This window comes from Sorex fumeus, unplaced genomic scaffold (assembly GCF_029834395.1).
Source record: "Sorex fumeus unplaced genomic scaffold, SorFum_2.1 ptg000034l, whole genome shotgun sequence".
Classification (NCBI taxonomy): domain Eukaryota; kingdom Metazoa; phylum Chordata; class Mammalia; order Eulipotyphla; family Soricidae; genus Sorex; species Sorex fumeus.
In genome coordinates this window covers 27,514,791-27,802,452 of record NW_026606091.1, presented here as the reverse complement: position 1 = coordinate 27,802,452, position 287,662 = coordinate 27,514,791, and the positions used below count along the sequence as shown (strand labels likewise).

At 52.9% G+C, this 287,662-nt stretch overlaps 4 pseudogenes; 2 read left to right on the top strand and 2 right to left on the bottom strand.

Annotated features, from left to right (window-relative positions):
- Nucleotides 1–17,152: 17,152 nt before the first annotated feature.
- LOC130026603 (polypeptide N-acetylgalactosaminyltransferase 12-like) lies at nucleotides 17,153–33,825 on the bottom strand (annotated as a pseudogene).
- A 40,496-nt stretch (nucleotides 33,826–74,321) lies between these two features.
- LOC130026602 (polypeptide N-acetylgalactosaminyltransferase 12-like) lies at nucleotides 74,322–284,577 on the bottom strand (annotated as a pseudogene).
- Nucleotides 155,793–155,873, top strand: LOC130026651 (uncharacterized; annotated as a pseudogene).
- Nucleotides 234,338–234,418, top strand: LOC130026773 (uncharacterized; annotated as a pseudogene).
- Nucleotides 284,578–287,662: the final 3,085 nt, after the last annotated feature.

Below are 287,662 nucleotides of genomic sequence, written 5' to 3'. Positions count from 1 at the left end.
AGACCCCTACACGGACACGGCTTGATGCTTGATGCAGTCACAGGTGGGTTCTGATCTCATCCTGGACATTCATCTTACTAAAGCTTCAGTTTCCCAGTGATTGTCCTTGATTCAATCATTCCCAAATGTGCATCACGTGGAGGACCTTGGATGGACCTCGGACAGGCGCCAGGCGACCATGATTTGGAAAAGGGAAGGCCTAAGGTTCCACATGTGATATGATCCAGAGTACAGCATGGGACAGTCTCTGGCCAAAAGAATGGTCAAGGACCCCTTGGGCCTGGGATAGGCAAAATAAAACTGGCCCCAGGAGTGGAGTCTGGGGAGTAGGAGCAGATGACATGTGCCCAGGAAAAGCCAACAGATCTGACCTTTCATGCCTGACTTTACAGGAGCCATTGAACTCAATTTGAAGTGACAGATTAAAGGAATCTATAATTCTCTTGCTGAGCTTATGCAAGATGACAGGCCACATTTATGAGAAGCAAATTTCACCATTGCTGTAAACGTTTAACATAAAGGAGGTGAGGAAACAGAAACATCTGCATCAGCAACTTGTCACCGTGTTCAACTGTAGAACCGTGGGTCTTCTGGCAGGGAGAGCTGGAGGCATGCTGGGTGTGAGCAGGGCAGGAAACGCTCGGGCACTGAGGGTCTGCCCCAACGGCACTGCTGCCAGTACCTAGACTAGCCCTGGTCTCTTTGGTCACAAATACTAACAGTAATAGAAATGGGGAGTTGTGCTGAGTCCCCAGGGTCGAATCTCTGGTGCACTGAGCAAACACCATGGATTGCCTGAGGCTGCCAAAGCAGATGCAAACTCTGCAGGGGCCCGCACAGACCAGGCAGGGGAAGAAGACAGAGTCTGGGTGGGGAGGCGGGGTGCGGGGCAGGAATCCTGACAAAGGTCCCCAGCAAGTGCAGACCCAGGTTCTAGTTTCATCTTGATTGACAGTGACCCTTGATGAGCATGGTGTCATTGAGAATATACCCAGGACGGTGGGATTCTGAAGTGGGGGTGGGGGGCAGGGGGGGATGTGCCTGCTAACTGTGCTTTGCTCATTTGCCTGAGCAGCCCAGAGGTGAAAACACATCACCCCACCCCCAGGGCTGATTCTGGTCTCCTCGCTGCTCTGTGTGCCCCAGAGGCCAGATGGGGGCTTTGGTGACTGGGAACAGGCAGAGGGTCTCTAACTCAACTGGCCACCCAGGTAGAGAAACTCCTTAAGGTCCAGAATGCCATGGTCACTAAGGGTCCAGAACCAAACTGACTCCCTGGCCTTAGTTGTCTTTCCAATCTATGGGCCCCGGGCCTGCTCAGTGCCCAGCAGGGAGGAAAAGGTGTTTTCTCCAATGAGGACTGAGCGCTGCTCTACTCCAATCAGTCATGGGGGGTGGGGGGTTGAGCCAGTTGAAAGATTGAATTCAAGATGGTGGAGGGAGCTGGAGGCTGGTCAGGCCCAACTTTGGTCAGATTTGGCCACTCCTGAGGGCCTCACTGTAGAATGGACATCTCTCAGAGTCAGGAGAGAAATGGAAACAATCCCAGACAAACTCATCACTGAGCATCGCCAGAAGATTAACCTGCAGGTGATAGTTTGTCAGGATCAGCCGCAGCGGGGTGAGCTAAGGGGGGCTGGCAAATGATTCTGTCTGCCAAGCCTCAGGGGAGGGAACCAAGAAGGCAACAAGAGGCAGAAACGAAAAACTAGGCAGGACCTCTGAGAGACCCACTTTAGGAGGTGGGCAAGATGGATGGGTCAGGAATCACCAAATTTGACAAGAATCAAATATGAAGTTTGCTCTGACAAAATGGTGACCAAAACCAAATGGCAACCGGCTGAGTGGACAGCAACATTCCTGGAGTCAGAGATCACCTTGTCCCAGGTGAGGAAGACAAGACTTATCACCCATGTGGTGACAGGAAGCCACCAGGCTTCATTCCAGGTTCCTTATCATTGACCCACGAACAGATGACTAGGACTAGACCAAGACAACTTCAAAGCCCCCTTAGTCTAACCCAGGGCGCGGGTGTACCATTGCCTCACCTGAGGTTCGGAAAGTCCGCCCGGGAGCGCCCCCAGTAAGTTACTCCTATTTCCTTAACATTATTTCTTTGTCTCTGTCCCTCTGTCTGACCCGGATGGGGTTCCTAAATCTCTCACCGAGTAAGAGAGTGAGAGCAGTTTGCCCGAGCAGTGATGGAAGAGGCTCACGGGAACGCTCAAACAATGGAGCTAGAAACTGGAGTCACCAATATGGGAGCACCTGAGAGCAGTAGGCACCACTGTTTGTTAGATGAAAGTTGTTACCGCAGAATCGAGGTAGCCTGTAAACAACCTACATAATTATGCTCTGACCTGCTAATGCCCGTTTGGGGGTAGCTGGATAGAGCCTGCACACATGGAATACACTGGGGTGCTTCTGGCAAACTCTTGGGTGCCACCTATGTCTTGGTGAAACTCTGTAAGATCCTAAGAGGAAAAACTCCCAAGACAGTCTTTCAATGTCCAGGGAGAACAGCTCTCCCCACCGGCAAGGGTGGATAGGGGAGAGCCTCTGATCCCCACAGTCTCTCAGCTCCCCAAACCTCAAGGCAAACCTGGACTTGGTGTTTCCAGAGCCCAGGGACCCAGAGGCAGGACACGGGGAGCTAAGCCCAGAGCCCCAGTAGAGGCTGCGAGAGGGTGTGCAGGACATGTGTGAGCTGTGCAGAACCGTGAGAGTGAATGGGCGGCCCCAGGCCCATGGTGCAGGTAGAGGGGCAGGGCTATGAACTGGGCACCGAGGGGTAAAGCAGGAGCTGCCTGTGCCTGCCCTGGCCAGCCTTACCAGGAGTGTGACTCCCAGTAGCAGTGTGACTGGCAGGAAGGGGCATGGCTGACCAAATTCCTGGAAATGACTGGAACAGGATGGCTCTGCCTTCTGAGGCTTTGCCATCTGATCTGACACATGGATCTGGACACACGTCTTGTCACCAGTAGAGTGTCACTCAGCCAAGGCTGTACAACAGGTCCAGGCGTGCAGGAGCAAAGACGAGTCAGGGCCTGGTTCTCTATTACATGGGGTCTAACTGTGCTGTGATGGTGGCACTGGGACTTTTATTAGGGAACCTGATGGTCCACACAGAAGTGGGGCGCTATTATCAGGGATCAGCTCTGTACAGCTCGGGGACACTAGTAACATGTTCCATCTCACAGCCCCATCCTGCTCCATTGATAACACACTGTCTTCCTGCCAGGGCAGGTGCCATGGAGAGGGACCCTGGCTGAGGGAACAGCACCTTGGACCCACCTGCTGCAGGAGCACTTTCAAGTCCTCATCCTGAGAAACCTCAGGGGGCAAAGTGGGGTCTGTACCTGGTGCCACTGCAGAGGGGAATGGGGAAACAGGCACCAGGGGCAGGGGAGGCCATGGAGGTGCTGCAGTGGAAGGCAGGGCTCTGGGTGCTGCATCCTGCCCTCCCTCCTGGGGACGCATCCGTGATTGAGACCTTCAACCCTTGGGATGGACTCTCCTGGGGTCATTGACAGGCTTCATACAGGGGCAGGCAGGTGAAGCGTCTTGGCATGGTGACATGGCCAAGGCTTCCCACAATCTAGAAGCAATTGTCAACTACTGGCCAGACCCGCCCCGCCCAGTGACACACACACCCACACAGGCCTGGGATAGATCCATTTATTGCAACAATCGTGAAAATCAGACAGTGGCAGTCAGGGACAAAGCCCGCCTTCCTCCTTCCCCTCTTCTCAGGCAGCAATACGAAGTCCCCAAACAGCCCCAAAGAGTGTGTAGAATCTGGTCACTGTATGGTACCAGCGGCCAAGCTTCAGGGCTGTCATGCGCAGAAACAGGACCCCACAATGGGGAGGGGAGAGCTGAGTTGTAACTTCTGACCTCCAAATCATTGTTTGCTAGTGCTGGGGGGATATATCTGCCATCCTGATCCCTCCGATCTTGTGGAGAGGGACATTTCTTCCCACTGTTTCCTGGGGCCTAGTGGGCGGGGGGAACATCTTGGCCCTTCAGATCCTGGGGCCTAGTGGGGGGGACATCTCGGTCCCCCCCGATTCCTGGCGTCCAGTGAGGGGGCCTCTCTCTGGCCCCCCCCGATCCCTGGCGTCCAGTGGGGGGGACCTCTCTCTAGCCACCCCCGATCCCTGGCGTCCAGTGGTGGGGGGCCTCTCTCTGGCCCCCCATCCCTGGCGTCCAGAGGGGTGGCCTCTCTCTGGCCCCCTGGTCCCTGGCGTCCAGTGGGGGGGGGGCCTCTCTCTCTGCCCCCCGATCCCTGGCGTCCAGTGGTGGGCGGGCCTCTCTCTCTGGCCCCCCTGGTCCCTGGCGTCCAGTGTGGGGGGGCCTCTCTCTCTGGCCCCCCGACCCCTGGCGTCCAGTGGGGGGGGCTCTCTTTCTGGCCCCCCCAATCCCTGGCGTCCAGTGGTGGGGGGGCCTCTCTCTCTGCCCCCCCGATCCCTGGCGTCCAGTGGGGGGCCTCTCTCTCTGGCCCCCCCCGATCCCTGGCGTCCAGTGGTGGGGGGGCCTCTCTCTCTGCCCCCCCGATCCCTGGCGTCCAGTGGGGGGGGCCTCTCCTCTGGCCCCCCGATCCCTGGCGTCCAGTGGTGGGGGGTCCTCTCTCTCTGGCCCCCCCCGATCCCTGGCGTCCATGGGTGCGGGGGCCTCTCTCTCTGGCCCCCCCCGATCACTGGCGTACAGTGGTGAGGGGCCTCTCTCTCTGGCCCCCCGATCCCTGGCGTCCAGTGGTGAGGAGGCCTCTCTGGCCCCCCCAATCCCTGGTGTACCGTGGTGGAGGGGGCCTCTCTGCCCCCCCTGATCCCTGGCGTCTAGTGGTGGGGGAACATCTCTGGCCCCCCCCGATCCCTGGCGTCCAGTTTTGGGGGGGACATCTCTGGCCCCCCCATCCCTGGAGTGTAGTTGGGGGGACATCTCTGGCCCCCCCGATCCCTGGGGTCTAGCAGGGGAGACATTTCTGCCCCCCTGATCCCGGGGTCTAGTGGAGGGGGAAACTGTGCCCCCTGATCCCTGGGGGGCCCGGGGGAGGGCACATTTCTTCCCCCACATCTCTGGGTCTAGTGGAGGGAGACTTTACTGTCCCCCTGATATCCTGTGTCTTGAGATGGAGAATAGTTGTACCTTTGCCCTGATCCCTGGTCTGGCAGTGAGGGATATCCCTGGTTCTAGTGGAGGGAGAAGAGCAAAGGGCCAAGGCAGAAGGCAGAACTCGGGTGGCGTGGGGAGGACGGGGCTGGGCTAGATCAATTGGGTGAGAGCGGCAGGGTGCGTCGGTGCAGTAAAATCGAGGTGTCAGCTGGGTGTCAGGCTGCCAGTGGAGCTCTTGCTGACCAGCTGCGTTTTCTGGATTTTTGGCGGGTCATTACAGGACCTGGGTCCGATGACGGTGGACTCCTCTTCCTTAAGGACAGCAACAGGAGCGTCTCTGGATCTCACACAGGCCATGGTCCCTGCCCCCTGGGACTTGACTGTCTCTTCCAGCTCCTGGACTCTGGCACTCCTCCTGCCTGGCCTCCTGTGCCTCCTCCTTCTCTGTGGCCTCCAGCTCCTCACGTTTTGTGTCCAGAGCACCTGTGTGCTGTTCGTCTCCACACCATTCGCTTTGGACTGGATGGGATGTGGGGCAGCATTAGGGTCTCAGCCAAGCAAGGGAGGTGGGAGGCTGGGGGTGGGGCCGCCTGGCTCCCCTCCCCAGTAGCCACGCCCTCTGACCCACAGGGGCTTCTCCCTGTCACTCACTCTTTTCCGGGTCTCCTTTTCATTTCACCAGGTTCTGCAGCTGCTGTTTCTGCTGCTGAGTCCCACAGAAGAGCACCTGGGGTGAAGGCACTAGCTGAGGAGGCAGGTCTAGGGCCTTCCTGCCCCAGAGCCCGTGGCCCCTCTCTCACCTGGTCTCCCTCAGCTCCCTGATGGCGGCCTCCAGCAGGGCCTGCTGCCTTGGTGGCACCACAGCAGCTGGTCTATGGGCTGCTTCTGCCGCAGCATACGCTGGTACAGCTGCTCCTCCTTGGAGCCAAGGTGACTGCAGGCATCCAGGTGCTCTTGTCAGCAGCTATGTGCATTTCCAGGTACCAGCAGATCGGCCCCAGGGAAGCCACTGGCACTGCACTGTTTCGTCCTGCCCTGGCATCTGTGGGAGGTAGGACAGTGTCTGTGAGGACAGGCAGGAGGGCCGACTAGATCCCAGCCAGGAGATGCAGGGCTCAGACCCTCACCCACAGGCCCCCATGGGGTCTTTGTCCCAGAGCCTAGGAGTTGGGTCTCCCTCTGCCTCAGACCCTGACTCCTACCTGGCAACTGCCAACTCCAGACCCCTCTATGTAGTGTGGGTCAGTCAGTGCCACCACAGCCCTCAGTTAGGACATTCTCACCTGTCCTTCCTCCCATCACCCAAGGCAGGCTCTTGGCCTCACAGGGGGTCTCACCAGCCCATTTCACAGACTAGGAAAGTCACAGCCCAGAAGGCTCAAATGTTATGCCCAAAGAATACCCCAGGGTGGAGGGGAGCTGATGGCCGGCAAACCCCTGCACCCTCTCACAAAACTCTTGGTGTACAGCAACTTTTCGTGGGCTCGCAGTGAAGACATGTTGGAATGATAGGTGATAATTGGAGATGATAGGAGACTCGCCCAGCTCCAAGACTGGGGAATGTTACCCAGACCCCTTCCACTGTTGCTGAGACACAACTCAATCCTGGCTGGGCTCCCGACTGGCCACCCCTCAGCCCTCAGACTCCAGGCGGCGCTGCGCCCGCTTCTCTCACCCCAGCTCAGTCCCCTCGGCCCCCACTCGCATCCGCAGTTGTTCTCTGAGTTCTACTGTTGTTCCTGGAACCTCCTGCCTCCACCTATCCTTGGAAATGTTGTCAACGATGTGGCTGTTTCGGGGGCACCCAGAGGCCGGTAAACCTGTGAGGAAGCAGACAGTCAAGGACCCCAGACCTTCAACCGCACCCAAACTTTATGGTCTACAGCCCCGACTCTTGGTTCCTCCTGCTCATCTCGGGGTCTGCTCATTTCTCACCCCCGTCTGCTGCTCCGGGCCCCTTACAAAGTGGATTCTTTCCTGCTTTGGACCCACTGGAGCCCTCCTGGCAGTGCTGGCAGGGACACGAAGGACAACTAGAAACAAGCGTTCTATGTCCCGGCCCTAGAGCTCTCTGCATTTTCATGGTCGTAACATTCTGGGGACTGGACAGCTGACCCCATTTCCTCTGGCTGCCCGCAGAGCAGGACACAGGTGCGGAGGGACGGGGAGACTCGCCCAGCTCCTGCTCCCAGCCTGTCTCCTGTGTCACAGTGCCCCATTCACAGGGCCCCTCCTGGACACTCGAAGTCACTCTTCCCCGCCTTGCCCTCATCAGACATCACAGGCTTCAAGCTCCTGGTGCTGTGCACCAGACCAAATCATTCACCCCTAAAGGATGACGCTCTGCCAAGCAATCTACCGCCTTTATCAGATACACTTGATGTTTTAAAATTCTGTTCTTTCAGCTCTTTCTGTCCCAAACAAGAGGGGAGGGGTGTTTTCGCACAGTTCGACCCACTGCCAGGAGGGTCTGTGATGAGGGGTCTGGGAGTCGGGAACCCTGCTTTGACTCCCCAACTCCTCATTGCTGCCCTGAGCTCCCACCCCCATTGTTTCCTGAGCTGGGTGGGCCAGTGTCCAGCCACCCAGGTCTTTGGTCAGCGGGAGCCCAGGAGATCGTATTCTGGTGGCAGGAGGAAACAGGGCCTGGAGAGAGGGTCTCTGGGGACTCCCATCCCAGAGTCCCGGGAGACCCTGGAGAGGACAGAAGTTGCTGGAGGACAAGACTGCCTGAAAACGTGGCTGGAAATGGCCAGAGGCTTTATCCTGGGCCTCCTGGCCACAGACTGACCAGTGCAGAACCAGTGCATGGCCCTGGGCTTGCGGGTTAGCACCGACCTAGCACTTTTTCTTCCCATCTTTTCATGCTCTGCCGATTTCCAATGATCCCCTAGGGAAAGGGTCAACATGCGGAAGGTACATTGGGGCCACTTCTCCCTTAAGCCTCCTTGAGAGAGGGTGTCCCGAGGGGCGGGGCCACGAGCCTTTTCTATAGGCAGGGATGTGGCCGTGGCCTCAGGACACTCTGAGTGATTCCTCCCTGCCTTGCCCTCCTCAGACATCACAGGCTTCAAACTCCTGGTGCCAGGCACCAGCCCAAATCATTCACCCCTAACAGATGACGCGGTGTCATGTGACTCTCAGCTTTTTCAAGATATATCTGATGATTTAAAATTCCGTTCTTCCATCTCTTTCTGTCCTAAATTAGACGGGAAGGGTGTGGTCGCATGGTAAGAGGTTTTTGGCAGGAGGGTCTTTGGGGAGGGGTCTGCGCACCCGGGGACCCTGGTTTGACTCCCCAGCGCCACTGGGGCAGCTCCTCAGCATTTCCCTGAGCTCCCATCCCCATTGTTTCCTGAGCTGGGTGGGCCAGTGTCCAGCCACCCAGGTCTTAGACAGCAGGAGCCCAGGAGGTCCTATTCTGGGGACAGGAACGGACAGGTCCTGGAGAGGGGCTCTCTGGGGACTCCCATCCCAGAGTCCCGGGAGACCCTGACGAGGACAGAGGTTGCTGGGGACAAAACTGCCGGAAGACTTGCTGGAAATGGGCCCGGGCTTGATCCTGTGCCCTCGGGGCCATACAGTGACCAGTGCAGGCCCAACGCAGGGCCTTTTCTTACCGTCCGTTGCACTCTGCCAATTTCCAAAGATCCCCTAGAGATGACCCCTAGAGGTGACCTGTAGATGACCCGTAGAAGGGTCACCATCGGGAGGTGACCCCTACATGACCCCTCGAAGGGTCAACAGGGGGAAGGTGTGTTGGGGCCACTTCTCCCTCAAGCATCCATGAGAGAGGATGCCCCGAGGGTCAGGGCCACGAGCTTTCTTTATAGGCAGGGATGGGGGCGTGGCTGCAGGGCTGCAACCCCATTGGCCAGGGAGAAATCTAGAGCTCCCAGGGGTAACCTCACAATGAAGGCTGCACCAGCCTCTGCCCTGGTGGGCCTGACGGGCCTCCCCACCCCCACCCGGACCCTCGGGCACTGCCCCCTACCGACGATGGTGGCTTGGAACTCTGTGGGCCCCATGGTGGGCCAGGAGCACTGACCCTTTCGGTCTCCCGTAGCTCAGTCCACGACTTTCTCATTCCCAGAGACCACGTCCCCCCACGCCCAGGCTGGGCTGCAGCTGCCAGGATTAGCCCCTGAGCACCCCAAGGTCTGGCCTGGCTGCTGCTGTGGGAGCCTAGCAAGCCTGGCAGAGGGGCTGTCCTGATCGCTGTCCCCACCGCCCCTCCCTCCCTAGGCCCCTCTCCTTTCTGTCCTTGGAGCCCCTGCCCTCCCTGCCCTTCCCCTCTCCTCTCATCAGGCCCGCAGAGTTCTTGCTCCCGCCTTATCCGGTGTCCACGTTCTCTCTGTCCTTCTATCTCTGCTTCCTCCCAGACTGGCAGCAGCCAGTTTGTGGGGCCTTTGAGCCCCCAGACCCAGTCAGTCCCTGACCAGTTCCCCATGTTGCACAGAGACTTCCTTTTCTGAGTCCTGGAGGGCTCTTAATGACCCCACAGCAACTCCCCACCCCAGCTCTGCCCCTTTCTCTGAGGCTCAGTCCATCCTACTGGGAGCTGGACACCAGACTTGGCCTTGGGGAAGCTGGACACTTCTCTGGTGTTGCTCCGGGCCTGTTCTGGAAATCTCTCTCAATACACACACTCCCACCTAGGGCCGCTCAGCCTGGTCACGCTGCCCACACGGGTCCTGTGGCCTGAAAGTGACCCCAACTCCCCCATATCGCCCGTGCCCACTATGACACCCTGAGTGCCCCTGTCCTCCCTGCCCTGAGCACATTCAGGCCCCCAGTGGTCTGCGGCTACCTCCTGTAGCTCTGACATCTCTCCCTCTCGCTTTCGCTGGGCTGAGAATCAAATCCATCACTGATGATGGGGCACACGGACACTGTGGGCTTGTGCTGTCTGGGGAGCTTGTGGGCAGTGAAGGGTTCCACACTGGGGTGAGGCTCTGGGCAGAAAAAGTCCATCCAGTCCTTGAGAGGCTTAGAAAATACCTGGAGGTTTGTAGGTCCTTATCCTGAGACATGGCCTGGCCACTAGGGGTGGGAACCCACGTAGCATTGGGGCAATGTGGGGGGCTCTCCGTGGGGGGCACTGCAGAGGGGGGATAGACGGGATAGGCACCATGGGTGGGCAGTGACAGGCTCTAGACATGGTGAGACCCCACGGCACGGATTCCTCATCATCCAGAAGCAGGAGCCATTTCCTGGCAGGACCCGCCCCGCCCAATGCCACACACCCACACAGCCTAGGATGGATCCACTTATTGAAATAGTCGTGGTAACAGGACGGTGGTTGTCAGGGAGAGTGGCCCAGTCCTCCTCCTCTCTCTCCTCTGCCATCAATTTATGATTTCCTAAACTGCCCCGAGACATGCCTACCACTCAGTTGCTCTGATTTCTACTGTCTGCTGCTAAAGTAACTTATTAGTCCTTGTTTCTGGCAATTTTTCAGGTTTTACTGTTATTATTCAATCTCTATTATGTATCATAAAGTTTCTCTTTCTCCTCCTTCTTCCTCTCCCTCTCTTTGTCTCTCTCTCTTTCTCTCTCTCTCTCTCTTTCTCTCTCTCTCTCTCTCTCTCTGAGCTTCTTAAAGTTTTCCATTAGCAACCCCTTTTTGTTAGGAAAATTTTTCCGTGGCCCCTGATTTTGAGGTATGTAAAATAAGGATACAAATATTTATTTGATAAATCATAAATAAATTTATTTGATTTTTTCTTTCTTTTTGGGTCACATCCAGCGATGCACAGGGGTTACTCCTGGCTCTGCACTTAGGATTTACTCCTGGCAGTGTTCGGGGGACCATATGGGAAGCTGGGAATTGAACCTGGGTTGGCCGCCTGCAAGGCAAACACCCTACCTGCTGTGCTATCACTCCAGACCCCTACATCATAAATAAATTTAAAGTAAAACAAGTTTCTTTTAAGTTATGCAAACCCCGTGTGTAGTCTTGATATACAGTTTAAGAAGCCAGGCCTGGTGCACACATAACCTGCTACCCTTATTTCTACACATATGTGAACAAAAGTGTGCACACATACATGCATACACATAGTCCATCTTCACTTTTACATACAAGTGCACACACATAAACATGCACACTTTTACACATGCACATACAGTACAATCCACACATCTATACACATGCATACACACACCATGTACATACAGTGCCATCCTCACGTCTACACACGAACGTAAGAGTGAGACTTCGGGCAGGAAACGCAGGTCAGGGATGGGGCCGTTGCCGTCCAGGTGTGACACCCTAGATTCGATCCCCTGTACTGAAAGGAAAATTGCAAGTTTGATAGAATGCTGGTGGAATATAGCTCCAAATATTTTAGGCTTAACATTGGTTTGCTCTTTCCCCTTTGCCACGAGGAACTCCGGTTTATTACAGTGCTCGTAAGGCACTTACATTCCGTTGTGTTTATCTATAAATTCTTCCCTATGCTCTCCTCTCCAACCAGTCAATCAGCTTTTCCCTCCTAATTAGTATCTGTTCCTTTGTAAGGTCAGATCCTTCTAAACACTGAAATTGTATTGTAAATTAATATTGCCTTTCTCCTCTCCTTATGCCTTATGAGTAGTTTACTTTAAAGCAATGCCCTTCTTGTATAGATACAGGAAGACTGTTAACATTATGCTTTGTAACTTAGGATTTAATTGGCTTTGAATATTATTTACTGCCAGGCATCTGCTTTCTCGACTTAAGACTCAGTTGCCCTTAGTTCCTAATACCCCAAAAGTAGGGCCCCGATGAGGAACTGAATCAACCCAGGGGAAGCGGTGAGCTACCCTGGTATCGAAATGGGCCAGGCCAAAGTGCCACGATTCTTAACTATAAGTTAAGAGTTTGATCATAGACAAATGCTGTCATGATCCAAAAGTAAACAACGAGACTAGAATCCTGGTAGGGGAGGGAAAGACTATCTGGCCTGAGCACTGTAGTCTGAGATCGAGATGGCCCAAGGAGGGCAATTCTATAAGTTTAAGGTATTTCTTACTGTATCCATACAAAATGATGTATGTTATATATGCTAATATGCTTGTGGGACAAAATGATTTATATTATATATGCTAATATGCCCTACCCTCTGTGCTAGGGCTGGAGCGATAGCACAGCGGGTAGGGCGTTCGCCTTACAAGCGGCCAACATGGCCGACCCGAGTTCGATTCCTCCACCCCTCTCGGAGAGCCCGGCAAGCTACCAAGAGTATTCGATATGCCAGAGACAGTAACAACAAAGTCTCCAATGGAGACGTTACTGGGCCCGCTCGAGCAAATCGACGATCAACGGGAGGGCCTTTACCTTTTATGCTAATATGCTTGTTGGACAAGGAGAGGAGAAACACACTCATGGGATACCGCTCTAGGGTGGGTCGTCCTGCTCAGAGAGGATCTGTCCTAGGAGCAGCTTTCCCTGAGGGAAAGAATTCTACCCCTATTGATTGTGACCACACCTGTAATTGTTACCACAATCCTTCATCCTGGGAGATATAATGAGACTGTAGAATGGGCAAGGGGAGGCAGAGGAGAGAGACCGGAGCGAATGGAGAGAGGATTGGAATAAACTGCAACTAAGACCAACCAGCCTAGCCCTCGTTTCCTTCCTTACCTCCCCTGGGTGGGGGAAGCAGGGTGAGACTATCACACGCGGGTGGCGGGTGAGACAGAGTCGCCACCGCAGCTGTGCCCTTTTTGAGTTTACACATCTGGCATCCCTGGGTGGGCCTGAACCACTAACCTTTCCGTTAATAGATGAAGCTGTGCCCTTTTTGAGTTTACACAGAATGCTGCATGAGAACTCACTCCTTAGCAGACTGGAGCAGGGCAGTGTCCAGCCCTGGGCCCAGTATACACTGTGACTCAGACACAACAAGGCAAGTGGCAAAGCCTTTAGAGGCTTTTTCTCAAGAGGGGTCATTTACTCTATTTGTTTCTCCTTTTGTTTCACCAGGGGGTGCTGAGGACTCACAGCTGACTCTGCACTCAAGGGTTCTCTCCTGGTGGCTCCAGGGATCAAATGGGGTATGGAGATCAAACACTCATCTACCGCATGCAAGGCAAAAACCTTACCCACTGGACTGTCTCTCTGGCCCTGAGGTGAGTAGCTTGACTTTAAAGTCTAGTCCAGTGCCATAGAGGAAAGGGGGATTTCCCATGGAGACAGCTGACGGCACACTTTAAGTAGAGAACACGCTGGCTATTTTAGAATCCAGGTCCCTAACCCATGTGGAGGATGCTAACTAGGAGGAAGCTCTCTCAACCTTGCTATGATATTTCAGGCCAACTCTCTTCCCTCGCTGGCCTCCCGCTGATCCTGCCGGCTACACCAGCACAGGTTTCTGGTGCCTTCCAGATCTGAATCCCTGGGCCTACGATTTGGAGGGATTTTCTGCCAATAGGTTTGAGGGGCCAGAGCGTTAGCACAGCGGGTAGGGTGTTTGCCTTGCAAGGGGTCGACCCGGGTTCAATTCCTCTGTCCCTCTCGGAGAGCCTGGCAAGCTACCGAGAGTATCCCTCCCGCACGGCAGAGTCTGGCAAGCTACCATGGCATATTCAATATGCCAAAAACAGTAACAGCAAGTCTCACAATGGAGATGTTACTGGTGCCCACTCCAGCAAATCAATGAACAATGGGAGGACAGTGCTACAGTGCTACAGATTTGATGGCTAAGGCGATTAGGTTTCCTAGGTGGACAGCACCATCTCGTGGGCACGTCAGAGTAATACAGTAGGGACTGGTCAGGCCCAGGGTTGATGCCTCTCCCTTAGTCCCACAGGAATATGCTGTTCCTCAAACACCATCCCTGGTCCATGAGATTGGCACCACCTGGAGCTTGTGAGGTGGCAGCATCTCCCCTCCTGGGCCGGGTCCTGCCTCTTCTCAAGGTACAGGTAAGTCTGTGCACATCGTAAGAAGCCTGAAAATAACTGCTTTGCCGAAGGAGAAAAAGGAAGCCAATGAATTGGGAATGTAATGTTTCATCCATATTCGACCATCAAGAAACATGTAAGTAGCCCGTTTAAATAAAATGAATCCTGCCTAGCTGACACAAAGGGGCTTGTCCAGCAACAAAGGTTCAGTTTCCTGGGAGACTGAGCACCTGCTTTGCATGAAGGTTGGTCCCAACATCCCTGGGAGCAACCCCTCAATACAGAGATGGGAGTAACCCCCAAGCACTACCGGGAATGGTTCCCTACCCTCAGTCCCCGAAAATGTTCTTGGGAATTGATAGAGTTTTTTTTTTTCTTTTTGGGTCACACCCAGCAATGCTCAGGGGTTACTCCTGGCTTTGCACTCAGAAATTATTCCTGGCGGTGCTTGGGGGACCATATGGGATGCTGGGGATCGAACCCGGGTCAGCCACGTGCAAGGCAAACGTCCTACCCACTGTGCTATCACTCCGGCCCCGGGAATTGTTACAGGTTTTTAAAAGGGAATCTTTTCACCTGTAAGCAGGCATCTTCCAGAAAGAGGGGCACCTCTGAAGCCAGTTCCAAATGCACCTGCATCATCTACAATATTAGTCAAATAACCCACTGGACCAGGGAAAGCAAAATTCCAGGCCAATCTGCAGAATTCTTGTGTCCTGGCCCCCACAGTTCCTTCCCCTCGAGAGTGAGCAGAACCTGGAAGATAGTGGGATAACATTTTAAAAAAACAAATTTTGTAGGATGGCATTAAGGCCGCTAATCATTTAACTTTTAAGTTTTTTAATGTCAAATGAAGTTGACTTTTTAACCTCATCAGCTGACTCTGAACTTAAGTCTCAATTTAACTTTTAACTTAAAACTTAAATCTTTTTCAACAAAGGAAATTATACTGGGTAGACCTGATTTAATTCAGTGAACCCTAAAAAGAAATAATATCATTTAGCAACACACCCTCTCCTACTGGCTGAATCAGCAGCAAACTCATGCTAATGGAGAGGGGTGAAAAACAACCAATGGCCTTTTAGAGTTGTTTTAAGTTGCTGAATCATAAAATCTTTCAAAGCTGTTATTAATATATTCTGAGAACTAATGAAATCTGTTCAAAGGATTAATGGAACATGTGTTAACATTAAATCAATATATTGGGGATCTCAGCAGAGAAACAGACATCATCAGATGTTTGAAGAACCAGAGAGATATTTGGAGTTGAAAGTACTGTAACTGAAATTTAAGACCAGAAAAACTCACAAAGCTTCATGATGTTGGGGCTGGAGAGATAGCACAGCTGGTAGGGCGTTTGCCCTGCACTTGGCTGACACGGGTTCGATTCCCAGCATCCCATATGGTCCCCTGAGCACGGCCAGGAGTAATTCCTGAGTGCAGAGCCAGGAGTAACTCCTGTGCATTGCCAGGTGTGACACAAAAAGCAAAAAAAAAAGCTTCATTATATCAACAGGTTTGAGATGGCAGAAGATGTGAAATGAAAAGATTACTCATTAGACATTATCTAACTTAAAGAACAGAGAAAGGAACAGCAAAAGCTAAGACGAAGACCATCCCATATTGACTTTTTAAAGCTCTTTTTCTCAAAATCTCAGTGAATCCCAAGGATGATAAACACAAATCCACTACACCTAGACATCTATTCTTTTTTGTTTTGTTGTTTTGGGGCCACATCAAGAGATGCTCAGGGGTTATTTCTGGTTCTGCACTTAGGAATCAATCACTCTCGGTGGGGCTTGGGGGACCATCTACGATTTCAGAAGATGAACCCAGGTCGGCTGTGTGCAAGGCAGTGCCCTTCCCGCTGTGCTATCACTCTATGTTTACACCAAGAGACATCCTAAACTGTTAACACACACACACACACACACACACACACACAGAAAAATCTCAAAGCAGCAAGAGAAAAATGACTCGCTACATATAGGCAAATGGCACATATATGGGTAATATAAGAGAATGTGGGGCTGGAGTGATAGCATGGTAGGTAGAGCATTTGCCTTGCATGTAGCCAACCTGGGTTCAATCCCTGGCACCCCATATGGTCCCCTGAGCACTGCCAGGAGTGATTCCTGAGTACAGAGCCAGGAGTAAGTCCTAAGAACTGCGGGAAGTGGCCCCAAAACAACAAAAAAAAAGTAAGCAAAATAAAAAAAAAATATTCCATGATATCACAGTGGGGGTGGGAGGGTTACAATTCTACTGATGCAAATGTGCTGTCTTTTACTGGAAATAACAGGAAGAAGTTGAAAAGAGTGTGATAAGTTCAGAAAGAATATTATGGGAACCCCTGAAAAACACGGCTATGAAATCCACAGAAAACTTTCTCTTCTCCACGAGACTGACAAAGAAGTGGGTGTGGCCTCCACCAAAATAAATAATGAAATAGCATTTTTTTTTCTTTTCGGGTCACACCTGGCAATACACAGGGGTTACTACTGGCTCTGCACTCAGGAATTACCCCTGGCGGTGCTCAGGAGACCATATGGGATGCTGGGAATCGAATCCGGGTTGGCTGCGTGCAAGGCAAACGCCCTACCCTCTGTGCTATCGCTTCAGCCCCACTAAATAGCCTTTTTATTAAATACGTAAATACGTCAGTAATCTCTCAATGCCCAGAAGGAACCAATGCCAGATTTTACCTATCTACAGGGAGGAAACACCCAACCCAGCGTGTGAGGTAGTACCAAGGGATGCAAAGTACATGCCGTGAGTCTGATTTCCTGGGAACTCATGCAGACATGCCCTGGGAACTACTGCAAATACCAACTTGAATTATATACCTCTTTTCTAGAGGAAATAAAACAACACAATAGGAAAAAATAATAGAAAAATATTTGAAATTTTTAATTCCCTGAAAACCACGAGTGAACATTTGATGGTTACTGAAAACGGGGGTATTTGGGAACGGTGGCAAGTGTTTCCAAACCAGTACCAAGTGCATTCACATTATGCACCGAATCCCACCCCACCTTAACCTACGGCATCGGAGGCAGGCAGCTGAGTGGGCGCTCTGTCGGGGAGCCCGGCCCCTCTCTGCTGGGCCCAGGAGCTAGGGCCCTCACTTCCAGTGTGCTCCCGCCTGTCATAGCATCTGTTCCTGGAAGAACCACTGCTGACGGCTTGAGAGGGTGCAGTCCCGTAAGAGTGGGACAAACTTGTCGTTGGATTCCTTCTCGGCCTGAACACATTTCTTTGACTGTTCGTGAAACAAAGAACCATCCTAGGAAAGATCACAGGCAATTTCAGAGAATGACAAGTGATTGCTCACAGGATTTTTCCTGAAAATGTGTTCTTGCAGGGCTGGATCAATAGTACAGCAGGGAGAGCATTTGCCTTGCACACGGCTGAACCGGGTTCGATCCCTGGCATCCCCGATGGTCCCCCAAGCACTGCCAGGAGTCGTTCCTGATTGCAGAGCCAGGAGTAACCACTGAGCATCGCCAGGTGTGGCCCCCAAACCAAAAAAATAAAATTTGAAAATAATTTTTTTTAAAATGTTTTCCTAAGCCTGTGGATCTTTTTTTTTGTCCTTTCAGAAATATATATATATATAGAAATGTCTGCACTGGGTGAAGGAACCCAGAAGGTCTGGGGCACGGAGGTACAGCCTGTCATACAGCCTCCCTCTGACCCAAGAATCATCACCCTTCCAGACTCCACTTCTCATTCCTAACTGTAACATTTTTCTACCAGAAAATGTCCTCTACTTTCCTCTCATACATAGAATGAACCCTTTGTAAGTATGACAGAAGAATCTTCCCATCCCTGGGGCCAGGCTGAGAACGAATCCAAGGAAAGAGGACAGGTTTTTTGGGGTTTTTTTTGGTTATTTTTCCTTTTTCATTCTTATTATTTGTCTCCTCTACAGTGCTCAAACCGTGCTTGAATGAGCCAAAGGTACAGCCGAATTACAAATCACCTCAAGAGTCCACAGCAGAGGGGGTCACAGCATGAGGGACCTAGTGCCTCTTGGGCCTGCATCCACTGCCCGCTCCAAATCCACGGTGATGGAGAACAGACCCCAGCGGGGGTAGTGTACACTGCAAGGAACATTTCTGTGGAGGGTGGGATACTCGGGTCCTCAGGGGTCACTTCTAGAGGGGCCTGGGTACCAGAGGTGGTGCCAGGGATTGAACCAGGGATGGCTGCCCACAGGACAAGCACCTTAGGAAATCCCTGCCTGGCCCTGTGCTACAAGTGACCACTCAGCGCTCCTGCCTGGGCTTGACAGCTTCCAAGAAGCTGCCGGCTATCCACCGAGTCCTTCCTAGAGTTGGCCAAAGCTATGGGTACTGCCCTCTTTTTATTTGGTTCACCTCTTAAGTTATTTATTTACTGGAGGGGGTCCTCCAGACCACTCTTGGGATAGAAAACAGTGGAGATTTGGGCCAAGCAGGCCATCTGCTTGAATGCTAAGAACTGAGGAGGTGATGCTTAGGTCCTGCAGTGCTGGGGGCCACCAGGGCCATCCCAGTGATGCTCAGGACCTCCAGGGCTGCAAATGGTGAAGCTCAGGAGGGGCCATGTGGGATAAATCCAGGGCTGGGTGTGTGCTTTGGTGACCCCTGTAACCATCTCCCCTTCCGCTCCCCCTGATTCCAGAGCTGGGGAAAATGGGGGTGAGGTTTACAGAAGTAGAACAGTTTCCCCACCACCCCAACCCTCCCCCTGCAGGATCTGCCCTCACATCTGCTTTAAGGAGACCCCATTCCAGCAGCAGCAGCAGCAGCCCCCAGGCTGGTCTCAAGCCCCGCCCAGCCCCCAGCAACTTCAAGTGAACAAGAGAAGACAGGCAAAGCATTAGGGATCCTGCAAGACAAAGGCCCCAACAGTTCCCCATCCCACCCCACCCCCATTCCCAGGTGTCCCTTATCCCAGCATGCCTGGTGCCCGCTCCTCCCTGAGACTTCCAGGGTCTACTACAGCCCCAAGACTGACAGCACAGATGACACTGCCCACTCACCTAGCGCAGGAGGAAGTAGTGGTTCTCGGGGACCGGGTCCTGGCAGAGCTCCATGATCAGGCTCTCCCTGCCCGCCTCCACCGCCACGCACCCCTCAGGTTGGTGGGTGTTGTAGCGGATCTCCTTCCGGGATGTATACTCGAAGAACTGCAAAAGAGCCGTTTGTGGGCAACGGTTACTGTCGGCCATGGAGAAATGGACGGACACCAGGCGGGATCAGAGCGCAGGGGCCAGGCAGAGAGCCTGAGTGTCCAGTCTTGAGGGTCTGTGAGTGCCTGACCAGAGTTCCCCAAGGCCCCCTTCTCATGCTCTGCTTCTTCCCTGGGTGTTTGAGACCCCACGCTGTCCCTACCCTTGAGCTGGCCAGAGAATGGACGGTCTCAGTAGCCGAGTGGGCAACTCTGCGGCCTGAGCTGCCCTTTCTCTTCTCTGGGCTTTTCTGCCTCTTCCCGGCAAACTTGAGGGAGTTTGATCCAAGGCAATGGCACCGTGGAATCACTAAAATGTCCTGTGCAGGCAGGAACTACACTGCCAGGGAGAGGGCAGGCCTGGGTCACACAGGGAGACAGGGTGCTGGAATCGAGCATCTCCGGCCAAGTAGGTGCCCTCCTGAGCCGACCCAGATCTGCAGGGTTTTCCTTTTTCTTCCTCTAACTGTAGGTATTGGTGCACGGTTAGTCATAACTGCACAAACGGGTTTCTCTGGGTCCTATTGGGCACTGCCTGCTTCGTTTTCTATTTCCTAGATGTTCTACAATGAGTCTGTATTACCTTTGCAAGCAGAGAATCAGTTCATCTCACCGCTCCAGAATTACATGGTGCAGGGCCAGAGGGATAATACAGTGGAGAGGGTGTTAGCCTTGCTGACCTGAGTTCAATCCCTGGCATCCCATATGGTCCCCTGAGCACTGCCAGGAGTGATTCCTGAGTGCAGAGCCAGGAGTAACCCCTGAGTAACCCCAGGTGTGACTCAAAAACAAAAATAAAAACAAACAAAGAACTACATGATGTGAACCACCAAGAGGCCAAAAGGCACAATATTCCCAAAAAAGACATCTGAGCATGCATGGATCATGCAAGAGGAAATCATCAAGTATAAACCATAAACATACAATGATGACAATTAGTTAAAACACAGAAGCCAGAGTCTGTGCATAGGAGAAAGAGGGACAAGAAACTCATCTTCATCCTAAGGTGGTTTCTCCAGGTCCTCTCGGGCACATTTTCTTCACTTTCTATTTCTCAAATATTTTAAATGAGTCTCTATTACCTTTATAAATTGAAGAGGTCAAATATTCACTTTTTAAAAAAACACACATAGATGTGCTGAAAGTAGATAAAGGACCAAACATAATGGCCTCTCAGTACTGTACTGCAAACCATAATGCCCAAAAGCAGAGAGAGAGTAAGAAGGAAATTGTCTGCCATAGAGGCAGGGGATGGGGGTGGCAGGAGGGACACTGGGAACATTGGTGGTGGAAAATGAGCACTGGCGGAGGGATGGGTGTTTGATCATTGTATGACTGAAACTCAATCATGAAAGCCCTGTAACTGTATACCACAGTGATTCAATAAAAAAAAAATTAAAAAACAACAACACACATAGATTTTCCCCAATTTCCCTCTTTAAGAGGCTCCCAAGACCTTTAACCCTGGCACCCTACTGCCTTTTTCCAGAGAAAAGCGTCACCTACCTGGTTCTGGCCCAGGCCGTGACAGGTGTACAGAATGACCTGGTGCCCCACAATCTGGTTTTCATCAGGAGGATTATAGTCAAAGCAGAGTCCTTGCAGTCCTTTATTCTGGAGCTACCAAGAAACATAAGGGGAGTTTCCAGTTCAGGTTTAAACACAACTGAGTCAACCCAGGATGCTGCGGGAGGAGAAACAGCAAGTGAGGAGGGCCCGGCACAAGAACCAGGCCCAAAAGTAAGAGCTTCTGGGACCTGAGCGATAGTACAGCAGGTCAGATGGCTGGCCTTGCACATGGAAAAACCCCAGCACCCCACAGGACCTCCTGAGCACCGCCAAGAGTGATCCCTGAGCGCAGAGCCTGGAGTAAAATCCTGAGCACCGCCAGGCATGGTCCCCACACCAAAAATAAACAAATAAGTAAATAAGAGCTTCTGATATTTTTACCTATTATTAATTTATTCATTTTGGATTTTTTTTGGGGGGGAAGGAGGGGGACCATCACATCTAGCAATGCTCAGGGCTTACTTCTGGCTCTGTGCTCAGAGATCACACCTGGTAGTGCTTGGTGGGGAATCCTATGGGGTGCTGGGGATAGTGCCCAGTTTGGTCACGTGCAAAGGCCTGAAGAGCATCATGCCCCATCATCCCCTCCAGGGCTGCGCTTGGACAAAAGAGAAATGCAGTGGGACGGGGTGGGGTGGGGATGCAGGAGACAGAGGCAGGGCGAGCAAGAGTGACACACTCCCTGGGGCAGGCAGCCCACGACGGCCTCCTGATCCTCTCGGCACCTCGGGAGACCTGGACACTTCACAGTGGCCAAGGATTCAAACGTGTTCAGAGCCCGCTGGGCTTCCAGAATGGGGGAAGCAGCGTTGCCCAGCCGTGCAGCCCAGGAGAGGGGAGTCTCTACCTTGGCGTGATTTCTCTCAAGAGTGAATGGCGCACTGGGGCCGGAGAGGGTCTGGGGGGTGAGGGCACTTGCCAGGCAGGCAACCAAGCCCCAGTCTGACGCCAACACCATCATGAGTGACCCCTGAGCACCACCGGGTGAAGCCCAACCCCAACCCCCACAGCCCAAATACTTCCCATTTGTGTGCAGGGGTTTGGAGGTGGGGCGGAACGGGTGTTTAGGCCATACTTCGAGGTACTCAAGGGCCACTCCTGACGGTGTTCAGGGGACCACGTCTGGTACCGGGGATCAAACTAGGGTTGGCCACACAGAGGGCAAAGATTAACCTTAACCCCGGGACTATCTCTCTGCCCCCCCCCCCAAAGATTTCTTTTCTCTTTCTTTTGGTGAACAACAGAAGTGACTCTCCTTTTCCTGCCCCATCCTCCTCTACCCCCCCTCCGGTCCCCAAGGACCCCTGAGGTGGGAATGACTGACTGGCCCAGACACTGAAACTCGGGTGTGAAGTGATGTGATGGGTAGAGGTGGTGTGGAGAGTCCAGGCAAGCCTCAGTCTCCTCATGCACAAAATCACAGGCAGAACCTGACTCTCTTTCACATGCTCCCACGTGAGCGAGCTGAGAGCCAAACCCAGCCGGGGGAGGGGAAGAGCCAGGGGATACAACAGGGGAGGGCCGGGGCTGGGGAGCCCAAGGGACCCCATCGAGGACCTGCCCCATGCAGGGGGTGGGGACCCTGCCGGCAGCCCCGCCGGGCGCAGCCCTCTCACCATCCCGAAGCAGCCGGGCCGGTCCTCGGGCACGTGCAGCTCAGGATACACGTTCTCCAGGAACCACCTGAAGTTCTTACACTTGAGCTTCTCACGGAGCTGCTGCCTCTCGGTCACGTCTCCAAAGGACTCCTGAGGGGGGTCCATGCGGTCAGCCTGACGGTCCTCCACAGTCCCCCACTCCACCCCACCCCAGTCCTGGGGCGTGACGATGCCCCCAAGCCCCAGCTGTGCAGGTGTGGGTGGGTGCCTAGGGAGAGAGCTGTGGCAGCCGGGGTACCACCCCCCCCCACACACACACATGTGCGCGCACACACACACACACAGGGTTCCGCGTTGCCCAGCTCCAGCCTGGGGAAACCCAGTGCACCTCGATGGTCATGAAGCACCTAGGACATGACGGGAGCCCCAAACCCCCAGCCCTGTGGGCATCCCTGGACACAAAGCACTTCTTCAATGGGACAGATTGAGGAAGGCTGGCTGAGGTAGACAGCCATGCAAAGCCAAAAGACGGGGCTGGGATGAGATGAGTTAGCACACATATGCATGACCCATCCCCGGCACCACACACACACACACACACACACACACACACACACACATACATCCTCTGTGTTGAAGAGATAGCTCAATGGTCAAGAGCATATACAGGAGGCCCAGGTCCGAGTCCCGGCACGGCAGGGAACCCCCAGCACTGAGTCAAGGGTAGACGCCAAGCACCTCCAGGTGGGGGTCAAAAGTAAAAAGGAACCAGAGAGCTCATGCAAAGGGCAGGGCGCTTGCCTGGCAGGTGGCCACCCTGCCCTGGTCCCTGCCACCTCATTTGGTTCCCAGAAAAAAATCACCAGGCATGATCCCTGAGTGCAGAGCCAGGAAGAGGCCCTGGCGACCATGGCATGGGGCCTGACCTCCCCTCCACGACAGAAATACCCACGATCTGAAGAACATGCAGTGGCTGGAGGTAGCCGAAACCCAGCCCTGATTTTCCTAGAAGCAACAAGCTCAGGGTCCCCCAACCTGGGGTGGGCAGCATGAGCTGCTGGGTGTGATTCTCAAGGCCGGGTGGGCATCAAGAGACATCAGCAGAGGGTCATCACAACCATGGAGGAATCAAGCAGTCCCCCACTGGCCTCACCAAGGCCCACCGCAGCTTCTCCCTCCAGAAGTGGATGTGCGGGCATGGAGGGTGGAAGGAGGAGGGAGGAGGGGGGGGGTTGGTTCTGAGGAGGCCTGCAGGGGTGAAGGCAGAAGGGGCGGGCGGGAGGAGCTCACCAGGCGTGCGTGGGGGTTGCGGTGATAGAAGAGCTCCTTGAACTCATCCAGCCACACTTCGGCAGCGCGGACACTGTTGGCCAGAGCCTTTTTGCGTGAGTAGGGAGCTTGCTTGGGGAAGACGTGGCCAATGTGTGTGCAGGGGTGCGTCTGCAGGGTCCCGCTACACTGTCAGATCTGCAGGGCAGCGGAGTGGCTGCGTGAGGGGAGCGGGTCCATCGGCACGGCTGTCCCTTGAGGACAGAGGCCGGGCACCAAGCATCACCCAAAGAGACACTGCCGAGACTGCACCCTCCAGGGCATGAAACAGGCGGACCCCCCCCACCGCACTCCTCACCCCACCGCCCATCCCCGCCTCACCCACCCCCATGCACACGCGGGCTCCAGAACGCAGCCAAAGAACAAGGGAGCGGCCCCAAGGTCTAGCCACCAGAACCAAGACCACAAGCCCATGCACTGCTTGCTCATGCGCGGGGCTCACAGGGCCCAGAGTGGGCCCGGCCAGGAGCCCGTGGGTAGGTGACAGTCCACACGGGCGGAGTACCTGATCGCCTAGCCAGAGAAGAGAGGAAAGCAGCTAGGAAGGAGAGAAGTTGGGAAGGGGGAAAGAGGAACTGCCAGACACAGGAAGAGCAGCCTGGCACCTGGAGGAGAGACAGAAAGATCATTAAAAGCACACCTCAAAACCCAACGAGGTAGACTCATGCAAGGGCAGGGGGGTGTGAACCACCACACCCCACCACTGGCCCCAGGATGAACCATCCAGAAAAGCAGCTGAAGCGCTGGAGACACAGTACAATGGGGTTGGGCACCTGCCTTGCATGTACCTGACTCAGGTTCAGATTCTGGCAGCTCCGACCGTCCCCTGAGCACCGCCAGAAATGAGCTCTGAGTTTGGGTTTCAACCAAATTCAAAAAGAAAATTTTTTTTGAAAAAAAAAAAGACCCAAAAGGAGAGTACCTTACGATGGGAGAAGGAAAGCCCTGGGTGGAAGATAAAATTTCTATTTGGTTCACTCTTTATGCAAAGCTGGGATGTCCTATTACTTAAAAAAAAAAAATTCCAGGGGCCAGAACACTAGTACAGCGAGAAGAGCATACTGCCTGGCATGGGGCCAACCCAGGTTCAATCCGCGGCATCCCATATGGTCCCCCGAGCACAGATAGGAGTCATCTCTGAGGGTAGAGCCCGGTGTATCCCCTGAGCACCACTGTGTGTGGCCCCAAAACAAAACAAGCAAGCAGAAAAGATGAAAAAATTTCTCACAAAAATTAAACAGAGGGGCTGAAGCGATAGCACAGTGGGTAGGGCGTTTGCCTTGCACGCGGCTGACCCAAGTTTGATTCCCAGCATCCCATATGGTCCCCCAAGCACCACCAGGAGTAATTTCTGAGCACAGAGCCAGGAGGAACACCTGAGCATCGCAGGGTGTGACCCAAAAAGCCAAAAAAAAAAAATTAAACAGAAATTTTTAACATCATCAAATAGCATGACCAATGGCATATGGTCTTGAAATGTAATATGCCAGACACAAGTTCATTGGGAATCCCACGGAAATGGCGGGGGTTCTCACAGAACTGTCACTCGGGGATTCTGAGGGCAGAGGGCGGACTCAGGGGGTCACTCGTTTAGAATGTGACTCTTGCTCCGGCCTGCACGTCCAGCCACTGAACCTGACCCCTTTAACAAGCTCTCCCGAGAATCCTTCTCGGTGTCAGACTCTGAAAGTCACCCTGCTACATACATACAGAGGCGACTTCCTAAAGAGCTCAGCAAGCCCGGCGACCAAAGGTGGACCAGGAGGCAGGATGCTGTGTCTGGGGCCAACCTCGGCCCAGGGCAGCAGAGGGAAAGAAAAGAACCAGGGGACCTAGGAGGTTCCTTCCCTGCCTCCTGCTTTTCTAGTTAAAAGCACGTTCTGTGAGAAGGTCAGATGAGAGAAGCACATATATAGGCTGTCCACGTGTCCACTCTCAGGACACTGGACAAAAGGCCAAGGCGGGGAAAAGTCCAACAGGTTTTCATGAAATCCAGAGAGACAGAGGCATGGGAGAGAGAGAGAGAGAGAGAGAGAGAGAGAGAGAGAGAGAGAGAGAGAGAGAGAGAGAGAGAGAAAGAGAGACAGACAGACAGACAGACAGACAGACAAGCACGGCTACAGAAAGAGACAGAGACAGACACGGAGCCACAAGAGAGCAACAGGAGAGGCTAAACACGCACAAGGGGAGACTAGAACACTTACCCGAAAGGAGAATTCGAGGTTTTCTCCGCCCCAAACTTCCATTCCTGTATCATAAGACCCCAGATACTGAAAATATTTCTTACTCACAGCAAACAGCCCACCAGCCATTGTCGGGGACCTGGAAGAGTTGCAACACCTGCGTCTCAGTGCCGGCCGCAGGAACCCTTACCCAGGCCTGATCTGCCTTCATCAGTCTGGGAGCACTGGTGGTGGGGGGGCTCTGCTGGGAGTCCTAGCTGGGGAAGCTCCCAGACCCCTCCAAATAATCAGAGAACTGCATGTGATGCATGTGCTCACGAGGGGTCAAGGGAAGGGACAGCTGTTCCAGGGCGGAGAGGGTACAGGCCCGGGGCGTGTCCAGTACAGAGGAATGAACGGTGCTGGGAAGGCCTCAGCATGGGCAAAGTCTAAGCATGAGAGGACCCCGGCAGCTGCAGATGGACCCGGAGAGAGGGTGGAGAGAGCACATGGCTGGGAGGGTGGCGGGGTGGGCGGTGGTGGTGGTCTCACAGCAGAGCCCAGGCACTCACAGATGCAGCTGGGGGCTGCTGGAGGCCATGAAAGATGATTCTAGCACATTTCCCTGAAGCCCTCGATTCTGGCGTCTTCCCCGGCCCCCAGAGGTGGCTCAGGTCGAAAGCTGGAAGGGAAGCACCCCAGAGTGCAGATGTGGGTGTGGGAAACTGGTGGCAGCCGGGTCCCTGCGGTGGCACTGGGGGGCCCTCCCAGCACTGCAGGCTCAGAGAACACGGGGAAAGGCCAGTGGGACTCCTTGGTGGGGGATGGAAGAACAGGAGGAAGGGAAGACCAAGAAAGGGAGAGAAGAGAGAGAAAAGGGAGGGAGAGAAGGAGGGAAGGAGAGAAGGAGGGAGCGAGATAGAGAGGGAGGGAGAGAGAGACGAAGGAAGGAAGGAAGGAAGGAAGGAAGGAAGGAAGGAAGGAAGGAAGGAAGGAAGGAAGGAAGGGGAAGGAAGGAGGGAGGGAGGGAGGGAGGGAGGGAGGGAAGGAAGGAAGGAAGGAAGGAAGGAAGGGAGGAGGGAGGGAGGGAGGGAGGGAAGGAAGGAAGGAAGGAAGGAAGGGAGGGAGGAAGGGAGGGAGGAAGGAATGGAGGAAGGAAGGGGAAGGAAGGAAGGAAGGAAGGAAGGAAGGAAGGGAGGGAGGAAGGAAGGGAGGAAGGAAGGGGAAGGAAGGAAGGAAGGAAGGAAGGAAGGGAGGGAGGAAGGAAGGAAGGAAGGAAGGAAGGAAGGAAGGGGAAGGAAGGGGAAGGAACGAAGGAAGGAACGAAGGAAGGAAAGGAAGGGGAAGGAAGGAAGGAAGGAAGGAAGGAAGGAAGGAAGGAAGGAGGGAAGGAAGGAAGGGGAAGGAAGGAACGAAGGAAGGAACGAAGGAAGGAACGAAGGAAGGAAAGGAAGGGGAAGGAAGGAAGGAAGGAAGGAAGGGAGGGAGGAAGGAAGGAAGGAAGGGGAAGGAAGGAAGGAAGGAAGGGGAAGGAAGGAAGGAAGGGGAAGGAAGGAAGGAAGGAAGGAAGGAAGGAAGGAAGGAAGGAAGGAAGGGGAAGGAAGGAAGGAAGGAAGGAAGGGAGGGAGGGAGGGAGGGAGGGAGGAAGGAAGGGAGGAAGGAAGGAAGGGGAAGGAAGGGGAAGGAAGGAACGAAGGAAGGAACGAAGGAAGGAAAGGAAGGGGAAGGAAGGAAGGAAGGAACGAAGGGGAAGGAAGGAAGGAACGAAGGAAGGAACGAAGGAAGGAACGAAGGAAGGAAAGGAAGGGGAAGGAAGGAAGGAAGGAAGGAAGGAAGGGGAAGGAAGGAAGGAACGAAGGAAGGAACGAAGGAAGGAAAGGAAGGGGAAGGAAGGAAGGAAGGAAGGAAGGGAGGAAGGAAGGAAGGAAGGAAGGAAGGGGAAGGAAGGAAGGAAGGAAGGAAGGAAGGAGGGAAGGAGGGAAAGAAGGAGGGAGGGAAAGAAGGAAGGAAGGAAGGAAGGAAGGAGGGAAAGAAGGAGGGAGGGAAAGAAGGAAGGAAGGAAGGAGGGAAAGAAGGAGGGAAGGAAAGAAGGAAGGAAGGAAGGAAGGAAGGGGAAGGAAGGAAGGAAGGATGGAAGGAAGGAAGGAAGGAGGGAAAGAAGGAGGGAGGGAAAGAAGGAAGGAAGGAAGGAAGGAAGGAAGGAAGGAAGGAAGGAAGGAAGGAAGGAAGGAGGGAGGGTGGGAGGGAGGAAAGGAGGGAGGGAAGGAGGGAGGGAGGAAGGGAGGGAGGGAGGGAGGGATGCCAGCATGAGAGCACTTTCACATGGCTTTAGGGTATAAGACTAGGGAACAGGGTGACTGAATCATGCAAGAAAGCTGAGATGATGTGTGGAGTTCATGCACAATTCAATCAGCAAATCAGTGGCTGAATAAATAGCAGTACTCCTACATTAAAAAAAAAAAACAACCAAAAACTGAGATGTGGGAGGGGGCAGGCAACTGACCTTGAAGCTGCTGCATGTGTGCATGTGTGTGGGTGTGTGCACATGTCTTCATATGTGTGCACTGGGGGAGGAGGTTGGGGAGGGGAGTATGTCTCGACATCACAGGCTGCATCTGTGACCTGACACATGATCCCTCCTCCTCTGCCTCAGTCTCTAAATCTGCTGTGTGAGGGGCAATGCCAGCGACCCCCCAGTGGCCACTCCAGCAATCCGGGTGCCACCCTCAATCCGTCCTTTTTCCCAGATGTCAATCAGCTTCTCCAAATCCCCCCACCGCCCCGGAGGTCCCACCACACCCCAGTCTCAGCCTCCGTCTTCTCCTGCGCCCGCATTTCTGACGGGGAAGTCTGCAGAGCCTCCTAACACATGCCTGGTCCCTGCACCCCATCCTGTGCCCACCAGCTCCCTCACCACGAGGCACCAGGAGTAATTCCTGAGTGCAGAGCCAGGAGTAACCCCGAGCCTCAGCAAGTGTGGCCCGAAAACTAAGCCAAACAAATGAAACAGAACGCGAGCAGCCGGGCTCAGACCCAGGCTCACCCACTGACCAACGCTGGCTCTCGGCCGCCCTCACCCTGCGCCCTCACCCATCCCCTAACTGGCTTCAGTCCCACAGAGGCCTGCCACTAAGTGCTCAGAGTCGTCACCATGGAGTTGCCACCTGACCCAGAACCCCACGCCCACTTGGACAGCCGGAAGTGGCAGCCAGCCACCTCGGGCCCTGGAGACTGGCACCAGTCTAGGGGGCAGGGCACCTGTGATATCAGTCCTCCCCGGGGCATGGCACACAACTCCTGAAAGGCGGACACACCCACCAGAGGTGAAGGGGCCAACAAAAATGGCCACTTTGACACTAGGCAGAATTATGGGTTCCCAAGGCAAACATCTCGGGACAGGCAAGAAGGCAAACGCGAAGGGACAAAGCGTGGTGGCCTCATTCGCGTGAGGCGTCTGGAAGGGGGAAAGTTTTTGTGGGGGTGTGTTAGAGGCCATGGAGCCGTTAGGGGCTGGGGTTGACACACACCGCCTGACGGTTGGAGAGATTCTGCGAGGTCGAGGGAAAAGTGCGCTTGAGTCTCCCAAGTTATATATTTAAGAACGGTCAGAGCAGTACATTTTAGGATACATACTTCACCCTATTTTTATTTATCTTGTTTTGGCTTTGGCTTTGGGACCACACCCGGCAATGCTCGGGAGCAACTTCTGGCTCTGCACTCAGGAATCACTCCTGGCGGTGCTCGGGAAACCATAACAGGGTGCCTGGGGGATCGAACCCAGGGCAAACTCCTGCAAGGCAAGCGCCCTACCCATGAACTATCTCTCCAGCCCCCTCACCTTTGTTTTTAAATAAACAAAATAGGTCAATGAATATGAACCCCACACTTAGAGCGGGGTGGGTGTAGAGTAAAAAAATAATCAGCAGATGCTTTAGAACAAAACCAGGTGGGGCCCCAGCGAAGCATCCCTGCCCTCCCCCGGGGTGTCTGCTGCAGTTGGTGGGGGGGGGGTGTTACGCTCCCAGCCAGTCCTGACCTGATGACATCGATGGGGGACCGCATCCGCTTCCGCTCCCGCTCAGGGACCACGTGGCACGTGAACACCAGCCACCAGTCAAAGCCACCGATCTGAGGATCTCCGGAGTTGCCCAGGTATTCAAAAGTGTTCCAGTCAATCACGTCGATCACGGGGCACACCACCGCCGTCTCCTCCTCCCCGATCCTGCAGTGACCACACACACACACACACACACACACACACACACACACACACACCACCCAGATATGGCCAGAACCGGAGTGACTGGGAACGCCCGCGCCCCTTCCAAGCCGTGCTCGCTCCCACTGAGGCCCAGTGTGTGCCCTCAGGTCCCCTGCTTCTGGACCCTGCATGGCATCGGTCCTCAATGCCACCCTCCAGCCTGGGATTCAGAGGGAGAGCGAGACACGATGATGGCTCTGCTCTTAGCCCCTGGCATTGGCTTCGGCCCCTGGGAGTCCAGTTGCTGGGACCCTCTTTGAAGTTGGGGAAGAGAAAGAAGCCATGAAGGGAGCCAGAGTGGGTGAGGACAGGGATGGGGAGGGCAGAGAGCAGCAGGGTGAGGCTGGGAGCCAGATGATGGACACCCACACCTGGGAGAGGAGACAGTGGGTGCGTGTGCTCCAGAGGCCAGCTGCGCAGACCCTGAACCCCTCCCCCCGCATCCTTGTCCACGCCACATGGGGGCACAGCCCACCTGGAGAAGTCTGGGGGTAGCCGACAACAGTGATGCAGCATCAGGAGGGAGGAAGTGGAGGGAGTAAGGTGGGTCTGGGGGAAGGGCAGCCTGGAGTGGTTCCCCTCCCCCCTGCATTTAAAACCCTTTCAAACAATGATACTTAAAAGCATAGTTTAAGACTACAGGGGTAAGAAGATAAAAATAACCCAGGCGAGGGCCATCTGCTTCCTGTCCATGATTCTGCTCATGGTTTCCTAGTGAGGCTAAGGAAGGTGGACGCCAGAGACACAGGACCCCAGGGAAGGTGCCTGCCCGACAGGTGGCTGCCCTGGTTCAATCCCCAGCACCTCATGTGGTCCCCTGAACACGACCAGGAGTGATCCCTGAATACAGAGCCAAGAGTAAGCCCTGAGCACTCACGAGTAAGCCCCTTCACACACACAACTCCCCCCCAAAAAAAACAGGGGCTGGAGCCATAACACAGTGGGTAGGGCTTTTGCCTTCCACGCGGCTGACCCAGGTTTGATTCCCAGCATCCCATAGAATCCCCTGAGCACCACCAGGAATAATTCCTGAGTCCATGAGCCAGGAGTGACCCCCTGTGCATTACCGGGTGCGATCCATAAAAGCAAAAAATAAATAATAAATAAATACATAAGAGAAATTACTGTGAATCACCATTTCTGTGGGTCCCTTCAGACTTGACGAGCCCCAGGCAACACAGGTACTGGATGACCTGGGAAAGTCAGCCCAGCATGAAGGAAAGAGGACCAAAATGTGCTGCCTAGGGCTGTGATCTGATAAGATCCACACCATCCTGTTCTTGGCCTCTCTGCCCAGGGCAGCACTTTTCGACTCAGGCACCTGACCAGCGGCAGTAAAAGCAACTCCACTGTACCAGCAAGCCATGGGTACAGCAGCGCCTGATGCCCTTGAAGGCTCCCAGCCCAGGGTCCCTGATCATGTGACCAGGGATGGAGCCGTGGCCTGAGACTGGGGGACGGGGCAGCCAGGCCGAGCCGGAGGCCCACGGAGCGGGGTGTCCTGTGTTCCCACTGGGCACCGCCCACGCACCTCTGCAGCAGCGGCTCCAGCCAGCCCTCGTGGCACTCCCAGGGGCAGTCCAGGAAGGTGAGGACGTCGGCCTTGGCCCCCGAAGCCCCGAGCAACCAGGCGTGCACCAGGCCCTCCCTCTTGGTGGCGCGGATGAGGCGCACCTTGGGCAGGTGGGCCAGCTCGGCTTCCAGGCACTCCTTCAGGTGCTCTGGGGAGGAGAATGGGGCAGCCGGCTCACTCTCGCCCTGCCCGGGCAAGGGAAGGCTGGGATGGAGAACTCTAGAACCACCAGCAATGTTCCCATGTGCCCCCCTTGGACCCAGACGCCCAGGTCTCAGGACTGTCAGGACTTGGTGCCCAGCTGGCTCTATCGGCATCGCCTCACGCTCACCTGCCCTGCACTCTGTCATGGGCAACGCTGAATGACCCCGAATACTCTTCCCACGACTTCCAGCCGAGCACATGGCCACCACCCCAAAGACATCAGTCACCGAGGTTAAGATGTGTGATCCCCAACGCCCCACCTGGTCCTCTGAGCACAACAGGAGTGAGCCCTGAGCACAGTGCCAGGAGCAAGCCCGGAGAACCGCCCAGCGGCCCCCAGAACAAACAAGCGAGACTACAGTCCTGAGCGTCCCCTGCAGCCAGGTGTGGCCAGGTGACTGTTCTTCTGCAGGGTGGGAGGTGAGACCCCTACTAGGTGCTGCCCGAGTCCCCTGGACACCCTTCAGGACAGGTGGGAGTGAGAGAGAGAGGGGAGGGGCCAGGCTGGGGCAGCCCAGGGAGGACAGCACCCCAAAGAAGGCGAGTGTTCACCCCTGCCCCCACCCCTGGCCCCCACACCTGCCTCCACACCTGGCCCCCACACCCTCCCTCACAGTTGGCCCCCAACACCTCTCCCCCACCTCTGTCCCCAAGACCTCTCTCTCACACCCACCCCCCAACACCTGCCCTCTACACCTGTTCCCCCATGCCTATAGCCCATACCTATCCCCCACACCTGTCCCCCACACCTGCTCCCACACCTGCCCTCTACAGCCATACCCCAACTGCACGGAGACGTTCCCTGTTGTCTCCTGTAAATCACTGTTATCTAGAGCCTCACAGAGAACAGCCCAGCACAGCCTTCAATCAGAACCCGTCCACAGCGAGAACCAGACAGAGCTCAGAGGCAAGAGCAGGGGAGGGGAGGATGGGGGTCAAGGGAGGGCGGGGTGGGGGGAGGGGAGGTCAGGGCAGGGTAGAGGGGAGGCCGGGTACCTCTATCGCTGTAATCATCCACCAGGATGACCTCCTCCAGCAGGATGTCTGGGGACATCTCGAGGACACTGTAAACGGTGCGAAGGAGGGTTGACCAAGCTTCGTTATAAGACGCGATGATCACGGACGTCGTTGGCAGACTTTCATAATTGTACTTCTGCTCTCTGCACCTGCAGAAGCAACACAGCCTCAGGGACGGGGAACACCCTGCACCGGGGCATCCCAGGCCTGGCACGGTGCTTCGAAGGACCTCTGAAGGGAACGTCAATCATGGTTGAGACCTGCCATACAATTTGGCCGCATCTTCTAGAAATGCTTTGCCCTGGAGCCTCCTGGAAGCCTCGGTAGCTCCCAAGAAAGGTTGTACAACGACACCCAAAAAGCCTGAAGTCACTCTGGTAAGGGCAGGCTGGGTCACCCACGAAGTCGTACTGTTGACATGGCCTCCAGGGCCAGATGGCCCAATGATGAACCTGGCTCAGATCCAATGCTTCAGGGCCATCCCTGGGTCGGGATGGGATCCTCCAGAGCCAAACTTGATGGTGCCCAGGGGGCAGGCAGTGTCCAGGAAGGCACTTGGGTCTTTTCACACGGTCCCCTGACCCTGAGCTCTCTCCCTGCTCTGAGGTTGTGTATTTAAGCTGGGCAGCAACGTTCACAGTTTTGCCACCCAAAACCTAGGCTGGCTCCAAAGACAGGAAGACGGTTCCATCCTCAGGCTGTGCAGGTTTCACCTCTGTCCACTCCCACTTCAACCCCGCTGCCCAGCTTCTACTCAGCTCTCTCCTCCTCTGCCTGGCACCCTCCCTGCCCTCCTTCCAGAACCCCTGGAAAAAGCCCTGTGTGGAGAACACCTGTCTGGGGTGGCCGCTCCCTCTGGCCGTCGCCCGTTCCTGCATACCAAAAAGTCATGTCCCCTCCACTCATCCCCTCCTCCCATGGCCCAAGTTTCCTCACAGACATGTTTGACTCATGCGAGGCTTGGGGCTGGGGCACAGGAATGCTAGGGACACTGGTGGACACCACGGGGCAGCCTTGTGGGGAGAGGAGGTTCGGGAACATGTATGTCTGACTGAGAATCAAATCCATCTCTGATGGTGGGGCACAGGGTCACTGTGGGCTTTTGCTGTCTGGGGAGCCTGTGGGCTGTGAAGGGTTCCACACTGGGGTGAGGCTCTGGGCAGAGAAAGTCCATCCAGTCCTTGAGAGGTTTGGGAAATACCTGGAGGTTTGCAGGTCCTTTACCTGAGGCATGATCTGGCCACTAGGGGGCCTGGCACCCAGGAAGCATTGGGGGCAAGGTTGGGGCTCTTCCCGGTGGACACTGCAGAGGGGGTGTAGACACAACAGGCACCATGGGCATGGGCATGACATGTCAGGTTCTGATCCATGGTGAGACCCCACAGGACAGCTCATGATTCATCAAGAAGTATGAGCTGTTCCCTGGAAGGACCCGCCACACCCAATGCCACACACCCACACAGGCTGGGATGCATCCATTTGTAGAAACAATCTTGGAAACAGGACAGTGGCTGTCAGAGAGAATGATTCAGCCCTCTCCCCTGTCTCTCCTCTGCCACCAATTCATGATCCCTTAAACCGTCCCAGGTAGTGCCTAGAACTCAGTTGCTGACTGTTCCATCCTCCATCCTTTTCAGGACTTCCTTTGCCAGAATAGAAAAAGTGCACTGGAGGAGGGGGAGCTCTCGGCTCAGACTTTTGCTTGGTCTGTAGCCCATGATTCTGTCTGCCAAGCCTAAGGGGAGGGAACCAAGCAGGCAACAAGAGCCAGAAGCGAAATACTAGGCAGGACCTCTGAGAGACCCAGGTCTAGGAGGTGGACAAGATGGATGGGTCAGGAATCACCAAATTTGACAAGAATCAAATGTGAGGTTTGCTCTGACAAAATGGTGCCCAAAACCAAATGGCAACAGGCTGAGTGGACAGCAAGATTCCTGGAGTCAGAGATCACCTTGTCCCACGTGAGGAAGACAAGACTTATCGCCCACCTGGTGAAAGGAAGCCACCAGGCTTCATTCCAGGTTCCTTACCATTGACCCACGAATAGATGACTAGGACCAGACCAAGACAACTTCAAAGCCCCCTTCATCTAACCCAGGGCGCGGGTGTACCATTGCCTTACCTGAGGTTCGGAGAGTCCGCCCGGGAGCGCCCCCAGTAAGTTACTCCTATTTCCTTAACTTTATTTATATGTCTCTGTCCCTCTGTACGACCCAGATGGGGTTCCCAAATCTCTCACCGAGGAAGAGAGTGAGAGCAGTTTGCCCGAGCAGGGATGGAAGAGGCTCACGGGAACCCTCAAACAATGGAGCTTAGAAACTGGAGTCACCACTGTGGGAGCACCTGAGAGCAGTAGGCACCAATGTATGTTAGATGAAAGCTGTTACCACAGAATTGAGGTAGCCTGTAAACAACCTACATTATTATGCTCTGACCTGCTAATGCCCGTTTGGGGGTAGCTGGATAGAGCCTGCACACATGGAATACACTGGGATGCTTCCGGCAAACTCTTGGGTGCCACCTGTGTCTGGGTGAGACTCTGTAAGATTCTCAGAGAAAAAACTCCCAAGACAGTCGTTCAATGCGAGAACAGCTCTCCCCACCGGCAAGGGGTGAGCGGGGTCAAGCTGCTGATCCCCACAGTCTCCCAGCTCCCCAAACCTCAAGGCAAACCTGGACTGGGTGTTTCCAGAGTCCAGGGACCCAGAGGCCGGACACGGGGAGCTAAGCCCAGAGCCCCAGTAGAGGCTGCGAGAGGGTGTGCAGGACATGTGTGAGGTGTGCAGAACCGTGAGAGTGAATGGGCGGCCCCAGGCCCATGGTGCAGGTAGAGAGGCAGGGCTATGAACTGGGCACTGAGGGGTAAACCAGGAGCTGCCTGTGCCTGCCCTGGCCAGCCTTACCAGGAGTGTGACTCCCAGTAGCAGTGTGAGTGGCAGGAAGGGGCATGGCTGACCAAATTCCTGCAAATGACTAGAACAGGATGACTCTTCCTTCTGAGGCTTTGCCATCTGGTCTGACACATGGATCCGGACACACTTCCTGTCACCAGTAGCGTGTCACTCAGCCAAGGCTGTCCCACCAGGTCCAGGTGTGCAGGAACAAAGAGGAGTCAGGGCCTGGTTCTCTATTACATGGGGTCTGAAGGTGCTGTGATGGTGGCAGTGGGACTTGTATTAGGGAACCTGATGGTCCACACAGAAGTGGGGCGCTATTATCAGGGATCAGCTCTGTACAGCTCGGGGACACTAGAAACATGTTCCATCTCACAGCCCCATCCTGCTCCACTGACAACACACTGTCTTCCTGCCAGGGCAGGTGCCATGGAGAGGAACCCTGGCTGAGGGGTCAGCACCTTGGACAGACCTGCTGCAGGAGCACTTTCAAGTCCTCATCCTGAGAAACCTGATGTGGCCACTAGGGGGCAAAGTGGGGTCTGTCCCTGGTGCACTGCAGAGGGGAATGGGGAAACAGGCACCAGGGGCAGGGGAGGCCATGGAGGTGCTGCAGTGGAAGGCAGGGCTCTGGGTGCTGCATCCTGCCCTCCCTCCTGGGGACGCATCCGTGATTGAGACCTTGAACCCTTGGGGTGGACTCTCCTGGGGTCATTGACAGGCTTCACACAGGGGCAGGCAGGTGACGCGTCTTGGCATGGTGACATGGCAGAGGCTTCCCACAATCTAGAAGCAATTGTCAACTACTGGCCAGACCTGCCCCGCCCAGTGACACACACACCCACACAGGCCTGGGATAGATCCATTTATTGCAACAATCGGAAAATCAGACAGTGACAGTCAGGGAGAAAGCCTGCCTTCCTCCTTCCCCTCTTCTCAGCCAGCAATACAAAGTCCCCAAACAGCCCCAAAGAGTGTGTAGAATCGGGTCACTGTATGGTACCAGCGGCCAAGCTTCAGGGCTGTCATGCGCAGAAACAGGACCCCACAATGGGGAGGGGAGAGCTGAGTTGTGACTTCTGACCTCCAAATCATTGTTTGCTAGTGCTGGGGGGATATATCTGCCATCATGAGAGGTTTGGGGTTTGTGGGGATCTCTATTTGCTCCAGCCTTTGTGATCAGGAGACCCTGTGGCGCCAGGGAACGTTCTTGACCTCATGCACCCCAAGCCTGTACTGAGTCTCCTGAGACTTCTCTCTGGCCTTCTGGACAGAATTTTTACTCAAAAAGTGGAAAATGCCCTGGACCATGGAAGGACAACCACAAACCGGAAATATCTCAACATTTAGGTGGGAAAGCAGGGGTGAGGAGGCATTCTCCACTCCTCTCTCCTGGGATATAGTCTAAGGTGGGGGGTGGGGAGGTGGTCATTTATTATTGCTACTCTTTGAACTATTTCTATGGGGGTGAGTATTTCTGCTCCTGGGACTCCTTATTGTGTAGTGTTGGAGGACATGTCTCCCATCTGAGCTCTGTTCTCTGTTGTGGGATATTTCCTACCCCAGAGCTCTTGTGTCTAGTTTGGAAAACAATTTTCCCCAACATCCCTGGTGTGTTTTTTTTGGAGGAAATTTCAGCTTTGCTCATTCCAGGTGTCGAGTAATTGTGACATTTCTGTCCTCGGAACCCTGCTGTCTATTGTTAGGGGAAACCTCTGCACCCCATGTCACTGGTGCCTACTGCTTGGGGCCTGTTTTTGCCTCCCAGAACACTAGTGTCTATTACTAGGGGACATTTCTGCCCCCCACATCCCCATTGCCCAGTGATGGGGGACATTTATGCCTCCAGTTGCACAGTCTTCCCCACACCACCAGCTTGTCTTTCTTGACTGTTACCACCTCCAGCTCCTCTGGCTTTATGATCTCCACTGTGTTCGCCTCCACTTCAGTGCCTTTGGATTGACTGAAACTGGATAGACTGCGGGGCAGCCCCAGGCTCTCAGCCAACCAAGGGAGGTGGAGGGCTCGGGAGCAGGGTCCGCCTGGTTCTGCCCCCAGGGTATCCTGCCTCTTGACCCCCACTGTGGGCTTCTTCCTCCTGAGGACCCTGACACACATTTTCAGGACACTTTTCTGTCAAAGCAGCAGCCAAGTCCTGCCCTGAGTCAGGCCACTATGGACTGTCCAAGTGGACTGTCACTGCTCAGGCAGAGTCACGACTGGAGACCCAGTGCTGTCACCTCCTTCCCCTCCCTCACCCCTACCACCTAACAGGGAAATCCCTCTTATGGCCTCTAAGAATTTTAGCAGTCCTTCCTTAGGGCACTGGGAAAAGGTCGGCCCTGTCTGCTTGCAGCACTTTTCTTTGGGTGTTAGCACCACACCCAGACATGCTCAGGCTTTACCCCTGACTTAGCTCAGGGACCATACCTAGTGGAACTAGGGGGGCCCATTGATCCAACGTCAGCAGTGCGCAAGACGATCACTTTATCTGCTGGACTAATGACCTGCTCCAAGCAGTACTTTTCTTTCAGCTGCTTCCCACCTAACTCTCCTTCCTGTAGAGTTGGGCTCCCTTAAAGATGCCTCACTCCCCCTTCTGTACGGCACAGTGCCCAGGGAGACAGCCCCGTGGAACCCGAGGCTTCCACTCCCGAGCACTTTCAGACTTTTCAAGAATGGGCCCCAGGGATATTGCAGGGTTTAAGGTGCTTGCCTTGATGCGGCCCAGCCCTGTTCAAGTCCTGATACTAGGATCTCCTGAGCCCTGCTGTAGAGGAGAGGGGACCTCTGCCCACATTTCCCGCAGGCTAATTTCAGACAGGCTACCCTAGGGAGCAGGATCTGCAATGAGGCACGGGGTCTGGGAGAGACGAGACAGGCACTGAAATCACCCGGGATGGCCCAGAGGTGGTCTGTCACACTGTTCAACTTAGAAACCTGGGAAAATCCCCCAAATTTTCCTACGTTATTGATATGCTCCAGATCCTTCTCAGCACCAAGAAACCTTGGTCATTTCTTGTTCCATACTCTCCTGTCAGCTGCTTGCTAATACCCCGTCGCCCATCAGATCTGCTGTAAAACTGATCTCTCGCCTTGTGCGGTGTTCAGACTTTGGAGCTGTTCATTCCATTACCACTATTATCTCATCATGGTCTCCCACATTCCAAAATGTGCTTTTTTTTCCCTTTATGGGTCACACCCAGCGATGCACAGGGGTTACTCCTGGCTCATGCACTCAGGAATTACTCCTGGTGGTACTCAGGGAACCATATAGGATTCTGGGAATCAAATCCAGGTCAGCCGTGTGCAAGGCAAACACCCTACTCACTGTGCTATCACTCCAGTCCCTGCTGCTTGGTTTTTAGTTAGCTTCAGGCAGAAATTTTGGCAAAGTTCACATGAGTTCATATAGTCGTTGAAAATTCAAAGTTATATTAGTGCTACAAATCTCATTTGTGAAACAACAAAACTCACTACCAAGCAGGGGAGAAAGCAAGACAAGACCAAAAGGAAAAAGAGCAACACCCAAGCAGTGGTACCTGGTGCACAGGAGGAGTTGGCAGAGATCATGGCAGCTGGATGGCACTGCCACTCATCCAGTAGAGACAGCACTACCCCAGTGGAGTGGTTAAGGCCAGACCCCAGCACCTCCAGTGTGCCCTTGGTCTAGAGGAGGTGAGAACTGGCAGGGCAGACAAGGGGCAGGGAGAAAGAGGGGAGCCAGAGCAGGAGCAGGGGTCAGGGGTGGAGGATGCGGAGGGGCAGAAGGCAGGCCCCAGATCATTGCCCCAGAGGGCCATGACATGCTGCAGGAGAGAACAAAGTTCCAATATGACACCAGACAAGCTGTGACCCTCTGTGAATGGGAGTGGCAGACATTAAATGTTGTGTAGTTTCCAGAAATGTCTACTGACACCAGGACCACTAGGACAGTCTGACAGAGTCACAGGGAGTCCCCAGGCAGGCAGGGAAGGCAGGGTAACTTGGTACCTACACTCCCAAGAAGAGCCTCGTGGAAACGGTCGCCCCATGACCTCAAGACAGGGCAACATAGGAAGCAGAGTTTGATGAAGGTATCGGAGGTGCAGCCCTTCCCGGCTTTTGCTGGGCCTGAGAATCCATGGTCTCAGCAGATGCTGGGGGTTCCATATGGAAAACAAGGCTCTCCCTGTTCCCCACTTTAGTATCTTATTGGCGTTCGATCTCCTGACAGAGCTAGAAGCACAAATAAATGTCCACCTTGACACTGTGTATTCCCCCTTTGGAAAATACCCTCTCCAGGCGCCCTCTAATGGCAGTATCATGCCCCTCTGCTGGTAAACTCATGCTAGGAGTGAGCCTCCAGAGACAGCCGCAATGTCCGGTAGCCCGTGAGGTGTGGCTAGGGATAGGGAAAGATACTGCGCAGGTCTGGGAGGCAGGAATAGTGGTGGGATGTAGCTCAACTGGGAGCAACCCATTGGCCTCAGTTGAGAAGTCATGACCTGCGCCGAGTCAGTGTGGTCGCTCCTGCTGGTCACCTTGTGGTACCCAGCCCTTCCACTCTCTTGAGTCTGTTTTCCTCTAGTGCCCAGTGATTGACCGGCCTGAACCTCAAAAGATGTTTTTCTCCCTTTGGAAATTGTTCCAGGAAGCAGACCCCTGTTTGCCTTTGGGCCAAAGGATCCAGAGACAGGAGGAAACCTCAGTTACTGTGGACCCATTGCCCAAGGATTCAAAAACTCGGCCACCTTCTTCAGGAAGACCCTGGCTCTGGACTTAAGAAAATCCTCATTGGACCCCTGGAATGGACCATCCTGCACTCTGTAGATGATAAGGTCTTAGTGTCAGAAGCCCAAGAGGACTGAAAGAGAGCCTCAGAGGCACTGCTCCAGCTCTTGGTTGAGGCTGGGCACCAGACCTCCTGGAAGAATGAGCATTTAGAAGTGAAAAAAAGAAAAATAACCCAAAAAAACCCTTTCAAATCAGCAGTAGGGCTCCAGAGGCACAGAGGTTGATCCTCTTAGTGCTTGAGAAAGGGCACCAGGTTCTAGGGGCCCTGACCCAGGTTAGGGCCATTGGCAGAGGTCTGGGCATACCTGTCTCTGAGGCAGGGGGCTCTGATCTCTCGCTGTGCCACAGAGGTAAACAATCTACCTACCTCCAGGTCCCCATTCAGGGGTGACACTGATGAGTAACAAAGGGCCCCAGTGGCTACAAATTGCCCAGATGGCACAGTCTCTGGGATTATGATGTGAAAACCCACATCTAACTTTTGCAACTCTAGATTAATCCCCTAGCCTTTCTGCCTGTCGGATGGGACCCCATCCTCTGACTTGCAAGAAGCAGTGGATTACATCTCTTGCTCAGAACCACTGAACAGTTCCGGAACAGTTTCCAACCTGAGTGGCATCTGGGTCAAGATCATAATAAAGAAGCCCTGAATCCCTCTGGAAAGGCTGGGGGGGAGGGGTGCGCTCGGGGAGGGATAGGGACAAGCGCGAAACATGGTGAGACCCCATGATCTCTTAATTTTCATATTAAAAATTGAAATTTATTTCTTTGGATTTTTTACTGGTTCTTTATTTTATGTTTTGAGATTGTTCCTGCACATATGGATGTGTTGGAGGCTGTGTAACTATTTTTTTATTCAAGAATTTTTTTATTATTTTTTTATTAGTGAAACACCATGAGGTACAGTTGTAGACTTATAAATTTTTTCCTTGGGTTTCAGTCACACAATGATCAAGTACCCATCCTCCACCAGCGCCCATCCTCCACCACCACGGGTCCCAGCATCCCTCCCACCTCCCTTCCCCCTCCTTTCCCACCCTACCTCTGTGGCAGGGGATTCCCCCTTGTTCTCTTTCTCCATTTGGGTGCTGTGGTTTGCAAGAGAGGCACTGAGTGGTAGTCATGTTTGGTCTATACTCTACTTTCAGCATGCTTCTCCCACCCTGGGAGGATCCTCCCAGCACCCTTTATTTGGTGCCCTCTTCACTAGCTGAGCTTCCTTGGAGACTGTGTAACTTCTTTACATGCAGAGTGAGTCTCAATGTTGTTCTGTTTGGGTCAACTCACCACTCCTAGTACGCAGCATCCCTGCCATGAGGGCACATCTGGAATTGCTTTGTGTACCCCATAGCCTCATAGCCCCATAGCCCCATTCCTCAATGAAAAAGGGGCAGAGGAGGGGAGAAGGAAGGGGGCAGGAAGGTGGAGGGGGGAAGAGGGGAAGGGGGGGAAGGAAGAGGGAAGAAAGACAAGGTTGGGGTAGATGAATATGATTTTGACAGGGTAGGTAGAAGAAGGAATTACAGGTGAGTAAGAATTCTGTTTAACCATTTCTGACTCTTGGGGGGAACACATCACTTTCAGGCAGGTCACTTTGTGCCCTGGGCTGGATGTCTGCAGCCTCCTTACCTCATGGGCATCACAGTCTGTCTGATCTTCTGCCAACACAATTTGTCTTTGACGGGTTGTTGGCTCAGGTCTGTCTTGGATCTGGGTGTGATTTCCACCTCTAGGTGAAAGGGAGGATGGGGTGTGCATGGGGTGTCTTTAGGAAGGACACTGCCTTCTGGTTCTCACAGAACACTTGGGGTTCCAAGGCGGGTGTAGCCCGTAGGATGGCGGGGATCAAACCCAGATCAGCCATGTGCAAAGCAACAACCTACCACTGTCCTATCGGTCCAGCCCTTGAATTTCTTCTTGGAGGAAGTTTCTGTTCATTATTCCTCTCTGCATTTGTTTAATGGGGTTGGGAGATATTTTTTTTGTAAAGTTCTACCAATGTGCTATATAACTTGGATATTAGCCTTTTCTCAGCTAGGTATTGGGTAAATAATTTTTCCCATTCTGTGGGCTATCTTAGTAGCTTAGACACCATTGCTTTTTTTTTTTTTTAAGATTGGTGTATCATTGATTTTTCTGTTTTCTTTCCATGCTTTATATTTTGCTGACTACTTTGCAAATTTTTATTTTGTTTTTATAGAGTTCTTTACAATAATTTATTACATTTAATATACAAACACAAATTCCACCACCATCGTGCCTTCCCACCACCATATTTTGAATGTTAACACTCCAAATCTTAGAGGTACTCTCCTGGGGTCATTAACAGCATACTCAGGGGCATGCAGATGACAGGCTCTAGACATGGTGAATCCCATGGCAAGGGCCACCAACAATCTAGAAGCAACTGCCAACTGCTGGCAGGACACACCTCGCCCAAGACACATACCCACATGGCCTGGGATGGATCCATTTATTGAAACAAGCTTGGAAATAGGACAGTGACTGTCAGAGAGTGACCCAGCATGCCTCCTTCCTCTCTCTTCTCCTCAATTCATTAGTGCCCAACCAGTCCCCAAAGAGTGTCTAGAACTGGTAGCTCTGATGTTTCCAGCCCCCATTAGCTTCAGGGCTGCCATATGGAGAAACGGGACTGTGTACTGGGGAGGGAGAGCTCTCACCTCAAGCCCTTGTTTGGCTTTTGGAGCTATCATGACTGAGGTTGGAGTGTGGCCCAGTTTAAATTTCTGCTCCCAACATCCCTGGTGCCTAGAGGTAGGAGACATTTTTGTCCCACTGATCCCTGCGGTCTAGTGTTGGGGGAACTTCTGTCCCCTTGATCCCTAGGGTCTAGTGCTGAGGGAAAGTGGAAGAGCGGGGAGGAGGGAGGAAGGAGGAGGGTGGGAAGAACTGGATCAGGGCTAGATTAGTTGGAATTGAAGAACACAGGGTACATCATCAGGGTAGAAAAAGTGGATTAATGGTAAACAAGCTTGCCAGCTGAACTCAAGCGGACGAGCTGGATTCTGGTTTATTGGGGGCAGGTCATTACAGGATCCGGATCTGAGGTCTGCGGCCTCCTGTTCCTCACAGACAGGAACAGGAGGGTCTCTCTGGGTTCTTCACACAATCCATCATCCATCATCCCGCTCCCCAGTTCTGGACACCAGACCTTAGTCTCAGACCTTAGTCATCCAGATCCTTAGTCTTCTCACACGCCACCAGCCTGTCCTTCATGACCATCACCTCGAGTTCCATAGAGGTCATGGTCTCACAAACCTCCACTATGTTCACCTCCAACTCCGTGTTCTTCGACACTGGATTGACTATGGGGCACTCCAGGGTCTCAGCCAAGCAAGGAAGGTGGAGGCATCTCAGGGGTCCCGCCTGGCTCCACCTCCCATGTAGCCCCACCTCCAGATCCCCATCAGGAACTTCTCCCTCCTGGAGACCCACCGCACCACTCACCCTCTTCAGGGTACCCTTGGAATTCCAGCAAGGCCTGGGGCTCAGTTGCTCCTGATTTCAGGACTGAGAATCCCCTAAAGATGAAGCCACCAGGTGAGTAGGCAGGTCTAGGGCCTGATGCGCCTTCCTGTCCCTGAGCCCCTGCCCACCCCCTCACCTGGGTTTCCCTCAGCTCCCTGAAGGTGGCCTCCAGCAGGGCCTGCTGCACTGTTAGCATCTGCTGCAGCTGGTCCATGAGCGGCTTGTGCCTCAGAACCTGCTCGAACTTGGAGCCCAGGTGAGTGGGACATCCAGGTGTGGGGTTGCAGCTGTGTGCTGCTTTTGATACCAGCAGAAGCATTCCAGGCTGCAGGCACTGCACCTTCTCGTCTTGCATGCACATCTCTGTCATGAGACAGGGCCGAAGGCTGTCCAGATCCCACCACAACATTCAGGGCCCAGACTCTCACACACAGGCCCAAGGAAAACAGCACATCAGGTAACCTGTCCCCTGCACATTCCCCTGGGGGTCTTTCTCCCAAAGCCTAAGAGATGGGCCTCCCCCTACCTCGACCCGGCAGCCTCCCCGCTACTAGGACCCTCTGTGTGCAGTGAAGGCCAGTCCGCACCCCCACAACCCCTCTAGCCTCTTCTAGATTTTGATATATTATAGTGGGTGGCGTCCTGGCCTGTCCTTCCTCCCACCAACCCAGGCGGGCTCCTTCCCTCACAGTGTGTCTCCCCCGGCACCTTCTGTCATTTCTCCATATCCACCTTGTCCTGGTTCACTCCCCTTGCAGCCGATCCGGAGCTGGCTCTGCAGTAGCACCTGCTCTTCCTCCTGCTCATTCTCAGAGACCGACACTGGTCAGAGGCCACGTCCTACTGCGGGAGGCCGAGAACCTACTCCTGTTGCTCCCGCAGACACTCACCTGTTTGTCCTGCAGTCCCACCGGTGGGCACAAGGCTGGTGTGAGGACAGGCAGCCAGGGCATCCTGCTCTGGGTCCAGGGATGTGGAGGTCAAGCACCGACTCCCAGGCCCAAGGCGGGCAGCGCCTTGGCAATCTGTCCCCTGCACAGGCCCCCATGGTCTTGCTCCAGGGGCCTAAGAGATGAGACCTCCCTTGACTGGGGACCCTGTCTCCTGTCCTGTGCTCAGGGATCACCCCTAATGGTGCTCAAGGATCCATAGGAGGTGCCAGGGATCAACCCAGGATAGAAGTATGCAAAGCAGACACCTCACCACCTGTTCTAGCTTTTGATATATTACATTTCCTTGTTTGTTTGCTTCTTTGGTTTTGGAACCACAGCAGGGATCAGTCCCAGCCATGCTCAAGGGCCTCTATGGGACGCCAGATATTGAAGTCAGATAGCCCAAGTGCCCTTCCCGCTCTACTATCTCCGGGCCTCTTTTATCAATTTCAAAATAAAATTTGAACTTACCGTTGATTTTTTTATATTACATCCCAAAAGGAATTCCACTTTACAATGGTGCGTGTGAAATTCCCAAATGCTCCAGTGAGTCCCACTGCAATCAGAACCGCCCCTCCCACTCTCCCCCCTCCTCTTTTTGCGATACTTGGACATTTTTGGAGGGACATACCCAGTGTTGCTCAGGCATCACTCCTGGCTCTGTACTCAGGGACGACTCCTGCTGGGGCTTCGGGATCATATGGGGTGCCCGGGGTCACATCTGGATTGGCTGATCAACAAGGCAAATGCCCTACCCTTTGGACTACCTCTCCAATCCTGCAAGATACTTTTCTTGAAAGAAATTTACTCAGTAAGATGTGAAGGGAGGACGCGTTCAAAACAGAATGTGAGCTGAAAGAGCTGACCACTCCCCCTAACTGATAATGGCCAGTAACTGCCTGTACCTGTCAATCACAAACTGCCACTAGGGAAGGTTCCTTGGGCCTGTCCCCCACCCCCATCTCTGTACCCCAAAAGGCCTCTGCAGTTTCCCTGCAGCATTTTCCCACTTCCATATCTAATGCAAATGAAATTTGTTTGCCATTTATAAATGCCCATACAGAGTTTCCCCTTAAAGTAAATGAAATAATCATTTTTACAAAAGAGATTAAGTAATGACATGTTGAATGGTGCTCAAAGCAGGACACATTTGAACCACTGATCTACTCGTCATGGACTCTTTCCAAACTCAAGTCTAGCATCACATTTCCCCAATTCTATAATGATGCCAGCACCTCAGCTGAGCTCTGGATTTTAACTCAGAAAATGTACTACACATCTAATTCTATAAATCCAAATATAAGCCATTCTCCTCTTAAAATTTATTTTTATTGAATCGATGTGAGATAGACCCTTATAAAGCTGTTCATGATTAGGCTTCAGTCATCATTGTTCACCCATCCCTCCACCAGTGTACATTTCCCACCTCCAATGTTTCCAGTTTCCCTCCCAACACCCGCCCCCCCTCCCACATCTCCACCCAGGCCAGCCTTTTTTTTTTAATGTTTATTAGTGAAACACCATAAGGTACAGTTATAGACTTACAAATTTTTTGTTTGGATTTCAGTTATACAATGACCGAGACCCATCCCTCCACCAGTGCCCATTCTCCACCACCACTGATCCCAGTATCCCTCCCACCCCCCTTCCCCCCACCCCACCCTGGCACTGTGGCAGGGCATTCACTTTTGTTCTCTCTTATTGGGTGTTGTGGTTTGCAAAAGAGGCATTGAGTGTTAATTATGTTCGGTCTATAGTCTACTTTCTGCATGTATCTCCCATCCTGGGAGGACCCTCCCAACACCCTTTACTTAGTGCTCCCTTCTCTATCTGAGCTGCCTTTTCCTCCAGCATGTGTGGCTGGCCTCCAAGTAATGGGGCAAACTTCCTGGTACTTATCGCGACTTGGGTGTTAGTCTCCTATTTTGTTTCTTAATATTCTACAGATGAATGCAATCTTTCTATGTCTGTCCCTCTCCTTCTGACTCATTTCACTTAGCATGGTACTTTCCATGTAGTATCACTTGTATGCAAATTTCATGAATTCATCCTTTCTAACAGCAGCATTGTATTCCATTGTGTAGATATACCAAAGTTTTTTAACCAGTCCTCCGTTCTCAGGAACTTGGGTTTTCTCCAGATATTCAGGTCAGCCTTTTTGGAAGATGTTTTTATTATCTATCTTTCTCTCTGTTTGTTTCTGTCTCTGTCTGTCTCTGTCTCTGCCTTTTTTCTCTCTCTCTCTCTTTCTCTGTCTCTGTCTCTGTTTATCTTTCTCTGTCTCCCTTTTTGTGGTTTACAATACAGATACTGAAAGGGTATCAGGAATATCCCTTTACCTACTTTTAACACTCAAGGATTTCAAATTTGGACAAAAAATAGAATTGTTCTTCCAGGCACGTTGGCCAAAGGGAGAACTGGAAATGGTCTCTGCTATGGACAACTAGGGATCTGCAGATCTGCAATGACTGACCACAGCCTGGGCCCTGCTCTCAGTGTCCAGACAAGTCCTGAAGACCGGGAGGTCTGCAAACTCCAGATAGGGATGGGATGGACACCTGCCTGCCAGGAACTCCTACAGAAGATGAAGGCCTCAGGCCACCTGGGCTCACTAAACTGGCCTGGTTTCTCATCTTCAAAATGGCCAGGCCTGGGTATCAGTGACATGATATACAGGTAAATTACTCATAGTATTATACGTGTATCTCCTGGGTGGCTCACCACAGTCTTGGAAGAACAGAGTGGGAGTCTGGTGTTCTTTGGGAGGTCAGGAACTGCGCTCAAGGGCCGCTACTATTCCTTAGCTGCCGGAGGGCAGGGCTGGCACACGTCCAGCACTCCCCTCACCCTGCCACCTTTATGCCCTAAGAGAAGCCTTCCACCTACCCCGTGACTTTCAGGAAGTGCAAGATGACATGTATTTACTAGCCTCTGGGAAAGTGCCTTGTGACCCTGGGGGCTCAGGCACCAAATTTCCAACTGTGGGCAAGTGTTGGGTAAGGACTGGAAGGAAGAAGCCCTCCACATGCCCCCTCCCCTGCCCCAGGAACGAACCCTTTTGCAAGGTCCCTGAACCCCACGGCTCTCACAGCGGCAGGTATCATGCCCTAGACTCACCACACTCAGGAAGACACAGGGGTCCCAGAGAGTGTTGGCAGAAGAGGGGACCTGCTTGGTATCCCACTGAGCAGTCAGCCTCGCCCTGGCCGTGTCCCAGGAGCTGCCTGTCAGTGCAGTGCGGGAGCATGAGGATCCCACGCGGGCCTTATCGGGTCTCTGCTGTTTCCTAGCCTGTGACTATTTCTCTCTTGCATCTACAATGTGGGGTCCCCGCCAAACTGACTCTGGAATTGATCTTTTTATGTGGGGTTGAGGGCATTGATTGGTCTAGGATGTTGACTCCCAAGTTCCAGGTAAAGCCCATATGTTTCCTTTGGTTTTCGGCATGTGGCTCAGTGAGGATGTTGGGAATTTTCTGGTGTGAAACTATGTAGACCGAAGGGCGTCATTTCCCAGACCAGACTATCAGGGAAATGTTAGTTTTTCTCTCCTTGATGGCCTTGGTATGCTCTTGGGCTCCTGGCAAAGAGACCCCCACACAGACACTGCTTGATGCTTGATACAGTCACAGGTGGGTCCTGATCTCATCCTGGACATTCATCTTACTAAAGCTTCAGTTTCCCAGTGATTGTCCTTGATTCAAACATTCCCAAATGTGCATTGCGGGGAGGGCCTTGAATGGACCTCGGACAGGCGCCAGGCGACCCTGATTTGGACAAGGGAAGGCCTAAGGTCCCACATGTGAGATGATCCAGAGTACATCATGGGACAGTCTCTGGCCAAAAGAATGGACACAGACCCCTTGGGTCTGGGATAGACAAAATAAAACTGTCCCCAGGACTGGAGTCTGGGGAGTAGGAGAATAAGACATGGGCCAGAAAAAGCCAACAGATCTGACCTTTCATGCCTGACTTTACATTGAACGAAATTTGAAGCGGCAGATTAAAGGAATCTGTAATTCTCTTACTGAGCTTATGAAAGATGACAGGCAACATTGATGAGAAGCAAATTTCACCATTGCTGTAAACGTTTAACATAAAGAGGTGAGGAAACAGAGACATCTGCATCAGCCGTTTGTTATCGTGTCCAAGTGCAGAACTGTGGGTCTTCTGGCAGGGAGAGCTGGAGGCATGCTGGGTGTGAGCAGGGCAGGAAACGCTCGGGCACTGAGGGTCTGCCCCACTGGCACTGCTGCCAGCACCTAGACTAGCCCTGGTCTCCTTGGTCACAAATACTAACAGTAATAGAAATGTGGAGTTGTGCTGAGCCCCCAGGGTGAAAAAACATCACCCCATCCCCAGGGCTGGTTCTGGTCTCCTCACTGCTCTGTGTGCCCCAGAGGCCAGATGGTGGCTGTGGTGATTGGGAACAGGAAGAGGGTCTCTGACTCAACTGGCCACCCAGGTAGAAAAACACCTTACAGGTCCAGAATGCCATGGGCAGTAAGGGTCCAGATCCAAACTGACTCCCTGGCTGCAGTTGTCTCTTCAATCAATGGGCCCTGGGCCTGCTCAGTGCCCAGCAGGGAGGAAAAGGTGTTTTCTCCAATGAGGACTGAATGCTGCTCTACTCAAACCAGTCAGTTACTAAAGCTTCAGTTTCCCAGTGATTGTCCTTGATTCAAACATTCCCAAATGTGCATCACGTGTAGGCCCTTGGATGGACCTCGGACAGGTGCCAGGTGACCCTGACATGTGATATGGTCCAGAGTACAGCATGGGACAGTCTCTGGCCAAATGAATGGTCACAAACCCCTTGGGTCTGGGATAGACAAAATAAAACTGGCCCCAGGACTGGAGTCTGGGTAGTAGGAGAAGATGACATGGGCCAGGAAAAGCCAACAGATCTGACCTTTCATGGCTGACTTTACATTGAACTAAATTTGAAGCGTCAGATTAAAGGAATCTGTAATTCTCTTACTGAGCTTATGCAAGATGACAGGCAACATTGATGAGAAGCAAATTTCACCATTGCTGTAAACGTTTAACTTAAAGAGGTGAGGAAACAGAAAGTGTAGAACCGTGGGTCTTCTGGCAGGGAACGCTGGAGGCATGCTGGGGGTGAGCAGGGTAGGAAACGCTCGGGCACTGAGGGTCTGCCCCAACGGCACTGCTGCCAGCACCTAGAGTAGCCCTGGTCTCCTTGGTCACAAATACTAACAGTAATAGAAATGGGGAGTTGTGCTGAGCCCACAGGGTCGACTCTCTGGTGCACTGAGCAAACACCATGGATTGCCTGAGGCTTCCAAAGCAGATGCAAACTCTGCAGGTGCCCGCAGAGACCAGGCAGGGGAAGGAGACAGAGTCTGGGTGGTTGGTGGGGTGCGGTACAGGAATCCTGACAAAGGTCACCAGCAAGTGCAGACCTGGGTGCTAGTTTCATCTTGATTGACAGTTGACCTTGATGAACATGGAGTCATTGAGAATATACCCTGGATGGTGGGATCATGACGCGGGGGGCGGGGGGCAGGGGGTGGGATGTGCCTGCTAACTGTGCTCTGCTCATTTGCCTGAGCAGCCCAGAGGTGAAAAAACATCACCCCATCCCCAGGGCTGATTCTGGTCTCCTCACTGCTCTGCCCCAGAGGCCAGATGGGGGCTGTGGTGATTGGGAACAGGAAATGGGTCTCTGACTCAACTGGCCACCCAGGTAGAAAAACACCTTACAGGTCCAGAATGCCATGGGCAGTAAGGGTCCAGAACCAAACTGACTCCCTGGCTGCAGTTGTCTTTCCAATCAATGGGCCCTGGGCCTGCTCAGTGCCCAGCAGGTAGGAAAAGGTGTTTTCTCCAATGAGGACTGAACGCTGCTCTACTCAAACCAGTCAGGAGGGGGAGGGGGCTTTGAGCCAGTTGAAAGAATGAACTCGAGAAGGGCCAGGGAGATGGAGGCTGGTCAGGCCCAGCCGTGGTCAAGTTTGGCCACTCCTGAGGGCCTCACTGTAGAATGGACATCTCTCAGAGTCAGGAGAGAAATGGGAAACAATCCCAGACAAACTCATCACTGAGCATCGCCAGAAGATTAACCTGCAGGTGCTAGTTTGTCAGGATCAGCTGCAGCGGGGTGAGCTAAGGAGGGGCTCACAAATGATTCTGTCTGCCAAGCCTAAGGGGAGGGAACCAAGCAGGCAACAAGAGGCAGAAGCGAAAAACTAGGCAGGACCTCTGAGAGACCCAGTCTAGGAGGTGGAGAAGATGGATGAGTCAGGAATCACCAAATTTGACAAGAATCAAATGTGAGGTTTGCTCTGACAAAATGGTGACCAGAACCAAATGGCAACCGGCTGAGTGGACAGCATCATTCCTGGAGTCAGAGATCACCTTGTCCCAGGTGAGGAAGACAAGACTTAATGCCCACTTGGTGACAGGAAGCCACCAGGCTTCATTCCATGTTCCTTACCATTGACCCACGAACAGATGACTAGGACCAGACAAAGACAACTTAAAAGCCCCCTGAGTCTAACCTAGGGCACGGGTGTACCATTGCCTCACCTGAGGTTCAGAGAGTCCGCGCGGGAGCCCCCCAGTAAGCTACTCCTATTTCCTTAACTTTATTTATATGTCTCTGTCCCTCTGTCTGACCCAGATGGGGTTCCCAAATCTCTCACTGAGCAAGAAACTAAGGGAGAGCAGGTTACCCGAGCAGGGATGGAAGGGGCTCACGGGAACGCTCGAACATTGAGCGTAGAAACTGGAGTCACCACTGTGGGATCACCAGAGAGCACTAGGCACCACTGCATGTTAGATGAAAGTTGTTACCGCAGAATCAAGGTAGCCTGTAAACAACCTACATAATTAGGCTGTGACCTGCTACTGCCCCTTTGGGGGATAGCTGGGTAGAGCCTGCACACATGGAATACACTAGGATGCTTCCAGCAAATTCTTGGGTGCCACCTGTCTTGGTGAGACTCTGTATGATCCTAAACGGAAAAACTCCAAAGACAGTCGTTCAATGGGAGAACAGCTCTCACCACTGGCAAGGGGTGAGAGGGCTCAAGCCGCTGATCCCCACAGTCTCCCAGCTCCCCAAACCTCAAGGCAAACCTGGACTTGGTGTTTCCAGAGCCCAGGGGCCCAGAGGCAGGACACAGAGAACTAAGCCCAGAGCCCCAGTAGAAGCTTCGAGAGGGTGTACAAGATATGTGTGAGGTGTGAAGATCCATCAGAGTGAATGGGCGGCCCCAGGCCCATGGTGCAGTTAGAGGGGAAGGGCTATGAACTGGGCACCCAGGGGTAAACTGGGACCTGCCTGTGCCTGCCCGGAACAGCCCTACCAGGCTGATCCCTGGTGCCTCCCCGATCCCTCGTTCCCATCCAAGTAGGAATGTGACAGGCAGGAAGGGGCATGGCTGACCAAATTCCTGGAAATGACTGGAACAGGATGGCTCTCCCTTCTGAGGCTTTGCCATCTGGTCTGATACATGAATCTGGACACACTTCTTGTCACCAGTAGAGTGTCACTCAGCCAAGGCTGTCCCACCAGGTCCAGGTGTGCAGGAGCAAAGAGGAGTCAGGGCCTGGTTCTCTATTACATGGGGTGTGACCGTGCTGTGATGGTGGCAGTGGGACTTGTATTAGGGAATCTGATGGTCCACAAAGAAGTGGGGCGCTATTATCAGGGATCAGCTCCGTACAGACTCGGGGACGCTAGAAACATGTTCCATTCACGGCCCCATCCTGTTCCACTGATAACACACTGTCTTCCTGCTGGGGTGGGTGCCATAGAGAGGGACCCTGGTTAAGGGGACAGCACCTTGGACCCACCTGCTGCAGGAGCACTTTCAAGTGCTCATCCTGAGAAACCTGATGTGGCCACTAGGGTGCAAATTGGGGTCTGTCCCTGGTGCACTGCAGAGGGGAATGGGGAAACAGGCACCAGGGGCAGGGGAGGCCATGGAGGTGCTGCAGTGGAAGGCAGGGCTCTGGGTGCTGCATCCTGCCCTCCCTCCTGGGGACGCATCCGTGATTGAGACCTTCAACCCTTGGGGTGGACTCTCCTGGGGTCATTGACAGGCTTCACACAGGGGCAGGCAGGTGACGCGTCTTGGCATGGTGACATGGCCAAGGCTTCCCACAATCTAGAAGCAATTGTCAACTACTGGCCAGACCTGCCCCGCCCAGTGACACACACACCCACACAGGCCTGGGATAGATCCATTTATTGCAACAATCGTGAAAATCAGACAGTGGCGGTCAGGGAGAAAGTCCGCCTTCCTCCTTCCCCTCTTCTCAGCCAGGAATACAAAGTCCCCAAACAGCCCCAAAGAGTGTGTAGAATCCGGTCACTGTATGGTACCAGCGGCCAAGCTTCAGGGCCGTCATGCGCAGAAACAGGACCCCACAATGGGGAGGGGAGAACTGAGTTGTGACTTCTGACCTCCAAATCATTGTTTGCTAGTGCTGGGGGGATATATCTGCCATCCTGATCCCTTGGACCTTGTGGAGGGGGACATTTCTTCCCTGCGATCCCTCGGACCTTTTGGACGGGGACACCTTGACCCCTCTGATCCCTCGGACCTTGTGGAGGGGGACATCTCGGCCTCCCCGATCCCTGGCGTCTAGTGGTGGAGGGGACATCTCGTCACCCCCCAATCCTGGCGTCTAGTGGTGGGGGGGCATTTCTGGCCCCCCCATCCCTGGCGTCCAGTGGTGGTGGAGGCATCTCTGGCACCCTCATCCCTGGCGTCTAGTAGTTGGAGGGCATCTCTGGCCCCCCCAATCCATGCCGTCTAGTGGTGGGGGGGCATCTCTGGCTGCCCCCGATCCCTGGCGTCTAGTGGTGAGGGGGCATCTCTGGCACCCCCGATCCCTGGCGTCTAGTGGTTGGGGGACATCTCTGGCCCCCCCGATCCCTGGCGTCTAGTGGTGAGGGGGCATCTCTGGCCCCCCCGATCCCTGGCGTCTAGTGGGGGGGGCATCTCTGGCCCCCCGATCCCTGGCGTCTAGTGGTGAGGGGGCATCTCTGGCCCCCCGATCCCTGGCGTCTAGTGGTGGGGGGGCATCACTGGCCCCCCCGATCCCTGGCGTCTAGTGGTAGGGGGGCATCTCTGGCACCCCCATCCCTGGCGTCTAGTGGTTGGGGGGGCATCTCTGGCCCCCCGATCCCTGGTGTGTAGTGCTGAGGGGGCATCTCTGTCCCCCCCAATACCTGGCGTCTAGTGGTTGAGGGGGCATCTCTGGCCCCCCCGATCCCTGGCGTCTAGTGGTCGGGGGGCATCAATGGCCCCCCCGATCCCTGGCGTCTAGTGGTGGGGGGGCATCTCTGGCCCCCCCATCCCTGGCGTCTAGTGGGGGAGGGCATATATGGCCTCCCCATCCCTGGCGTCTAGTGGTGGGGGGCATCTCTGGCCCCCCTTGATACTTGCCCTCTAGTGGGGGGGAATCTGTGACCCCCCCAATCCCGGGCGTCTAGTGGTGTGGGGGCATATCTGGCCCCCCCTTGATCCTTGCCCTCTAGTGTGGGGGGAATCTCTGGCCCCCCCCAGTTCCCTGGCGTCTAGTGGTGGGGGGCATCTCTGGCCCCCCCTTGATCCTTGCCCTCTAGTGGGGGAGGAATCTCTGGCCTCCCCGATCCCTGGCGTCTAGTGGTGGGGGGGCATTTCTGCCCCCCCTTAATCCTTGCCATCTAGTGGGGGGAATCTCTGCCCCCCCGATCCCTGGCGTCTAGTGGTGGGGGGCATCTCTGCCCCCCCTCAATACTTGCCCTCTAGTGGGGGGGAATCTCTGGCCCCCCCGATCGCTGGCGTCTAGTGGTGGGGGGCATCTCTGCCCCCCCTTAATCCTTGCCCTCTAGTGGGGGGGAATCTCTGGCACCCCCTGATCCCTGGCGTCTAGTGGTGGGGAGGCATCTCTGCTCCCCCCCGAATCCTGGCGTCTAGTGGGGGGGCATCTCTGGCACCCCCATTTCCTGGGGTCTAGTGGAGGGGGAATTGTGCCCCCTGATCCCTGGGGTTCCTAGGGGTGGGGACATTTCTTACCCCACATCTCGGGGTCTAGTGGATCGAGACTTTACTGTCCCCCTGATCTCCCGTTTCTTGAGATGGAGAATAGTTGTGGCTATGCCCTGATCCCTGGTCTTGCAGTGAGGGATATCCCTGGTTCTAGTGGAGGGAGAAGAGCAAAGGGCAGAGGAAGAAGGCAGAACTCGGGTGGCCTGGGGAGGACGGGGCTGGGCTAGATCAATTGGGTGAGAGAGGCAGGTTGCGTCAGTGCAGTAAAATCGAGGTGTCAGCGGGGTGTCAGGCTGCCAGTGGAGCTCTTGCTGACCAGCTGCATTTTGTGGATTTTCGGCGGGTCATTACAGGACCTGGGTCCGATGACGGTGGACTCCTCTTCCTTAAGGACAGCAACAGGAGCGTCTCTGGATCTCACACAGGCCATGGTCCCTGCCCCCTGGGACTTGACTGACTCCTCCAGCTCCTGGACTCTGGCACTCCTCCTGCCTGGCCTCCTGTGCCTCCTCCTTCTCTGTGGCCTCCAGCTCCTCACGTTTTGTGTCCAGGAGCACCTGTGTGTTGTTCGTCTCCACGCCAATCCCTTTGGAGTGGATGGGATGTGGGGCAGCATTAGGGTCTCAGCCAAGCAAGGGAGGTGGGGGGCTGGGGGTGGGGCCACCTGGCTCCCCTCCCCAGTAGCCCCGCCCTCTGACCCACAGGGACTTCTCCCTGTTACTCACCCTTTTCCGGGTCTCCTTTCCACTGTACCAGGTTCTGCAGCTGCTGTTTCTGCTGCTGAGTCCCACAGAAGAGCACCTGGGGTGAAGGCACTAGCTGAGGAGGCAGGTCTAGGGCCCTCCTGCCCCAGAGCCCGTGGCCCCTCTCTCACCTGGTCTCCCTCAGCTCCCTGATGGCGGCCTCCAGAAGGGCCTGCTGCCTTGGTGGCACCTGCAGCAGCTGGTCTATGGGCTGCTTCTGCCGCAGCATCCGCTGGTTCAGCTGCTCCTCCTTGGAGCCCAGGTGACTGCGGGCATCCAGGTGCTCTTGTCGGCAGCTATGTGCATGTCCAGGTACCAGCAGATCGGCCCCAGGGAAGCCATTGGCACTGCACCTTTTCGTCCTGCCCTTGCATCTGGGGGAGGTAGGACAGTGTCTGTGAGGACAGGCAGGAGGGCCAACTAGATCCCAGCCAGGAGATGCTGGGCTCAGACCCTCACCCACAGGCCTCCATGGGGTCTTTGTCCCAGAGCCTAGGAGTTGGGTCTCCCTCTGACTCGGACCCTGACTCCTACCTGGCAACTGCCAACTCCAGACCCCTCTGTGTAGTGTGGGCCAGTCAGTGCCACTATAGCCCTCAGGGCATTCTGACCTGTCCTTCCTGCCATCACCCAAGGCAGACTCTTGGCCTCACAGGGGGTCTCACCAGCCCATTTCACAGAGCAAGAAAGTCACAGCCCAGAAGACTGAATTGTTATGCCCCAAGAATACCCCAGGGTGGAGGGGAGCTGATGGCCAGCAAACCCCTGCACCCTCTCTCAAAACTCTTCGAGTACGGTAACTTTTCGTGGGCTCGCAGTGAAGTCATGTTGGAATGATAGGTGATAATTGGAGATGATAGGAGACTCGTTCAGCTCCAAGACTGGGGAATGTTACCCAGACCCCTTCCACTGTTACAGAGACACAACTCGAACCTGGCCAGGCTCCCGGCCTGCCACCCCACAGCCCTCAGACTCCAGGCGGCGCTGCGCCCGCTTCTCTCACCCCAGCTCAGTCCCCTCGGCCCCCACTCGCATCCGCAGTTGTTCTCCGGGTTCACCCATTGTTCCTGGAACCTCCTGCCTCCACCTGTCCTTCGAAATGTTTTCAACGATGTGGCTGTTTCGGGGGCACCCAGAGGCCGGTAGACCTGAGAGGAAGCAGACAGTCTAGGACCCCAGACCTTCAACCCCACCCAAACTTCATGGTCCACAGCCCGGACTCTTGGTTCCTCCTGCTTATCTCGGAGGCTGCTCATTTCTCACCGCCATCTGCTGCTCCGGGCCCCTTAAAAACTGGATTCTTTCCTGCTTTGGACCCACTGGAGCCCTCCTGGCAGTGCTGGCAGGGACACGAGGGACAACGAGAAACAAGCGTTCTATGTCCCGGCCCTAGAGCTCTCTGCATTTTCAGGGTCGTAACATTCTGGGGAGTGGACAGCTGACCCCATTTCCTCTGGCTGCCCGCAGAGCAGGGCACAGGTGTGGAGGGACAGGGAGACTCGCCCAGCTCCTGCTCCCAGCCGGTCTCCCGTGTCACAATGCCCCATTCACAGGACCCCTCCCTGGAAACTCGAAGTCAGTCCTCCCCGACTTGCCCTCCTCAGACATCACAGACTTCAAGCTCCTGGTACTGTGCACCAGCCCAAAACACTCAACCCTTAAGGATGACGCTCTAAATGGCAAACTTCTGCCTTTATCAGATACACTTGATGTTTTAAAATTCTGTTCTTTCAGCTCTTTCTGTCCCAAGCAAGAGGGGAAGGGTGTTTTTGCACAGTTAAACCCACTGCCAGAAGGGTCTGTGGTGAGGTTTCTGGGAGTCGGGGACCCTGCTTTGACTCCCCAGCTCCTCAGTGATGCCCTGAGCTCCCACCCCCATTGTTTCCTGAGTTGGGTGGGCCAGTGTCCAGCCACCCAGGTCTTTGGTCAGCGGGAGCCCAGGAGATCCTATTCTGGTGGCAGGAGGAAACAGGGCCTGGAGAGAGGGTCTCTCGGGACTCCCATCTCAGAGTCCCGGGAGACCCTGGCGAGGACAGAAGTTGCTGGAGGACAAGACTGGCTGAAAACGTGGCTGTCAATGGGCGGAGGCTTTCTCCTGGGACTCCAGGCCACACACTGACCAGTGCAGAACCAGCGCATGGCCCAGTGTTGGCGGGTTAGCACCGACCTAGCACTTTTTCTTCCCATCTTTTCATGCTCTGCCAATTTCCAATGATCCCCTAGGGAAAGGGTCAACATGCAGAAGGTGCATTGGGGCCACTTCTCCCTTAAGCCTCCTTGAGAGAGGGTGTCCCGAGGGGCGGGGCCACGAGCATTTCTATAGGCAGGGATGTGGCCGTGGCCTCAGGACACTCTGGGTGATTCCTCCCTGCCTTGCCCTCCTCAGACATCACAGGCTTCAAACTTCTGCTGCCAAGCACCAGCCCAAATCATTCACCCCTAACGGATGAGGCGCTGCCATGTGACTCTCCGCCTTTACAAGATATATCTGATGTTTTAAAATTCTGTTCTTCCATCTCTTTCTGTCCTAAATTAGACGGGAAGGGTGTGGTCGCACGGTAGGAGGTTTTTGGCAGGAGGGTCTGTGGTGAGGGGTCTGTGTACCCGGGGACCTTGCTTTGACTCCTCAGCGCCACTGAGGCAGCTCCTCACCATTGCCCTGAGCTCCCACCCCCATTGTTTCCTGAGCTGGGGAGCCAGTGTCCAGCCACCCAGGTCTTAGACAGCAGGAGCCCAGGAGGTTCTCTTCTGGGGACAGGAACGGACAGGTCCTGGAGAGGGGCTCTCTGGGGACTCCCATCCCAGAGTCCCGGGAGACCCTGACGAGGACAGAGGCTGCTGGGGACAAAACTGCCGGAAGACTTGCTGGAAATGGGCCAGGGCTTGATCCTGTGGCATCGGGACCATACACCGACCAGTGCAGGGCCAACGCAGGGCCTTTTCTTACCGTCCGTTGCGCTCTGGCAATTTCGAACGATCCCCTAGAGATGACCCCTACAGGTGACCCGTAGATGACCCGTAAAAGGGTCACCATCTGGAGGTGACCCCTAGATGACCCCTCGAAGGGTCAACAGGGGGAAGGTGTGTTGGGGCCACTTCTCCCTCAAGCATCCTTGAGAGAGGGTGCCCCGAGGGTTGGGGCCACGAGCTTTTTTTATAGGCAGGGATGGGGGCGTGGCCTCGGGGCTGCAACCCCATTGGCCAGGGAGAAATCTAGAGCTCCCAGGGGTAACCTCACAATGAAGGCTGCACCAGCCTCTGCCCTGGTGGGCCTGACGGGCTTCCCCACCCCACCCGGACCCTCGGGCACTGCCCCCTACCGACGATGGTCGGTTGGAACTCTGTGGGCCCCACGGTGGGCCAGGAGCACTGACAACCTTTGGGTGTCCCGTAGCTCAGTCCACGACTTTCTCATTCCCAGAGATCACGTCCCCCCATGCCCAGGCTGGGCTGAGGTGCCAGGATTAGCCCTGAGGACCCCTAGGTCTGGCCTGGCTGCCCCTGCCCACCCACTCACCTTGGTTTCCCTCAGCTCCCTGAAGGTGGCCTCCAGCAGGGCCTGCTGCTTGGTTAGCACCTGGTGCAGCTGGTCCATGAGCTCCTTGTGCCTCAGAACCTGCTCGACCTTGGAGCCCAGGTGAGTGGGACATCCAGGTATGGGGTTGCAGCTGTGTGCTGCTTTTGATACCATTAGGAGCATTCCAGGCTGCAGGCACTGCACCTTCTAGTCTTGCATGCACATCTCTGTCATGAGACAGGGCCGAAGGCTCTCCAGATCCCACCACAACATTCAGGGCCCAGACACTCACACACAGGCCCAAGGAAAACAGCACATGGGGTAACCTGTCCCCTGCACATTCCCCTGGGGGTCTTTCTCCAAAGGCCTAAGAGATGGGGCCTACCCCTACCTCGACCCATCAGCCTCCCCGCTACTAGTACCCTCTCTGTGCAGTGAGGGCCAATCCGCACCCCCAAAACCCCTCTAGCCGCTTCTAGATTTTGATACATTATAGTGGGTGGCGTCCTGGCCTGTCCTTCCTCCCACCACCCCAGTTGGGCTCCTACCCTCACAGTGGGTCTCCCCCGGCACCTTCTGTTATTTCTCCATATCCACCTTGTCCTGATTCACTCCCCTTGCAGCTGATCCGGAGGTGGCTCTGCAGTAGCACCTGCTCCTCCTCCTGCTCATTCTCAGAGACCGACACTGGTCAGAGGCCACTTCCTACTGCGGGAAGCCGAGATCCCAGTCCTGTTGCTGCCGCAGACACTCACCTGTTTGTCCTGCAGTCCCACCTGTGGGCACAAGGCTGGGAGTGAGGACAGGCAGCCAGGGCATCCTGCTCTGGTTCCAGGGATGTGGAGGTCAAGCACCGACTCCCAGGCCCAAGGCTGGCAGCGCCTGGGCAATCTGTGACCTGCACAGGCCCCCATGGTCTTGCTCCAGGGGCCTAAGAGATGAGACCTCCCTTGACTGGGGACCCTGTCACCTGTCCTGTGCTCAGGGATCACCCCTAATGGTGCTCAAGGATCCATACGAGGTGCCAGGAATCAGCCCAGGATAGAAGTATGCAAAGCAGACACCTTACCAGCTGTTCTAGCTTTTGATATATTACATTTCCTTGTTTGTTTGCTTGTTTGGTTTTGGAACCACAGCAGGGATCAGTCCCAGTCATGCTCAAGGGCCTCTATGGGACGCCAGAGATTGAAGTCAGATAGCCCAAGTGCCCTTCCCGCTCTACTATCTCCCGGCCTCTTTTATCTTTTTCAAAATAAAAATTTTAACTTTACGTTGATTTTTCTACACTGCATCCCGAAAGGAATACCAGTTTACAATGGTGCGTGTGAAATTCCCAAATGCTCCAGCGAGTCCCACTGCAATCAGAACCACCCCTCTAACTATCCCCCGCTCTCTTTTTGCTATACTTGGACATTTTTGGAGGGACATACCCAGTGTTGCTCAGGCCTCACTCCTGGCTCTGTACTCAGGGACGACTCCTGGTGGGGTTTCGGGGATCATATGCGGTGCCCGGGGTCACATCTGAGTTGGCTGGTCCACAAGACACATGCCCTTCCCTCTGGACCACCCCTCCTATCCTGCAAGATAGTTTTCTTGAAAAAAACTTACTCAGTAAGATGTGAAGGGAGGACGTGTTCAAAAGAGCATGTGGGCTGAAAGAGCTGACCACTCCCCCTAACTTCTAAAGGCCAGTAACTGCCTGTACCTGTCAATCACAAACTGCCACTAGGGAAGGTCCCGTGGGCCTGTCCCCCAACCCCATCTCTGTACCCCGAGAGGCCTCTGCAGGTCCCCTGCAGCATTTTCCCACTTCCATATCTAATGCAAATGAAATTTGTTTGCCATTTATAAATGCCCATACAGAGTTTCCCCTTAAAGTAAATGAAGTAATCATTTGTCAAAAAGAGATTAAGTAATGACATGTTGAATGGTGCTCAAAGCAGGACACATTTGAACCACTGATCTACTCATCATGCACTGTCTCCAAACTCAAGTCCAGCATCACATTTCCACAATTCTATAAAGATCCCAGTGCCTCAGCTGAGCTCTGGATTTTACCTCAGAAAATGTACTACACATCTAATTCTATAAATCCAAATATAAGCCATTCTCCTATTAAATTTTTTTTTATTGAATCGATGTGAGATAGACCCTTACAAAGCTGTTCATGATTAGGCTTCAGTCATCATTGTTCACCCATCCCTCCACCAGTGTACATTTCCCACCTCCAATGTCTCCAGTTTCCCTCCCATCACCCGCCCACCCACCTCTCCACCCAGGCCAGTCTTTTTTTAAAAATTTTTATTAGTGAAACACCATAAGGTACAGTTATAGACTTACAAATTTTTGTGTTTGGATTTCAGTTATACAATGATCGAGACCCATCCCTCCACCAGTGTCCATTCTCCACCACCACGGATCCCAATATCCCTCCCACCCCCATTCCCCCCATGCCACTCTGGCTCTGTGGCAGGGCATTCCCTTTTATTCTCTCTCTCCTTTTGGGTGCTGTGGTTTGCAAAAGAGGCATTGAGTGGCATTCATGTTTGGTCTATAGTCTACTTTCAGCATGCTTCTCCCATCCAGGCAGGACCCTCCCAACACCCTTTACTTGGTGCTCCCTTCCCTATCTGAGCTGCCTTTTCCCCCAGCATGTGTGGCTGGCCTCCAAGCCATGGAGCAAACCTCCTGGTACTTATCGCGACTATTCTTGGGTGTTACTCTCCTATTTTTTTACTTTATATTCTACAGATGAATGCAGTCTTTCTATATCTGTCCCTCTTTTTCCGACTCATTTCACTTAGCTTGGTACTTTCCATGTAGTACAACTTGTATGTAAATTTCATGAATTCATCCTTTCTAACAGCTGCTTAGTATTCCATTGTGTAGATATACCAAAGTTTCTTTAACTATTGCCTACTGACCAAGTAAAAGAATGCTTGATTTTTCATTCCCCCTTTGTCCTGCTCAAAGCTGGGCAACTTCCCAGGTTTCCAGGCTTTCAGGGATTCCCCACAAAACCCCAAGCAAGGCTGCTATCAATGCGGAAAGCCAGGCCATTTCAAAAAGGAATGTCCCAACAACCCCTTGCGGAAGAAGGGGGGATCACCCGGGCTATGTCCCAGATGCAAGAGAGGCAATCACTGGGCAGCCGAGTGTCGCTCCAGACCGGATAACTTAGGCAATCCACTGCCACAGGGAAAAGGCGGGAGGGGCCTGCCTCGGGCCCTGCAAGCCTTCAGGCAGGAGGCCTATCAGACATAGGGTCAAAGTATCAGCCCGCTCCAGATAGCTTCCCTCCCTCTGTCAGGGGCTCCTCAATTCCCAGCTCAGGTCTAGACCTTTATGCCTCTGTCCGGGCAGTACTAACACCACCTATGGGAATTGAAAGTTTGGAGACGGGGGTCTATGGCCCCCTACCGCCCGGAACCACTGGCCTCATTCTAGGGTCAGAAAAGGCTCTCCTGCAAGGATTGCAGATATACCCAGGATCTATCACAGAGAGCTACATAGGACAAATTCATGTCTTGGCAAATTCCCCCCATGGCATTGTGACGATAGAAAAGGGACAGCTGATTGCACGCCTGCTCCTCCTCCCGACGTGGCAAGGCCCCACCTCGATGCTCTCGGTCCAGGGTCAGACAAACTTAGACTGCTCAGATAATCCAGCCCAAATATTTTGGATTGCCCATATGGCTTCCCGACCACGCTATGCGCTAAGAATCAACTCAAAGGAATTCTCTGGGCTATTAGATACTGGGGCGGATGTCTCAGTGATATCCAGTAAATATTGGCCTGCCAACTGGCCTGCCACAATAGCTACAGCCATTTTGCAAGGACTTGGCCAAGTCCGACCCAGCCGTAGCGCCCAAGTATTGATCTGGGAGGACACCGAGGGCCATAAGGGCCAGTTCCAGCCTTATATTGTCCCAGACCTCCCCACCAATCTTTGGGGACGAGATATACTCTCAGCTATGGGCGTGGTTCTGGTTACATCACCCAGTCTCTCGCAGACATGCCAGTCTCCTTTAAGATCATAGCCCATATTACTAGTGACTGCCCATCCTCCGGGCAGGAAAATCCCGTGACTTTAATGCCCATTGAGGAACTGGAAGAAACTAGCCCTTTTTAATCGGGGCCACTGTCGAGCAGCCTCCCACCCCAATTACCTGGAAATCAGATGATCCAGTCTGGGTGGAGCAGTGGCCCCTACCTAAAGAGAAATTACAGGCCGCACATGCCCTAGTGTCTGAGCAATTAGAAAAGGGGCACATTACCCCGTCCACATCTCCCTGGAATACCCCAATCTTTGTTATAAGGAAAAGGACAGGCAGGTGGAGATTATTGCAAGATCTCATAGCAGTCAATGCCACCATGCATCCAATGGGGGCCCTGCAGCCAGGGCTCCCCCATCCCTCCGCTATACCAAAATCCTGGCAATTGTTAGTGATAGATCTTAAAGATTGTTTTTTCAATATTCCATTAGCTCCTAAAGATTGTCAAAGATTTGCCTTCTCTCTACCTTCCCCCAATTTTCAGGAACCCTATCAGCGCTACCAATGGGTAGTCCTTCCCCAGGGCATGACTAATAGTCCCACTATGTGTCAGATATATGTTGCAGCGGTTTTAGCATCAGTCCGGGCTCATTTCCCCAATGCACTTTTGATCCATTATATGGATGACATCTTAGCCGCCTGCCCCACCAAAGACCTGTTACTTCAACTCTATGATCATGTCCGGGTCGCCTTGGAATCAGCAGGCCTTGTAATCTCCTCGGAAAAGGTACAGCTCTCCCACCCATACAGATATTTAGGATACACCATAAACAAGGTGGGAATAGTGCCTCAAAAAATACAGTTTGCCACCTCTCATTTAAAGACTCTACACCAGAGGCAACAGTTTTTGGGAGAACTCCAATGGCTCCGACCATCCTTCTCCCTGCCCACAGGAGAGCTCAAACCTCTTTTTGAACTATTGAAGGGGGATTCTGACCCCTCCTCGCCTTGTCAATTGACCCCAGAGGCACAATTGGCTCTTAGAAAAGCAGAGCATGCCTTAGAAGAAATGCAAATACACCATATTGATTACAATCTACCACTACAATTTATAGTGCTTGCTTCAGAGTTTGCCCCAACTGGAGTTTTCTGGCAGATTGGTCCATTATATTGGGTCCACCTCTCAGCTTCCCCCACCCGAACGGTGATTCCCTATCCCACCTTAGTTTCTCAATTACTCTGGAAGGCCAGAACCATAGGGTGTGCACTCTTTGCTAAGGATATGGACATATTGGTCATTCCCTATTCCAAAGACATGATTAATAGTCTGATGCAATATGATGATTCCTGGTGCCTTTTTGTCTGCTCCTTTAAAGGCCAAATTACACAGGCATATCCCAAACATAAACTCCTGCAAAGCTTCAGGGTTTGCCCTATTATCTTCCCTCGAATCATAAAGACCACGCCCCTTCCGGGTGCACGGACCCTCTTCACTGATGGCTCTAAGAGCGGTCGAGCCATAGTGGTTGATGGGCAGGATGTTCACGCCATACAGCTTGCTGAGACCTCGGCGCAATTAGCAGAAGTAACTGCTGTATTATTGGCCTTGTAGACATTCCATAATGAGCCCCTCAATATTTACACTGATAGTGTGTATGTTGCTAATATCTTCCCCCGATTAGAAACAGCACCCCACATAGGTGAGGGCTCGAAAATTTTATCTCAATTACAAACATTGCAACTGTTGATTTGGGCCAGAAAGGACCCCCTCTTTGTGGGTCATATTAGAGGACACTCTGGCCTCCCGGGACCCCTTGCAGAAGGCAATGAACGAGCAGATAAAGCTACCCGCTTAATAATGACATCCCTAGAATGTGATAAGGCCATGCAGCTACATAAAAAATTCCACATTAATGTCCAGTCTCTTCGTTTTCATTCGGGTTGTTCCAAAGCTGAGGCTCTCTCCATAACCACTGTCTGTCCCGCTTGCGCTCCTTATATACATTCCCCGTCCCTGGGAGTCAATCCTAGAGGACTGAGAGCAAATGATATTTGGCAAATGGATGTGACCCACACTAACTCATTGGGTAACAGGCATTATCTCCATGTCTCGATAGACACACACTCGGGCATGATTTTTGCCTCACTACATGCCGGGGAAAAAACGAAACATGTTATAGATCACCTTACTGCTGCTTTCTCATATATGGGAAATCCCAGGCAAATTAAAACTGACAATGGACCGGCCTATACAAGCCGCACTTTTCATTCCTTTTGTGAAACCTGGGATATTACACATACAACAGGCATTCTCTATAACCCCCAAGGACAGGCTATCTTAGAGCGAGCGCACTGACATCTCAAAACTTACATTTCTAAAACAAAAGAGGGTGAGATCTACCAAGGTTGTCAAGGGCCACAAGCGCTCCTATCCACAACCTTATTCATTTTAAATTTTTTGCTCCTCGATGATTCAGGCCTCAGTGCAGCCCAACGTCACTTTGCTACTCCGGCTCCCCTTAAAGCAATGGTGAAATGGAAGGATCTGTCCTCAGGAACCTGGCAACCAACGGCAGCAATCCTTGCCAGAGTCAGAGGCGCAGTCTGTGTATATCCAACTAATACAGAAAAACCCATTTGGGTGCCGGAACGCCTGGTCAGGCCAATACATGAGCCCCACGATCATTTGTCCCCCACAGCTGGGAAAAATAATGAAACTCACCTCCAGGGTACTTAGCCCTGAGACGAATTTCCTTCTCTTTTTTCCACAGGAACAAAATCACCACAACGACGCTTGTCGCCTGGACCCTCGCTATATTATTAATGAAGGACCCTACCAAAACTCATGCCAATCGACACCAACCATTCAAGCAGACCTGGGCCATAAGGAGTGGAGAGGACCATGAGGTTTGGAGTACCACAAGCTGCGACGCAGCACCCCTTAATCAGTGCTTCCCTGACTTATATTTTTCCCTGGAAGACGCCTACCCCTTTCAGGATGGTTTTGAAAGGTCCGGGGCCAGAGCCTCTATGAGATGCAATGGCTTTTTCACCTGCCCCGGGTTCCGGACAGACCAATGGAGGAGAACCTGCGGTGGCCCTGAATCTTACTATTGTGCCAGCTGGTCTTGCGTAGATTCTAACGATGGCTATTGGAAATAGTCGGTTGACCACGACCTGGTTAATATTTCTTATGCTGTGCCACTGAGATATGGCTCATATTCTGTACAATACCACCCACAAATGCTTCTGGTCAAAATCTCCTTCACTGATAAGGGAAGGTCGGAGACCCGATGTTTCAACCGCCTGAATTGGGGACTTATGTGGTATAGCAGGCCATGGCATCGGGTTATCCTGCAGATCCTCTTAAAAATCGAACCCGTGCAGCAGGTTCCGCTAGGCCCTAACCAGGCACTTGAGGCTCCAAAACCCCCTCTTAAGCCCACCATTACTACCATGGCTGGCCCTAAGACGACACCACCTCCTGTTACAGCCGGCCTATCCATCCCAAAACCCAGTTTTGACCCAATCATTAACCCCCTCAGGAGTCTTATCGAAGCCACATATCAGACTCTGAATGCTACTGCCCCAAACCTGACTGAAGCCTGCTGGCTGTGCTATAGCCCCACGCCACTGTTTATGAGGCTATGGGTATTAACGCCTCATACAATGTTAATTACAGAGCCCCTGGAGAGTGGAAGGCCCACCCCCAGGGACTAACCATGACCCAAATTAGCGGTCAAGGGACATGTGTAGGTACAGTCCCTCAAAACAAGAAGGAGTTGTGTGCACAGAATGTGGAGTCCCTGGGATGGAGTAACTCCGCCTGGATCTCACCAAAAATGGGAGCTTGGTGGGCCTGTTCACGTTCAGGATTAACTCCCCACTTGGCAGGCTCAGTATTTAATGCCTCCCAAGAATTTTGTCTTATGGTTATTGTTGTCCCAAAAATTATATACCACCCTGCTGAGGTACTCCTTGACTATTGGTCCAATTCCCCTGATGTCCTGCGTAGGAACCGCAGGGAACCCATATCCGCACTAACCATCACCACTCTGTTTGGCATAGGCCTGGCAGGTGCCGGCACTGGCATCGCTGCTCTGGTAACCCAACATTCTGGTCTATCTTCTCTAAGAGCAGCTATTGATGAGGACGTGGACCGAATAGAAAAATCTATTAGCCATCTTGAAAACTCCTTGACCTCCCTGTCGGAAGTAGTCTTGCAAAATAGGAGGGGGCTCGACTTGCTCTTCCTTAAAAATTGAGGGCTGTGTGCAGCGCTGGGAGAAGAGTGCTGCTTTTACGCCGACCACACGGAGGGTAGTCGAGATTCCATGGCTAAGCTGAGAGAAGACCTGGAATGGCGTAAGAAGGAGAGAGAGGCTCACGAAGGGTCGTTTGAGTCATGGTTTAATCAATCCCCCTGGTTCACCACCCTGATATCTACTATAGCAGGCCCTCTGATCATACTATTACTGATGCTTACATTCGGGCCCTGCATCCTGAGTCGACTTGTCTCATTTGTCAGAGACCAGATTGGCAGGGTTGATCGGCAAATCACTCAAATTCACTTTATGCAACTGAGAGAAACTAGCAAAGAGCAGCCCTATTCAGAAAGGTATTTCTAATGGGCCTGGGAAGCCTCTTCCTTTATCTGTTGCAGTGACCTGATCCCGTGGCCGGTACCGGAAAACGCAGGAGGAGAAGGAGTGCGGACCGGACCTGTACAGAACCCACCCCGATCACTGAACGAAGAGATCCCCATCACCCCTCTACCCTACCCCTGCCCCTCTTTTCTGAGCCATGCTCCATTCTGGTCAAGCCACACTGGGTCCTGCCTGGTTTGGCAGAAATGACATCAATCCTCCCCTGTGCCTCCTCGTGGTTAAGGAAGTATGCCCTTGCCCAGGATACCCAATGACGGGCAACTTCTGTCACCGCCGCGCACACCTAAGACAGGGGCTAAAGCATTCTCCCCAATGACGGGTACCACGGTGTGGCGACGGACGACCTAAGACAGGGGTCCTGGCGTGCCATAATTGGAAAAATGGGGTGAGATGTTGCCTACTGACCAAGTAAAAGAATGCTTGATTTTTCATTCCCCCTTTGTCCTGCTCAAAGCTGGGCAACTTCCCAGTATAGGAGGTTTCAGTTTGGGGGACAAAGCTGGGCAGCTTCCCAGTACATGACGTTTCAGTTTGGGGAAAATGCACCCTCGTAAATGATTTGTAAATGATGTACGAGGAACAGCAGTCTCTATGGATATGTCAAAACTGTAATAAAGCAGGCCGCTCCGACCGGTAGCGTTAGGTCGAAAGGGTCACCAGGTGGCTGACCGACTGTGCATGGCTCTGCCCACTGTGACTGACCAACGGTGCATGGCTCTATTCATCGTCCCATCCACTTTCCCACGTCCCATCCCCTTTCCTTTCTTTTGGGTGGGTTGTGGAAACATACTTAAGTCTGTACCTGTGCTCTGAATAAACGCACACATTCATGCCATCTCCTGAATGACAGAACCCTGTGTGACTCGAGTGCTGATTTCACCCTGACGGCCCACCCTGGCTCGGCCCTGCAGCGCCGGACGTGACATTTAACCAGTCATCCGTTGTCAGGCACTTGGGTTTTTCCCAGATATTCAGGTCAGCCTTTTGGGAAGATGTTTTTATTATCTATCTTTCTCTCTGTTTGTTTCTGTCTCTGTCTGTCCCTGTCTCTGCCTTTTCTCTCTCTCTCTCTTTCTCTGTCTCTGTCTCTCTCTCTTTGTCTCCCTTTTTGTGGTTTACAATATAGATACTGAAAGGGTATCAGGAATATCCCTTTACCTACTTTTAACACTCAAGGATTTCAAATTTGGACAAAAAATAGAATTGTTCTTCCAGGCACGTTGGCCAAAGGGAGAACTGGAAATGGTCTCTGCTATGGATAACCAGGGAACTGGAGATCTGCAATGACTGACCACAGCCTGGGACCTGCTCTCAGGGTCCAGACAAATCCTGAAGACCGGGAGGTCTCCCAACCCCAGATAGGGATGGGATGGACACCTGACGGCCAGGACACTCCTACAGAAGATGAAGGTCCGAGGCCACCTGGGAACACTAAGCTGGCCTGGTTTCTCATCTTCACAATGGCCAGGCCTGGGTAACTGTGACATGACATGACAGGTAAAATACTCATAGTATTATATGTGTGTCTCCTGAGTGGCTCACCACAGTCTCTGAAGAACAGAGTGGGGGTCTGGTGTTCTTTGGGAGGTCAGGAACTGTGCTCAAGGGCCGCTACTTTTTCTAAGCTGCCGGAGGTCAGAGCTGGCACATGTCCAGCACTCCCCTCACCCTGCCACCTTTATGCCCTAAGAGGAGTCTTCCACCTACCCTGTGACTTTCAGGAAGTGCAAGATGACATGTATTTCCTAGCCCCTGGGGAAGTACCTTGTGTCCCTGGGGGCTCAGGCACCAAATTTCCAACTGTGGGCTAGTGTTGGGTGAGGACTAGAAGGAAGAAGCCCTCCACGTGCTCCCTCCCCTGCCCCAGGAACAGACCCTTTTGCAAGGTCCCTGAATCCCACGGCTCTCACAGCGGCAGGTGTCATGCCCTAGACTCACCACACTCAGGAAGACACAGGGGTCCCAGAGAGTGTTGGCAGAAGAGGGGACCTGCTTGGTATCCCACTGAGCAGTCAGCCTTGCCCTGGCCATGTCCCAGGAGCTGCCTGTCAATGCAGTGCAGAGTGTGAGGATCCCATGCGGGCCTCATCAGGTCTCTGCTGTTTCCTAGCCTGTGACTATTTCTCTCTTGCATCTACAATGTGGGGTCCCCGCCAAAATGACTCTGGAATTTTTATGTGGGGTTGAGGGCATTGATTGGTCTAGGATGTTGACTCCCAAGTTCCAGGTAAAGCCCATATGTTTCCTTTGGTATTTGGCATGTGGTTCAGTGAGGATGTTGGGAATTTTCTACTGTGAAACTATGTAGACAGAAGGGTGTCATTTCCCAGACCAGACTACCAGTGAAATGTTAGTTTTTCTCTCCTTGATGACTTTGGTATTCTCTTGGGCTCCTGGCAAAGAGACCCCCACACAGACACTGCTTGATGCTTCATGCAGTCACAGGTGGGTCCTGATCTCATCCTGGACATTCATTCTTACTAAAGCTTCAGTTTCCCAGTGATTGTCCTTGATTCAAACATTCTCAAATGTGCTTCACGTGGAGGGCCTTGGATGGACCTCGGACAGGCGCCAGGTGACCCTGATTTGGACAAGGGAAGGCCTAAGGTCCCACATGTGATATGGTCCAGAGTACATCATGGGACAGTCTCTGGCCAAAAGAATGGTCACAGACCCCTTGGGTCTGGGATAGACAAAATAAAACTGGCCCCAGATTTGGAGTCTGGGGAGTAGGAGCAGAAGACATGGGCCAGGAAAAGCCAACAGATCTGACCTTTCATGGCTGACTTTACATTGAACTAAATTTGAAGCGTCAGATTAAAGGAATCTGTAATTCTCTTACTGAGCTTATGCAAGATGACAGGCAACATTGATGAGAAGCAAATTTCACCATTGCTGTAAACGTTTAACTTAAAGAGGTGAGGAAACAGAAACATCTGCATCAGCAACTTCTAACCGTGTCCAAGTGTAGAACCGTGGGTCTTCTGGCAGGGAGAGCTGGAGGCATGCTGGGTGTGAGCAGGGCAAGGAACGCTCGGGCACTGAGGGTCTGCCCCAACGGCACTGCTGCCAGCACCTAGACTAGCCCTGGTCTCCTTGGTCACAAATACTAACAGTAATAGAAATGGGGAGTTGTGCTGAGCCCCCAGGGTCAACTCTCTGGTGCACTGAGCTAACACCATGGATTGCCTGAGGCTGCCAAAGCAGATGCAAACTCTGCAGGTACCTGTAGAGCCCAGACAGGGGAAGGAGACAGAGTCTGGGTGGGGAGGCGGGGTGTGGGGCAGGAATCCTGACAAAGGTCACCAGCAAGTGCAGACCAGGGTGTTAGTTTCATCTTGATTGAAAGTTGACCCTTGATGACCATGGAGTCATTGAGAATATACCCTGGATGGTGGGATCATGACGCGGGGGGCGAGGGGCAGGGGGTGGGATGTGCCTGCTAACTGTGCTCTGCTCCTTTGCCTGAGCAGCCCAGAGGTGAAAAAACATCACCCCATCCCCAGGACTGATTTTGTTCTCCTCACTGCTCTGTGTGCCCCAGAGGCCAGATGGGGGCTGTGGTGATTGGGAACAGGAAGAGGGTCTCTGACTCAACTGGCCACCCAGGTAGAAAAATACCTTACAGGTCCAGAATGCCATGGGCAGTAAGGGTCCAGAACCAAACTGACTCCCTGGCTGCAGTTGTCTCTTCAATCAATGGGCCCTGGGCCTGCTCAGTACCCAGCAGGGAGGAAAAGCTGTTTTCTCCAATGAGGACTGAACACTGCTCTACTCAAACCAGTCAGGAGGGGGAGGGGGCTTTGAGCCAGTTGAAAGAATGAACTCGAGAAGGGCCAGGGAGATGGAGGCTGGTCAGGCCCAGCCGTGGTCAGGTTTGGCCACTCCTGAGGGCCTTACTGTAGAATGGACATCTCTCAGAGTCAGGAGAGAAATGGGAAACAATCCCAGACAAACTCATCACTGAGCATCGCCAGAAGATTAACCTGCAGGTGCTAGTTTGTCAGGATCAGCCGCAGCGGGGTGAGCTAAGGGGGGCTCGCAAATGATTCTGTCTGCCAAGCCTAAGGGGAGGGAACCAAGGAGGCAACAAGAGGCAGAAGCGAAAAACTAGGCAGGACCTCTGAGAGACCCACTCTAGGAGGTGGAGAAGATGGATGAGTCAGGAATCACCGAATTTGACAAGAATCAAATGTGAGGTTTGCTCTGACAAAATGTTAACCAGAACCAAATGACAACTGGCTGAGTGGACAGCAACATTCCTGGAGTCAGAGATCACCTTGTCCCAGGTGAGGAAGACAAGACTTAATGCCCACTTGGTGACAGGAAGCCACCAGGCTTCATTCCATGTTCCTGCAGCTGCCAGGATTAGCCACTGAGCACCCCTAGGTCTGGCCTGGCTGCTTCTGTGGGAGACCAGCGAGCCTGGCAGAGGGGTTGTCGTGGTCGCTGTCCCCACCGCCCCTCCCTCCCCAGGCCTCTCTCTCTCCTTTCTGTCCTTGGAGCCCCTGCCCTCCCTGCCCATCCCCTCTCCTCTCCTCAGGCCCGCAGAGTTCTTGCTCCCGCCTTATCTGGTGTCCACGTTCTCTCTGTCCTTCTGTCTCTGCTTCCTCCCAGACTGGCAGCAGCCAGTTTGTGGGGCCTTTGAGACCGCAGACCCAGTCAGTCCCTGATTAGTTCCCCGTGTTGCACAGAGACTTCCCTTTCTGAGTCCTGGAGGGCTCTTAATGATCCCACAGAATCTCCCCATCCCAGCTCTGCCCCTTTCTCTGAGACTCAGTCCATCCTACTGGGAGCTGGACACCAGACTTGGCCTTGGGGAAGCTGGACGCTTCTCTGGTGTTGATCCCGGCCTGTTCTGGAAATCCCTCTCAATACACACACTCCCAACTCGGGCCACTCAGCTTGGCCACGCTGCCCTCATGAGTCCTGCAGCCTTAAAGGAACCCCAGCTCCCCCATATCGCCCGTGCCCACTATGGCACCCCCGAGTGCCCCTGTCCTCCCTGCCCTGAGCACATTCAGGCCCCAGTGGTCTGCGGCTGTCTCTTGTAGCTCTGACATCTCCCCCTCTCACTTTCGCTGTGCTGAGAATCAAATCCATCTCCGATGCTGGGGCACAGGGTCAGTGTGGGCTTTTGCTGTCTGGGGAGCCTGTGGGAAGTGAAGGGTTCCACACTGGGGTGAGGTTCTGGGCAGCAAAGCTCCATCCAGTCCTTGAGAGGCTTAGAAAATACCTGGAGATTTGTAGGTCCTTACCTGAGACATGGTCTGGCCACTATGGGTGGGAACCCACGTAGCATTGGAGCAAGGTGGGGGGCTCTCCCTGGGGGGCACTGCAGAGGGTGTATAGACAGGATAGGCACCATGGGTGGGCAGTGACAGGTTCTGGACATGGTGAGACTCCACGGCACGGATTCCTCATCATCCAGAAGCAGGAGCCATTTCCTTGCAGGACCCGCCCCGCCCAATGCCACACACCCACACAGCCTAGGATGGATCCACTTATTGAATTAGTCGTGGTAACAGGAAGGTGGTTGTCAGGGAGAGTGGCCCAGTCCTCCTCCTCTCTCTCCTCTGCCACCGATTTATGATTTCATAAACTGCCCCGATACATGCCTACCACTCAGTTGCTCTGACTTCTAATGTCTGCTGCTACAGTAACTTATCAGTCCTTTTTTCTGGCAATTTTTCAGGTTTTACTGTTATTATTCAATCTATTATGTATAATAAAGTTTCTCTTTCTCCTCCTTCTTCCTCTCCCTCTCTTTCTCTCTTTCTCTCTCTCTCTCTCTCTGTCTCTCTCTCTCTCTGAGCTTCTTAAAGTTTTCCATTAGCAACCCCTTTTTGTTAGGAAATTTTTTCCGTGGCCCCTGATTTTGAGGTATGTAAAATAAGGATACAAATATTTATTTGATAAATCATAAATAAATTTATTTGATTTTTTCTTTCTTTTTGGGTCACATCCAGCGATGTACAGGGGTTACTCCTGGCTCTGCACTTAGGAATTACTCCTGGCAGTGCTCGAGGGACCCTATGGGATGCTGGGAATTGAACCTGGGTTGGCCGCCTGCAAGGCAAACACCCTACCTGCTGTGCTATCACTCCAGACCCCTACATCATAAATAAATTTAAAGTAAAACAAGTATCTTTTAAGTTATGCAAACCCCGTGTGTAGTCTTCATCTACAGTTTAAGAAGCCAGACCTGGTGCACACATAACCTGCTACCCTTATTTCTACACATATGTGAACAAAAGTGTGCACACATACATGCATACACATAGTCCATCTTCACTTTTACATACAAGTGCACACACATAAACATGCCCACTTATACACATGCACATACAGTACAATCCACACGTCTATACACATGCATACACACACCATGTACATACAGTGCCATCCTCACCTCTACACACGAACGTAAGAGTGAGACTTCGGGCAGGAAACGCAGGTCAGGGATGGGGCCGTTGCCTTCCAGGTGTGACACCCTAGATTCGATCCCCCGTACTGAAGGGAAAATTGCAAGTTTGATAGAATGCTGTTGGAATATAGCTCCAAATATTTTAGGCTTAACATTGGTTTGCCCTTTCCCCTTTGCCATGAGGAACTCCGGTTTATTACAGTGCTCGTAAGGCACTTCCATTCCACTGTTTTTATCTGTAAATTCTCCTTATGCTCTCCTCCCCAACCAGTTAATCAGCTTTTCCCCCCTAATCAGTATCTGTTCCTTTGTAAGTTCAGATCCTTCTAGACACTGAAATTGTATTGTAAGTTAATATTGCCTTTCTCCTCTCCTTATGCCTTATGAACAGTTTACTTTAAAGCAATGCCCTTTTTGTATAGATACAGGAAGACGGTTAACATTATGCTTTGTAATTTAGGATTTAATTGGCTTTGAATATTATTCACTGCCGGGCATCTGCTTTCTTGACTTACGCCTCAGTTGCCCTTAGTTCCTAACACCCCAAAAGCAGGGTCCCGATGAGGGACTGAATGGACCCAGGGCAAGTGGTGAGCTACCCTGGCATCAAAATGGGCCAGGCCAAAGTGCCACGATTCTTAACTATAAGAGTTTGATCATAGACAAATGCTGTCATGATCCAAAAGTAACGATGAGACTAGGATCCTGGTAGAGGTGGGAAAGACTATCTGGGCTGAGCACTGTAGTCTGAGATCGAGATGGTCCTCGGAGGGCAATTCTATAAGTTTAAGGTATTTCTCACTGTATCCATACAAAATTATTTATATTATATATGCTAATATGCTTGTTGGACAAGGAGAGGAGAAACACACCCATGGGATTCCGCTCGAGGGTGGGTCGTCCTGCTGAGAGAGGATCTGTCCTAGGAGCGGCTTTCCCTGAGGGAAAGAATTCTACCCCTATTGATTGTGACCACACCTATGTGTAATTATTATCCCAATCCCTCATCCTGGGTGATATAATGAGACTGTAGAATGAGTAAGGGGAGGCAGAGGAGAGAGAGACCGGAGTGGATGGAGAAAGGACTGGAATAAACTATAACTAAGACCAACCAGACTGGCCCTTGTTTCCTTCCTTCGTCTGCCCATCGCCATCGACCTCCCCAGGGTGGGGGAAGCAGGGTGAGACTACCGAACGCGGGTGGCGGGAGAGACAGAGCCGCCACCGCAGCTGTGCCCTTTTTGAGTTCACACATCTGGCGTTTCTGGGTGGGCCCGAACCACCAACCTTTCGGTTAATAGCCGAAGCTGTGCCCTTTTTGAGTTTACACAGAATGCTGCATGAGAACTCACTCCTCAGCAGACTGGAGCAGGGCAGTGTCCAGCCCTGGGCCCAGTATACACTGTGACTCAGACACAACAAGGCAAGTGGCAAAGCTTTTAGAGACTTTTTCTCAAGAGGGGTCATTTACTCTATTTGTTTCTCCTTTTACTTCACCAGGGGGTGCTGAGGACTCACAGCTGACTCTGCACTCAAGGGTTCTCTCCTGGTGGCTCCAGGGATCAAATGGGGTATGGAGATCAAACACTCATCAACCGCATGCAAGGCAAAAACCTTACCCACTGGACTGTCTCTCTGGCCCTGAGGTGAGTAGCTTGACTTTAAAGTCTAGTCCAGTGCCATAGAGGAAAGGGGGATTTCCCATGGAGACAGCTGACAGCACCCTTTAAGTAGAGCACATGCTGGTTATTTTAGAATCCAGATCCCTAACCCATGTGGAGGATGCTAACTAGGAGGAAGCTGTCTCAACCTTGCTCTGGTATTTCAGGCCAACTCCCTTCCCTCGCTGGCCTCCCGCTGATCACGCCAGCTACACCAGCACAGGTTTCTGGTGCCTTCCAGATCTGAATCCCTGGGCCTAGGATTCAGAGGAATTTTCTGCCAATAGGTTTGAGGGGCCAGAGCGATAGCACAGCGGGTAGGGTGTTTGCCTTGCAAGTGTCCGACCTGGGTTCAATTCCTCTGTCCCTCTCAAGAGCCTAGCAAGCTACCGAGAGTATCCCTCCTGCACGGCATAGCCTGGCAAGCTCCCATGGCATATTCAATATGCCAAAAACAGTAACAGCAAGTCTCACAATGGAGACGTTACTGGTGCCCACTCCAGCAAATCAATGAACAATGGGAGGACAGTGCTACAGTGCTACAGATTTGATGGCTAAGGGGATCAGGTTTCCTAGGTGGACAGCACCATCTCGTGGGCACGTCAGAGTAATACAGTAGGGACTGGTCAGACCCAGGGTTGATGCCTCTCCCTTAGTCCCACAGGAATATGCTGTTCCTCAAACACCATCCCTGGTCCATGAGATTGGCACCACCTGGAGCTCGTGAGGTGGCAGCATCTCCCCTCCTGGGCCTGATCCTGCCTCTTCACAAGGTACAGGTAAGTCTGTGCACATTGTAATAAGCCTGAAAATAACTGCTTTGCCGAAGGAGAAAAAGGACGCCAATGAATTGGGAATGTAATGTTTCATCCATATTCGACCATCAAGAAACATGTAAGTAAAGGTAACAGGCCCTCCCGTTGATCGTCCATTTGCTCGAGCGGGCCCAGTAACGTCTCAATTGGAGACTTTGTTGTTACTGTGTTTGGCATATCAAATACTCTCGGTAGCTTGCTGGGCTCTCCGAGAGGGGCGGAGGAATCGAACTCGGGTCGGCCATGTTGGCCGCGTGTAAGGCGAACGCCCTACTCGCTGTGCTATCGCTCCAGCCCAAGAAACATGTAAGTAGCCCATTTAAATAAAATGAATCCTGCCCAGCTGACACAAAGGGGCTTGTCCAGCAACAAAGGTTCAGTTTCCTGGGAGACTGAGAACCTGCTTTGCATGAAGGTTGGTCCCAACATCCCTGGGAGCAACCCCTCAATAAAGAGATGGGAGCAACCCCCAAGCACTACCAGGAATGGTTCTGTACCCTCAGTCTCCGAAAATGTTCTTGGGAATTGATAGTTTTTTTTCTTTTTGGATCACACCCAGGAATGCTCAGGGGTTACTCCTGGCTTTGCACTCAGAAATTATTCCTGGCGGTGCTTGGGGGACCATATGGGATGCTGGGGATCAACCCGGGTCGGCCACGTGCAAGGCAAACATCCTACCCACTGTGCTATCACTCTGGTTCCGGGAATTGTTACAGGTTTTTAAAAGGGAATCTTTTCACCTGGTAAGCAGGCATCTTTCAGAGAGATGGGCACCTCTGAAACCAGTTCCAAACACACCTGCATCATTTATAATATTAGTCAAATAACCCACTGGACCAGAGAAAGCAAAATAACAGGCTAATCTGCAGAATTCCTGTGTCCTGGCCCCCATAGTCCCCTCACCTCGAGAGTGAGCAGAACCTGGAAGATAGTGGAATAACATTTTAAAAAAACAAATTTTGTAGGATGGCATTAAGGCCGCTAATCATTTAACTTTTAAGTTTTTTAATGTTAAATGAAGTTGACTTTTTAACCTCATCAGCTGACTCTCAACTTAAGTCTCAGTTTAACTTTTAACTTAAAACTTAAATCTTTTTCAACAAAGGAAATTATACTGGGTAGACCTCATTTAATTCAGTGAACACTAAAAAAGAAATAATATCATTTAGCAACAGACCCTCTCCTACTGGCTGAATCAGCAGCAAACTCATGCTAATGGAGAGGGGTGAAAAACAACCAATGGGCTTTTAGAGTTGTTTTAAGTTGCTGAATCATAAAATCTTTCAAAGCTGTTATTAATATATTCTGAGAACTAAGGAAATCTGTTCAAAGGATTAATGGAACATGTGTTAACATTAAATCAATATATTGGGGATCTCAGCAGAGAAACAGACATCATCAGATGTTTGAAGAACCAGAGAGATATTTGGAGTTGAAAGTACTGTAACTGAAATTTAAGACCAGAAAAACTCACAAAGCTTCATGATGTCAACAGGTTTGAGATGGCAGAAGATGTGAAATGAAAAGATTATTCATTAGACATTATCTAACTTAAAGAACAGAGAAAGGAGCAGCAAAAGCTAAGACGAAGACCATCCCATATTGACTTTTTAAAGCTCTTTTTCTCAAAATCTCAGTGAATCCCAAGGATGATAAACACAAATCCACTACACCTAGACATCTATTCTTTTTTGTTTTGTTGTTTTGGGGCCACATCAAGAGATGCTCAGGGGTTATTTCTGGTTCTGCACTTAGGAATCAATCACTCTCGGTGGGGCCTGGGGGACCATCTAGGATGTCAGGAGATGAACCCAGGTCGACTGTGTGCAAGGCAGTGCCCTTCCCGCTGTGCTATCACTCTATGTTTACACCAAGAGACATCCTAAACTGTTAACACACACACACACACACACACACACACACACACACAGAAAAATCTCAAAGCAGCAAGAGAAAAATGACTCGCTACATATAGGCAAATGGTACATATATGGGTAATATAAGAGAATGTGGGGCTGGAGTGATAGCATGGTAGGTAGAGCATTTGCCTTGCATGTAGCCAACCTGGGTTCAATCCCTGGCACCCCATATGGTCCCCTGAGCACTGCCAGGAGTGATTCCTGAGTACAGAGCCAGGAGTAAGTCCTAAGAACTGCGGGAAGTGGCCCCAAAACAAAAAAAAAAAGTAAGCAAAATAAAAAAGATAGTCCATGATATCACAGTGGGGACGGTAGGGTTACAATTCTACTGATGCAAATGTGCTGTCTTTTACTGGAAATAACAGGAAGAAGTTGAAAAGAGTGTGATAAGTTCAGAAAGCATATTATGGGAACCCCTGCAAAACACGGCTATGAAATCCACAGAAAACATTCTCTTCTCCACGAGACTGACAAAGTAGTGGGTGTGGCCTCCACCAAAATAAATAACTAAATAGAATTTTTTTTTCTTTTCGGGTCACACCTGGCAATGTACAGGGGTTACTACTGGCTCTGCACTCAGGAATTACCCCTGGTGGTGCTCAGGAGACCATATGGAATGCTGGGAATCGAACCCGGGTTGGCCGCGTGCAAGGCAAACGCCCTACCCTCTGTGCTATCGCTTCAGCCCCACTAAATAGCCTTTTTATTAAATACGTAAATACATCAGTAATCTCTCAATGCCCAGAAGGAATCAATGCCAGATTCCTAGATTTTACCTATCTACAGAGAGCATTTGCCTTGCACATGGCTGAACCGGGTTCGATCCCTGGCATCCCATATGGTCCCCCAAGCACTGCCAGGAGTCGTTCCTGATTGCAGAGCCAGGAGTAACCCCTGAGCATCGCCAGGTGTGGCCCCCAAACAATAAAAATAAAATTTGAAAATTATTTTTTAAAAAATGTGTTCTTGAGCCTGTGGATCTTTTTTTTGTCCTTTCAGAAATATATATATAGAAATATCTGGACTGGGTGAAGGAACCCAGAAGGTCTGGGGCACGGAGGTACAGCCTGTCATACAGCCCCCCTCTGACCCAAGAATCATCATCCTTCCGGACTCCACTTCTCATTCCTAACTGTAACATTTTTCTACCAGAAAATGTCCTCTACTTTCTTCTCATACATAGAATGAACCCTTTGTAAGTATGACAGAAGAATCTTCCCATCCCTGGGGCCAGGCTGAGAATGAATCCAAGGAAAGAGGACAGGTTTTTTGTTTTTTGTTTGGGGTTTTTTTTTTCCTTTTTCATTCTTATTATTTGTCTCCTCTTCAGTGCTCCAACTGTGCTTGAATGAGCCAAAGCTACAGCCGAATTACAAATCTCCTCAAGCGTCCACAGCATAGGGGGTCGCAGCATGAGGAACCTAGTACCTCTTGGGCCTGCATCCACTGCCCGCTCCAAATCCACGGTGATGGAGAACAGACCCCAGCGGGGGTAGTGTACACTGCAAGGAACATTTCTGTGGGGGGTGGGATGCTTGGGTCCTCAGGGGTCACTTCTAGAGGGGCCTGGGTACTAGAGGTGGTGCCAGGGATTGAACCAGGGATGGCTGCCCACAGGACAAGCACCTTAGGAAATCCCTGCCTGGCCCTGTGCTACAAGTGACCACTCAGCGCCCCTGCCTGGGCTTGACAGCTTCCAAGGAAGCTGCCGGCTATCCACCGAGTCCTTCCTAGAGTTGGCCAAAGCTATGGGTACTGCCCTCGTTTTATTTGGTTCACCTCTTAAGTTATTTATTTACTGGAGGGGGTCCTCCAGACCACTCTTGGGATAGAAAACCCTGGGGATTTGGGCCAAGCAGGCCATCTGCTTGAATGCTAAGACCTGAGGAGGTGATGCTTAGGTCCTGCAGTGCTGGGGGCCACCAGGGCCATCCCAGTGATGCTCGGGACCTCCAGGGCTGGAAATGGTGAAGCTCAGGAGGGGCCACGTGGGATAAATCCAGGGCTGGGTGTGTGCTTTGGTGACCCCTGTAACCATCTCCCTGCCGCTCCCCCTGATTCCAGAGCTGGGGAAAATGGGGGTGAGGTTTACAGAAGTAGAACAGTTTCCCCACCACCCCAACCCTCCCCCTGCAGGATCTGCCCTCACATCTGCTTCAAGGAGACCCCATTCCCACAGCAGCAGCAGCAGCCCCCAGGCTGGTCTCAAGCCCCGCCCAGCCCCTAGCAACTTCAAGTGAACAAGAGAAGACAGACCAAGCATTAGGGATCCTGCAAGAAAAAGGCCCCAACAGTTCCCCATCCCACCCCACCCCCATTCCCAGCGTGTCCCTTATCCCAGCATGCCTGGTGCCCGCTCCTCCCTGAGACTTCCAGGGTCTACTACAGCCCCAAGTCTGACAGCATGGATGACACTGCCCACTCACCGGGCGCAGGAGGAAGTAGTGGTTCTCGGGGACCGGGTCCTGGCAGAGCTCCATGACCAGGCTCTCCCTGCCCGCCTCCACCGCCAAGCACCCCTCGGGCTGGTGGGTGTTGTAGCGGATCTCCTTCCGGGATGTATACTCGAAGAACTGCAAAGGAGCCGTTTGTGGGCAACGGTTACTGTCGGCCATGGAGAAATGGACGGACACCAGGCGGGATCAGAGCGCAGGGGCCAGGCAGAGAGCCTGAGTGTCCAGTCTTGAGGGTCTGTGAGTGCCTGGCCAGAGTTCCCCAAGGCCCCCTTCTCATGCTCTGCTTCTTCCCTGGGTGTTTGAGACCCCACACTGTCCCTACCCTTGAGTTGGCCAGAAAATGGACGGTCTCAGTAGCCAAGTGGGCAACTCTGAGGCCTGAGCTGCCCTTTCTCTTCTCTGGGCTTTTCTGCCTCTTCCCGGCAAACTTGAGGGAGTTTGATCCAAGCAATGGCACCGTGGAATCACTAAAATGTCCTGTGCAGGCAGGAACTGCACTTCCAGGGAGAGAGCAGGCCTGGGTCACACAGGGAGACAGGGTGCTGGAATCCAGCCTCTCCGGCCAAGTAGGTGCCCTCCTGAGCCGACCCAGATCTGCAGGGTTTTCCTTTTTCTTCCTCTAACTGTAGGTATTGGTGCATGGTTAGTCATAACTGCACAAACAGGTTTCTCTGGGTCCTATTGGGCACTGCTTGCTCCGTTTTCTATTTCCCAGATGTTCTACAATGAGTCTGTATTACCTTTGCAGGCAGAGAATCAGTTCATCTCACCGCTCCAGAATTACATGGTGCAGGGCCAGAGGGATAATACAGTGGAGAGGGTGTTAGCCTTGCTGACCTGAGTTCAATCCCTGGCATCCCATATGGTCCCCTGAGCACTGCCAGGAGTGATGCCTGAGTGCAGAGCCAGGAGTAACCCCTGAGTATTGCCAGGTGTGACTCAAAAACAAAAATGAAAACAAAGAACTACATGATGTGAACCACCAAGAGGCCAAAAGGCACAATATTCCCAAAAAAGACATCTGAGTATGCATGGATCATGCAAGAGGAAATCATCAAATATAAACCACAAACATACAATGATGACAATTAGTTAAAACACAGAAGCCAGAGTCTGTGCATAGGAGAAAGAGGGACAAGAAACTCATCTTCATCCTAAGGCGGTTTCTCCAGTTCCTCTCGGGCATATTTGCTTCACTTTCTATTTCTCAAATATTTTACAATGAGTCTCTATTACCTTTATAAATTGAAGAGGTCAAATATTCACTTTTTAAAAAACACATAGATGTGCTGAAAGTAGATAAAGGACCAAACATAATGGCCTCTCAGTATCTGTACTGCAAACCACAATGCCCAAAAGTAGAGAGAGAGTAAGAAGGAAATTGTCTGCCATAGAGGCAGGGGATGGGGGTGGCGGGAGGGACACTGGGAACATTGGTGGTGGAAAATGAGCACTGGTGGAGGGATGGGTGTTTGATCATTGTATGACTGAAACTCAATCATGAAAGCCTGTAACTGTATACCACAGTGATTCAATAAAAAAATAATAAAAATTAAAAAACAATAACACACATAGATTTTCTCCAATTTCCCTCTTTAAGAGGCTCCCAAGACCTTGAACCCAGGGCCCCCTGCTGCCTTTTTCCAGAGAGAAGCGTCACCTACCTGGTTCTGGCCCAGGCCGTGACAGGTGTACAGAATGACCTGGTGCCCCACAATCTGGTTTTCATCAGGAGGATTATAGTCAAAGCAGAGTCCTTGCAGTCCTTTATTCTGGAGCTACCAAGAAACATAAGGGGAGTTTCCAGTTCAGGTTTACACACAACTGAGTCCAACCAGGATGCTGAGGGAGGGGAAACAGGAAGTGAGGAGGGCCTGGCACAAGAACCAGGCCCAAAAGTAAGAGCTTCTGGGACCTGAGCGACAGTACAGCAGGTCAGATGGCTGGCCTTGCACATGGACAAACCCCAGCACCCCACAGGACCTCCTGAGCACCGCCAAGAGTGATCACTGAGCGCAGAGCCTGGAGTAAATCCCTGAGCACCGCCAGGCATGGCCCCCAAACCAAAAGTAAACAAATAAATAAGAGCTTCTGATATTTTTACCTATTATTAACTTATTCATTTTGGATTTTTTTGGGGGGGGAAGGAGGAGAGCATCACATCTAGCAATGCTCAGGGCTTACTTCTGGCTCTGTGCTCAGAGATCACACCTGGTGGTGCTTGGTGGGGAATCCTATGGGGTGCTGGGGATAGTGCCCAGTTTGGTCACGTGCAAAGGCCTGAAGAGCATCATGCCCCATCATCCCCTCCAGGGCTGCGCTTGGACAAAAGAGAAATGCAGTGGGACGGGGTGGGGTGGGGACGCAGGAGACAAAGGCAGGGCGAGCAAGAGTGACACACTCCCTGGGGCAGGCAGCCCACGACGGCCTCCTGATCCTCTCGGCACCTCGGGAGACCTGGACACTTCACAGTGGCCAAGGATTTGATCGTATTCAAAGCCCGCTGGGCTCTGACCAAAGGGCTTCCAGAATGGGGGAAGCAGCGTCGCCCAGCCGTGCAGCCCAGGAGAGGGGAGTCTCTACCTTGGCATGATTTCTCTCCAGAGTGAATGGCACTGGGGCCGGAGAGGGTCTGGGGGGTGAGGGCACTTGCCAGGCAGGCAACCAAGCTCCAGTCTGACGCCAACACCATCATGAGTGACCCCTGAGCACCACCGGGTGAAGCCCAACCCCAACCCCCACAGCCCAAATACTTCCCATTTGTGTGCAGGGGTTTGGAGGGGGTGCGGAACGGGTGTTTAGGCCATACTTCGAGGTACTCAAGGGCCACTCCTGACGGTGTTCAGGGGACCACGTCTGGCACCGGGGATCAAACTAGGGTTGACCACACAGAGGGCAAAGATTAACCTTAACCCCGGGACTATCTCTCTGCCCCCCCCCCAAGAATTCTTTTCTCTTTCTTTTGGTGAACAACAGAAGTGACTCTCCTTTTCCTGCCCCATCCTCCTGTACCCCCCCACTGGTCCCCAAGGACCCCTGAGGTGGGAATGACTGACTGGCCCAGACACTGAGACTCGGGTGTGAAGTGATGTGATGGGTAGAGGTGGTGTGGAGAGTCCAGGCAAGCCTCAGTCTCCTCATGCACAAAATCACAGGCAGAACCTGACTCTCGTTCACATGCTCCCACATGAGCGAGCTGAGAGGCAAACCCAGCCGGGGGAGGGGAAGAGCCAGGGGATACAACAGGGGAGGGCCGGGGCTGGGGAGCCCAAGGGACCCCATCGAGGACCTGCCCCATGCAGGGGTTGGGGATCCTGCCGGCAGCCCCCCCCGGGCGCAGCCCTCTCACCATCCCGAAGCAGCCGGTCCGGTCCTCGGGCACGTGCAGCTCAGGATACACGTTCTCCAGGAACCACCTGAAGTCCTTACACTTGAGCTTCTCACGGAGCTGCTGCCTCTCGGTCATGTCGCCAAAGGACTCCAGAGGGGGGTCCATGCGGTCAGCCTGAAGGTCCTCCACAGTCCCCCACTCCACCCCACCCCAGTCCTGGGGCGTGATGATGCCCCCAAGCCCCAGTTGTGCAGGTGTGGGTGGGTGCCCAGGGAGAGAGCTGTGGCAGCCTGGGTACCACCCCCCCCCCCCCCACACACACACATGCGCGCGCACTCACACACACACAGGGTTCCCCGTTGCCCAGCTCCAGCCTGGAGAGACCCAGTGCACCTCGATGGTCATGAAGCGCCTAGGACATGATGGGAGCCCCAAACCCCAGCCCTGTGGGCATCCCTGGACACACAGCACTTCTTCAATGGGACAGATTGAGGAAGGCTGGCTGAGGTAGACACGCATGCAAAGACAAGAGATGGGGCTGGGATGAGATGAGATAGCGCACATATGCATGACCCATCCCCGGCACCACACACACACACACACACACACACACACACACACACACACACACATACTCTGCGTTGAAGAGATAGCTCAATGGTCAAGAGCACATACAGGAGGCCCAGGTCCGAGTCCCGGCACGGCAGGGAACCCCCAGCACTGAGTCAAGGGTAGACCCCAAGCACCTCCAGGTGGGGGTCAATAGTAAACAGGAACCAGAGAGCTCGTGCAAAGGGCAGGGCGCTTGCCTGGCAGGTGGCCACCCGGCCCTGGTCCCTGCCACCTCATTTGGTTCCCAGAAAAAAAATCACCAGGCATGATCCCTGAGTGCAGAGCCAGGAAGAGGCCCTGGCGACCATGGCATGGGACCTGACCTCCCCTCCACGACAGAAATACCCACGATCTGAAGAACATGCAGTGGCTGGAGGTAGCTGAAACCCAGCCCTGATTTTCCTAGAAGCAACAAGCTCAGGGTCCCCCAACCTGGGGTGGGCAGCATGAGCTGCTGGGTGTGATTCTCAAGGCCGGGTGGGCATCAAGAGACATCAGCAGAGGGTCATCACAACCATGGAGGAATCAAGTAGTCCCCCACTGGCCTCACCAAGGCCCACCGCAGCTTCTCCCTCCGGAAGTGGATGTGCGGGCACGGAGGGTGGAGGGAGGAGGGAGGAGGAAGGGGGGGGTTGGTTCTGAGGCGGCCTGCAGGGGTGAAAGCAGACGGGGCGGGCGGGAGGAGCTCACCAGGCGTGCGTGGGGGTTGCGGTGGTAGAAGAGCTCCTTGAACTCATCCAGCCACACTTCAGCAGCGCGGACACTGTTGGCCAGAGCCTTTTTGCGTGAGTAGGGAGCTTGCTTGGGGAAGACGTGGCTGACGTGTGAGCAGGGGTGCGTCTCCAGGGTCCCGCCACACTGCCAGATCTGCAGGGCAGAGGAGTGGCTGGGTGAGGGGAGCGGTTCCATCGGCACGGCTGTCCCTTGAGGACAGAGGCCGGGCACCAAGCATCACCCAAAAAGACACTGCCGAGACCGCACCCTCCAGGCCATGAAACTGGCGACCCCCGCCCACCCCACTCCTCACCCCACCGCCCATCCCTGCCTCACCCACCCCCATGCACACGCGGGCTCCAGAACGCAGCCAAAGAACAAGGGAGCGGCCCCAAGGTCTAGCCACCAGAACCAAGACCACAAGCCCATGCACTGCTTGCTCATGCGTGGGGCTCACAGGGCCCAGAGTGGGCCCGGCCAGGAACCCGTGGGTGGGTGACAGTCCACACGGGCGGATTACCTGATCTCCGAGCCAGAGAAGAGAGGAAAGCAGCTAGGAAGGAGAGAATTGGGAAGGGAGAAAGAGGAACTGCCAGACACAGGAAGAGCAGGCTGGCAACTGGAGGAGAGGCAGAAAGACCATTAAAAGCGCACCTCAAAACCCAACAAGGTAGACTCATGCAAGGGCAAGAGAGGTGTGAACCATCACACCCCACCACTGGTCCCCAGGATGAACCATCCAGAAAAGCAGCTGAAGCGCTGGAGACACAGTACAATGGGGTTGGGCACCTGCCTTGCATGTACCTGACCCAGGTTCAGTTTCTGGCAGCTCCCACGGTCCCCTGAGCACCGCCAGGAGTGAGCCCTGAGTTTGGATTTCAACCAAATTCAAAAAGAAAATTTTTTTGAAAAAAAAAGACCCAAAAGGACAGTACCTTACGATGGCAGAAGGAAAGCCCTGCGTGGAAGATAAAATTTCTATTTGGTTCACTCTTTATGCAAAGCTGGGATGTTCTATTACTTAAAAAAAAAATTCCAGGGGCCAGAACACTAGTACAGCGAGTAGAGCATACTGCCTGGCATGGGGCCAACCCAGGTTCAATCCCCGGCATCCCATATGGTCCCCCGAGCACAGATAGGAGTCATCTCTGAGGGTAGAGCCCAGTGTAACCCCTAAGCACCACTGTGTGTGGCCCCAAAACAAAACAAGCAAGCAGAAAAGATGAAAAAATTTCTCACAAAAATTAAACAGAGGGGCTGGAGCGATAGCACAGTGGGTAGGGCGTTTGCCTTGCACGCGACTGACCCAAGTTTGATTCCCAGCATCCCATATGGTCCCCCAAGCACCACCAGGAGTAATTTCTGAGCACAGAGCCAGGAGGAACACCTGAGCATCGCAGGGTGTGACCCAAAAAGCCAAAAAAAAAAAAAATTAAACAGAAATTTTTAACATCATCAAAAAGCATGACCAATGGCATATGGTCTTGAAATGTAATATGCCAGACACAAGTTCATTGGGAATCCCACGGAAATGGCGGGGGTTCTCACAGAACTGTCACTCGGGGATTCTGAGGGCAGAGGGCGGACTCAGGGGGTCACTCGTTTAGAATGTGACTCTTGCTCCGGCCTGCACGTCCAGCCACTGAACCTGACCCCTTTAACAAGCTCTCCCGAGAATCCTTCTCGGTGTCAGACTCTGAAAGTCACCCTGCTACATACATACAGAGGCGACTTCCTAAAGAGCTCAGCAAGCCCGGCGACCAAAGGTGGACCAGGAGGCAGGATGCTGTGTCTGGGGCCAACCTCGGCCCAGGGCAGCAGAGGGAAAGAAAAGAACCAGGGGACCTAGGAGGTTCCTTCCCTGCCTCCTGCTTTTCTAGTTAAAAGCACGTTCTGTGAGAAGGTCAGATGAGAGAAGCACATATATAGGCTGTCCACGTGTCCACTCTCAGGACACTGGACAAAAGGCCAAGGCGGGGAAAAGTCCAACAGGTTTTCATGAAATCCAGAGAGACAGAGGCATGGGGGGAGAGAGAGAGAGAGAGAGAGAGAGAGAGAGAGAGAGAGAGAGAGAGAGAGAGAGAGAAAGAGAGACAGACAGACAGACAGACAGACAGACAAGCACGGCTACAGAAAGAGACAGAGACAGACACGGAGCCACAAGAGAGCAACAGGAGAGGCTAAACACGCACAAGGGGAGACTAGAACACTTACCCGAAAGGAGAATTCGAGGTTTTCTCCGCCCCAAACTTCCATTCCTGTATCATAAGACCCCAGATACTGAAAATATTTCTTACTCACAGCAAACAGCCCACCAGCCATTGTCGGGGACCTGGAAGAGTTGCAACACCTGCGTCTCAGTGCCGGCCGCAGGAACCCTTACCCAGGCCTGATCTGCCTTCATCAGTCTGGGAGCACTGGTGGTGGGGGGGCTCTGCTGGGAGTCCTAGCTGGGGAAGCTCCCAGACCCCTCCAAATAATCAGAGAACTGCATGTGATGCATGTGCTCACGAGGGGTCAAGGGAAGGGACAGCTGTTCCAGGGCGGAGAGGGTACAGGCCCGGGGCGTGTCCAGTACAGAGGAATGAACGGTGCTGGGAAGGCCTCAGCATGGGCAAAGTCTAAGCATGAGAGGACCCCGGCAGCTGCAGATGGACCCGGAGAGAGGGTGGAGAGAGCACATGGCTGGGAGGGTGGCGGGGTGGGCGGTGGTGGTGGTCTCACAGCAGAGCCCAGGCACTCACAGATGCAGCTGGGGGCTGCTGGAGGCCATGAAAGATGATTCTAGCACATTTCCCTGAAGCCCTCGATTCTGGCGTCTTCCCCGGCCCCCAGAGGTGGCTCAGGTCGAAAGCTGGAAGGGAAGCACCCCAGAGTGCAGATGTGGGTGTGGGAAACTGGTGGCAGCCAGGTCTCTGTGGTGGCACTGGGGGGCCCTCCCAGCACTGCAGGCTCAGAGTACACGGGGAAAGGTCAGTGGGACTCCTTGGTGGGGGATGGAAGAACAGGAGGGAGGGAAGACCAAGGAAGGGAGAGAAGAGAGAGAAAAGGGAGGGAGAGAAGGAGGGAGGGAGAGAAGGAGGGAGGGAGAGAAGGAGGGAGGGAGAGAGAGAGGGAGGGAGGGAGAGACGGAGGAAGGAAGGAAGGAAGGAAGGAAGGAAGGAAGGAAGGAAGGAAAGAGGGAGGGAGGGAAAGAAAAAAGGGAGGGAGTGAGGGAGGGAGGGAAGGAAGGAAGGAAGGAAGGAAGGAAGGAAGGAGTGGGGGAGGGAAGGAGGGAAAAGGGAGGGAGGGAGGGGTGCCAGCATGAGAGCACATTCACATGGCTTTAGGGTATAAGATTAGGGAACATGGTGACTGAAACATGCAAGAAAGCTGAGATGATGTGTGGAGTTCATGCACAATTCAATCAGCTAATCAGTGACTGAATAAATAGCAGTACTCCTACATTAAAAAAAAACTGAGATGAGACTGTGGGAGGGGCAGGCAACCGACCATGAAGCTGCTGCATGTGTGCATGTGTGTGGGTTTGTGCACATGTCTTCATATGTGTGCACTGGAGGAGGGAGTTGGGGGGGAGGGAGTATGTCTCGACATCACAGGCTGCATCTGTGACCTGACACATGATCCCTCCTCCTCTGCCTCAGTCTCTAAATCTGCTGTGTGAGGGGCAATGCCAGCGGCCCCCCAGTGGCCACTCCAGCAATCCGGGTGTCACCCTCAATCCGTCCTTTTTCCCAGATGTCAATCAGCTTCTCCAAATCCCCCCACCGCCCCGGAGGTCCCCCCACCCCCCAGTCTCAGCCTCCGTCTTCTCCTGCGCCCGCATTTCTGACGGGGAAGTCTGCAGAGCCTCCTAACACATGCCTGGTCCCTGCACCCCATCCTGTGCCCACCAGCTCCCTCACCACGAGGCACCAGGAGTAATTCCGGAGTGCAGAGCCAGGAGTAACCCCGAGCCTCAGCAAGTGTGGCCCGAAAACTAAGCCAAACAAATGAAACAGAACGCGAGCAGCCGGGCTCAGACCCAGGCTCACCCACTGACCAACGCTGGCTCTCGGCCGCCCTCACCCTGCGCCCTCACCCATCCCCTAACTGGCTTCAGTCCCACAGAGGCCTGCCACTAAGTGCTCAGAGTCGTCACCATGGAGTCGCCACCTGACCCAGAACCCCACGCCCACGTGGACAGCCGGAAGTGGCAGCCAGCCACCTCGGGCCCTGGAGACTGGCACCAGTCCAGGGGGCAGGGCACCTGTGATATCAGTCCTCCCCAGGGCATGGCACACAACTCCTGGACGGCGGACACACCCACCGGAGGTGAAGGGGCCAACAAAACCGGCCACGTTGACACAAGGCAGAATTATGGGTTCCCAAGGCAAACATCTCGGGACCGGCAAGAAGGCAAACGCGAAGGGACAAAGCGTGGTGGCCTCATTCGCGTGAGGCGTCTGGAAGGGGGAAAGTTTTTGTGGGGGTGTGTTAGAGGCCATGGAGCCGTTAGGGGCTGGGGTTGACACACACCGCCTGACGGTTGGAGAGATTCTGCGAGGTCGAGGGAAAAGCGCGCTTGAGTCTCCCAAGTTATATATTTAAGAACGGTCAGAGCAGTACATTTTAGGATACGTACTTCACCCTATTTTTATTTATCTTGTTTTGGCTTTGGCTTTGGGACCACACCCGGCAATGCTCGGGAGCAACTTCTGGCTCTGCACTCAGGAATCACTCCTGGCGGTGCTCGGGAAACCATAACAGGGTGCCTGGGGGATCGAACCCAGGGCAAACTCCTGCAAGGCAAGCGCCCTACCCATGAACTATCTCTCCAGCCCCCTCACCTTTGTTTTTAAATAAACAAAATAGGCCAATGAATATGAACCCCACACTTAGAGCGGGGTGGGTGTAGAGTAAAAAAATAATCAGCAGATGCTTTAGAACAAAACCAGGTGGGGCCCCAGCGAAGCATCCCTGCCCTCCCCCCGGGCGTCTGCTGCAGTTGTTGGGGGGGGGGTGTTACGCTCCCAGCCAGTCCTGACCTGATGACATCGATGGGGGACTGCATCCGCTTCCACTCCCGCTCAGGGACCACGTGCCACGTGAACACCAGCCGCCAGTCAAAGCCACCGATCTGAGGCTCTCCGGAGTTGCCCAGGTACTCAAAAGTGTTCCAGTCAATAACGTCGATCACGGGGCACACCACCGCCGTCTCCTCATCCCCGATCCTGCAGTGACCACACACACACACACACACACACACACACACACACACACACACACACACACCAGATATGGCCAGGACCGGAGTGACCGGGAACGCCCGCGCCCCTTCCAAGCCATGCTCGCTCCCACTGAGGCCCAGTGTGTACCCTCAGGTCCCCTGCTTCTGGACCCTGCCTGGCATCGGTCCCCAATGCCACCCTCCAGCCTGGGATTCAGAGGGAGAGCGAGACACGACGATGGCTCTGCTCTCAGCCCCTGGCACTGGCCTGGGCCCCTGGGAGTCCAGCTGCCGGTACCCTCTTTGAAGCTGGGGAAGAGAAAGAAGCCATGAAGGGAGCCAGAGTGGGTGAGGACAGAGATGGGGAGGGTAGAGAGCAGCAGGGTGAGGCTGGGGGCCAGATGATGGACACCCACGCCTGGGAGAGAAGACAGTGGGTGCGTGTGCTCCAGAGGCCAGCTGCGCAGACCCTGAACCCCTCCCCCCGCATCCTTGTCCACGCCACATGGGGGCACAGCCCACCTGGAGAAGTCTGGGGGTGGCTGACAACAGTGATGCAGCATCAGGAGGGAGGAAGTGGAGGGAGTAAGGTGGGTCTGGGGGAAGGGCAGCCTGGAGTGGTTCCCCTCCCACCTACATTTAAAACCCTTTCAAAGAATGATACTTAAAAGCATAGTTTAAGACTACAGGGGTAAGAAGATAAAAGTAACCCAGGCGAGGGCCATCTGCTTCCTGTCCATGATTCTGCTCATGGTTTCCTAGTGAGGCTAAGGAAGGTGGACGCCAGAGACACAGGACCCCAGGGAAGGTGCCTGCCCGACAGGTGGCTGCCCTGGTTCAATCCCCGGCACCCCATGTGGTCCCCTGAACACCACCAGGAGTGATCCCTGAATACAGAACCAAGAGTAAGCCCTGAGCACTCACGGGTAAGCCCCTTCACACACACAACTCCCCCCACCCCCCAAAAAATAAAGGGGCTGGAGCCATAACACAGTGGGTAGGGCTTTTGCCTTCCACGCGGCTGACCCGGGTTTGATTCCCAGCATCCCATAGAATCCCCTGAGCACCACCAGGAATAATTCCTGAGTGCATGAGCCAGGAGTGACCCCCTGTGATTGCCGGGTGCGACCCATAAAAGCAAAACAGCGGGTAGGGCGTTCGCCTTACAAGCGGCCAACATGGCCGACCCGAGTTCGATTCCTCTGCCCCTCTTGGAGAGGCCGGCAAGCTACCGAGAGTTTTGAATATGCCAGACACAGTAACAACAAAGTCTCCAATGGAGACGTTACTGGGCCCGCTCGAGCAAATCGACGATCAACGGGAGGGCCTTTACCTTACCTTACCTAATAAATAAATACATAAGAGAAATTACTGTGAATCACCATTTCTGTGGGTCCCTTCAGACTTGAGGAGCCCCAGGCAACACAGGTACTGGATGACCTGGGAAAGTCAGATCCACACCATCCTGTTCTTGGCCTCTCTGCCCAGGGCAGCACTTTTCGATTCAGGCACCTGACCAGCGGCAGTAAAAGAAACTCCCCTATACCAGCAAGCCGTGGGTACAGCAGCGCCTGATACCCTCGAAGGTTCCCAGACCAGGGTCCCTGATCATGTGACCAGGGATGGAGCCGTGGCCTGAGACTGGGGGACAGGGCACCCAGGCCGAGCCCGAGGCCCACGGAGCTGGGTCTCCCGTGTTCCCACTGGGCACCGCCCACGCACCTCTGCAGCAGCGGCTCCAGCCAGCCCTCGTGGCACTCGCAGTGGCAGTCCAGGAAGGTGAGGATGTCACCCTTGGCCCCCGAAGCCCTGAGCAACCTGGGCGCGCACCAGGCCCTCCCTCTTGGTGGCGCGGATGAGGCGCACCTTGGGCAGGTGGGCCAGCTCGGCTCCCAGGCGCTCCTTCAGGTGCTCTGGGGAGGAGAATGGGGCAGCCGGCTCACTCCCGCCCTGCCCGGGCAAGGGAAGGCTGGGACGGAGAACTCTAGAACCACCAGCAACGTTCCCACGTGCCCCTCTTGGACCCAGGCGCCCAGGTCTCAGGACTGTCAGGACTTGGTGCCCAGGTGGCTCTATCGGCATCGCCTCACGCTCACCTGCCCTGCACTCTGTCATGGGCAACGCTGTCATGGGCAACGCTGAATGACCCCGAATTCTCTCTCCACTATTTCCAGCCGAGTACATGGCCACCACCCCATAGACATCAGTCCCCCAGGTTAAGATGTGTGATCCCAACGCCCCACCTGGTCCTCTGAGCACACCAGGAGTGAGCCCTGAGCACAGTGCCAGGAGCAAGCCCGGAGAACCGCCCAGCAGCCCCCAGAACAAACAAGCGAGACTACAGTCCTGAGCGTCCCCTGCAGCCAGGTGTGGCCAGGTGACTGTTCTTCTGCAGGGTGGGAGGTGAGACCCCCTACTAGGTGCTGCCCAAGTCCCCTGGACACCCTTCAGTACAGGTGGGAGTGAGAGAGAGAGGGGAGGGGCAAGGCTGGGGCATCCCAGGGAGCACAGCACCCCAAAGAAGGCGAGTGTTCACCCCTGCCCCCACCCCTGGCCCCCACACCTGCCTCCACACCTGCCCTCACACCCTCCTTCACAGTTGGCCCCCAACACCTCTCCCCCACCTCTGTCCCCAAGACCTCTCTCTCACACCCACCCCCCAACACCTGCCCTCTACACCTGTTCCCCCATGCCTATAGCCCATATCTATCCCCCACACCTGTCCCCCACACCTGCTCCCACACCTGCCCTCTACAGCCATACCCCAACTGCACGGAGACGTTCCCTGTTGTCTCCTGTAAATCACTGTTATCTAGAGCCTCCCAGAGAACAGGCCAGCACAGCTTTCAATCAGAACCCGTCCACAGCGAGAATCAGACAGAGCTCAGAGGCAAGAGCAGGGGAGGGGAGGATGGGGGTCAAGAGAGGGCGGGGTGGGGGGAGGGGAGGCCAGGGGAGGGAAGAGGGGAGGCCGGGCACCTCTATCGCTGTAGTCATCCACCAGGATGACCTCCTCCAGCAGGATGTCTGGGGACGTCTCAAGGACACAGTAAATGTTGCGAATTAGGGTTGACCAAGCTTCGTTATAAAACGCGATGATCACGGACGTCGTTGGCAGACTTTCATAATTGTACTTCTGCTCTCTGCACCTGCAGAAGCAACACAGCCTCAGGGACGGGGAACACCCTGCACCGGGGCATCCCAGGCCTGGCACGGTGCTTCGAAGGACCTCTGAAGGGAATGTCAATCACGGTTGAGACCTGCCATAGAATTTGGCCGCATCTTCTAGAAATGCTTTGCCCTGGAGCCTCCTGGAAGCCTCGGTAGCTCCCAAGAAAGGTTGTACAATGACACCCAAAAAGCCTGAAGTCACTCTGGTAAGGGCAGGCTGGGTCACCCACGAAGTCGTACTGTTGACATGGCCTCCAGGGACAGATGGCCCAATGATGAACCTGGCTCAGATCCAATGCTACAGGGCCATCCCTGGGCCGGGATGGGATCCCCCAGAGCCAAACTTGATGGTGCCCAGGAGGCAGGCAGTGTCCAAGGAGGCACTTGGGTCTTTTCACACGGTCCCCTGACCCTGAGCTCTCTCCCTGCTCTGAGGTTGTGTATTTAAGCTGGGCAGCAACATTCACAGATTTGCCACCCAAAACCTAGGCAGGCTCCAAAGACAGGAAGACGGTTCCATCCTCAGGCTGTGCAGGTTTCACCTCTGTCCACTCCCACTTCAACCCCACTGCCCAGCTTCTACTCAGCTCTCTCCTCCTCTGCCTGGCACCCTCCCTGCCCTCCTTCCAGAACCACTTGGAAAAATCCCTGTGTGGAGAACACCTGTCTGGGGTGTCCGTTCCCTCCGACCGTCTCCCGTTCCTGCATACCACAAACTCATGTACCCTCCACTCATCCCCTCCTCCCACGCCCCAAGTCTCCTCACAGACACGTTTGACTCATGCGAGGCTTGGGGATGGGGCACAGGAATGCTAGGGACACTGGTGGACACCACGGGGCAGCCTTGTGGGGAGAGGAGGTTCGGGAACACGTATGTCTGGCTGAGAATCAAATCCATCTCTGATGGAGGGTCACAGGGTCACTGTGGGCTTGTGCTGTCTGGGGAGCCTGTGGGCAGTGAAGGGTTCCACACTGGGGTGAGGCTCTGGGCAGAGAAATTCCATCCAGTCCTTGAGAGGTTTGGGAAATACCTGGAGGTTTGCAGGTCCTTTACCTGAGGCATGATCTGGCCACTAGGGGGCCTGGCACCCACGAAGCATTGGGGGCAAGGTTGGGGCTCTTCCCGGTGGACACTGCAGCGGGGGTGTAGACGCAACAGGCACCATGGGCATGTCATGTCAGGTTCTGATCCATGGTGAGACCCCCACAGGACAGCTCATGCTTCATCAAGAAGCATGAGCCGTTCCCTGGCAGGACCCGCCCCACCCAATGCCACACACCCACACAGGCTGGGATGCATCCATTTGTAGAAACAATCTTGGAAACAGGACAGTGGCTGTCAGGGAGAGTGATTCAGCCCTCTACCCTCTCTCTCCTCTGCCACCAATTCATGATCCCCTAAACCGTCCCAGGTCGTGCCTAGAACTCAGTTGCTGACTGTTCCAGCCTCCATCCTTTTCAGGACTTCCTTTCCCAGAATAGAAAAAGTGCACTGGAGGAGGGGGAGCTCTCGGCTCAGACTTTTGCTTGGTCTGTAGCCCATGATTCTGTCTGCCAAGCATAAGGGGAGGGAACCAAGCAGGCAACAAAAGGCAGAAGCGAAAAACTAGGCAGGACCTCTGAGAGACCCACTCTAGGAGGTGGAGAAGATGGATGAGTCAGGAATCACCGAATTTGACAAGAATCAAATGTGAGGTTTGCTCTGACAAAATGGTGACCAGAACCAAATGGCAACCGGCTGAGTGGACAGCACCATTCCTGGAGTCAGAGATCACCTTGTTCCAGGTGAGGAAGACAAGACGTATCGCCCACCTGGTGACAGGAAGCCACCAGCTTCATTCCAGGATCCTTACCATTGACCCACGAAGAGATGACTCGGAGCAGACCAAGACAACTCCAAAGGCCCCTTCATCTAACCCAGGGGGCGGGTGTACCATTGCCTCACCTGAGGTTCGGAGGGTCCACCCGGGAGCGCCCCCAGCAAGCTACTCCTATTTCCTTAACTTTATTTATATGTCTCTGTCCCTCTGTATGACCCGGACGGGGTTCCCAAATCTCTCACCGAGGAAGAGAGTGAGAGCAGTTTGCCCGAGCAGGAATGGAAGAGGCTCACGGGAACGCTCAAACAATGGAGCTTAGAAACTGGAGTCACTACTGTGGGAGCACCTGAGAGCAGTAGGCACCACTGTTTGTTAGATGAAAGTTGTTACTGCAGAATCGAGGTAGCCTGTTAACAACCTACATAATTATGCTCTGACCTGCTAATGCCCGTTTGGGGGTAGCTGGATAGAGCCTGCACACATGGAATACACTGGGATGCTTCTGGCAAACTCTTGGGTGCCACCTGTGTCTGGGTGAGACTCTGTCAGATTCTAAGAGGAAAAACTCCCAAGACAGTCGTTCAATGGGAGAACAGCTCTCCCCACCGGCAAGCGTGGATAGGGGAGAGCCTCTGATCCCCACAGTCTCTCAGCTCCCCAAACCTCAAGGCAAACCTGACTTGGTGTTTCCAGAGCCCAGGGACCCAGAGGCAGGACACGGGGAGCTAAGCCCAGAGCCCCATAGAGGCTGCGAGAGGGTGTGCAGGACATGTGTGAGCTGTGCAGAACCGTGAGAGTGAATGGGCGGCCCCAGGCCCATGGTGCAGGTAGAGGGGCAGGGCTATGAACTGGGCACCGAGGGGTAAACCAGGAGCTGCCTGTGCCTGCCCTGGGCTGCCTTACCAGGAGTGTGACTCCCAGTAGAAATGTGACTGGCAGGAAGGGGCATGGCTGACCAAATTCCTGGAAATGACTGGAAAAGGATGGCTCTTCCTTCTGAGGCTTTGCCATCTGGTCTGACACATGGATCTGGACACAATTCTTGTCACCAGTAGAGTGTCACTCAGCCAAGGCTGTCCCACCAGGTCCAGGCGTGCAGGAACAAAGAGGAGTCAGGGTCTGGTTCTCTATTTCATGGGGTCTGACCATGCTGTGATGGTGGCAGTGGGACTTGTATTAGGGAACCTGATGGTCCACACAGAAGTGGGGCGCTATTCTCCTGGATCAGCTCTGTACAGACTCGGGGACACTAGAAACATGTTTCATCCACGGCCCCATCCTGCTCCACTGATAACACACTGTCTTCCTGCCAGGGCAGGTGCCATGGAGAGGGACCCTGGCTGAGGGGACAGCACCTTGGACCCACCTGCTGCAGGAGCACTTTCAAGTGCTCATCCTGAGAAACCTGATGTGGCCACTAGGGGGCAAAGTGGGGTCTGTCCCTGGTGCCACTGCAGAGGGGAATGGGGAAACAGGCACCAGGGGCAGGGGAGGCCATGGAGGTGCTGCAGTGGAAGGCAGGGCTCTGGGTGCTGCATCCTGCCCTCCCTCCTGGGGACGCATCCGTGATTGAGACCTTCAACCCTTGGGATGAACTCTCCTGGGGTCATTGACAGGCTTCACACAGGGGCAGGCAGGTGACTCGTCTTGGCATGGTGACATGGCTAAGGCTTCCCACAATCTAGAAGCAATTGTCAACTACTGGCCAGACCTGCCCCGCCCAGTGACACACACACCCACACAGGCCTGGGATAGATCCATTTATTGCAACAATCGTGAAAATCAGACAGTGGCAGTCAGGGAGAAAGCCCGCCTTCCTCCTTCCCCTCTTCTCAGCCAGCAATACAAAGTCCCCAAACAGCCCCAAAGAGTGTGTAGAATCCGGTCACTGTATGGTACAAGCGGCCAAGCTTCAGGGCTGTCATGCGCAGAAACAGGACCCCACAATGGGGAGGGGAGAGCTGAGTTGTAACTTCTGACCTCCAAATCATTGTTTGCTAGTGCTGGCGGGATATAACTGCCATCCTGATTCCTCTGACCTTGTGGAGGGGGACATCTCGGCCCCTCTAATACCTGGGGTCTAGTGTAAGGGGACACATCGGCACCCCCCGATCCTGGCGTCTAGTGGTGGGGGGCATCTCTGGCCCCCCCTCGATCAATGGCGTCTACTGGTAGGGGGAGGCATCTCTGCTCCCCCATCCCTGGCGTCTAGTGATTGGGGGAGCATCTCTGGCCCCACTGATCCCTGGCGTCTAGTGGTGGGGGGCATATCTGCCCCCCTGATCAATGGCGTCTAGAGGTGGGGGGCATGTCTGGCCCCCCTCGATCAATAGCTCTAGTGGTGGGGGGAGGCATCTCTGGCCCCCCCGATCCCTGGCGTCTAGTGGTTGGGGGGGCAACTCTGGCCCCCCCAATCCCTCGTGTCTAGTGGTGGGGGGGCATCTCTGACCCCCCCATCCCTGGCATCTAGTGGTTGGGGGGCATCTCTGGTCCCCACGATCCCTGGCATCTAGTGGTGTGGAGCCATCACTGGCCCCCCCGATCCCTGGCGTCTAGTGGTGGGGGGCATCTCTGGCCCCGCGATCCCTGGCGTCTAGTGGTGGGGAGGCATCACTTGCCCCCCCATCCCTGGCGTCTAGTGGTGGGGGGGCATCTCTGGACCCCCCGATCCCTGGTGTCTAGTGGTGGGGAGGCATCACTGGCCCCCCCACCCCTGGCGTCTAGTGGTGGGGGGGCATCTCTGGCCCCCCCCGATCCCTGGTGTCTAGTGGTGCGGAGGCATCACTGGCCCCCCCCCACCCCTGGCGTCTAGTGGTGGGGGGGCATCTCTGGCCCCCCCGATCCCTGGTGTCTATTGGTGGGGAGGCATCACTGGCCCCCCCACCCCTGGCGTCTAGTGGGGGGGGGGCATCTCTGGCCCCCCCTGATCCCTGGTGTCTAGTGGTGCGGAGGCATCACTGGCCCCCCCATCCCTGGCGTCTAGTGGTGGGGGGGCATCTCTGGCCCCCCCGATCCCTGGTGTCTAGTGGTGGGGGGGCATCACTGGCCCCCCGATCCCTGGTGTCTAGTGGTAGGGGGGCATCTCTGGCCCCCCCTTGATCCTTGCCCTCTACTGGGGGGGGGAATCTCTGCCTCCCCCGATCCCTTGCGTCTAGTGATGGGGGGGCATATTTGCCCCCCCTTGATCCTTGCCCTCTAGTGGGGGGGGAATCTCTGGCCCCCCCGATCCCTGGCGTCTAGTGGTGGGGGGGCATCTCTGGCCCCCCCTTGATCCTTGCCCTCTAGTGGGGGGGAAATCTCTGCCCCCCCATCCCTGGAGTCTAGTGGGGGGGGGGCATCTCTGACCCCCCCTTGATCCTTGCCCTCTAGTGCGGGGGGAATCTCTGGCCCCCCCGATCCCTGGAATCTAGTGGGGGGGCATATCTGGCCCCCCCTTGATCCTTGCCCTCTAGTGGGGGGGGAAATCTCTGGCCTCCCCCGATCCCTGGCGTCTAGTGGTGGGGGGCATCTCTGGCCCCCCCTTGATCCTTGCCCTCTAGTGGGGGCAGAATCTCTGCCCCCCCACCCGATCCCTGGCGTCTAGTGCTTGGGGGGATCTCTGGCCCCCCCTTGATCCTTGCCCTCTAGTGGGGGGGGAATCTCTGGCCCCCCGATCCCTGGCATCTAGTGGTGGGGGGCCATCTCTGGCACCCCCATTTCCTGGGGTCTAGTGGAGGGGGAAACTGTGCCCCCTGATCCCTGGGGTGCCTTGGGATGGGGACATTTCTTACCCCACATCTCGGGGTCTAGTGGATGGAGACTTTACTGTCCCCCTGATCTCCCGTTTCTTGAGATGGAGAATAGTTTTGCCTTTGCCCTGATCCCTGGTCTTGCAGTGAGGGATATCCCTGGTTCTAGTGGAGGGAGAAGAGCAAAGGGCCAAGGCAGAAGGCAGAACTCGGGTGGCGTGGGGAGGACGGGTCTGGGCTAGATCAATTGGGTGAGAGCGGCAGGGTGCGTCGGTGCAGTAAAATCGAGGTGTCAGCTGGGTGTCAGGCTGCCAGTGGAGCTCTTGCTGACCAGCTGCGTTTTCTGGATTTTTGGCGGGTCGTTACAGGACCTGGGTCCGATGACGGTGGACTCCTCTTCCTTAAGGACAGCAACAGGAGCGTCTCTGGTTCTCACACAGGCCATGGTCCCTGCCCCCTGGGACTGGACTGACTCCTCCAGCTTCTGGACTCTGGCACTCCTCCTGCCTGGCCCCCTGCGCGTCCTCCTTCTCCGTGGCCTCCAGCTCCTCACGTTTTGTGTCCAGGAGCACCTGTGTGTTGTTCGTCTCCACGCCAATCCCTTTGGAGTGGATGGGATGTGGGGCAGCATTAGGGTCTCAGCCAAGCAGGGGAGGTGGGGGGCTGGGGGTGGGGCCGCCTGGCTCCCCTCCCCAGTAGCCCCGCCCTCTGACCCACAGGGGCTTCTCCCTGTCACTCCTTTTCCGGGACTCCTTTCTAGTTTACCAGGTTCTGCAGCTGCTGTTTCTGCTGCTGAGTCCCACAGAAGAGCACCTGGGGTGAAGGCACTAGCTGAGGAGGCAGGTCTAGGGCCTTCCTGCCCCAGAGCCCGTGGCCCCTCTCTCACCTGGTCTCCCTCAGCTCCCTGATGGCGGCCTCCTCAGGGCCTGCTGCCTTGGTGGCACCTGCAGCAGCTGGTCTATGGGCTGTTTTTGCCGCAGCATCCGCTGGTACAGCTGCTCCTCCTTGGAGCCCAGGTGACTGCGGGCATCCAGGTGCTCTTGTCGGCAGCTATGTGCATTTCCAGGTACCAGCAGAAAATTCCCCCGGGAAGCCACTGGCACTGCACCTTTTCGTCGTGCACCGGCATCTGTGGGAGGTAGGACAGTGTCTGTGAGGACAGGCAGTAGGGCCGACTACTTCCCAGCCAGGAGATGCAGGGCTCAGACCCTCAGCCACAGGCCCCCATGGGGTCTTTGTCCCAGAGCCTAGGAGTTGGGTCTTCCTCTGCCTCGGACCCTGACTCCTACCTGGCAACTGCCAACTCCAGACCCCTCCTTGTAGTGTGGGCCAGTCAGTGCCACCACAGCCCTCAGTTAGGGCATTCTGACCTGTCCTTCCTGCCATCACCCAAGGCAGGCTCTTGGCCTCACAGGGGGTCTCACCAGCCCATTTCACAGAGCAGGAAAATCACAGCCCAGAAGACTGAATTGTTATGCCCCAAGAATACCCCAGGGTGGAGGGGAGCTGATGGCCAGCAAACCCCTGCACCCTCTCTCAAAACTCTTCGTGTTCGGCAACTTTTCGTGGGCTCACAGTGAAGACATGTTGGAATGATAGGTGATAATTGGAGATGATAGGAGACTCGCTCAGCTCCAAGACTGGGGAATGTTACCCAGACCCCTTCCACTGTTACAGAGACACAACTCGAGCCTGGCCGGGCTCCCGGCCGGCCACCCCACAGCCCTCAGACTCCAGGAGGAGCTGCGCCCGCTTCTCTCACCCCAGCTCAGTCCCCTCAGCCCCCACTCGCATCCGCAGTTGTTCTCCGGGTTCACCCGTTGTTCCTGGAACCTCCTGCCTCCACCTGTCCTTGCAAATGTTGTCAACGATGTGGCTGTTTCAGGGGCAACCAGAGGCCGGTAAACCTGAGAGGAAGCAGACAGTCAAGGACCCCAGACCTTCAACCGCACCCAAACTTCATGGTCCACAGCCCCGACTCTTGGTTCCTCCTCCTCATCTCGGGGGCTGCTCATTTCTCACCGCCATCTGCTGCTCCGGGCCCCTTACTAAGTAGATTCTTTCCTGCTTTGGACCCACTGGAGCCCTCCTGGCAGTGCTGGCAGGGACACGAGGGACAACTAGAAACAAGCGTTCTATGTCCCGGCCCTAGAGCTCTCTGCATTTTCATGGTCGTATCATTCTGGGGAGTGGACAGCAGACCCCATCTCCTCTGGCTGCCCGCAGAGCAGGACACAGGTGCGGAGGGACGGGGAGACTCGCCCAGCTCCTGCTCCCAGCCTGTCTCCCCAGTCACAGTGCCCCATTCACAGGGCCCCTCCCTCAACACTCGAAGTCACTCCTCCCCGCCTTGCCCTCCTCAGACATCACATGCTTCAAGCTCCTGGTGCTGAGCACCAGCCCAAATCACTCTCCCCTAAAGGATGTCGCTCTGCCAAGCAATCTTCCGCCTTTATAAGATACACTTGATGTTTTAAAATTATGTTCTTTCAGCTCTTTCTGTCCCAAACAAGAGGGGAGGGGTGTATTCGCACAGTTAGACCCACTGCCAGGAGGGTCTGTAATGAGGGGTCTGGGAATCGGGGACCCAGCTTTGACTCCCCAGCTCCTCAGTGCTGCCCTGAGCTCCCACCCCCATTGTTTCCTGAGCTGGGTGGACCAGTGTCCAGCCACTCAGGTCTTTGGACAGCAGGAGCCCAGGAGGTCCTATTCTGGGGACAGGAACGGACAGGTCCTGGAGAGGGGCTCTCTGGGGACTCCCATCCCAGAGTCCTGGGAGACCCTGACGAGGACAGAGGCTGCTGGGGACAAAACTGCCGGAAGTCTTGCTGGAAATGGGCCCGGGCTTGATCCTGTGGCCTCGGGGCCATACACTGACCAGTGCAGGGCCAACGCAGGGCCTTTTCTTACCGTCCGTTGCGCTCTGCCAATTTCCAACGTTCCCCTAGAGATGACCCCTAGAGGTGACCCATAGATGACCCGTAGAAGGGTCACCATCTGGAGGTGACCCCTAGATGACCCCTCGAAGGGTCAACTGCAAAGGTGTGATGGGGCCACTTCTCCCTCAAGCATCCTTGATAAATGGTGCCCCGAGGGTCAGGGCCAGGAGCTTTTTTTATAGGCAGGGATGGGGGTGTGACCTCGGGGCTGCAACCCCATTGGCCAGGGAGAAATCTAGAGCTCCAGGGGTAATCTCACAGTGAAGGCTGCACCAGCCTCTGCCCTGGTGGGCCTGACGGGACTCCCCACCCCCAGCCGGACCCTCGGGCACTGCCCCCTACCGACGATGGTGGCTTGGAACTCTGTGGGCCCCACGGTGGGCCAGGAGCACTGACCTTTTCGGTCTCCCGTAGCTCAGTCCACGACGTTCTCATTACCAGAGACCACGTCCCCCCCTGCCCAGGCTGGGGTGCAGCTGCCAGGATTCGCCCCTGAGCACCCCTAGGTCTGGCCTGGCTGCTGCTGTGGGAGCCCAGCGAGCCTGGCAGAGGGGCTGTCCTGGTGGCTGTCCCCACCGCCCCTCACTCCCCAGGTCCCTCTCCTTTCTCTCCTTGGAGCCCCTGCCCTCCCTGCCCTTCCTCTCTCCTCTCCTGAGGCCCGCAGAGTTCTTGCTCCCGCCTTATCCGGTGTCCACGTTCTCTCTGTTCTGTCTCTGCTTCTTCCCAGACTCGCAGCAGCCACTTTGTGGGGCTTTTGAGCCCGCAGACCCAGTCAGTCCCTGACCAGTTCCCCATGTTGCACAGAGACTTCCCTTTCTGAGCCCTGGAGGGCTCTTAATGACCCCTATCCCAGCTCTGCCCCTTTCTCTGAGAGTCAGTCCATCCTATTTGGAGCTGGACACCAGACTTGGCCTTGGGGAAGCTGGGCGCTTCTCTCATGTTGCTCCCGGCCTGTTCTGGAAATCCCTCTCAATACACACACTCCCAACTAGGGCCACTCAGCCTGGCCACGCTGCCCTCACGAGTCCTGCAGCGTGAAAGGAACCCCAACTCCCCCATATCGCCCGTGCCCACTATGGCACCCCAGAGTGCCCCTGTCCTCCCTGCCCTGAGCACATTCAGGCCCCAGTGGTCTGCGGCTGCCTCCTGTAGCTCTGACATCTCCCCCTCTCACTTTCAATGGTCTGAGAATCAAATCCATCTCTGATGGTGGGGCATAGGGTCACTGTGGGCTTGTGCTGTCTGGGGACCCTGTGGGCAGTGAAGGGTTCCACACTGGGGTGAGCTCTGGGCAGAGAAAGTCCATCCAGTCCTTGAGACGTTTGGGAAATACCTGGAGGTTTGCAGGGTCTTTTCCTGAGGCATGATATGGCCACTAAGGGGCCTGGCACCCATGAAGCATTGGGGGCAAGGTAGGGGCTCTTCCCGGTGGGCACTGCAGAGGGGGTGTAGACGCAACAGGCACCATGGCATGGGCATGTCATGTCAGGTTCTGATCCATGGTGAGACCCCCACAGGACAGCTCAGGCTTCATCAAGAAGCATGAGCCGTTCCCTGGCAGGACCCACCCACCCAATGCCACACACCCACACAGGCTGGGATGCATCCATTTGTAGAAACAATCTTGGAAACAGGACAGTGGCTGTCAGGGAGACTGATTCAGCCCTCTCCCCTCTCTCTCCTCTGCCACCAATTCATGATCCCCTAAACTGTCCCAGGTAGTGCCTAGAACTCAGTTGCTGACTGTTCCAGCCTCCATCCTTTTCAGGACTTCCTTTTCCAGAATAGAAAAAGTGCACAGGAGGACGGGGAGCTCTCGGCTCAGACTTTTGCTTGGTCTGTAGCCCATGAACCAAAGGTTTGAGTGTGGCCTCGTTTTCCCTGGGTCAAGTAGGGGTAGATGGTTGTACCCAAGTGCTGTTTTGAAAATCGGATGCTCTGAATGAGTGTTTCCTCTAAGCACCGAGATCCTTCCAAGTACTGCTTCATTGACCCTCATGGCCTGTGTACATACCTGAGAGGTTTGGGGTTAGTGGGGATCTCTATTTGCTCCAGCCTTTGTGATCAGGAGACGCTGTGGTGCCAGGGAACGTTCTTGACCTCATGCATCCCAAGCCTGTACTGAGTCTCCTGAGATTTCTCTCTGGCCTTCTGGACAGAATTTTAACTCAAAAAAGTGGAAAATGCCCTGGACCATGCAAGGACAGCACACAAACCGGAAATAATCTGAACATTTAGGTGGGAAAGCAGGGGTGAGGAGGCATTCTCCACTCCTCTCTCCTGGGATATAGTCTAAGGTAGGGGGTGGGGAGGTGTTCATTTCTTATTGCTACTCTTTGAACTATTTCTACTTTCTGCTCTGGGGACTTCTAATTGTGTAGTGTTGGAGGACATGTCTCCTATCTGAGCTCTGTTCTCTGTTGTGGGACATTTCTCCCCCCAGAGCTCTTGTGTCTAGTATTGGAAAACAATTTTCCCCAACATCCCTAGTGTTATTTTCTGGAGGAAATTTCACCTCTGCTCATCCCTGGTGCCAAGTAATTGTGAACATTTCTGTCCCTGGAACCCTGCTGTCTATTGTTAGGGGAAACCTCTGCACCCCATGTCACTGGTGCCTACTGCTTGGTGCCTGTTTTTGCCTCCCAGACCACTAGTGTCTATTATTGGGGGACATTTCTGCCCCCCACATCCTCGGTGCCCAGTGTTGGGGGAGATTTCTGCCTCCAGATGCACAGTCTTGCCCACACTACCAGCTTGTCCTTCTTGACTGTTACCACCTCCAGCTCCTCAGGCTTTATGATCTCCACTGTGTTTGCCTCCACTTCAGTGTCCTTAGATTGACTGAAACTGGATAGACTGCGGGGCAGCCCCAGGCTCTCAGCCAACCAAGGGAGGTGGAGGGCTCGGGGGCAGAGTCAGCCTGGTTCTGCCCCCCCGGGTGTCCTGCCTCCTGACCCCCATTGGGGGCTTCACCCTCCTGAGGACCCTGACACACATTTTCAGGACACTTTTGTGTCAAAGCAGCAGCCAAGTCCTGGCCTGAGTCAGGCCACTGTGGAATGTCCAAGTGGACTGTCACTGCTCAGGCAGAGTCACAAGTGGAGGGCCAGTGCTGTCACCCCCTTTCCCTCCCTCACCCCTTCCCACTAGCAGGGAAATCCCTCTTATGGCCTCTAAGAACTTGAGCAATCCTTCCTTAGGGCACTGGGAAAAGGCCGGCCCTGTCTGCTTGCAGCACTTTTCTTTGGGTGCTGGCACCACACCCAGGCTTTACTCCTGACTTAGTTCAGGGACCATACCTAGTGGACCTAGGGGGGCCCATTGATCCAACGTCAGCAGTGTGCAAGACTATCACTTTACCTGCTATACTAATACCCTGCTCCAAGCAGTACTTTTCATTCAGCTGCTTCCCACCTAAATCTCCTTCCTGTAGAGTTGGGCTCCCTTAAAGATGCCCCACTCCCCCATCTGTCCGGCACAGTGCCCAGGGAGATAGCCCCGTGGAACCCGAAGCTTCCACTCCCAAGCACTTTCAGACTTTTCAAGAATGGGCCCCAGGGATATTGCAGGGTTTAAGGTGCTTGCCTTGATGCAGCCCAGCCCTGTTCAAGTCCTGATACTAGGATCTCCTGAGCCCTGCTGAAGAGGAGAGGGGACCTCTGCCCACATTTCCTGCAGGCTAACTTCAGACAGGCTATCCTGGAGAGCAGGAGCTGCCATGAGGCACAGGGTCTGGGAGAGACGAGACAGCCACGGAAATCACCCGGGATGTTCCAGAGGTGGTCTGTCACACTGTTCAACTTAGAAACCTGGGAAAATCCCCCAAATTTTCCTACGTTATTCATATGCTCCAGATCCTTATCTGCACCAAGAAAGCTTGGTCATTTCTTGTTCCATACTCTCCGGTCAGCTGCTCGGTAATACCCCGTCGCCCATCAGATCTGCTGTAAAACTGATCTCTCGCCTTGTGCGGTGTTCAGACTTTGGAGCTGTTCATTCCATTAGCACTATTATCTCATCATGTTCTCCCACTTGCCAAAATGTGCTTTTTTTTTTCCTTTATGGGTCACACCCAGCGATGCACAGGGGTTACTCCTGGCTCATGCACTCAGGAATTACTCCTGGTGGTACTCAGGAAACCATATGGGGTTCTGGGAATCAAATCCAGGTCAGCCGTGTGCAAGGCAAACACCCTACTCACTGTGCTATCACTCCAGTCCCTGCTGCTTGATTTTTAGTTAGCTTTAGGCAGAAATTTTGGCAAAGTACGTATGTGTTCATAGTCGTTGAAAACTCAAGATTATATTAGTGCTGCAATTCTCATTTGTGAAACAACAAAACTCACTACCAAGCAGGGGAGAAAGCAAGACAAGACCAAAAGGAAAAAGAGCAACACCCAAGCAGTGGCACCTGGTGCACAGGAGGAGTTGGCAGAGAGCATGGCAACTGGGTGGCACTGCCACTCGTCCAGTGGAGAGAGCACTACCCCAATAGAGTTGTTAAGGCCAGGCCCCAGCGCCTCCAGTGGAGACAGCACTACCCCAGTGGAGAGGTTAAGGCCAGACCCCAGCACCTCCAGTGTGCCCTTGGTCTAGAGGAGGTGCGAACTGGCAGGGCAGACAAGGGGCGAGGAGTAAGAGGGGAGCCAGAGCAGGAGCAGGAGTCAGGGGTGGAGGATGGGGAGGGGCAGAAGGCAGGCCCCAGATCATTGGCCCAGGGGGCCATGCCAAACTGCAGGAGAGAACAAAGTGCCAATATGACAGCAGACAAGCTGTGACCCTCTGTGAATGGGAGTGGCAGACATTCAAAGTTGGGTAGCTTCCAGAAATGTCTACTGACATCAGGACCACTTGGACAGTCTGACAGAGTCACAGGGAGTCCCCAGGCAGGCAGGGAAGGCAGGGTAACTTGGTACCTACACTCCCAAGAAAAGCCTCGTGGAAACGGTCGCCCCATGACCTCAAGACAGGGCAACATAGGAAGCAGAGCTCGATGAAGGTATCGGAGGTGCAGCCCTTCCCGGCTTTTGCTGGGCCTGAGAATCCATGGTCTCAGCAGATGCTGGGGGTTCCATATGGAAAACAAGGCTCTCCCTGTTCCCCACTTTAGTATCTTATTGGCGTTCGATCTCCCGACAGAGCTAGAAGAGCAAATAAATGTCCACCTTGACACTGTGGATTCCCCCTTTGGAAAATACCCTCTCCAGGCGCCCTCTAATGGCAGTATCATGCCCCTCTGCTGGTAAACTCATGCTAGGAGTGAGCCTCCAGAGACAGCCGCAATGTCCGGTAGCCCGTGAGGTGTGGCTAGGGATAGGGAAAGATACTGCGCAGGTCTGGGAGGCAGGAATAGTGGTGGGATGCAGCTCAACTGGGAGCAACCCATTGGCCTCATTTGAGAAGTCATGACCTGCGCCGAGTCAGTGTGTCGCTCCTGCTGGTCAACTTGTGGTACCCAGCCCTTCCACTCTCTTGAGTCTGTTTTCCTCTAGTGCCCAATGATTGACAGGCTTGAACCTCAAAAGATGTGTTTCTCCCTTTGGAAATTGTTCCAGGAAGCAGACCCCCGTTTGCCTTTGGGCCAAAGGATCCAGAGACAGGAGGAATCCTCAGTTAGTGTGGACCCGTTGCCCAAGGATTCAAAAACTTGGCCACCTTCTTCAGGAAGACCCTGGCTCTGGACTTAAGGAAATCCTTGTTGGAGCCCTGGAATGCACCATCCTGCAGTCTGTAGATGATTCGGTCCTAGTGTCAGAAGCCAAGAGGACTGAAAGAGAGCCTCAGAGGCTCTGCTCCAGCTCTTGGTTGAGGCTGGGCACCACACCTCCTGGAAGAATGAGCATTTAGAAGCGAAAAAAAGAAAAACAAATAACCTAAAAGAAGCCCTCTCAAATCAGCAATAGGGCTCCAGAGGCATTGAGGTTGATCCTCTTAGTGCCTGAGAAAGGGCACCAGGCTCTAGGTGGCCTGACCCTGAGTAGGGCCATTGGCAGAGGTCTGGGCATACCTGTCTCTGAGGCAGGGGGCTCTGACCTCTCGGTGTGCCACAGAGGTAAACAAACTATCTACCTCCAGGTCCCCATTCAGGGGTGACACTGATGACTAACAAAGGGCCCCAGTGGCTACCAATTGCCCAGATGGCACAGTCCCTGGGATTATGTGAAAACCCACGTCTAACTTTTGCGACTCTAGATTTTGGTGTGAAAACCCACTCTAACGTTCGCGACCCCAGCCTTTCTGCCTATCGGATGGGACCCCATCCTCTGACTTGCAAGAAGCAGTGGATTAAATCTCTTGCTCAGAACCACTGAACAGTTCAGGAGCAGTTTCCAAGCTGAGTGGCATCCGGATAAAGACCATAAGAAAGAAGCCCTGAACCCTCTGGAAAGGCTAAGAGGGGCGCGTTCGGGGAGGGATAGGGACAAGCGCGAAACATGGTGAGACCCCACGATCTCTATATTTCATATTAAAAATTGAAATTTATTTCTTTGGATTTATTTTTTGATTGGGTTTTTATTTCATGTTTTGAGTTTGTTTCTGCATATATGGATGTGTTGGCGGCTGTGTAACTTTTTTATCCAAGTATTTTTTAAAATTTTTTTATTAGTGAAACACCATGAGGTACAGTTATAGACTTACAAATTTTTCTGCTTGGTATTCAGTCACAGAACGATCAAGTAACCATCCCTCCACCAGCGCCCATCCTCCACCACCAAGGGTCCCAGCATCCCTCCCACCTCCCCCATCCCCCGCTCCCCACCTTGCCTCTGTGGAAGGGCATTCCCCCTTGTTCTCTCTATCCTTTTGGGTGCTGTGGTTTGCAAGAGAGGCACTGAGTGGCAATCATGGTTGGTCTATAGTCTACTTTCAGCATGCTTCTCCCACCCTGGGAGGATCCTCCCAACACCCTTTATTTGGTGCTCTCTGCTCTATCTGAGCCTCCTTGGAGGCTGTGTAACTTTTTTACATGCAGAGTACGTGTCTCAATGTTGTTCTGTTTGGGTCATCTCGCCACTCCTAGTACGCAGTATCCCTGCCATGGGGGAACGTCTGCAATTGCTTTGTGTAGCCGCAGAGCCTCAAGTCCCATAGCCCCATTCCTCAATGGGAAGGGGCAGAGGAGGGGAGAAGGGAGGGGGCAGGAAGGAGGAGAGGGAGAGGAGAAGGGCGGGAAGGAAGAGGGAAGAAAGACAAGATTGGGGTAGATGAATATGATTTTGACAGGGTAGGTAAAAGACGGAATTACAGGTGAGTAAGAATTCTGTTTGACCCTTTTCAGGGGCATGCAGGTGACACGCTCTAGACATGGTGAATCTCATGTCAAGGGCCACCCACAATCTAGAAGCAACTGCCAATTGCCGGCAGGACCCACCTCGCCCGAGACACATACCCACACGGCCTGGGATGGATCCATTTATTGAAACAAGCTTGGAAATAGGACAGTGACTGTCAGAGAGTGATCCAGCATGCCTCCTTCCTCTCTCCTCTCCTCAATTCATTAGTGCTCAACCAGCCCCCAAAGAGTGTCTAGAACTGGTTGCTCGATGTTTCCAGCTCCCGTTAGCTTCAGGGCTGCCATATGCAGAAACGGGGCTGTGTACTGGGGAGGGAGAGCTCCCACCTCAAGCCCTTGTTTGGCTTTTGGAGCTATCATGACTGAGGTTGGAGTGTGGCCCAGTTTAAATTTCTGCTCCCAACATCCCTGGTGCCTAGAGGTAGGAGACATTTTTGTCCCACTGATCCCTGCGGTCTAGTGTTGGGGGACCTTTCTGCCCCCTTGATCCCTAGGGTCTAGTGCTGAGGGAAAGTGGAAGAGTGGGGAGGAGGGAGGAAGGAGGAGGTTGGGAAGAACTGTATCAGGGCTAGATTAGTTGGAATTGAAGAACACAGGGTACATCATCAGGGTAGAAAAAGTGGATTAATGGTGAACAAGTTGTCCAGCAGAACTCGAGTGGACGAACTGGATTCTGGTTATTTGGGGGCAGGTCATTACAGGACCCGGATCTGAGGTCTGCGGCCTCCTGTTCCTCACAGACAGGAACAGGAGGGCCTCTCTGGGTTCTTCACACAATCCATGATCCCGCTCCCCGGGTCTGGACGCCAGACCTTAGTCTCAGACCTTAGTCATCCAGATGCTTAGTCTTCTCACACGCCACCAGCCTGTCCTTCATGACCATCACCTCGAGTTCCATAGAGGTCATGGTCTCACAAACCTCCACTATGTTCACCTCCAACTCCGTGTTCTTCGACACTGGATTGACTAGGGGGCACTCCAGGGTCTCAGCCAAGCAAGGAAGGTGGATGCATCTCAGGGGTCCCGCCTGGCTCCACCTCCCTATAGCCCCACCTCCAGATCCCCAACAGGCACTTCTCCCTCCTGGAGACTGACCCCACCACTCACCCTCTTCAGGGTACCCTTGGAATTCCAGCAAGGCCTGGGGCTCAGTTGCTCCTGATATAAGGAGTGAGAATCCCCTAAAGATGAAGGCACCAGGTGAGTAGGCAGGTCTAGGGCCTGATGCGCCTTCCTGTCCCTGAGCCCCTGCCCACCCCCTCACCTGGGATTCCCTCAGCTCCCTGAAGCTGGCCTCCAGCAGGGCCTGCTGCCTTGTTAGCACCTGCTGCAGCTGGTCCATGATCTGCTTGTGCATCAGCACCTGCTCAACCTTGGAGCCCAGGTGAGTGGGACATCAAGGTGTGGGGTTGCCGCTGTGTGCTGCTTTTGGTACCAGCAGAAGCATTCCAAGCTGCAGGCACTGCACCTTCTGGTCTTGCATGCACATCTATGTCATGAAAAAGGTCGAAGCCTGTCCAAATCCCAGCCACAACATTCAGGGCCCAGACACTCACACACAGGCCCAAGGAAAACAGCACATCGGGTGACCTGTGCCCTGCACATTCCCCTGGGGGCCTTTCTCCCAAGGCCTTAGAGATGGGGCCTACCCCTACCTCGACCCAGCAGCCTCCCGCTACTAGGACCCTCTCTGTGCAGTGAGGTCCAGTCCGCACCCCCACAACCCCTCTAGCCTCTTCTAGATTTTGATACATTATAGTGAGTGGCGTCCTGGCCTTTCCTTCCTCCCACCACCCCAGGCGGGTTCCTACCCTCACAGTGGGTCTCCCCCGGCACCTTCTGTCATTTCTCCATATCCACCTTGTCCTGATTCACTCCCCTTGCAGCTGATCTGGAGTTGGCTCTGCAGTAGCACCTGCTCCTCCTCCTGCTCATTCTCAGAGACCAACACTGGTCAGAGGCCACGTCCTACTGCGGGAGGCCGAGAACCTACTCCTGTTGCTGCCGCAGACACTCACCTGTTTGTCCTGCAGTCCCACCTGTGGGCGCAAGGCTGGGAGTGAGGACAGGCAGCCAGGGCATCCTGCTCTGGGTCCAGGGATGTGGAGGTCAAGTACCGACTCCCAGGCCCAAGGCTGACAGCACTTGGGCAATCTGTCCCCTGTGCAGGCCCCCATGGTATTGCTCCAGTGGCCTAAAAGATGAGACCTCCCTTGACTGGGGACCCTGTCTCCTGTCCTGTGTTCAGGGATCACCCCTAATGTTGCTCAAGGATCCATAGGAGGTGCCAGGAATCAACCCAGGATAGAAATATGCAAAGCAGACACCTCACCACCTGTTCTAGCTTTTGATATATTACATTTCCTTGTTTGTTTGCTTCTTTGGTTTTGGAACTACAGTAGGGATCAGTCCCAGCCATGCTCAAGGGACTCTATGGGATGCCAGAGATTGAAGTCAGAGAGCCCAAGTGCCCTTCCCGCTCTACTATCTGCCGACCTCTTGTATCTTTTTCAAAATTAAAATTTTAACTTACCGTTGATTTTCCTACATTGCATCCCGAAAGGAATACCAGTTTACAATGGTGCGTGTGAAATTCCCAAATTCTCCAGCGAGTCCCACTGCAATAAGAACCGTCCCTCCCATCTTCCCCCTCCTCTTTTTCGCATACTTGGAGATTTTTGGAGGGACATACCCAGTGTTGCTCAGGCCTCACTCCTGGCTCTGTACTCAGGGACGACTCCTGGTGGGGTTTCGGGATCATATGGGGTGCCCTGGGTCACATCTGGATTGGCTGGTCCACAGGGCAAATGCCCTACCCTCTGGACTACCTCTCTAATCCTGCAAGATAGTTTTCTTGAAAGAAACTTACTCAGTAAGATATGAAGGGAGCACGTGTTCAAAACAGAATCTGGGCTGAAAGAGCTGACCACTCCCCCTAACTTCTAACAGCCAGTAACTGCCTGTACCCCTTATCACTGTTTCTTGTGTGTGTGTGTGTGTGTGTGTGTGTAATTTATATTTTTAATTTTTTTTTATTTTTATTAGAGAGGCATCCTGAGGTACAGTTGTAAACTTACAAACTTTTGTGTTTGGGTTTCAATTATACAATGATCAAATACCCATCCCTCCACCAGTTCCCATTTCCCACCAACACGGATCCCAGTATTCCCCCTACCCCTCATTCCCCACATCCCACCCTGCCTCTGTGGCAGGGCATTCCCTTTGGTTCTCTCTCTCTTATTGGGTGTTGTGGTTTGCAAAAAAGGCAATGGGTGACAATCATGTTCGGTCTATCTACTTTTAGCCTGCTTCTCTCATCCTGGGAGGATCCTCCCAACACCCTTTATTTGGTGTTCCCTTCTCTATCTGAGCTCCCTTTCCCCCTAGCATGTGTGGCTGGCCTCCAAGCCATGGAGTAAAATTCCTGGTACTAATCTTGGCCAATCTTGGGTGTTAGTCTACTATTTTGTTGCTTTATGTTCCCCAGATGAATGCAATCTTTCTATGTCTATCCCTCTCTTTCTGACTCATTTCACTTAGCGTGATACTTTTCATGTAGTACCACTTGTATGTAAATTTCATGACTTCATCTTTTCTAACAGCTACATAGTACTCCATTGTGTAGATGTACCAAAGTTTCTTTAACCAGTCATCTGTTCCTGGGCACTCAGGTTTCTTCCAGTTTCTGGCTATTGTTGAGTGCTGTAGTGAACAAACAAGTGCAGATGTCATTTCGACTATACTTTATTGCCTCTCTGGGATATATTCCCAGGAGTGGTATTGCTGGGTCAAATGGGAACTCAATTTCTAATTTTTTGAGAATCGTCCATACTGTTTTCCAAAAGGGCTGAACCAGTCGGCATTCCCAACAGCAGTGAAGGAGGGTCCCTTTCTCGCCACATCCGTGCCAGCACCGGTTGCTTTTATTCTTGTGGATATGGGCCAGGCTTTGTGGTGTGAAATGATATCTCATTGTGGTTTTGATCTGCATCTCCCTGATGATTAATGATGTGGAGTATTTTCTCATGTGCCTTTTAGCCATTTGGATTTCTTCTTTGTGAAAGTTTCTATTCATTTAATCTGCCCATTTTTTTTTAATGGGGTTGGATGTTTTCTTCTTGTGGAGTTCAACCAGTACTTTGTACATCCTTGATAAATCAACCCCTTATCGGATGCGTATTTGGCAAATATCCTTTCCCATTCTGTAGGCTGTCTTTGTATTTTGGTCACTGTTTCTTTTGAGGTGCAGAAGTTTCTTAGTTTAAGATAGTCCCATTTGTCTATCTCTGCTTTCAATTGCTTGGCCAGTGGCGGGAATGACTAAATTTGACAAGAAACAAATGTGAGGTTTGCTCTGACAAAATGGTGACCAAAATCAAATGGCAACCGGCTGAGTGGACAGCCACATTCCTGGAGTCAGAGATCACCTTGTCCCAGGTGAGGAAGAAAGACTTATCACCCACCTGGTGACAGGAAGCCACCAGGCTGCATTCCAGGTTCCTCACCATTGACTCACGAACAGATGACTAGGACCAGACCAAGACAACTTAAAAGCCCCTTTGGTCTAACCCAGGGCACGGGTGTACCACTGCCTCACCTGAGGTCCGCCCAGGAGGGCCCCCAGTAAGCTACTTCTATTTCCGTAGCTTTATCTGTCTCCTTCGCTCTGTCTGGCCTGGATGGGCTTCCCAAATCTCTCACCGAGCAAGAGAGTAAGGGAGAGCAGTTTGCCCGAGCAGGGATGGAAGAGGCTCACGGGAACGCTCGAACACTGGAGCTTAGAAACTGGAGTCACCGCTGTGGGAGCACCTGAGAGCACTAGGCACCACTGTATGTTAGATGAAAGTTGTTACCACAGAATCGAGGTAGCCTGTAAACAACCTACATAATTATGCTGTGACCTGCTAATGCCCGTTTGGGGGTAGCTGGATAGAGCCTGCACACATGGAATACACTAGGATGCTTCCGGCAAATTCTTGGGTGCCACCTGTGTCTGGGTGAGACTCTGTAAGATCCTAAGAGGAAAAACTCCCAAGAGAGTCATTCAATGGGAGAACAGCTCTCCCACCGGCAAGGGGTGAGAGGGGTCAAGCTGCTGATCCCCACACTCTCCCAGCTCCCCAAACCTCAAGGCAAACCTAGACTTGGTGTTTCCAGAGCCCAGGGATCCAGAGGCCGGACACGGGGAGCTAAGCCCAGAGCCCCAGTAGAGGCTGCGAGAGGGTGTGCAGGACATATGTGAGGTGTGCAGAACCGTGAGAGTGAATGGGCGGCCCCAGCTCCATGGTGCAGGTAGAGGGGCAGGGCTATGAACTGGGCACCGAGGGGTAAACCAGGAGCTGCCTGTGCCTGCCCTGGCCAGCCTTACCAGGAGTGTGACTCCCAATAGAAATGTGACTGGCAGGAAGGGGCATGGCTGACCAAATTCCTGGAAATGACTGGAACAGGATGGCTCTTCCTTTTGAGGCTTTGCCATCTGGTCTGACACATGGACCTGGACGCACTTCTTGTCACCAGTAGCGTGTCACTCAGCCAAGGCTGTCCCACCAGGTCCAGGCGTGCAGGAACAAAGAGGAGTCAGGGCCTGGTTCTCTATTACATGGGGTCTGACCGTGCTGTGATGGTGGTAGTGGGACTTGTATTACGGAACATGATGGTCCACAAAGAAGTGGGGCGCTATTATCAGGGATCAGCTCCGTACAGACTCGGGGACACTAGAAACATGTTCCATCCACGGCCCCATCCTGCTCCACTGATAACACACTGTCTTTCTGCTGGTTTGGGTGCCATCCAGGGGGAGCCTGGCTGAGGGGACAGCATCTTGGACCCACCTGCTGCAGGAGCAATTTCAAGTCTTTTGCCTTGCACGCAGCCAACATGGCCGACCCGAGTTCGATTCCTCCGCCCCTCTCTGAGAGCCCGGCAAGCTACCGAGAGTATCTCGCCTGCACGGCAGAGCCTGGCAAGCTCCCCATGACGTATTCGATATGCCAAACACACTAACAACAGTCTCCAATGGAGACATTACTGGGCCTGCTGGAGCAAATGGATGATCAAGGGGAGGGCCATCCTGAGAAACCTGATGTGGCCACTAGGGGGCAAAGTGGGGTCTGTCCTTGGTGCCACTGCAGAGGGGAAAGGGGAAACAGGTACCAGGGGCAGGGGAGGCCACGGAGGTGCTGCAGTGGAAGGCAGGGCTCTGGGTGCTGCATCCTGCCCTCCCTCCTGGGGACCCATCCGTGATTGAGACCTTCAATCCTTGGGGTGGACTCTCCTGGGGTCATTGACAGGCTTCACACAGGGGCAGGCAGGTGAAGCGTCTTGGCATGGTGACATGGCCAAGGTTTCCCACAATCTAGAAGCAATTGTCAACTACTGGCCAGACCTGCCCCACCCAGTGACACACACACCCACACAGGCCTGGGATAGATCCATTTATTGCAACAATCGTGAAAATCAGACAGTGGCAGTCAGGGAGAAAGCCCGCCTTCCTCCTTCCCCTCTTCTCAGCCAGCAATACAAAGTCCCCAAACAGCCCCAAAGAGTGTGTAGAATCCGGTCACTGTATGGAACCAGTGCCCAAGCTTCAGGGCTGTCATGCGCAGAAACAGGACCCCACAATGGGGAGGGGAGAGCTGAGTTGTAACTTCTGACCTCCAAATCATTGTTTGCTAGTGCTGGCGGGATATAACTGCCATCCTGATCCCTCCGATCTTGTGGAGGGGGACATCTCGGCCCCTCCAATACCTGGGGTCTAGTGTGGGGGGACACATCGGCACCCCCCGATCCTGGCGTCTAGTGGTGGGGGGCATCTCTGGCCCCCCCGATCCCAGGCGTCTAGTGGTGGGGAGGTATCTCTGGCCCCCCCGATCCCTGGCGTCTAGTGGTGGGGAGGCATCACTGGCCTCCCCACCCCTGGCGTCTAGTGCTGGGGGGGCATCTCTGGCCCCCCCGATCCCTGGTGTCTAGTGGTGCGGAGGCATCACTGGACCCCCCATCCCTGGCGTCTAGTGGGGGGGGCATCTCTGGCCCCCCCTTGATCCTTGCCCTCTAGTGGGGGGGGAATCTCTGGCCCCCCCGATCCCTGGCGTCTAGTGGGGGGACATCTCTGGCCCCCCCTTGATCCTTGCCCTCTAGTGGGGGGGGAATCTCTGGCCCCTCCCGATCCCTGGCGTCTAGTGGGGGGGCATCTCTGGCCCCCCCTTGATACTTGCCCTCTAGTGGGGGGGGGAATCTCTGGCCCCCCCCGATCCCTGGTGTCTAGTGGTGGGGGGGCATCTCTGGCCCCCCCTTGATCCTTGCCCTCTAGTGGGGGAGGGAATCTCTGGCCCCCCCAATCCCTGGCGTCTAGTGGTGGGGGGGCATTTCTGGCCCCCCCTTGATCCTTGCCCTCTAGTGCGGGGGGAATCTCTGCCCCCCCCGATCCCTGGCGTCTAGTGGGGGGGCATCTCTGGCCCTCCCTTGATCCTTGCCCTCTAGTGGGGGGGGGGAATCTCTGGCCCCACCTGATCCCTGGCGTCTAGTGGGGAGGCATCTCTGGCCCCCCCTTGATCCTTGCCCTCTAGTGGGGAGGGAATCTCTGGCCCCCCCGATCCCTGGCGTCTAGTGGGGGGGCATCTCTGGCCCCCCCCTTGATCCTTGCCCTCTAGTGGGGGGGGAATCTCTGGCCCCCCCGATCCCTGGCGTCTAGTGCTGGGGGGCATCTCTGGCCCCCCTTTGATCCTTTCCCTCTAGTGGGGGGGAATCTCTGGCCCCCCCGTTCCCTGGCGTCTAGTGGGGGGGGCATCTCTGGCACCCCCATTTCCTGGGGTCTAGTGGAGGGGGAAACTGTGCCCCCTGATCCCTGGGGTGTCTAGGGGTGGGGACATTTCTTACCCCACATCCCGGGGTCTAGTGGATGGAGACTTTACTGTCCCCCTGATCTCCCGTTTCTTGAGATGGAGAATAGTTGTGCCTTTGCCTGGATCCCTGGTCTTGCAGTGAGGGATATCCCTGGTTCTAGTGGAGGGAGAAGAGCAAAGGGCCAAGGCGGAAGGCAGAACTCCGGTGGCGTGGGGAGGACGGGGCTGGGCTAGATCAATTGGGTGAGAGCGGCAGGGTGCGTCAGTGCAGTAAAATCGAGGTGTCAGCGGGGTGTCAGGCTGCCAGTGCAGTTCTTGCTGACCAGCTGCGTTTTCTGGATTTTCGGCGGGTCATTACAGGACCTGGGTCCGATGTGGGTGGACTCCTCTTCCTTAAGGACAGCAACAGGAGCGTCTCTGGATCTCACACAGGTCATGGTCCCTGCCCCCTGGGACTGGACTGTCTCCTCCAGCTCCTGGACTCTGGCACTCCTCCTGCCTGGCCTCCTGTGCCTCCTCCTTCTCTGTGGCCTCCAGCTCCTCACGTTTTGTGTCCAGGAGCACCTGTGTGTTGTTCGTCTCCACGCCAATCCCATTGGAGTGGATGGGATGTGGGGCAGCATTAGGGTCTCAGCCAAGCAGGGGAGGTGGGGGGCTGGGGGTGGGGCCACCTGGCTCCCCTCCCCAGTAGCCCCGCCCTCTGACCCACAGGGGCTTCTCCCTGTCACTCACCCTTTTCCGGGACTCCTTTCTAGTTTACCAGGTTCCGCAGCTGCTGTTTCTGCTGCTGAGTCCCACAGAAGAGCACCTGGGGTGAAGGCACTAGCTGAGGAGGCAGGTCTAGGGCCTTCCTGCCCCAGAGCCCGTGGCCCCTCTCTCACCTGGTCTCCCTCAGCTCCCTGATGGCGGCCTCCAGCAGGGCCTGCTGCCTTGGTGGCACCTGCAACAGCTGGTCTATGGGCTGCTTCTGCCGCAGCATCCGCTGGTACAGCTGCTCCTCCTTGGAGCCCAGGTGACAGCGGGCATCCAGGTGCTCTTTTCGGCAGCTATGTGCATTTCCAGGTACCAGCAGAATCGGCCCCAGGGAGGCCACTGGCACTGCACCTTTTCGTCCTGCCCTGGCATCTGTGGGAGGCAGGACAGTGTCTGTGAGGACAGGCAGGAGGGCCAATTACATCCCAGCTAGGAGATGCAGGGCTCAGACCCTCAGCCACAGGCCCCCATGGCGTCTTTGTCCCAGAGCCTAGGAGTTGGGTCTCCCTCTGCCTCGGACCCTGACTCCTACCTGGCAACTGCCAACTCCAGACCCCTCTGTGTAGTGTGGGCCAGTCAGTGCCACCACAGCCCTCAGGGCATTCTGACCTGTCCTTCCTGCCATCACCCAAGGCAGGCTCTTGGCCTCACAGGGGGTCTCACCAGCCCATTTCACAGAGCAGGAAAGTCACAGCCCAGAAGACTGAATTGTTATGCCCCAAGAATACCCCAGGGTGGAGGGGAGCTGATGGCCAGCAAACCTCTGCACCCTCTCTCAAAACTCTTCGTGTTCGGCAACTTTTCGTGGGCTCGCAGTGAAGACAAGTTGGAATGATAGGTGATAATTGGAGATGATAAGAGACTCGCCCAGCTCCAAGACTGGGAAATGTTACCCAGACCCCTTCCACTGTTACAGAGACACAACTCGAGCCTGGCCGGGCTCCCGGCCAGCCACCCCACAGCCCTCAGACTCCAGGCAGCACTGTGCCCGCTTCTCTCACCCCAGCTCAGTCCCCTCATCCCCCACTCGCATCCGCAGTTGTTCTCTGGGTTCACCCGTTGTTCCTGGAACCTCCTGCCTCCACCTGTGCTTGGAAATGTTGTCAACGATCTGGCTGTTTCAGGGGCACCCAGAGGCCGGTAAACCTGAGAGGAAGCAGACAGTCAAGGACCCCAGACCTTCAACCCCACCCAAACTTCATGGTCCACAGCCCCGACTCTTGGTTCCTCCTGCTCATCTCGGGGGCTGCTCATTTCTCACCACCATCTGCTGCTCCGGGCCCCTTGCTAAGTAGATTCTTTCCTGCTTTGGACCCACTGGAGCCCTCCTGGCAGTGCTGGCAGGGACACGAGGGACAACGAGAAACAAGCGTTCTATGTCCCGGCCCTAGAGCTCTCTGCATTTTCATGGTCGTAACATTCTGGGGAGTGGAGAGCTGACCCTATCTCCTCTGGCTGCCCGCAGAGCAGGACACATGTGCGGAGGGACGGGGAGACTCGCCCTGCTCCTGCTCCCAGCCTTTCTCCCCTGTCACAGTGCCCCATTCACAGGGCCCCTCCCTCAACACTCGAAGTCACTCCTCCCCGCCTTGCAATCCTCATACATCACAGGCTTCAAGCTCCTGGTGCTGTGCACCAGCCCAAATCACTCTCCCCTAAAAGATGACGCTCTGCCAAGCAATCTTCCGCCTTTATAAGATACAGTTGATGTTTTAAAATTCTGTTCTTTCCGGAGGGGCTCTCTGGGGACTCCCATCCCAGAGTCCCGGAGACCCTGACGAGGACAGAGGTTGCTGGGGACAAAACTGACGGAAGACTTGCTGGAAATGGGCCCGGGCTTGATCCTGTGGCCTCGGGGCAATACACTGACCAGTGCAGGGCCAACGCAGGGCCTTTTCTTACCGTCCGTTGTGCTCTGCGAATTTCCAACGATCCCCTAGAGATGACACCTAGAGGTGACCCGTAGATGGCCCGTAGAAGGGTAAACATCCGGACGTGACCCCTAGATAACCGCTCCAAGGGTCAACAGGGGGAAGGTGTGTTGGGGCCACTTCTCCCTCAAGCATCCTTGAGAGAGGGTGCCCCGAGGGGCGGGGCCACGAGCTTTTTTTATAGGCAGGGAAGGGGGCGTGGCCTCGGGGCTGCAACCCCATTGGCCAGGGAGAAATCTAGAGCTCCCGGGGCAACCTCAGGATGAAGGCTGCACCAGCCTCTGCCCTGGTGGGCCTGACGGGCCTCCCCACCCCCACCCGGACCCTCGGGCACTGCCCCCTACCGACGATGGTGGCTTGGAACTCTGTGGGCCCCACGGTGGGCCAGGAGCACTGACCCTTTCGGTCTCCCATAGCTCAGTCCACCACTTTCTCATTCCCAGAGACCACGTCCCCCCCTGCCCAGGCTGGGCTACAACTGCCAAGATTCGCCCCTGAGCACCCCTAGGTCTGGCCTGGCTGCTGCTGTGGGAGCCCAGCGAGGCTGGGCAGAGGGGCTGTTCTGGTCGCTGTCCCCACCGCCCCTCACTCCCCAGGCCCCTCTCCTTTCTCTCCTTGGAGCCCCTGCCCTCCCTGCCCTTCCTCTCTCCTCTCCTCAGGCCCGCAGAGTTCTTGCTCCCGCCTTATCCGGTGTCCACGTTCTCTCTGTTCTGTCTCTGCTTCTTCCCAGACTCGCAGCAGCCACTTTGTGGGGCTTTTGAGCCCGCAGACCCAGTCAGTCCCTGACCAGTTCCCCATGTTGCACAGAGACTTCCCTTTCTGAGCCCTGGAGGGCTCTTAATGACCCCTATCCCAGCTCTGCCCCTTTCTCTGAGAGTCAGTCCATTCTATTGGGAGCTGGACACCAGACTTGGCCTTGGGGAAGCTGGGCGCTTCTCTCATGTTGCTCCCGGCCTGTTCTGGAAATCCCTCTCAATACACACACTCCCAACTAGGGCCACTCAGCCTGGCCACGCTGCCCTCACGAGTCCTGCAGCGTGAAAGGAACCCCAACTCCCCCATATCGCCCGTGCCCACTATGGCACCCCAGAGTGCCCCTGTCCTCCCTGCCCTGAGCACATTCAGGCCCCAGTGGTCTGCGGCTGCCTCCTGTAGCTCTGACATCTCCCCCTCTCACTTTCAATGGTCTGAGAATCAAATCCATCTCTGATGGTGGGGCATAGGGTCACTGTGGGCTTGTGCTGTCTGGGGACCCTGTGGGCAGTGAAGGGTTCCACACTGGGGTGAGGCTCTGGGCAGAGAAAGTCCATCCAGTCCTTGAGACGTTTGGGAAATACCTGGAGGTTTGCAGGGTCTTTTCCTGAGGCATGATATGGCCACTAAGGGGCCTGGCACCCATGAAGCATTGGGGGCAAGGTAGGGGCTCTTCCCGGTGGGCACTGCAGAGGGGGTGTAGACGCAACAGGCACCATGGCATGGGCATGTCATGTCAGGTTCTGATCCATGGGGAGACCCCCACAGGACAGCTCATGCTTCATCAAGAAGCATGAGCCGTTCCCTGGCAGGACCCACCCACCCAATGCCACACACCCACACAGGCTGGGATGCATCCATTTGTAGAAACAATCTTGGAAACAGGACAGTGGCTGTCAGGGAGACTGATTCAGCCCTCTCCCCTCTCTCTCCTCTGCCACCAATTCATGATCCCCTAAACTGTCCCAGGTAGTGCCTAGAACTCAGTTGCTGACTGTTCCGGCCTCCATCCTTTTCAGGACTTCCTTTCCCAGAATAGAAACAGTGCACTGGAGGAGGGGGAGCTCTCGGCTCAGACTTTTGCTTGGTCTGTAGCCCATGAACCAAAGGTTTGAGTGTGGCCTCATTTTCCCTGGGTTAAGGAGGGGTAGATGGTTGTACCCAAGTGCCGTTTTGAAAATCGGATGCTCTGAATGAGTGTTTCCTCTAAGCAGTGAGATCCTTCCAAGTACTGCTTCATTGACCCTCATGGCCTGTGTACATACCTGAGAGGTTTGGGGTTTGTGGGGATCTCTATTTGCTCCAGCCCTTGTGATCAGGAGACCCTGTGGTGCCAGGGAACGTTCTTGACCTCATGCATCCCAAGCCTGTACTGAGTCTCCTGAGACTTCTCTCTGGCCTTCTGCACCGAATTTTTACTCAAAAAGTGGAAAATGCCCTGGACCATGCAAGGACAGCCCACAAACCGTACATATCTGAACATTTAGGTGGGAAAGCAGGGGTGAGGAGACATTCTCCACTCCTCTCTCCTGGGATATAGTCTAAGGTGGAGGGTGGGGAGGTGGTCATTTATTATTGCTACTCTTTGAACTATTTCTATGGGGGTGAGTATTTCTGCTCCTGGGACTCCTTATTGTGTAGTGTTGGAGGACATGTCTCCTATCTGAGCTCTGTTCTCTGTTGTGGGATATTTCTTATCCCAGAGCTCTTGTGTCTAGTTTGGAAAACAATTTTCCCCAACATCCCTAGTGTTTTTTTTTTTTTGGAGGAAATTTCAGCTCTGCTCATTCCTGGTGCCGAGTAATTGTGAACATTTCTGTCCTCGGAACCATGCTGTCTATTGTTAGGGGAAACATCTGCACCCCATGTCACTGGTGCCTACTGCTTGGGGCCTTTTTTTGCCTCCCAGACCACTAGTGTCTATTATTGGGGGACATTTCTGCCCCCCACATCCCCATTGCCCAGTGTTCGGGGACATTTCTGCCTCCAGATGCACGGTCTTCCCCACACCGTCAGCTTGTCCTTCTTGACTGTTACCACCTCCAGCTCCTCTGGCTTTATGATCTCCACTATGTTCGTCTCCAGTTCAGTGCCCTTAGATTGACTGAAACTGGATAGACTGCGGGGCAGCCCCAGGCTCTCAGCCAACCAAGGGAGGTGGAGGGCTCGGGAGCAGGGTCCACCAGGTTCTGCGCCCCAGGTGTCCTGCCTCTTGACCCCCACTGGGGGCTTCTTCCTCCTGAGGACCCTGACACACATTTTCAGGACACTTTTGTGTAAAATCAGCAGCCAAGTTCTGGCCTGAGTCAGGCCACTGTGGAATGTCCAAGTGGACTGTCACTGCTCAGGCAGAGTCACAACTGGAGAGCCAGTGCTGTCACCCCCTTCCCCTCCCTCACCCCTTCCACCTAACAGGGAAATCCCTCTTATGGCCTCTAAGAATTTGAGCAATCCTTCCTTAGGGCACTGGGAAAAGGCCGGCCCTGTCTGCTTGCAGCACTTTTCTTTGGGTGTTAGCACGACACCAAGACATGCACAGGCTTTACTCCTGACTTAGCTAAGGGACCATACCTAGTGGAACTAGGGGGGCCCATTGATCCAACATCAGCAGTGTGCAAGACAATCACTTTATCTGCTGGACTAATGCCCTGCTCCAAGTGGTATTTTTTTTTTCAGCTGCTTCCCACCTAAATCTCCTTCCTGTAGAGTTGGGCTCCCTTAAAGATGCCTCACTCCCCCTTCTGTACGGCACAGTGTGCAGGGAGACAGCCCCGTGGAACCCGAGGCTTCCACTCCCCAGCACTTTCAGAATTTTCAAGAATGGGCCCCAGGGATATTGCAGGGGTGAAGGTGCTTGCCTTGATGCAGCCCAGCCCTGTTCAAGTGCTGATACTAGGATCTCCTGAGCCCTGCTGAAGAGGAGAGTGCACCTCTACCCACATTTCTCGCAGGCTAATTTCAGACAGGCTACCCTGGGGAGCAGGAGTTGGTACCTACACTCCCAAGAAAAGCCTCGTGGAAACTGTCGCCCCATGACCTCAAGACAGGGCAACATAGGAAGCAGAGTTCGATGAAGGTATCGGAGGTGCAGCCCTTCCCGGCTTTTGCTGGGCCTTAGAATCCATGGTCTCAGCAGATGCTGGGGATTCCATATGGAAAACAAGGCTCTCCCTGTTCCCCACTTTAGTAATTTATTGGCGTTCGATCTCCCGACAGAGCTAGAAGAGCAAATAAATGTCCACCCTGACACTGTGGATTCCCTCTTTGGAAAAGACCCTCTCCAGGCGCCCTCTAATGGCAGTATCATGCCCCTCTGCTGGTAAACTCATGCTAGGAGTGAGCCTCCAGAGACAGCCTCAATGTCAGGTAACTCGTGAGGTGTGGCTAGGGATAGGGAAAGATACTGCGCAGGTGTGGGAGGCAGGAATAGTGGTGGGGTGCAGCTCAACTGGGAGCAACCCATTGGCCTCAGTTGAGAAGTCATGACCTGCGTCGAGTCAGTGCGGTCGCTCCTGCTGGTCACCTTGTGGTACCCAGCCCTTCCACTCTCTTGAGTCTGTTTTCCTCTAGTGCCCAATGATTGACCGAACTGAACCTCAAAAGATGTGTTTCCCCCTTTGCAAATTGTTCCAGGAAGCAGACCCCTGTTTGCCTTTGGGCCAAAGGATCCAGAGACAGGAGGAAACCTCAGGTACTGTGGACCCATTGCCCAAGAATTCAAAAACTCGGCCACCTTCTTCAGGAAGACCCTGGCTCTGGACTTAAGAAAATCCTCGTTGGAGCCCTGGAATGGACCATGCTGCAATCTGTAGATGATAAGGTCTTAGTGTCAGAAGCCCAAGAGGACTGAAAGAGAGCCTCAGAGGCACTGCTCCAGCTCTTGGTTGAGGCTGGGCACCAGACCTCCTGGAAGAATGAGCATTGAGAAGTGAAAAAGAGAAAAATAACCCCAAAAAACCCTTTCAAATCAGCAGTAGGGCTCCAGAGGCACAGAGGTTGATCCTCTTAGTGCTTGAGAAAGGGCACCAGGTTCTAGGTGCCCTGACCCAGGATGGGGCCATTGGAAGAGGTCTGAGTATACCTGTCTCTGAGGCAGGAGGCTCTGATCTCTCGCTGTGCCACCGAGGTAAACAATCTACCTATCTCCAGGTCCCCATTCAGGGTTGACACTGATGACTAACAAAGGGCCCCAGTGTCTACCAATTTCCCAGATGGCACAGTCCCTGGGATTATGATGTGAAAACCCACATCTAACTTTTGCAACTCTAGATTAATTCATTAGCCTTTCTGCCTATCGGATTGGACCCGATCCTCTGACTTGCAAGAAGCAGTGGATTACATCTCTTGCTCAGAACCACTGAACAGTTCAGGAACAGTTTCCAACCTGAGTGGCATCTGGGTCAACATAATAATAAAGAAGCCCTGAATCCCTCTGGAAAGGCTTGGGGGGGAGGGGTGCGCTCGGGGAGGGATAGGGACAAGCGCGAAACATGGTGAGACCCCATGATCTCTTAATTTTCATATTAAAAATTGAAATTTATTTCTTTGGATTTTTTACTGGTTCTTTATTTTATGTTTTGAGTTTGTTCCTGCACATATGGATGTGTTGGAGGCTGTGTAACTATTTTTTTATTCAAGAATTTTTTTATTATTTTTTTATTAGTGAAACACCATGAGGTGCAGTTTTAGACTTATAAATTTTTTGCTTGGGTTTCAGTCACACAATGATCAAGTACCCATCCTCCACCAGCGCCCATCCTCCACCACCACGGGTCCCAGCATTCCTCCCACCTCCCTTCCCCCTCCTTTCCCACCCTACCTCTGTGGCAGGGGATTCCCCCTTGTTCTCTTTCTCCCTTTGGGTGCTGTGGTTTGCAAGATAGGCACTGAGTGGTAGTCATGTTTGGTCTATAGTCTACTTTCAGCATGCTTCTCCCACCCTGGGAGGATCCTTCCAGCACCCTTTATTTGGTGCCCTCTTCTCTAGCTGAGCTTCCTTGGAGACTGTGTAACTTCTTTACTTGCAGAGTACGAGTCTCAATGTTGTTCTGTTTGGGTCATCTCGCCACTCCTAGTACGCAGCATCCCTGCCATGGGGGCACGTCTGCAATTGCTTTGTGTAGCCCCATAGCCTCATAGCCCCATAGCCCCATTCCTCAATGGGAAAGGGCAGAGGAGGGGAGAAGGGAGGGGGCAGGAAGGAGGAGGGGGGAAGAGGGGAAGGGCGGGAAGGAAGAGGGAAGAAAGACAAGGTTGGGGTAGAGGAATATGATTTTGACAGGGTAGGTAAAAGACGAATTACAGTTGAGTAAGAATTCTGTTTAGCCATTTCTGACTCTTGGGGGGAACACATCACTTTCAGGCAGGTCACTTCGTGCCCTGGGATGGGTGTCTGCAGCCTCCTTACCTCACGGGCATCACAGTCTGTCTGATCTTCTGCCAACACAATTTGTCTTTGACGGGTTGTTGGCTCAGGTCTGCCTTGGATCTGGGTGTGATTTCCACCTCTAGGTGAGAGGGAGAATGGGGTGTGCATGGGGTGTCTTTAGGAAGGACACTGCCTTCTGGTTCTCATAGAACACTTGGGGTTCCAAGGCGGGTGTAGCCCGTAGGATGGCGGGGATCAAACCCAGATCAGCCACGTGCAAAGCAACAACCTACCACTGTACTATCGCTCCAGCCCTTGAATTTCTTCTTGGAGTAAGTTTCTGTTCATTATTCCTCTCTGCATTTGTTTGATGGGGTTGGGAGATATTGTTTTTGTAAAGTTCTACCAATGTGCTATATAACTTGGATATTAGCCTTTCATCAGCTAGGTATTGGGTAAATAATTTTTCCCATTCTGAGAGCTCTCTTTGTAGCTTAGACGCCATTGCCTTTTTTGTTTTTTTAAAAAAAAGCATTAGATTGGTGTATCTTTGATTTTTCTGTTCTCTTTTCATGCTTTATATTTTGCTGACTTTTTGGCAAATTTTTATTTTGTTTTTATAAAGTTGTTTACAATAATTTATTACATTTAATATGCAGACACCAATTCCACCACCATCGTACCTTCCAACCACCATATTTTGAATGTTACCACTCCAAATCTTAGAGGTACTCTCCTGGGGTCATTGACATCGTACTCAGGGGCATGCAGATGACAGGCTCTAGACATGGTGAATCCCATGGCAAGGGCCACCCACAATCTAGAAGCAACTGCCAACTGCTAGCAGGACACACCTCGCCCAAGACACATACCCACACGGCCTGGGATGGATCCATTTATTGAAACAAGCTTGGAAATAGGACAGTGACTGTCAGAGAGTGACCCAGCATGCCTCCTTACTCTCTCTTCTCCTCAATTCATTAGTGCCCAACCAGCCCCCAAAGAGTGTCTAGAACTGGTTGCTCTGATGTTTCCAGCCCCCATTAGCTTCAGGGCTGCCATATGGAGAAACGGGACTGTGTACTGGGGAGGGAGAGCTCCCACCTCAAGCCCTTGTTTGGCTTTTGGAGCTATCCTGACTGAGGTTGGAGTGTGGCCCAGTTTAATTTTCTGCTCCCAACATGCCTGGTGCCTAGAGGTAGGAGACATTTTTGTCCCACTGATCCCTGCGGTCTAGTGTTGGGGGACCTTTCTGTCCCCTTGATCCCTAGGGTCTAGTGCTGAGGGAAAGTGGAAGATCGGGAAGGAGGGAGGAAGGAGGAGAGTGGGAAGAACTGGATCAGGGCTAGATTAGTTGGAATTGAAGAACACAGGGTACATCATCAGAGTAGAAAAAGTGGATTAATGGTGAACAAGCTTGCCAGCTGAACTCAAGCGGACGAGCTGGATTCTGGTTATTTGGGGGCAGGTCATTACAGGATCCGGATCTGAGGTCTGCGGCCTCCTGTTCCTCACAGACAGGAACAGGAGGGTCTCTCTGGGTTCTTCACACAATCCATCATCCCGCTCCCCAGGTCTGGTCACCAGACCTTAGTCTCAGACCTTAGTCATCCAGATCCTTAGTCTTCTCACACGCCACCAGCCTGTCCTTCATGACCATCACCTCGAGTTCCATAGAGGTCATGGTCTCACAAACCTCCACTATGTTCACCTCCAACTCCGTGTTCTTCGACACTGGATTGACTAGGGGGCATTCCAGGGTCTCAGCCAAGCAAGGAAGGTGGAGGCATCTCAGGGGTCCCGCCTGGCTCCACCTCCCATATAGCCCCACCTCCAGATCCCCATCAGGAACTTCTCCCTCCTGGAGACCCACCGCACCACTCACCCTCTTCAGGGTACCCTTGGAATTCCAGCAAGGCCTGGGGCTCAGTTGCTCCTGATTTCAGGACTGAGAGTCCCCTAAAGATGAAGGCACCAGGTGAGTAGGCAGGTCTAGGGCCTGATGTGCCTTCCTTCCTGTCCCTGAGCCCTTGCCCACCCCCTTCACCTGGGTTTCCCTCAGCTCCCTTAAGGTGGCCTCCAGCAGGGCCTGCTGCTTGGTTAGCACCTGCTGCAGCTGGTCCATGAGGGGCTTGTGCCTCAGAACCTGCTCGACCTTGGAGCCCAGGTGAGTGGGACATCCAGGTGAGGGGTTTCCAGCTGTGTGCTGCTTTTTATACCAGCAGAAGCATTCCAGGCTGCAGGCACTGCACCTTCTGATCTTGCATGCTCATCTCTGTCATGAGACAGGGCCGAAGGCTGTCCAGATCCCACCACAACATTCAGGGCCCAGACACTCACACACAGGCCCAAGGAAAACAGCACATCAGGTAACCTGTCCCCTGCACATTCCCCTGGGGGTCTTTCTCCAAAGTCCTAAGAGATGGGGCCTACCCCTACCTCGACCCAGCAGCCTCCCCGCTACTAGGACCCTCTCTGTGCAGTGAGGGCAAATCCGCACCCCCAAAACCCCTCTAGACTCTTCTAGATTTTGATATATTATAGTGGGTGGCGTCCTGGCCTGTCCTTCCTCCCACCACCCCTGGCAGGCTCCTACCCTCACAGTGGGTCTCCCCGGGCACCTTCTGTCATTTCTCCATATCCACCTTGTCCTGATTCACTCCCCTTGCAGCCGATCCGGAGCTGGCTCAGCAGTAGCACCTGCTCCTGCTCCTGCTCATTCTCAGAGACCAACACTGGTCAGAGGCCACATCCTACTGCGGGAGGCCGAGATCCTAGTCCTTTTGCTGCCGCGGACACTCACCTGTTTGTCCTGCAGTCCCACCTGTGGGCGCAAGGCTGGGAGTGAGGACAGGCAGCCAGGGCATCCTACTCTTGGTCCAGGGATTTGGAGGTCAAGCACCGACTCCCAGGCCCAAGTCTGGCAGCGCCTGGGCAATCTGTGCCCTGCACAGGCCCCCATGGTCTTGCTCCAGGGGCCTAAGAGCTGAGCCCTCCCTTCACTGGGGACCCTGTCTCCTGTCCTGTGCTCAGGGATCACCCCTAATGGTGCTCAAGGATCCATACGAGGTGCCAGGAATCAGCCCAGGATAGAAGTATGCAAGCAGACTCCTCACCACCTGTTCTAGCTTTTGATATATTACATTTCCTTGTTTTTTTCCTTATTTGGTTTTGGAACCACAGCAGGGATCAGTCCAAGCCATGCTCAAGGGATTCTATGGGACGCCAGAGATTAAAGTCAGATAACCCAAGTGCCCTTCCTGCTCTACTATCTCCTGGCCTCTTTTATCTTTTTCAAAATAAAAATTTTAACTTTCCGTTGATTTTTCTACACTGCATCCCGAAAGGAATACCAGTTTACAATGGTGCGTGTGAAATTCCCAAATGCTCCAGTGAGTCCCACTGCAATCAGAACCACCCCTCTAACTCTCCCCCGCTCTCTTTTTGCTATACTTGGACATTTTTGGAGGGACATACCAAGTGTTGCTCAGGCCTTACTCCTAGCTCTGTACTCAGGGACGACTCCTGGTGGGGTTTCAGGGATCATATGCGGTGCCCGGGGTCACATCTGAATTGGCTGGTCCACAAGGCAAATGCCCTTCCCTCTGGACCACCCCTCCAATCCTGCAAGATAGTTTTCTTGAAAAAAACTTACTCAGTGAGATGTGAAGGGAGGACGTGTTCAAAAGAGCATGTGGGCTGAAAGAGCTGACCACTCACCCTAACTTCTAAAGGCCAGTAACTGCCTGTACCTGTCAATCACAAACTGCCACTCGGGAAGGTCCCTTGGGCCTGTCCCTCACCCCCATCTCTGTACCCTGAGAGGCCTCTGCAGGTCCCCTGCAGCATTTTCCCACTTCCATATCTAATGCAAATGAAATTTGTTTGCCATTTATAAATGCCCATACAGAGTCTCCCCTTAAAGTAAATGAAATAATCATTTTTAAAAAAGAGATTAAGTAATGACATGTTGAATAGTGCTCAAAGCAGGACACATTTGAACCACTGATCTACTCATCATGCACTGTCTCCAAACTCAAGTCCAGAATCACATTTCCACAATTCTATAAAGATCCCAGTGCCTCAGCTGAGCTCTGGATTTCACCTCAGAAAATGTACTACACATCTAATTCTATAAATCCAAATATAAGGCATTCTCCTATTAAATTTTTTTTATTGAATCGATGTGAGATAGACCCTTACAGAGCTGTTCATGATTAGGCTTCAGTCATCATTGTTCACCCATCCCTCCACCAGTGTACATATCCCACCTCCAAAGTTTCCAGTTTCCCTCCCATCACCCGCCCACCCACCTCTCCACCCAGGCCAGCCTTTTTTAAAAAATTTTTATTAGTGAAACACCATAAGGTACAGTTATAGACTTACAAATTTTTGTGTTTGGATTTCAGTTATACAGTGATCGAGACCCATCCCTCCACCAGTGTCCATTTTCCACCACCACGGATCCCAGTATCCCTCCCACCCCCATTCCCTCCATCCCACTCTGGCTCTGTGGCAGGGCATTCCCTTTTGTTCTCTCTCTCCTTTTGGGTGCTGTGGTTTGCAAAAGAGGCATTGAGTGGCATTCATGTTTGGTCTATAGTCTACTTTCAGCATGCTTCTCCCATCTAGGCAGGACCCTCCCAACACCCTTTACTTGGTGCTCCCTTCCCTATCTGAGCTGCCTTTTCTTCCAGCATGTGTGGCTGACCTCCAAGCCATGGAGCAAACCTCCTGGTACTTATCTCGACTATTCTTGGGTGTTAGTCTCCTATTTTGTTACTTTATATTCTACAGATGAATGCAGTCTTTCTATGTCTGTCCCTCTCTTTCCGACTCATTTCACTTAGCATGGTACTTTCCATGTAGTACCACTTGTATGTAAATTTCATGAATTCATCCTTTCTAACAGCTGCTTAGTATTCCATTGTGTAGATATACCAAAGTTTCTTTAACTGTTGCCTACTGACCAAGTAAAAGAATGCTTGATTTTTCATTCCCCCTTTGTCCTGCTCAATGCTGGGCAACTTCCCAGGTTTCCAGGCTTTCAGGGATTCCCCACAAAAACCCAAGCAAAGCTGCTATCAATGCGGACAGCCAGGCCATTTCAAAAAGGAATGTCCCAACAACCCCTTGCGGAAGAAGGGGGGATCACCCGGGCTATGTCCCAGATGCAAGAGAGGCAATCACTGGGCAGCCGAGTGTCACTCCCGACCGAATAACTTAGGCAATCCACTGCCACAGGGAAACGGCGGGAGGGGCCTGCCTCGGGCACTGCAAGCCTTCAGGCAGGAGGCCTATCAGAAATCCGGACAAAGTATCAGCCCGCTCCCGATAGCTTCCCTCCCTCTCTCAGGGGCTCCTCAATTCCCAGCTCAGGTCTAGACCTTTATGCCTCTGTCCGGGCGGTACTAACACCACCTATGGGAATTGAAAGTTTGGAGACGGGGGTCTATGGCCCCCTACCGCCCGGAACCACTGGCCTCATTCTAGGGTCAGAAAAGGCTCTCCTGCAAGGATTGCAGATATACCCAGGATCTATCACAGAGAGCTACATAGGACAAATTCATGTCTTGGCAGATTCCCCCCGTGGCATTGTGACGATAGAAAAGGGACAGCTGATTGCACGCCTGCTCCTCCTCCCGACGTGGCAAGGCCCCACCTCGATGCTCTCAGTCCAGGGTCAGACAAACGAAGACTGCTCAGATAATCCAGCCCAAATATTTTGGATTGCCCATATGGCTTCCAGACCACGCTATGCGCTAAGAATCAACTCAAAGGAATTCTCTGGGCTATTAGATACTGGGGCGGATGTCTCAGTCATATCCAGTAAATATTGGCCTGCCAACTGGCCTGCCACAATGGCTACAGCCGTTTTGCAAGCACTTGGCCAAGTCCAACCCAGCCGTAGCGCCCAAGTATTGACCTGGGAGGACGCCGAGGGCCATAAGGGCCAGTTCCAGCCTTATATTGTCCCAGACCTCCCCACCAATCTTTGGGGACAAGATATACTCTCAGCTATGGGCACGGTTCTGGTTACATCACCCAGTCGCTCGCAGATATCGCCAGTCTCCTTTAAGACCATAGCCCATATCACTAGTGACTGCCCATCCTCCGGGCAGGAAAATCCCGTGACTTTAATGCCCATTGAGGAACTGGAAGAAACTAGCCCTTTTTAATCGGGGCCACTGTCGAGCGGTCTCCCACCCCATTTACCTGGAAATCAGATGATCCAGTCTAGGTGGAGCAGTGGCCCCTACCTAAAGAGAAATTACAGGCCGCACATGCCCTAGTGCCCGAGCAATTAGAAAAGGGGCACATTACCCCATCCACATCTCCCTGGAATACCCCAATCTTTGTTATAAGGAAAAGGACAGGCGGGTGGAGATTATTGCAAGATCTCAGAGCAGTCAATGCCACCATGCATCCAATGGGGGCCCTGCAGCCAGGGCTCCCCCATCCCTCCGCTATACCAAAGTCCTGCTAATTGTTAGTGATAGATCTTAAAGATTGTTTTTTCAATATTCCATTAGCTCCTAAAGATTGTCAAAGATTTGCCTTCTCTCTACCTTCCCCCAATTTTCAGGAGCCCTATCAGCGCTAGCAATGGGTAGTCCTTCCCCAGGGCATGACTAATAGTCCCACTATGTGTCAGATATATGTTGCAGCGGTTTTAGCGCCAGTCCGGGCTCGTTTCCCCAGTGCACTTTTGATTCATTATATGGATGGCATCTTAGCCGCCTGCCCCACCAAAGACCTGTTACTTCAACTCTATGATCATGTCCGGGTCGCCCTGGAATCAGCAGGCCTTGTAATCTCCCCGGACAAGGTACAGCTCTCCCACCCATACAGATATTTAGGATACACCATTAACAAGGTGGGAATAGTGCCTCAAAAAATACAGTTTGCCACCTCTCATTTAAAGACTCTACACCAGTGGCAACAGTTTTTGGGAGAACTCCAATGGCTCCGACCATCCTTCTCCCTGCCCACGGGAGAGCTCAAACCTCTTTTTGAACTATTGAAGGGGGATTCTGACCCCTCCTCACCTTGTCAATTGACCCCAGAGGCACAATTGGCTCTTAGAAAAGCAGAGCATGCCTTAGAAGAAATGCAAATACACCATATTGATTACAATCTACCACTACAATTTATAGTGCTTGCTTCAGAGTTTGCCCCAACTGGAGTTTTCTGGCAGATTGGTCCATTATACTGGGTCCACCTCTCAGCTTCCCCCACCTGAACGGTGATTCCCTATCCCACCTTAGTTTCTCAATTACTCTGGAAGGCTAGAACCATAGGGTGTGCACTCTTTGCTAAGGATATGGACATATTGGTCGTTCCCTATTCCAAAGACATGATTAATAATCTGATGCAATATGATGATTCCTGGTGCCTTTTTGTCTGCTCCTTTAAAGGCCAAATTACACAGGCATATCCCAAACATAAACTCCTGCAAAGCTTCAGGATTTGCCCTATTATCTTCCCTCGAATCATAAAGACCACCCCCCTTCCGGGTGCACGGACCCTCTTCACTGATGGCTCTAAGAGCGGTCGAGCCTTAGTGGTTGATGGGCAGGATGTTCACGCCATACAGCTTGCTGAGACCTCGGCACAATTTGCAGAAGTATCTGCTGTATTATTGGCCTTGCAGACATTCCCTAATGAGCCCCTCAATATTTACACTGATAGTGTGTATGTTGCTAATATCTTCCCCCGATTAGAAACAGCACCCCACATAGGTGAGGGCTCGAAAATTTTATCTCAATTACAAACATTGTAATTTTATCTCAATTACAAACTGTTGATTTGGGCCAGAAAGGACCCCCTCTTTGTGGGTCATATTAGAGGACACTCTGGCCTCCCGGGACCCCTTGCAGAAGGCAATGAACGAGCAGATAAAGCTACCCGCTTAATAATGACATCCCTAGAATGTGATAAGGCCATGCAGCTGCATAAAAAATTCCACCTTAATTCCCAGTCTCTTCGTTTTCATACGGGTTGTTCCAAAGCTGAGGCTCTCTCCATAACCACTGTCTGTCCCACTTGCGCTCCTTATATACATTCCCCATCCCTGGGAGTCAATCCTAGAGGACTGAGAGCAAATGGCATTTGGCAAATGGATGTGACCCACACTAACTCATTGGGAAACCGGCATTATCTCCATGTCTCGATAGACACACACTCGGGCATGATTTTTGCCTCACTACATGCCGGGGAAAAAACGAAACATGTTATAGATCACCTTACTGCTGCTTTCTCATATATGGGAAATCCCAGGCAAATTAAAACTGACAATGGACTGGCCTATACAAGCCGCGCTTTTCATTCCTTTTGTGAAACGTGGGATATTACATATACAACAGGCATTCCCTATAACCCCCAAGGACAGGCTATCATAGAGCGAGCGCACTGACATCTCAAAACTTACATTTCTAAAACAAAAGAGGGTGAGATCTACCAAGGCTGTCAAGGGCCACAAGCGCTCCTATCTGCAACCTTATTCATTTTGAATTTTTTGCTCCTCGATGATTCAGGCCGCAGTGCAGCCCAACGTCACTTTGCTACTCCGGCTCCCCTTAAAGCAATGGTGAAATGGAAGGATCTGTCCTCAGGAACCTGGCAACCAACGGCAGAAATCCTTGCCAGAGTCAGAGGCGCAGTCTGTGTATATCCAACTAATACAGAAAAACCCATTTGGGTGCCGGAATGCCTGGTCAGGCCAATACACGAGCCCCCCGATCATTTGTCCCCCACAGCTGGGAAAAATAATGAAACTCACCTCCAGGGTACTTAGCCCTGAGACGAATTTCCTTCTCTTTTTGCCACAGGAACAAAATGACCACAACGACGCTTGTGGCCTGGACCCTCGCTATATTATTAATGAAGGACCCTACCGAAACTCATGCCAATCGACACCAACCATTTAAGCAGACCTTGGTCATAAGGAGTGGAGAGGACTATGAGGTTTGGAGTACCACAAGTGCCCCTCTTTTCTGAGCCATGCTCCATTCTGGTCAAGCCATACTGGGTCCTGCCTGGTTTGGCAGCACCCCTTAATCAGTGCTTCCCTGACTTATATTTTTCCCTGGAAGACGCCTACCCCTTTCAGGATGGTTTTGAAAGGCCCCCGGCCAGAGCCTAAATGAGACGCAATGGCTTTTTCACCTGCCCCGGGTTCCGGACAGGCCAATGGAGGAGAACCTGCGGTGGCCCTGAATCTTAATATTGTGCCAGCTGGTCTTGCGTAGATTCTAATGATGGCTATTGGAAGTGGTCGGTTGACCACGACCTGGTTAATATTTCTTATGCTGTGCCACTGAGATATGGCTCATATTCTGTACAATACCACCCCCAAATGCTTCTGGTCAAAATCTCCTTCACTGATAAGGGAAGATTTGAGACCCGATGGGTCAACCGCCTGAATTGGGGACTTATGTGGTATAGCAGGCCATGGCATGGGGTTATCCTGCAGATCCTCTTAAAAATCGAACCCGTGCAGCAGATTCTGCTAGGCCCTAACCAGGCACTTGAGGCTCCAAAACCCCCTCTTAAGCCCACCATTACTACCATGGCTGGCCCTAAGACGACACCACCTCCTGTTACAGCCGGCCTATCCATCCCAAAACCCAGTTTTGGCCCAATCATTAACCCCCTCAGGAGTCTTATCGAAGCCACATATCAGACTCTGAATGCTACTGCCCCAAACCTGACTGAAGCCCCACGCCACCGTTTTATGAGGCTATGGGTATTAACGCCTCATACAATGTTAATTACAGAGCCCCAGGAGAGTGGAAGGCCCACCCCCAGGGACTAACCATGACCCAAATTAGCGGTCAAGGGACATGTGTAGGTACAGTCCCTCAAAACAAGAAGGAGTTGTGTGCACAGAATGTGGAGTCCCCGGGTTGGAGTAACTCCGCCTGGATCTCACCAAAAATGGGAGCTTGGTGGGACTGTTCACGTTCAGGATTAACTCCCCACTTGGCAGGCTCAGTATTTAATGCCTCCCAAGAATTTTGTCTTATGGTTATTGTTGTCCCAAAAATTATATACCACCCTGCTGAGGTACTCCTTGACTATTGGTGCAATTCCCCTGATGTCCTGCGTAGGAACCGCAGGGAACCCATATCCGCACTAACCATCGCCACTCTGTTTGGCATAGGCCTGGCAGGTGCCGGCACTGGCATCGCTGCTCTGGTAACCCAATATTCTGGTCTAACTTCTCTAAGAGCAGCTATTGATGAGGACCTGGACCGAATAGAAAAATCTATTAGCCATCTTGAAAAGTCCTTGACCTCCCTGTCGGAAGTAGTCTTGCAAAATAGGAGGGGGCTCGACTTGCTCTTCCTTAAAAATGGAGGGCTGTGTGCAGCGCTGGGAGAAGAGTGCTGCTTTTACGCCGACCACACGGGGGGTAGTCGAGATTCCATGGCTAAGCTGAGAGAAGACCTGGAACGGCGTAAGAAGGAGAGAGAGGCTCACGAAGGGTGGTTTGAGTCATGGTTTAATCAATCCCCCTGGTTCACCACCCTGATATCTACTATAGCAGGCCCTCTGATCATACTATTACTGATGCTTACATTCGGGCCCTGCATCCTGAGTCGACTTGTCTCATTTGTCAGAGACCAGATTGGCAGGGTTGATCGGCAAATCACTCAAATTCACTTTATGCAACTGAGAGAAACTAGCAAAGAGCAGCCCTATTCAGAAAGGTATTTCTAATGAGCCTGGGAAGCCTCTTCCTTTATCTGTTGCAGTGACCTGATCCCGTGGCCGGTACCGGAAAACGCAGGAGGAGAAGGAGTGCGGACCGGACCTGTACAGAACCCCCCCGATCACTGAACGAAGACATCCCCATCACCCCTCTACCCTACCCCTGCCCCTCTTTTCTGAGCCATGCTCCATTCTGGTCAAGCCACACTGGGTCCTGCCTGGTTTGGCAGAAATGTCATCAATCCTCCCCTGTGCCTCCTCGTGGTTAAGGAAGTATGCCCTTGCCCAGGATACCCAATGACGGGCAACTTCTGTCACCGCCGCGCACACCTAAGACAGGGGCTAAAGCATTCTCCCCAATGACGGGTACCACGGCGAGGCGACGGACGACCTAAGACAGGGGTCCTGGCGTGCCATAATTGGAAAAAGGGGTGAGATGTTGCCTACTGACCAAGTAAAAGAATGCTTGATTTTTCATTCCCCCTTTGTCCTGCTCAAAGCTGGGCAACTTCCCAGTATAGGAGGTTTCAGTTTGGGGGACAAAGCTGGGCAGCTTCCCAGTACATGACGTTTCAGTTTGGGGAAAATGCACCCTCGTAAATGATTTGTAAATGATGTACGAGGAACAGCAGTCTCTATGGATATGTCAAAACTGCAACAAAGCAGGCCGCTCCGACCGGTAGCGTTAGGTCAAAAGGGTCACCAGGTGGCTGACCAACGGTGCATGGCTCTGCCCACTGTGACTGACCAACAGTGCATGGCTCTATTCATCGTCCCATCCACTTTCCCACGTCCCATCCCCTTTCCTTTCTTTTGGGTGGGTTGTGGAAACATACTTAAGTCTGTACCTGTGCTCTGAATAAACGCACGCATTCATGCCATCTCCTGAAAGACGGAACCCTGTGTGACTCGAGTGCTGATTTCACCCTGACGGCCCACCCTGGCTCGGCCCCGCAGTGCCGGACGTGACATTTAACCAGTCATCCGTTCTCAGGCACTTGGGTTTTTTCCAGATATTCAGGTCAGCCTTTTTGGAAGATGTTTTTATTATCTCTCTTTCTCTCTGTTTGTTTCTGTCTCTGTCTGTCCCTGTCTCTGCCTTTTCTCTCTCTCTCTTTTTCTCTGTCTCTGTCTCTCTCTCTTTGTCTCCCTTTTTGTGGTTTACAATATAGATACTGAAAGGGTATCAGGAATATCCCTTTACCTACTTTTAACACTCAAGGATTTCAAATTTGGACAAAAAATAGAATTGTTGTTTCAGGCACGTTGGCCAAAGGGAGAACTGGAAATGGTCTCTGCTATGGACAACCAGGGATCTGCAGATCTGCAATGACTGACCACAGCCTGGCCCCTGCTCTCAGGTTCCAGACAAATCCTGAAGACCAGGAGGTCTCCCAACCCCAGATAGGGATGGGATGGACAACTGCCTGCCAGGACACTCCTACAGAAGATGAAGGTCCGAGGCCACCTGGGAACACTAAGCTGGCCTGGTTTCTCATCTTCAGAATGGCCAGGCCTGGGTAACCGTGACATGACATGACAGGTAAAATACTCATAGTATTATATGTGTGTCTCCTGGGTGGCTCACCACAGTCTTGGAAGAACAGAGTGGGGGTCTGGTGTTCTTTGGGAGGTCAGGAACTGCGCTCGAGGGCCACTACATTTCTAAGCTGCCGGAGGTCAGAGCTGGCACATGTCCAGCACGCCCCTCACCCTGCCACCTTTATGCCCTAAGAGGAGCCTTCCACTTACCCCGTGACTTTCAGGAAGTGCAAGATGACATGTATTTCCTAGCCCCTGGGGAAGTACCTTGTGACCCTGTGGGCTCAGGCACCAAATTTCCAACTGTGGGCTAGTGTTGGGTGAGGACTGGAAGGAAGAAGCCCTCCAAGTGCCCCCTCCCTGCCCCAGGAACGGACCCTTTTGCAAGGTCCCTGAACCCCACGGCTCTCACAGCGGCAGGTATCATGCCCTAGACTCACCACACTCAGGAAGACACAGGGGTCCCAGAGAGTGTTGGCAGAAGAGGGGACCTGCTTGGTATCCCACTGAGCAGTCAGCCTTGCCCTGGCCGTGTCCCAGGAGCTGCCTGTAAATGCAGTGCAGAGTGTGAGGATCCCATGCGCGCCTCATCGGGTCTCTGCTGTTTCCTAGCCTGTGACTATTTCTCTCTTGCATCTACAATGTGGGGTCCCCGCCAAAATGACTCTAGAATTTTTATGTGGGGTTGAGGGCATTGATTGGTCTAGGATGTGGACTCCCAAGTTCCAGGTAAAGCCCATATGTTTCCTTTGGTATTTGGCATGTGGTTCAGTGAGGATGTTGGGAATTTTCTACTGTGAAACTATGTAGACAAAAGGGCATCATTTTCCAGACCAGACTACCAGTGAAATGTTAATTTTTCTCTCCTTGATGGCCTTGGTATTCTCTTGGGCTCCTGGCAAAGAGACCCCCACACAGACACTGCTTGATGCTTGATGCAGTCACAGGTGGGTCTTGATCTCATCCTGGACATTCATCTTACTAAAGCTTCAGTTTCCCAGTGATTGTCCTTGATTCAAACATTCTCAAATGTGCATCACGTGGAGGGCCTTGGATGGACCTCGGACAGGCGCCAGGTGACCCTGATTTGGACAAGGGAAGGCCTAAGGTCCCACATGTGATATGGTCCAGAGTACAGCATGGGAGAGTCTCTGGCCAAAAGAATTGTCAAGGAACCCTTGAGTCTGGGATAGACAAAATAAAACTGGCCCCAGATTTGGAGTCTGGGGAGTAGGAGCAGATGACAAGGGCCAGGAAAAGCCAACAGATCTGACCTTTCATGCCTGACTTTATATTGAACTAAATTTGAAGCAGCAGATTGAAGGAATCTGTAATTCTCTTACTGAGCTTATGCAAGATGACAGGCAACATTGATGAGAAGCAAATATCACCATTGCTGTAAACGTTTAACTTAAAGAGGTGAGGAAACAGAAACATCTGCATCAGCAACTTGTTACCGTGTCCAAGTGTAGAACCGTGGGTCTTCTGGCAGGGAGAGCTGGAGGCATGCTGTGTGTGAGCAGGGCAGGAAACGCTCGGGCACTGAGGGTCTGCCCCAACGGCACTGCTGCCAGCACCTAGACTAGCCCTGGTCTCCTTGGTCACAAATACTAACAGTAATAGAAATGGGGAGTAGTGCTGAGCCCCCAGGGTCGACTCTCTGGTGCACTGAGCTAACACCATGGATTGCCTGAGGCTGCCAAAGCAGATGTAAACTCTGAAGGTACCTGTAGAGACCAGACAGGGGAAGGAGACAGAGTCTGGGTGGGGAGGCGGGGTGCGGGGCAGGAATCCTGACAAAGGTCACCAGCAAGTGCAGACCAGGGTGCTAGTTTCATCTTGATTGACAGTTGACCCTTGATGAGCATGGAGTCATTGAGAATATACCCTGGATGGTAGGATCATGACAGGGGTGAGGGGGCAGGGGGTGGGATGTGCCTGCTAACTGTGCTCTGCTCCTTTGCCTGAGCAGCCCAGAGGTGAAAAAACATCACCCCATCCCCAGGGCTGATTCTGGTCTCCTCACTGCTCTGTGTGCCCCAGAGGCCAGATGGGGGCTGTGGTGATTGGGAACAGGAAGAGGGTCTCTGACTCAACTGGCCACCCAGGTAGAAAAACACCTTACAGGTCCAGAATGCCATGGGCAGTAAGGGTCCAGAACCAAACAGACTCCCTGACAGCAGTTGTCTCTTCAATCAATGGGCCCTGGGCCTGCTCAGTGCCCAGCAGGGAGGAAAAGGTGTTTTCTCCAATGAGGACTGAACGCTGCTCTACTGAAACCGGTCAGGAGGGGGAGGGGGCTTTGAGCCAGTTGAAAGAATGAACTCGAGAAAGGCCAGGGAGCTGGAGGCTGGTCAGGCCCAGCCGTGGTCAGGTTTGGCCACTCCTGAGGGCCTCACTGTAGAATGGACATCTCTCAGAGTCAGGCCAGAAATGAGAAACAATCCTAGAGAGTCACTCATCACTAAGCATCGCCAGAAGATTAACCTGCAGGTGCTAGTTTGTCAGGATCAGCCGCAGCGGGGTGAGCTAAGGGACTCGCAAATGACTCTGTCTGCCAAGCCTAAGGGAGGGAACCAAGCACGAAGCAAGAGGCAGAAGCGAAAAACTAGGCAGGACCTCTGAGAGACCCACTCTAGGAGGTGGAGAAGATGGATGAGTCAGGAATCACCGAATTTAACAAGAATCCAATGTGAGGTTTGCTCTGACAAAATGGTGACCAGAACCAAATGGCAACCGGCTGAGTGGACAGCAACATTCCTGGAGTCAGAGATCACCTTGTCCCAGGTGAGGAAGACAAGACTTAATGCCCACTTGGTGACAGGAAGCCACCAGGCTTCATTCCAGGTTCCTTACCATTGACCCACGAACAGATGACTAGGACCAGACCAAGACAACTTAAAAGCCCCCTGAGTCTAACCCAGGGCGCAGGTGTACCATTGCCTCACCTGAGGTTCGGAGAGTCCGCCCGGGAGCCCCCCAGTAAGCTACTCCTATTTCCTTAACTTTATTTATATGTCTCTGTCCCTCTGTCTGACCCAGATGGGGTTCCCAAATCTCTCACCGAGCAAGAGACTAAGGGGAAGCAGGTTACCCGAGTAGGATGGAAGGGGCTCACGGGAACGCTCGAACATTGAGCGTAGAAAATGGAGTCACCACTGTAGGAGCACATGAGAGCACTAGGCACCACTGCATGTTAGATGAAAGTTGGTACCGCAGAATCAAGGTAGCCTGTAAACAACCTACATAATCATGCTGTGGCCTGCTACTGCCCCTTTGGGGGATAGCTGGGTAGAGCCTGCACACATGGAATACACTAGGATGCTTCCAGCAAATTCTTGGGTGCCACCTGTCTTGGTGAGACTCTGTATGATCCTAAAAGGAAAAACTCCAAAGACAGTCGTTCAATGGGAGAACAGCTCTCACCACCGGCAAGGGGTGAGAGGGCTCAAGCCGCTGATTCCCACAGTCTCCCAGCTCCCCAAACCTCAAGGCAAACCTGGACTTGGTGTTTCCAGAGCCCAGGGGCCCAGAGGCAGGACACAGAGAACTAAGCCCAGAGCCCCAGTAGAAGCTTCGAGAGGGTGTGCAGGATATGTGTGAGGTGTGAAGATCCATGAGAGTGAACGGGCGGCCCCAGGCCCATAGTGCAGTTAGAGGGGAAGGGCTATGAACTGGGCACCCAGGGGTAAACCGGGACCTGCCTGTGCCTGCCCTGAACAGCCCTACCAGGCTGATCCCTGGTGCCTCCCTGATCCCTGGTTCCCATCCAAGTAGGAATGTGACAGGCAGGAAGGGGCATGGCTGACCAAATTCCTGGAAATGACTGGAACAGGATGGCTCTGCCTTCTGAGGCTTTGCCATCTGGTCTGACACATGGATCTGGACACACTTCTTGTCACCAGTAGAGTGTCACTCAGCCAAGGCTGTCCCAACAGGTCCAGGTGTGCAGGAGCAAAGAGGAGTCGGGGCCTGGTTCTCTATTATATGGGGTCTGACCGTGCTGTGATGGTGGCAGTGGGACTTGTATTAGGGAATCTGATGGTCCACAAAGAAGTGGGGCGCTATTATCAGGGATCAGCTCCGTACAGACTCGGGGACACTAGAAACATGTTCCATCCACGGCCCCATCCTGCTCCACTGAAAAACACTGTCTTCCTGCTAGGGTGGGTGCCATCCAGGGGGAGCCTGGCTGAGGGGACAGCACCTTGGACCCACCTGCTGCAGGAGCACTTTCAAGTGCTCATCCTGAGAAACCAGATGTGGCCACTAGGGGGCAAAGTGGGGTCTGTCCCTGGTGCACTGCAGAGGGCAATGGGGAAACAGGCACCAGGGGCAGGGGAGGCCATGGAGGTGCTGCAGTGGAAGGCAGGGCTCTGGGTGCTGCATCCTGCCCTCCCTCCTGGGGACGCATCCGTGATTGAGACCTTCAACCCTTGGGGTGGACTCTCCTGGGGTCATTGACAGGCTTCACACAGGGGCAGGCAGGTGAAGCGTCTTGGCATGGTGACATGGCCGAGGCTTCCCACAATCTAGAAGCAATTGTCAACTACTGGCCAGACCTGCCCCGCCCAGTGACACACACACCCACACAGGCCTGGGATAGATCCATTTATTGCAACAATCGTGAAAATCAGACAGTGGCGGTCAGGGAGAAAGGCCGCCTTCCTCCTTCTCTCTTCTCAGCCAGCAATACAAAGTCCCCAAACAGCCCCAAAGAGTGTGTAGAATCCGGTCACTGGATGGTACCAGCGGCCAAGCTTCAGGGCTGTCATGCGCAGAAACAGGACCCCACAATGGGGAGGGGAGAGCTGAGTTGTAACTTCTGACCTCCAAATCATTGTTTGCTAGTGCTTGGGGGATATATCTGCCATCCTGATCCCTTGGACCTTGTGGAGGGGGACATTTCTTCCCTCCGATCCCTCGGACCTTGTGGAGGGGGACATCTCGGCCCCTCTGATCCCTCGGACCTTGCGGAGGGGGACATCTCGGCACCCCGATCCCTGGCGTCTAGTGGTGGGGAGGGCATCTCTGGCCTCCCCGATCAATCGCGTCAAGTGGTGGGGGGGGCATTTCTGGCCCCCCCCATCCCTGGCGTCTAGTAATTGGGGGGCATCTCTGGCCCCCCCAATCCATGGCTTCTATTGGTGGGGGGGCATCTTTGGCCGCCCCCGATCCCTGGCGTCTAGTGGTTGGGGGGTATCTCTGGCCCCCCGATCCCTGGCGTCTCGTGGTGAGGGGGTATCTCTGGCCACCCCAATAACTGGCGTCTAGTGGTTGGGGGGCATCTCTTGCCCCCCATCCCTGGCGTCTAGTGGGGGGACATATATGGCCACCCCATCCCTGGCGTCTAGTGGTGGGCGGGCATCTCTGCCCCCCCGTTAATCCTTGCCATCTAGTGGGGGGGGAATCTCTGGCCCCCCCCAATCCCTGGCGTCTAGTGGGGGGGGCGTCTCTGGCCCCCCCTTGATCCTTGCCCTCTAGTGGGGGGGAATCTCTGCCCCCCCCAATCCCTGGCGTGTTGTGGGGGGGGCATAACTGCCCCCCTGTTAATCCTTGCCATCTAGTGGGGGGGGAATCTCTGCCCCCCCCCAATCCCTGCCGTCTAGTGGTGGGGGGCATCTCTGGCCCCCCCTTGATCCTTGCCCTCTAGTGGGGGGAAATCTCTGGCCCCCCCGATCCCTGGCGTGTAGTGGTCGGGAGGCATCTCTGCCCCCCCGTTAACCCTTGCCATCTAGGGGGGGGGGAATCTCTGGCCCCCCCTTGATCCTTGGCCTCTACTGGGGGGGGGAATCTCTGGCCCCCCCCGATCCCTGGGGTTTAGTGGGGGGGGCATCTCTGCCCCCCCGTTAATCCTTGCCATCTAGTGGGGGGGAATCTCTGGCCCCCCCTTGATCCTTGCCCTCTAGTGGGGGGGGAATCTCTGGCCCCCCCTTGATCCTTCCCATCTAGTGGGGGGGGAATCTCTGGCCCCCCCTTGATCCTTGCCCTCTAGTGGGGTGGGAATCTCTGGCCCCCCCAATCCCTGCCGTCTAGTGGTGGGGGGGCATCTCTGGCCCCCCCCTTGATCCTTCCCATCTAGTGGGGGGGGGAATCTCTGGCCCCCCCTTGATCCTTGCCCTCTAGTGGGGGGGAATCTCTGGCCCCCCCCCCAATCCCTGCCGTCTAGTGGTGGGGGGGCATCTCTGGCCCCCCCTTGATCCTTGCCCTCTAGTGGGGGGGGAATCTCTGGCCCCCCCCTTGATCCTTCCCATCTAGTGGGGGGGGGAATCTCTGGCCCCCCCTTGATCCTTGCCCTCTAGTGGGGGGGGAATCTCTGGCCCCCCCTGATCCCTGTTGTCTAGTCGTGGGGGGGCATCTCTGCCCCCCCTTAATACTTGCCCTCTAGTGGGGGGGGGGAATCTCTGCCCCCCCCCCGATCCCTGGCGTCTAGTGGTGGGGAGCATCTCTGCCCCCCTTAATCCATGCCCTCTAGTGGGGGGGAATCTCTGCCCCCCCCGATCCCTGGCGTCTAGTGGTGGGGAGGCATCTCTGCCCCCCCCGAATCCTGGCGTCTAGTGGGGGGGGCATCTCTGGCACCCCCATTTCCTGGGGTCTATTGGAGGGGGAAACTGTGCCCCCTGATCCCTGGGGTGTCTAGGGGTGGGGACATTTCTTACCCCACATCTCTGGGTCTAGTGGATGGAGACTTTACTGTCCCCCTGATTTCCCGTTTCTTGAGATGGAGAATAGTTGTGGCTTTGCCCTGATCCCTGGTCTTGCAGTGAGGGATATCCCTGGTTCTAGTGGAGGGAGAAGAGCAAAGGGCAGAGGAAGAAGGCAGAACTCGGGTGGCATGGGGAGGACGGGGCTGGGCTAGATCAATTGGGTGAGAGCGGCAGGGTGCGTCGGTGCAGTAAAATCGAGGTGTCAGCTGGGTGTCAGGCTGCCAGTGGAGCTCTTGCTGACCAGCTGCGTTTTCTGGATTTTCGGCGGGTCATTACAGGACCTGGGTCCGATGACGGTGGACTCCTCTTCCTTAAGGACAGCAACAGGAGCGTCTCTGGATCTCACACAGGCCATGGTCCCTGCCCCCTGGGACTTGACTGACTCCTCCACCTCCTGGACTCTGGCACTCCTCCTGCCTGGCCCCCTGTGCCTCCTCCTTCTCTGTGGCCTCCAGCTCCTCACGTTTTGTGTCCAGGAGCACCTGTGTGTTGTTCGTCTCCACACCAATCCCTTTGGAGTGGATGGGATGTGGGGCAGCATAAGGGTCTCAAGCAAGGAAGGGAGGTGGGGGGCTGGGGGTGGGGCCGCCTGGCTCCCCTCCCCAGTAGCCCCGCCCTCTGACCCACAGGGGCTTCTCCCTGTCACTCACCCTTTTCCGGGACTCCTTTTCACTTTACCAGGTTCTGCAGCTGCTGTTTCTGCTGCTGAGTCCCACAGAAGCGCACCTGGGGTGAAGGCACTAGCTGAGGAGGCAGGTCTAAGGGCCTTCCTGCCCCAGAGCCCGTGGCCCCTCTCTCACCTGGTCTCCCTCAGCTCCCTGATGGCGGCCTCCAGCAGGGCCTGCTGCCTTGGTGGCACCTGCAGCAGCTGGTCTATGGGCTGCTTCTGCCGCAGCATCCGCTGGTTAAGCTGCTTCTCCTTGGAGCCCAGGTGACAGCGGGCATCCAGGTGCTCTTGTCGGCAGCTATGTGCATTTCCAGGTACCAGCAGAATCGGCCCCAGGGAGGCCACTGGCACTGCACCTTTTCGTCCTGCCCTGGCATCTGTGGGAGGTAGGACAGTGTCTGTGAGGACAGGCAGGAGGACCGACTACATCCCAGCCAGGAGATGCAGGGCTCAGACCCTCAGCCACAGGCCCCCATGGCGTCTTTGTCCCAGAGCCTAGGAGTTGGGTCTCCCTCTGCCTCGGACCCTGACTCCTACCTGGCAACTGCCAACTCCAGACCCCTCTGTGTAGTGTGGGCCAGTCAGTGCCACCACAGCCCTCAGGGCATTCTGACCTGTCCTTCCTGCCATCACCCAAGGCAGGCTCTTGGCCTCACAGGGGGTCTCACCAGCCCATTTCACAGACCAGGAAAGTCACAGCCCAGAAGACTGAATGGTTATGCCCCAAGAATACCCCAGGGTGGAGGGGAGCTGATGGCCAGCAAACCCCTGCCCCCTCTCTCAAAACTCTTCGAGTACGGCAACTTTTCGTGGGCTCGCAGTGAAGACATGTTGGAATGATAGGTGATAATTGGAGATGATAGGAGACTCGTTCAGCTCCAAGACTGCGGAATGTTACCCAGACCCCTTCCACTGTTACAGAGACACAACTCGAGCCTGGCCGGGCTCCCGGCCGGCCACCCCACAGCCCTCAGACTCCAGGCGGCGCTGTGCCCGCTTCTCTCACCCCAGCTCAGTCCCCTCGGCCCCCACTCACATCCGCAGTTGTTCTCCGGGTTCACCCGTTGTTCCTGGAACCTCCTGCCTCCACCTGTCCTTTGAAATGTTTTCAACGATGTGGCTGTTTCGGGGGCACCCAGAGGCCGGTAAACCTGAGAGGAAGCAGACAGTCAAGGACCCCAGACAACTAGAAACAAGCGTTGTATGTCCCGGCCCTAGAGCTCTCTGCATTTTCAGGGTCGTAACATTCTGGGGAGTGGACAGCTGACCCCATTTCCTCTGGCTGCCCGCAGAGCAGGACACAGGTGTGGAGGGACAGGGAGACTCGCCCAGCTCCTGCTCCCAGCCGGTCTCCCGTGTCACAATGCCCCATTCACAGGACCCCTCCCTGGAAACTCGAAGTCAGTCCTCCCCGACTTGCCCTCCTCGGACATCACAGATTTCAAGCTCCTGGTGCTGTGCACCAGCCCAAATCACTCAACCCTTAAGGATGACGCTCTAAATTGCAAACTTCTGCCTTTATCAGATACACTTGATGTTTTAAAATTCTGTACTTTCAGCTCTTTCTGTCCCAAACAAGAGGGGAAGGGTGTTTTTGCACAGTTAAACCCACTGCCAGGTGGGTCTGTGGTGAGGTTTCTGGGAGTCAGGGACCCTGCTTTGACTCCCCAGCTCCTCAGTGATGCCCTGAGCTCCCACCCCCATTGTTTCCTGAGTTGGGTGGGCCAGCGTCCAGCCACCCAGGTCTTTGGTCAGCGGGAGCCCAGGAGATCCTATTCTGGTGGCAGGAGGAAACAGGGCCTGGAGAGAGGGTCTCTGGGGACTCCCATCCCAGAGTCCCGGGAGACCCTGGCGAGGACAGAAGTTGCTGGAGGACAAGACTGCCTGAAAACGTGGCTGTCAATGGGCGGAGGCTTTATCCTGGGCCTCCTGGCCACACACTGACCAGTACAGAACCAGCGCATGGCCCAGTGTTGGCGGGTTAGCACCGACCTAGCACTTTTTCTTCCCATCTTTTCATGCTCTGCCAATTTCCGATGATCCCCTAGGGAAAGGGTCAACATGCAGAAGGTGCATTGGGGCCACTTCTCCCTTAAGCCTCCTTGAGAGAGGGTGTCCCGAGGGGCGGGGCCACGAGCATTTCTATAGGCAGGGATGTGGCCGTGGCCTCAGGACACTCTGGGTGATTCCTCCCTGCCTTGCCCTCCTCAGACATCACAGGCTTCAAACTCCTGGTGCCAAGCACCAGCCCAAATCATTCACCCTAACGGATGAGGCACTGCCATGTGACTCTCCGCCTTTACAAGATATATCTGATGTTTTAAAATTCTGTTCTTCCATCTCTTTCTGTCCTAAATTAGACGGGAAGGTTGTGGTCGCACGGTAAGAGGTTTTTGGCAGGAGGGTCTGTGGTGAGGGGTCTGTGTACCCGGGGACCCTGCTTTGACTCCCCAGCGCCACTGAGGCAGCTCCTCAGCATTGCGATGAGCTCCCACCCCCATTGTTTCCTGAGCTGGGGAGCCAGTGTCCAGCCACCCAGGTCTTTGGACAGCAGGAGCCCAGGAGGTCCTATTCTGGGGACAGGAACGGACAGGTCCTGGAGAGGGGCTCTCTGGGGACTCCCATCCCAGAGTCCCGGGAGACCCGGACGAGGACAGAGGCTGCCGGGGACAAAACTGCCAGAAGTCTTGCTGGAAATGGGCCCGGGCTTGATCCTGTGGCCTCGGGGCCATACGCTGACCAGTGCAGGGCCAATGCAGGGCCTTTTCTTACCGTCCGTTGCGCTCTGCGAATTTCCAACGATCTCCTAGAGATGACACCTAGAGGTGACCCGTAGATGACCCGTGGAAGGGTCACCATCTGGAGGTGACCCCTAGATGACCCCTCGAAGGGTCAACAGGGGGAAGGTGTGATGGGGCCACTTCTCCCTCAAGCATCCTTGAGAGAGGGTCCCCGAGGGGCGGGGCCACGAGCATTTTTTATAGGCAGGGAAGGGGGCGTGGCCTCGGGGCTGCAACCCCATTGGCCAGGGAGAAATCTAGAGCTCCCAGGGGCAACCTCACAATGAAGGCTGCACCAGCCTCTGCCCTGGTGGGTCTGACGGGCCTCCCCACCCCCACCCGGACCCTCGGGCACTGCCCCCTACCGACGATGGTGGCTTGGAACTCTGTGGGCCTCACGGTGGGCCAGGAGCACTGACCCTTTCGGTCTCCCGTAGCTCAGTCCACGACTTTCTCATTCCCAGAGATCACGTCCCCCCATGCCCAGGCTGGGCTGCAGCTGCCAGGATTCGCCCCTGAGCACCCCTAGGTCTGGCCTGGCTGCTGCTGTGGGAACCCAGCGAGCCTGGCAGAGGGGCTGTCCTGGTCGCTGTCCCAACTGCCCCTCACTCCAGACCCTCTCCTTTATCTTCTTGGAGCCCCTGCCCCCTGCCCTGCCCCTCTCCTCTCCTGAAGCCCGCAGAGTTCTTGCTCCCACCTTATCTTGTGTCCACGTTCTCTCTGTCCTTCTGTCTCTGCTTCCTCCCTGACGTGCAGCAGCCAGTTTGTGGGGCCATGAGCCCCCAGACCCAGTCAGTCCCTGACCAATTCCCCCTGTTGCTCAGAGACTTCCCTTTCTGAGTCCTGGAGGGCTCTTAATGACCCCATAAAACCTCCCCACCCCAGCTCTGCCCCTTTCTCTGAGACTCAGTCTATGCTACTGGGAGCTGGACACCAGACTTGGCCTTGGGGAACCTTGATGCTTCTCTGGTGTTGATCCCGGCGTGCTCTGGAAATCCCTCTCAATACACACACTCCCAACTAGGGCCACTAAGCCTGGCCACGCTGCCCTCACGAGTCCTGCAGCCTGAAAGCAACCCCAACTCCCCCATATCGCCCGTGCCCACTATGGCATCCACGAATGCACCTGTCCTCCCTGCCCTGAGCACATTCAGGCCCCAGTGGTCTCCGGCTGTCTCCTGTAGCTCTGACATCTCCCCCTCTCACTTTCGCTGGGCTGAGAATTAAATTTATCTCTGATGGTGGGGCACAGGGTCACTGTGGGCTTGTGCTGTCTGGGGACCCTGTGGGCAGTGAAGGGTTCCACACTGGGGTGAGGCTCTGGGCAGAGAAATTCCATCCAGTCCTTGAGAGGTTTGGGAAATACCTGGAGGTTTGCAGGTCCTTTACCTGAGACATGATCTGGCCACTAGGGGGCCTGGCACCCACGAAGCATTGGGGGCAAGGTGGGGGCTCTTCCCGGTGGGCACTACAGAGGAGGTGTAGACGGAACAGGCACCATGGGCATGGGCATGTCATGTCAGGTTCTGATCCATGGGGAGACCCCCACAGGACAGCTCATGCTTCATCAAGAAGCATGAGCCGTTCCCTGGCAGGACCCACCCACCCAATGCCACACACCCACACAGGCTGGGATGCATCCATTTGTAGAAACAATCTTGGAAACAGGACAGTGGCTGTCAGGGAGACTGATTCAGCCCTCTCCCCTCTCTCTCCTCTGCCACCAATTCATGATCCCCTAAACTGTCCCAGGTAGTGCCTAGAACTCAGTTGCTGACTTTTCCAGCCTCCATCCTTTTCAGGACTTCCTTTCCCAGAATAGAAACAGTGCACTGGAGGAGGGGGAGCTCTCAGCTCAGACTTTTGCTTGGTCTGTAGCCCATGAACCGAAGGTTTGAGTGTTGCCTCGTTTTTTCTCGGCCAAGGAGGGGTAGATGGTTGTAGCCAAGTGCCGTTTTGAAAATCGGATGCTCTGAATGAGTGTTTCCTCTAAGCACTGAGATCCTTCCAGGTACTGCTTCTTTGACCCTCATGGCCTGTGTACATACCTGAGAGGTTTGGGGTTTGTGGGGATCTCTATTTGCTCCAGCCTTTGTGATCAGGACACCCTGCGGTGCCAGGGAACGTTCCTGACCTCATGCATCCCAAGCCTGTACTGAGTCTCCTGAGACTTCTCTCTGGCCTTCTGCACCGAATTTTAACTCAGAAAGTGGAAAATGCCCTGGACCATGCAAGGACAGCCCACAAACCGGAAATATCTGAACATTTAGGTGGGAAAGCAGGGGTGAGGAGGCATTCTCCACTCCTCTCTCCTGGGATATAGTCTAAGGTGGGGGGTGCGGAGGTGGTCATTTATTATTGCTACTATTTGGACTATTTCTATGGGGGTGAGTATTTCTGCTCCTGGGACTCCTTATTGTGTAGTGCTGGAGGACATGTCTCCTATCTAAGCTCTGTTCTCTATTGTGGGATATTTCTTGCCCCAGAGCTCTAGTGTCTAGTTTGGAAAACAATTTTCCCCAACATCCCTAGTGTTTTTTTTTTTTTTTTGGAGGAAATTTCAGCTCTGCTCATTCCTGGTGCCTAATAATTGTGAACATTTCTGTCCTCGGAACCCTGCTGTCTATTGTTAGGGGAAACCTCTGCACCCCATGTCACTGGTGCCTACTGCTTGGGGCCTGTTTTTGCCTCCCAGACCACTAGTGTCTATTACTAGGGGACATTTCTGCCCCCCACATCCCCGATGCCCAGTGTTGGGGGACATTTCTGCCTCCAGATATACGGTCTTCCCCACATCGCCAGCTTGTCCTTCTTGACTGTTACCACCTCCAGCTCCTCAGGCTTTATGATCTCCACTGTGTTCGCCTCCAGTTCAGTGCCCTTAGATTGACTGAAACTGGATAGACTGAGGGGCAGCCCCAGGCTCTCTGCCAACCAAGGGAGCTGGAGGGCTCGGGGGCAGTGTCCGCCTATTTCTGCCCCCAGGTGTCCTACCTCTTGACCCCCACTGGGGGCTTCTTCCTCCTGAGGACCCTGACACACATTTTCAGGACACTTTTGTGTCAAAGCAGCAGCCAAGTCCTGCCCTGAGTCAGGCCACTGTGGACTGTCCAAGTGGACTGTCACTGCTCAGGCAGAGTCACAACTGGAGAGCCAGTGCTGTCACCCCCTTCCCCTCCCTCACCCCTTCCACCTAACAGGGAAATCCCTCTTATGGCCTCTAAGAATTTGAGCAATCCTTCCTTAGGGCACTGGGAAAAGGCCGGCCCTGTCTGCTTGCAGCACTTTTCTTTGGGTGTTAGCACCACACCCAGACATGCTCAGGCTTTACCTCGACTTAGCTCAGGGACCATTCCCAGTAGAACTAGGGGGCCCATTGATCCAACGTCAGCAGTGTGTAAGATGATCACTTTATCTGCTGGACTAATGCCCTACTCCAAGCAGTATTTTTTTTCAGCTGCTTCCCACCTAAATCTCCTTCCTGTAGAGTTGGGCTCCCTTAAAGATGCCTCACTCCCCCTTCTGTACGGCACCGTGCCCAGGGAGACAGCCCCGTGGAACCCGAAGCTTCCAATCCAAGCACTTTCAGACTTTTCAAGAATGGGCCCCAGGGATATTGCTGGGGTGAAGGTGCTTGCCCTGATGCAGCCCAGCCCTGTTCAAGTCCTGATACTAGGATCTCCTGAGTCCTGCTGAAGAGGAGAGTGCACCTCTACCCACATTTCTCGCAGGCTAATTTCAGACAGGCTACCCTGGAGAGCAGGAGCTGCCATGAGGCACAGGGTCTGGGAGAGACCAGACAGCACGGAAATCACCCGAGATGTCCCAGAGGTGGTCTGTCACACTGTTCAACTTAGAAACCTGGGAAAATCCCCCAAATATTCCTACATTATTGATATGCTCCCGATCCTTCTTGGCACCAAGAAAGCTTGGTCATTTCTTGTTCCATACTTCCTGTCAGCTGCTTGCTAATACCCCGTCGCCCATCAGATCCGCTGTAAAACTGATCTCTCGCCTTGTGCGGTGTTCAGTCTTTGGAGCTGTTCATTCCATTAGCACTGTTATCTCATCATGTTCTCCCACATTCCAAAATGTGCTTTTTTTTCCTTTTATGGGTCACACCAAGCGATGCCCAGTGATTACTCCTGGCTCATGCACTCAGGAATTACTCCAGGTGGTGCTCAGGGGACCATATGAGACTCTGGGAATCAAATCCAGGTCAGCCGTGTGCAAGGCAAACACCCTACTCACTGTGCTATCACTCCCGTCCCTGCTGCTTGGTTTTTAGTTAGCTTTAGGCAGAAATTTTGGCAAAGTTCGTATGAGTTCATAGTCGTTGAAAACTCAAAGTTATATTAGTGCTGCAATTCTCATTTGTGAAATAACAAAACTCACTACCAAGCAGGGGAGAAAGCAAGACAAGACCAAAAGGAAAAAGAGCAACACCCAAGCAGTGGCACCTGGTGCACAGGAGGAGTTGGCAGAGAGCATGGCAGCTGGGTGGCACTGCCATTCGTCCAGTGGAGACAGCACGACACCAGTCGTGTGGTTAAGGGCAGGCGCCAGCACCTCCAGTGTGCCCTTGGTCTAGAGGCGGCGAGAACTGGCAGGGCAGACAAGGGGCAGGGAGAAAGAGGGGAGCCAGAGCAGGAGCAGGAGTCAGGGGTGGAGGATGCGGAGGGGCAGAAGGCAGGCCCCAGATCATTGCCCCAGAGGGCCATGACATGCTGCAGGAGAGAACAAAGTGCCAATATGACACCAGACAAGCTGTGACCCTCTGTGAAAGGGAGTGGCAGACATTCAAAGTTGGGTAGCTTCCAGAAACGTCTACTGTCACCAGGACCACTTGGACAGTCTGACAGAGTCGCAGGGAGTCCCCAGGCAGGCAGGGAAGGCAGGGTAACTTGGTACCTACACTCCCAAGAAAAGCCTCGTGGAAACGGTCGCCCCATGACCTCAAGACAGGGCAACATAGGAAGAGAGCTCAATGAAGGTATCGGAGGTGCAGCCCTTCCCGGCTTTTGCTGGGCCTGAGAATCCATGGTCTCAGCAGATGCTGGGGGTTCCATATGGAAAACAAGGCTCTCCCTGTTCCCCACTTTAGTATCTTATTGGCGTTCGATCTCCAGACAGAGCTAGAAGCGCAAATAAATGTCCACCTTGACACTGTATATTCCCCCTTTGGAAAATACCCTCTCCAGGCGCCCTCTAATGGCAGTATCATGCCCCTCTGCTGGTAAACTCATACTAGGAGTGAGCCTCCAGAGACAGCCTCAATGTCAGGTAACTCGTGAGGTGTGGCTAGGGATAGGGAAAGATACTGCGCAGGTGTGGGAGGCAGGAATAGTGGTGGGATGCAGCTCAACTGGGGGCAACCCATTGGCCTCAGTTGAGAAGTCATGACCTGCGCCGAGTCAGTGTGGTCGCTCCTGCTGGTCACCTTGTGGTACCCAGCCCTTCCACTCTCTTGAGTCTGTTTTGCTCTAGTGCCCAATGATTGACAGGCCTGAACCTCAAAAGATGTGTTTCTCCCTTTGCAAATTGTTCCAGGAAGCAGACCCGTTTGCGTTTGGGCCAAAGGATCCAGAGACAGGAGGAAACCTCAGTCACTGTGGACCCGTTGCCCAAGGATTCAAAAACTCGGCCACCTTCTTCAGGAAGACCCTGGCTCTGGACTTAAGAAAATCCTCGTTGGAGCCCTGGAATGGACCATCCTGCAATCTGTAGATGATAAGGTCCTAGTGTCAGAAGCCTAAGAGAACTGAAAGAGAGCCTCAGAGGCTCTGCTCCAGCTCTTGGTTGAGGCTGGGCACCAGACCTCCTGGAAGAATGAGCATTTAGAAGTGAGAAAAAGAAAAACAAATAACCTAAAAAAATCAGCAGTAGGGCTCCAGAGGCATAGAGGTTGATCCTCTTAGTGCCTGAGAAAGGGCACCAGGCTCTAGGTGCCCTGACCCAGGGTAGGGCCATTGGCAGAGGTCTGGGCATACCTGTATCTGAGGTAGGGGGCTCTGATCTCTCGCTGTGCCACAAAGGTAAACAAACTACCTCCAGGTCCCCATTCAGGGGTGATAGTGATGACTAACAAAGGGCCCCAGTGGCTACCAATTGCCCAGATGGCACAGTCCCTGGGATTATGATGTGAAAACCCACATCTAAGTTTTGCGACTCTAGATTTTGATGTGAAAACCCACTCTAACTTTCGCGACCCCAGCCTTTTTGCTAATCCGATGGGACCCCATCCTCTGACTTGCAAGAAGCAGTGGATGAAATCTCTTGCTCAGAACCACTGAACAGTTCAGGAGCAGTTTCCAACCTGAGTGGCATCCGGATAAACACCATAAGAATGAAGCCCTGAATCCCTCTGGAAAGACTGGGTAGGGGCGGGTGCGCTCGGCGAGGGATAGGGACAAGCACGAAACATGGTGAGACCCCACGATCTCTTAATTTTCATATTAAAAGGTAAAGGTAAAAGGTAAAGGCACTCCCGTTGATCGTCGATTTGCTCAAGCGGGCCCAGTGACGTCTCCATTGGAGACTTTGTTGTTACTGTGTCTGGCATATCGAATATTCTCGGTAGCTTGCCGGGCTCTCCAAGAGGGGCGGAGGAATTGAACTCGGGTCGGCCATGTTGGCCGCTTGTAAGGCGAACGCCCTACCACTGTGCTATCACTCCATCCCCCGGAGCTTCTCGGCCTTTTGGCTAAGATCAAGTGTAGTATCTGTTCATATTAAAAATTGAAATTTATTTATTTGGATTTATTTTTTAATTGGGTTATTATTTTATGTTTTGAGTTTGCTCCTGCACATATGGATGTGTTGGAGGCTGTGTACCTTTTTTTTAATCCAAGAATTTTCTTTTTATTATTTTTTTATTAGTTAAACCCCATGAGGTACAATTGTAGACTTATAAATTTTTGTGCTTGGGTTTCAGTCACACAATGATCAAGTACCCATTCCTCTACCAGCACCCATCCTGCACCACCACGGGTCCCAGCATCCCTCCTACCCCACCAACCCCCTTTCCCACCCTGTCTCTTTGGCAGTGCATTCCCCCTTGTTCTCTCTCTCCCCATTTGGGTGCTGTGGTTTGCAAGAGAGAAACTGAGTGGTAGTCATGTTTGGTCTATAGTCTACTTTCAGCATGCATCTCCCACCCTGGGAGGATCCTCCCAGCACCCTTGATTTGGTGCCCTCTTCTCTACCTGAGCTTACTTGGAGACCGTGTAACTTCTTTACTTGCAGAGTACGAGTCTCAATGTTGTTCTGTTTGGGTCATCTCGCCACTCCTAGTGCGTAGCATCCCTGTCATGGGGGCACGTCTGCAATTGCTTTGTGTAGCCGCAGAGCCTCATAGTCCCATAGCCCCATTCCTCAATGGGAAGGGGCAGAGGAGGGGAGAAGGGAGGGGGCAGGAAGGAGGAGGGGGAGAGGAGAAGGGCGGGAAGGAAGAGGGAAGAAAGACAAGGTTGGGGTAAATGAATATGATTTTGACAGGGTAGGTAAAAGATGGAATTACAGGTGAGTAAGAATTCTGTTTAAACATTTCTGACTCCTGGGGGGAACACATCACTTTCAGGCAGGTCACTTCGTGCCCTGGGATGGGTGTCTGCAGCCTCCTTACTTCACGGGCATCACAGTCTGTCTGATCTTCTGCCAACACAATTTGTCTTTGACGGGTTGTTGGCTCAGGTCTGTCTTGGATCTGGGGGTGATTTCCACCTCTAGGTGAAAGGGAGGATGGGGTGTGCATGGGGTGTCTTTAGGAAGGACACTCCCTTCTGGTTCTCACAGAACACTTGGGGTTCCAAGGCGGGTGTAGCCCGTAGGATGGCGGGGATCAAACCCAGATCAGCCACGTGCAAAGCAACAACCTACCACTGTAGTATCGCTCCAGCCCTTGAATTTCTTCTTTGACGAAGTTTCTGTTCATTATTCCTCTCTGCATTTGTTTGATGGGGTTGGGAGATATTTTTTTTTAAAGTTCTACCAATGTGCTATATAACTTGGATATTAGCCTTTCATCAGCTAGATATTGGGTAAATAATTTTTTCCATTCTGTGGGCTATCTTAGTAGCTTAGACGCCATTTCTTTTTTTTTTTTTTAAAAAACAACGCATTAGAACTGCTTTGTCACCTCTTGATCGATCAACCAGACTCAAGCTTAGCAAGGACATACTTCATTTGAGGGAAACAATGGAAGAAAGGGGCTTAGTAGATATATACAGGACACTTCATCCACAAAAAGCTGAATACACATTCTTCTCAAGCGTACATGGAACATTCTCCAAGATAGACCATATGCTGAGCCACAAAACATGCCTCCATAAAATTAAGAAGGTAGAGATTGTATCAACAATCTTCTCAGACCATAATGCGCTGAAATTAGAAGTAAATCACACACAAAAACAGAAAACTATATCAAACACCTGGAAATTAAACAGTGCACTATTGAACAATGAGTGGATTAGACAGGAAATCAAAGAGGAAATCAAAAGATTCCTAGAAACGAATGAAAATGAGAACACGGGTTACCAAAACTTATGGGACATAGCAACGGCTGTGTTAAGAGGAAAGTTTATAGCTCTACAAGCATTCCTCAGAAAGGAGGAGCGAGCACACATAAGTAACCTAACCTCACAGCTTAAGAGCTTGGAGAAGGACCAAAAAAAGGAGCACAACCCGAACAGGAGAAAGGAAATAATAAAACTCAGAGCAGAGATTAACGAGATGGAAACACAAAAAACAATCCGAAAGATCAATGAAACCAAAAGCTGGTTCTTTGAGAAAATTAACAAGATCGATAAGCCTCTAGCAAAACTCACAAAGAAAGGGAGAGAGAAAACCCTAATAAATCGAATCAGAAATGAAAAGGGGGTCATTACAACAGAAACCAGAGAAATTCAGAGAATCCTCAGGGAGTACTTTGAGAAGCTTTATGCCACGGAACATCAAAACCTCGAGGAAATGGATAAATTCCTAGACTCCTACAGACTCCCAAGGCTGAACCAAGAAGACCTGGAATACCTGAACAGACCTATCACCGTCAAGGAAATTGAAATGGTAATAAAAAGTCTCCCCCAAGCACAAAAGTCCTGGCCCGGATGGATTCACTAGTGAATTCTTCCAAATCTTTAAAGAGGACTTACTCCCAATGCTCTTTAAGCTTTTCTACGAAATTGGAATATCAAAAACACTTCCGAACAGTTTCTACGAAGCAAATGTCACACTGATACCAAAAGCAGACAGAGATACCACAAAGAAAGAGAATTACAGGCCGATATCCCTGATGAACACAGATGCAAAGATCCTCAACAAACTACTAGCAAATAGAATCCAACTACTCATCAAAAAGATCATACACCATGACCAAGTAGGATTCATCCCAGGGATGCAAGGATGGTTTAACATTCGGAAATCAATCAACATAATCCACCATATCAACAAAAGAAAAGATAAAAAGCATATGATCATATCAATAGATGCAGAGAAAGCATTTGATAAGATCCAGCACCGCTTTATGATGAAAACCCTAGCCAAAATGGGTATAGAGGGGACTTTCCTCAACATAATTAAAGACATCTACCACAAGCCTACAGCAAGCATCATCCTCAATGGGGAAAAACTGAGAGCCTTCCCTCTAAGATCAGGGACGAGACAGGGATGCCCACTCTCTCCACTGCTGTTCAATATAGTACTGGAAGTACTTGCAATAGCGATTAGGCAGGAAAAAGATATTAAGGGCATTCAGGTAGGAAAGGAAGAAATCAAGCTCTCACTATTCGCAGATTATATGATACTCTACTTAGAGAACCCAATAACCTCCACCAAAAAACTCCTAGAAACAATAGACCTGTATAGTAAAGTTGCAGGTTATAAAATCAATACCCAAAAGTCCATGGCTTTCCTATACGCAAACAGTGAGAGAGAAGAAAGTAACATGAAAAAAACAATCCCGTTCACAATTGTGCCCCAGAAAATCAAGTACCTAGGAATCAGCTTAACTAAGGAAGTAAAGGAACTGTACAAAGAAAACTACAAAATGCTACTTCAGGAAATAAAAGAGGACATGAGGAAATGGAAAGATATCCCCTGCTCATGGGTCGGGAGACTTAACATTGTCAAAATGGCAATACTACCGAAAGCATTGTATAAATTCAATGCAATCTCTATAAGGATACCCATGACATTCTTCAAAGAAATGGAGCAAACACTCCTGAAATTTATATGGAACAATAAGCCCCCACGAATAGCTAAAGCAATTCTTAGGAAAAATAAAATGGGAGGAATCAACCTCCCTAACTTCAAACTGTACTACAAAGCAGTAATAATTAAAACAGCATGGTACTGGAACAAAGGCAGAACTGCAGACCAATGGAAGAGGGCTGAATACACTGACATCTCCCCTCAATCATATGCTCATCTAATCTTTGATAAAGGTGCAAGTAATGTGAAGTGGAGTAAGGAAAGCCTGTTTAATAAATTGTGTTGGCATCACTGGACGGCAACATGCAAATAAGTAGGCTCAGAACTCTGCCTAACACTATGTACAAAAGTAAGATCAAAATGGATTAAAGACCTCAACATCAGACCAGAAACCATAAGGTGCATTGAAGATAACGTTGGCAACATCCTCCATGACATTGAAGCTAATGGTATCTTCAAAGATGCCACACCACTGGCCGAGCAAGTGAAAACAGAGATAGATAAATGGGACTATCTTAAACTAAGAAGCTTCTGCACCTCCAAAGAAACAAATACAAAGACAGTCTACAGAATGGGAAAGGATATTCACCGAATACACATCTGACAAGGGGTTGATATCCAGGATATACAAAATACTGGTTAAACTCCACAAGAAGAAAACATTCAACCCCATCCAAAAATGGGGCAATGAAATGAACAGAAAATTTCTCAAAGAAAAAATCCGAATGGCAAAAAAGCACATGAGAAAATGCTCTACATCATTAATCATCAGGGAGATGCAGATCAAAACCACAATGAGATACCATCTCACACCTCAGAGACTGGCCCACATTCAAAAGAACAAAAGCAACTGATGCTGGCGTGGATGTGGCGAGAAAGGGACACTCCTTCACTGTTGGTGGGAATGTCCACTGGTTCAGCCCTTCTGGAAAACAGTATGGATGATGCTCAAAAAATTAGAAATTGAGCTCCCATTTGACCCAGCAATACCACTCCTGAGAATATATCCCAGAGAGGCAAAAATGTATCGTCGAAGTGACATCTGCACTTGTTTGTTCATTGCAGCACTCTTGACAATAGCCAGAAACTGGAAGAAACCTGAATGCCCACGAACAGATGACTGGTTAAAGAAACTTTGGTACATCTACACAATGGAGTACTATGGAGCTGTTAGAAAAGATGAAGTCATGAAATTTACATACAAGTGGTACAATATGGAAAGTATCATGCTAAGTGAAATGAGTCAGAAAGAGAGGGATAGACATAGAAAGATTGCATTCATCTGGGGGATATGAAGTAACAAAGTATGAGATTAATACCCAAGAATAGGTGAGATCAGCACCAGGAGGATTACTCCATAACGTAGAGGCCAGCCGGGTATCCTAGAGGAAAGGGCAGTTCAGATAGAGAAGGGAGCACCAAATAAAGGATGTTTGGAGGATCCTCCCAGGAGGGGAGATGCATGTTGAAAGTAGACTATGGACTGAACATGTTTGCCAATCAATGCCTCTTTTGCAGACCACAACACCCAAAAGGAGAGAGAGAACACAGGGGATTGCCCTGCCACAGAGACAGGGGGATGGGGGGATGGGGGTGGGAGGGATATTATCCATGGTGGAGGAAAATGGGCACTGGTGGAGGGATGGGTATCTGATCATTGTATAATTGAAACCAAAGCACAAAAAATTGTAAATCTACAACTGTAAAAAAAAATAAAATAAAAAAAACACGTCTAGGGAAAAAAAACGCATTAGATTGGTGTATCTTTGATTTTTCTGTTCTCTTTTCATGCTTCACATTTTATTGAATTTTTTGCAAATTTTTATTTTGTTTTCATAAAGTTGTTGACAATAATTTATTACATTTAATATTCAAACACCAATTCCACCACCATCGTACCTTCCCACCACCATATTTTGAATGTTACCACTCCAAATCTTAGAGGTACTCTCCTGGGGTCATTGACATCGTACTCAGGGGTATGCAGATGACAGGCTCTAAACATGGTGAATCCCATGGCAAGGGCCACCCACAATCTAGAAGCAACTGCCAACTGCTGGCAGGATACACCTCGCCCAAGACACATACCCACACGGCCTGGGATGGATCCATTTATTGAAACAAGCTTGGAAATAGGACAGTGACTGTCAGAGAGTGACCCAGCATGCCTCCTTCCTCTCTCTTCTCCTCAATTCATTAGTGCCCAACCAGCCCCCAAAGAGTGTCTAGAACTGGTTGCTCTGATGTTTCTAGCCCCCATTAGCTTCAGGGCTGCCATATGGAGAAACGGGACTGTGTACTGGGGAGGGAGAGCTCCCACCTCAAGCCCTTGTTTGGCTTTTGGAGCTATCATGACTGAGGTTGGAGTGTGGCCCAGTTTAAATTTCTGCTCCCAACATGCCTGGTGCCTAGAGGTAGGAGACATTTTTGTCCCACTGATCCCTGCGGTCTGGTGTTGGGGGACCTTTCTGCCCCCTTGATCCCTAGGGTCTAGTGCTGAGGGAAAGTGGAAGAGCGGTGAAGAGGTAGGAAGGAGCAGGGTGGGAAGAACTGGATCAGGGCTAGATTAGTTGGAATTGAAGAACACAGGGTACATCATCAGGGTAGAAAAAGTGGATTAATGGTGAACAAGCTTGCCAGCTGAACTCAAGCGGACGAGCTGGATTCTGGTTTTTTGGGGGCAGGTCATTACAGGATCCAGATCTGAGGTCTGCGGCCTCCTGTTCCTCACAGACAGGAACAGGAGGGTCTCTCTGGGTTCTTCACACAATCCATAATCCCGCTCCCCAGGTCTGGACCCCAGACCTTAGTCTCAGACCTTAGTCATCCAGATCCTTAGTCTTCTCACACGCCACCAGCCTGTCCTTCATGACCATCACCTCGAGTTCCATAGAGGTCATGGTCTCACAAACCTCCACTATGTTCACCTCCAACTCCGTGTTCTTCGACACTGGATTGACTATGGGGCACTCCAGGGTCTCAGCCAAGCAAGGAAGGTGGAGGCATCTCAGGGGTCCCGCCTGGCTCCACCTCCCATATAGCCCCACCTCCAGATCCCCATCAGGAACTTCTCCCTCCTGGAGACCCACCGCACCACTCACCCTCTTCAGGGTACCCTTGGAATTCCAGCAAGGTCTGGGGCTCAGTTGCTCCTGATTTCAGGACTGAGGACCCCTAAAGATGAAGGCACCAGGTGAGTAGGCAGGTCTAGAGCCGGATGCGCCTTCCTGATCCTGAGCTCCTGGCCACCCCCTCACCTGGGTTTCCCTCAGCTCCCTGAAGGTGGCCTCCAGCAGGGCCTGCTGCCTTGTTAGCACCTGTTGCAGCTGGTCCATGAGCTCCTTGTGCCTCAGCACCTGCTCAACCTTGAAGCCCACATGAGGGGGTCATTCAGGTGTGGGGTTGCAGCTGTGTGCTGCTTTTGGCACCAGCAGAAGCATTCCAGGCTACAGACACTGCACCTTCTGGTCTTGCGTGCACATCTCTATCATGAGACAGGGCCGAAGGCTGTTCAGATCCCACCACAACATTCAGGGCCCAGACATTCACACACAGGCCCAAGGAAAACAGCACATGGGGTAACCTGTCCCCTGCACATTCCTCAGGGGGTCTTTCTCCCAAGACCTAAGAGAGGGGGCCTCCCCATACCTCGACCCGGCAGCCTCCCCGGTACTAGGACCCTCTGTGTGCAGTGAGGGCCAGTCCGCACCCCCACAACCCCTCTAGCCTCTTCTAGATTTTGACACATTATAGTGGGTGGCGTCCTGGCCTGTCCTTCCTCCCACCACCGCAGGCGGGCTCCTACCCTCACAGTGGGTCTCCCCCGGCACCTTCTGTCAGGGTGGGCCTGACGGGCCTCCCCACCCCCACCCGGACCCTCGGGCCTGGCACCCACTAAGCATTGGGGGCAAGGTGGGGGCTCTTCCCGGTGGGCACTACAGAGGAGGTGTAGACGGAACAGGCACCATGGGCATGGGCATGTCATGTCAGGTTCTGATCCATGGGGAGACCCCCACAGGACAGCTCATGCTTCATCAAGAAGCATGAGCCGTTCCCTGGCAGGACCCACCCACCCAATGCCACACACCCACACAGGCTGGGATGCATCCATTTGTAGAAACAATCTTGGAAACAGGACAGTGGCTGTCAGGGAGACTGATTCAGCCCTCTCCCCTCTCTCTCTTCTGCCACCAATTCATGATCCCCGAAACTGTCCCAGGTAGTGCCTAGAACTCAGTTGCTGACTGTTCCAGCCTCCATCCTTTTCAGGACTTCCTTTCCCAGAATAGAAAAAGTGCACTGGAGGAGGGGGAGCTCTCGGCTCAGACTTTTGCTTGGTCTGTAGCCCATGAACCAAAGGTTTGAGTGTGGCCTCGTTTTCCCTGGGTCAAGGAGGGGTAGATGGTTGTACCCAAGTGCTGTTTTGAAAATCGGATGCTCTGAATGAGTGTTTCCTCTAAGCACTGAGATCCTTCCAAGTACTGCTTCGTTGACCCTCATGGCCTATGTACATACCTGAGAGGTTTGGGGTTTGTGGGGATCTCTATTTTCTCCAGCCTTTGTGATCAGGAGACCCTGTAGTGCCAGGGAACGTTCTTGACCTCATGCATCCCAAGCCTGTACTGAGTCTCCTGAGACTTCTTTCTGGACTTCTGGACAGAATTTTAACTCAAAAAGTGGAAAATGCCCTGGACCGTGCAAGGACAGCCCACAAACCGGAAATATGTCAACATTTAGGTGGGAAAGCAGGGGTGAGCAGGCATTCTCCACTCCTCTCTCCTGGGATATAGTCTATGGTGGGGGGTTGGGAGGTGGTCATTTCTTATTGCTACTCTTTGGACTATTTCTATGGGGGTGAGTATTTCTGCTCCTGGGACTCCTTATTGTGTAGTTTTGGAGAACATATCTCCTATCTGAGCTCTGTTCTCTGTTGTGGGATATTTCTTATCCCAGAGCTCTTGTGTCTAGTTTGGAAAACAATTTTCCCCAACATCCCTAGTGTTTTTTTTTTTTGGAGGAAATTTCAGCTCTGCTCATTCCTGGTGTCGAGTAATTGTGAACATTTCCTTCCTCGGAACCCTGCTGCCTATTGTTAGGGGAAACATCTGCACCCCATGTCACTGGTGCCTACTGCTTGGGGCCTGTTTTTGCCTCCCAGACCACTAGTGTCTATTATTGGGGGACATTTCTGCCCCCCACATCCCCGGTGCCCAGTGTTGGGGGACATTTCTGCCTCCAGATGCACAGTCTTCCCCACACCGCCAGCTTGTCCTTCTTGACTGTTACCAGCTCTAGTTCCTCGGGCTTTATGATCTCCACTGTGTTCGCCTCCACTTCAGTGCCCTTAGATTGACTGAAAATGGATAGACTGAGGATCAGCCCCAGGCTCTCAGCCAATCAAGGGAGGTGGAGGGCTCGGGGGCAGAGTCCGCCTGGTTCTGCCCCCCCGGGTATCCTGCCTCCTGACCCCCATTGGGGGCTTCTCCCTCTTAAGGACCCTGACACTCACATTTTCAGGACACCTTTCTGCCAAAGCAGCAGCCAAGTCCTGGCCTGAGTCAGGCCACTGTGGACTGTCCAAGTGGACTGTCACTGCTCAGGCAGAGTCACCAGTGGAGGGCCAGTACTGTCACCCCCTTCCCCTCCCTCACCCCTCCACCTAACAGGGAAATCCCTCTTATGTCCACTAAGAACTTGAGCAATCTGTCCTTAGGGCACTGGGAAAAGGCTGGCCCTGTCTGCTTGCAGTACTTTTCTTTGGGTGTTGGCATCACACCCAGACATGCTCAGGCTTTATTCCTGACTTAGCTCTGGGACCATACCTAGTGGAACTAGAGGGGCCCATTGATCCAACGTCAGCAGTGTGCAAGAAGATCACTTTATCTGCTGGACTAATGCCTGCTCAAAGCAGTACTTTTCTTTCAGCTGCTTCCAAACCTAACTCTCCTTCCTGTAGAGTTGGGCTCCCTTAAAGATGCCTCACTCCCCCTTCTGTACGGCACAGTGCCCAGGGAGACAGCCCCGTGGAACCCGAGGCTTCCACTCCCGAGCACTTTCAGACTTTTCAAGAATGGGCCCCAGGGATATTGCTGGGGTTAAAGTGCTTGCCATGATGTGGCCCAACCCTGTTCAAGTCCTGTTACTAGGATCTCCTGAGCCCTGCTGAAGAGGAGAGGGGACCTCTGCCCACATTTCCCGCAAGCTAACTTCAGACAGACTACCCTGGAGAGCAGGAGCTGCCATGAGGCACAGGGTCTGGGAGAGATGAGACAGCACGGAAATCACCTGAGATGTCCCAGAGGTGGTCTGTAACACTGTTCAACTTAGAAAGCTTGGAAAATCCCCCAAATTTTCCTACGTTATTGATATGCTCCAGATCCTTCTTTGCACCCAGAAAGCTTGGTTATTTCTTGTTCCATACTTCCTGTCAGCTGCTTGCTAATACCCCGTCGCCCATCAGATCTGCTGTAAAACTGATCTCTTGCCTTGTGCGGTGTTCAGACTTTGGAGCTGTTCATTCCATTAGCACTGTTATCTCATCATGTTCTCCCTCATTCCAAAATGTGCCCTTTTTTCTTTTTTTTTTTTTTCAATTTTTTTTTATTTATTGAATCACCTTGGGAAAGGTTACAAAGCTTTCAGGTTTAGGTCTCAGTCATGCAAATATCAAACACATTTCCCTTTACCAATACTTTTTTTTTTACCATGAAGAACCCCAATAAAACCCCACCCTCCACCCCTCCCAGTCCCTGTGGGGCAGATGAATTCTAGTTAACACTCTATCTGCTTTGATTAGATTCATTGTTTCAATAAAAGATTCACCACTATAATTTAGAGTTTACCCCCCCCCCCCAAATCAGACATGCTGAAAAAGCATTGTGACGTGATTTGCTTTCTACAGCTGGGTTCAAGAATTAAATGTTGGTTTTGGATTTCTGCTATTTTACTTATTGACCCTGGAAGTATTTATACTGAAAGTCAGATAGTTAAGAAATTGGTTTCTGTGCTCTGGAGTCGTGGCCGTGCTGGAGAGCCGCTAGTGGGGGGCAACTGGTGGCCTCGGTAGGGCGTGAAGGGCGGACCGAAACGCCCCCTTCCCATGAGGTTTTAGTCGCCCCGCCACTCCCCCGGCTCATACCTGCTGTCCACAAGGCTCCCATGCGGCCGCCATCTTTCTTTCCAGAGAGGAGAAGGCGACTGGGGCAACACCCTTTCCCTTCCGGACAGACATGATGGCCTGGATTAACGCATAGTCCGTTCACTTTTCTGCTCCAAGCTGCCGGGTTCTGCATTAAGTCCCTGTGCTTCTGGGGCTGTGGCCGTACTGGAGAGCCGCTCGCGGGGGGCAACTGGTGACCTCGGTAGGGCGTGAAGGATGGACCGGAACGCCCCCCTTCCCATGAGGTTTTAGTCGCCCCCACACCCCCGGCTCATACCTGCTGTCCACAAGGCTCCCATGCGGCCGCCATCCTTCTTTCCAGAGAAGAGAGGGCGAATGGGGCAACACCCTTTCCCCTCTGGCAGACTTGATGGCCTGGATTAACGCATAGTCCGTTCACTTTTCTGCTCCAAGCTGCTGGGTTCTGCATTAAGTCCTTGTGCTTCTGGGGCTGTGGCCGTGCTGGAGAGCCGGTCATGGGGGGCAACTGGTGACCTCGGTAGGGCGTGAAGGACGGACCGGAACGCCCCCCTTCCCATGAGGTTTTAGTCGCCCCCACACCCCCGGCTCATACCTGCTGTCCACAAGGCTCCCATGCGGCCGCCATCCTTCTTTCCAGAGAAGAGAGGGCGAATGGGGCAACACCCTTTCCCCTCTGGCAGACTTGATGGCCTGGATTAACGCATAGTCCGTTCACTTTTCTGCTCCAAGCTGCTGGGTTCTGCATTAAGTCCTTGTGCTTCTGGGGCTGTGGCCGTGCTGGAGAGCCGGTCATGGGGGGCAACTGGTGGCCTCGGTAGGGTGTGAAGGACGGACCGGAACGCCCCCCTTCCCATGAGGTTTTAGTCGCCCCCACACCCCCGGCTCATACCTGCTGTCCACAAGGCTCCCATGCGGCCGCCATCCTTCTTTCCAGAGAAGAGAGGGCGAATGGGGCAACACCCTTTCCCCTCTGGCAGACTTGATGGCCTGGATTAACGCATAGTCCGTTCACTTTTCTGCTCCAAGCTGCTGGGTTCTGCATTAAGTCCTTGTGCTTCTGGGGCTGTGGCCGTGCTGGAGAGCCGCTCGTGGGGGGCAACTGGTGGCCTCGGTAGGGTGTGAAGGACGGACCGGAACGCCCCCCTTCCCATGAGGTTTTAGTCGCCCCCGCTCCCCCGGCTCATGCCTGCTGTCCACAAGGCTCCCATGTGGCCGCCATCTTTCTTTCCAGAGAGGAGAGGGCGAATGGGGCAACACCCTTTCCCCTCCAGCAGATTTGATGGCCTGGATTAACGCATAGTCCGTTCACTTTTCTGCTCCAAGCTGTTGGGTTCTGCATTAAATCCTTGTGCTTCTGGGGCTGTGGCCGTGCTGGAGAGCCGCTCGTGGGGGGCAACTGGTGGCCTCGGTAGGGCGTGAAGGAAGGACCGGAACGCCCCCCTTCCCATGAGGTTTTAGTCGCCCCCACACCCCTGGCTCATACCTGCTGTCCAGAAGGCTCCCATGTGGCCGCCACCTTTCTTTCCAGAGGGAGGAGGGCGGAAGGGACCAACACCCTTTCCCCTCCGGGCAGACATGATGGCCTGGATTAACGCATAGTCCTTTCACTTTTCTGCTCCAAGCTGCTGGGTTCTGCATTAAGTCCTTGTGCTTCTGGGGCTGTGGCCGTGCTGGAGAGCCGCTCGTGGGGGACAACTGGTGGCCTCGGTAGGGCGTGAAGGACGGACCGGAACGCCCCCCTTCCCATGAGGTTTTAGTCGCCCCCGCTCACCCGGCTCATGCCTGCTGTCCACAAGGTTCCCATGTGGCCGCCATCTTTCTTTCCAGAGAGGAGAGGGCGAATGGGGCAACACCCTTTCCCCTCCAGCAGATTTGATGGCCTGGATTAACGCATAGTCCGTTCACTTTTCTGCTCCAAGCTGTTGGGTTCTGCATTAAGTCCTTGTGCTTCTGGGGCTGTGGCCGTGCTGGAGAGCTGCTCGTGGGGGGCAACTGGTGGCCTCGGTAGGGCATGAAGGAAGGACCGGAACGCCCCCCTTCCCATGAGGTTTTAGTCGCCCCCACACCCCTGGCTCATACCTGCTGTCCACAAGGCTCCCATGTGGCCGCCACCTTTCTTTCCAGAGGGGGGAGGGCGGAAGGGACCAACACCCTTTCCCCTCTGGCAGACTTGATGGCCTGGGTTAACACATAACCCGTTCACTTTTCTGCTCCAAGCTACTGGGTTATGCATTAAGTACTTGTGTTTCTGGGGCTGTGGCCGTGCTCAAAGCTTAACTATGATTTTCAGAGAGAAACGTTAGGTGGTTTACTTCCCATGGATCACTTTGTATATAGAGAGATGTCACGCGGCCGCGTAAGCGGCCGCGCGGTTTTGAGGAAAAGTCCTAGTTCCCGCATACTCGAGCTGTGCTTGTAGAGGTTTCTGGTCACTGGGATTCCATCTGGGGGAGGCGGAATGCGGTACCTACTCCATCTGGGACTTCCCGATGATCTCGGCTCTTTTTGGAACCTGTTTTTTTTTTTTTCCTTCGGGATCTGTGGATCCCGCCCTCCATGTTGTCCTTCTCTTCGGCTAAATGCTGTCAAGATGGCGCTGGGGGGGCGGGCTGTGGGCGTGACTTCCGGAATCTGAGGTTACCTGGGAGGTGTAGTCCCGGCATTTTTGAGGAAAAGTCCTAGTTCCCGCATACTCGAGCTGTGCTTGTAGAGGTTTCTGGTCACCGGGGTTCCATCTGGGGGAGGCGGGATGCGGTACCTACCCCATCTGGGATTTCCCGATGATCTCGGCTCTTTTTGGAACCTGTTTTTTTTTTTTTTCCTTCGGGATCTGTGGATCCCGCCCTCCATGTTGTCCTTCTCTTCGGCTAAATGCTGTCAAGATGGCCGCCCTTTTTTCCTTTATGGGTCACACCCAGCGATGCCCAGGGGTTACTCTTGGCTGATGCACTCAGGAATTACTCTTGGTGGTGCTCAGGGAACCATATGGGACTCTGGGAATCAAATCCAGGTCAGCCGTGTGCAAGGCAAACACCCTACTCACTGTGCTATCACTCCCGTCCCTGCTGCTTGGTTTTTAGTTAGCTTTAGGCAGAAATTTTGGCAAAGTTCGTATGAGTTCATAGTCGTTGAAAACTCAAAGTTATATTAGTGCTGCAATTCTCATTTGTGAAACAACAAAACTCACTACCAAGCAGGGGAGAAAGCAGCAAGACAAGACCAAAAGTAAAAAGAGCGACACTCAAGCAGTGGCACCAGGGGTACAGGAGGAGTTGGCAGAGAGCATGGCAGCTGGGTGGCACTGCCACTCGTACAGTGGAGATAGCTCTACCCCAGTGGAGTGGTTAAGGCCAGACCCCAGTATCTCTAGTGTGCCCTTGGTCTAGAGGCGGCGAGAACAGGCAGGGAAGACAAGGGCCAGGGAGAAAGAAGGGAGCCAGAGCAGGAGCAGGGGTCAGGGTTGGAGGATGAGGAGGGGCAGAGGGCAGGCCCCAGATCATTGCCCCAGAGAGCCATGACATGCTGCAGGAGATAACAAAGTGCCAATATGACACCAGACCAGCTGTGACCCTCTGTGAATGGGAGTGGCAGACATTCAAAGTTGGGTAGATTCCAGAAATGTCTACCGACACCAGGACCACTTGGACAGTCTGACAGAGTCACAGGGAGTCTCCAGGCAGGCAGGGAAGGCAGGGTATCTTTGTACCTACACTCCCAAGAAAAGCCTCGTGGAAACGGTCGCCCTATGACCCCCAAGACAGGGCAACATAGGAAGGAGATCTCGATGAAGGTATCGGAGGTGCAGCCCTTCCCTGCTTTTGCTGGGCCCGAGAATCCATGGTCTCAGCAGATTCTGGGGGTTCCACATGGGAAACAAGGTTCTCCCTGTTCCCAACTTTAGTATCTTATTGGCATTAGATCTCCTGACAGAGCTAGAAGCGCAAATAAATGTCCACCTTGACACTGTGGATTCCCCCTTTGGAAAATACCCTCTCCAGGCGCCCTCTAATGGCAGTATCATGCCCCTCTGCTGGTAAACTCATGCTAGGAGTGAGCCTCCAAAGACAGCCGCAATATCTGGTAGCCCATGAGGTGTGGCTAGGGATAGGGAAAGATACTGCGCAGGTCTGGGAGGCAGGAATAGTGGTGGGATGCAGCTCAACTGGGAGCAACCCATTGGCCTCAGTTGAGAAGTCATGACCTGCGCCGGGTCAGTGTGGTCGCTCCTGCTGGTCACCTTGTGGTACCCAGCCCTTCCACTCTCTTGAGTCTGTTTTGCTCTAGTGCCCAATGATTGACCGGCCTGAACCTCAAAAGATGTGTTTCTCCCTTTGCAAATTGTTCCAGGAAGCACACCCCTGTTTGCCTTTGGGCCAAAGGATCCAGAGACAGGAGGAAACCTCAGTCACTGTGGACCCGTTGCCCAAGGATTCAAAAACTCGGCCACCTTCTTCAGGAAGACCCTGGCTCTGCTTAAGAAAATCCTCCTTGGAGCCCTGGAATGGACCATCCTGCAGTCTGTAGATGATAAGGTCCTAGTGTCAGAAGCCTAAGAGGACTGAAAGAGAGCCTCAGAGGCTCTGCTCCAGCTCTTGGTTGAGACTGGGCACCAGACCTCCTGGAAGAATGAGCATTTAGAAGTGAGAAAAAGAAAAACAAATAACCTAAAGAAATCAGCAGTAGGGCTCCAGAGGCTAACAGGTTGATCCTCTTTGTGCATGTGAAAGGGCATCAGGTTCTAGGTGCCCTGACCCAGAGTAGGGCCATTGGCATAGTTCTGGGCATACCTGTCTCTGAGACAGGGGGCTCAGATCTCTCGCTGTGCCACAGAGGTAAACAAACTATCTACATCCAGGTCCCCATTCAGGGGTGACACTGATGACTAACAAAGGGCCCCAGTGGCTACAAATTGCCCAGATGGCACAGTCCCTGGGATTATGATGTGATAACCCACATCTAACTTTTGCAACTCTAGATTTTGATGTGAAAACCCACTCTAACTTTCGCGACCCCAGCCTTTTTGCTAATCCGATGGGACCCCATCCTCTGACTTGCAAGAAGCAGTGGATGAAATCTCTTGCTCAGAACCACTGAACAGTTCAGGAGCAGTATCCAACTTGAGTGGCATCCAGGTAAAGACCATAAGAAAGAAGCCCTGAATCCCTCTGGAAAGGCTGGAGGGGGGTGCGCTCGCAGAGGGATACGGACAAGCGTGAAACATGGTTAGATCCCATGATCCCTTAATTTTCATATTGAAAATTGAAATTTATTTCTTTGGATATATTTTTTGATTGGGTTTTTATTTTATATTTTGAGTTTGTTCCTGCACATATGGATGTGTTGGAGGCTGTGTACCTTTTTTTTTTTTATCCAAGAATTTTCTTTTTATTTTTTTATTAGTGAAACACCATGAGGTGCAATTGTAGACTTATAAATTTTTGTGCCATGGTTTCAGTCACACAATGATCAAGTATCCATTCCTCTACCAGCAGCCATCCTCGACCACCACGGGTCCCAGCATCACTCCCACCCCCCAAACCCTTCCCACCCTGCCTCTTTGGCAGTGCATTCCCCCATTTTCTCTCTCTCTCTCTCCATTTGGGTGCTGTGGTTTGCAAGAGAGGCACTGAGTGGTAGTCATGTTTGGTCTATAGTCTACTTTCAGCATGCATCTCCCACCCTGGGAGGATCCACCCAACACCCTTTATTTGTTGCCCTCTTCTCTAGCTGAGTTTCCTTGGAGACTGTGTAACTTCTTTACATGCAGAGTGAGTCTCAATGTTGTTCTGTTTGGGTCAACTCGCCACTCCTAGTACGCAGCATCCCTGCCATGGGGGCACGTCTGCAATTGCTTTGCGTAGCCCCATAGCCTCATAGCCCCATAGCCCATTCCTCAATGGGAAGGGGCAGAGGAGGGGAGAAAGGAGGGGGCAGGAAGGAGGAGGGGGAGAGGAGAAGGGCGGGAAGGAAGAGGGAAGAAAGACAAGGTTGGGGTAGATGAATATGATTTTGACAGGATAGGTAAATGACAGAATTACAGGTGAGTAAAAATTCTGTTGAACCATTTCTGACTCCAGGGGGGAACACATCACTTTCAGGCAGGTCACTTTGTGCCCTGGGATGGGTGTCTGCAGCCTCCTTACCTCACAGGCATCACAGTCTGTCTGATCTTCTGCCAACACATTTGTCTTTGACGGGTTGTTGGCTCAGGTTTGTCTTGGATCTGGGTGTGATTTCCACCTCTAGGTGAAAGGGAGGATGGGGTGTGCATGGGGTGTCTTTAGGAAGGACACCCCCTTCTGGTTCTCACAGAACACTTGGGGTTCCAAGGCGGGTGTAGCCCGTAGGATGGCGGGGATCAAACCCAGATCAGCCACGTGCAAAGCAACAACCTACCACTGTACTATCGCTCCAGCCCTTGAATTTCTTCTTGGAGGAAGTTTCTGTTCATTATTCCTCTCTGCATTTGTTTGATGGGGTTGGGAGATATTTTTTTTTGTAAAGTTCTACCAATGTGCTATATAACTTGGATATTAACATTTTATCAGCTAGATATTGGGTAAATAATTTTTCCCATTCTGTGGGTTATCTTTATAGCTTAGACGCCACTGCTTTTTTTATTAAAAAAAAGTATTAGATTGGTGTATCTTTGATTTTTCTGTTCTCTTTTCGTGCTTTAAATTTTGCTGACATTTTTGCAAATTTTTATTTTGTTTTTATAAAGTTGTTTACAATAATTTATTACATTTAATATTCAAACACCAATTCCACCACCATCGTACCTTCCCACCACCATATTTTGAATGTTACCACTCCAAATCTTAGAGGTACTCTCCTGGGGTCATTAACATCGTACTCAGGGGCATGCAGATGACAGGCTCTAGACATGGTGAATCTCATGGCAGGGGCCACCCACAATCTAGAAGCAACTGCCAACTGCTGGCAGGACACACCTCGCCCAAGACACATACCCACACGGCCTGGGATGGATCCATTTATTGAAACAAGCTTGGAAATAGGACAGTGACTGTCAGAGAGTGACCCAGCATGCCTCCTTCCTCTCTCTTCTCCTCAATTCATTAGTGCCCAACCAGCCCCCAAAGAGTGTCTAGAACTGGTTGCTCTGATGTTTCCAGCCCCCATTAGCTTCAGGGCGGCCATATGGAGAAACGGGACTGTGTACTAGGGAGGGAGAGCTCCCACCTCAAGCCATTGTTTTGCTTTTGGAGCTATCATAACTGAGGTTTGAGTGTGGCCCAGTTTAAATTTCTGCTCCCAACATCCCTGGTGCCTAGAGGTAGGAGACATTTTTGTCCCACTGATTCCTGCGGTCTAGTGTTGGGGGACCTTTCTGCCCCCTTGATCCCTAGGGTCTAGTGCTGAGGGAAAGTGGAAGAGTGGGGAGGAGGGAGGAAGGAGGAGGGTGGGAAGAACTGTATCAGGGCTAGATTAGTTGGAATTGAAGAACACAGGGTACATCATCAGGGTAGAAAATGTGGATTAATGGTGAACAAGCTTGCCAGCTGAAATCGAGCGGAAGAGCTGGATTCTGGTTATTTGGGGACAGGTCATTACAGGATCCAGATCTGAGGTCTGCGGCCTCCTGTTCCTCACAGACAGGAACAGGAGGGTCTCTCTGGGTTCTTCACACAATCCATAATCCCGCTCCCCAGGTCTGGACACCAGACCTTAGTCTCAAACCTTAGTCATCCAGATACTTAGACTTCTTCCATGCCACCAGCCTGTCCTTCGTGACCATCACCTCGAGTTCCATAGAGGTCATGGTCTCACAAACCTCCACTATGTTCACCTCCAACTCCGTGTTCTTCGACACTGGATTGACTATTGGGCACTCCAGGGTCTCAGCCAAGCAAGGAAAGTGGAGGCATCTCAGGGGTCCCGCCTGACTACACCTCCCATATAGCCCCACCTCCAGATCCCCATCAGGCACTTCTCTCTCCTGGAGACCTACCCCACTACTCACCCTCTTCAGGGTACCCTTGGGATTCCAGTAAGGCCTGGGTCTCAGTTGCTCCTGATTTCAGGACTGAGGATCCCCTAAAGATGAAGGCACCAGGTGAGTAGGCAGGTCTAGGGCCTGATGCGCCTTCCTGTCCCTGAGCCCCTGGCCACCCCCTCACCTGGGTTTCCCTCAGCTCCCTGAAGGTGGCCTCCAGTATGGCCTGCTGCTTTGTTAGCACCTGCTGCAGCGGTTCCATGAGCGAATTGTGCCTCAGCACCTGCTCGACCTTGGAGCCCACGTGAGTGGGGCATTCAGGTGTGGGGTTGCAGCTGTGTGCTACTTTTGGTACCAGCAGAAGCATTCTAGGCTGCAGGCACCCCTACCTCGACCCGGCAGCTTCCCCGCTACTAGGACCCTCTGTGTGTAGTGAGGGCCAGTCCACACACCCACAACCCCTCTAGCCTGTTTTAGATTTTGTTATATTATAGAGGGTGGCGTCCTGGCCTGTCCTTCCTCCCACCACCGCAGGCGGGCTCCTACCCTCACAGTGGGTCTCCCCCGGCACCTTCTGTCATTTCTCCATATCCACCTTGTCCTGATTCACTCCCCTTGCAGCTGATCCGGAGCTGACTCTGCGTAGCACCTGCTCCTCCTCCTGCTCATTCTGAGAGACCGACACTGGTCAGAGGCCACGTCCTACTGCGGGAAGCTGATATCCCAGTCCTGTTGCTGCCGCAGACACTCACCTGTTTGTCCTGCAGTCCCACCTGTGGGCACAAGGCTGGGAGTGAGGACAGGCAGCCAGGGCATCCTGCTCTGGGTCGAGGGATGTGGAGGTCAAGCACCGACTCCCAGGCCCAAGGCTGGCAGCGCCTGGGCAATCTGTGCCCTGCACAGGCCCCCATGGTCTTGCTCCAGCGGCCTAAGAGATGAGACCTCCCTTGACTGGGGACCCTGTCTCCTGTTCTGTGCTCAGGGATCACCCCTAATGGTGCTCAAGGATCCATAGGAGGTGCCAGGAATCAATCCAGGTTAGAATTATGCAAAGCAGACACCTTACCACCTGTTCTAGCTTTTGATATATTACATTTCCTTGTTTGTTTGCTTCTTTGGTTTTGGAACCACAGCAGGGATCAGTCCCAGCCATGCTCAAAGGACTCTATGGGATGCCACAGATTGAAGTCAGATAGCCCAAGTGCCCTTCCCGCTCTACTATCTCCCAACCTCTTTGATCTTTTTCAAAATACAAATTTTAACTTTCCATTGATTTTGCTATATTGCATCCCAAAAGGAATACCAGTTTACAATGGGGCGTGTGAAATTCCCAAATGCTCCTGTGAGTCCCACTGCAATCAGAACCGCCCGTCCCACTCTTCCCTCTCCTCTTTTTGCTGTACTTGGACATTTATGGAGGGACATACCCAGTGTTGCTCAGGCCTCACTCCTGGCTCTGTACTCAGGGACGACTCCTGCTGGGGCTTCACGATCATATGCGGTGCCCGGGGTCACATCTGAATTGGCTGTCCACAAGGCAAATGCCCTACCCTCTGGACTACCTTTCCAATCCTGCAAGATACTTTTCTTGAAAGAAACTTACACAGTAAGATGTGAAGGGAGGACGTGTTCAAAACAGAATGTGAGCTGAAAGAGCTGACCACTCCCCCTAACTTCTAATGGCCAGTAACTGCCTGTACCTTTCAATCACAAACTGCCACTAGGGAAGTTCCCTTGGACCTGTCCCCCACCCCCATCTCTGTACCCTGAGAGGCCTCTGCAGGTTCCCTGCAGCATTTTCCCACTTCCATATCTAATGCAAATGAAATTTGTTTGCCATTTATAAATGCCCATACAGAGTTTCCCCTTAAAGTCAATGAAATAATCATTTTTAAAAAAGAAATTAAGTAATGACATGTTGAATGGTGCTCAAAGCAGGACACATTTGAACGACTGATCTACCTGTCATGGACTCTTTCCAAACTCAAGTCTAGCATCACATCTCCCCAATTCTATAACGATCCCTGCGCCTCAGCTGAGCTCTGGACTTTACCTCAGAAAATGTACTACACATCTAATTCTATAAATCCAAATATAAGCCATTCTCCTATTAAACTTTTTTTTCATTGAATGGATCTGAGATAGACCCTTACAAAGCTGTTCATGATTAGGCTTCAGTCATCATTGTTCACCCATCCCTCCACCAGTGTACATTTCCCACCTCCAATGTTTCCAGTTTCCCTCCCAACACCCGCCCACCCACCTCTCCACCCAGGCCAGCCTTTTTTAAAAAATTTTTATTAGTGAAACACCATAAGGTACAGTTATAGACTTACAAATTTTTGTGTTTGGATTTCAGTTATACAGTGATCGAGACCCATCCCTCCACCAGTGTCCATTTTCCACCACCACGGATCCCAGTATCCCTCCCACCCCCATTCCCTCCATCCCACTCTGGCTCTGTGGCAGGGCATTCCCTTTTGTTCTCTCTCTCCTTTTGGGTGCTGTGGTTTGCAAAAGAGGCATTGAGTGGCATTCATGTTTGGTCTATAGTCTACTTTCAGCATGCTTCTCCCATCTAGGCAGGACCCTCCCAACACCCTTTACTTGGTGCTCCCTTCCCTATCTGAGCTGCCTTTTCTTCCAGCATGTGTGGCTGACCTCCAAGCCATGGAGCAAACCTCCTGGTACTTATCTCGACTATTCTTGGGTGTTAGTCTCCTATTTTGTTACTTTATATTCTACAGATGAATGCAGTCTTTCTATGTCTGTCCCTCTCTTTCCGACTCATTTCACTTAGCATGGTACTTTCCATGTAGTACCACTTGTATGTAAATTTCATGAATTCATCCTTTCTAACAGCTGCTTAGTATTCCATTGTGTAGATATACCAAAGTTTCTTTAACTGTTGCCTACTGACCAAGTAAAAGAATGCTTGATTTTTCATTCCCCCTTTGTCCTGCTCAATGCTGGGCAACTTCCCAGGTTTCCAGGCTTTCAGGGATTCCCCACAAAAACCCAAGCAAAGCTGCTATCAATGCGGACAGCCAGGCCATTTCAAAAAGGAATGTCCCAACAACCCCTTGCGGAAGAAGGGGGGATCACCCGGGCTATGTCCCAGATGCAAGAGAGGCAATCACTGGGCAGCCGAGTGTCACTCCCGACCGAATAACTTAGGCAATCCACTGCCACAGGGAAACGGCGGGAGGGGCCTGCCTCGGGCACTGCAAGCCTTCAGGCAGGAGGCCTATCAGAAATCCGGACAAAGTATCAGCCCGCTCCCAATAGCTTCCCTCCCTCTCTCAGGGGCTCCTCAATTCCCAGCTCAGGTCTAGACCTTTATGCCTCTGTCCGGGCGGTACTAACACCACCTATGGGAATTGAAAGTTTGGAGACGGGGGTCTATGGCCCCCTACCGCCCGGAACCACTGGCCTCATTCTAGGGTCAGAAAAGGCTCTCCTGCAAGGATTGCAGATATACCCAGGATCTATCACAGAGAGCTACATAGGACAAATTCATGTCTTGGCAGATTCCCCCCGTGGCATTGTGACGATAGAAAAGGGACAGCTGATTGCACGCCTGCTCCTCCTCCCGACGTGGCAAGGCCCCACCTCGATGCTCTCAGTCCAGGGTCAGACAAACGAAGACTGCTCAGATAATCCAGCCCAAATATTTTGGATTGCCCATATGGCTTCCAGACCACGCTATGCGCTAAGAATCAACTCAAAGGAATTCTCTGGGCTATTAGATACTGGGGCGGATGTCTCAGTCATATCCAGTAAATATTGGCCTGCCAACTGGCCTGCCACAATGGCTACAGCCGTTTTGCAAGGACTTGGCCAAGTCCAACCCAGCCGTAGCGCCCAAGTATTGACCTGGGAGGACGCCGAGGGCCATAAGGGCCAGTTCCAGCCTTATATTGTCCCAGACCTCCCCACCAATCTTTGGGGACAAGATATACTCTCAGCTATGGGCACGGTTCTGGTTACATCACCCAGTCGCTCGCAGATATCGCCAGTGTCCTTTAAGACCATAGCCCATATCACTAGTGACTGCCCATCCTCCGGGCAGGAAAATCCCGTGACTTTAATGCCCATTGAGGAACTGGAAGAAACTAGCCCTTTTTAATCGGGGCCACTGTCGAGCGGTCTCCCACCCCATTTACCTGGAAATCAGATGATCCAGTCTAGGTGGAGCAGTGGCCCCTACCTAAAGAGAAATTACAGGCCGCACATGCCCTAGTGCCCGAGCAATTAGAAAAGGGGCACATTACCCCATCCACATCTCCCTGGAATACCCCAATCTTTGTTATAAGGAAAAGGACAGGCGGGTGGAGATTATTGCAAGATCTCAGAGCAGTCAATGCCACCATGCATCCAATGGGGGCCCTGCAGCCAGGGCTCCCCCATCCCTCCGCTATACCAAAGTCCTGCTAATTGTTAGTGATAGATCTTAAAGATTGTTTTTTCAATATTCCATTAGCTCCTAAAGATTGTCAAAGATTTGCCTTCTCTCTACCTTCCCCCAATTTTCAGGAGCCCTATCAGCGCTAGCAATGGGTAGTCCTTCCCCAGGGCATGACTAATAGTCCCACTATGTGTCAGATATATGTTGCAGCGGTTTTAGCGCCAGTCCGGGCTCGTTTCCCCAGTGCACTTTTGATTCATTATATGGATGGCATCTTAGCCGCCTGCCCCACCAAAGACCTGTTACTTCAACTCTATGATCATGTCCGGGTCGCCCTGGAATCAGCAGGCCTTGTAATCTCCCCGGACAAGGTACAGCTCTCCCACCCATACAGATATTTAGGATACACCATTAACAAGGTGGGAATAGTGCCTCAAAAAATACAGTTTGCCACCTCTCATTTAAAGACTCTACACCAGTGGCAACAGTTTTTGGGAGAACTCCAATGGCTCCGACCATCCTTCTCCCTGCCCACAGGAGAGCTCAAACCTCTTTTTGAACTATTGAAGGGGGATTCTGACCCCTCCTCACCTTGTCAATTGACCCCAGAGGCACAATTGGCTCTTAGAAAAGCAGAGCATGCCTTAGAAGAAATGCAAATACACCATATTGATTACAATCTACCACTACAATTTATAGTGCTTGCTTCAGAGTTTGCCCCAACTGGAGTTTTCTGGCAGATTGGTCCATTATACTGGGTCCACCTCTCAGCTTCCCCCACCTGAACGGTGATTCCTTATCCCACCTTAGTTTCTCAATTACTCTGGAAGGCTAGAACCATAGGGTGTGCACTCTTTGCTAAGGATATGGACATATTGGTCGTTCCCTATTCCAAAGACATGATTAATAATCTGATGCAATATGATGATTCCTGGTGCCTTTTTGTCTGCTCCTTTAAAGGCCAAATTACACAGGCATATCCCAAACATAAACTCCTGCAAAGCTTCAGGATTTGCCCTATTATCTTCCCTCGAATCATAAAGACCACCCCCCTTCCGGGTGCACGGACCCTCTTCACTGATGGCTCTAAGAGCGGTCGAGCCTTAGTGGTTGATGGGCAGGATGTTCACGCCATACAGCTTGCTGAGACCTCGGCACAATTTGCAGAAGTATCTGCTGTATTATTGGCCTTGCAGACATTCCCTAATGAGCCCCTCAATATTTACACTGATAGTGTGTATGTTGCTAATATCTTCCCCCGATTAGAAACAGCACCCCACATAGGTGAGGGCTCGAAAATTTTATCTCAATTACAAACATTGTAATTTTATCTCAATTACAAACTGTTGATTTGGGCCAGAAAGGACCCCCTCTTTGTGGGTCATATTAGAGGACACTCTGGCCTCCCGGGACCCCTTGCAGAAGGCAATGAACGAGCAGATAAAGCTACCCGCTTAATAATGACATCCCTAGAATGTGATAAGGCCATGCAGCTACATAAAAAATTCCACCTTAATTCCCAGTCTCTTCGTTTTCATACGGGTTGTTCCAAAGCTGAGGCTCTCTCCATAACCACTGTCTGTCCCACTTGCACTCCTTATATACATTCCCCATCCCTGGGAGTCAATCCTAGAGGACTGAGAGCAAATGGTATTTGGCAAATGGATGTGACCCACACTAACTCATTGGGAAACCGGCATTATCTCCATGTCTCGATAGACACACACTCGGGCATGATTTTTGCCTCACTACATGCCGGGGAAAAAACGAAACATGTTATAGATCACCTTACTGCTGCTTTCTCATATATGGGAAATCCCAGGCAAATTAAAACTGACAATGGACTGGCCTATACAAGCCGCGCTTTTCATTCCTTTTGTGAAACCTGGGACATTACACATACAACAGGCATTCCCTATAACCCCCCAAGGACAGGCTATCATAGAGCAGGCGCACTGACATCTCAAAACTTACATTTCTAAAACAAAAGAGGGTGAGATCTACCAAGGCTGTCAAGGGCCACAAGCGCTCCTATCTGCAACCTTATTCATTTTGAATTTTTTGCTCCTCGATGATTCAGGCCGCAGTGCAGCCCAACGTCACTTTGCTACTCCGGCTCCCCTTAAAGCAATGGTGAAATGGAAGGATCTGTCCTCAGGAACCTGGCAACCAACGGCAGCAATCCTTGCCAGAGTCAGAGGCGCAGTCTGTGTATATCCAACTAATACAGAAAAACCCATTTGGGTGCCGGAATGCCTGGTCAGGCCAATACACGAGCCCCCCGATCATTTGTCCCCCACAGCTGGGAAAAATAATGAAACTCACCTCCAGGGTACTTAGCCCTGAGACGAATTTCCTTCTCTTTTTGCCACAGGAACAAAATGACCACAACGACGCTTGTGGCCTGGACCCTCGCTATATTATTAATGAAGGACCCTACCGAAACTCATGCCAATCGACACCAACCATTCAAGCAGACCTTGGTCATAAGGAGTGGAGAGGACTATGAGGTTTGGAGTACCACAAGTGCCCCTCTTTTCTGAGCCATGCTCCATTCTGGTCAAGCCATACTGGGTCCTGCCTGGTTTGGCAGCACCCCTTAATCAGTGCTTCCCTGACTTATATTTTTCCCTGGAAGACGCCTACCCCTTTCAGGATGGTTTTGAAAGGCCCCCGGCCAGAGCCTAAATGAGACCCAATGGCTTTTTCACCTGCCCCGGGTTCCGGACAGGCCAATGGAGGAGAACCTGCGGTGGCCCTGAATCTTAATATTGTGCCAGCTGGTCTTGCGTAGATTCTAATGATGGCTATTGGAAGTGGTCGGTTGACCACGACCTGGTTAATATTTCTTATGCTGTGCCACTGAGATATGGCTCATATTCTGTACAATACCACCCCCAAATGCTTCTGGTCAAAATCTCCTTCACTGATAAGGGAAGGTTTGAGACCCGATGGGTCAACCGCCTGAATTGGGGACTTATGTGGTATAGCAGGCCATGGCATGGGGTTATCCTGCAGATCCTCTTAAAAATCGAACCCGTGCAGCAGATTCTGCTAGGCCCTAACCAGGCACTTGAGGCTCCAAAACCCCCTCTTAAGCCCACCATTACTACCATGGCTGGCCCTAAGACGACACCACCTCCTGTTACAGCCGGCCTATCCATCCCAAAACCCAGTTTTGGCCCAATCATTAACCCCCTCAGGAGTCTTATCGAAGCCACATATCAGACTCTGAATGCTACTGCCCCAAACCTGACTGAAGCCCCAAGCCACCGTTTTATGAGGCTATGGGTATTAACGCCTCATACAATGTTAATTACAGAGCCCCAGGAGAGTGGAAGGCCCACCCCCAGGGACTAACCATGACCCAAATTAGCGGTCAAGGGACATGTGTAGGTACAGTCCCTCAAAACAAGAAGGAGTTGTGTGCACAGAATGTGGAGTCCCCGGGATGGAGTAACTCCGCCTGGATCTCACCAAAAATGGGAGCTTGGTGGGACTGTTCACGTTCAGGATTAACTCCCCACTTGGCAGGCTCAGTATTTAATGCCTCCCAAGAATTTTGTCTTATGGTTATTGTTGTCCCAAAAATTATATACCACCCTGCTGAGGTACTCCTTGACTATTGGTGCAATTCCCCTGATGTCCTGCGTAGGAACCGCAGGGAACCCATATCCGCACTAACCATCGCCACTCTGTTTGGCATAGGCCTGGCAGGTGCCGGCACTGGCATCGCTGCTCTGGTAACCCAATATTCTGGTCTAACTTCTCTAAGAGCAGCTATTGATGAGGACCCGGACCGAATAGAAAAATCTATTAGCCATCTTGAAAAGTCCTTGACCTCCCTGTCGGAAGTAGTCTTGCAAAATAGGAGGGGGCTCGACTTGCTCTTCCTTAAAAATGGAGGGCTGTGTGCAGCGCTGGGAGAAGAGTGCTGCTTTTACGCCGACCACACGGGGGGTAGTCGAGATTCCATGGCTAAGCTGAGAGAAGACCTGGAACGGCGTAAGAAGGAGAGAGAGGCTCACGAAGGGTGGTTTGAGTCATGGTTTAATCAATCCCCCTGGTTCACCACCCTGATATCTACTATAGCAGGCCCTCTGATCATACTATTACTGATGCTTACATTCAGGCCCTGCATCCTGAGTCGACTTGTCTCATTTGTCAGAGACCAGATTGGCAGGGTTGATCGGCAAATCACTCAAATTCACTTTATGCAACTGAGAGAAACTAGCAAAGAGCAGCCCTATTCAGAAAGGTATTTCTAATGGGCCTGGGAAGCCTCTTCCTTTATCTGTTGCAGTGACCTGATCCCGTGGCCGGTACCGGAAAACGCAGGAGGAGAAGGAGTGCGGACCGGACCTGTACAGAACCCCCCCGATCACTGAACGAAGACATCCCCATCACCCCTCTACCCTACCCCTGCCCCTCTTTTCTGAGCCATGCTCCATTCTGGTCAAGCCACACTGGGTCCTGCCTGGTTTGGCAGAAATGTCATCAATCCTCCCCTGTGCCTCCTCGTGGTTAAGGAAGTATGCCCTTGCCCAGGATACCCAATGACGGCCAACTTCTGTCACCGCCGCGCACACCTAAGACAGGGGCTAAAGCATTCTCCCCAATGACGGGTACCACGGCGAGGCGACGGACGACCTAAGACAGGGGTCCTGGCGTGCCATAATTGGAAAAAGGGGTGAGATGTTGCCTACTGACCAAGTAAAAGAATGCTTGATTTTTCATTCCCCCTTTGTCCTGCTCAAAGCTGGGCAACTTCCCAGTATAGGAGGTTTCAGTTTGGGGGACAAAGCTGGGCAGCTTCCCAGTACATGACGTTTCAGTTTGGGGAAAATGCACCCTCGTAAATGATTTGTAAATGATGTACGAGGAACAGCAGTCTCTATGGATATGTCAAAACTGCAACAAAGCAGGCCGCTCCGACCGGTAGCATTAGGTCGAAAGGGTCACCAGGTGGCTGACCAACGGTGCATGGCTCTGCCCACTGTGACTGACCAACGGTGCATGGCTCTATTCATCGTCCCATCCACTTTCCCACGTCCCATCCCCTTTCCTTTCTTTTGGGTGGGTTGTGGAAACATACTTAAGTCTGTACCTGTGCTCTGAATAAACGCACGCATTCATGCCATCTCCTGAAAGACGGAACCCTGTGTGACTCGAGTGCTGATTTCACCCTGACGGCCCACCCTGGCTCGGCCCCGCAGTGCCGGACGTGACATTTAACCAGTCATCCGTTCTCAGGCACTTGGGTTTTTTCCAGATATTCAGGTCAGCCTTTTTGGAAGATGTTTTTATTATCTCTCTTTCTCTCTGTTTGTTTCTGTCTCTGTCTGTCCCTGTCTCTGCCTTTTCTCTCTCTCTCTTTTTCTCTGTCTCTGTCTCTCTCTCTTTGTCTCCCTTTTTGTGGTTTACAATATAGATACTGAAAGTGTATCAGGAATATCCCTTTACATACTTTTAACACTCAAGGATTTCAAATTTGGACAAAAAATAGAATTGTTGTTTCAGGCACGTTGGCCAAAGGGAGAACTGGAAATGGTCTCTGCTATGGACAAGCAGGGATCTGCAGATCTGCAATGACTGACCACAGCCTGGCCCCTGCTCTCAGGGTCCAGACAAATCCTGAAGACCAGGAGGTCTCCCAACCCCAGATAGGGATGGGATGGACAACTGCCTGCCAGGACACTCCTACAGAAGATGAAGGTCCGAGGCCACCTGGGAACACTAAGCTGGCCTGGTTTCTCATCTTCAGAATGGCCAGGCCTGGGTAACCGTGACATGACATGACAGGTAAAATACTCATAGTATTATATGTGTGTCTCCTGGGTGGCTCACCACAGTCTTGGAAGAACAGAGTGGGGGTCTGGTGTTCTTTGGGAGGTCAGGAACTGCGCTCGAGGGCCACTACATTTCTAAGCTGCCGGAGGTCAGAGCTGGCACATGTCCAGCACGCCCCTCACCCTGCCACCTTTATGCCCTAAGAGGAGCCTTCCACTTACCCCGTGACTTTCAGGAAGTGCAAGAAGACATGTATTTCCTAGCCCCTGGGGAAGTACCTTGTGACCCTGTGGGCTCAGGCACCAAATTTCCAACTGTGTGCTAGTGTTGGGTAAGGACTGGAAGGAAGAAGCCCTCCAAGTGCCCCCTCCCTGCCCCAGGAACGGACCCTTTTGCAAGGTCCCTGAACCCCACGGCTCTCACAGCGGCAGGTATCATGCCCTAGACTCACCACACTCAGGAAGACACAGGGGTCCCAGAGAGTGTTGGCAGAAGAGGGGACCTGCTTGGTATCCCACTGAGCAGTCAGCCTTGCCCTGGCCGTGTCCCAGGAGCTGCCTGTAAATGCAGTGCAGAGTGTGAGGATCCCATGCGCGCCTCATCGGGTCTCTGCTGTTTCCTAGCCTGTGACTATTTCTCTCTTGCATCTACAATGTGGGGTCCCCGCCAAAATGACTCTAGAATTTTTATGTGGGGTTGAGGGCATTGATTGGTCTAGGATGTGGACTCCCAAGTTCCAGGTAAAGCCCATATGTTTCCTTTGGTATTTGGCATGTGGTTCAGTGAGGATGTTGGGAATTTTCTACTGTGAAACTATGTAGACAAAAGGGCATCATTTTCCAGACCAGACTACCAGTGAAATGTTAGTTTTTCTCTCCTTGATGGCCTTGGTATTCTCTTGGGCTCCTGGCAAAGAGACCCCCACACAGACACTGCTTGATGCTTGATGCAGTCACAGGTGGGTCTTGATCTCATCCTGGACATTCATCTTACTAAAGCTTCAGTTTCCCAGTGATTGTCCTTGATTCAAACATTCTCAAATGTGCATCACGTGGAGGGCCTTGGATGGACCTCGGACAGGCGCAAGGTGACCCTGATTTGGACAAGGGAAGGCCTAAGGTCCCACATGTGATATGGTCCAGAGTACAGCATGGGACAGTCTCTGGCCAAAAGAATTGTCAAGGAACCCTTGAGTCTGGGATAGACAAAATAAAACTGGCCCCAGATTTGGAGTCTGGGGAGTAGGAGCAGATGACAAGGGCCAGGAAAAGCCAACAGATCTGACCTTTCATGCCTGACTTTACATTGAACTAAATTTGAAGCAGCAGATTGAAGGAATCTGTAATTCTCTTACTGAGCTTATGCAAGATGACAGGTAACATTGATGAGAAGCAAATTTCACCATTGCTGTAAACGTTTAACTTAAAGAGGTGAGGAAACAGAAACATCTGCATCAGCAACTTGTTACCGTGTCCAAGTGTAGAACCGTGGGTCTTCTGGCAGGGAGAGCTGGAGGCATGCTGTGTGTGAGCAGGGCAGGAAACGCTCGGGCACTGAGGGTCTGCCCCAACGGCACTGCTGCCAGCACCTAGACTAGCCCTGGTCTCCTTGGTCACAAATACTAACAGTAATAGAAATGGGGAGTAGTGCTGAGCCCCCAGGGTCGACTCTCTGGTGCACTGAGCTAACACCATGGATTGCCTGAGGCTGCCAAAGCAGATGGAAACTCTGCAGGTACCTGTAGAGACCAGACAGGGAAGGAGACAGAGTCTGGGTGGGGAGGCGGGTGCGGGGCAGGAATCCTGACAAAGGTCACCAGCAAGTGCAGACCAGGGTGCTAGTTTCATCTTGATTGACAGTTGACCCTTGATGAGCATGGAGTCATTGAGAATATACCCTGGATGGTAGGATCATGACAGGGGTGAGGGGGCAGGGGGTGGGATGTGCCTGCTAACTGTGCTCTGCTCCTTTGCCTGAGCAGCCCAGAGGTGAAAAAACATCACCCCATCCCCAGGGCTGATTCTGGTCTCCTCACTGCTCTGTGTGCCCCAGAGGCCAGATGGGGGCTGTGGTGATTGGGAACAGGAAGAGGGTCTCTGACTCAACTGGCCACCCAGGTAGAAAAACACCTTACAGGTCCAGAATGCCATGGGCAGTAAGGGTCCAGAACCAAACAGACTCCCTGACAGCAGTTGTCTCTTCAATCAATGGGCCCTGGGCCTGCTCAGTGCCCAGCAGGGAGGAAAAGGTGTTTTCTCCAATGAGGACTGAACGCTGCTCTACTGAAACCAGTCAGGAGGGGGAGGGGGCTTTGAGCCAGTTGAAAGAATGAACTCGAGAAAGGCCAGGGAGCTGGAGGCTGGTCAGGCCCAGCCGTGGTCAGGTTTGGCCACTCCTGAGGGCCTCACTGTAGAATGGACATCTCTCAGAGTCAGGCCAGAAATGAGAAACAATCCCAGAGAGTCACTCATCACTAAGCATCGCCAGAAGATTAACCTGCAGGTGCTAGTTTGTCAGGATCAGCCGCAGCGGGGTGAGCTAAGGGACTCGCAAATGACTCTGTCTGCCAAGCCTAAGGGAGAGAACCAAGCAGGAAGCAAGAGGCAGAAGCGAAAAACTAGGCAGGACCTCTGAGAGACCCACTCTAGGAGGTGGAGAAGATGGATGAGTCAGGAATCACCGAATTTGACAAGAATCCAATGTGAGGTTTGCTCTGACAAAATGGTGACCAGTACCAAATGGCAACCGGCTGAGTGGACAGCAACATTCCTGGAGTCAGAGATCACCTTGTCCCAGGTGAGGAAGACAAGACTTAATGCCCACTTGGTGACAGGAAGCCACCAGGCTTCATTCCAGGTTCCTTACCATTGACCCACGAACAGATGACTAGGACCAGACCAAGACAACTTAAAAGCCCCCTGAGTCTAACCCAGGGCGCAGGTGTACCATTGCCTCACCTGAGGTTCGGAGAGTCCGCCCGGGAGCCCCCCAGTAAGCTACTCCTATTTCCTTAACTTTATTTATATGTCTCTGTCCCTCTGTCTGACCCAGATGGGGTTCCCAAATCTCTCACCGAGCAAGAGACTAAGGGGAAGCAGGTTACCCGAGTAGGATGGAAGGGGCTCACGGGAACGTTCTTGACCTCATGCATCCCAAGCCTGTACTGAGTCTCCTGAGACTTCTCTCTGGCCTTCTGGACAGAATTTTTACTCAAAAAGTGGAAAATGCCCTGGACCGTGCAAGGACAGCCCACAAACCGGAAATATCTCAACATTTAGGTGGGAAAGCAGGGGTGAGGAGTCATTCTCCACTCCTCTCTCCTGGGATATAGTCTAAGGTGGGGGGTGGGGAGGTGGTCATTTATTATTGCTACTCTTTGAACTATTTCTATGGGGGTGAGTATTTCTGCTCCTGGGACTCCTTATTGTGTAGTGTTGGAGGACATGTCTCCTATCTGAGCTCTGTTCTCTGTTGTGGGATATTTCTTACCCCAGAGCTCTTGTGTCTAGTTTGGAAAACAATTTTCCCCAACATCCCTGGTGTGTTTTTTTTGGAGGAAATTTCAGCTCTGCTCATTCCTGGTGTCGAGTAATTGTGAACAGTTCTGTCCTCGGAACCCTGCTGTCTATTGTTAGGGGAAACCTCTGCACCCCATGTCACTGGTGCCTACTGCTTGGGGCCTGTTTTTGCCTCCCAGACCACTAGTGTCTATTACTAGGGGACATTTCTGCCCCCCACATCCCCATTGCCCAGTGTTGGGGGACATTTCTGCCTCCAGATGCACGGTCTTCCCCACACCGCCAGCTTGTCCTTCTTGACTGTTACCACCTCCAGCTCCTCAGGCTTTATGATCTCCACTGTGTTCGCCTCCACTTCAGTGCCCTTGGATTGACTGAAACTGGATAGACTGCGGGGCAGCCCCAGGCTCTCAGCCAACCAAGGGAGGTGGAGGGCTCGGGAGCAGGGTCCGCCTGGTTCTGCCCCCCCGGGTGTCCTGCCTCTTGACCCCCACTGGGGGCTTCTTCCTCCTGAGGACTCTGACACACATTTTCAGGACACTTTTCTGTCAAAGCAGCAGCCAAGTCCTGCCCTGAGTCAGGCCACTATGGACTGTCAATGTGGACTGTCACTGCTCAGGCAGAGTCACGACTGGAGACCCAGTGCTGTCACCTCCTTCCCCTCCCTCACCCCTACCACCTAACAGGGAAATCCCTCTTATGGCCTCTAAGAATTTGAGCAGTCCTTCCTTAGGGCACTGGGAAAAGGCCCGCCCTGTCTGCTTGCAGCACTTTTCTTTGGGTGTTAGCACCACACCCAGACATGCTCAGGCTTTACCCCTGACTTAGCTCAGGGACCATACCTAGTGGAACTAGGGGGGCCCATTGATCCAACGTCAGCAGTGTGCAAGACGATCACTTTATCTGCTGGACTAATGCCCTGCTCCGAGCGGTATTTTTTTTTTCAGCTGCTTCCCACCTAAATCTCCTTCCTGTAGAGTTGGGCTCCCTTAAAGATGCCTCACTCCCCCTTCTGTACGGCACCGTGCCCAGGGAGACAGCAACGTGGAACCCGAGGCTTCCACTCCCGAGCACTTTCAGACTTTTCAAGAATGGGCCCCAGGGATATTGCAGGGTTTAAGGTGCTTGCCTTGATGCGCCCCAGCCCTGTTCAAGTCCTGATGCTAGGATCTCCTGAGCCCTGCTGTAGAGGAGAGTGCACCTCTACCCACATTTCTCGCAGGCTAATTTCAGACAGGCTACCCTGGGGAGCAGGATCTGCAATGAGGCACAGGGTCTGGGAGAGACGAGACAGGCACTGAAATCACCCGGGATGGCCCAGAGGTGGTCTGTCACACTGTTCAACGTAGAAACCTGGGAAAATCCCCCGAATTTTCCTACGTTATTGATATGCTCCAGATCCTTCTCTGCACCAAGAAAGCTTGGTCATTTCTTGTTCCATACTCTCCTGTGAGCTGCTTGCTAATACCCCGTCGCCCATCAGATCTGCTGTAAAACTGATCTCTCGCCTTGTGCAGTGTTCAGACTTTGGAGCTGTTCATTCCATTACCACTATTATCTCATCATGTTCTCCCACATTCCAAAATGTGCTTTTTTTTCCTTTACGGGTCACACCAGCGATGCACAGGGGTTACTCCTGGCTCATGCACTCAGGAATTACTCCTGGTGGTACTCAGGGAACCATATAGGATTCTGGGAATCAAATCCAGGTCAGCCGTGTGCAAGGCAAACACCCTACTCACTGTGTTATCACTCCAGTCCCTGCTGCTTGGTTTTTAGTTAGCTTCAGGCAGAAATTTTCGCAAAGTTCGTATGAGTTCATAGTCGTTGAAAATTCAAAGTTATATTAGTGCTACAATTCTCATTTGTGAAACAACAAAACTCACTACCAAGCAGGGGAGAAAGCAAGACAAGACCAAAAGGAAAAAGAGCAACACCCAAGCAGTGGCACCTGGTGCCCAGGAGGAGTTGGCAGAGATCAGGGCAGCTGGGTGGCACTGCCACTCGTCCAGTGGAGACAGCACTACCCCAGTGAAGTGGTTAAGGCCAGACCCCAGCACCTCCAGTGTGCCCTTGGTCTAGAGGAGGTGAGAACTGGCAGGGCAGACAAGGGGCAGGGAGAAAGAGGGGAGCCAGAGCAGGAGCAGGAGTCAGGGGTGGAGGATGCGGAGGGGCAGAAGGCAGGACCCAGATCATTGCCCCAGAGGGCCATGACATGCTGCAGGAGAGAACAAAGTGCCAATATGACACCAGACAAGCTGTGACCCTCTGTGAATGGGAGTGGCAGACATTAAATATTGGGTAGCTTCCAGAAATGTCTACTGACACCAGGACCACTAGGACAGTCTAACAGAGTCACAGGGAGTCCCCAGGCAGGCAGGGAAGGCAGGGTAACTTGGTACCTACACTCCCAAGAAAAGCCTCGTGGAAACGGTCGCCCCATGACCTCCAAGACAGGGCAACATAGGAAGCAGAGCTCGATGAAGGTATCGGAGGTGCAGCCCTTCCCGGCTTTTGCGGGGCCTGAGAATCCATGGTCTCAGCAGATGCTGGGGGTTCCATATGGAAAACAAGGCTCTCCCTGTTCCCCACTTTAGTATCTTATTGGCGTTCGATCTCCCGACAGAGCTAGAAGAGCAAATAAATGTCCACCTTGACACTGTGGATTCCCCCTTTGGAAAATACCCTCTCCAGGCGCTCTCTAATGGCAGTATCATGCCCCTCTGCTGGTAAACTCATGCTAGGAGTGAGCCTCCAAAGACAGCCGCAATATCTGGTAGCCCATGAGGTGTGGCTAGGGATAGGGAAAGATACTGCGCAGGTCTGGGAGGCAGGAATAGTGGTGGGATGCAGCTCAACTGGGAGCAACCCATTGGCCTCAGTTGAGAAGTCATGACCAGCGCCGAGTCAGTGTGGTCGCTCCTGCTGGTCACCTTGTGGTACCCAGCCCTTCCACTCTCTTGAGTCTGTTTTGCTCTAGTGCCCAATGATTGACCGGCCTGAACCTCAAAAGATGTGTTTCCCCCTTTGCAAATTGTTCCAGGAAGCAGACCCCTGTTTGCGTTTGGGCCAAAGGATCCAGAGACAGGAGGAAACCTCAGTTACTGTGGACCCATTGCCCAAGGATTCAAAAACTCGACCACCTTCTTCAGGAAGACCCTGGCTCTGGACTTAAGAAAATCCTCGTTGGGGCCCTGGAATGGACCATCCTGCAATCTGTAGATGATAAGGTCTTAGTGTCAGAAGCCCAAGAGGACTGAAAGAGAGCCTCAGAGGCACTGCTCCAGCTCTTGGTTGAGGCTGGGCACCAGACCTCCTGGAAGAATGAGCATTGAGAAGTGAAAAAAAGAAAAATAACCCCAAAAAACCCTTTCTAATCAGCAGTAGGGCCCCGAGGCAAAGAGGTTGATCCTCTTAGTGCCTGAGAAAGGGCACCAGGTTCTAGGTGCCCTGACCCAGGGTAGGGCCATTGGCAGAGGTCTGGGCATACCTGTCTCTGAGGCAGGCGGCTCTGATCTCTCGCTGTGCCACAGAGGTAAACAAACTATCTACCTCCAGGTCCTCATTCAGGGGTGACACTCATGACTAACAAAGGGCCCCAGTGTCTACCAATTTCCCAGATGGCACAGTCCCTGGGATTATGATGTGAAAACCCACATCTCACTTTTGCAACTCTAGATTAATCCCCTAGCCTTTCTGCCTGTCGGATGGGACCCCATCCTCTGACTTGCAAGAAGCAGTGGATTACATCTCTTGCTCAGAACCACTGAACAGTTCAGGAACAGTTTCCAACCTGAGTGGCATCTGGGTAAAGACCATAATAAAGAAGCCCTGAATCCCTCTGGAAAGGCTGGGGGGGAGGGGTGCGCTCGGGGAGGGATAGGGACAAGCGCGAAACATGGTGAGACCCCATGATCTCTTAATTTTCATATTAAAAATTGAAATTTATTTCTTTGGATTTTTTACTGGTTCTTTATTTTATGTTTGAGTTTGTTCCTGCACATATGGATGTGTTGGAGGCTGTGTAACTATTTTTTTATTCAAGAATTTTTTTATTATTTTTTTATTAGTGAAACACCATGAGGTACAGTTTTAGACTTATAAATTTTTTGCTTGGGTTTCAGTCACACAATGATCAAGTACCCATCCTCCTCCACCACGGGTCCCAGCATTCCTCCATCCTCCCTTCCCCCTCCTTTCCCACCCTACCTCTGTGGCAGGGGATTCCCCCTTGTTCTCTATCTCCTTTTGGGTGCTGTGGCTTGCAAGAGAGGAACTGAGTGGTAGTCATATTTGGTCTATAGTCTACTTTCAGCATGCTTCTCCCACCCTGGGAGGATCCTCCCAGCACCCTTTATTTGGTGCCCTCTTCTCTAGCTGAGCTTCCTTGGAGACTGTGTAACTTCTTTAATTGCAGAGTACGAGTCTCAATGTTGTTCTGTTTGGGTCATCTCACCACTCCTAGTACGCAGCATCCCTGCCATGGGGGCACGTCTGCAATTGCTTTGTGTAGCCGCATAGCCTCATAGTCCCATAGCCCCATTCCTCAATGGGAAGGGGCAGAGGAGGGGAGAAGGGAGGGGGCAGGAAGGAGGAGGGGGAGAGGAGAAGGGCGGGAAGGAAGAGGGAAAAAAGACAAGGTTGGTGTAAATGAATATGATTTTGACAGGGTAGGTAAAAGACGGAATCACAGGTGAGTAAGAATTCTGTTGAACCATTTCTGACTCTTGGGGGGAACACATCACTTTCAGGCAGGTCACTTTGTGCCCTGGGATGGGTGTCTGCAGCCTCCTTACCTCACGGGCATCACAGTCTGTCTGATCTTCTGCCAACACAATTTGTCTTTGACGGGTTGTTGGCTCAGGTCTGTCTTGGATCTGGGTGTGATTTCCACCTCTAGGTGAAAGGGAGGATGGGGTGTGCATGGGGTGTCTTTAGGAAGGACACTGCCTTCTGGTTCTCACAGAACACTTGGGGTTCCAAGGCGGGTGTAGCCCGTAGGATGGCGGGGATCAAACCCAGATCAGCCACGTGCAAAGCAACAACCTACCACTCACTGTACTATCGCTCCAGCCCTTGAATTTCTTCTTGGAGGAAGTTTCTGTTCATTATTCCTCTCTGCATTTGTTTGATGGGGTTGGGAGATATTTTTTTGGTAAAATTATACCAATGTGCTATATAACTTGGATATTAGCCTTTCATCAGCTAGGTATTGGGTAAATAATTTTTCCCATTCTGTGGGCTATCTTAGTAGCTTAGACGCCATTCCTTTTTTTTTTAAATAAAAGTTTTATATTGGTGTATCTTTGATTTTCCTGTTCTCTTTTCATGCTTTATATGTTGCTGAATTTTTTGCAAATTTTTATTTTGTTTTTATAAAGTTGTTTACAATAATTTATTACATTTAATATGCAAACACCAATTCCACCACCATCGTACCTTCCCACCACAGTATTTTGAATATTACCACTCCAAATCTTAGAGGTACTCTCCTGTGGTCATTGACATTGTACTCAGGGGCATGCAGATGACAGGCTCTAGACATGGTGAATCCTATGGCAAGGGCCACCCACAATCTAGAAGCAACTGCCAACTGCTGGCAGGACACACCTCACCCGAGACACATACCCACACGGCCTGGGATGGATCCATTTATTGAAACAAGCTTGGAAATAGGACAGTGACTGTCAGAGAGTGACCCAGCATGCCTCCTTCCTCTCTCTTCTCCTCAGTTCATTAGTGCCCAACCAGCCCCCAAAGAGTGTCTAGAACTGGTTGCTCTGATGTTTCCAGCCCCCATTAGCTTCAGGGCTGCCATATGGAGAAACGGGATTGTGTACTGGGGAGGGAGAGCTCCCACCTCAAGCCCTTGTTTGGCTATTGGAGCTATCATGACTGAAGTTTGAGTGTGGCCCAGTTTAAATTTCTGCTCCCAACATCCCTGGTGCCTAGAGGTAGGAGACATTTTTGTCCCACTGATCCCTGCGGTCTAGTGTTGGGGGACCTTTCTGCCCCCTTGATCCCTAGGGTCTAGTGCTGAGGGAAAGTGGAAGAGTGGGGAGGAGGGAGGAAGGATGAGGGTGTGAAGAACTGGATCAGGGCTAGATTAGTTGGAATTGAAGAACACAGAGTACATCATCAGGGTAGAAAAAGTGGATTAATGGTGAACAAGCTTGCCAGCTGAACTCAAGCGGACGAGCTGGATTCTGGTTTTTTGGGGGCAGGTCATTACAGGATCCGGATCTGAGGTCTGCAGCCTCCTGTTCCTCACAGACAGGAACAGGAGGGTCTCTCTGGGTTCTTCACACAATCCATCATCCCGCTCCCCAGGTCTGGACACCAGACCTTAGTCTCAGACCTTAGTCATCCAGATCCTTAGTCTTCTCACACGCCACCAGCCTGTCCTTCATGACCATCACCTCGAGTTCCATAGAGGTCATGGTCTCACAAACCTCCACTATGTTAACGTCCAACTCCGTGTTCTTCGACACTGGATTGACTATGGGGCAATCCAGGGTCTCAGCCAAGCAAGGAAGTTGGAGGCATCTCAGGGGTCCCGCTTGGCTCCACCTCCCATAGAGCCCCACCTCCAGATCCCCATCAGGAACTTCTCCCTCCTGGAGACCCACCGCACCACTCACCCTCTTCAGGGTACCCTTGGAATTCCAGCAAGGCCTGGGGCTCAGTTGCTCCTGATTTCAGGACTGAGGATCCCCTAAAGATGAAGGCACCAGGTGAGTAGGCAGGTCTAGGGCCTGATGCGCCTTCCTGTCCCTGAGCCCCTGCCCATCCCCTCACCTGGGTTTCCCTCAGCTCCCTGAAGGTGGCCTCCAGCAGGCCCTGCTGCCTTGTTAGCACCTGCTGCAGCTGGTCCATGAGCTCCTTGTGCCTCAGCACCTGCTCAACCTTGGAGCCCATGTGAGTGGGCCATTCAGGTGTGGGGTTGCAGCTGTGTGCTGCTTTTGGTACCAGCAGAAGCATTCCAGGCTGCAGGCACTGCACCTTCTGGTCTTGCATGCACATCTCTGTCATGAGACAGGGCCGAAGGCTGTCCAGATCCCACCACAACATTCAGGGCCCAGACACACACACACAGGCCCAAGAAAAACAGCACATGGGGTTACCTGTCCCCTGCACATTCCCCTGGGGGTCTTTCTCCCAAGACCTAAGAGAGGGGGCCTCCCTATACCTCGACCCCGCAGCCTCCCTGCTACTAGGACCCTCTCTGTTCAGTGAGGGCCAATCCAAACCCCCACAACCCCTCTAGCCTTTTCTAGATTTTGATATATTATAGTGGGTGGCGTCCTGGCCTGTCCTTCCTCCCACCAACCCAGGCGGGCTCCTACCCTCACAGTGGGTCTCCCCCGGCACCTTCTGTCATTTCTCCATATCCACCTTGTCCTGATTCACTCCCCTTGCAGCTGATCCGGAGCTGACTCTGCAGTAGCACCTGCTCCTCCTCCTGCTCATTCTCAGAGACTGACACTGGTCAGAGGCCACGTCCTACTGCGGGAGGCCGAGATCCCAGTCTTGTTGCTGCCGCAGACACTCACCTGTTTGTCCTGCAGTCCCACCTGTGGGCACAAGGCTGGGAGTGAGGACAGGCAGACAGGGCATCCTGCTCTGGGTCCAGGGATGTGGAGGTCAAGCACCGACTCCCAGGCCCAAGGCTGGCAGCGCCTGGGCAATCTGTGCCCTGCACAGGCACCCATGGTCTTGCTCCAGGGGCCTAAGAGATGAGACCTCCCTTGCCTGGGGTCCTTGTCTCCTGTCCTGCGCTCAGGGATCACCCCTAATGGTGCTCAAGGATCCATACGAGGTGCCAGAAATCAGCCCAGGATAGAAGTATGCAAAGCAGACACCTCACCACCTGTTCTAGCTTTGGATATATTACATTTCCTTGTTTGTTTGCTTCTTTGGTTTTGGAACCACAGCAGGGATCAGTCCCAGTCATGCTCAAGGGCCTCTATGGGACGCCAGAGATTGAAGTCAGATAGACTGAAGTCCCACTTCCATATCTAATGCAAATATAATTTGTTTGCCATTTATAAGTGCCCATATAGAATTTCCTCTTAAAGTAAATGAAATAATTATTTTTAAAAAAGAAATTAAGTAATGACATGTTGAATGGTGCTCAAAGCAGGACACATTTGAACCACTGATCTACTCATCATGGAATGTCTCTAAAGTCAAGTTCAGCATCACACTTCCCCAATTCTATAATGATCGCAGCGACTCAGCTGAGCTCTAGATTTTACCTCAGAAAATGTACTACACGTCTAATTCTATAAATCCAAATATAATCCATTCTCCTCTTAAAAATTTTTTATTGAATCGATGTAAGATAGACCCTTACAAAGCTGTTCATGATTAGGCTTCAGTCATCGTTGTTCACCCATCCCTCCACCAGTGTACATTTCCCACCTCCAATGTTTCCAGTTTCCCTCCCAACACCCTCCACCTCTCCACCTAGGCCAGCCTTTTTTTAAAAAAATTTATTAGTGAAACACCATAAGGTACAGTTATAGACTTACAAATTTTTGTGTTTGGATTTCAGTTATACAATGATCGAGTACCCATCCCTCCACCAGTGCCCATTCTCCACCACCACGGATCCCAGTATCCTTCCCACCCCCCTTCCCCTCATCTCACCCTGCCTCTGTGGCAGGGCATTCCCTTTTGTTCTCTCTCTCCTTTTGGGTGCTGAAGTTTGCAAAAGAGGCATTGAGTGGCAATCAAGTTTGGTCTATAGTTTATTTCCAGCATGCATCTCCCATCCTGGGAGGATCTTCCCAATACCCTTTACTTGGTGCTCCCTTCCCTATCTGAGCTGCCTTTTCCCCCACCATGTGTGGCTGGCCTCCAAGCCATGGAGCAAACCTCCTGGTACTTATCGTGACTATTCTTGGGTGTTAGTCTCCTATTTTGTTACTTGATATTCTACAGATGAATGCAGTCTTTCTATGTCTGTCCCTCTCTTTCTGACTCATTTCACTTAGCATGGTACTTTCCATGTAGTATCACTTGTATGCAAATTTCATGAATTCATCCTTTCTAACAGCTGCATTGTATTCCATTGTGTAGATATACCAAAGTTTTTTAACCAGTCATCCGTTCTCAGGCACTTGGGTTTTTTTCCAGATATTCAGTTCAGCCTTTTTGGAAGATGTTTTTATTATCTATCTTTCTCTCTGTTTGTCCCTGTCTTTGTCTGTCTCTGTCTCTGCCTTCTCTCTCTCTCTCTCTGTCTCTCTCTCTCTGTCTGTCTTCCTTTTTGTGGTTTACAATATAGATACTGAAAGGGTATCAGGAATATCCCTTTACCTACTTTTAACATTCAAGGATTTCAAATTTGGACAAAAAATAAAATTGTTGTTTCAGGCACGTTGGCCAAGGGAGAACTGGAAATGTCTCTGCTATGGACAACCAGGGATCTGCAGATCTGCAATGACTGACCACACCCTGGGCCCTGCTCTCAGTGTCCAGACAAGTCCTGAAGTCCGGGAGGTCTCCCTACCCCAGATCGGAATGGGATGGACACCTGCCTGCCAGGACACTCCTACAGAGGATGAAGTCCTCAGGCCACCTGGGCTCACTAAACTGGCCTGGATTCTCATCTTCACAATAGCCCGGCCTGGGTAACCGTGACATGACATGACAGGTAAAATACTCATAGTATTAGACGTGTATCTCCAGGGTGGCTCACCACAGTCTTGGAAGAACAGAGTGGGGGTCTGGTGTTCTTTGGGAGGTCAGGAACTGTGCTCAAGGGCCGCTACTTTTTCTTAGCTGCCGGACGTCAGGGCTGGCACATGTCCAGCACCCCCCTCACCCTGCCACCTTTCTGCCCTAAGAGGAGCCTTCCACCTACCCCGTGACTTTCAGGAAGTGCAAGATGACATGTATTTCCTAGCCCTGGGGAAATACCATGTGACCTTTGGGGCTCAGGCACCAAATTTCCAACTGTGGGCTAGTGTTGGGTGAGGACTGGAAGGATGAAGCCCTCCACGTGCCCCCTCACCTGCCCCAGGAACGGACCCTTTTGCAAGGTCCCTGAACCCCACGGCTCTCACAGTGGCAGGTATCATGCCCTAGACTCACCACACTCAGGAAGACACAGGGGTCCCAGAGAGTGTTGGCAGAAGAGGGGACCTGCTTGGTATCCCACTGAGAAGTCAGCCTTGCCCTGGCCGTGTCCCAGGAGCTGCCTGTCAGCGTAGTGCGGAGTGTGAGGATCCAACACGGGCCTCCTCGGGTCTCTGCTGTTTCCTAGCCTGTGACAATTTCTCTCTTGCATCTACAATGTGGGGTCTCCGCGAAACTGACTCTGGAATTGATCTTTTAATGTGGGGTTGAGGGCATTGTTTGGTCTAGGATGTTGACTCCCAAATTCCAGGTAAAGCCCATAAGTTTCCTTTGGTTTTCGGCATGCGGCTCAGTGAGGATGTTGGAATTTTCTGGTGTGAAACTATGTAGAACGAAGGGCGTTATTTACCAGACCAGACTATCCGGGAAATGTTAGTTTTTCTCTCCTTGATGGCCTTGGTATGCTCTTGGGCTCCTGGCAAAGAGACCCCCACACAGACACTGCTTGATGCTTGATGCAGTCACAGGTGGGTCCTGATCTCATCCTGGACATTCATCTTACTAAAGCTTCAGTTTCCCAGTGATTGTCCATGATTCAAACATTCTCAAATGTGCATCGCGTGGAGGGCCTTGGATGGACCTCAGACAGGCGCCAGGTGACCCTTATTTGGACAAGGGAAGGCCGAAGATCCAACATGTGATATGGTCCAGAGTACAGCATGGGACAGTCTCTGGCCAAAAGAATGGTCAAGGACCCCTTGGGTCTGGGATAGGCCAAATAAAACTGGCCCCAGGACTGGAATCTGGGGAGTAGGAGCAGATGACATGGGCCAGGAAAAGCCAACAGATCTGACCTTTCATGCCTGACTTTACGTTGAGCTAAATTTGAAGCGACAGATTAAAGGAATCTGTAATTCTCTTACTGAGCTTATGCAAGATGACAGGCAACATTGATGAGAAGCAAATTTCACCATTGCTGTAAACGTTTAACTTAAAGAGGTGAGGAAACAGAAACATCTGCATCGGCAACTTGTTACCGTGTCCAACTGTTGAACCGTGGGTCTTCTGGCAGGGAGAGCTGGAGGCATGCTGGGTGTGAGCAGGGCAGGAAACGCTCGGGCACTGAGGGTCTGCCCCAATGGCACTGCTGCCAGTACCTAGACTAGCCCTGGTCTCTTTGGTCACAAATACTAACAATAATAGAAATGGGGAGTTGTGCTGAGCCCGCAGGGTCGACTCTCTGGTGCACTGAGCAAACACCATGGATTGCCTGAGGCTGCCAAAGCAGATGCAAACTCTGCAGGTGCCCACAGAGATCAGGCAGGGGAAGGAGACAGAGTCTGGGTGGGTGGCGGGATGCAGGGCAGGAATCCTGACAAAGGTGATGAGGAAGTGCTGACCTGGGCGCTAGTTTCATCTTGATTGACAGTGACTCTTGATGAGTATGGTGTCATTGAGAATATACCCTGGATGGTGGGATCCTGACGAGGGTGGGGGGGGGGCAGGGGGGATATACCTGCTAACTGTGCTTTGCTCATTTACCTGAGCAGCCCAGAGGTGAAAACACATCACCCCACCCCCACGGCTGATTCTGGTCTCCTCACTACTCTGTGTGCCCCAGAGGCCAGATGGGGGTTGTGGTGACTGGGAACAGGCAGAGGGTCTCTAACTCAAGTAGCAACGCAGGTGGAAAAACTCCTTAAGGTCCAGAATGCCATGGGCAGTAAGGGTCCAGAACCAAACTGACTCCCTGGCTGCAGTTGTCTTTTCAATCAATGGGCCCTGGGCCTGCTCAGTGTCCAGTAGGGAGGAAAAGGTGTTTTCTTCAATGACTGAACACTGCTCTACTCAAACCAGTTAGGAGGGGGAGGGGGCTTTGAGCCAGTTGAAAGAATGAACTCGAGAAGGGCCAGTGAGCTGGAGGCTGGTCAGGCCCAGCCGTGGTCAGGTTTGGCCACTCCTGAGGGCCTCACTGTAGAATGGACATCTCTCAGAGTCAGGAGAGAAATGGGAAACAATCCCAGACAAACTCATCACTGAGCATCGCCAGAAGATTAACCTGCAGGTGATAGTTTGTCAGGATCAGCCGCAGCGGGGTGAGCTAAGGGGGGCTCGCAAATGATTCTGTCTGCCAAGCCTAAGGGGAGGGAACCAAGGAGGCAACAAGAGGCAGAAGCGAAAAACTAGGCAGGACCACTGAGAGACCCAGTCTAGGAGGTGGAGAAGATGGATGAGTCAGGAATCACCGAATTTGACAAGAATCCAATGTGAGGTTTGCTCTGACAAAATGGTGACCAGAACCAAATGGCAACCGGCTGAGTGGACAGCAACATTCCTGGAGTCATAGATCACCTTGTCCCAGGTGAGGAAGACAAGACTTAATGCCGACTTGGTGACAGGAAGCCACCAGGCTTCATTCCATGTTCCTTAACATTGACCCACGAACAGATGACTAGGACCAGACCAAGACAACTTCATAGCCCCCATAGTCTAACCCAGGGCGCGGGTGTGCCATTGCCTCACCTGAGGTTCGGAGAGTCCGCCCGGGAGCGCCCCCAGTAAGCTACTCCTATTTCCTTAACTTTATTTATATATCTCTGTCCTTCTGTCTGACCCGGATGGGGTTCCCAAATCTCTCACCGAGCAAGAGACTAAGGGAAAGCAGGTTACCCGAGCAGGGATGGAAGGGGCTCACAGGAACGCTCGAACACTGAGCGTAGAAACGGGAATCACCACTGTGGGAGCACCTGAGAGCACTAGGCACCACTGCATGTTAGATGAAAGTTGTTACCGCAGAATCAAGGTAGCCTGTAAACAACCTACATTATTATGCTGTGACCTGCTACTGCCCGTTTGGGGGATAGCTGGGTAGAGCCTGCACACATGGAATACACTAGGATGCTTCCAGCAAATTCTTGGGTGCCACCTGTCTTGGTGATACTCTGTATGATCCTAAAAGGAAAAACTCCAAAGACAGTCGTTCAATGGGAGAACATCTCTCACCACTGGCAAGGGGTGAGAGGGCTCAAACCCCTGATCCCCACAATCTCCCAGCTCCCCAAACCTGTAGGAAAACCTGGACTTGGTGTTTCCAGAGCCCAGGGGTCCAGAGGCAGGACACAGAGAACTAAGCCCAGAGCCCCAGTAGAAGCTTCGAGAGGGTGTGCAGGATATGTGTGAGGTGTGAAGATCCATGAGAGTGAACGGGCGGCCCCAGGCCCATGGTGCAGTTAGAGGGGAAAGGCTATGAACTGGGCACCGAGGGGTAAATCGGGACCTGCCTGTGCTTGCCCTGAACAGCCCTACCAGGCTGATCCCTGGTGCCTCCCCGATCCCTGGTTCCCATCCAAGTAGGAATGTGATAGGCAGGAAGGAGCATGGCTGACCAATTTCCTGGAAATGACTGGAACAGGATGGCTCTGCCTTCTGAGGCTTTGCCATCTGGTCTGATACATGAATCTGGACACACTTCTTGTCACCAGTAGAGTGTCACTCAGCCAAGGCTGTCCCAACAGGTCCAGGTGTGCAGGAGCAAAGAGGAGTCAGGGCCTGGTTCTCTATTACATGGGGTCTGACCGTGCTGTGATGTTGGCAGTGGGACTTGTATTAGGGAATCTGATGGTCCACAAAGAAATGGGGCGCTATTATCAGGGATCAGCTCCGTACAGACTCGGGGACACTAGAAACATGTTCCATTCACGGCCCCATCCTGCTCCACTGATAACACACTGTCTTCCTGCTGGGGTGGGTGCCATGGAGAGGGACCCTGGTTAAGGGGACAGCACCTTGGACCCACCTGCTGCAGGAGCACTTTCAAGTCCTCATCGTGAGAAACCTGATGTGGCCACTAGGGTGCAAATTGGGGTCTGTCCCTGGTGCACTGCAGAGGGGAATGGGGAAACAGGCACCAGGGGCAGGGGAGGCCATGGAGGTGCTGCAGTGGAAGGCAGGGCTCTGGGTGCTGCATCCTGCCCTCCCTCCTGGGGACGCATCCGTGATTGAGACCTTCAACCCTTGGGGTGGATTCTCCTGGGGTCATTGACAGGCTTCACACAGGGGCAGGCAGGTGACGCGTCTTGGCATGGTGACATGGTCAAGGCTTCCCACAATCTAGAAGCAATTGTCAACTACTGGCCAGACCTGCCCCGCCCAGTGACACACACACCCACACAGGCCTGGGATAGATCCATTTATTGCAACAATCGTGAAAATCAGACAGTGGCAGTCAGGGAGAAAGCCCGCCTTCCTCCTTCCCCTCTTCTCAGCCAGCAATACAAAGTCCCCAAACAGCCCCAAAGAGTGTGTAGAATCCGGTCACTGTATGGTACCAGCGGCCAAGCTTCAGGGCTGTCATTTGCAGAAACAGGACCCCACAATGGGGAGGGGAGAGCTGAGTTGTGACTTCTGACCTCCAAATCATTGTTTGCTAGTGCTGGGGGGATATATCTGCCATCCTGATCCCTCGGATCTTGTGGAGGGGGACATTTCTTCCCCACTGTTTCCTGGGGCCTAGTGTGGAGGGGGACATCTCGGCCCTTCCGGTCCCTGGGGCCTAGTGGGGGGGACATCTCGGCCCCCACCGATCCCTGGCTTCCAGTGGTGGGGGGCCTCTCTCTGGCCTCCCCCGATCCCTGGTGTCCAGTGGGGGGGGCCTCTCTTAATGGCACCCCCCTATCCCTGGCATCCAGTGGTGGGGGGGCCTCTCTCTCTGGCCCCCACGATCCCTGGCGTCCACTCGTGGGGGGGCCTCTCTCTGTGGCCCCCCCCCCCGTTCTCAGGCGTCCACTGGTGGGGGGGCCTCTCTCTCTGGCCCCTCCGATCCCTGGCGCCCAGTGGGGGGGACCTCTCTCTCTGCTCCCCCGATCCCTGGCGTCCACTCGTGGGGGGGCCTCTCTCTGTGGCCCCCCCCCCGTTCTCAGGCGTCCACTGGTGGGGGGGCCTCTCTCTCTGGCCCCTCCGATCCCTGGCGCCCAGTGGGGGGGACCTCTCTCTCTGCTCCCCCGATCCCTGGCGTCCAGTGGGGGGGCCTCTCTCTCTGCCCCCCCCATCCCTGGCGTCCAGTGGTCGTGGGGGGGGAGTCTCTATCTGTCTCCTCCCAATCCCTGGCGTCCAGTGGTGGGGGGTCCTCTCTCTGGCGTCCCCCGATCTCTGGCGTCCAGTGGTGGGGGGGCCTCTCTCTCTGGCTCCCCCCGATCCCTGGCGTCCAGTGGTGGGGGTGCCTCTCTCTCTGGCTCCCCCGATCCCTGGCGTCCAGTGGTGGGGGGGCCTCTCTCTGCCCCCCCGATCCCTGGCGTCCATGGGGGGGGAGTCTCTATCTGTATCCTCCCAATCCCTGGCGTCCAGTGGTGGGGGGGTCCTCTCTCTGGCGTCCCCCGATCCCTGGCGTCCAGTGGTGGGGGGCCTCTCTTAATGGCACCCCCCCGATCCCTGGCGTCCAGTGGTGGGGGGCCTCTCTCTCTGGCCCCCCCCGATCCCTGGCGTCCAGTGGTGGGGGTGCCTCTCTCTCTGCCCCCCCGATCCCTGGCGTCCAGTGGTGGGGGTGCCTCTCTCTCTGGCCCCCCAGATCCCTGGCGTCCAGTGTGGAGGCCTCTCTCTCTGGCTCCCCCAGATCCCTGGCGTCCAGTGGGGGGGTTGCCTCTCTCTCTGCCCCCCCGATCCCTGGCATCTAGTGGGGGGGCCTCTCTCTCTGGCCCTCCCCAATCCCTGGCGTAGAGTGGGGGGGGGTCTCTCTCTCTGGCCCCCCTGATCCCTGGCGTCCAGTTTGGTGGGGGCCTTTCTGGCCCCCACCCCGATCCCTGGCGTCCCGTGCTGGGGGTGCCTCTCTGCGCCCCCGATCCCTGGCGTCCAGTGGTGGGGGGACATCTCTGGCCCCCCCGTTCCCTGGCATCCAGTTTTGGGGGAGACATCTCTGGCCCCCCATCCCTGGTGTCTAGTGAGGGGGCGTCTCTGGCCCCCCTGATCCCTGGCGTCTAGTGGGGGGGACATCTCTAGCCCCCGATCCCTGGGGTCTAGGGGGTGAGACATTTCTGTCCCCCTGCTCCCGGGGTCTAGTGGAGGGGAAACTGTGCCCCCTGATCCCTGGGGGACCAGGGGTGGGGACATTTTTTCCCCGACATCTCTGGGTCTAGTGGAAGGAGATTTTACTGTCCCCCTGATATCCTGTGTCTTGAGATGGAGAATAGTTGTGCCTTTGCCCTGATCCCTGGTCTTGCAGGGAGGGATATCCCTGGTTCTAGTGGAGGGAGAAGAGCAAAGGGCAGAGGAAGAAGGCAGAACTCGGGTGGCGTGGGGAGGACGGGGCTGGGCGAGATCAATTGGGTGAGAGAGGCAGGGTGCTTAGGTGCAGTAAAATCGAGGTGTCAGCTGGGTGTCAGGCTGACAGTGGAGCTCTTGCTGACCAGCTGTGTTTTCTGGATTTTAGGCGGGTCATTACGGTACCTGGGTCCGATGTCGGTGGACTCCTCTTCCTTAAGGACAGCAACAGGAGCGTCTCCGGATCTCACACAGGTCATGGTCCCTGCCCCCTGGGACTGGACTGTCTCCTCCAGCTCCTGGACTCTGGCACTCCTCCTGCCTGGCCCCCTGCGCCTCCTCCTTCTCTGTGGCCTCCAGCTCCTCACGGTTTGTGTCCAGGAGCACCTGTGTGTTGTTCGTCTCCACGCCAATCCCTTTGGAGTGGATGGGATGTGGGGCAGCATTAGGGTCTCAGCCAAGCAAGGGAGGTGGGGGGCTGGGGGTGGGGCCGCCTGGCTCCCCTCTCCAGTAGCCCCACCCTCTGACCCACAGGGGCTTCTTCCTGTCACTCACCCTTTTCCGGGTCTCCTTTCCCTTTCACCAGGTTCTGCAGCTGCTGTTTCTGCTGCTGAGTCCCACAGAAGAGCACCTGGGGTGAAGGCACTAGCTAAGGAGGCAGGTCTAGGGCCTTCCTGCCCCTGAGCCCGTGGCCCCTCTCTCACCTGGTCTCCCTCAGCTCCCTGATGGCGGCCTCCAGCAGGGCCTGCTGCCTTGGTGGCACCTGCAGCAGCTGGTCTATGGGCTGCTTCTGCCGCAGCATCCGCTGGTTCAGCTGCTCCTCCTTGGAGCCCAGGTGACAGCGGGCATCCAGGTGCTCTTGTCGGCAGCTATGTGCATTTCCAGGTAGCAGCAGAAAATTCCCCCGGGAAGCCACTGGCACTGCACCTTTTCGTCGTGCACCGGCATCTGTGGGAGGTAGGACTGTGTCTGTGAGGACAGGCAGGAGGGCCAAATACTTCCCATCCAGGAGATGCAGGACTCAGACCCTCAGCCACAGGCCCCCATGGGGTCTTTGTCCCAGAGCCTAGGAGTTGGGTCTCCCTCTGCCTCGGACCCTGACTCCTACCTGGCAACTGCCAACTCCAGACCCCTCTGTGTAGTGTGGGCCAGTCAGTGCCACCACAGCCCTCAGGGCATTCTGACCTGTCCTTCCTGCCATCACCCAAGGCAGGCTCTTGGCCTCACAGGGGGTCTCACCAGCCCATTTCACAGACCAGGAAAGTCACAGCCCAGAAGACTGAATTGTTATGCCCCAAGAATACCCCAGGGTGGAGGGGAGCTGATGGCCAGCAAACCCCTGCACCCTCTCTCAAAACTCTTCATGTTCGGCAACTTTTCCTGGGCTCGCAGTGAAGACATGTTGGAATGATAGCTGATAATTGGAGATGATAGGAGACTCGTTCAGCTCCAAGACTGGGGAATGTTACCCAGACCCCTTCCACTGTTACAGAGACACAACTCGAGCCTGGCCGGGCTCCCGGCCAGCCACCCCACAGTCCTCAGACTCCAGGCGGCACTGTGCCCGCTTCTCTCACCCCAGCTCAGTCCCCTTGGCCCCCACTTGCATCCGCACTTGTTCTCTGGGTTCACCCGTTGTTCCTGGAATCTCCTGCCTCCACCTGTCCTTGCAAATGTTGTCAACGATGTGGCTGTTTCGGGGGCACACAGAGGCCGGTAAACCTGAGAGGAAGCAGACAGTCAAGGACCCCAGACCTTCAACCCCACCCAAACTTCATGGTCCACAGCCCCGACTCTTGGTTCCTCCTGCTCATCTCGGGGGCTGCTCATTTCTCACCGCCATCTGCTGCTCCGGGCCCCTTACAAATTGGATTCTTTCCTGCTTTGGACCCACTGGAGCCCTCCTGGCAGTGCTGGCAGGGACACGAGGGACAACTAGAAACAAGCGTTGTATGTCCCGGCCCTAGAGCTCTCTGCATTTTCATGGTCGTAACATTCTGGGGAGTGGAGAGCTGACCCCATCTCCTCTGGCTGCCCGCAGAGCAGGACACAGGTGCGGAGGGACGGGGAGACTCGCCCTGCTCCTGCTCCCAGCCTTTCTCCCCTGTCACAGTGTCCCATTCACTGGGCCCCTCCCTCAACACTGGAAGTCACTCCTCCCCGCCTTGCAATCCTCAGACATCACAGGCTTCAAGCTCCTGGTGCTGTGCACCAGCCCAAATCACTCTCCCCTAAAAAAATGACGCTCTGCCAAGCAATCTTCCGCCTGTATAAGATACACTTGATGTTTTAAAATTCTGTTCTTTCCGGAGGGGCTCTCTGGGGACTCCCATCCCAGAGTCCCGGAGACCCTGACGAGGACAGAGGCTGCTGGGGACAAAACTGTCGGAAGACTTGCAGGAAATGGGCCCAGGCTTGATCCTGTGGCCTCGGGGCCATACACTGACCAGTGGAGGCCCAAAGCAGGGCCTTTTCTTACCGTCCGTTGCGCTCTGCCAATTTCCAACGATCCCCTAGAGATGACTCCTAGAGGTGACCAGTAGATGGCCCGTAGAAGGGTAAACATCCGGACGTGACCCCTAGATGACCGCTCCAAGGGTCAACAGGGAGAAGGTTTGTTGGGCCCACTTCTCCCTCAAGCATCCTTGAGAGAGGGTGCCGAGTAATTGTGAACATTTCTGTCCTCGGAACCATGCTGTCTATTGTTAGGGGAAACATCTGCACCCCATGTCACTGGTGCCTACTGCTTGGGGCCTTTTTTTGCCTCCCAGACCACTAGTGTCTATTATTGGGGGACATTTCTGACCCCCCACATCCCCATTGCCCAGTGTTCGGGGACATTTCTGCCTCCAGATGCACGGTCTTCCCCACACCGCCAGCTTGTCCTTCTTGACTGTTACCACCTCCAGCTCCTCTGGCTTTATGATCTCCACTGTGTTTGCCTCCACTTCAGTGCCCTTAGATTGACTGAAACTGGATAGACTGCGGGGCAGCCCCAGGCTCTCAGCCAACCAAGGGAGGTGGAGGGCTCGGGAGCAGGGTCCACCTGGTTCTGCCCCCCGGGTGTCCTGCCTCTTGACCCCCACTGGGGGCTTCTTCCTCCTGAGGACCCTTACACACATTTTCAGGACACTTTTGTGTCAAACCAGCAGCCAAGTCCTGGCCTGAGTCAGGCCACTGTGGACTGTCCAAGTGGACTGTCACTGCTCAGGCAGAGTCACAACTGGAGAGCCACTGCTGTCACCCCCTTCCCCTCCCTCACCCCTTCCACCTAACAGGGAAATCCCTCTTATGGCCTCTAAGAATTTGAGCAGTCCTTCCTTAGGGCACTGGGAAAAGGCCGGCCCTGTCTGCTTGCAGCACTTTTCTTTGGGTGTTAGCACCACACCCAGACATGCTCAGGCTTTACCCCGACTTAGCTCAGGGACCATTACTAGTAGAACTAGGGGGGCCCATTGATCCAACGTCAGCAGTGTGCAAGATGATCACTTTATCTGCTGGACTAATGCCCTGCTCCAAGCGGTATTTTTTTTTCAGCTGCTTCCCACCTAAATCTCCTTCCTGTAGAGTTGGGCTCCCTTAAAGATGCCTCACTCCCCCTTCTGCACGGCACCGTGCCCAGGGAGACAGCCCCGTGGAACCCGAAGCTTCCAATCCAAGCACTTTCAGACTTTTCAAGAATGGGCCCCAGGGATATTGCAGGGTTTAAGGTGCTTGCCTTGATGCGGCCCAGCCCTGTTCAAGTCCTGATACTAGGATTTCCTGAGCCCTGCTGTAGAGGAGAGTGCACCTCTACCCACATTTCTCGCAGGCTAATTTCAGACAGGCTACCCTGGGGAGCAGGAGTTGGTACCTACACTCCCAAGAAAAGCCTCGTGGAAACTGTCGCCCCATGACCTCAAGACAGGGCAACATAGGAAGCAGAGTTCGATGAAGGTATCAGAGGTGCAGCCCTTCCCGGCTTTTGCTGGGCCTGAGAATCCATGGTCTCAGCAGATGCTGGGGGTTCCATATGGAAAACAAGGCTCTCCCTGTTCCCCACTTTAGTATCTTATTGGCGTTCGATCTCCCGACAGAGCTAGAAGAGCAAATAAATGTCCACCTTGACACTGTGGATTCCCTCTTTGGAAAATACCCTCTCCAGGCGCCCTCTAATGGCAGTATCATACCCCTCTGCTGGTAAACTCATGCTAGGAGTGAGCCTCCAGAGACAGCCTCAATGTCAGGTAACTCCTGAGGTGTGGGTAGGGATAGGGAAAGATACTGCGCAGGTCTGGGAGGCAGGAATAGTGGTGGGATGCAGCTCAACTGGGAGCAACCCATTGGCCTCAGTTGAGAAGTCATGACCAGCGCCGAGTCAGTGTGGTCGCTCCTGCTGGTCACCTTGTGGTACCCAGCCCTTCCACTCTCTTGAGTCTGTTTTCCTCTAGTGCCCAATGATTGACCGGCCTGAACCTCAAAAGATGTGTGTCCCCCTTTGCAAATTGTTCCAGGAAGAAGACCCCTGTTTGCCTTTGGGCCAAAGGATCCAGACACAGGAGGAAACCTCAGTTACTGTGGACCCATTGCCCAAGAATTCAAAAACTCGGCCACCTTCTTCAGGAAGACCCTGGCTCTGGACTTAAGAAAATCCTCGTTGGAGCCCTTGAATGGACCATCCTGCAATCTGTAGATGATAAGGTCTTAGTGTCAGAAGCCCAAGAGTACTGAAAGATAGCCTCAGACGCACTGCTCCAGCTCTTGGTTGAGGCTGGGCACCAGACCTCCTGGAAGAATGAGCATTGAGAAGTGAAAAAAAGAAAAATAACCCAAAAAAACCCTTTCAAATCAGCAGTAGGGCTCCAGAGGCACAGAGGTTGATCCTCTTAGTGCTTGAGAAAGGGCACCAGGTTCTAGGTGGCCTGACCCAGGATGGGGCCATTGGAAGAGGTCTGAGTATACCTGTCTCTGAGGCAGGGGGCTCTGATCTCTCGCTGTGCCACCGAGGTAAACAATTTACCTACCTCCAGGTCCCCATTCAGGGGTGACACTGATGACTAACAAAGGGCCCCAGTGTCTACCAATTTCCCAGATGGCACAGTTCCTGGGATTATGATGTGAAAACCCAAATCTAACTTTTGCAACTCTAGATTAATTCCCTAGCCTTTCTGCCTATCGGATGGGACCCCATCCTCTGACTTGCAAGAAGCAGTGGATTACATCTCTTGCTCAGAACCACTGAACAGTTCAGGAACAGTTTCCAACCTGAGTGGCATCTGGGTCAAGATCATAATAAAGAAGCCCTGAATCCCTCTGGAAAGGCTTGGGGAGGAGGGGTGCGCTCGGGGAGGGATAGGGACAAGCGCGAAACATGGTGAGACCCCATGATCTCTTAATTTTCATATTAAAAATTGAAATTTATTTCTTTGGATTTTTTACTGGTTCTTTATTTTAGGTTTTGAGTTTGTTCCTGCACATATGGATGTGTTGGAGGCTGTGTAACTATTTTTTTATTCAAGAATTTTTTTATTATTTTTTTATTAGTGAAACACCATGAGGTACAGTTGTAGACTTATAAATTTTTTGCTTGGGTTTCAGTCAGACAATGATCAAGTACCCATCCTCCACCAGCGCCCATCCTCCACCACCACGGGTCCCAGCATCCCTCCCACCTCCCTTCCCCCTCCTTTCCCACCCTACCTCTGTGGCAGGGGATTCCCCCTTGTTCTCTTTCTCCCTTTGCGTGCTGTGGTTTGCAAGAGAGGCACTGAGTGGTAGTCATGTTTGGTCTATAGTCTACTTTCAGCATGCTTCTCCCACCCTGGGAGGATCCTCCCAGCACCCTTTATTTGCTGCCCTCTTCTCTAGCTGAGCTTCCTTGGAGACTGTGTAACTTCTTTACTTGCAGAGTACGAGTCTCAATGTTGTTCTGTTTGGGTCATCTCGCCACTCCTAGTACGCAGCATCCCTGCCATGGGGGCACGTCTGCAATTGCTTTGTGTAGCCCCATAGCCTCATAGCCCCATAGCCCCATTCCTCAATGGGAAGGGGCAGAGGAGGGGAGAAGGGAGGGGGCAGGAAGGTGGAAGGGGGAAGAGGGGAAGGGCGGGATGGAAGAGGCAAGAAAGACAAGGTTGGGGTAGAGGAATATGATTTTAACAGGGTAGGTAAAAGACGGAATTACAGGTGAGTAAGAATTCTGTTTAACCATTTTTGACTCTTGGGGGGAACACATCACTTTCAGGCAGGTCCCTTCGTGCCCTGGGATGGGTGTCTGCAGCCTACTTACCTCACGGGCATCACAGTCTGCCTGATCTTCTGCCAACACAATTTGTCTTTGACGGGTTGTTGGCTCAGGTCTGTCTTGGATCTGGGTGTGATTTCCACCTCTAGGTGAGAGGGAGGATGGGGTGTGCATGGGGTGTCTTTAGGAAGGACACTGCCTTCTGGTTCTCACAGAACACTTGGGGTTCCAAGGCGGGTGTAGCCCGTAGGATGGCGGGGATCAAACCCAGATCAGCCACGTGCAAAGCAACAACCTACCACTGTACTATCGCTCCAGCCCTTGAATTTCTTCTTGGAGTAAGTTTCTGTTCATTATTCCTCTCTGCATTTGTTTGATGGGGTTGGGAGATAATGTTTTTGTAAAGTTCTACCAATGTGCTATATAACTTGGATATTAGCCTTTCATCAACTAGGTATTGGGTAAATAATTTTTCCCATTCTGTGAGCTATCTTTGTAGCTTAGACGCCATTGTCTTTTCTGTTTTTTAAAATAAAGCATTAGATTGGTGTATCTTTGATTTTTCTGTTCTCTTTTCATGCTTTATATTTTGCTGACTTTTTTGCAAATTTTTATTTTGTTTTTATAAAGTTGTTTACAATAATTTATTACATTTAATATTCAGACACCAATTCCACCACCATCGTACCTTCAAACCACCATATTTTGAAAGTTACCACTCCAAATCTTAGAGGTACTCTCCTGGGGTCATTAACATCGTACTCAGTGGCATGCAGATGACAGGCTCTAGACATGGTGAATCCCATGGCAAGGGCCACCCACAATCTAGAAGCAACTGCCAACTGCTAGCAGGACACACCTCGCCAGAGACACATACCCACACGGCCTGGGATGGATCCATTTATTGAAACAAGCTTGGAAATAGGACAGTGACTGTCAGAGAGTTACCCAGCATGCCTCCTTCCTCTCTCTTCTCCTCAATTCATTAGTGCCCAACCAGCCCCCAAAGAGTGTCTAGAACTGGTTGCTCTGATGTTTCCAGCCCCCATTAGCTTCAGGGCTGCCATATGGAGAAACGGGACTGTGTACTGGGAAGGGAGAACTCCCACCTCAAGCCCTTGTTTGGGTTTTGGAGCTATCATGACTGAAGTTTGAGTGTGGCCCAGTTTAAATTTCTGCTCCCAACATCCCTGGTGCCTAGAGGTAGGAGACATTTTTGTCCCACTGATCCCTGCGGTCTAGTGTTGGGGGACCTTTCTGCCCCCTTGATCCCTAGGGTCTAGTGCTGAGGGAAAGTGGAAGAGCGGGGACGAGGGAGGAAGGAGGAGAGTGGGAAGAACTGGATCAGGGCTAGATTAGTTGGAATTGAAGAACACAGGGTACATCATCAGGATAGAAAAAAGTGGATTAATGGTGAACAAGCTTGCCAGCTGAACTCAAGCGGAAGAGCTGGATTCTGGTTATTTGGGGACAGGTCATTACAGGATCCGGATCTGAGGTCTGCGGCCTCCTGTTCCTCACAGACAGGAAAAGGAGGGTCTCTCTGGGTTCTTCACACAATCCATCATCCCGCTCCCCAGGTCTGGACACCAGACATTAGTCTCAGACCTTAGTCATCCAGATCCTTAGTCTTCTCACATGCCACCAGCCTGTCCTTCATGACCATCACCTCGAGTTCCATAGAGGTCATGGTCTCAAAAACCTCCACTATGTTCACCTCCAACTCCGTGTTCTTCGACACTGGATTGACTATGGGGCACTCCAGGGTCTCAGCCAAGCAAGGAAGGTGGAGGCATCTCAGGGGTCCCGCCTGGCTCCACCTCCCATAGAGCCCCACCTCCAGATCCCCATCAGGAACTTCTCCCTCCTGGTGACCCACCGCACCACTCACCCTCTTAAAGGGTAACCTTGGAATTCCAGAAAGGCCTGGGGCTCAGTTGCTCCTGATTTCAGGACTGAGGATCCCCTAAAGATGAAGGCACCAGGTGAGTAGGCAGGTCTAGGGCCTGATGCGCCTTCCTGTCCCTGAGCCCCTGCCCATCCCCTCACCTGGGTTTCCCTCAGCTCCCGGAAGGTGGCCTCTAGCAGGGCCTGCTGCTTGGTTAGCACCTGCTGCAGCTTGTCCATGAGCGGCTTGTGCCTCAGAACCTGCTCGACCTTGGAGCCCAGGTGAGTGGGACATCCAGGTGTGGGGTTCCAGCTGTGTGCTGCTTTTGATACCAGCAGAAGCATTCCAGGCAGCAGGCACTGCACCTTCTGGTCTTGCATGCACATCTCTGTCATGAGACAGGGCCGAAGGCTGTCCAGATCCCACCACAACATTCAGGGCCCAGACACTCACACACAGGCCCAAGGAAAACAGCACATCAGGTAATCTGTCCCCTGCACATTCCCCTGGGGGTCTTTCTCCAAAGTCCTAAGAGATGGGGCCTACCCCTACCTCGACCCAGCAGCCTTCCCGCTACTAGGACCCTCTCTGTGCAGTGAGGGCCAATCCGCACCCCCAAAACCCCTCTAGCCTCTTCTAGATTTTGATATATTATAGTGGGTGGCGTCCTGGCCTGTCCTTCCTCCCACCAACCCAGGCGGGCTCCTACCCTCACAGTGGGTCTCCCCCGGCACCTTCTGTCATTTCTCCATATCCACCTTGTCCTGATTCACTCCCCTTGCAGCTGATCTGGAGCTGGCTCTGCAGTAGCACCTGCTCCTCCTCCTGCTCAATCTCAGAGACCGACACTGGTCAGAGGCCACGTCCTACTGCGGGAGGCCGAGATCCTAGTCCTGTTGCTGCCGCGGACACTCACCTGTTCGTCCTGCAGTCCCACCTGTGGGCGCAAGGCTGGGAGTGAGGACAGGCAGCCAGGGCATCCTACTCTTGGTCCAGGGATGTGGAGGTCAAGCACCGACTCCCAGGCCCAAGGCTGGCAGCGCCTGGGCAATCTGTGCCCTGCACAGGCCCCCATGGTCTTGCTCCAGGGGCCTAAGAGATGAGACCTCCCTTGACTGGGGACCCTGTCTCCTGTCCTGTGCTCAGGGATCACCCCTAATGGTGCTCAAGGATCCATACGAGGTGCCAGGAATCAGCCCAGGATAGAAGTATGCAAGCAGACTCCTCACCACCTGTTCTAGCTTTTGATATATTACATTTCCTTGTTTTTTTGCTTATTTGGTTTTGGAACCACAGCAGGGATCAGTCCCAGCCATGCTCAAGGGATTCTATGGGACGCCAGAGATTGAAGTCAGATAACCCAAGTGCCCTTCCTGCTCTACTATTTCCTGGCCTCTTTGATCTTTTTCAAAATAAAAATTTTAACTTTCCGTTGATTTTTCTACACTGCATCCCGAAAGGAATACCGGTTTACAATGGTGCGTGTGAATTTCCCAAATGCTTCAGTGAGTCCCACTGCAATCAGAACCACCCCTCTAACTCTCCCCCGCTCTCTTTTTGCTATACTTGGACATTTTTGGAGGGACATACCCAGTGTTGCTCAGGCCTTACTCCTAGCTCTGTACTCAGGGACGACTCCTGGTGGGGTTTCAGGGATCATATGCGGTGCCCGGGGTCACATCTGAATTGGCTGGTCCACAAGGCAAATGCCCTTCCCTCTGGACCACCCCTCCAATCCTGCAAGATAGTTTTCTTGAAAAAAACTTACTCAGTGAGATGTGAAGGGAGGACGTGTTCAAAAGAGCATGTGGGCTGAAAGAGCTGACCACTCACCCTAACTTCTAAAGGCCAGTAACTGCCTGTACCTGTCAATCACAAACTGCCACTCGGGAAGGTCCCTTGGGCCTGTCCCTCACCCCCATCTCTGTACCCCGAGAGGCCTGTGCAGGTTCCCTGCAGCATTTTCCCACTTCCATATCTAATGCAAATGAAATTTGTTTGCCATTTATAAATGCCCATACAGAGTTTCCCCTTAAAGTCAATGAAATAATCATTTGTAAAAAAGAGATTAAGTAATGACATGTTGAATGGTGCTCAAAGCAGGACACATTTAAATCAACGATCTACTCATCATGCACTGTCTCCAAACTCAAGTCCAGCATCACATCTCCCCAATTCTATAAAGATCCCAGTGCCTCAGCTGAGCTCTGGATTTCACCTCAGAAAATGTACTACACATCTAATTCTATAAATCCAAATATAAGGCATTCTCCTATTAAATTTTTTTTATTAAATCGATGTGAGATAGACCCTTACAAACCTGTTCATGATTAGGCTTCAGTCATCATTGTTCACCCATCCCTCCATCAGTGTACATATCCCACCTCCAAAGTTTCCAGTTTCCCTCCCATCACCCGCCCACCCACCTCTCCACCCAGGCCAGTCTTTTTAAAAAAATTTTTATTAGTGAAACACCATAAGGTACTGTTATAGACTTACAAATTTTTGTGTTTGGATTTCAGTTACACAATGATCGAGTACCCATCCCTCCACCAGTGCCCATTCTCCACCACCACGGATCCCAGTATCCCTCCCACCCCCCATTCCCTCCATCCCACTCTGGCTCTGTGGCAGGGCATTCCCTTTTGTTCTCTCTCTCCTTTTGGGTGCTGTGGTTTGCAAAAGAGGCATTGAGTGGCATTCATGTTTGGTCTATAATCTACTTTCAGCATGCTTCTCCCATCCAGACAGGACCCTCCCAACACCCTTTACTTGGTGCTCCCTTCCCTATCTGAGCTGCCGTTTCCCCCAGCATGTGTGGCTGGCCTCCAAGCCATGGAGCAAACCTCCTGGTACTTATCGAGACTATTCTTGGGTGTTAGTCTCCTATTTTGTTACTTTATATTCTACAGATGAATGCAGTCTTTCTATGTCTGTCCCTCTCTTTCCGACTCATTTCACTTAGCATGGTACTTTCCATGTAGTACCACTTGTATGTACATTTCATGAATTCATCCTTTCTAACAGCTGCTTAGTATTCCATTGTGTAGATGTACCAAAGTTTCTTTAACTGTTGCCTACTGACCAAGTAAAAGAATGCTTGATTTTTCATTCCCCCTTTGTCCTGCTCAAAGCTGGGCAACTTCCCAGGTTTCCAGGCTTTCAGGGATTCCCCAAAAAACCCCAAGCAAGGCTGCTATCAATGCGGACAGCCAGGCCATTTCAAAAAGGAATGTCCCAACAACCCCTTGCGGAAGAAGGGGGGATCACCCGGGCTATGTCCCAGATGCAAGTGAGGCAATCACTGGGCAGCCGAGTGTCGCTCCGACCGGATAATTTAGGCAATCCACTGCCACAGGGAAACGGCGGGAGGGGCCTGCCTCGGGCCCTGCAAGCCTTCAGGCAGGAGGCCTATCAGACATCCGGTCAAAGTATCAGCCCGCTCCCGATAGCTTCCCTCCCTCTGTCAGGGGCTCCCCAATTCCCAGCTCAGGTCTAGACCTTTATGCCTCTGTCTGGGCGGTACTAACACCATCTATGGGAATTGAAAGTTTGGAGACGGGGGTCTATGGCCCCCTACCACCCGGAACCACTGGCCTCATTCTAGGGTCAGAAAAGGCTCTCCTGCAAGGATTGCAGATATACCCAGGATCTATCACAGAGAGCTACATAGGACAAATTCATGTCTTGGCAGATTCCCCCCCGTGGCATTGTGACGATAGAAAAGGGACAGCTGATTGCACGCCTGCTCCTCCTCCCGACGTGGCAAGGCCCCACCTCGACGCTCTCGGTCCAGGGTCAGACAAACGGAGACTTCTCAGATAATCCAGCCCAAATATTTTGGATTGCCCATATGGCTTCCCGACCACGCTATGCGCTAAGAATCAACTCAAAGGAATTCTCTGGGCTATTAGATACTGGGGCAGATATCTCAGTGATATCCAGTAAATATTGGCCTGCCAACTGGCCTGCCACAATGGCTACAGCCGTTTTGCAAGGACTTGGCCAAGTCCGACCCAGCCGTAGCACCCAAGTATTGACCTGGGAGGACGCCGAGGGCCATAAGGGCCAGTTCCAGCCTTATATTGTCCCAGACCTCCCCACCAATCTTTGGGGACAAAATATACTCTCAGCTATGGGCGCGGTTCTGGTTACATCACCCAGTCGCTCGCAGACATCGCCAGTCTCCTTTAAGACCATAGCCCATATCACTAGTGACTGCCCATCCTCCAGCATCACATTTCCCGGGCAGGAAAATCCCGTGACTTTAATGCCCATTGAGGAACTGGAAGAAACTAGCCCTTTTTAATCGGGGCCACTGTCGAGCAGCCTCCCACCCCAATTACCTGGAAATCAGATGATCCAGTCTGGGTGGAGCAGTGGCCCCTACCTAAAGAGAAATTACAGGCCGCACATGCCCTAGTGTCTGAGCAATTAGAAAAGGGGCACATTACCCCATCCACATCTCCCTGGAATACCCCAATCTTTGTTATAAGGAAAAGGACAGGCGGGTGGAGATTATTGCAAGATCTCAGAGCAGTCAATGCCACCATGCATCCAATGGGGGCCCTGCAGCCAGGGCTCCCCCATCCCTCCGCTATACCAAAGTCCTGGCAATTGTTAGTGATAGATCTTAAAGATTGTTTTTTCAATATTCCATTAGCTCCTAAAGATTGTCAAAGATTTTCCTTCTCTCTACCTTCCTCCAATTTTCAGGAGCCCTATCAGTGCTAGCAATGGGTAGTCCTTCCCCAGAGCATGCCTAATAGTCCCACTATGTGTCAGATACATGTTGCAGCGGTTTTAGCGCCAGTCCGGGCTCGTTTCCCCAATGCACTTTTGATTCATTATATGGATGACATCTTCGCTGCCTGCCCCACCAAAGACCTGTTACTTCAACTCTATGATCATGTCCGGGTCGCCCTGGAATCAGCAGGCCTTGTAATCTCCCCGGACAAGGTACAGCTCTCCCACCCATACAGATATTTAGGATACACCATAAACAAGGTGGGAATAGTGCCTCAAAAAATACAGTTTGCCACCTCTCATTTAAAGACTCTACACCAGTGGCAACAGTTTTTGGGAGAACTCCAATGGCTCCGACCATCCTTCTCCCTGCCCACGGGAGAGCTCAAACCTCTTTTTGAACTATTGAAGGGGGATTCTGACCCCTCCTCGCCTTGTCAATTGACCCCAGAGGCACAATTGGCTCTTAGAAAAGTAGAACATGCCTTAGAAGAAATGCAAATACACCATATTGATTACAATCTACCACTACAATTTATAGTGCTTGCTTCAGAGTTTGCCCCAACTGGAGTTTTCTGGCAGATTGGTCCATTATATTGGGTCCACCTCTCAGCTTCCCCCACCCGAACTGTGATTCCCTATCCCACCTTAGTTTCTCACTTACTCTGGAAGGCCAGAACCATAGGGTGTGCACTCTTTGCTAAGGATATGGACATATTGGTCGTTCCCTATTCCAAAGACATGATTAATAATCTGATGCAATATGATGATTCCTGGTGCCTTTTTGTCTGCTCCTTTAAAGGCCAAATTACACAGGCATATCCCAAACATAAACTCCTGCAAAGCTTCAGGATTTGCCCTATTATCTTCCCTCGAATCATAAAGACCACCCCCCTTCCGGGTGCACGGACCCTCTTCACTGATGGCTCTAAGAGCGGTCGAGCCTTAGTGGTTGATGGGCAGGATGTTCACGCCATACAGCTTGCTGAGACCTCGGCGCAATTTGCAGAAGTAACTGCTGTATTATTGGCCTTGCAGACATTCCATAATGAGCCCCTCAATATTTACACTGATAGTGTGTATGTTGCTAATATTTCCCCCCGATTAGAAACAGCACCCCACATAGGTGAGGGCTCGAAAATTTTATCTCAATTACAAACATTGCAACTGTTGATTTGGGCCAGAAAGGACCCCCTCTTTGTGGGTCATATTAGAGGACACTCTGGCCTCCCGGGAACCCTTGCAGAAGGCAATGAACGAGCAGATAAAGCTACCCGCTTAATAATGACATCCCTAGAATGTGATAAGGCCATGCAGCTACATAAAAAATTCCACCTTAATGCCCAGTCTCTTCGTTTTCATACGGGTTGTTCCAAAGCTGAGGCTCTCTCCATAACCACTGTCTGTCCCGCTTGCGCTCCTTATATACATTCCCCGTCCCTGGGAGTCAATCCTAGAGGACTGAGAGCAAATGATATTTGGCAAATGGATGTGACCCACACTAACTCATTGGGTAACCGGCATTATCTCCATGTCTCGATAGACACACACTCGGGCATGATTTTTGCCTCACTACATGCCGGGGAAAAAACGAAACATGTTATAGATCACCTTACTGCTGCTTTCTCATATATGGGAAATCCCAGGCAAATTAAAACTGACAATGGACTGGCCTATACAAGCCGCGCTTTTCATTCCTTTTGTGAAACCTGGGACATTACACATACAACAGGCATTCCCTATAACCCCCCAAGGACAGGCTATCATAGAGCGAGCGCACTGACATCTCAAAACTTACATTTCTAAAACAAAAGAGGGTGAGATCTACCAAGGCTGTCAAGGGTCACAAGCGCTCCTATCCACAACCTTATTCATTTTAAATTTTTTGCTCCTCGATGATTCAGGCCGCAGTGCAGCCCAACGTCACTTTGCTACTCCGGCTCCCCTTAAAGCAATGGTGAAATGGAAGGATCTGTCCTCAGGAACCTGGCAACCACCGGCAGCAATCCTTGCCAGAGTCAGAGGCGCAGTCTGTGTATATCCAACTAATACAGAAAAACCCATTTGGGTGCCGGAACGCCTGGGCAGGCCAGTACATGAGCCCCCCGATCATTTGTCCCCCACAGCTGGGAAAAATAATGAAACTCACCTCCTGGGTACTTAGCCCTGAGACGAATTTCCTTCTCTTTTTTCCACAGGAACAAAATGACCACAACGACGCTTGTCGCCTGGACCCTCGCTATATTATTAATGAAGGACCCAACCGAAACTCATGGCAATCGACACCAACCATTCAGGCAGACCTGGGTCATAAGGAGTGGAGAGGATTATGAGGTTTGGAGTACCACAAGCTGCGACGCAGCACCCCTTAATCAGTGCTTCCCTGACTTATATATTTCCCTGGAAGACGCCTACCCCTTTCAGGATGGTTTTGAAAGGTCCGGGGCCAGAGTCTCTATGAGACGCAATGGCTTTTTCACCTGCCCCGGGTTCCGGACAGGCCAATGGAGGAGAACTTGCGGTGGCCCTGAATCTTACTATTGTGCCAGCTGGTCTTGCGTAGATTCTAACGATGGCTATTGGAAATGGTCGGTTGACCACGACCTGGTTAATATTTCTTATGCTGTGCCACTGAGATATGGCTCATATTCTGTACATTACCACCCCCAAATGCTTCTGGTCAAAATCTCCTTCACTGATAAGGGAAGGTCGGAGACCTGATGGGTCAACCGCCTGAATTGGGGACTTATGTGGTATAGCAGGCCATCGCATGGGGTTATCCTGCAGATCCTCTTAAAAATCTAACCCGTGCAGCAGGTTCCTCTAGGCCCTAACCAGGCACTTGAGGCTCCAAAACCCCCTCTTAAGCCCACCATTACTACCATGGCTGGCCCTAAGACGACACAACTTCCTGTTACAGCCGGCCTATCCATCCCAAAACCCAGATTTGGCCCAATCATTAACTCCCTCAGGAGTCTTTTTGAAGCCACATATCAGACTCTGAATGCTACTGCCCCAAACCTGACTGAAGCCTGCTGGCTGTGCTATAGCCCCACGCCACCGTTTTATGAGGCTATGGGTATTAACGCCTCATACAATTTTAATTACAGAGCCCCTGGAGAGTGGAAGGCCCGCCACCTGGGACTAACCATGACCCAAATTAGCGGTCAAGGGACATGTGTAGGTACAGTCCCTAAAAACAAGGAGGAGTTGTGTGCACAGAGTGTGGAGTCCCCGGGATGGAGTAACTCCGCCTGGATCTCACCAAAAATGGAAGCTTGGTGGGCCTGTTCACGTTCAGGATTAACTCCCCACTTGGCAGGCTCAGTATTTAATGTCTCCCAAGAATTTTGTCTTATGGTTATTGTTGTCTCCAAAATTATATACCACCCTGCTGAGGTACTCCTTGACTATTGGTCCAATTCCCCTGATGTCATGCGTAGGAACCGCAGGGAACCCATATCCGCACTAACCATCTCCACTCTGTTTGGCATAGGCCTGGCAGGTGCCAGCACTGACATCGCTGCTCTGGTAACCCAACATTCTGGTCTATCTTCTCTAAGAGCAGCTATTGATGAGGACCTGGACCGAATAGAAAAATCTATTAGCCATCTTGAAAAGTCCTTGACCTCCCTGTCGGAAGTAGTCTTGCAAAATAGGAGGGGGCTCGACTTGCTCTTCCTTAAAAATGGAGGGCTGTGTGCAGCGCTGGGAGAAGAGTGCTGCTTTTACGCCGACCACACGGGGGTAGTCGAGATTCCATGGCTAAGCTGAGAGAAGACCTGGAATGGCGTAAGAAGGAGAGAGAGGCTCACGAAGGGTCGTTTGAGTCATGGTTTAATCAATCCCCCTGGTTCACCACCCTGATATCTACTATAGCAGGCCCTCTGATCATACTATTACTGATGCTTACATTCAGGCCCTGCATCCTGAGTCGACTTGTCTCATTTGTCAGAGACCAGATTGGCAGGGTTGATCGGCAAATCACTCAAATTCACTTTATGCAACTGAGAGAAACTAGCAAAGAGCAGCCCTATTCAGAAAGGTATTTCTAATGGGCCTGGGAAGCCTCTTCCTTTATCTGTTGCAGTGACCTGATCCCGTGGCCGGTACCGGAAAACGCAGGAGGAGAAGGAGTGCGGACCGGACCTGTACAGAACCACCCCCCGATCACTGAACGAAGACATCCCCATCACCCCTCTACCCTACCCCTGCCCCTCTTTTCTGAGCCATGCTCCATTCTGGTCAAGCCACACTGGGTCCTGCCTGGTTTGGTAGAAATATCATCAATCCTCCCCTGTGCCTCCTCGTGGTTAAGGAAGTATGCCCTTGCCCAGGATACCCAATGACGGGCAACTTCTGTCACCGCCGCGCACACCTAAGACAGGGGCTAAAGCATTCTCCCCAGTGACGGGTACCACGGCGGGGCGACGGACGACCTAAGACAGGGGTCCTGGCGTGCCATAATTGGAAAAATGGGGTGAGATGTTGCCTACTGACCAAGTAAAAGAATGCTTGATTTTTCATTCCCCCTTTGTCCTGCTCAAAGCTGGGCAACTTCCCAGTATAGGAGGTTTCAGTTTGGGGGACAAAGCTGGGCAGCTTCCCTGTACATGACGTTTCAGTTTGGGGAAAATGCACCCTCGTAAATGATTTGTAAATGATGTACGAGGAACAGCAGTCTCTATGGATATGTCAAAACTGTAACAAAGCAGGCCGCTCCGACCGGTAGCGTTAGGTCGAAAGGGTCACCAGGTGGCTGACCAACGGTGCATGGCTCTGCCCACTGTGACTGACCAACGGTGCATGGCTCTATTCATCGTCCCATCCACTTTCCCACGTCCCATCCCCTTTCCTTTCTTTTGGGTGGGTTGTGGAAACATACTTAAGTCTGTGCCTGTGCTCTGAATAAACGCACGCATTCATGCCATCTCCTGAAAGACGGAACCCTGAGTGACTCGAGTGCTGATTTCACCCTGACGGCCCACCCTGGCTCGGCCCCACAGCGCCGGACGCGACATTTAACCAGTCATCCTTTCTCAGGCACTTGGGTTTTTTCCAGATATTTCAGGTCAGCCTTTTTGGAAGATGTTTTTATTATCTCTCTTTCTCTCTGTTTGTTTCTGTCTCTGTCTGTCCCTGTCTCTGCCTTTTCTCTCTCTCTCTTTTCTCTGTCTCTGTCTCTCTCTCTTTGTCTCCCTTTTTGTGGTTTACAATATAGATACTGAAAGGGTATCAGGAATATCCCTTTACCTACTTTTAACACTCAAGGATTTCAAATTTGGACAAAAAATAGAATTGTTGTTTCAGGCACGTTGGCCAAAGGGAGAACTGGAAATGGTCTCTGCTATGGATTTCCAGGGAACTGCAGATCTGCAATGACTGACCACAGCCTGGGCCCTGCTCTCAGGGTCCAGACAAATCCTGAAGACCAGGAGGTCTCCCAACCCCAGATAGGGATGGGATGGACAACTGCCTGCCAGGACACTCCTACAGAAGATGAAGGTCCGAGGCCAACTGGGAACACTAAGCTGGCCTGGTTTCTCATCTTCACAATGGCCAGGCCTGGGTAACCATGACATGACATGACAGGTAAAATACTCATAGTATTATATGTGTGTCTCCTGGGTGGCTCACCACAGTCTTAGAAGAACAGAGTGGGGGTCTGGTGTTCTTTGGGAGGTCAGGAACTGTGCTCAAGGGCCGCTACTTTTTCTAAGCTGCCGGAGGTCAGAGCTGGCACATGTCCAGCACTCCCCTCACCCTGCCACCTTTATGCCCTAAGAGGAGCCTTCCACTTACCCCGTGACTTTCAGGAAGTGCAAGATGACGTGTATTTCCTAGCCCATGGGGAGGTACCTTGTGACCCTGTGGGCTCAGGCACCAAATTTCCAACTGTGGGCTAGTGTTGGGTGAGGACTGGAAGGAAGAAGCCCTCCAAGTGCCCCCTCCCCACCCCAGGAACGGACCCTTTTGCAAGGTCCCTGAACCCCACGGCTCTCACAGCGGCAGGTATCATGCCCTAGACTCACCACACTCAGGAAGACACAGGGGTCCCAGAGAGTGTTGGCAGAAGAGGGGACCTGCTTGGTATCACACTGAGCAGTCAGCCTTGCCCTGGCCGTGTCCCAGGAGCTGCCTGTCAATGCAGTGCGGAGTGTGAGGATCCCATGCGGGCCTCATCGGGTCTCTGCTGTTTCCTAGCCTGTGACTATTTCTCTCTTGCATCTACAATGTGGGATCCCCGCCAAACTGACTCTGGAATTTTTATGTGGGGTTGAGGGCATTGATTGGTCTAGGATGTTGACTCCCAAGTTCCAGGTAAAGCCCATATGTTTCCTTTGGTATTTGGCATGTGATTCAGTGAGGATGTTGGGAATTTTCTACTGTGAAACTATGTAGACAAAAGAGCATCATTTCCCAGACCAGAATATCAGTGAAATGTAAGTTTTTCTCTCCTTGATGGCCTTGGTATTCTCTTGGGCTCCTGGCAAAGAGACCCCCACACAGACACTGCTTGATGCTTGATGCAGTCACAGGTGGGTCCTGATCTCATCCTGGATATTCGTCTTACTAAAGTTTCAGTTTCCCAGTGATTGTCCTTAATTCAAACATTCTCAAATGTGCATCACGTGGAGGGCCTTGGATGGACCTCAGACATGCGCCAGGTGACCCTGATTTGGACAAGGGAAGGCCTAAGGTCCCACATGTGATATGGTCCAGAGTACAGCATGGGACAGTCTCTGGCCAAAAGAATTGTCAAGGAACCCTTGAGTCTGGGATAGACAAAATAAAACTGGCCCCAGATTTGGAGTCTGGGGAGTAGGAGCAGATGACATGGGCCAGGAAAAGCCAACAGATCTGACCATTCATGCCTGATTTTACATTGAACTAAATTTGAAGCGGCAGATTAAAGGAATCTGTAATTCTCTTACTGAGCTTATGCAAGATGACAGGCAACATTGATGAGAAGCAAATTTCACCATTGTTGTAAACGTTTAACTTAAAGAGGCGAGGAAACAGAAACATCTGCATCAGCAACTTGTTACCATGTCCAAGTGTAGAACCGTGGGTCTTCTGGCAGGGAGAGCTGGAGGCAGACTGGGTGTGAGCAGGGCAAGAAACGCTCGGGCACTGAGGGTCTGCCCCAACGGCACTGCTGCCAGCACCTAGACTAGCCCTGGTCTCCTTGGTCACAAATACTAACAGTAATAGAAATGGGGAGTTGTGCTGAGCCCCCAGGGTCGACTCTCTGGTGCACCGAGCTAACACCATGGATTGCCTGAGGCTGCCAAAGCAGATGCAAACTCTGCAGGTACCTGTAGAGACCAGAGAGGGGAAGGAGACAGAGTCTGGGTGGGTGGCGGTGTGCGGGGCAGGAATCCTGACAAAGGTCACCAGCAAGTGCAGACCAGGGTGCTAGTTTCAACTTGATTGACAGTTGACCCTTGATGAGCATGGAGTCATTGAGAATATACCCTGGATGGTAGGATCATGACAGGGGTGAGGGGGCAGGGGGAGGATGTGCCTGCTAACTGTGCTCTGCTCTTTTGCCTGAGCAGCCCAGAGGTGAAAAAACATCACCCCATCCCCAGGGCTGATTCTGGTCTCCTCACTGCTCTGTGTGCCCCAGAGGCCAGATGGGGGCTGTGGTGATTGGGAACAGGAAGAGGGTCTCTGACTCAACTAGCCATCCAGGTAGAAAAACACCTTACAGGTCCAGAATGCCATGGGCAGTAAGGGTCCAGATCCAAACAGACTCCCTGGCTGCAGTTGTCTCTTCAATCAATGGGCCCTGGGCCTGCTCAGTGCCTAGCAGGGAGGAAAAGGTGTTTTCTCCAATGAAGACTGAACGCTGCTCTACTCAAACCAGCCAGGAGGGGGAGGGGTCTTTGAGCCAGTTGAAAGAATGAACTTGAGAAGGGCCAGGGAGCTGAAGGCTGGTCAGGCCCAGCCGTGGTCAGGTTTGGCCACTCCTGAGGGCCTCACTGTAGAATGGACATCTCTCAGAGTCAGGCCAGAAATGAGAAAAAATCCCAGAGAGTCACTCATCACTAAGCATCGCCAGAAGATTAACCTGCAGGTTCTAGTTTGTCAGGATCAGCCGCAGCGGGGTGAGCTAAGCGGGGCTGGCAAATGATTCTGTCTGCCAAGCCTCAGGCAAGGGAACCAAGCAGACAACAAGGGGCAGAAGCGAAAAACTAGGCAGGACCTCTGAGAAACCCACTCTAGGAGGTGGAGAAGATGAATGAGTCAGGAATCACCAAATTTGACAAGAATCAAATGTGAGGTTTGCTCTGAAAAAATGGTGAGCAGAACCAAATGGCAACCGGCTGAGTGGACAGCAACATTCCTGGAGTCAGAGATCACCTTGTTCCAGGTGAGGAAGACAAGACTTATCGCCCACCCGGTGACAGCAAGCCACCAGGCTTTATTCCAGGTTCCTTACCATTGACCCACGAACAGATGACTAGGACCAGACCAAGACAACTTCATAGCCCCCTTAGTCTAACCAGGGCGCGGGTGTACCACTGCCTCACCTGAGGTTCAGAGAGTCCCCTGGGAGCTCCCCCATTAAGCTACTCCTTTTTCCTTAACTTTATTTATATGTCTCTGTCCTTCTGTCTGAACCGGATGGGGTTCCCAAATCTCTCACCTAGCAAGAGAATAAGGGAGAGCAGGTTACCCGAGCAAGGATGGAAGGGGCTCACGGGAACGCTCGAATACTGAGCGTAGAAACGGGAATCACCACTGTGGGAGCACCTGAGAGCACTAGGCACCACTGCATGTTAGATGAAAGTTGTTACCACAGAATCAAGGTAGCCTGTAAACAAGCTACATAATTATGCTGTGACCAGCTACTGCCCGTTTGGGGGATAGCTGGGTAGAGCCTGCACACATGGAATACACTAGGATGCTTCCAGCAAATTCTTGGTGCCACCTGTCTTGGTGAGACTCTGTATGATCCTAAAAGGAAAAACTCCAAAGACAGTCGTTCAATGGGAGAACAGCTCTCAACACTGGCAAGGGGTGAGAGGGCTCAATCCGCTGATCCCCACAATCTCCCAGGTCCCCAAACCTCAAGGCAAACCTGGACTTGGTGTTTCCAGAGCCCAGGGGCCCAGAGGCAGGACACAGAGAACTAAGCCCAGAGTCCCAGTAGAAGCTTCGAGAGGGTGTGCAGGATATGTGTGAGGTGTGAAGATCCATGAGAGTGCACGGGCAGCCCCAGGTCCATGGTGCAGTTAGAGGGGAAGGGCTATGAACTGGGCACCGAGGGGTAAACCGGGACCTGCCTGTGCCTGCCCTGAACAGCCCTACCAGGCTGATCCCTGGTGCCTCCCCGATCCCTGGCTCCCATCCAAGTAGGAATGTGACAGGCAGGAAGGGGCATGGCTGACCAAATTCCTGGAAATGACTGGAACAGGATGGCTCTGCCTTCTGAGGCTTTGCCATCTGGTCTGATACATGAATCTGGACACACTTCTTGTCACCAGTAGAGTGTCACTCAGCCAAGGCTGTCCCAACAGGTCCAGGTGTGCAGGAGCAAAGAGGAGTCGGGCCTGGTTCTCTATTACATGGGGTCTGACCGTGCTGTGATGGTGGCAGTGGGACTTGTATTAGGGAATCTGATGGTCCACAAAGAAGTGGGGCGCTACTATCAGGGATCAGCTCCGTACAGACTCGGGGACACTAGAAACATGTTCCATTCACAACCCCATCCTGCTCCACTGATAACACACTGTCTTCCTGCTAGGGTGGGTGCCATCAAGGGGGAGCCTGTCTGAGGGGACAGCACCTTGGACCCACCTGCTGCAGGAGCACTTTCAAGTGCTCATCCTGAGAAACCTGATGTGGCCACTAGGGTGCAAATTGGGGTCTGTCCCTGGTGCACTGCAGAGGGGAATGGGGAAACAGGCACCAGGGGCAGGGGAGGCCATGGAGGTGCTGCAGTGGAAGGCAGGGCTCTGGGTGCTGCATCCTGCCCTCCCTCCTGGGGACGCATCCGTGATTGAGACCTTCAACCCTTGGGGTGGACTCTCCTGGGGTCATTGACAGGCTTCACACAGGGGCAGGCAGGTGACGCGTCTTGTTATGGTGACATGGCCAAGGCTTCCCACGATCTAGAAGCAATTGTCAACTACTGGCCAGACCTGCCCCGCCCAGTGACACACACACCCACACAGGCCTGGGATAGATCCATTTATTGCAACAATCGTGAAAATCAGACAGTGGCGGTCAGGGAGAAAGCCCGCCTTCCTCCTTCCCTCTTCTCAGTCAGCAATACAAAGTCCCCAAACAACCCCAAACAGTGTGTAGAATCTAGTCACTGTATGGTACCAGCGGCCAAGCTTCAGGGCTGTCATGCGCAGAAACAGGACCCCACAATGGGGAGGGGAGAGCTGAGTTGTGACTTCTGACCTCCAAATCATTGTTTGCTAGTGCTGGGGGGATATATCTGCCATCCTGATCTCTGGGACCTTGTGGAGGGGGACAATTCTTCCCGCCAATCCCTCGGACCATGTGGAGGGGGACATCTCGGCCCCTCTGATCCCTTGGACGTTGTGGAGGGGGACATCTCGGCCCCCCCCCGATCCCTGGCGTCTAGTGGTGGAGGGGACATCTCGTCACCTCTGCCCTGGTGGGCCTGACGGGCCTCCCCACCCCCACCCGGACCCTCGGGCACTGCCCCCTACCGATGATGGTGGCTTGGAACTCTGTGGGCCCCACGGTGGGCCAGGAGCACTGACCCTTTCGGTCTCCCGTAGCTCAGTCCACGACTTTCTCATTCCCAGAGACCACGTCCCCCCACGCCCAGGCCGGGCTGCAGCTGCCAGGATTAGCCCCTAAGCACCCCTAGGTCTGGCCTGGCTGTTGCTGTGGGAGCCCAGCGAGCCTGGCAGAGGGGCTGTCCTGGTCGCTGTCCCCACGGCCCGTCACTCCCCAGGCCCCTCTCCTTTCTCTCCTTGGAGCCCCTACCCTCCCTGCCCTTCCTCTATCCTCTCCTCAGGTCCGCAGAGTTCTTGCTCCCGCCTGATCCGGTGTCCACGTTCTCTCTGTCCTCTCACTGCTTCCTCCCAGACTGGCAGCAGCCAGTTTGTGGGTGCATGAGCCCCCAGACCCAGTCTGTCCCTGACCAATTCCCCCTGTTGCTCAGAGACTTCCCTTTCTGAGTCCTGGAGGGCTCTTAATGACCCCACAGAACCTCCCTATCCCAGCTCTGCCCCTTTCTCTGAGACTCAGTGCATCCTACTGCCAGCTGGACACCAGACTTGGCCTTGGGGAACCTTGATGCTTCTCTGGTGTTGATCCCGGCCTGCTCTGGAAATCCCTCTCAATACACACACTCCCAACTAGGGCCACTAAGCCTGGCCACGCTGCCCTCACGAGTCCTGCAGCCTGAAAGGAACCCCAACTCCCCCATATCGCCCGTGCCCACTATGGCATCCACGAATGCACCTGTCCTCCCTGCCCTGAGCACATTCAGGCCCCAGTGGTCTCCGGCTGTCTCCTGTAGCTCTGACATCTCCCCCTCCACTTTCACTGGGCTGAGAATCAAATCCATCTCTGATGGAGGGTCACAGGGTCACTGTGGGCTTGTGCTGTCTGGGGAGCCTGTGGGCAGTGAAGGGTTCCACACTGGGGTGAGGCTCTGGGCAGAGAAAGTCCATCCAGTCCTTGAGAGGTTTGGGAAATACAGGAGGTTTGCAGGTCCTTTACCTGAGACATGATCTGGCCACTAGGGGGCCTGGCACCCAGGAAGCATTGGGGGCAAGGTGGGGGCTCTTCCCGGTGGGCACTACAGAGAGGGTGTAGACGGAACAGGCACCATGGGCATGGGCATGTCATGTCAGGTTCTGATCCATGGGGAGACCCCCACAGGACAGCTCATGCTTCATCAAGAAGCATGAGCCGTTCCCTGGCAGGACCCACCCACCCAATGCCACACACCCACACAGGCTGGGATGCATCCATTTGTAGAAACAATCTTGGAAACAGGACAGTGGCTGTCAGGGAGACTGATTCAGCCCTCTCCCCTCTCTCTACTCTGCCACCAATTCATGATCCCCGAAACTGTCCCAGGTAGTGCCTAGAACTCAGTTGCTGACTGTTCCAGCCTCCATCCTTTTCAGGACTTCCTTTCCCAGAATAAAAACAGTGCACTGGAGGAGGGGGAGCTCTCGGCTCAGACTTTTGCTTGGTCTGTAGCCCATGAAGCGAAGGTTTGAGTGTTGCCTCGTTTTCCCTCGGCCAAGGAGGGGTAGATGGTTGTAGCCAAGTGCCGTTTTGAAAATCGAATGCTCTGAATGAGGGTTTCCTCTAAGCACTGAGATCCTTCCAGGTACTGCTTCATTGACCCTCATGGCCTGTGTACATACCTGAGAGGTTTGGGGTTTGTGGGGATCTCTATTTGCTCCAGCCTTTGTGATCAGGAGACCCTGTGGTGCCAGGGAACGTTCTTGACCTCATGCATCCCAAGCCTGTACTGAGTCTCCTGAGACTTCTTTCTGGCCTTCTGCACCGAATTTTAACTCAAAAAGTGGAAAATGCCCTGGACCATGCAAGGACAGCCCACAAACCGGAAATATCTGAACATTTAGGTGGGAAAGCAGGGGTGAGGAGGCATTCTCCACTCCTCTCTCCTGGGATATAGTCTAAGGTGGGGGGTGGGGAGGTGGTCATTTATTATTGCTACTCTTTGGACTATTTCTATGGGGGTGAGTATTTCTGCTCCTGGGACTCCTTATTGTGTAGTGCTGGAGGACATGTCTCCTATCTGAGCTCTGTTCTCTGTTGTGGGATATTTCTTGCCCCAGACCTCTAGTGTCTAGTTTGGAAAACAATTTTCCCCAACATCCCTAGTGTTTTTTTTTTTGGAGGAAATTTCAGCTCTGCTCATTCCAGGTGCCTAATAATTGTGAACATTTCTGTCCTCGGAACCCTGCTGTCAATTGTGAGGGTTAACCTCTGCACTCCATGTCACTGGTGCCTACTGCTTGGGGCCTGTTTTTGCCTCCCAGACCACTAGTGTCTATTACTAGGGGACATTTCTGCCCCCCATATCCCCGGTGCCCAGTGTTGGGGGACATTTCTGCCTCCAGATGCACGGTCTTCCCCACACCGCCAGCTTGTCCTTCTTGACTGTTACCACCTCCAGCTCTTCAGGCTTTATGATCTCCACTGTGTTCGCCTCCACTTCAGTGCCCTTAGATTGACTGAAACTGGATAGACTGAGGGGCAGCCCCAGGCTCTCAGCCAACCAAGGGAGCTGGAGGGCTCGAGGGCAGTGTCCGCCTATTTCTGCCCCCAGGTGTCCTACCTCTTGACCCCCACTGGGGGCTTCTTCCTCCTGAGGACCCTGACACACATTTTCAGGACACTTTTGTGTCAAACCAGCAGCCAAGTCCTGGCCTGAGTCAGGCCACTGTGGACTGTCCAAGTGGACTGTCACTGCTCAGGCAGAGTCACAACTGGAGAGCCACTGCTGTCACCCCCTTCCCCTCCCTCACCCCTTCCACCTAACAGGGAAATCCCTCTTATGGCCTCTAAGAATTTGAGCAGTCCTTCCTTAGGGCACTGGGAAAAGGCCGGCCCTGTCTGCTTGCAGCACTTTTCTTTGGGTGTTAGCACCACACCCAGACATGCTCAGGCTTTACCCCGACTTAGCTCAGGGACCATTACTAGTAGAACTAGGGGGGCCCATTGATCCAACGTCAGCAGTGTGCAAGATGATCACTTTATCTGCTGGACTAATGCCCTGCTCCAAGCGGTATTTTTTTTTTCAGCTGCTTCCCACCTAAATCTCCTTCCTGTAGAGTTGGGCTCCCTTAAAGATGCCTCACTCCCCCTTCTGCACGGCACCGTGCCCAGGGAGACAGCCCCGTGGAACCCGAAGCTTCCAATCCAAGCACTTTCAGACTTTTCAAGAATGGGCCCCAGGGATATTGCAGGGTTTAAGGTGCTTGCCTTGATGCGCCCCAGCCCTGTTCAAGTCCTGATACTAGGATCTCCTGAGCCCTGCTGAAGAGGAGAGTGCACCTCTACCCACATTTCTCGCAGGCTAATTTCAGACAGGCTACCCTGGAGAGCAGGAGCTGCCATGAGGCACAGGGTCTGGGAGAGACCAGACAGCACGGAAATCACCCGAGATGTCCCAGAGGTGGTCTGTCACACTGTTCAACGTAGAAACCTGGGAAAATCCCCCAAATATTCCTACATTATTGATATGCTCCCGATCCTTCTTGGCACCAAGAAAGCTTGGTCATTTCTTGTTCCATACTTCCTGTCAGCTGCTTGCTAATACCCCGTCGCCCATCAGATCCGCTGTAAAACTGATCTCTCGCCTTGTGCGGTGTTCAGTCTTTGGAGCTGTTCATTCCATTAGCACTGTTATCTCATCATGTTCTCCCACATTCCAAAATGTGCTTTTTTTTCCTTTTATGGGTCACACCAAGCGATGCCCAGTGATTACTCCTGGCTCATGCACTCAGGAATTACTCCAGGTGGTGCTCAGGGGACCATATGAGACTCTGGGAATCAAATCCAGGTCAGCCGTGTGCAAGGCAAACACCCTACTCACTGTGCTATCACTCCCGTCCCTGCTGCTTGGTTTTTAGTTAGCTTTAGGCAGAAATTTTGGCAAAGTTCGTATGAGTTCATAGTCGTTGAAAACTCAAAGTTATATTAGTGCTGCAATTCTCATTTGTGAAATAACAAAACTCACTACCAAGCAGGGGAGAAAGCAAGACAAGACCAAAAGGAAAAAGAGCAACACCCAAGCAGTGGCACCTGGTGCACAGGAGGAGTTGGCAGAGAGCATGGCAGCTGGGTGGCACTGCCATTCGTCCAGTGGAGACAGCACGACACCAGTCGTGTGGTTAAGGGCAGGCGCCAGCACCTCCAGTGTGCCCTTGGTCTAGAGGCGGCGAGAACTGGCAGGGCAGACAAGGGGCAGGGAGAAAGAGGGGAGCCAGAGCAGGAGCAGGAGTCAGGGGTGGAGGATGCGGAGGGGCAGAAGGCAGGCCCCAGATCATTGCCCCAGAGGGCCATGACATGCTGCAGGAGAGAACAAAGTGCCAATATGACACCAGACAAGCTGTGACCCTCTGTGAAAGGGAGTGGCAGACATTCAAAGTTGGGTAGCTTCCAGAAACGTCTACTGTCACCAGGACCACTTGGACAGTCTGACAGAGTCGCAGGGAGTCCCCAGGCAGGCAGGGAAGGCAGGGTAACTTGGTACCTACACTCCCAAGAAAAGCCTCGTGGAAACGGTCGCCCCATGACCTCAAGACAGGGCAACATAGGAAGAGAGCTCAATGAAGGTATCGGAGGTGCAGCCCTTCCCGGCTTTTGCTGGGCCTGAGAATCCATGGTCTCAGCAGATGCTGGGGGTTCCATATGGAAAACAAGGCTCTCCCTGTTCCCCACTTTAGTATCTTATTGGCGTTCGATCTCCCGACAGAGCTAGAAGCGCAAATAAATGTCCACCTTGACACTGTATATTCCCCCTTTGGAAAATACCCTCTCCAGGCGCCCTCTAATGGCAGTATCATGCCCCTCTGCTGGTAAACTCATGCTAGGAGTGAGCCTCCAGAGACAGCCACAATGTCAGGTAACCCGTGAGGTGTGGTTAGGGATAGGGAAAGATACTGCGCAGGTCTGAGAGGCAGGAATAGTGGTGAGATGCAGCTCAACTGGGAGCAACCCATTGGCCTCAGTTGAGAAGTCATGATCTGTGCCGAGTCAGTGTGGTCGCTCCTGCTGGTCACCTTGTGGTACCCAGCCCTTCCACTCTCTTGAGTCTGTTTTCCTCTAGTGCCCAATGATTGACCGGCCTGAACCTCAAAAGATGTGTTTCTCCCTTTGGAAATTGTTCCAGGAAGAAGACCCGTTTGCGTTTGGGCCAAAGGATCCAGAGACAGGAGGAAACCTCAGTCACTGTGGACCCGTTGCCCAAGGATTCAAAAACTCGGCCACCTTCTTCAGGAAGACCCTGGCTCTGGACTTAAGAAAATCCTCGTTGGAGCCCTTGAATGGACCATCCTGCAGTCTGTAGATGATAAGGTCCTAGTGTCAGAAGCCTAAGAGAACTGAAAGAGAGCCTCAGAGGCTCTGCTCCAGCTCTTGGTTGAGGCTGGGCACCAGACCTCCTGGAAGAATGAGCATTTAGAAGTGAAAAAAAGAAAAACAAATAACCTAAAAAAATCAGCAGTAGGGCTTCAGAGGCATAGAGGTTGATCCACTTAGTGCCTGAGAAAGGGTACCAGGCTCTAGGTGCCCTGACCCAGGGTAGGGCCATTGGCAGAGGTCTGGGCATACCTGTATCTGAGGTAGGGGGCTCTGATCTCTCGCTGTGCCACAAAGGTAAACAAACTATCTCCAGGTCCCCATTCAGGGGTGACAGTGATGAATAACAAAGGGCCCCAGTGGCTACCAATTCCCCAGATGGCACAGTCCCTGGGATTATGATGTGAAAACCCACATCCAAGTTTTGCGACTCTAGATTTTGATGTGAAAACCCACTCTAACTTTCACGACCCCAGCCTTTCTGCTTATCGGATGGGACCCCATCCTCTGACTTGCAAGAAGCAGTGGACTAAATCTCTTGCTCAGAACCACTGAACAGTTCAGGAGCAGTTTCCAACCTGAGTGGCATCCGGATAAACACCATAAGAATGAAGCCCTGAATCCCTCTGGAAAGACTGGGTAGGGGCGGGTGCGCTCGGCGAGGGATAGGGACAAGCAGGAAACATGGTGAGACCCCACGATCTCTTAATTTTCATATTAAAAGGTAAAGGTAAAAGGTAAAGGCACTCCCGTTGATCGTCCATTTGCTCAAGCGGGCCCAGTAACGTCTCCATTGGAGACTTTGTTGTTACTATGTTTGGCATATCGAATACTCTCGGTAGCTTGTCGGGCTCTCCAAGAGGGGCGGAGGAATTGAACTCGGGTCGGCCATGTTGGCCGCTTGTAAGGCGAACGCCCTACCACTGTGCTATCACTCCATCCCCCTGAGCTTCTCGGCCTTTTGGCTAAGATCAAGTGTAGTATCTGTTCATATTAAAAATTGAAATTTATTTATTTGGATTTATTTTTTAATTGGGTTATTATTTTATGTTTTGAGTTTGCTCCTGCACATATGGATGTGTTGGAGGCTGTGTACCTTTTTTTTTAATCCAAGAATTTTCTTTTTATTATTTTTTTATTAGTGAAACCACATGAGGTACAATTGTAGACTTATAAATTTTTGTGCTTGGGTTTCAGTCACACAATGATCAAGTACCCATTCCTCTACCAGCACCCATCCTGCACCACCACGGGTCCCAGCATCCCTCCTACCCCACCAACCCTCTTTCCCACCCTGCCTCTTTGGCAGTGCATTCCCCCTTGTTCTCTCTCTCCCCATTTGGGTGCTGTGGTTTGCAAGAGAGGCACTGAGTGGTAGTCATGTTTGGTCTATAGTCTACTTTCACATGCTTCTCCCACCCTGGGAGGATCCTCCCAGCACCCTTGATTTGGTGCCCTCTTCTCTACCTGAGCTTCCTTGGAGACTGTGTAACTTCTTTACTTGCAGAGTACGAGTCTCAATGTTGTTCTGTTTGGGTCATCTCGCCACTCCTAGTGCGCAGCATCCCTGTCATGGGGGCACGTCTGCAATTGCTTTGTGTAGCCGCAGAGCCTCATAGTCCCATAGCCCCATTCCTCAATGGGAAGGGGCAGAGGAGGGGAGAAGGGAGGGGGCAGGAAGGAGGAGGGGGAGAGGAGAAGGGCGGGAAGGAAGAGGGAAGAAAGACAAGGTTGGGGTAAATGAATATGATTTTGACAGGGTAGGTAAAAGATGGAATTACAGGTGAGTAAGAATTCTGTTCAAACATTTCTGACTCCTGGGGGGAACACATCACTTTCAGGCAGGTCACTTTGTGCCCTGGGATGGGTGTCTGCAGCCTCCTTACCTCACAGGCATCACAGTCTGTCTGATCTTCTGCCAACACAATTTGTCTTTGACGGGTTGTTGGCTCAGGTCTGTCTTGGATCTGGGTGTGATTTCCACCTCTAGGTGAAAGGGAGGATGGGGTGTGCATGGGGTGTCTTTAGGAAGGACACTCCCTTCTGGTTCTCACAGAACACTTGGGGTTCCAAGGCGGGTGTAGCCCGTAGGATGGCGGGGATCAAACCCAGATCAGCCACGTGCAAAGCAACAACCTACCACTGTACTATCGCTCCAGCCCTTGAATTTCTTCTTTGACGAAGTTTCTGTTCATTATTCCTCTCTGCATTTGTTTGATGGGGTTGGGAGATATTTTTTTAAAGTTCTACCAATGTGCTATATAACTTGGATATTAACATTTTATCAGCTAGGTATTGGGTAAATAATTTTTCCCATTCTGTGGGTTATCTTTATAGCTTAGACGCCACTGCTTTTTTTTATTAAAAAAAAGTATTAGATTGGTGTATCTTGGATTTTTCTGTTCTCTTTTCATGCTTTAAATTTTGCTGACATTTTTGCAAATTTTTATTTTGTTTTTATAAAGTTGTTTACAATAATTTATTACATTTAATATTCAAACACCAATTCCACCACCATCGTACCTTCCCACCACCATGTTTTGAATGTTACCACTCCAAATCTTAGAGGTACTCTCCTGGGGTCATTAACATCGTACTCAGGGGCATGCAGATGACAGGCTCTAGACATGGTGAATCTCATGGCAAGGGCCACCCACAATCTAGAAGCAACTGCCAACTGCTGGCAGGACACACCTCGCCCAAGACACATACCCACATGGCCTGGGATGGATCCATTTATTGAAACAAACTTGGAAATAGGACAGTGACTGTCAGAGAGTGACCCAGCATGCCTCCTTCCTCTCTCTTCTCCTCAATTCATTAGTGCCCAACCAGCCCCCAAAGAGTGTCTAGAACTGGTTGCTCTGATGTTTCCAGCCCCCATTAGCTTCAGGGCTGCCATATGGAGAAACGGGACTGTGTACTGGGGAGGGAGAGCTCCCACCTCAAGCCCTTGTTTGGCTTTTGGAGCTATCATAACTGAGGTTTGAGTGTGGCCCAGTTTAAATTTCTGCTCCCAACATCCCTGGTGCCTAGAGGTAGGAGACATTTTTGTCCCACTGATCCCTGCGGTCTAGTGTTGGGGGACCTTTCTGCCCCCTTGATCCCTAGGGTCTAGTGCTGATGGAAAGTGGAAGAGTGGGGAGGAGGGAGGAAGGAGGAGGTTGGGAAGAACTGTATCAGGGCTAGATTAGTTGGAATTGAAGAACACAGGGTACATCATCAGGGTAGAAAATGTGGATTAATGGTGAACAAGCTTGCCAGCTGAAATCGAGCGGAAGAGCTGGATTCTGATTATTTGGGGACAGGTCATTACAGGATCCAGATCTGAGGTCTGCGGCCTCCTGTTCCTCACAGACAGGAACAGGAGGGTCTCTCTGGGTTCTTCACACAATCCATCATCCCGCTCCCCAGGTCTGGACACCAGACCTTAGTCTCAAACCTTAGTCATCCAGATACTTAGAATTCTCCCATGCCACCAGCCTGTCCTTCATGACCATCACCTCGAGTTCCATAGAGGTCATGGTCTCACAAACCTCCACTATGTTCACCTCCAACTCCGTGTTCTTCGACACTGGATTGACTATTGGGCACTCCAGGGTCTCAGCCAAGCAAGGAAAGTGGAGGCATCTCAGGGGTCCCGCCTGACTACACCTCCCATATAGCCCCACCTCCAGATCCCCATCAGGCACTTCTCCCTCCTGGAGACCTACCCCACTACTCACCCTCTTCAGGGTACCCTTGGGATTCCAGTAAGGCCTGGGGCTCAGTTGCTCCTGATTTCAGGACTGAGGATCCCCTAAAGATGAAGGCACCATGTGAGTAGGCAGGTCTAGGGCCTGATGCGCCTTCCTGTCCCTGAGCCCCTGCCCACCCCCTCACCTGGGTTTCCCTCAGCTCCCTGAAGGTGGCCTCCAGTATGGCCTGCTGCTTTGTTAGCACCTGCTGCAGCGGTTCCATGAGCGAATTGTGCCTCAGCACCTGCTCGACCTTGGAGCCCATGTGAATGGGGCATTCAGGTGTGGGGTTGCAGCTGTGTGCTACTTTTGGTACCAGCAGAAGCATTCTAGGCTGCAGGCACCCCTACCTCGACCTGGCAGCTTCCCCGCTACTAGGACCCTCTGTGTGTAGTGAGGGTCAGTCCACACACCCACAACCCCTCTAGCCTGTTTTAGATTTTGTTATATTATAGAGGGTGGCGTCCTGGCCTGTCCTTCCTCCCACCACCGCAGGCGGGCTCCTACCCTCACAGTGGGTCTCCCCCGGCACCTTCTGTCATTTCTCCATATCCACCTTGTCCTGATTCACTCCCCTTGCAGCTGATCCGGAGCTGACTCTGCAGTAGCACCTGCTCCTCCTCCTGCTCATTCTGAGAGACCGACACTGGTCAGAGGCCACGTCCTACTGCGGGAAGCCGAGATCCCAGTCCTGTTGCTGCCGCAGACACTCACCTGTTTGTCCTGCACTCCCACCTGTGGGCATAAGGCTGGGAGTGAGGACAGGCAGCCAGGGCATCCTGCTCTGGGTCCAGGGATGTGGAGGTCAAGCACCGACTCCCAGGCCCAAGGCTGGCAGCGCCTGGGCAATCTGTCCCCTGCACAGGCCCCCATGGTCTTGCTCCAGCGGCCTAAGAGATGAGACCTCCCTTGACTGGGGACCCTGTCTCCTGTCCTGTGCTCAGGGATCACCCCTAATGGTGCTCAAGGATCCATAGGAGGTGCCAGGAATCAATCCAGGATAGAATTATGCAAAGCAGACACCTTACCACCTGTTCTAGCTTTTGATATATTACATTTCCTTGTTTGTTTGCTTCTTTGGTTTTGGAACCACAGCAGGGATCAGTCCCAGCCATGCTCAAAGGACTCTATGGGATGCCACAGATTGAAGTCAGATAGCCCAAGTGCCCTTCCCGCTCTACTATCTCCCAACCTCTTTGATCTTTTTCAAAATACAAATTTTAACTTTCCATTGATTTTGCTATATTGCATCCTAAAAGGAATACCAGTTTACAATGGGGCGTGTGAAATTCCCAAATGCTCCAGTGAGTCCCACTGCAATCAGAACCGCCCGTCCCACTCTTCCCTCTCCTCTTTTTGCTGTACTTGGACATTTATGGAGGGACATACCCAGTGTTGCTCAGGCCTCACTCCTGGCTCTGTAGTCAGGGACGACTCCTGCTGGGGCTTCGGGATCATATGCGGTGCCCGGGGTCACATCTGAATTGGCTGTCCACAAGGCAAATGCCCTACCCTCTGGACTACCTTTCCAATCCTGCAAGATAGTTTTCTTGAAAGAAACTCACACAGTAAGATGTGAAGGGAGGACGTGTTCAAAACAGAATGTGAGCTGAAAGAGCTGACCACTCCCCCTAACTTCTAATGGCCAGTAACTGCCTGTACCTTTCAATCACAAACTGCCACTAGGGAAGTTCCCTTGGACCTGTCCCCCACCCCCATCTCTGTACCCTGAGAGGCCTCTGCAGGTTCCCTGCAGCATTTTCCCACTTCCATATCTAATGCAAATGAAATTTGTTTGCCATTTATAAATGCCCATACAGAGTTTCCCCTTAAAGTCAATGAAATAATCATTTTTAAAAAAGAAATTAAGTAATGACATGTTGAATGGTGCTCAAAGCAGGACACATTTGAACGACTGATCTACCTGTCATGGACTCTTTCCAAACTCAAGTCTAGCATCACATCTCCCCAATTCTATAACGATCCCTGCGCCTCAGCTGAGCTCTGGACTTTACCTCAGAAAATGTACTACACATCTAATTCTATAAATCCAAATATAAGCCATTCTCCTATTAAACTTTTTTTTCATTGAATGGATCTGAGATAGACCCTTACAAAGCTGTTCATGATTAGGCTTCAGTCATCATTGTTCACCCATCCCTCCACCAGTGTACATTTCCCACCTCCAATGTTTCCAGTTTCCCTCCCAACACCCGCCCACCCACCTCTCCACCCAGGCCAGCCTTTTTTAAAAAATTTTTATTAGTGAAACACCATAAGGTACAGTTATAGACTTACAAATTTTTGTGTTTGGATTTCAGTTATACAACGATCGAGACCCATCCCTCCACTAGTGCCCATTCTCCACCACCACGGATCCCAGTATCCTTCCCACCCCCCATTCCCCTCCATCCCACTCTGGCTCTGTGGCAGGGCATTCCCTTTTGTTCTCTCTCTCCTTTTGGGTGCTGTGGTTTGCAAAAGAGGCATTGAGTGGCATTCATGTTTGGTCTATAGTCTACTTTCAGCATGCTTCTCCCATCTAGGCAGGACCCTCCCAACACCCTTTACTTGGTGCTCCCTTCCCTATCTGAGCTGCCTTTTCTTCCAGCATGTGTGGCTGACCTCCAAGCCATGGAGCAAACCTCCTGGTACTTATCGAGACTATTCTTGGGTGTTAGTCTCCTATTTTGTTACTTTATATTCTACAGATGAATGCAGTCTTTCTATGTCTGTCCCTCTCTTTCCGTCTCATTTCACTTAGCATGGTACTTTCCATGTAGTACCACTTGTATGTAAATTTCATGAATTCATCCTTTCTAACAGCTGCTCAGTATTCCATTGTGTAGATATACCAAAGTTTCTTTAACTGTTGCCTACTGACCAAGTAAAAGAATGCTTGATTTTTCATTCCCCCTTTGTCCTGCTCAAAGCTGGGCAACTTCCCAGGTTTCCGGGCTTTCAGGGATTCCCCACAAAAACCCAAGCAAGGCTGCTATCAATGCGGACAGCCAGGCCATTTCAAAAAGGAATGTCCCAACAACCCCTTGAGGAAGAAGGGGGGATCACCCGGGCTATGTCCCAGATGCAAGAGAGGCAATCACTGGGCAGCCGAGTGTCGCTCCCGACCAAATAACTTAGGCAATCCACTGCTGCAGGGAAACGGCAGGAGGGGCCTGCCTCGGGCCCTGCAAGCCTTCAGGCAGGAGGCCTATCAGACATCCTGTCAAAGTATCAGCCCGCTCCAGACAGCTTCCCTCCCTCTGTCAGGGGCTCCTCAATTCCCAGCTCAGGTCTAGACCTTTATGCCTCTGTCTGGGCGGTACTAACACCATCTATGGGAATTGAAAGTTTGGAGACGGGGGTCTATGGCCCCCTACCGCCCGGAACCACTGGCCTCATTCTAGGGTCAGAAAAGGCTCTCCTGCAAGGATTGCAGATATACCCAGGATCTATCACAGAGAGCTACATAGGACAAATTCATGTCTTGGCAGATTCCCCCCCGTGGCATTGTGACGATAGAAAAGGGACAGCTGATTGCACGCCTGCTCCTCCTCCCGACGTGGCAAGGCCCCACCTCAACGCTCTCGGTCCAGGGTCAGACAAACGGAGACTGCTCAGATAATCCAGCCCAAATATTTTGGATTGCCCATATGGCTTCCAGACCACGCTATGCGCTAAGAATCAACTCAAAGGAATTCTCTGGGCTATTAGATACTGGCGCGGATGTTTCAGTCATATCCAGTAAATATTGGCCTGCCAACTGGCCTCCCACAATGGCTACAGCCGTTTTGCAAGGACTTGGCCAAGTCCAACCCAGCCGTAGCGCCCAAGTATTGACCTGGGAGGACGCCGAGGGCCATAAGGGCCAGTTCCAGCCTTATATTGTCCCAGACCTCCCCACCAATCTTTGGGGACAAGATATACTCTCAGCTATGGGCACGGTTCTGGTTACATCACCCAGTCGCTCGCAGACATCGCCAGTCTCCTTTAAGACTATAGCCCATATCACTAGTGACTGCCCATCCTCCGGGCAGGAAAATCCCGTGACTTTAATGCCCATTGGGGAACTGGAAGAAACTAGCCCTTTTTAATCGGGGCCACTGTCGAGCGGCCTCCCACCCCATTTACCTGGAAATCAGATGATCCAGTCTGGGTGGAGCAGTGGCCCCTACCTAAAGAGAAATTACAGGCCGCACATGCCCTAGTGCCCGAGCAATTAGAAAAGGGGCACATTACCCCATCCACATCTCCCTAGAATACCCCAATCTTTGTTATAAGGAAAAGGACAGGCGGGTGGAGATTATTGCAAGATCTCAGAGCAGTCAATGCCACCATGCATCCAATGGGGGCCCTGCAGCCAGGGCTCCCCCATCCCTCCGCTATACCAAAGTCCTGGCAATTGTTAGTGATAGATCTTAAAGATTGTTTTTTCAATATTCCATTAGCTCCTAAAGATTGTCAAAGATTTGCCTTCTCTCTACCTTCCCCCAATTTTCAGGAGCCCTATCAGCGCTAGCAATGGGTAGTCCTTCCCCAGGGCATGACTAATAGTCCCACTATGTGTCAGATATATGTTTCAGCGGTTTTAGTGCCAGTCCGGGCTCGTTTCCCCAGTGCACTTTTGATTCATTATATGGATGGCATCTTAGCCGCCTGCCCCACCAAAGACCTGTTACTTCAACTCTATGATCATGTCCGGGTCGCCCTGGAATCAGCAGGCCTTGTAATCTCCCCGGACAAGGTACAGCTCTCCCACCCATACAGATATTTAGGATACACCATTAACAAGGTGGGAATAGTGCCTCAAAAAATATAGTTTGCCACCTCTCATTTAAAGACTCTACACCAGTGGCAACAGTTTTTGGGAGAACTCCAATGGCTCCAACCATACTTCTCCCTGCCCACGGGAGAGCTCAAACCTCTTTTTGAACTATTGAAGGGGGATTCTGACCCCTCCTCACCTTGTCAATTGACCCCTGAGGCACAATTGTCTCTTAGAAAAGCAGAACATGCCTTAGAAGAAATGCAAATACACCATATTGATTACAATCTACCACTACAATTTATAGTGCTTGCTTCAGAGTTTGCCCCAACTGGAGTTTTCTGGCAGATTGGTCCATTATACTGGGTCCACCTCTCAGCTTCCCCCACCTGAACGGTGATTCCCTATCCCACCTTAGTTTCTCAATTACTCTGGAAGGCCAGAACCATAGGGTGTGCACTCTTTGCTAAGGATATGGACATATTGGTCGTTCCCTATTCCAAAGACATGATTAATAATCTGATGCAATATGATGATTCCTGGTGCCTTTTTGTCTGCTCCTTTAAAGGCCAAATTACACAGGCATATCCCAAACATAAACTCCTGCAAAGCTTCAGGATTTGCCCTATTATCTTCCCTCGAATCATAAAGACCACCCCCCTTCCCGGTGCACGGACCCTCTTCACTGATGGCTCTAAGAGCGGTCGAGCCTTAGTGGTTGATGGGCAGGATGTTCACGCCATACAGCTTGCTGAGACCTCGGCGCAATTTGCAGAAGTAACTGCTATATTATTGGCCTTGCAGACATTCCCTAATGAGCCCCTCAATATTTACACTGATAGTGTGTATGTTGCTAATATCTCCCCCCGATTAGAAACAGCACCCCACATAGGTGAGGGCTCGAAAATTTTATCTCAATTACAAACATTGCAACTGTTGATTTGGGCCAGAAAGGACCCCCTCTTTGTGGGTCATATTAGAGGACACTCTGGCCTCCCGGGACCCCTTGCAGAAGGCAATGAACGAGCAGATAAAGCTACCCGCTTAATAATGACATCCCTAGAATGTGATAAGGCCATGCAGCTACATAAAAAATTCCACCTTAATGCCCAGTCTCTTCGTTTTCATTCGGGTTGTTCCAAAGCTGAGGCTCTCTCCATAAGCACTGTCTGTCCCGCTTGCGCTCCTTATATACATTCCCCATCCCTGGGAGTCAATCCTAGAGGACTGAGAGCAAATGATATCTGGCAAATGGATGTGACCCACACTAACTCATTGGGTAACCGGCATTATCTCCATGTCTCGATAGACACACACTCGGGCATGATTTTTGCCTCACTACATGCCGGGGAAAAAACGAAACATGTTATAGATCACCTTACTGCTGCTTTCTCATATATGGGAAATCCCAGGCAAATTAAAACTGACAATGGACTGGCCTATACAAGCCGCGCTTTTCATTCCTTTTGTGAAACCTGGGATATTACACATACAACAAGCATTCCCTATAACCCCCAAGGACAGGCTATCATAGAGCGAGCGCACTGACATCTCAAAACTTACATTTCTAAAACAAAAGAGGGTGAGATCTACCAAGGCTGTCAAGGGCCACAAGCGCTCCTATCTGCAACCTTATTCATTTTAAATTTTTTGCTCCTCGATGATTCAGGCCGCAGTGCAGCCCAACGTCACTTTGCTACTCCGGCTCCCCTTAAAGCAATGGTGAAATGGAAGGATCTGTCCTCAGGAACCTGGCAACCAACGGCAGCAATCCTTGCCAGAGTCAGAGGCGCAGTCTGTGTATATCCAACTAATACAGAAAAACCCATTTGGGTGCCGGAATGCCTGGTCAGGCCAATACACGAGCCCCCCGATCATTTGTCCCCCACAGCTGGGAAAAATAATGAAACTCACCTCCAGGGTACTTAGCCCTGAGACGAATTTCCTTCTCTTTTTTCCACAGGAACAAAATGACCACAACGACGCTTGTGGCCTGGACCCTCGCTATATTATTAATGAAGGACCCTACCGAAACTCATGCCAATCGACACCAACCATTCAAGCAGACCTGGGTCATAAGGAGTGGAGAGGACTATGAGGTTTGGAGTACCACAAGTGCCCCTCTTTTCTGAGCCATGCTCCATTCTGGTCAAGCCACACTGTGTCCTGCCTGGTTTGGCAGCACCCCTTAATCAGTGCTTCCCTGACTTATATTTTTCCCTGGAAGACGCCTACCCCTTTCAGGATGGTTTTGAAAGGCCCCCGGCCAGAGCCTAAATGAGACGCAATGGCTTTTTCACCTGCCCCGGGTTCCGGACAGGCCAATGGAGGAGAACCTGCGGTGGCCCTGAATCTTACTATTGTGCCAGCTGGTCTTGCGTAGATTCTAATGATGGCTATTGGAAGTGGTCGGTTGACCACGACCTGGTTAATATTTCTTATGCTGTGCCACTGAGATATGGCTCATATTCTGTACAATACCATCCCCAAATGCTTCTGGTCAAAATCTCCTTCACTGATAAGGGAAGGTTTGAGACCCGATGGGTCAACCGCCTGAACTGGGGACTTATGTGGTATAGCAGGCCATGGCATGGGGTTATCCTGTAGATCCTCTTAAAAATCGAACCCGTGCAGCAGATTCCGCTAGGCCCTAACCAGGCACTTGAGGCTCCAAAACCCCCTCTTAAGCCCACCATTACTACCATGGCTGGCCCTAAGACGACACCACCTCCTGTTACAGCCGGCCTATCCATCCCAAAACCCAGTTTTGGCCCAATCATTAACCCCCTCAGGAGTCTTATCGAAGCCACATATCACACTCTGAATGCTACTGCCCCAAACCTGACTGAAGCCCCACGCCACCGTTTTATGAGGCTATGGGTATTAACGCCTCATACAATGTTAATTACAGAGCCCCTGGAGAGTGGAAGGCCCACCCCCAGGGACTAACCATGACCCAAATTAGCGGTCAAGGGACATGTGTAGGTACAGTCCCTCAAAACAAGAAGGAGTTGTGTGCACAGAATGTGGAGTCCCCGGGATGGAGTAACTCCGCCTGGATCTCACCAAAAATGGGAGCTTGGTGGGCCAGTTCACGTTCAGGATTAACTCCCCACTTGGCAGGCTCAGTATTTAATGCCTCCCAAGAATTTTGTCTTATGGTTATTGTTGTCCCAAAAATTATATACCACCCTGCTGAGGTACTCCTTGACTATTGGTCCAATTACCCTGATGTCCTGCGTAGGAACCGCAGGGAACCCATATCCGCACTAACCATCGCCACTCTGGCATAGGCCTGGCAGGTGCCGGCACTGGCATTGCTGCTCTGGTAACCCAACATTCTGGTCTATCTTCTCTAAGAGCAGCTATTGATGAGGACCTGGACCGAATAGAAAAATCTATTAGCCATCTTGAAAAGTCCTTGACCTCCCTGTCGGAAGTAGTCTTGCAAAATAGGAGGGGGCTGGACTTGCTCTTCCTTAAAAACGGAGGGCTGTGTGCAGCGCTGGGAGAAGAGTGCTGCTTTTACGCCGACCACACGGGGGTAGTCGAGATTCCATGGCTAAGCTGAGAGAAGACCTGGAATGGCGTAAGAAGGAGAGAGAGGCTCACGAAGGGTCGTTTGAGTCATGGTTTAATCAATCCCCCTGGTTCACCACCCTGATATCTACTATAGCAGGCCCTCTGATCATACTATTACTGATGCTTACATTCAGGCCCTGCATCCTGAGTCGACTTGTCTCATTTGTCAGAGACCAGATTGGCAGGGTTGATCGGCAAATAACTCAAATTCACTTTATGCAACTGAGAGAAACTAGCAAAGAGCAGCCCTATTCAGAAAGGTATTTCTAATGGGCCTGGGAAGCCTCTTCCTTTCTCTGTTGCAGTGACCTGATCCCGTGGCCGGTACCGGAAAACGCAGGAGGAGAAGGAGTGCGGACCGGACCTGTACAGAACCCCCCCGATCACTGAACGAAGAGATCCCCATCACCCCTCTACCCTACCCCTGCCCCTCTTTTCTGAGCCATGCTCCATTCTGGTCAAGCCACACTGGGTCCTGCCTGGTTTGCTAGAAATGTCATCAATCCTCCCCTGTGCCTCCTCGTGGTTAAGGAAGTATGCCCTTGCCCAGGATACCCAATGACGGGCAACTTCTGTCACCGCCGCGCACACCTAAGACAGGGGCTAAAGCATTCTCCCCAATGACGGGTACCACGGCGGGGCGACGGACGACCTAAGACAGGGGTCCTGGCGTGCCATAATTGGAAAAATGGGGTGAGATGTTGCCTACTGACCAAGTAAAAGAATGCTTGATTTTTCATTCCCCCTTTGTCCTGCTCAAAGCTGGGCAACTTCCCAGTATAGGAGGTTTCAGTTTGGGGGACAAAGCTGGGCAGCTTCCCTGTACATGACGTTTCAGTTTGGGGAAAATGCACCCTCGTAAATGATTTGTAAATGATGTACGAGGAACAGCAGTCTCTATGGATATGTCAAAACTGCAACAAAGCAGGCCGCTCCGACCGGTAGCGTTAGGTCGAATGGGTCACCAGGTGGCTGACCAACGGTGCATGGCTCTGCCCACTGTGACTGACCAACGGTGCATGGCTCTATTCATCGTCCCATCCACTTTCCCACGTCCCATCCCCTTTCCTTTCTTTTGGGTGGCTTGTGGAAACATACTTAAGTCTGTACCTGTGCTCTGAATAAACGCACGCATTCATGCCATCTCCTGAAAGACGGAACCCTGTGTGACTCGAGTGCTGATTTCACCCTGACGGCCCACCCTGGCTCGGCCCCGCAGTGCCGGACGTGACATTTAACCAGTCATCCGTTCTCAGGCACTTGGGTTTTTTCCAGATATTCAGGTCAGCCTTTTTGGAAGATGTTTTTATTATCTCTCTTTCTCTCTGTTTGTTTCTGTCTCTGTCTGTCCCTGTCTCTGCCTTTTCTCTCTCTCTCTTTTTCTCTGTCTCTGTCTCTCTCTCTTTGTCTCCCTTTTTGTGGTTTACAATATAGATACTGAAAGGGTATCAGGAATATCCCTTTACCTACTTTTAACACTCAAGGATTTCAAATTTGGACAAAAAATAGAATTGTTGTTTCAGGCACGTTGGCCAAAGGGAGAACTGGAAATGGTCTCTGCTATGGACAAGCAGGGATCTGCAGATCTGCAATGACTGACCACAGCCTGGCCCCTGCTCTCAGGGTCCAGACAAATCCTGAAGACCAGGAGGTCTCCCAACCCCAGATAGGGATGGGATGGACAACTGCCTGCCAGGACACTCCTACAGAAGATGAAGGTCCGAGGCCACCTGGGAACACTAAGCTGGCCTGGTTTCTCATCTTCAGAATGGCCAGGCCTGGGTAACCGTGACATGACATGACAGGTAAAATACTCATAGTATTATATGTGTGTCTCCTGGGTGGCTCACCACAGTCTTGGAAGAACAGAGTGGGGGTCTGGTGTTCTTTGGGAGGTCAGGAACTGCGCTCAAGGGCCACTACATTTCTAAGCTGCCGGAGGTCAGAGCTGGCACATGTCCAGCACGCCCCTCACCCTGCCACCTTTATGCCCTAAGAGGAGCCTTCCACTTACCCCGTGACTTTCAGGAAGTGCAAGATGACATGTATTTCCTAGCCCATGGGGAAGTACCTTGTGACCCTGTGGGCTCAGGCACCAAATTTCCAACTGTGGACTAGTGTTGGGTAAGGACTGGAAGGAAGAAGCCCTCCAAGTGCCCCCTCCCCGCCCCAGGAACGGTCCCTTTTGCAAGGTCCCTGAACCCCACAGCTCTCACAGCGGCAGGTATCATGCCCTAGACTCACCACACTCAGGAAGACACAGGGGTCCCAGAGAGTGTTGGCAGAAGAGGGGACCTGCTTGGTATCCCACTGAGCAGTCAGCCTTGCCCTGGCCGTGTCCCAGGAGCTGCCTGTAAATGCAGTGCGGAGTGTGAGGATCCCATGCGGGCCTCATTGGGTCTCTGCTGTTTCCTAGCCTGTGACTATTTCTCTCTTGCATCTACAATGTGGGGTCCCCACCAAAATGACTCTGGAATTTTTATGTGGGGTTGAGGGCATTGATTGGTCTAGGATGTGGACTCCCAAGTTCCAGGTAAAGCCCATATGTTTCCTTTGGTATTTGGCATGTGGTTCAGTGAGGATGTTGGGAATTTTCTACTGTGAAACTATGTAGACAAAAGGGCATCATTTTCCAGACCCGACTACCAGTGAAATGTTAGTTTTTCTCTCCTTGATGGCCTTGGTATTCTCTTGGGCTCCTGGCAAAGAGACCCCCACACAGACACTGCTTGATGCTTGATGCAGTCACAGGTGGGTCTTGATCTCATCCTGGACATTCATCTTACTAAAGCTTCAGTTTCCCAGTGATTGTCCTTGATTCAATCATTCTCAAATGTGCATCACGTGGAGGGCCTTGGTTGGACCTCAGACATGCACCAGGTGACCCTGATTTGGACAAGGGAAGGCCTAAGGTCCCACATGTGATATGGTCCAGAGTACAGCATGGGACAGTCTCTGGCCAAAAGAATTGTCAAGGAACCCTTGAGTCTGGGATAGACAAAATAAAACTGGCCCCAGATTTGGAGTCTGGGGAGTAGGAGCAGATGACATGGGCCAGGAAAAGCCAACAGATCTGACCTTTCATGCCTGACTTTACATTGAACTAAATTTGAAGCAGCAGAATGAAGGAATCTGTAATTCTCTTACTGAGCTTATGCAAGATGACAGGCAACATTGATGAGAAGCAAATTTCAGCATTGCTGTAAACGTTTAACTTAAAGAGGTGAGGAAACAGAAACATCTGCATCAGCAACTTGTTACCGTGTCCAAGTGTAGAACCGTGGGTCTTCTGACAGGGAGAGCTGGAGGCATGCTGGGTGTGAGCAGGGCAAGAAACGCTCGGGCACTGAGGGTCTGCCCCAACGCACTGCTGCCAGCACCTAGACTAGCCCTGGTCTCCTTGGTCACAAATACTAACAGTAATAGAAATGGGGAGTAGTGCTGAGCCCCCAGGGTCGACTCTCTGGTGCACTGAGCTAACACCATGGATTGCCTGAGGCTGCCAAAGCAGATGCAAACTCTGCAGGTACCTGTAGAGACCGGACAGGGGAAGGAGACTGAGTCTGGGTGGGGAGGCGGGGTGCGGGGCAGGAATCCTGACAAAGGTCACCAGCAAGTGCAGAACAGGGTGCTAGTTTCAACTTGATTGACAGTTGACCCTTGATGAGCATGGAGTCATTGAGAATATACCCTGGATGGTAGGATCATGACAGGGGTGAGGGGGCAGGGGGTGGGATGTGCCTGCTAACTGTGCTCTGCTCCTTTGCCTGAGCAGCCCAGAGGTGAAAAAACATCACCTCATCCCCAGGGCTGATTCTGGTCTCCTCACTGCTCTGTGTGCCCCAGAGGCCAGATGGGGGCTGTGGTGATTGGGAACAGGAAGAGGGTCTCTGACTCAACTGGCCACCCAGGTAGAAAAACACCTTACAGGTCCAGAATGCCATGGGCACTAAGGGTCCAGAACCAAACAGACTCCCTGGCAGCAGATGTCTCTTCAATCAATGGGCCCTGGGCCTGCTCAGTGCCTAGCAGGGAGGAAAAGGTGTTTTCTCCAATGAGGACTGAACGCTACTCTACTCAAACCAGTCAGGAGGGGGAGGGGGCTTTGAGCCAGTTGAAAGAATGAACTCGAGAAAGGCCAGGGAGCTGGAGGCTGGTCAGGCCCAGCCGTGGTCAGGTTTGGCCACTCCTGAGGTCCTCACTGTAGAATGGACATCTCTCAGAGTCAGGCCAGAAATGAGAAACAATCCCAGAGAGTCACTCATCACTAAGCATCGCCAGAAGATTAACCTGCCGGTGCTAGTTTGTCAGGATCAGCCGCAGCGGGGTGAGCTAAGGGACTCGCAAATGACTCTGTCTGCCAAGCCTAAGGGAGGGAACCAAGGAGGCAACAAGAGGCAGAAGCGAAAAACTAGGCAGGACCTCTGAGAGACCCACTCTAGGAGGTGGAAAAGATGGATGGGTCAGGAATCACCAAATTTGACAAGAATCAAATGTGAGGTTTGCTCTGACAAAATGGTGACCAGAACCAAATGGCAACCGGCTGAGTGGACAGCAACATTCCTGGAGTCAGAGATCACCTTGTCCCAGGTGAGGAAGACAAGACTTAATGCCCACTTGGTGACAGGAAGCCACCAGGCTTCATTCCAGGTTCCTTACCATTGACCCACGAACAGATGACTAGGACCAGACCAAGACAACTTAAAAGCCCCCTGAGTCTAACCCAGGGCGCAGGTGTACCATTGCCTCACCTGAGGTTCGGAGAGTCCGCCCGGGAGCCCCCCAGTAAGCTACTCCTATTTCCTTAACTTTATTTATATGTCTCTCTCCCTCTGTCTGACCCAGATGGGGTTCCCAAATCTCTCACCGAGCAAGAGACTAAGGGAGAGCAGGTTACCCGAGTAGAATGGAAGGGGCTCACGGGAACGCTCGAACATTGAGCGTAGAAACTGGAGTCACCACTGTGGGAGCACATGAGAGCACTAGGCACCACTGCATGTTAGATGAAAGTTGGTACCGCAGAATCAAGGTAGCCTGTAAACAACCTACATAATCATGCTGTGGCCTGCTACAGCCCCTTTGGGGGATAGCTGGGTAGAGCCTGCACACATGGAATACACTAGGATGCTTCCAGCAAATTCTTGGGTGCCACCTGTCTTGGTGAGACTCTGTATGATCCTAAAAGGAAAAACTCCAAAGACAGTCGTTCAATGGGAGAACAGCTCTCACCACCGGCAAGGGGTGAGAGGGCTCAAGCCGCTGATTCCCACAGTCTCCCAGCTCCCCAAACCTCAAGGCAAACCTGGACTTGGTGTTTTCAGAGCCCAGGGGCCCAGAGGCAGGACACAGAGAACTAAGCCCAGAGCCCCAGTAGAAGCTTCGAGAGGGTGTGCAGGATATGTGTGAGGTGTGAAGATCCATGAGAGTGAACGGGCGGCCCCAGGCCCATGGTGCCGTTAGAGGGGAAGGGCTATGAACTGGGCACCCAGGGGTAAACCGGGACCTGCCTGTGCCTGCCCTGAACAGCCCTACCAGGCTGATCCCTGGTGCCTCTCTGATCCCTGGTTCCCATCCAAGTAGGAATGTGACAGGCAGGAAGGGGCATGGCTGACCAAATTCCTGGAAATGACTGGAACAGGATCGCTCTGCCTTCTGAGGCTTTGCCATCTGGTCTGACACACGGATCTGGACACACTTCTTGTCACCAGTAGAGTGTCACTCAGCCAAGACTGTCCCAATAGGTCCAGGTGTGCAGGAGCAAAGAGTAGTCAGGGTCGGGTTCTCTATTACATGGGGTCTGACCGTGCTGTGATGGTGGCAGTGGGACTTGTATTAGGGAATCTGATGGTCCACAAAGAAGTGGGGCGCTATTATCAGGGATCAGCTCCGTACAGACTCGGGGACACTAGAAACATGTTCCATCCACGGCCCCATCCTGCTCCACTGAAAAACACTGTCTTCCTGCTAGGGTGGGTGCCATCCAGGGGGAGGCTGGCTGAGGGGACAGCACCTTGGACCCACCTGCTGCAGGAGCACTTTCAAGTGCTCATCCTGAGAAACCTGATATGGCCACTAGGGGGCAAAGTGGGGTCTGTCCCTGGTGCACTGCAGAGGGGAATGGGGAAACAGGCACCAGGGGCAGGGGAGGCCATGGAGGTGCTGCAGTGGAAGGCAGGGCTCTGGGTGCTGCATCCTGCCCTCCCTCCTGGGGACGCATCCGTGATTGAGACCTTCAACCCTTGGGGTGGACTCTCCTGGGGTCATTGACAGGCTTCACACAGGGGCAGGCAGGTGACGCGTCTTGGCATCGTGACATGGCCGAGGCTTCCCACAATCTAGAAGCAATTGTCAACTACTGGCCAGACCTGCCCCGCCCAGTGACACACACACCCACACATGCCTCGGATAGATCCATTTATTGCAACAATCATGAAAATCAGACAGTGGCAGTCAGGGAGAAAGCCCGCCTTCCTCCTTCCCCCCTTCTCAGCCAGCAATACAAAGTCCCCAAACAGCCCCAACGAGTGTGTAGAATCCGGTCACTGCATGGTACCAGCGGTCGAGCTTCAGGGCTGTCATGCTTGCAGAAACAGGACCCCACAATGGGGAGGGGAGAGCTGAGTTGTAACTTCTGACCTCCAAATCATTGTTTGCTAGTGCTGGGGGGATATATCTGCCATCCTGATCCCTTGGACCTTGTGTAGGGGGACATTTCTTCCCTCCGATCCCTCGGACCTTGTGGAGGGGGACATCTCGGCCCCTCTGATCCCTCGGACCTTGCGGAGGGGGACATCTCGGCACCCCGATCCCTGGCGTCTAGTGGTGGGGAGGGCATCTCTGGCCTCCCCGATCAATCGCGTCAAGTGGTGGGGGGGGGGCATTTCTGGCCCCCCCATCCCTGGCGTCTAGTAATTGGGGGGCATCTCTGGCCCCCCCAATCCATGGCTTCTATTGGTGGGGGGGCATCTCTGGCCCCCCGATCCCTGGCGTCTCGTGGTGAGGGGGTATCTCTGGCCGCCCCAATAACTGGCGTCTAGAGGTTGGGGGGGCATCTCTGGCCCCCCCATCCCTGGCGTCTAGTGTGGGGGCATATATGGCCCCCCCATCCCAGGCGACTAGTGGTGGGGGGGCATCTCTGCCCCCCGTTAATCCTTGCCATCTAGTGGGGGGGAATCTCTGGCCCCCCCCAATCCCTGGCGTCCAGTGGGGGGGCATCTCTGGCCCCCCCTTGATCCATGCCCTCTAGTGGGGGGGAATCTCTGGCCCCCCCTGATCCCTGGCGTGTAGTGGGGGGCATCTCTGCCCCCCTGTTAATCCTTGCCATCTAGTGGGGGGGGAATCTCTGGCCCCCCCCAATCCCTGCCGTCTAGTGGTGGGGGGGCATCTCTGGACCCCCTTGATCATTGCCCTCTAGTGGGGGGGAATCTCTGGCCCCCCCCGATCCCTGGCGTGTAGTGGTGGGGGGGCATCTCTGCCCCCCCGTTAACCCTTGCCATCTAGAGGGGGGGAATCTCTGCCCCCCCCTTGATCCTTGACCTCTAGTGGGGGGGGAATCTCTGGCTCCCCCCGATCCCTGGCGTCTAGTGGTGGGGGGGCATCTCTGCCCCCCCGTTAATCCTTGCCATCTAGTGGGGGGGGAATCTCTGGCCCCCCCTTGATCCTTGCCCTCTAGTGGGGGGGGGAATCTCTGCCCCCCCCTTGATCCTTCCCGTCTAGTGGGGGGGGAATCTCTGGCCCCCCCTTGATCCCTGGCATCTAGTGGGGCGGGAATCTCTGGCCCCCCCTGATCCCTGGCATCTAGTGGTGGGGGGGCATCTCTCCCCCCCCTTAATCCTTGCCCTCTAGTGGGGGGGGAATCTCTGGCCCCCCCTTGATGCCTGGTGTCTAGTGGGGGGAGCATCTCTCCCCCCTTATTCCTTGCCATCTAGTGGGGGGGGAATCTCTGGCCCCCCCTTGATCCTTGCCCTCTAATGGGGGGGGAATCTCTGGCCCCCCCCTTGATCCTTCCCATCTAGTGGGGGGGGAATCTCTGGCCCCCCCTTGATCCTTCCCATCTAGTGGTAGGGGAATTTCTGGCCCCCCCTTGATCCTTCCCACCTAGTGGGGGGGGGAATCTCTGGCCCCCCCGATCCCTGGCGTCTAGTGGGGGGAGCATCTCTGCCCCCCCTTAATCCTTGCCCTCTAGTGGGGGGGGAATCTCTACCCCCCCGATCCCTGGCCTCTAGTGGTGGGGAGGCATCTCTGCCCCCCCCGAATCCTGGCGTCTAGTGGGGGGGGCATCTCTGGCACCCCCATTTCCTGGGGTCTATTGGAGGGGGAAACTGTGCCCCCTGATCCCTGGGGTGTCTAGGGGTGGGGACATTTCTTACCCCACATCTCGGGGTCTAGTGGATGGAGACTTTACTGTCCCCCTGATTTCCCGTTTCTTGAGATGGAGAATAGTTGTGGCTTTACCCTGATCCCTGGTCTTGCAGTGAGGGATATCCCTGGTTCTAGTGGAGGGAGAAGAGCAAAGGGCAGAGGAAGAAGGCAGAACTCGGGTGGCGTGGGGAGGACGGGGCTGGGCTAGATCAATTGGGTGAGAGCGGCAGGGTGCGTCGGTGCAGTAAAATCGAGGTGTCAGCTGGGTGTCAGGCTGCCAGTGGAGCTCTTGCTGACCAGCTGCGTTTTCTGGATTTTTGGCGGGTCGTTACAGGACCTGGGTCCGATGTCGGTGGACTCCTCTTCCTTAAGGACAGCAACAGGAGCGTCTCTGGATCTCACACAGGTCATGGTCCCTGCCCCCTGGGACTGGACTGACTCCTCCAGCTCCTGGACTCTGGCACTCCTCCTGCCTGGCCTCTTGTGCCTCCTCCTTCTCTGTGGCCTCCAGCTCCTCACGGTTTGTGTCCAGGAGCCCCTGTGTGTTGTTCGTCTCCACGCCAATCCCTTTGGAGTGGATGGGATGTGGGGCAGCATAAGGGTCTCAACCAAGGAAGGGAGGTGGGGGGCTGGGGGTGGGGCCGCCTGGCTCCCCTCCCCAGTAGCCCCGCCCTCTGACCCACAGGGGCTTCTCCCTGTCAATCACCCTTTTCCGGGACTCCTTTTCACTTTACCAGGTTCTGCAGCTGCTGTTTCTGCTGCTGATTCCCACAGAAGAGCACCTGGGGTGAAGGCACTAGGTGAGGAGGCAGGTCTAGGGCCTTCCTGCCCCAGAGCCCGTGGCCCCTCTCTCACCTGGTCTCCCTCAGCTCCCTGATGGCGGCCTCCAGCAGGGCCTGCTGCCTTGGTGGCACCTGCAGCAGCTGGTCTATGGGCTGCTTCTGCCCCAGCATCCGCTGGTTCAGCTGCTCCTCCTTGGAGCCCAGGTGACAGCGGGCATCCAGGTGCTCTTGTCGGCAGCTGTGTGCATTTCCAGGTACCAGCAGAATCGGCCCCAGGGAGGCCACTGGCACTGCACCTTTTCGTCCTGCCCTGGCATCTGTGGGAGATAGGACAGTGTCTGTGAGGACAGGCAGGAGGACCGACTACATCCCAGCCAGGAGATGCAGGGCTCAGACCCTCAGCCACAGGCCCCCATGGCGTCTTTGTCCCAGAGCCTAGGAGTTGGGTCTCCCTCTGCCTCGGACCCTGACTCCTACCTGGCAACTGCCAACTCCAGACCCCTCTGTGTAGTGTGGGCCAGTCAGTGCCACCACAGCCCTCAGGGCATTCTGACCTGTCCTTCCTGCCATCACCCAAGGCAGGCTCTTGGCCTCACAGGGGGTCTCACCAGCCCATTTCACAAACCAGGAAAGTCACAGCCCAGAAGACTGAATGGTTATGCCACAAGAATACCCCAGGGTGGAGGGGAGCTGATGGCCAGCAAACCCCTGCACCCTCTCTCAAAACTCTTCGAGTACGGTAACTTTTCGTGGGCTCACAGTGAAGACATGTTGGAATGATCGGTGATAATTGGAGATGATAGGAGACTCGTTCAGCTCCAAGACTGGGGAATGTTACCCAGACCCCTTCCACTGTTACAGAGACACAACTCGAGCCTGGCCGGGCTCCCGGCCGGCCACCCTACAGCCCTCCGACTCCAGGCGGCGCTGCGCCCGCTTCTCTCACCCCAGCTCAGTCCTGTCGGCCCCCACTCGCATCCGCAGTTGTTCTCCGGGTTCACCCGTTGTTCCTGGAACCTCCTGCCTCCACCTGTCCTTCGAAATGTTTTCAACGATGTGGCTGTTTCGGGGGCACCCAGAGGCCGGTAAACCTGAGAGGAAGCAGACAGTCAAGGACCCCAGACCTTCAATCCCACCCAAACTTCATGGTCCACAGCCCCGACTCTTGGTTCCTCCTGCTCATCTCGGGGGCTGCTCATTTCTCACCGCCATCTGCTGCTCCGGGCACCTTACTAAGTAGATTCTTTCCTGCTTTGGACCCACTGGAGCCCTCCTGGCAGTGCTGGCAGGGACACGAGGGACAACTAGAAACAAGCGTTGTATGTCCCGGCCCTAGAGCTCTCTGCATTTTCAGGGTCGTAACATTCTGGGGAGTGGACAGCTGACCCCATTTCCTCTGGCTGCCCCCAGGGCAGGACAGAGGTGTGGAGGGACAGGGAGACTCGCCCAGCTCCTGCTCCCAGCCGGTCTCCCGTGTCACAATGCCCCATTCACAGGACCCCTCCCTGGAAACTCGAAGTCAGTCCTCCCTAACTTGCCCTCCTCGGACATCACAGATTTCAAGCTACTGGTGCTGTGCACCAGCCCAAATCACTCAACCCTTAAGGATGACGCTCTAAATTGCAAACTTCTGCCTTTATCAGATACACTTGATGTTTTAAAATTCTGTTCTTTCAGCTCTTTCTGTCCCAAACAAGAGGGCAAGCGTGTTTTTGCACAGTTAAACCCACTGCCAGGAGGGTCTGTGGTGAGGTTTCTGGGAGTCAGGGACCCTGTTTTGACTCCCCAGCTCCTCAGTGATGCCCTGAGCTCCCACCCCCATTGTTTCCTGAGTTGGGTGGGCCAGTGTCCAGCCACCCAGGTCTTTGGTCAGCGGGAGCCCAGGAGATCCTATTCTGGTGGCAGGAGGAAACAGGGCCTGGAGAGAGTGTCTCTGGGGACTCCCATCCCAGAGTCCCGGGAGACCCTGGCGAGGACAGAAGTTGCTGGAGGACAAGACTGCCTGAAAACGTGGCTGTCAATGGGCGGAGGCTTTATCCTGGGCCTCCTGGCCACACACTGACCAGTGCAGAACCAGCGCATGGCCCAGTGTTGGCGGGTTAGCACCGACCTAGCACTTTTTCTTCCCATCTTTTCATGCTCTGCCAATTTCCAATGATCCCCTAGGGAAAGGGTCAACATGCAGAAGGTGCATTGGGGCCACTTCTCCCTTAAGCCTCCTTGAGAGAGGGTGTCCCGAGGGGCGGGGCCACGAGCATTTCTATAGGCAGGGATGTGGCCATGGCCTCAGGACACTCTGGGTGATTCCTCCCTGCCTTGCCCTCCTCAGACATCACAGGCTTCAAACTCCTGGTGCCAAGCACCAGCCCAAATCATTCACCCCTAACGGATGACGCGGTGTCATGTGACTCTCCGCCTTTACAAGACATATCTGATGTTTTAAAATTCTGTTCTTCCATCTCTTTCTGTCTTAAATTAGACGGGAAGGGTGTGGTCGCACGGTAAGAGGTTTTTGGCAGGAGGGTCTGTGATGAGGGGTCTGCGCACCCGGGGACTCTGCTTTGACTCCCCAGCGCCACTGAGGCAGCTCCTCACCATTTCCCTGAGCTCCCACCCCCATTGTTTCCTGAGCTGGGGAGCCAGTGTCCAGCCACCCAGGTCTTTGGACACCAGGAGCCCAGGAGGTCCTATTCTGGGGACAGGAACGGACAGGTCCTGGAGAGGGGCTCTCTGGGGACTCCCATCCCAGAGTCCTGGGAGACCCAGACGAGGACAGAGGCTGCTGGGGACAAAACTGCCGGAAGTCTTGCTGGAAATGGGCCCGGGCTTGATCCTGTGGCCTCGGGGCCATACACTGACCAGTGCAGGGCGAACGCAGGGCCTTTTCTTACCGTCTGTTGCGCTCTGCGAATTTCCAACGATCTCCTAGAGATGACCCCTAGAGGTGACCCGTAGATGACCCGTGGAAGGGTCACCATCTGGAGGTGACCCCTAGATGACCCCTCGAAGGGTCAACAGGGGGAAGGTGTGATGGGGCCACTTCTCCCTCAAGCATCCTTGAGAGAGGGTCCCCGAGGGGCGGGGCCACGAGCTTTTTTTATAGGCAGGGAAGGGGGCGTGGCCTCGGGGCTGCAACCCCATTGGCCAGGGAGAAATCTAGAGCTCCAAGGGGTAACCTCACAATGAAGGCTGCACCAGCCTCTGCCCTGGTGGGCCTGAGGGGCCTCCCCACCCCCACCCGGACCCTAGGGCACTGCCCCCTACCGACGATGGTGGCTTGGAACTCTGTGGGCCCCACGGTGGGCCAGGAGCACTGACCCTTTCGGTCTCCCGTAGCTCAGTCCACGACTTTCTCATTCCCAGAGATCACGTCCCCCCATGCCCAGGCTGGGCTGCAGCTGCCAGGATTCGCCCCTTGAGCACCCCTAGGTCTGGCCTGGCTGCTGCTGTGGGAGCCCAGCGAGCCTGGCAGAGGGGCTGTCCTGGTCGCTGTCCCAACTGCCCCTCACTCCAGCCCCTCTCCTTTATCTCCTTGGAGCCCCTGCCCCCTGCCCTGCCCCTCTCCTCTCCTGAAGCCCGCAGAGTTCTTGCTTCCACCTTATCCTGTGTCCACGTTCTCTCTGTCCTCTCACTGCTTCCTCCCAGACTGGCAGCAGCCAGTTTCTGGGGCCATGAGCCCCCAGACCCATTCAGTCCCTGACCAATTCCCCCTGTTGCTCAGAGACTTCCCTTTCTGAGTCCTGGAGGGCTCTAAATGACCCCATAGAACCTCCCAACCCCAGCTCTGCCCCTTTCTCTGAGACTCAGTCTATGCTACTGGGAGCTGGACGCCAGACTTGGCCTTGGGGAACCTTGATGCTTCTCTGGTGTTGATCCCGGCGTGCTCTGGAAATCCCTCTCAATACACACACTCCCAACTAGGGCCACTAAGCCTGGGCACGCTGCCCTCACGAGTCCTGCAGCCTGAAAGCAACCCCAACTCCCCCATATCGCCCGTGCCCACTATGGCATCCACGAATGCACCTGTCCTCCCTGCCCTGAGCACATTCAGGCCCCAGGGGTCTGCGGCTGTCTCCTGTAGCTCTGACATCTCCCCCTCTCACTTTCGCTGGGCTGAGAATCAAATTTATCTCTGATGGTGGGGCACAGGGTCACTGTGGGCTTGTGCTGTCTGGGGAGCCTGTGGGCAGTGAAGGGTTCCACACTGGGGTGAGGCTCTGGGCAGAGAAACTCCATCCAGTCCTTGAGAGGTTTGGGAAATACCAGGAGGTTTGCAGATCCTTTACCTGAGACATGATCTGGCCACTAGGGGGCCTGGCACCCACGAAGCATTGGGGGCAAGGTGGGGGCTCTTCCCGGTGGGCACTACAGAGGAGGTGTAGATGGAACAGGCACCATGGGCATGGGCATGTCATGTCAGGTTCTGATCCATGGGGAGACCCCCACAGGACAGCTCATGCTTCATCAAGAAGCATGAGCCGTTCCCTGGCAGGACCCACACACCCAATGCCACACACCCACACAGGCTGGGATGCATCCATTTGTAGAAACCATCTTGGAAACAGGACAGTGGCTGTCAGGGAGACTGATTCAGCCCTCTCCCCTCTCTCTCCTGTGCCACCAATTCATGATCCCCTAAACTGTCCCAGGTAGTGCCTAGAACTCAGTTGCTGACTGTTCCAGCCTCCATCCTTTTCAGGACTTCCTTTTCCAGAATAGAAACAGTGCACTGGAGGAGGGGAGCTCTCGGCTCAGACTTTTGCTTGGTCTGTAGCCCATGAACCGAAGGTTTGAGTGTTGCCTCGTTTTCCCTGGGCCAGGACGGGTAGATGGTTGTAGCCAAGTGCCGTTTTGAAAATCGGATGCTCTGAATCAGTGTTTCCTCTAAGCACTGAAATCCTTCCAAGTACTGCATCATTGACCCTCATGGCCTGTGTACATACCTGAGAGGTTTGGGGTTTGTGGGGATCTCTATTTTCTCCAGCCTTTGTGATCAGGAGACCCTGTGGCGCCAGGGAACGTTCTTGACCTCATGCATCCCAAGCCTGTACTGAGTCTCCTGAGACTTCTCTCTGCCCTTCTGGACAGAATTTTTACTCAAAAAGTGGAAAATGCCCTGGACCATGCAAGGACAACCCACAAACCGGAAATATCTCAACATTTAGGTGGGAAAGCAGGGGTGAGAGGCATTCTCCACTCCTCTCTCCTGGGATATAGTCTAAGGTGGGGGGTGGGGAGGTGGTCATTTATTATTGCTACTCTTTGAACTATTTCTATGGGGGTGAGTATTTCTGCTCCTGGGACTCCTTACTGTGTAGTGTTGGAGGACATGTCTCCTATCTGAGCTCTGTTCTCTGTTGTGGGATATTTCTTACCCCAGAGCTCTTGTGTCTAGTTTGGAAAACAATTTTCCCCAACATCCCTGGTGTGTTTTTTTTTTGGAGGAAATTTCAGCTTTGCTCATTCCTGGTGTCGAGTAATTGTGAACATTTCTGTCCTCGGAACCCTGCTGTCTATTGTTAGGGGAAACCTCTGCACCCCATGTCACTGGTGCCTACTGCTTGGGGTCTGTTTTTGCCTCCCAGACCACTAGTGTCTAAAACTAGGGGACATTTCTGCCCCCCACATCCCCATTGCCCAGTGTTGGGGGACATTTCTGCCTCCAGATGCACGGTCTTCCCCACACCGCCAGCTTGTCCTTCTTGACTGTTACCACCTCCAGCTCCTCAGGCTTTATGATCTCCACTGTGTTCGCCTCCACTTCAGTGCCCTTGGATTGACTGAAACTGGATAGACTGCGGGGCAGCCCCAGGCTCTCAGCCAACCAAGGGAGGTGGAGGGCTCGGGAGCAGGGTCCGCCTGGTTCTGCCCCCCCGGGTGTCCTGCCTCTTGACCCCCACTGTGGGCTTCTTCCTCCTGAGGACTCTGACACACATTTTCAGGACACTTTTCTGTCAAAGCAGCAGCCAAGTCCTGCCCTGAGTCAGGCCACTACGGACTGTCCAAGTGGACTGTCACTGCTCAGGCAGAGTCACGACTGGAGACCCAGTGCTGTCACCTCCTTCCCCTCCCTTACCCCTACCATCTAACAGGGAAATCCCTCTTATGGCCTCTAAGAATTTGAGCAGTCCTTCCTTAGGGCACTGGGAAAAGGCCGGCCCTGTCTGCTTGCAGCACTTTTCTTTGGGTGTTAGCACCACACCCAGACATGCTCAGGCTTTACCCCTGACTTAGCTCAGGGACCATACCTAGTGGAACTAGGGGGGCCCATTGATCCAACGTCAGCAGTGTGCAAGACGATCACTTTATCTGCTGGACTAATGCCCTGCTCCAAGCGGTATTTTTTTTTCAGCTGCTTCCCACCTAAATCTCCTTCCTGTAGAGTTGGGCTCCCTTAAAGGTGCCTCACTCCCCCTTCTGTACGGCACCGTACCCAGGGAGACAGCCCCGTGGAACCCGAGGCTTCCACTCCCGAGCACTTTCAGACTTTTCAAGAATGGGCCCCAGGGATATTGCAGGGTTTAAGGTGCTTGCCTTGATGCGGCCCAGCCCTGTTCAAGTCCTGATACTAGGATCTCCTGAGCCCTGCTGTAGAGGAGAGTGCACCTCTACCCACATTTCTCGCAGGCTAATTTCAGACAGGCTACCCTGGGGAGCAGGATCTGCAATGAGGCACAGGGTCTGGGAGAGACGAGACAGGCACTGAAATCACCCGGGATGGCCCAGAGGTGGTCTGTCACACTGTTCAACGTAGAAACCTGGGAAAATCCCCCGAATTTTCCTACGTTATTGATATGCTCCAGATCCTTCTCTGCACCAAGAAAGCTTGGTCATTTCTTGTTCCATACTCTCCTGTCAGCTGCTTGCTAATACCCCGTCGCCCATCAGATCTGCTGTAAAACTGATCTCTCGCCTTGTGCGGTGTTCAGACTTTGGAGCTGTTCATTCCATTAGCACTATTATCTCATCATGTTCTCCCACATTCCAAAATGTGCCTTTTTTTCCTTTATGGGTCACAACCAGCGATGCACAGGGGTTACTCCTGGCTCATGCACTCAGGAATTACTCCTGGTGGTACTCAGGGAACCATATGGGATTCTGGGAATCAAATCCAGGTCAGCCGTGTGCAAGGCAAACACCCTACTCACTGTGCTATCACTCCCGTCCCTGCTGCTTGGTTTTTAGTTAGCTTTAGGCAGAAATTTTGGCAAAGTTCGTATGAGTTCATAGTCGTTGAAAACTCAAAGTTATATTAGTGCTACAATTCTCATTTGTGAAACAACAAAACTCACTACCAAGCAGGGGAGAAAGCAAGACAAGACCAAAACAAAAAGAGCAACACCCAAGCAGTGGCACCTGGTTCCCAGGAGGAGTTGGCAGAGATCATGGCAGCTGGGTGGCACTGCCACTCGTCCAGTGGAGACAGCACTACCCCAGTGGAGTGGTTAAGGCCAGACCCTAGCACCTCCAGTGTGCCCTTGGTCTAGAGGAGGTGAGAACTGGCAGGGCAGACAAGGGGCAGGGAGAAAGAGGGGAGCCAGAGCAGGAGCAGGAGTCAGGGGTGGAGGATGCGGAGGGGCAGAAGGCAGGCCCCAGATCATTGCCCCAGAGGGCCATGACATGCTGCAGGAGAGAACAAAGTGCCAATATGACACCAGACAAGCTGTGACCCTCTGTGAATGGGAGTGTCAGACATTAAATGTTGGGTAGCTTCCAGAAATGTCTACTGACACCAGGACCACTAGGACAGTCTGACAGAGTAGCTGGGAGTCCCCAGGCAGGAAGGATAGGCAGGGTAACTTGGTACCTTCACTCCCAAGAAGAGCCTCGTGGAAACGGTCGCCCCATGACCTCAAGACAGGGCAACATAGGAAGCAGAGCTCGATGAAGGTATCAGAGGTGCAGCCCTTCCCGGCTTTTGCTGGGCCTGAGAATCCATGGTCTCAGCAGATGCTGGGGGTTCCATATGGAAAACAAGGCTCTCCCTGTTCCCCACTTTAGTATCTTATTGGCGTTCAATCTCCCGACAGAGCTAGAAGAGCAAATAAATGTCCACCTTGACACTGTGTATTCCCCCTTTGGAAAATACCCTCTCCAGGCGCCCTCTAATGGCAGTATCATGCCCCTCTGCTGGTAAACTCATGCTAGGAGTGAGCCTCCAGAGACAGCCTCAATGTCAGGTAACTTGTGAGGGTTGGCTAGGGATAGGGAAAGATACTGCGCAGGTCTGGGAGGCAGGAATAGTGGTGGAATGCAGCTCATCTGGGAGCAACCCATTGGCCTCAGTTGAGAAGTCATGACCTGCGCCGAGTCAGTGTGGTCGCTCCTGCTGGTCACCTTGTGGTACCCAGCCCTTCCACTCTTTTGAGTCTTTTTTCCTCTAGTGCCCAATGATTGACCGGCCTGAACCTCAAAAGATGTGTTTCCCCTTTGCAAATTGTTCCAGGAAGCAGACCCCTGTTTGCGTTTGGGCCAAAGGATCCAGAGACAGGAGGAAACCTCAGTTACTGTGGACCCATTGCCCAAGGATTCAAAAACTCGGCCACCTTCTTCAGGATGACCCTGGCTCTGGACTTAAGAAAATCCACGTTGGAGCCCTGGAATAGACCATCCTGCACTCTGTAGATGATAAGGTCTTAGTGTCAGAAGCCCAAGAGGACTGAAAGAGAGCCTCAGACGCACTGCTCCAGCTCTTGGTTGAGGCTGGGCACCAGACCTCCTGGAAGAATGAGCATTCAGAAGTGAAAAAAAGAAAAATAACCCAAAAAAACCCATTCAAATCAGCACTAGGAATCCAGAGGCACAGAGGTTGATCCTCTTAGTGCTTGAGAAAGGGCACCAGGTTCTAGGGGCCCTGACCCAGGTTAGGGCCATTGGTAGAGGTCTGGGCATACCTGTCGCTGAGGCAGGGGGTTCTGATCTCTCGCTGTGCCACAGAGGTAAACAATCTACCTACCTCCAGGTCCCCATTCAGGGGTGACACTGATGACTAACAAAGGGCCCCAGTGTCTACCAATTGCCCAGATGGCACAGTCCCTGGGATTATGATGTGAAAACCCACATCTAACTTTTCAACTCTAGATTAATTCCCTAGTCTTTCTGCCTATCGGATGGGACCCCATCCTCTGACTTGCAAGAAGCAGTGGATTACATCTCTTGCTCAGAACCACTGAACAGTTCAGGAACAGTTTCCAACCTGAGTGGCATCTGGGTCAAGATCATAATAAAGAAGCCGTGAATCCCTCTGGAAAGGCTGGGGGGGAGGGGTGCGCTCCGGGAGGGATAGGGACAAGCGCGAAACATGGTGAGACCCCATGATCTCTTAATTTTCATATTAAAAATTGAAATTTATTTCTTTGGATTTTTTACTGGTTCTTTATTTTATGTTTGAGTTTGTTCCTGCACATATGGATGTGTTGGATGGCTCTCAGGTGCTCCCACAGTGGTGATTCCCATTTCTACGCTCAGTATTCGAGCGTTCCTGTGAGCCCCTTCCATCCCTGCTCGGGTAACCTGCTTTCCCTTAGTCTCTTGCTCGGTGAGAGATTTGGGAACCCCATCCGGGTCAGACAGAAGGACAGAGATATATAAATAAAGTTAAGGAAATAGGAGTAGCTTACTGGGGGCGCTCCCGGGCGGACTCTCCGAACCTCAGGTGAGGCAATGGTACACCCGCGCCCTGGGTTAGACTCAGGGGGCTTTTAAGTTGTCTTGGTCTGGTCCTAGTCATCTGTTCGTGGGTCAATGTTAAGGAACATGGAATGAAGCCTGGTGGCTTCCTGTCACCAAGTGGGCATTAAGTCTTGTCTTCCTCACCTGGGACAAGGTGATCTATGACTCCAGGAATGTTGCTGTCCACTCAGCCGGTTGCCATTTGGTTCTGGTCACCATTTTGTCAGAGCAAACCTCACATTTGATTCTTGTCAAATTTGGTGATTCCTGACCCATCCATCTTGTCCACCTCCTAGAGCGGGTCTCTCAGAGGTCCTGCCTAGTTTTTCGCTTCTGCCTCTTGTGGCCTCCTTGGTTCCCTCCCCTTAGGCTTGGCAGACAGAATCATTTGCGAGCCCCCTTAGCTCACCCCGCTGCGGCTGATCCTGACAAACTATCACCTGCAGGTTAATCTTCTGGCGATGCTCAGTGATGAGTTTATCTGGGATTGTTTCCCATTTCTCTCCTGACTCTGAGAGATGTCCATTCTACAGTGAGGCCCTCAGGAGTGGCCAAACCTGACCACGGCTGGGCCTGACCAGCCTCCAGCTCCCTGGCCCTTCTCGAGTTCATTCTTTCAACTGGCTCAAAGCCCCCTCCCCCTCCTGACTGGTTTGAATAGAGCAGTGTTCAGTCCTCATTGGAGAAAACACCTTTTCCTCCCTGCTGGGCACTGAGCAGGCCCAGGGCCCATTGATTGAAGAGACAACTGCATCCAGGGAGTCAGTTCGGTTCTGGACCCTTACTGCCCATGGCATTCTGGACCTGTAAGGTGTTTTTTTACCTGGGTGGCCAGTTGAGTCAGAGACCCTCTTCCTGTTCCCAATCACCACAGCCCCCATCTGGCCTCTGGGGCACACAGAGCAGTGAGGAGACCAGAATCAGCCCTGGGGATGGGGTGATGTTTTTTCACCCTGGAGGCTCAGCACAACTCCCCATTACTATTACTGTTAGTATTTGTGACCAAGGAGACCAGGGCTAGTCTAGGTGCTGGCAGCAGTGCCGTTGGGGCAGACCCTCAGTGCCCGAGCGTTTCCTGCCCTGCTCACACCCAGCATGCCTCCAGCTCTCCCTGCCAGAAGACCCATGGTTCTACACTTGGACACGGTAACAAGCTGCTGATGCAGATGTCTCTGTTTCCTCACCTCTTTAAGTTAAACGTTTACAGCAATGGTGAAATTTTCTTCTCATCAATGTTGCCTGTCATCTTTCATAAGCTCAGTAAGAGAATTACAGATTCCTTTAATCTGCCGCTTCAAATTTAGTTCAAGGTAAAGTCAGGCATGAAAGGTCAGATCTGTTGGCTTTTTCTGGCCCATGTCTTATTCTCCTACTCCCCAGACTCCAGTCCTGGGGCCAGTTTTATTTTGGCTATCCCAGACCCAAGGGATCTGTGTCCATTCTTTTGGCCAGAGACTGTCCCATGATGTACTCTGGATCATCTCACATGTGGGACCTTAGGCCTTCCCTTGTCCAAATGAGGGTCACCTGGCGCCTGTCCGAGGTCCATCCAAGGCCCTCCACGCGATGCACATTTGGGAATGTTTGAATCAAGGACAATCACTGGGAAACTGAAGCTTTAGTAAGATGAATGTCCAGGATGAGATCAGGACCCACCTGTGACTGCATCAAGCATCAAGCAGTGTCTGTGTGGGGGTCTCTTTGCCAGGAGCCCAAGAGCATACCAAGGCCATCAAGGAGAGAAAAACTAACATTTCCCTGATAGTCTGGTCTGGGAAATGACGCCCTTCGGTCTACATAGTTTCACAGCAGAAAATTCCCAACATCCTCACTGAGCCACATGCCGAAAACCAAAGGAAACATATGGGCTTTACCTGGAACTTGGGAGTCATCATCCTAGACCAATCAATGCCCTCAACCCCACATAAAAAGATCAATTCCAGAGTCATTTTGGCGGGGACCCCACATTGTAGATGCAAGAGAGAAATAGTCACAGGCTAGTAAACAGCAGAGACCCGATGAGGCCCGCGTGGGATCCTCATGCTCCCTCACTGCACTGACAGGAAGCTCCTGGTACACGGCCAGGGCGAGGCTGACTGCTCAGTGGGATACCAAGCAGGTCCCCTCTTCTGCCAACACTCTCTGGGACCCCTGTGTCTTCCTGAGTGTGGTGAGTCTAGGGCATGATACCTGCCGCTGTGAGAGCCGTGGGGTTTAGGGACCTTGCAAAAGGGTCCGTTCCTGGGGCAGGGGAGGGGGCATGTGGAGGGCTTCTTCCTTCCAGTCCTTACCCAACACTAGCCCACAGTTGGAAATTTGGTGCCTGAGCCCCCAGGGTCACAAGGCACTTCCCCAGAGGCTAGTAAATACATGTCATCTTGCACTTCCTGAAAGTCACGGGGTAGGTGGAAGGCTCCTCTTAGGGCAGAAAGGTGGCAGGGTGAGGGGAGTGCTGGACGTGTGCCAGCCCTGCCCTCCGGCAGCTAAGGAAAAGGAGCGGCCCTTGAGCGCAGTTCCTGACCTTCCAAAGAACACCAGACTCCCACTCTGTTCTTCCAAGACTGTGGTGAGCCACCCAGGAGATACACGTATAATACTATGAGTAATTTACCTGTATATCATGTCACTGATACCCAGGCCTGGCCATTTTGAAGATGAGAAACCAGGCCAGTTTAGTGAGCCCAGGTGGCCTGAGGCCTTCATCTTCTGTAGGAGTTCCTGGCAGGCAGGTGTCCATCCCATCCCTATCTGGAGTTTGCAGACCTCCCGGTCTTCAGGACTTGTCTGGACACTGAGAGCAGGGCCCAGGCTGTGGTCAGTCATTGCAGATATGCAGATCCCTGGTTGTCCATAGCAGAGACCATTTCCAGTTCTCCCTTTGGCCAACGTGCCTGGAAGAACAATTCTATTTTTTGTCCAAATTTGAAATCCTTGAGTGTTAAAAGAAGGTAAAGGGATATTCCTGATACCCTTTCAGTATCTGTATTGTAAACCACAAAAAGGGAGACAGAGAAAGATAAACAGAGACAGAGACAGAGAAAGAGAGAGAGAGAGAGAAAAAAGGCAGAGACAGAGACAGACAGAGACAGAAACAAACAGAGAGAAAGATAGATAATAAAAGCATCTTCCAAAAAGGCTGACCTGAATATCTGGAGAAAACCCAAGTGCCTGAGAACGGATGACTGGTTAAAAACCTTGGTATATCTACACAATGGAATACAATGCTGCTGTTAGAAAGGATGAATTCATGAAATTTGCATACAAGTGATACTACATGGAAAGTACCATGCTAAGTGAAATGAGTCAGAAAGAGAGGGACAGACATAGAAAGATTGCATTCATCTGTAGAATATCAAGAAACAAAATAGGAGACTAACACCCAAGTCGCGCTAAGTACCAGGAAGTTTGCCCCATGACTTGGAGGCCAGCCACACATGCTGGAGGAAAAGGCAGCTCAGATAGAGAAGGGAGCACCAAGTAAAGGGTGTTGGGAGGATCCTCCCAGGATGGGAGATACATGCTGAAAGTAGACTATAGACCGAACATGATTAACACTCAATGCCTCTTTTGCAAACCACAACACCCAATAAGAGAGAACAAAAGTGAATGCCCTGCCACAGAGCCAGGGTGGGGTGGGGGGAAGGGGGGTGGGAGGGATACTGGGATCAGTGGTGGTGGAGAATGGGCACTGGTGGAGGGATGGGTCTCGGTCATTGTATAACTGAAATCCAAACAAAAAATTTGTAAGTCTATAACTGTACCTTATGGTGTTTCACTAATAAACATTAAAAAAAAAGGCTGGCCTGGGTGGAGATGTGGGGGGGGGGGGCGGGTGTTGTGAGGGAAACTGGAAACATTGGAGGTGGGAAATGTACACTGGTGGAGGGATGGGTGAACAACGATGACTGAAGCCTAATCATGAACAGCTTTGTAAGGGTCTATCTCACATCGATTCAATAAAAATAAATTTTAAGCGGAGAATGGCTTATATTTGGATTTATAGAATTAGATGTGTAGTACATTTTCTGAGGTAAAATCCAGAGCTCAGCTGAGGCGCTGGGATCATTATAGAATTCGGGAAATGTGATGCTAGACTTGAGTTTGGAAAGAGTCCATGACGAGTAGATCTGTGGTTCAAATGTGTCCTGCTTTGAGCACCAATCAACATGTCATTACTTAATCTCTTTTGTAAAAATGATTATTTCATTTACTTTAAGGGGAAACTCTGTATGGGCATTTATAAATGGCAAACAAATTTCATTTGCATTAGATATGGAAGTGGGAAAATGCTGCAGGGAAACTGCAGAGGCCTTTTGGGGTACAGAGATGGGGGTGGGGGACAGGCCCAAGGGACCTTCCCTAGTGGCAGTTTGTGATTGACAGGTACAGGCAGTTACTGGCCATTAGAAGTTAGGGAGAGTGGTCAGCTCTTTCAGCTCACATTCTGTTTTGAACACGTCCTCCCTTCACATCTTACTGAGTAAGTTTCTTTCAAGAAAAGTATCTTGAAGGATTGGAGAGGTAGTCCAGAGGGTAGGGCATTTGCCTTGTGGACCAGCCAATTCAGTTGTGAACCCGGGCACCCCATATGATCCCGAAGCCCCAGCAGGAATCGTCCCTGAGTACAGAGCCAGGAGTGAGGCCTGAGCAACACTGGGTATGTCCCTCCAAAAATGTCCAAGTATAGCAAAAAGAGAGCAGGGGAGAGTTAGAGGGGTGGTTCTGATTGCAGTGGGACTCGCTGGAGCATTTGGGAATTTCACACGCACCATTGTAAACTGGTATTCCTTTTGGGATGCAATATAGCAAAATCAACGGTAAGTTAAAATTTTATTTTCAAAAAGAAAAAAGAGGCCGGGTGATAGTAGAGAAGGAAGAGCACTTGGGCTATCTGACTTCAATCTCTGGCGTCCCATAGAGGGCCTTGAGCATGGCTGGGACTGATCCCTGCTGTGGTTCCAAAACCAAAGAAGCAAAGAAACAAGGAAATGTAATATATCAAAAGCTAGAACAGTTGGTAAGGTGTCTGCTTTGCATACTTCTATCCTGGGTGGATTCCTGGCACCTCCTATGGATCCTTGAGCACCATTGGGGTGATCCCTGAGCACAGGACAGGAGACAGGGTCCCCAGTCAAGGGAGGTCTCATCTCTTAGGCCCCTGGAGCAAGACCATGGGGGCCTGTGCAGGGGACAAATTGCCCAGGCGCTGCCACCCTTGGGCCTCGGAGTCGGTGCTTGACCTCCACATCCCAGGACCCAGAGCAGGATGCCCTGGCTGCCTGTCCTCACTCCAGCCTTGTGCCCACCGGTGGGACTGCAGGACAAACAGGAGAGTGTCTGCGGGAGCAACAGGAGTAGGTTCTCGGCCTCCCGCAGTAGGACGTGGCCTCTGACCAGTGTCGGTCTCTGAGAATGAGCAGGAGGAAGAGCAGGTGCTACTGCAGAGCCAGCTCCGGATCGGCTGCAAGGGGAGTGAACCAGGACAAGGTGGATATGGAGAAATGACAGAAGGTGCCGGGGGAGACCCACTGTGAGGGAAGGAGCCCGCCTGGGTTGGTGGGAGGAAGGACAGGCCAGGACGCCACCCACTATAATATATCAAAATCTAGAAGAGGCTAGAGGGGTTGTGGGGGTGCGGACTGGCCCTCACTGCACACAGAGGGTCCTAGTACCGGGGAGGCTGCCGGGTCGAGGTAGGGGGAGGCCCATCTCTTAGACCTTGGGGAAAGACCCCCTGAGGAATGTGCAGGGGACAGGTTACCCAATGTGCTGTTTTCCTTGGGCCTGTGTGTGAGTGTCTGGGCCCTGAATGTTGTGGTGGGATCTGGACAGCCTTCGGCCCTGTCTCATGACAGAGATGTTCATGCAAGACGAGAAGGTGCAGTGCCTGTATCCTGGAATGCTTCTGCTGGTATCAAAAGCAGCACACAGCTGGAACCCCACACCTGGATGTCCCACTCACCTGGGCTCCAAGGTCGAGCAGGTTCTGAGGCACAAGCCGCTCATGGACCAGCTGCAGCAGGTGCTAACCAAGCAGCAGGCCCTGCTTGAGGCCACCTTCAGGGAGCTGAGGGAAACCCAGGTGAGGGGGTGGCCAGGGGCGCAGGGACAGGAAGGCGCATCCGGCCCTAGACCTGCCTACTCACCTGGTGGCTTCATCTTTAGGGGATTCTCAGTCCTGAAATCAGGAGCAACTGAGCCCCAGGCCCTGCTGAAATTCCAAGGGTACCCTGAATAGGGTGAGTGGTGCGGTGGGTCTCCAGGAGGGAGAAGTGCCTGTTGGGGATCTGGAGGTGGGGCTATATGGGAGGTGGAGCCAGGCGGGACCCCTGAGATGCCTCCACCTTCCTTGCTTGGCTGAGACCCTGGAGTGCCCAATAGTCAATCCAGTGTCGAAGAACACGGAGTTGGAGGTGAACATAGTGGAGGTTTGTGAGACCATGACCTCTATGGAACTCGAGGTGATGGTCATGAAGGACAGGCTGGTGGCGTGTGAGAAGACTAAGGATCTGGATGACTAAGGTCTGAGACTAAGGTCTGGTGTCCAGACCTGGGGAGCGGGATGATGGATTGTGTGAAGAACCCAGAGGGACCCTCCTGTTCCTGTCTGTGAGGAACAGGAGGTCGCAGGCCTCAGATCCGAATCCTGTAATGACCTGCCCCCAAATAACCAGAATCCAGCTCGTCCGCTTGAGTTCAGCTGGCAAGCTTGTTCACCATTAATCCACTTTTTCTACCCTGATGATGTACCCTGTGTTCTTCAATTCCAACTAATCTAGCCCTGATCCAGTTCTTCCCACCCTCCTCCTTCCTCCCTCTCCCCCGATCTTCCACTTTCCCTCAGCACTAGACCCTAGGGATCAAGGGGGCAGAAAGGTCCCCCAACACTAGACCGCAGAGAATAATGGTACAAAAATGTCTCCTACCTCTAGGCACCAGGGATGTTGGGAGCAGAAATTTAAACTGGGCCACACTCCAACCTCAGTCATGATAGCTCCAAAAGCCAAACAAGGGCTTGAGGTGGGAGCTCTCCCTCCCCAGTACACAGTCCCGTTTCTCCATATGGCAGCCCTGAAGCTAATGGGGGCTGGAAACATCAGAGCAACCAGTTCTAGACACTCTTTGGGGGCTGGTTGGGCACTAATGAATTGAGGAGAAGAGAGAGGAAGGAGGCATGCTGGGTCACTCTCTGACAGTCACTGTCCTATTTCCAAGCTTGTTTCAACAAATGGATCCATCCCAGGCCGTGTGGGTATGTGTCTTGGGCGAGGTGTGTCCTGCCAGCAGTTGGCAGTTGCTTCTAGATTGTGGGTGGCCCTTTCCATGGGATTCACCATGTCTAGAGCCTGTCATCTGCATGCCCCTGAGTATGCTGTTAATTACCCCAGGAGAGTACCTCTAAGATTTGGAGTGTTAACATTCAAAATTTGGTGGTGGGAAGGCACGATGGTTGTGGAATTGGTGTTTGTATATTAAATGCAATAAATTATTCTAAAGAACTCTATAAAAACAAAATTTAAATTTGCAAAGTAGTCAGCAAAATATAAAGCATGGAAAGAAAACAGAAAAATCAAAGATACACCAATCTAATGCTTTAAAAAAAAAAAAGCAATGGCGTTAAGCTACTAAGATAGCCCACAGAATGGGAAAAATTATTTACCCAATACCTAGCTGAGAAAAGGCTAATATCCAAGTTATATAGCACATTGGTAGAACTTTACAAAACAAATATCTCCCAACCCCATTAAACAAATGCAGAGAGGAATAATGAACAGAAACTTCGTCAAAGAAGAAATTCAAGGGCTGGAGCGATAGTACAGTGGTAGGTTGTTGCTTTGCACGTGGCTGATCTGGGTTTGATCCCCGCCATCCTACGGGCTACACCCGCCTTGGAACCCCAAGTGTTCTGTGAGAACCAGAAGGCAGTGTCCTTCCTAAAGACACCCCATGCACACCCCATCCTCCCTTTCACCTAGAGGTGGAAATCACACCCAGATCCAAGACAGACCTGAGCCAACAACCCGTCAAAGACAAATGGTGTTGGCAGAAGATCAGACAGACTGTGATGCCCGTGAGGTAAGGAGGCTGCAGACACCCATCCCAGGGCACAAAGTGACCTGCCTGAAAGTGATGTGTTCCCCCCAAGAGTCAGAAATGGTTCAACAGAATTCTTACTCACCTGTAATTCCGTCTTTTACCTACCCTGTCAAAATCATATTCATTTACCCCAACCTTGTCTTACTTCCCTCTTCCTTCCCCCTCTTCCCCTCTTCCCCCCTCCACCTTCCTGCCCCCTTCCTTCTCCCCTCCTCTGCCCCTTCCCATTGAGGAATGGGGCTATGGGGCTATGAGGCTATGGGGTACACAAAGCAATTGCAGATGTGCCCCCATGGCAGGGATGCTGCGTACTAGGAGTGGTGAGTTGACCCAAACAGAACAACATTGAGACTCACTCTGCATGTAAAGAAGTTACACAGTCTCCAAGGAAGCTCAGCTAGAGAAGAGGGCACCAAATAAAGGGTGCTGGGAGGATCCTCCCAGGGTGGGAGAAGAATGCTGAAAGTGGACTATAGACCAAACATGACTACCACTCAGTGCCTCTCTTGCGAACCACAGCATCCAAATGGAGAAAGAGAACAAGGGGGAATCCCCTGCCACAGAGGTAGGGTGGGAAAGGAGGGGGAAGGGAAGTGGGAGGGATGCTGGGACCCGTGGTGGTGGAGGATGGGCGCTGGTGGAGGATGGGTACTTGATCATTGTGTGACTGAAACCCAAGTAAAAAATTTATAAGTCTACAACTGTACCTCATGATGTTTCATTAATAAAAAAAATAATAAAAAAATTCTTGAATAAAAAAATAGTTGGATGGCTCTGCCTTCTGAGGATTTACCATCTGGTCTGATACATGGATCTGGACACACTTCTTGTCACCAGTAGAGTGTCACTCAGCCAAGGCTGTCCCAACAGGTCCAGGTGTGCAGGAGCAAAGAGGAGTCGGGGCCTGGTTCTCTATTACATGGGGTCTGACCGTGCTGTGATAGTGGCAGTGGGACTTGTATTAGGGAATCTGATGGTCCACAAAGAAGTGGGGCGCTATTATCAGGGATCAGCTCCGTACAGACTCGGGGACACTAGAAACATGTTCCATCCACGGCCCTATCCTGCTCCACTGAAAAACACTGTCTTCCTGCTAGGGTGGGTGCCATCCAGGGGGAGCCTGGCTGAGGGGACAGCACCTTGGACCCACCTGCTGCAGGAGCACTTTCAAGTGCTCATCCTGAGAAACCTGATGTGGCCACTAGGGGGCAAAGTGGGGTCTGTCCCTGGTGCCACTGCAGAGGGGAATGGGGAAACAGGCACCAGGGGCAGGGGAGGCCATGGAGGTGCTGCAGTGGAAGGCAGGGCTCTGGGTGCTGCATCCTGCCCTCCCTCCTGGGGACGCATCCGTGATTGAGACCTTCAACCCTTGGGGTGGACTCTCCTGGGGTCATTGACAGGCTTCACACAGGGGCAGGCAGGTGACGCGTCTTGGCATGGTGACATGGCCGAGGCTTCCCACAATCTAGAAGCAATTGTCAACTACTGGCCAGACCTGCCCCGCCCAGTGACACACACACCCACACAGGCCTGGGATAGATCCATTTATTGCAACAATCGTGAAAATCAGACAGTGGCGGTCAGGGAGAAAGCCCGCCTTCCTCCTTCCCTCTTCTCAGCCAGCAATACAAAGTCCCCAAACAGCCCCAACGAGTGTGTAGAATCCGGTGACTGGATGGTACCAGCGGCCGAGCTTCAGGGCTGTCATGTGCTGAAACAGGACCCCACAATGGGGAGGGGAGAGCTGAGTTGTAACTTCTGATCTCCAAATCATTGTTTGCTAGTGCTTGGGGGATATATCTGCCATCCTGATCCCTTGGACCTTGTGGAGGGGGACATTTCTTCCCTCCGATCCCTCGGACCTTGTGGAGGGGGACATCTCGGCCCCTCTGATCCCTCGGACCTTGCGGAGGGGGACATCTCGGCACCCCGATCCCTTGCGTCTAGTGGTGGGGAGGGCATCTATGGCCTCCCCGATCAATCGCGTCAAGTGGTGGGGGGGCATTTCTGGCCCCCCCATCCCTGGCGTCTAGAAATTGGGGGGCATCTCTGGCCCCCCCAATCCATGGCTTCTATTGGTGGGGGGGCATCTCTGGCCCCCCGATCCCTGGCGTCTCGTGGTGAGGGGGTATCTCTGGCCGCCCCAATAACTGGCGTCTAGAGGTTGGGGGGGCATCTCTGGCCCCCCCATCCCTGGCGTCTAGTGTGGGGGCATATATGGCCCCCCCATCCCTGGAGACTAGTGGTGGGGGGGTATCTCTGCCCCCCCGTTAATCCTTGCCATCTAGTGGGGGGGAATCTCTGCCCCCCCAATCCCTGGCGTCTAGTGGGGGGGCATCTCTGGCCCCCCCTTGATCCATGCCCTCTAGTGGGGGGGAATCTCTGGCCCCCCCTGATCCCTGGCGTGTAGTGGGGGGGGCATCTCTGTCCCCCTGTTAATCCTTGCCATCTAGTGGGGGGGGAATCTCTGGCCCCCCCCAATCCCTGCCGTCTAGTGGTGGGGGGCATCTCTGGCCCCCCCTTGATCCTTGCCCTCTAGTGGGGGGGAATCTCTGGCCCCCCCTGATCCCTGGCGTGTAGTGGTGGGGGGGCATCTCTGCCCCCCCGTTAACCCTTCCCATCTAGAGGGGGGGAATCTCTGGCCCCCCCTTGATCCTTGCCCTCTAGTGGGGGGAATCTCTGCCCCCCCTTGATCCTTCCCATCTAGTGGGGGGGGGAATCTCTGGCCCCCCCTTGATCCCTGGCATCTAGTGGGGGGGGAATCTCTGGTCCCCCCTGATCCCTGGCATCTAGTGGTGGGGGGGCATCTCTCCCCCTCTTAATCCTTGCCCTCTAGTGTGGGGGGAATCTCTGACCCCCCGATCCCTGGCGTGTAGTGGGGGGGGCATCTCTGCCCCCCTGTTTATCCTTGACATCTAGTGGGGAGGGAATCTCTGGCCCCCCCCAATCCCTGCCGTCTAGTGGTGGGGGGGCATCTCTGGCCCCCCCTTATTCCTTGCCCTCTAGTGGGGGGGAATCTCTGGTCCCCCGATCCCGGGCGTGTAGTGGTGGGGAGGCATCTCTGCCCCCCCGTTAACCCTTGCCATCGAGAGGGGGGGAATCTCTGGCCCCCCCTTGATCTTTGCCCTCTACTGGGGGGGGGGAATCTCTGGCCCCCCCCGATCCCTGGCGTTTAGTGGTGGGGGGCATCTCTGCCCCCCCCGTTAATCCTTGCCATCTAGTGGGGGGGAATCTCTGGCCCCCCCTTGATCGTTCCCATCTAGTGGGGGGGGAATCTCTGGCGCCCCCCTTGATCCTTCCCATCTAGTGGGGGGGGGAATCTCTGGCCCCCCCTTGATCCTTGCCCTCTAGTGGGGGGGAATCTCTGGCCCCCCCTGATCCCTGGCGTCTAGTGGTGAGGGGGCATCTCTGCCCCCCCTTAATACTTGCCCTCTATAGGGGGGGGAATCTCTGGCCCCCCCCGATCCCTGGCGTCTAGTGGGGGGAGCATCTCTGCCCCCCCTTAATCCTTGCCCTCTAGTGGGGGGGAATCTCTGCCCCCCCGATCCCTGGCGTCTAGTGGTGGGGAGGCATCTCTGCCACCCCGAATCCTGGCGTCTAGTGGGGGGGCATCTCTGGCACCCCCATTTCCTGGGGTCTATTGGAGGAGGAAACTGTTCCCCCTGATCCCTGGGGTGTCTAGGGGTGGGGACATTTCTTACCCCACATCTCGGGGTCTAGTGGATGGAGACTTTACTGTCCCCCTGATTTCCCGTTTCTTGAGATGGAGAATAGTTGTGGCTTTGCCCTGATCCCTGGTCTTGCAGTGAGGGATATCCCTGGTTCTAGTGGAGGGAGAAGAGCAAAGGGCAGAGGAAGAAGGCAGAACTCGGGTGGCGTGGGGAGGACGGGGCTGGGCTAGATCAATTGGGTGAGAGCGGCAGGGTGCGTCGGTGCAGTAAAATCAAGGTGTCAGCTGGGTGTCAGGCTGCCAGTGGAGCTCTTGCTGACCAGCTGCGTTTTCTGGATTTTCGGCGGGTCATTACAGGACCTGGGTCCGATGACGGTGGACTCCTCTTCCTTAAGGACAGCAACAGGAGCGTCTCTGGATCTCACACAGGCCATGGTCCCTGCCCCCTGGGACTTGACTGACTCCTCCAGCTCCTGGACTCTGGCACTCCTCCTGCCTGGCCTCCTGTGCCTCCTCCTTCTCTGTGGCCTCCAGCTCCTCACGTTTTGTGTCCAGGAGCACCTGTGTGTTGTTCGTCTCCACGCCAATCCCTTTGGAGTGGATGGGATGTGGGGCAGCATAAGGGTCTCAACCAAGGAAGGGAGGTGGGGGGCTGGGGGTGTGGCCACCTGGCTCCCCTCCCCAGTAGCCCCGCCCTCTGACCCACAGGGGCTTCTCCCTGTCACTCACCCTTTTCCGGGACTCCTTTTCACTTAACCAGGTTTTGCAGCTGCTGTTTCTGCTGCTGAGTCCCACAGAAGAGCACCTGGGGTGAAGGCACTAGGTGAGGAGGCAGGTCTAGGGCCTTCCTGCCCAGAGCCCATGGCCCCTCTCTCACCTGGTCTCCCTCAGCTCCCTGATGGCGGCCTCCAGCAGGGCCTGCTGCCTTGGTGGCACCTGCAGCAGCTGGTCTATGGGCTGCTTCTGCCGCAGCATCCGCTGGTTCAGCTGCTCCTCCTTGGAGCCCAGGTGACAGCGGGCATCCAGGTGCTCTTGTCGGCAGCTGTGTGCATTTTCAGGTACCAGCAGAATCGGCCCCAGGGAGGCCACTGGCACTGCACCTTTTCGTCCTGCCCTGGCATCTGTGGGAGGTAGGACAGTGTCTGTGAGGACAGGCAGGAGGACCGACTACATCCCAGCCAGGAGATGCAGGGCTCAGACCCTCAGCCACAGGCCCCCATGGCGTCTTTGTCCCAGAGCCTAGGAGTTGGGTCTCCCTCTGCCTCGGACCCTGACTCCTACCTGGCAACTGCCCACAAACCGGAAATATCTCAACATTTAGGTGGGAAAGCAGGGGTGAGGAGTCATTCTCCACTCCTCTCTCCTGGGATATAGTCTAAGGTGGGGGGGTGGGGAGGTGGTCATTTATTATTGCTACTCTTTGAACTATTTCTATGGGGGTGAGTATTTCTGCTCCTGGGACTCCTTATTGTGTAGTGTTGGAGGACATGTCTCCTATCTGAGCTCTGTTCTCTGTTGTGGGATATTTCTTACCCCAGAGCTCTTGTGTCTAGTTTGGAAAACAATTTTCCCCAACATCCCTGGTGTGTTTTTTTTGGAGGAAATTTCAGCTCTGCTCATTCCTGGTGTCGAGTAATTGTGAACAGTTCTGTCCTCGGAACCCTGCTGTCTATTGTTAGGGGAAACCTCTGCACCCCATGTCACTGGTGCCTACTGCTTGGGGCCTGTTTTTGCCTCCCAGACCACTAGTGTCTATTACTAGGGGACATTTCTGCCCCCCACATCCCCATTGCCCAGTGTTGGGGGACATTTCTGCCTCCAGATGCACGGTCTTCCCCACACCGCCAGCTTGTCCTTCTTGACTGTTACCACCTCCAGCTCCTCAGGCTTTATGATCTCCACTGTGTTCGCCTCCACTTCAGTGCCCTTGGATTGACTGAAACTGGATAGACTGCGGGGCAGCCCCAGGCTCTCAGCCAACCAAGGGAGGTGGAGGGCTCGGGAGCAGGGTCCGCCTGGTTCTGCCCCCCCGGGTGTCCTGCCTCTTGACCCCCACTGTGGGCTTCTTCCTCCTGAGGACTCTGACACACATTTTCAGGACACTTTTCTGTCAAAGCAGCAGCCAAGTCCTGCCCTGAGTCAGGCCACTACGGACTGTCCAAGTGGACTGTCACTGCTCAGGCAGAGTCACGACTGGAGACCCAGTGCTGTCACCCCCTTCCCCTCCCCCACCCCTACCTCCTAACAGGGAAATCCCTCTTATGGCCTCTAAGAATTTGAGCAGTCCTTCCTTAGGGCACTGGGAAAAGGCCCGCCCTGTCTGCTTGAAGCACTTTTCTTTGGGTGTTAGCACCACACCCAGACATGCTCAGGCTTTACCCCTGACTTAGCTCAGGGACCATACCTAGTGGAACTAGGGGGGCCCATTGATCCAACGTCAGCAGTGTGCAAGACGATCACTTTATCTGCTGGACTAATGCCCTTTTCCGAGCGGTATTTTTTTTTTCAGCTGCTTCCCACCTAAATCTCCTTCCTGTAGAGTTGGGCTCCCTTAAAGATGCCTCACTCCCCCTTCTGTACGGCACCGTGCCCAGGGAGACAGCCCCGTGGAACCCGAGGCTTCCACTCCCGAGCACTTTCAGACTTTTCAAGAATGGGCCCCAGGGATATTGCAGGGTTTAAGGTGCTTGCCTTGATGCGGCCCAGCCCTGTTCCAGTCCTGATACTAGGATCTCCTGAGCCCTGCTGTAGAGGAGAGTGCACCTCTACCCACATTTCTCGCAGGCTAATTTCAGACAGGCTACCCTGGGGAGCAGGATCTGCAATGAGGCACAGGGTCTGGGAGAGACAAGACAGGCACTGAAATCACCCGGGATGGCCCAGAGGTGGTCTGTCACACTGTTCAACGTAGAAACCTGGGAAAATCCCCCGAATTTTCCTACGTTATGGATATGCTCCAGATCCTTCTCTGCACCAAGAAAGCTTGGTCATTTCTTGTTCCATACTCTCCTGTCAGCTGCTTGCTAATACCCCGTCGCCCATCAGATCTGCTGTAAAACTGATCTCTCGCCTTGTGCGGTGTTCAGACTTTGGAGCTGTTCATTCCATTAGCACTATTATCTCATCATGTTCTCCCACATTCCAAAATGTGCTTTTTTTTCCTTTACGGGTCACACCCAGCGATGCACAGGGGTTACTCCTGGCTCATGCACTCAGGAATTACTCCTGGTGGTACTCAGGGAACCATATAGGATTCTGGGAATCAAATCCAGGTCAGCCGTGTGCAAGGCAAACACCCTACTCACTGTGCTATCACTCCAGTCCCTGCTGCTTGGTTTTTAGTTAGCTTCAGGCAGAAATTTTGGCAAAGTTCGTATGAGTTCATAAGGTAAAGGCCCTCCCGTTGATCGTCGATTTGCTCGAGCGGGCCCAGTATGAGTTCATAGTCGTTGAAAATTCAAAGTTATATTAGTGCTACAATTCTCATTTGGGAAACAACAAAACTCACTACCAAGCAGGGGAGAAAGCAAGACAAGACCAAAAGGAAAAAGAGCAACACCCAAGCAGTGGCACCTGGTGCCCAGGAGGAGTTGGCAGAGATCAGGGCAGCTGGGTGGCACTGCCACTCGTCCAGTGGAGACAGCTCTACCCCAGTGAAGTGGTTAAGGCCAGACCCCAGCACCTCCAGTGTGCCCTTGGTCTAGAGGAGGTGAGAACTGGCAGGGCAGACAAGGGGCAGGGAGAAAGAGGGGAGCCAGAGCAGGAGCAGGAGTCAGGGGTGGAGGATGCGGAGGGGCAGAAGGCAGGCCCCAGATCATTGCCCCAGAGGGCCATGACATGCTGCAGGAGAGAACAAAGTGCCAATATGACACCAGACAAGCTGTGACCCTCTGTGAATGGGAGTGGCAGACATTTAATTTTGGGTAGCTTTCAGAAATGTCTACTGACACCAGGACCACTAGGACAGTCTGACAGAGTCACAGGGAGTCCCCAGGCAGGCAGGGAAGGCAGGGTAACTTGGTACCTACACTCCCAAGAAGAGCCTCGTGGAAACGGTCGCCCCATGACCTCAAGACAGGGCAACATAGGAAGCAGAGCTCGATGAAGGTATCGGAGGTGCAGCCCTTCCCGGCTTTTGCTGGGCCTGAGAATCCATGGTCTCAGCAGATGCTGGGGGTTCCATATGGAAAACAAGGCTCTCCCTGTTCCCCACTTTAGTATCTTATTGGCGTTCGATCTCCCGACAGAGCTAGAAGAGCAAATAAATGTCCACCTTGACACTGTGGATTCCCTCTTTGGAAAATACCCTCTCCAGGCGCCCTCTAATGGCAGTATCATGCCCCTCTGCTGGTAAACTCATGCTAGGAGTGAGCCTCCAGAGACAGCCTCAATGTCAGGTAACTCGTGAGGAGTGGCTAGGGATAGGGAAAGATACTGCGCAGGTGTGGGAGGCAGGAATAGTGGTGGGGTGCAGCTCAACTGGGAGTAACCCATTGGCCTCAGTTGAGAAGTCATGACCTGCGTCGAGTCAGTGTGGTCGCTCCTGCTGGTCACCTTGTGGTACCCAGCCCTTCCACTCTCTTGAGTCTGTTTTCCTCTAGTGCCCAATGATTGACCGGCCTGAACCTCAAAAGATGTGTTTCCCCCTTTGCAAATTGTTCCAGGAAGAAGACCCCTGTTTGCCTTTGGGCCAAAGGATCCAGAGACAGGAGGAAACCTCAGTTACTGTGGAACCATTGCCCAAGAATTCAAAAACTCGGCCACCTTCTTCAGGAAGACCCTGGCTCTGGACTTAAGAAAATCCTCGTTGGAGCCCTTGAATGGACCATCCTGCAATCTGTAGATGATAAGGTCTTAGTGTCAGAAGCCCAAGAGGACTGAAAGAGAGCCTCAGACGCACTGCTCCAGCTCTTGGTTGAGGCTGGGCACCAGACCTCCTGGAAGAATGAGCATTGAGAAGTGAAAAAAAGAAAAATAACCCAAAAAAACCCTTTCAAATCAGCAGTAGGGCTCCAGAGGCACAGAGGTTGATCCTCTTAGTGCTTGAGAAAGGGCACCAGGTTCTAGGTGGCCTGACCCAGGATGGGGCCATTGGAAGAGGTCTGAGTATACCTGTCTCTGAGGCAGGGGGCTCTGATCTCTCGCTGTGCCACCGAGGTAAACAATCTACCTACCTCCAGGTCCCCATTCAGGGGTGACACTGATGACTAACAAAGGGCCCCAGTGTCTACCAATTGCCCAGATGACACAGTCCCTGGGATTATGATGTGAAAACCCACATCTAACTTTTGCAACTCTAGATTAATTCACTAGCCTTTCTGCCTATCGGATGGGACCCCATCCTCTGACTTGCAAGAAGCAGTGGATTATATCTCTTGCTCAGAACCACTGAACAGTTCCGGAACAGTTTCCAACCTGAGTGGCATCTGGGTCAAGATCATAATAAAGAAGCCCTGAATCCCTCTGGAAAGGCTTGGGGGGGAGGGGTGCGCTCGGGGAGGGATAGGGACAAGCGCGAAACATGGTGAGACCCCATGATCTCTTAATTTTCATATTAAAATTTGAAATTTATTTCTTTGGATTTTTTACTGGTTCTTTATTTTAGGTTTTGAGTTTGTTCCTGCACATATGGATGTGTTGGAGGCTGTGTAACTATTTTTTTATTCAAGAATTTTTTTATTATTTTTTTATTAGTGAAACACCATGAGGTACAGTTGTAGACTTATAAATTTTTTGCTTGGGTTTCAGTCAGACAATGATCAAGTACCCATCCTCCACCAGCGCCCATCCTCCACCACCACGGGTCCCAGCATCCCTCCCACCTCCCTTCCCCCTCCTTTCCCACCCTACCTCTGTGGCAGGGGATTCCCCCTTGTTCTCTTTCTCCCTTTGCGTGCTGTGGTTTGCAAGAGAGGCACTGAGTGGTAGTCATGTTTGGTCTATAGTCTACTTTCAGCATGCTTCTCCCACCCTGGGAGGATCCTCCCAGCACCCTTTATTTGCTGCCCTCTTCTCTAGCTGAGCTTCCTTGGAGACTGTGTAACTTCTTTACTTGCAGAGTACGAGTCTCAATGTTGTTCTGTTTGGGTCATCTCGCCACTCCTAGTACGCAGCATCCCTGCCATGGGAGCACGTCTGCAATTGCTTTGTGTAGCCCCATAGCCTCATAGCCCCATAGCCCCATTCCTCAATGGGAAGGGGCAGAGGAGGGGAGAAGGGAGGGGGCAGGAAGGTGGAAGGGGGAAGAGGGGAAGGGCGGGAAGGAAGAGGCAAGAAAGACAAGGTTGGGGTAGAGGAATATGATTTTAACAGGGTAGGTAAAAGACGGAATTACAGGTGAGTAAGAATTCTGTTTAACCATTTTTGACTCTTGGGGGGAACACATCACTTTCAGGCAGGTCCCTTCGTGCCCTGGGATGGGTGTCTGCAGCCTACTTACCTCACGGGCATCACAGTCTGTCTGATCTTCTGCCAACACAATTTTGTCTTTGACAGGTTGTTGGCTCAGGTCTGTCTTGGATCTGGGTGTGATTTCCACCTCTAGGTGAGAGGGAGGATGGGGTGTGCATGGGGTGTCTTTAGGAAGGACACTGCCTTCTGGTTCTCACAGAACACTTGGGGTTCCAAGGCGGGTGTAGCCCGTAGGATGGCGGGGATCAAACCCAGATCAGCCACGTGCAAAGCAACAACCTACCACTGTAGTATCGCTCCAGCCCTTGAATTTCTTCTTGGAGTAAGTTTCTGTTCATTATTCCTCTCTGCATTTGTTTGATGGGGTTGGGAGATAATGTTTTTGTAAAGTTCTACCAATGTGCTATATAACTTGGATATTAGCCTTTCATCAGCTAGGTATTGGGTAAATAATTTTTCCCATTCTGTGAGCTATCTTTGTAGCTTAGACGCCATTGCCTTTTCTGTTTTTTAAAAAAAAGCATTAGATTGGTGTATCTTTGATTTTTCTGTTCTCTTTTCATGCTTTATATTTTGCTGACTTTTTTGCAAATTTTTATTTTGTTTTTATAAAGTTGTTTACAATAATTTATTACATTTAATATTCAGACACCAATTCCACCACCATCGTACCTTCAAACCACCATATTTTGAATGTTACCACTCCAAATCTTAGAGGTACTCTCCTGGGGTCATTAACATCGTACTCAGTGGCATGCAGATGACAGGCTCTAGACATGGTGAATCCCATGGCAAGGGCCACCCACAATCTAGAAGCAACTGCCAACTGCTGGCAGGACACACCTCGCCCAAGACACATACCCACATGGCCTGGGATGGATCCATTTATTGAAACAAGCTTGGAAATAGGACAGTGACTGTCAGAGAGTGACCCAGCATGCCTCCTTCCTCTCTCTTCTCCTCAATTCATTAGTGCCCAACCAGCCCCCAAAGAGTGTCTAGAACTGGTTGCTCTGATGTTTCCAGCCCCCATTAGCTTCAGGGCTGCCATATGGAGAAACGGGACTGTGTACTGGGGAGGGAGAGCTCCCACCTCAAGCCCTTGTTTGGCTTTTGGAGCTATCATGACTGAAGTTTGAGTGTGGCCCAGTTTAAATTTCTGCTCCCAACATCCCTGGTGCCTAGAGGTAGGAGACATTTTTGTCCCACTGATCCCTGCGGTCTAGTGTTGGGGGACCTTTCTGCCCCTTTGATCCCTAGGGTCTAGTGCTGAGGGAAAGTGGAAGAGCGGGGAGGAGGGAGGAAGGAGGAGAGTGGGAAGAACTGGATCAGGGCTAGATTAGTTGGAATTGAAGAACACAGGGTACATCATCAGGATAGAAAAAGTGGATTAATGGTGAACAAACTTGCCAGCTGAACTCAAGCGGACGAGCTGGATTCTGGTTATTTGGGGGCAGGTCATTACAGGATCTGGATCTGAGGTCTGCGGCCTCCTGTTCCTCACAGACAGGAACAGGAGGGTCTCTCTGGGTTCTTCACACAATCCATCATCCCGCTCCCCAGGTCTGGACACCAGACCTTAGTCTCAGACCTTAGTCATCCAGATCCTTAGTCTTCTCACACGCCACCAGCCTGTCCTTCATGACCATCACCTCGAGTTCCATAGAGGTCATGGTCTCACAAACCTCCACTATGTTCACCTCCAACTCCGTGTTCTTCGACACTGGATTGACTATGGGGCACTCCAGGGTCTCAGCCAAGCAAGGAAGGTGGAGGCATCTCAGGGGTCCCGCATGGCTCCACCTCCCATATAGCCCCACCTCCAGATCCCCATCAGGAACTTCTCCCTCCTGGTGACCCACCGCACCACTCACCCTCTTCAGGGTACCCTTGGAATTCCAGAAAGGCCTGGGGCTCAGTTGCTCCTGATTCAGGACTGAGGATCCCCTAAAGATGAAGGCACCAGGTGAGTAGGCAGGTCTAGGGCCTGATGCGCCTTCCTGTCCCTGAGCCCCTGCCCATCCCCTCACCTGGGTTTCCCTCAGCTCCCGGAAGGTGGCCTCTAGCAGGGCCTGCTGCTTGGTTAGCACCTGCTGCAGCTTGTCCATGAGCGGCTTGTGCCTCAGAACCTGCTCGACCTTGGAGCCCAGGTGAGTGGGACATCCAGGTGTGGGGTTCCAGCTGTGTGCTGATTTTGATACCAGCAGAAGCATTCCAGGATGCAGGCACTGCACCTTCTGGTCTTGCATGCACATCTCTGTCATGAGACAGGGCCGAAGGCTGTCCAGATCCCACCACAACATTCAGGGCCCAGACACACACACACAGGCCCAAGGAAAACAGCACATCAGGTAACCTGTCCCCTGCACATTCCCCTGGGGGTCTTTCTCCAAAGTCCTAAGAGATGGGGCCAACCCCTACCTCGACCCAGCAGCCTTCCCGCTACTAGGACCCTCTCTGTGCAGTGAGGGCCAATCCGCACCCCCAAAACCCCTCTAGCCTCTTCTAGATTTTGATATATTATAGTGGGTGGCGTCCTGGCCTGTCTTTCCTCCCACCACCCCTGGCGGGCTCCTACCCTCACAGTGGGTCTCCCCCGGCACCTTCTGTCATTTCTCCATATCCACCTTGTCCTGATTCACTCCCCTTGCAGCCGATCCGGAGCTGGCTCTGCAGTAGCACCTGCTCCTCCTCCTGCTCATTCTCAGAGACCGACACTGGTCAGAGGCCACGTCCTACTGCGGGAGGCCGAGATCCTAGTCCTGTTGCTGCCGTGGACACTCACCTGTTTGTCCTGCAGTCCCACCTGTGGGCGCAAGGCTGGGAGTGAGGACAGGCAGCCAGGGCATCCTACTCTTGGTCCAGGGATGTGGAGGTCAAGCACCGACTCCCAGGCCCAAGGCTGGCAGCGCCTGGGCAATCTGTGCCCTGCACAGGCCCCCATGGTCTTGCTCCAGGGGCCTAAGAGATGAGACCTCCCTTGACTGGGGACCCTGTCTCCTGTCCTGTGCTCAGGGATCACCCCTAATGGTGCTCAAGGATCCATACGAGGTGCCAGGAATCAGCCCAGGATAGAAGTATGCAAGCAGACTCCTCACCACCTGTTCTAGCTTTTGATATATTACATTTCCTTGTTTTTTTGCTTATTTGGTTTTGGAACCACAGCAGGGATCAGTCCCAGCCATGCTCAAGGGATTCTATGGGACGCCAGAGATTGAAGTCAGATAACCCAAGTGCCCTTCCTGCTCTACTATTTCCTGGCCTCTTTGATCTTTTTCAAAATAAAAATTTTAACTTTCCGTTGATTTTTCTACACTGCATCCCGAAAGGAATACCGGTTTACAATGGTGCGTGTGAATTTCCCAAATGCTTCAGTGAGTCCCACTGCAATCAGAACCACCCCTCTAACTCTCCCCCGCTCTCTTTTTGCTATACTTGGACATTTTTGGAGGGACATATCCAGTGTTGCTCAGGCCTTACTCCTAGCTCTGTACTCAGGGACGACTCCTGGTGGGGTTTCAGGGATCATATGCGGTGCCCGGGGTCACATCTGAATTGGCTGGTCCACAAGGCAAATGCCCTTCCCTCTGGACCACCCCTCCAATCCTGCAAGATAGTTTTCTTGAAAAAAACTTACTCAGTGAGATGTGAAGGGAGGACGTGTTCAAAAGAGCATGTGGGCTGAAAGAGCTGACCACTCACCCTAACTTCTAAAGGCCAGTAACTGCCTGTACCTGTCAATCACAAACTGCCACTCGGGAAGGTCCCTTGGGCCTGTCCCTCACCCCCATCTCTGTACCCCGAGAGGCCTGTGCAGGTTCCCTGCAGCATTTTCCCACTTCCATATCTAATGCAAATGAAATTTGTTTGCCATTTATAAATGCCCATACAGAGTTTCCCCTTAAAGTCAATGAAATAATCATTTGTAAAAAAGAGATTAAGTAATGACATGTTGAATGGTGCTCAAAGCAGGACACATTTAAATCAACGATCTACTCATCATGCACTGTCTCCAAACTCAAGTCCAGCATCACATCTCCCCAATTCTATAAAGATCCCAGTGCCTCAGCTGAGCTCTGGATTTCACCTCAGAAAATGTACTACACATCTAATTCTATAAATCCAAATATAAGGCATTCTCCTATTAAATTTTTTTTATTAAATCGATGTGAGATAGACCCTTACAAACCTGTTCATGATTAGGCTTCAGTCATCATTGTTCACCCATCCCTCCATCAGTGTACATATCCCACCTCCAAAGTTTCCAGTTTCCCTCCCATCACCCGCCCACCCACCTCTCCACCCAGGCCAGTCTTTTTAAAAAAAATTTTATTAGTGAAACACCATAAGGTACAGTTATAGACTTACAAATTTTTGTGTTTGGATTTCAGTTACACAATGATCGAGTACCCATCCCTCCACCAGTGCCCATTCTCCACCACCACGGATCCCAGTATCCCTCCCACCCCCCATTCCCTCCATCCCACTCTGGCTCTGTGGCAGGGCATTCCCTTTTGTTCTCTCTCTCCTTTTGGGTGCTGTGGTTTGCAAAAGAGGCATTGAGTGGCATTCATGTTTGGTCTATAATCTACTTTCAGCATGCTTCTCCCATCCAGACAGGACCCTCCCAACACCCTTTACTTGGTGCTCCCTTCCCTATCTGAGCTACCGTTTCCCCCAGCATGTGTGGCTGGCCTCCAAGCCATGGAGCAAACCTCCTGGTACTTATCGAGACTATTCTTGGGTGTTAGTCTCCTATTTTGTTACTTTATATTCTACAGATGAATGCAGTCTTTCTATGTCTGTCCCTCTCTTTCCGACTCATTTCACTTAGCATGGTACTTTCCATGTAGTACCACTTGTATGTACATTTCATGAATTCATCCTTTCTAACAGCTGCTTAGTATTCCATTGTGTAGATGTACCAAAGTTTCTTTAACTGTTGCCTACTGACCAAGTAAAAGAATGCTTGATTTTTCATTCCCCCTTTGTCCTGCTCAAAGCTGGGCAACTTCCCAGGTTTCCAGGCTTTCAGGGATTCCCCACAAAACCCCAAGCAAGGCTGCTATCAATGCGGACAGCCAGGCCATTTCAAAAAGGAATGTCCCAACAACCCCTTGAGGAAGAAGGGGGGATCACCCGGGCTATGTCCCAGATGCAAGTGAGGCAATCACTGGGCAGCTGAGTGTCGCT